Below are 257,323 nucleotides of genomic sequence, written 5' to 3' on the forward strand. Positions count from 1 at the left end.
GATCCAGACTTCTATTTTCCTGATGGTTTGAAACAGTCCACAGCAGACGAAATGGATAGTGATATCTAGCATGAGTGAGGTTTTTCATTTCGAGTGAAATATCTGCCCTAAACACTGGCTGGATAGCCACGAAATTTGATGTGCATCCGGGCCCACATTCAGGATGAACAGTTAGAACTTTGAAGAGAAAAGAACATTCCCATCGGTTTCGGCTGGTGTGTTTAGTATTAATCAGCTATGCGATGTTAGCACAGTAACACTCTTGGGCTTTGTTGACTTCTGTCGTCAGCCTGAAATATGTAGAATGAGTACAAGCTCTTGACTGTGGATCGAGTGGTGGAGGCTTGTGAAACGGATAAATATTTCACAAGTATCTCAATTGCTATTGTGGATTTCTGGCGAGGTTGGGCTGTCCAAACAATCATCTTTTTCTAAAGACCTATTTGTTTAGTGACGGTAAATAAAACTAACAAAGCCATTGGAAACCACCGAATAAGGAGGTAACTATGTCCTCAAATAATGGCACACCTCAGTCTCATGCCTGTGTTTGAGCAGCACCGCTATCGTCCCCTCATGTCTCCACTTGCTGAATTCTGTTTCCTAACTCGACATTTTTTTTAAAAGCTACTCAGCACAGGCCTACAAGAGGGAATGTTGTGAGCGAGACTTTCACAGCAGTTGGAGCAAATGCTACATTGTGGATTCATTTTAAACCACGTCACATCCTAATCCAAACTAAGAGCGCTGTTCTTGGGAGCATATATTAGGGTGTCATTTTTTTAAAGTTCAAGTTCCTAATTTAACATGCCAATTGGATTTCCACAGGTCACATGCACACCGTAATTCGCCACAGCCAGCATGACATTGTGACCTTTGCCAACGTACAAACATACAGAAACTAACCCTTTAGTGTCATCCTGTTGCAGCCTTGTTGGTTGAACCCCTCCAGCTCAAGCATAAACAGGAGCAGGAAGCGACACAAAAGTGCAGTATCGTTTTGAAATGGCAAGCATCAAAATGGCACGCATTAATGTGTGTGTGGCATTGCAAAAGGAGTGTAGTTTGGCCATTCACTTGATCTTTTTCTAACTCTAACCATGTGATGTGACTGCCAACATGAAATAGCTAAAGTAACCAAGAGTCTGTTGTAGAGACATGACGCATGAATTTGTTCAAGATGTCCTTTCATGCACCCAATTCAATCCCTACCATCTCTCAGGAGGAATCGTGATACACATCAGAAAAAAAACCCAAAAAACTGCAGAGTTTACAGCTAGTCACACGAGCCGATGAGAGCATAATATTACTTGATGCACATTTCTTTTCTATGGTAGAAAGCAGTCTTTCTTTGTTTCCAGAAAGCACCAGCAATGATCTGCATGCCAACAATCTCAGCACCTGCCAAAGAAATCGATGAATCACTGGCACTGGTCATCAACCCTGTCAGTCCCCTAAAGATGCATGATACAAAACCTCTGCTGTAGCATAGAAACAAATCACACACACACAAACATGAGTCTGCTACAGTTAACCACTTTTAATCCAAAGTCTGCCTGGACAACCGGGGCAGAGGAAGCAAAAGAGAGCAAAAAAAAAAAAAAAAGTATAATTCACCCTTTCTCTCAACAGGAACTGTCAGAGGTACCCTTGACCAAAGTGCTCAACCCACAACTGCACCACTGGAGTTGCTCAGCAGTCAACAGTAGAAGACTGTGGTTTTACTGAGCAGCTCCCAAGTGGGATGCTGTGAAATTTTATAAGCAGAGAGATGCAGACAGCAGAGCATGCCTGCTCAGCAAAACTTTGCTGGATAAATAAAGCTGAGAAAAAGAAACAAATGAGTCATCTGGGGCTCTCCTGGGGTGCTACAAGAAGATCTCAGCACACAGCGCCTGTCTTAAATCTTCTGTTCAACACGTCGCTGATCCAGAGATGAACTCATTGAACTGAGCTGTTTGCCTGTAAAGGGGGGGTTAATTATGTTGCTGGCATATCCCTATTCTCGATTTAGCTGACAAAGAAAATAGTTTGCTGTGTTTGGAGAGGACTGACAGCATTGTCGGAATGGGCCTTTGAACTAAAATGTCATAGTTTTCAATGCTGGCAACAGCTGAAGTGTCCATCAGCAGCTGTTTGAAATTCATCTTGAGGCAACATTCTGCTGTGAATTTACTTTGGATAAAGATACAAGCATAACCAAAAATAGTCATTCTGTGGTATCCCTCTGAAGCAGACCTCGTTAATACGTAAAGCAAGGGGCAAAGAGACAAGTTGGAGAGATTCATGACTGTCTAAATCTATCTAAAAGTGACTGAGTGGAGCCCTTGTGCTTCCAAAATGTTCTCGTTTCGAACTTGTTGCATGCCGACGCTCGGCCAGTTTCGAATGCAAAATGTTCTCCAAAGTGTCCCTTTTGGACTTACAGGGTTTCCCAAGCTGGTGATGTGACAGTAATGGGGCATGTGGTCAAACTTAAATGTATCTTAATATATATTTAATGCTTCACCATGGTATAATGACAAAAAAATAAAGGAGGAGGAACACAGCATTGATAATTTTACATGTTTATCCCCCTCCTTCCGACTTGTGATTTGGGGCAGACACACAAACACACGGAACAGTCTGAGATATGGGCTGCTCTTTGTTGTGTCGGTGCTGTTGTTGGTTCTTTAGCTTTTCTCTGCTGTGCAAAAACAAAACAGGAGTAAAAGTGGACAAAGATCTACTTTGTTATGGAGTGAAATAAAGTGTTGAAATAAAGAGAATTCTCCAGTGTAGCTGTTATCTTTGCCTTTGCCCTGTGCTTTCTCTGCTCTTTATTGTTTTTGGCTCTCCGTCCTCTTTGTCAACATATCAGCATTCAGTCTACACATAGTACCATCTTGCTGGACTATCTGCCATTATCTCATTGAAGGGTTGCTCACAAGTTTTACTACATTAATTAATCCCCCCCTAATCCTTCACTCTGCATGAGCTAAAAGCCATGCAGACAGATACTGTCCCTCTATGCAAGCACAAACAGGCTCTTGCACAGTCTTATTGATAAACCATCAGTATAGAATAACAATTTCTTGTCGACATTGACTGTTGGGTGTAGCAGTTTAATACTGGCGCTGTCAGCGCATATCTCACCACCACAAAACAATAAGTGGCATTGTGCAGTAGTTCTCATAGTTGCAGACTTGTTCTGGTGTGTTGAAAAGTGATGCGAAGAGCTCTTAACCATGGGGCAGTATGTAAGGAATTTGGAAAGCGTCACAATTTAGAGTACATGGTACCCAGTTCATCAGGCAAGAGTACTAATCTACAACTTCAGCGAGCCAGGTAGGGACATGAAGTTAAGTCCGCATTTGGAGACTACAGGGGTGGTGGAGCAGTAAGTAAAGACTTCTGCACGGGCGAACCCAGTTTCATGACGAGACTTGAAATGTCCATTGTGTGTTACACGTATGCTTCACATTCTTTTGCTTCCAGTTACCTTTTGGTTAGGTTCAAACATACAAAACTACTTTATTAGGTTCAGAAAATGACGTGGTGTGGTTTTAAAATACACCTTTTTACAATGATAACTACATTAAATACTTTTCCTCACTACAGCAAGCCTATATACCCTATATTTGGGTTACCTTAGTGGTGGTTCTTGGATCAAAAAGTTACAATAAGAGTGTCAAACAGTGCACACCTATGGAATCTGGCTTTATCTGGCAAAAAAAAAAGAACCATTACAATAACCCATAAAGAGTTAATGAGTCTCAAGAACAAAAAAGGGGTCTGAGAGATTCCTTAATGCTCCATAATCAGGGATTGTGGATGATTCCCTGTGGGGCTGTTACTCTGAGCATCCTTCTAACATTACTGGTGAGTAGTTGTGGACTGATAATATCACATATCTATGAAAACATGGATAAGTGCAGCTTTAAAATGCTTCCTGAAAGTGTGTTTAAAAGTTTAAAGCACCTCTTATATACTATGGTGGAATAATCCATTCCACAGACTACAATCTCTTATTCCACCTTACCTCAAACTCACTGAGTTTGATTCTGTAAAACACGAGCTTGACTAGTTACGGCTTCCTTTTTCATGCTCATTCCAAATGTTGGTTTAGCTGTAAAAGCTACCCAAGCTAAGCTGTACATTTGTTTATTACCACTTTTGTTTTGACGCTTGCGCATGCTAGCTTGTTTGTAATGTAAACGAAAAAGCTCCATATAAATAGAGGAATCAGATACGGCTCACTTGAAAACGATGGCATAAACAAGGGGTCAACTAAACCAGAGGTATGCGGTTTTGTTTATGTGATAAACACATTTATGTAATTGTTACCAGTAGGCCAATGTAGAAAAAAAATGTTTTTAACAATACCCGTCAGATGTATTTACATCGTTGCAGAGGTGTGCAACCCTGCAATTAACCTCAGTGACCACTGAGCAACGTGTGAGGTGAAGGACGGCTGAAAATCCTAGGTCTTTACACAACAGCTCCCTGACAATATGAGCAGGCAATGGCTGTTTTTGTCGTTTTAGTATGAAGCAGCTGTTGATAGAGTCTTTGATGGCAGCGCACGCATGTCCATGCTCACATAGTTGAGGCCCTTTTCAAGCCAGAATGGAAGTTATTTAGGCCTAGGCTGGATTACTTTTTCTTCAAATTTTACGTGATTTGCTTAAAAATGCATTTGCTACATGTTTTGTTTATGAACACAGCCCAATCTGCATGATGACACGTGATGATTATTTACTGACATTCAGTATGCTTAGAATTCCTAATGCATCCAGGCTGTGATAGAAGGCTTTAAGACATTAAAAAGAGGCCAAGCAATGAGAGAAAACCAAATTGTAGAAGGTCAGCATTTAATGTGTAGTAGCCTTGTAAGCCCTTATTAGCTTTACTGGTCTTTATGCTCCATCCATCCATCCATCCATTATATGCCGCTTCTCCGGGGCTCGGGTCGCGGGGCAGAAGCTTCAACAGAGAAGCCCAGACGTCCCTGTACCCCGCCACTTCCTCCAGCTCTTCCGGGGGAACACCAAGGCGTTCCCAGGTCAGCCGAGAGACATAGGCTGTGTTCGAAACCGCATACGTCTCCTACTACTCGTACTACTCATACTGACTTTTTTCCCGAATGTATACTAGATTCCCCAAAATGTTGGGTATGCATCATGAGGTTGCTACTCATACTCAAACTACCCAAGATGCAACGTAACTTGACGTCGCCGATCGTCATTTCCTGTCAAAACGGCATTTCAAGCTAGCTACAACAAGGGTAGGTTCACTTCCTGTTTTCAAAACAAAAGCACCAATTGTATCGTAATGGCTTTCCCTATGATAAAAGGCAATGGGTATTTTATTTTGTGAAAATAACCAGAAGTGTGTTGCTCACTGCGGCTAGCTTTAGTAGCGCCGAATTCGTCGGAACAAAATTGTAAATATCTGGTATTTTGGCAGGTTTTCAACAAGTTGGGGATCTAAACGACTACTTTCTCACCTGAAAATGTTTCAAATGTTGCTAAAGTTTACAGAGTTTAGAGCTTAAGCGAAATCAGCTTCAGGCCGGCTGATTTTGGCTTGGGTAGGAGCGAAATGCATTGTGGGTAAACGCTCTGCATACTGTCTGATCGATGAGTATGCAAGTATGTAGTGTGTAGTATGCGGTTTTGAACACAGCCATAGTCTCGCCAATGTTTCCTGGGTCTTCTCCCGCTCCATTCGTCCCTATCTCGTGAACAAGACCCCGAGATACTTGAACTCCTCCACTTGGGGATCTTATTCACAACCCGGCGAGGGCATACCACCCATTTCCGACTGAGGACCATGGTCTAAGAATAAGAAACTTATGCAGTTCCTGTAATTTTTTGGCAGTTTCTTTCTAAGTTTCCTGGAAAGCACGATGTAACGTCATGCTAATTTTATGTTAATTCAATTGAAAACAATGACGTTCCAACAGAGTAGTTCCATTTTAACCTTGTGCTAACGTCTGGATCTGGATGCATTACATCTGGAAGCACTAATGTTTCTGCTAATAGGTATAATTTTCTTATGATATTTTGAGAAAATGAAAATAGATGATAAGACAGTTGGGTAAATTTTCTAGCAGTCATTTTTCAGAGAAAATTATTCAAATCTGCACAGCGCACACAACTGCTGCAAAATTCAAAGTTTTTTGATGCATTGTGTTATAGGGGTTATGATCTCTGCACATATTTCTTCATGAAAAGTCCTTGTTTCACCCATGATATATCACCCTGACAAGTTTCATGAAATTCCTTTAGCTTATTCTAGTGTATTCCTGCTATCAGACAGACAAACCAGACAAGAAAACCACCATGAGTCTGCCAAGGTAGGAGAAGAAGAAGAAAAAGATCACCATATCCCATTCAAAGTACTTACACTTCACTCTTGATGTAACTTCACATGTTTGGCGCGCTTATCTTTTCTGCCTCCCCTGCAAGCTAATTTGCACGATGTAACCACTGCCTTTATTGCTGACATTGACGCTGCTCTGTTCAAATACTTTAGGAGGCTCAAATGATGGACGCCAAGCCAGCAGAGTTTCTTCACTCACAAAATGCACCGCTCACGCTCACTGGCGGGGTAGCACCTCTACTGTCACTCAGACAGCCCACAGGGTAACATTTCTCCTGCACAGCTCTACAGGAGGATCTGCCTTCACATCTTTCCATCAAAACAACATTTCCTAGCCTCATCCATCAATCTGACACTGAGGGTTCTCTCTTTGACTGCACAGGATGTGCTCTCCTCACAGGTTGCAGGTACTGCCAAAGAAATAATGGCTATTTACAATGTGGGACATTGTCAGGGGCCCCGAAGCTTTAGAGGTTCAACTGTGAATTGACAGTTTTTAATGGCTTTGGGAACTCTGTGTAATCTGCTTCACTTCTTTATCTACAGTAAAAAAGAAAGTAAAATTTGCATAGCCCTGCTTTCAGTCATTATCAGTAGGGGAAGTTTTATCATTTCATCTTGGTGGTCCTTGACCCCAGAAAAGCTTCCTACAACAAACTGTAACATCTTGAGGGTAATGAAAGCAAATTCCCTCTTCCTCCCACACTGTTTTGCAGGGTTGATGGTGTTATGCATGTTTTAAAACTTACAGCCCTCCCACACGACCATCTGCTATCACGCTGCACGGTGGAAAGTATTTATCACGCTCTCTTGCAATCAGATCCCTCTGATCCAGCAGAAGTTTGTTCAGATAACGTTTTTATGAAGCAGATTGGGAAATTGAGTAAGTACAATAGGGAATCTAATGAAATCCCTTTTATATGCTGGTTTCATAACAGTTAAGTAGTCAAGAAGTGAAGACAAAATGGGAATTATGATGCTGCAGCATGCATGATAACAAACCTCCCCCCCCCCCCCCCCCCCTTTCTCTGATCTGCTGTAAGAGGATCTGTGGGCCTGGATTTGGCATGGCAGCTGTACAAGGCACCAAGCTTCCAAGCACACCGTATCTGTTTGCTTTGGATACTGGTGTTGCTGCGAACCTCTGGCAAAAGGATAATATTTCTTTGTAATTAATAGCAGCCTGTGCTGTCTTTTGGCCGAGGAAAGGAAGCTGATTCGCAAAGAGAGATGGAAACTTCTTCTGCTTCTTGAGTAGGATCAGCTGGATGGAAGTGGTTGAAGGAGCATCCCTTCGCTCCGAAAACTTAGGTTGGGGACCCTGTGGTGGTAAGGATATGTGCCACTGAAAGGTCTTAGTGTAAAATGAGTTACCGAGTTTACATTCCCGCGGCTTGTTTTCTAGACTCCCGAAGCAAAAGAAAGTCCTAAAAACATGGCCCGAAAGAAAAGACACATCCCTGTATGAGTAGAGTCTCAACAAGGTGTCTGTGATCAATATGGTATCACAAAGGTGTGAGAAAGGAGGTTAAGGAGTCAAGCTGCTCTATGTTCTTGTTATTTTGAGAAATGTCAAAGGGTTCATATACTTAGTTTGACCTCCACTTGAAAATATAAACAGCATAATCCAGGTGAAATGCCACACGTTAAGGCTATTATCTTGGACTACTTTAAGACTCTCTTGCTAAAGCTGCAAAACAGAAGGATTTAAAGTTGAAACCTGAATGCAAGCCATGCGCATTTCCAGGTGAAAATGCAACAGTTGGAGTAGCAGCGCAGAGAAGTAAGCCGACGGCAACTTTCTGGCATCGAGAAGCAGCTTCAAACTCTTTGAACTTCACAGAAATTCGGGACAATTTTTCCCCGATGGGCAAAATGTCAGTGTGCTCATGGCACACAACCGTCTGTGGCCAATAACAAGAGTGGCACTGTGTGTACAGAGAGGGGGAAAAAAGGTACACCCCTCTGACACATTTCTATCAACTCCTGAGTGTGATTGTAAGAGCCTCGTCTCCGCCAAGAAGCGTGCCTGAGGCCCCATTTATGACATGTCATTAAATCAAGACTGTAGTCGGTATTAAGACGTGTCAGTGACAGCTTAGTGAAAGGTTTGTTTAGCATTGTTTCTCTTGTCAGATGCGCATAGTCTGTGCAAAGAGGTGAGTTGAGAAATAGGTCTTAAAAGCTGTATTCTTTGGAAGAAAGATGGATGTGACTATATTAATCAGAAACACGCCCCCCCCCCCTCCTCCCTGAAAATTAGAAAGCGCCTGGTTTGACATTTTGACGAATCTGTTTTTGCAAATTCTGGCAGACTGTTACCTGGAATCATCAACGCCCCCTCTCATGGATGTGCGGTTGAAGTGAGACCCTGGGGGCTGAGTTACCCCCATTTCACAACTTTGGTTTACAGTCAGGCACCACACCATTTGGCTTTATGTTTCCATGTCATCCAACTAAGTAAAAAGCAATTCAATCAAATCTAATTCAATGCTTTATCGATCCCCGAAGGGGAAATTACATTGGTTGCTGGATCATTTTCTAAAGCTGTGCTATTGTTATGGATAGACAATAAAACAAAATGAAATAAAAGATCGGCTGACATCTACAAAGTTGAAGTGTCGCAGAGAGAGTCGTGGTTTAAATCTCCAGACTTAAATCTTCACCACAATAAATCAGGTTTGAAAAAAAAAGAAAAAAAAGGCCACTTTCACCATAGCAAATAGAGAGAGAAAAAACAGTGTAGCAGCTGCAGAAAAGAGACTAAAGACAACGACACTGGAGGAAGTAAGGAAAAAGAAATAGTGCACGAGCAAGACACAGAAAACAAATGAACATAACATTGGATAACAGACGGATGCATATGCAACCATGTTTTTGCTATCTGTTAAGTAATATTTGATTGGCTCTTTTTCTGTTGCGTTGAGTTGCATTTTCTTTGCTTTGTTCTTTTGGTAAAGTTGCCAATATGTATATGTCAACAAAAACAACAGGATCATGATAAGATACAACCTAATTGTTATCATCCCGCCTCGTTTTGTTTTTCAAAATAAAATGCAAATAAGTTATTGTCAAATAAAAATCCTTGCTTAGTTTTTTGCACATTTCACACATTTTGCTGCTAATTTAATGCATGGCACGGTAAAAAAAAAAAAAAAGACAAAAAGAACAGTGCTAACGATAACGCAAATATTCTGTTTTCACGCATCATCACATTCAAAATGCTTTGGGAAAGTAAATCATAAAATTCAAACTACATCATAAGTTTGTTTTGTCTTAAAAATGTGCAGCCTTATTATGGATGGTTTGTGTAACGTTGCCCTGCATTGTAGCTTAGCACTTTTGGTGGCATCTGAAGGTGTCTTTGCCATCCTCCTCAGCAAGGCATTCACTTGTACGGAAGTTTTTACAGTCCTAGTGTTACATCCCATTAATATAGGTGGAGCAACAGATTGCCAGATTCCCGAGTGTTACTTTAAAGTGTGTAGGAATGGTGAAAGAATATCCACTTCTGCTCTTTTTGGCAGCTTCCAGTGGTCAATTTTTCTTCTTTTTTTTTTTTTTTGGAAAGTCCAATGGAGCGGTGTTATGTATACACGCAAAAAGATTATCTCACTTCCTCTTTGGCTATTTGCTGCCAATTTTCATGAACTGTTAGGAAGAAGACAGTGTTTGAAATGCTAAAGAAAAATCTATCCGATGCTTTAGAGTTGTTTTGAAAACTGTTTGAATTGGAAAAAATAGTAAAAAGTCTTTGGCATCAATTTGGCTTACATAAGCTGGCATTGGAAGATCTCAGTGTTTTACCATGCATTAAGTTCACGTTTGATAGATCAAAGTGTGAGCTTTTTAAAATAAGATATTCAAGGAATCACTTCTGTGAGTTCCTGTTCTGAAGATCATTTGTGGTAATTGTGGTAAAAATAGGGGAAAAAAAAAAAATCCACTTTGAAAAAACTACCCAGATGTGGCACTAATTCCTGACCTTCAGCGGCCTAAAATTAAAACAACAGGAGTGTTTGTTTTGTTTTTTTTTACAAAAAACTGTGAAAATGACAATATCCTGCAACTGTTTTTGGACAAAAAAAAAAAAGAAAAAGAAAAGAAACAAGAAATTGTGTTCTTTCTTACTTTGACTACCACAATGCTCTACTTGCTGGTCTTCCAACTTTCAATGATTAAGAACAAAGCGGTGCTTCTGGTGTTTGATCAGCCAAAAGGAATCAACATCTCATTCCACCACACATTGATCTTCACTAGCTACCCACGACTGTCTGAATCAAATTCAGTGCTTGCCAAACAGAGTGACTGTGAGTTCAGCACCCCGCTATTACGCTCCTTCTCAACCGCTGCATTCCTTTCCCAATTATTGTCTGGCACCTACATTCATGTGCACAAAACAATCTAGACTATTGTCAATTGTGCTTCCAAGTTGATTGATCGAACTACCAAACTTTTCTGCCTTTTCTTTTCTTTTATTAGTTGATTTAATTTAGTGTTTTGTATTGGGGGGGGGGGGGGGGGGGTGTTATATAAGCCCTTGGGCTTCCTTTCCTCTCCTGCACATTCTTTTGGCCTTTGTATTAATAAATGTATTTTAATGTTTTATCATTGTGCATATTTAAATTAAAAATAAATAAATAAATAAAAAAAAAGGCTATGAGCAGGGTTGTCCTCTTTAAGACTCATCTCCTCTGGCAACGCCCATTTCCCCAACAACTCCAACGTACATAACCTGCACTTATCGTAGCATTTCTGTACCTGTTCTACCCGTACTCTGTCATTTAGATAGATTTAAATATAGTCGCCCAAGGTTTCTTGCTGAAGCTTGAATGCTCTCCCTGACTTGTAAGTCGTTTTGGACATAGGGATCAACTAAATGACTAGATGGGAATGTAAATTCTAAGGGGGAGCAGAACCAACGGTGTAAACATTGTCAGTGCCCATTGTTTCATTGCTTTGCTGACAGTAAAGAAGTAATAGGTGTTCAAGTTGGCATTAAGAGGCACAATAACTCACGTATTAATGCTATAAAAGACGATAATTTGGTTTTGTGTTGTTCACCTGGTATAACATGGGCCTAAAGATGAAGGCCGAATCTTTTCTGTGGCAATCCCCAGTTCAATTTCGAACCCAATTAGTCCTACTTTCTCACCCACTTAACAGTCTACGCACTAATACTATCAAATAGAAACAAAAAGACAGCAAACAAATACCATGTTATTCAGTAAATTAGAAACTTTTGGGTATTGCAAGGCTTGAAATGTTCTCATTTGTGGTTATTCTGCAAAATATCACCAGTTGTTTGCTGAGGTATCAGTCTTCGCCCTATCAACAAAGGGATATTTCTTTATTCCAAATTTGCCAAACTATGGGTTAAAGAGAGATTTTCAGACCATATGTGATCAACTTTACTAAAAGAGATTCTGTCTGCCATAAGTTGTTAAAACACAAGACGACAGCATGTCTGTCATTCACGTGTGAGGATGTGCACTCACTCGCTTTTTTTTTTGTCTAGATAACACAACGCGCTCTGACTCATTCCAGCCGAACAATGCCGTCCTGTTACGGTATCACATATCCTGCAAAGAGACACGGCTCTGGCAGCAGCTCAAGGATCACTGAATATGAGAACAAGAGCTTCACCCAGCTGATTTTTGGAAGGGGCTGCACAGCATGCATCTGATACTTGACAGATTTGGGAAAAAAAAGGGGGGGGTGTCAGATCAAATATAGAAAACATGGGAAGCATAAAGCTTTCTTTTAGCTAACAGTGGGCATCTTCCACATCTCCATGATTATCATCAGTGTACAATCTCAGCATCTTGGTGACCAAAAATGCGTGACTGACAAGCTAAGCACATCTGATAGGAATCTGCAACGCTCGTGGAATCATTTTGCTCTCGTCCCTCATGTCATGCTGGTCCCTTTCACCTTTCATTAGTACCACAACATGCAAGATTCTCAAGGACAAAGACTTACCTGACACAAACCACGCCCGTGTTGGAAAAAGAAAGCCCAGGTTTGCACTTCCCCCCTCATGTTCCCGACATCCTGGCACAATTTCGTAGGCCAAAGGCCAAAACTGTTGAGGATAATTACGGGTGTAAAACAAGTGTACCAGTGTTTATACAAGCCCACAATCCCAATAAAGAATGATGTGACAGGTTAGATACAGAAAAAGAATATATTTGCTGTTGTTGTTTGTGTCTTTTTTCTTTCCAAGATGTTAAATGGGACCGTGCACGTATCAGGGGTGTGTCCGGACAAAGTCAGGGTGTCATTTGCATCTACCGCACATGCTTTTCACTTTGAGACGCATTCTTGTCATTGAGAGAACAGCAACCCTCCCCGTATCACAGCACACAATAGTCAAATAGGATTAAATTAAGGGTGTTGCCTTATGAGCTTTCAAACCTGACATATTTACAACTTGATTGAGGGTTGCAGTGAGGTGTGTGAGCGTTGTCAGCAAACTTCAGTGAATGTTTCAACAACTTCGAACAAAATCACCCCAGCTTCATCGATGTCACAGCCAGAGAAATGCATGACACAGGAGCAGGTGATGTTAATCCGAGGCTTTATTTGGAGGAACAGCGTTGTCCAAAAACTCTCCAAGAGAGAACGAAAAGGACTATAGAAGTTATCAATAATAATATATACTTCTCCCAGAATGAGAGAAGTATATCTATGAAAATTTATCAAAATAATAATCACTCCACTGAGGAGGAAAACAAAAAACCTCTCCTGTAAAAATAGGAGGCACTAGAGCATGAAACTTTACTTGAAACAAAATATCACTCCACTCGGAGGAAAAAGCAAAAATGCTATCAAACTTAAATTACTCTTTATCAAGGCTATGATTACAAAAATGATCCAAAAGCAAAACTCTCTTTAGGGAGGAAATGGTCAGAACTATGGCTTTGGATATGGATTATGGTTTTTACGAAGGCGAGAGTGAAGCACGTTGGGGACAACAGATACGACACACTGGCACAAGACAAGGGGAGACGTCAACTCTTATACACACAGGGTTAACGGGGAACAGGTGGAATCATTCATGCGACAATCAGACTGGAACACAAGAGGAATGGCAAGTGACCTGAAACGAGAAGGGAGTTAATCTTTCAAGATAAAACAGGAAGTGACGAGACATGACATGGAGACAAGACAAAAAACCCACTTGACCTCACCGCGGTGTGACAATCGAGGAATCAGGAATGAACCTGATTGATCGGATGAGGTGGTTTTGCTTTATTGCATTGGAAAGAGGACACAGCGCCCAGCATTTTGAAGATAGATCCTCAGAGTGGCGGCTTTAAGGAAGCCACTATGTTAGGCTATGATTTACAACCCCAATTTTTAAAAAAAGGTTGGGAAACTGTGCAAAAGGCAATGATTTGCAAATTTCGTACGCCTATATTCTATTTACAATAGAATGCAGGAAATACATAACAAATATTCAAAGTAAGACATTTCATATTTCGGTAAATTTGAATTTCATAACAGCTACATGTCTCCAAAAGGTTGTGATAGGGTCATGTACCACTGGGTAGCATCCTCTCTTCTTTTAAAAAGTTTGCAAAAGTCCGAGAACCGAGAAGGCCGGTCGTGGATATTTGGGAGAGGTATGTCTGATATAGGATTCTAGCTGCTAAATAATCCTGGGGCTTCTTTGTCAAAATTTGTATATCATAATGCGCCATTTTTTTTTTTCAGTTTATGAAAGATCTGGACTTTTCACCCAGACTCACTGTTGTTGTAATAGATGCATGATGTGGTTTGGCGTTGTCTTGCTGAAATATGCAAGGCCTCCCCTGACAATAAACAGCGTCTTAATATACCTTTCATCTGGTGACGTTCATGGTGTGCAAGTTGCCAGTTCCATAGGGACTGATGCTCCCCACACCTTCAGGGATGCAGGCTTTTGAACTGAGTGCTGATAACAAGTCAGGTGGGTTCTTACCCCTTTTTGTCTGGAAGACGACGTGTCCATGGTTTTTCCGAAATGAATTTCCAATTTGGATTTATCTGACAACAGAACAGTCTTCATCTTTGCCTCGGCCCAATCTAATTTAACTTTGGCCCAGAGAAGACAGAGCAGAGATTCTGGATCATGTTCGTATATGGCTTCTTCGTATGATAGGGCTTTAACCGGCATTTATGGATGTCACAGTTGACCGTGTTCAAGATTCGATAAATCTTTTGATGATATCGAGTACTATAGATTATGGAATCTTCAAAGTCTTTGAATTCTACTTTGAAGAACATCATTTTGAAATTGCTTCATATAATGATATCTTACTGACCTGTTGCCATTTAACTGAATGAGTATTGTTCACTTTGCCATGCTTTTGTTGTCCCAGTCCCACTTTGCTGCCAAGAAATTCAAGACGAGCTAATGTTTTTAATCAAAATAAAAAAGAACACTTCGCAACACTTGATGCTTTCTGGAAAAAAACATCGGTTTGTGAGATTTGCAAATCATTGTCAGTTTTTATCTACATTTTACACAGCATCTTCGCTTGTTTGGAGCTGGGATTGCGCTCTTTCCGTGAGCCTCGATCAGAGAACATAGAGAAAAGCCCAAACCTTTCCATTATTTACACATCAATACTTCTGATGAAAACTGTACACACCACAAAAAAATGAAACACCTCCCTGCCTCCCTCTCCTTGCTAAAACATATCCCTCCAACTACAAAAGTCTGTCATAGTCTTTCACCAGTCTATCGTACCCTGGAAACAATGAGTATCGTCTGAGTGTTGACTGACAATAGAAAAAATGCTGAGCTAACATAAACACAGTTTCCTCCAAATACAACTTATCCAGCAGTGTATTTCCTCGAAGACGTCAATGATGCTAAAGCTTCTCTGAGCGTCGTGGGTTCAAGTTTCAGGCACTGTCTGCGGATGTGTTGCTAGCGGCAAGTTGTAATGACAGTAAACAGAGTACGTTCAGGGTTTTTTAAAGGTTTTTACCGTAATGTAAAGAGGCAGTCATGCAAAAAAAAAGCAGAGTTAGGTGTAACGAAGGAGCTCTTCGTTACTGAATGTTTGTAGTGGTGAGGCACTTTTGGCACTTTAATTCGGTACGCTGCAATTTTACATGCTTTGCACTTGAAATAATGCAGATTTGCACAGACAAAGGAAACCAATTTGCACACTTTTGGGATCAAGTATTTATTGCAATGTAGGGTGGCGGTTTGCATGTGGTTGTCAAAGGTTTTGCAGATGATGGCCGACAGCTACCTGCAAAGACGAGTTGATGTTAATTACTGAATGTCTGTGATTAGCTGTGAGTGCAGGAAGTGTCAAAGTTAACTGTGTGGTTCACTCAGCTTTGTTCTCTTGTTTTCTCTAGGGTGTTTCGGGAAAAAGATTCCCCGGGGCCCCGAAACACCATTTAATTTCAGGAGAAACCATGGGATGAGAAAGGCGGGGTTGAGATATTTGTACTTATATGTGGTAATTGGGTTCCATTTTAGTTAATATTGTAAACATAATTCTTGGTATTTTGGGGGGTTTATTTATATATGTGTAGATGATAACCAGTGGATAAAAATATTGTTTGTTTTAAAGATGTTGGGAAAAGGGAACATCCCTCATGAGGAAAATGGGGTTGAAACTGTTAAGCGTAGATGGTATAAAAGACTGTCTCTGATCACTTTTGGGGGGGGGGGCTGCTAGAGGGCAGGTATCTTGCTGTTTGGTGCCTGTGGTAATAGTTGGACTGGAAATAAAAGACTAGATCCAGCCGCTCAGTGGCTGTCCTGTGACATTAGGGTAAAGTGTCAGCGAAAAGCATGGGTTTCCAGCCCAGCCTCACAGCAAAACATGGAGTTGTTAAACATAACCTATTGACTTACAAATCCACAGATATGGTTTTATTAATTTTCGTTTTACTTAATTAGGTAATAGCATCGTGGCTTGGGTTAAAACACTATCGAAATATGATTTTCCTGGATTACTGGCTGCGAAGTCCAACCCCTCAGCTAAACACATAAAACATGTTGGACTCACGAACCAGACGTCTGAAATCCATTACTTTTAAAGTTGGCATGAAATGAATACAGAATTAATGTTTACCAGTACAAATACAAAATCATCTGCTTCGTGGCTTTTCAACACTTTGATTTAAGACAGGGCTGCTGTTTCACTCCTTGCTAAAGCCAGTCACCCATGATTGTGGCTGTGTTTATGTGTCTGCAGGTGCATTTTTATCATCACCTTATGCTCGGAAAAGCACTGGGGAAAAAACACTTCTCTCGCACTTGACGTGTAGACACAGTGACACACATGAGGAACTTTAGTTTGGTCTCTCCAAGTCACGCTGACCCCAAACACTACAGCGGGACTCATTCTTGGAAAGACCCTTTCAAAAGCTTAACCATCACTCACTCCACTGTGCTCCATAAACCAGTTGGAAAGTAACACAGTGGAGACAACATAACCACAGTTTCAAACTGTGCAGGCTCACATCAAGGGTTAGAAGATTCGAAACAATAAATCAATAATATTCCTCCACCTCGAGTCGAACTTCGTCCGCATTAACTTGGAAGATCCTCTGCATACCACGCCGCAGATGAGCAGAAACCGCAAATTCTGAGAATGCATTTTCATATGAACGATGACAGCGACCCAGATGCCAAAAATTGGTTTTCCAAGAATTGTTTTGCTGTTCTCCAACTCTCTGTCTGCTTTGCAGGTGCTATGGTGGGGTCACAGAGCAACGTGAGACCCGACACTGAATTCCGTTCGAATTCGCTGATAATCAGTGCATATTTTGATCTTTTCAAACCAAACACTTTCAGTTTAAGTGAATATAAATGTGAGCTACTGAAAATACAATAATGACTTAAGGTGGTTGGATGGATAGTAAATCCCCAAACAGAGGGTCAGCTCAGCTGCTGTGGATCAAAAGTAAGTTACTTCCTCCTAAAAGAGATAGATCGTCTGACATAATGTGTCGTTTTCACGCAGCTCACTTTACTAAAGACAAATGACTCGCCGACAGATTTGAATATTTAGGTTCCACGAAATCGTAGACAATAATCACTTGTTCTTTGAATAGAGTTGTCATGGCAGAGGGGCGCCGACGCTCTTCCAACATCTGGAACCAATGATCTGCCCTTGTCCAATCCACATTCTCCAGGGCCACACAGATGTGCTGACATGGTTTTAGCCAATCTGCCATCTCACGTACTGCTTTCTGTAATCCTCCTCCTTCCCTCACCAAAGCCGGCAGCCAACAGAGCTCTTTTAAACGCATCGATTGTGCCAGTTTTTCCCTCCTCTTACGTTGCACTATAGTTTAGTATGCCAATCGCAGCACCCTGTTGATTTGCGGGTTACGTTTCCCAAACACGCATTGCCCGACGTGTGTAATTTGGTGCTGGTGACTTGAGTTGCTGTGTCATGGAAACAAAAGTGCGCCGTCATCTTAGCAAGTTTGTGAATCAGAGAAACCACAGCCAGACGGTTTACAGTAAAAGGCGATCTTTTGGCAGAGAAAATGTTGATTAGCGCAAGGCTCTCCCCTTTATCTTTACTGTAGTCTGTAAACAACAACGTCATTGATACTTTCAAGCCATTGATGTGGTATTGTTGCGCTTCACTTCCCACACATGTGCCATCGTAGAAGTCTCATAGTGCAGCTATGACCTTTTTTCCCAGGGGAATTTCCCTCGTTGTAGCATTAACTTCTTCGGCTAGTACTCAGTATCATCACTGCTCACGGGATGTACCCACCTCCTCATCTATTTGGTCAAAGCAAGCACAGTTGCTGATGCCAGAACACAAAGTACATCTCCAATTAGTCAGCAAAGGATATGTTTCCATAAAGAGCAGACGAGAGAATTAAACGAAAGCTCAAATGAAATGATAAACCATAGGGAAAGTGAACACAGCCTGTTCGTTAGTTTTCCCCTCATTTGATTTCCTCCTACATGTGCGGGAAAGTCACCATCCACAAGTTGTCAGCCTTTGTTAACCCTAACCCACACAAACTGAACTGTACTGCTTGGAAATTAAGCCATAGTTTATCCAGCGTGGACGCCTCTAATTCTTTCTGAAAACTGAGTGCTTACAATTTTCTGGGAATTGACTCTATCTCTTTGTGAGTGGGTGTGTGTGAGTGTGTGTTTGGGGGGGGGGGTGCATGCTGCCTCAGCAGATTTTCAGCGGTTTACTCGGCTTTGTCGCTTACAGTAAGCTCTGACTTTGTCATGAGCACATCAGTCACACCGACGACTCATCTTCTGAGCTACAGTCAGATACATAAAATGGATTAGTAGCTAACAGGGATTTTAAGCCACTCCACTGTATTAAGATCTGATTTATTGGTCATGCATACATACGAAATTTGTCCTCCGCTTTTAACCCATCCAGGTTGGCATCTGTTGACACACACATGCACATGCACAGGGTCACACACTCAGAGACAGATGCCAACCTGGAGCGGTGGGCAGCCATGAAGCGCCCGGGGAGCATGGGGGGTACGGTGCCTTGCTCAAGGGCACCTCAGCCGTGACAAGGAGGTGGACTGACACCCCTCCAGCCATCAGTTCCACCAATCTTTATTGAGTGGTGAGAGTGGGAATTGAACCGCCAACCTTCCAGTTATTGGACGACCGACTCTAACCACTGAGACACAGCCGAAGAGAAGAGAGCAGAACACTGAAGAGATCAGATCTTATACTTTGGATGGAATAAAGAATATTCAAAATATTCCAAAACGTTCTTGTGCTTCAACTGCCTTTGCAACACAATTCTTAGACTCTTTTTTTTCCAGCTGATCATAAATGCCATTTCATTTCTTCTAGTCTCTCTCCAGAAATCAGAAGGATTTTGTTTGGACACTTCATTCCAGCAAGTAGAAACCTGCGAGCCTCCAAAAGGAACATTGCTGCCCCTAATGAATGTCCTGCGAGCAAGTCAGGCAACTTATGGAATAATATTTTCTCCAAGGTTTGGACAGAACTGTCCTGTTTAAATGAGAAGAGTTGCGTCTTTTCTTCTAACATAAGAAACTCATCTTCTCAATGATCCTCGAAGGTGGTAGCATCACAGTTTGGCCTCTTTTTGCTGCATCTGAGACAAAGACTGCTTGACATCACTGACAGAACAACAAATTCTGAAGGGGACATTTGACTGACTGAATTTCTTTTTTTAGATTTTCTTAACCATTGACCAAAGGTGGGTTTGTCTATGCAGTAAGACAACAATCAAAGAATGGTGAAAGAAGAATGGAGTAAATGTTTTAAATGTGTAGGCCAACTCAAAGACCTGACCCTAATCCAAAGGAAATGCTGTGAAAGGACCTGAGGCAAGCAGTGTGTGAGAAAACACATCCACAGATTAAAGTGATAGTTCGGAGTAGATTCACCCTAGGGTCATTTGAACCGTGACATCCAGCCAAGTAGCCCACCCGCAGTTTTTTCGATATTGGCTGAACATCAGCTGAGTTACTGAGTTATCCCGAATAGCTTAGTACAAGCCCTAACGGACCCTGGCAGTATCTCCAAAATTACCACACTAAAATCACATCACTTGACACCAAACTTCTACAGTAGTACAAATATGGTCTGTACTCACAAAACGATGCATTTGGAAGTTTGAAAATAGTCCAGGAGTTTATTATTATCAACACAAGCCTGATAGCTTCTCTGCAGCTAAAGCTGCGTCAACGTCACTTCTGGGAGCTGGGAGCTTCAAAGTAAGATGAGGGTTGATCTACTACTGTAGACAACAAAGTATATGCTATATTCTACATGATTTTTTATGAATTTTTATGTTGTAGAGTTGTGAATTTATTTTATCAATGGAGAAATTGAGCAGCCTTGCTCAACTACTGTAGAAGTTTGGTGTCATGGGATGTGATTTTAGTGTGGTAATTTTGGAGATACTGCCAGGTTCCATTAGCGCTTGGACTAAGCTATTCGGGATAACTCAGTAACTCAGCTGATATTCAGCCAAGATCGAAAAAACTTCGGGTGGGCTACTTGGCTGGATGTCACGGTTCAAATGACTCTAGGGTGAATCTACTCCGAACTATCACTTTAAAGGAAAACTCCGGGGCATTTGAAGCGCAATCCCATTGCTAGAGGTTGTCAATTACTGATAGTAGGACACAGATTGGTGCAAATCGGCGCTCCCTGTGTGGAGATAGCGCTGTTTGGGCAGCCTGTCATGCGAGGCTAATACGTGGTGGCTAAGGGGCAACTGCTAACCCTTCCACGTAAAACAACAACTTTCACACTGCAGAAACGTCACACCACTTTATAAACCATCCGACAATAAAGTCACAAGCCTTACCATCAAAACCATATGCATGGTTCTCACATTACTGGCATGGGGACGTTACAAAACAACTTTATAAACAACTTTATGTCCCTCACCGGTTATTGGTTCGCTCGCGCATGTGAAAGCCCAAAAGAGTCGATGGACGATAATCCCATGTACAAAGCAATTAATCTTCTCTAGAAAAACTGCGTTCAAGTATTTAAAACATTGCAACAATATTACTGGGCATGTAGAAAAATATCTGGCTAAGATATGGGGGGAAAGGAAAGGATTGGCATTTAATACCAGCCCAGTCGTGTATGCATCGTGCACATGCCTGCAAAGAAATACGACCTACATTCGAAATGCTCATGTTGAAGTTAGGGGTCACATGCTGACATTCCGACATCCCACCAGTCTGACATGGGCCTCAAATTGTCGGAATGGCAACACTTCATTTTCTATCAAGCGTCCCATCATTCCGACACTTTTTTCCTCCTATGGTCGGAATGACGGGATGTTTTATTTCCAGCCTTTCCGACAATTCCGAGAATTGCGCAAGGCTTTATATAGCCTATTGATGTCTTAAGGGCCTAACTGGTCACACCTCGGAGTAGATTAATCTTACTCCCCAATAATATAGAATTTTTTTTTATTCAGCCTACATAAAAGAACATGCATTTTGTGGCTTGTCAAAAGGTTCTTAACAGCTTTATTGTCACATCACGCTGAATAAATGCACATAAAATGCTTTTAAAGACTGTATCACATCTGTACATATATCTTAAAACATGTAAAATGCATGAACATAAAGAAGGGACTCACCTGTCGAGAAACGCACATTTCTTTATATGGAAAGCCTTGGAATGGTGGGACGTTTGCATGTCGGAATGGCGGGATGTCAGAATAGCGGGATGTCGGAATGGTGGGATATCGGAATGGTGGTTTCCACCCGAAGTTAGGGCTATATAAGTCACTGAAAGTAAAGATTTGCATACTTTTACCACTCACTGATGTGTAATAGCGAAAAATATTTCTTCAAAACTACCCAAGAATCATGATATTTCTTTTCTATTGGGGTTCTCGTAATCTACTCTAAGGGCTTGTTTTCAAATTTGATTACGTTTTAGGCCATAATTCTGCAGAAATGTATCATATTGGTGGATAGTTATCAAACAAGAATAAGGACTGATGTTAACAATTCATATATTAGATGAAAGTAGGTTTTGATAAGGATGTTGGGGGCTCACAAAAAACTCCTGAACATATTTTACACTGCAGGCTCTTAAGGTATCCCTTTCACAGTGATTACTTGATTGCCTCAAAAACTCTTTTGTTAACCGTCTCTCTCTTGTAAAGCAGCATGTTGCCCCATGGTCCTGGGGACTGAGAGAAATATGACACTTGTGCGCTGTTTCCCATAGATTGTATCACATCTCCGAACCATTTGTGCTGAGGTTGCAGCTTTTGTCTGCTTTTGATCATTTTCTCCGCTCAAAGTTGACTCAAGCTCCATTTCTCTCACAGAGCAAGACTAGCCGCAGCTTCAGCGTCTTTTGACAGCTAACAAAGTAGGTCAGGATATGAAAGCCAAGCTGCAGACAGAAGACGGTGAACAATGGTAAGAAAGAGAAGGGAATCGAAGATGAGAAGGGCTAAAGATGGATGTCTTGAACTCTTTGAATTGTCTTTGAAAGTGAGTTTTCCTTTAGTCTTCTTGAGACTAAACAGACAGAGCTCCTCTTATAGATAAAAACTTAAATATCGATCATAATGTTCTTACTTTTCTGTTAGCTCTCGTGTTAGCGTAGCATAAAGAGTACAAAAGTGGACCTTTTGTCTATCTGACTCTGAATAAACTACATTATAACATGTAAGAATGCTTCATGTGAAAAAACATGATTTATTTTTTAAAGATACTATAAAAAGGCCAGACAAAGGTTAACAATCAGAGAAACAGGAGGAGGTGACTGTTAAGATTTGTATCTGTCTCCCTCTCTGTCTTCCTCTGTAGCCTGAAGGTCCCACTGAGGCCAAGAGACTCCAGCTGTGGTACGTGTTCATGCTTGAGACTTCTGAGACAGTCAGTTAAAGTATGACACATACATACATCACTTTCACTACCACACACATACTCTTTTTTTTCCTTTTTTTTTTTACTGCTGCCATAGGAGTTGGATGCACACCAGCACTGCAGGGTGGGGAGTGTGCAAGCAAAGAGGAGCATGACATCATTTGGCTGGTGGATGTCTGTTTTAATTCACTCTACCTCTCTATTACTGGCTGTGAATCAACCGCCGGTCTCCTCAGTTTATGACATGTTCTTTCAATAGTACCCTCGTGGAAGCTGAGGCCATAATCAAACAAATTATTTCGAATGAGTTTCCTGTGGTGGTTTATTTTGTCAGGGAAGTCAGAGGCACTGGTGCAGCTTCGGTAGCAAGTTCAGAGGGGGAAGTGTCAGGAGGACAAAGGAGGAAGGGGGGCTGAACCTGCACTTACTTAAGACAGTAGAGATGAAAGGTGTTTTTTTTGGAAATGGTTCTGCAAAGTCGAACTCGTAAAGTCGAATAAAGTTCGACGTAAAGTTCTTCTGCCGTCGTTCTAAAATCTCAGGTAAGATTTACCAATAAGCTTAACTCAGATGGCCCAGTTGCAGTGGATTTGTAGATGTTAAAGATACCATTTTTATGAGCATGAGCTTACGCTCAAAATTCACTCCAGGCCTATTGGGTTAAAGAGGTAATAGGTGAAAGATGCGCAACAGCATAGAGGGATAAGCCATTTAGTATAGCATTTTGGTTGAATTGCACACATATAACCAGAGATGGGGACTCAAGTCACTGTGACTTGGACTCAAGTCGACTCGAGTTGCTGTTTTGATGACTTGTGACTTGACTTGACAAAAAATAAAAGACTTGAGACCCGACTCGGACTTGGAAGTTAAAGACTCGGCACTTGACTTGACTTGAGACACGATGACTTGAATGACTTGAGTGTTAAGCATCTAGCATAACTTCGAACTTTGTTCGTCATTTGAAGATCCATTCTGACCAGTAAGTGCTTGTCAAATTAGCTAATATTATCCTGTTAGCCTAGTCGGTAGTTAGCTAACGTTAGCTTGATATGATACGGGGTGGACAGGTTGGACACATTGGCCAATGATGTTTACTGACAGTTACTTATATCTTGTCTTTTCACTTTATTAAGATCAGATTCTGCAGGTGAAATTGCAATAATAAGGTGACTTGACTTTGACTTGACCTATTACAGGACTTGACTTGCCCAAGAAAAAATTACTTGGAACTTACTTGAGACTTGAAAGCTAAGACTTGGGACTTACTTGAGACTTGCACATGTGTGACTTGGTCCCATCTCTGCATATAACAATTGCTTTACTTCTAAATGCGATTCCCCTTTAGTTTGGGGGCAATGGCCATCTTAGTGGGGACACTATGAACCAACATATATGAAAATTTTAGTTTGTTCCTTTGATTAGTTTCATTCTGAGTTGTGAACCACAAAAACCCAGTGTCCACTAATTGGCATACCCACACAGACGTCTTGTTTTTTGCTAATGAGACCTCCCCATCAGATGTTAAGTGTGTAACTGCCCTCCACGTGCTTGTAGGAGTGATAAAGATGTGACTGGACTAATTCCAACAGGTGCAGCAAAGCTAACAGGAAACACGTGGAGATGTCAAATAAGAACAGGCTGTGCATGCCCGCACAGAACTGAGTCGAGCTCTAATCAGCCATGGTAAGTGGAAACACCTGTGTGGGTGCAGCGGGGGCTGCGTGAGGCCTTTCACCCTGAAAGCTTTGGCAGTAGGTCAGCTTTTGTGTCTTACCTGAACCGCGCAGCTCGGTTCAGGACCCTTGCAGCATTGCTAATACAGCAAATGTGGCAGTGCGGGGGGAAAAGGGAATAAGCTGGAATGTTAAGTTTTCTCTGCAAGTTTCTGGGGCTGGAAACACAAAACCAAGTGTGGCGGAGTGGATAACAGCATTGTTAACAGCAAGGTTTAGCACCGCCGAGTGTGAATTCGAACCCAGGTTGTGTTCCTGAAGCATGGATTTTTTTTTTGGTAGCATTTTAACCCTACAAGTAAGCAGGGACACATTTTTTTTTTTTTTTTTTTTTTTTTTTTTTTTTTACAAGCTAAGCTCTGCCTCCAAGAGAAATCCAAACATTGCCCCTCTACCCAGAGCTGCTACGGCAACCATCTGTGAGCAAATGGGACTTATGTATGGCACGCCAATTGACTCTGACTTAAAGCTCACCAGATGTAGCCATAGCGGGGTTATGAATCCTAGCAGCACTTGGACCACAGATCCTTGTCTTACATCTGGAGACAACAAAACAAGTGTCGACATATTAGCATTGCCAAGATGCCTCTGAGTCGTAAATCACCACTTTATGAATCATACAAGCACAGGAAAGCCTCAGAGTGATTTGAGGGGGGATTTTTTTTTCTTTTTTTTTTGGGGTCTGGTGGAACCTGTTGTGTCTTCCAGGTCTCAATCTGAATGGCACTCTTTCTTCCATTCTGAACAGGCGACACTGAGCTGACCTTTTCGTCACTCGTGACGTCGTTTGACACCCGATACGGCGCAAAGGTCAAGGACGAAGGCAAACAGGGGGGAGGGGTCGGAAGATCTGAGGAGAATATGCCGACAAAGTCTGACAAAGGGGAGGAGAGAAAGCGGAAATGAAACTCGACACAGCAAAGGAATAAAAGCTTTAATCAGAGTGGGTTTAAAAGGTCAGTTTCAGTACTAACTAAAGTTCCAAACACTTACGCTGGATTTATGTACTTATGTGACACAAAGTTAATTCAAACTGTAGGACAGTGAGTAACAGGATGTAAACAAGGAGACAAATGAAAATAATTGAGAAATTATATAACAACAGCAATAAGAGGACAAACATGACCTGGGTCAAAGGCATGAAATGAATTCATCTTGTTCTCTGCAGAGACTCTGTTTACTAGCAGCACAAACATGCTCATCATCTGAAATCCTCATACGTATATTACTTTCTGCCAAAACATCAAGTGAATTATGAGCGCTCTTATGAGGGCTGACCACTTATCTCACTGGACCTCGACGAGTCATAAAACAAGGTCACTCCGAGTGCAGTTTGCATTGGAACTTGTGCACGTCTTTGGAGAATTCATTTGTTATGGTCGAGACAGGATTCCTCAAATGTTTAAAGCTAAAATAATTTGGCAGAACAGAGGCTGACTGACTGACTGCATCTGAGGGGGAAGTATAAAGCCTTCTTGTTTAACTTTGGAAGAATGTGAGCATTTTTGTCACTGTTATAAGCTGAATTCTACAACAGTATCTGACCAGACACATTGGGGTCGCTATAGTTGGGTCGATCTAGTGAATCCAAATGGCAGCTCCACGGGGAAAGCCATGTCTCAGTATCACATATCTAATTCCTCTAAATGGTTACGTTGGACAAGGATTTTGATTGAGAAACGGATCTGGGGGGGGGGGGGATTGCGTTTTTTCCGGGGGAGACAGCAGACATTAAGACCCATCGTGAACTCCAATATGAAGTCATCAAACTAGGATTCGAAGGTGTGGTGCAAAGTAAATAATATCTTGTGACAGACGCAAAGATAAGAGACTGTTTACATAGAGTGCTGACCACAAAATCCTGACTTGTATGTGGATCAACACTGCACGAACAGATGTCTGTCATTAAGGGTTCATGCGTGAATTACCACATAATTACTTTGAATAAGTATAAAGAAAGGAACAAAAAAACATGTCAGGGTACTAATTACTGTACATGCTCTGTCACTTGTTATTCATCAAATCAAGTTTTCACTAAATGTATTGCCAGTTTGTCATAAATCTGCACCTTAACAAATCATCCAGGCTTGTAGATCACACCAATTTGCTTCTGTCTTGCTTGGTGTACAGCTTCCTTTCTTTCTTCTTTTTTAAAGCCATATGTAAGACTGTTCAGGGTTTAACTAAATTAAGTTTCCGGAAAACATTATGAGAATGTAAGAAGTGATAAGTGATTGTTTCTTAAACTCAAACGACAAAAAATGTCCGCCGTCATTTCGTTATCCCAATCCAAGAATATATGTAACCAATGGGCCACTCTGTAGTGAGGTAGATTAAGTTGCCCTAAGGAGCATCGCCCGTATCTGGCAGATCTGGAAGTATGCCAGCCCCCGCCCAGTGAAATCAGCATCGCAGCGCACGGAGTTGACAAGTGCGCCTCCCCCTCCAAACGTTTTTTGACATACCCATCGTTATAGGCTTCGCCTCTGGCAGTTTCTTTTTTTTTAAAGACAAGCTCAAAGCCACAGATTGTACATTCTGCTCACAATCCGTGCGGCTGCGATTACCTGCAGAGAAGCGCAGAGGGAATCGGCAAAGCTTTTCATTTCTCTCACTAGGAGACGAGCCGCTTGCGCGTAAGCGGAACCAGGGAGCACAGAGGGGAGAAATACGTGGTGTCAGGATATTTTCATCTTCTTTTTGTTATTATTGACGACTGTAAGCCCGAAAGGCAGCGGAAGAGAAGCAGAGTAACAGCCTTTTGGGGATTGGACTCATCGGATGCGGTGACATTTAGACCAGAGCGCGCGAGGCACCTGTGGATGCAACCAGCATCCCCCTGATGTTTGGACTCATATCTTTTACAAAAAGAGGATTTAGCACAAGATTCAGTTGATACATTTCAGTTAAACACCTTCCAGCTTTAGAGGAGAAGCGCGCCATGCTTCTGAGTGTCTCCCTCCTTGTGATTCCGTTGCTGAGCATTGCCGGCTCGTCGTACGTGCCGTGCGAGCCGTGCGATCCGAAGGCTCTGTCCATGTGCCCGCCGGTGCCGGTGGGCTGCCAGCTGGTGAAGGAGCCCGGCTGCGGCTGCTGTCTGACGTGCGCGCTCGAAGAGGGCCAGCTGTGCGGCGTGTACACCCGGCCGTGCATGCGCGGGCTCCGCTGCCTTCCCAAGAACGGCGAGGAGAAGCCGCTGCACGCGCTCGTGCACGGCCGAGGGCTGTGCAAAAACGAGAAGTTGTATAAACTGCAGCATCCATCAAAAGGTAGGGCATCTGAGAGGTGACGTTTTCAGATCACCGCGACTGCTTGGGCTCGGCCAGATCACTTACTTTAACTGGAGCATAAATCGACTGCATTAACTGAGTCATTAATTGGCGGTAGCCTCATTTGTCATTGTCGTTTATTGTCCTTCTTTTCCCTTTTTTGTCCAGTTTGCACTATTTTGTTGTATTTTCCAATAGGCAATAGCTCATTGCGGAAAAACATGCTTCAACCAAAGAGTTAAAGGGGCAAGTCGAGCAAATAAGATGGTTTAATGAAGCCCACAAGTTAGGGGGGGGGGGGGGGTGTCAGCAAAGACTGATACAGGTCAGCTTACAACCCTCTTTAATATGCCGACACCTGTCATTATCAAGGCACGCGACTCAAAAACCTCTGTATGCCTTGACCCCGTGAACTCTGTCAACGATCGGCGTGAAGAGCCGATCAACCTGTCATCTTAGTCTGAAAGGCCTTTGTGGGGCTGGGACTCATAAATCAGTATGTTTCGTTTGAGTGGCCCATCGCCTACCTACCCCCAGTAGACATAAAACAAGGGAGAAGATTACAGGTGGTGCTCTGTGAGGCTCCTTGTTGGCTCCTTTAATGGGAGTTGAGGGACAGTCACTGTTCCTGCAGGAGAGCCCTGAGGACAGTTTAGGCTTACCGCCCTCAAGGTGTGAAATCATTCCCCATTCCCCTCCAACTTTTTTGTCTTTCAGCTATTCTATCTTTTTTTTTTCTTTTGCTACTCTCCTGCACACCTCTTCTTTTCCTCTCCCACCACCTGTGCCTTTTCCCGCAACGGACCCACCTTTTTGTCTGCTCCTTCCTCTCCCACCACAGAGCCTCTTCTCCTCTTTCCCTGCCTGGCCAAGTTCCCCCCTTCATCTTTTCCACTCTATTCTTCTTCTATCCCCTTCAATCCTGCATTCACCCTTTTCCACTCCGGGCCCTCGATGCCTCATTTTCCTGCAGGTTGGAGTTCCACCACTGTGGAAACATAAATAATCTCACTGGCTGTGTTAAACCTCAGGGGCCAAGCCAACGAACCGCAAATTTTCTGGCTAAGTAACTCTGGCATGAAGTCTATTAACAAAAGGCAGGAGATAAGAAAGAGAGAGACCCTAGCATGTTTCCATATAAACGTAGGACGTTTGTAAGAGAGGTTTGTTCCCTAGCAAAGAATTTGACGTCTTCATTCAAGTTTTTATCATTTTTGTGATCAGGGTTCCCTTTATTTCCTTTTAGGCCAATCCACATAAATCTTTTTTTTTTTTTTTTTCCCTTTGGCTGCATTCAGTTAACCAAGACCAGTTCAACCATCAGCAGCTCTGTATCAAAAGTAATTGCAACAAAATAGATTCCAATTCTCCATTCATCTCCCCGTCCCATTCCATGTGATCCCCTTCTCTTTTCTCTCGCTGCTCTTTGTTAGGAGTCCTCATCTGTCTCTCCCTCCCTCCTTTCTCTCTGTGTCTCAGCGCTGCAGGCAGTCCAAGGCTGTGCAGTGATTCAGCAGAATGCTAGCTGAGCGTGGGTTACTGATTCCACCCCCCACCCCCCGCCCCACCGCCTGTCTGCCCGTCAGCCAGCTTTCTCCATTAGCTCCTGCCGCATTTTTACCATCACAAAATACTATTCAAATAGCAATTAAGGCTTAAGATTAGAATATTTACTTGTGGCATTTGCAACACATATAGCTGTAAGATAGCCGGGATTGATTTATTGCCATTTCTCAGATGTAGCAAAAAGGAGAAAAGAGAGGGGGGGGGGGGGGGAGAGAGAGAGAGGAAGCAAAGAATTAAGAGGGATGGAGTTTTCAGTGACTAATTGCTGTGGGGAGCTGGCTCTCCGGGATGCCAAACAATGGGGAGAAAGAGAGAAAATTAGAAACAGAAAATGAAAGATCAGTCAGCACAGGTCAGATTAGAGCAGCTTGAGGATTAGCAAGTGAAGACTTGATTGGACTCACACTGGCAGCAGATCTGCCTCAGCTTTCTCCAGAGGGAGGGGGAAAAAAAACTGTCAGCAGGAAAACTGGAGGGAATTTCTCTTCCCCTTTTTTTTTTATTTTTTATACAAGATCCCATCATTAAGGGATGCTTGACATCATGAGCTCCATCATCATCTCCGTGGGTGGAGGAGCTTGAGTGGGGAGGTTTAATCGTCATTTGCAACGAGGCCGTGACCTTGTTTCACCACTCGGTTAGCTTAGCGAACACGTCAGCGCAGAAGTGGAGGAGGAGGAGGGGTTTATATGACGAATCTGCAATCTGCCAAAATGAAACGGAAGCGAGTGCGTGACACAGCAGTGGAAATGGGCCAACAGTGGCTTAGGACACGTACAAGGCTAATGCATGTTTGAGGCTGTGAATGACATAAAATATCAGCCTGAAGTGGGGGGGGGGGGGAAGAAAGCCGCCAGCCACTCATTCTGGGCTCAGTGCAGCCGCTGCGGTGGCGTGAATAGAGGGGGCGAGCGCTGAGGTCTGTGTGACGCCCCAAAATTTAGCAAAGGAGCTGATGCTTTCAGCAAAGATGAAAGGTGCACGCATGCGAGCGTCCCTCTGGGAGTTTGAACCCAAAATGGATTGCGGCTGTTTTTGGTGGCTTGCCACATGATACGGGTAATAGCATGTTTGCAGGGGCCCCGGGTGCCAGTGTGAGACTGTGATTTTTAAAAACCCCTTGGTCTACATATATACCCCAGACTGGCAACCTAGCTTGCCATAAATGTAGGCTGTGTTGTCTCTTATGTCAACACATTCAATCTGAAACTTGCCAGTCGCCACTAAATGTGCTAAATTAGCACTTAGCTGGGGCAGTGAAATCATCACATTGTTGTTGGACACTCCTGCCTTTTTGTCCTCGTGCGTTTTTAGCTTTGCTTTTTCATTTCAGCCACTCAAATAGGTACAATTTTGGGTGGTAGTTGCTCTTGTGTTTGACACTTCTTCAAAACGTCTCATCTTCAAACCGAAAGGCAAGAGGAAAAATGCTTTGAAGCCCTGCCCGCACAGGGTTAATGTTACACCTCCGTACGTTGAAATTGTGCGTAAGAATTGGTGTCACTGGTGGTTCTCATCCTGCCTTGACTGTAATTTGTAAATTTCCGGTACAAATTACCGACCATTCTATACAAAAAAAAGACGAGTTCTCCTCTGATAATAGTCATCATGTGCAAATCAAGCGTCTGCCAGACTTTAGCTTAACCTTTAGTTGAGTTCATATTCTTGGTCCCCCTCCCCCCCCACGTTTTGAAAATGGTATTCTTTGCAGTCACATTTGCAGTATTCTCCAAGATAGAAAAGAGTGCAGCGGCAAAAGGATGAAAGGATTTTCACTGGGAACACATCAGGGCTAAAAAAAAAAAAAAAAAAAAAAAGGAGGAGGAGGAGGATTAAAAAGAAATGTATTTCGGTGGAAACTTTGACTCTTAAGAAAAAAAAACTGATGAGCGACCCTGTTTCTCTTGTGTGTCTCTGCCTTTCCCAAACAAACGGACAATTTCACGATGACGCGCAGCAGAGCCAGCACATTCCAAGGTGCCCTTATATGGCGATCATATCAGCAGTCGGAAGGCCCAGGCCATGAAGCAGGCTAAGGACCGCAAGAAGCAGCTATTCAGGCCGGGACCTGACAGTAACCGAGATGTCTCGCTGCCTGGTCTGGAAAAACAGGAGCCTGAATTTGTAAGTGATGTTGAGATTACAGAGATGCATGCTTTTTTTTTTTTTTTTTTTTTTTTTCCATCTCGTCTCTTATCGCAATTTGGCTCAAATTTGTGTTCTGTATCGGTTTGAACGATAAGACGTTTGCCGGTACTGCACACTGGAAAGAAACCAGATCTAACTTATCATCCATAACACCCCGCATGGCACTTTCACACCTGACGGTCTTGCGTGAACAAACCGTTTCATAAACCTTCCAGGGGCGTTTAGATTTTAGATTTTTTTTTTTTTTTTTTTTTTTAACCCTGCACTCAAATACCTTGCGTCTCTGTGTAGGGCCCCTGCAGAAGAAGACTAGATAATCTCATTCAGAGCATGAAGGACACTTCTCAGGTCTTGGCTGTCTCTCTGTATATCCCCAACTGTGACAAGAAGGGCTTCTTCAAGCGCAAACAGGTTTGGATGCTTTGCTTTATCGTTTGATCGAAAAAAAAAACAAAAAAAGCAAAAAAAAAAAAAAAACACAAGAGTGCTTTCTAACTGTCCCGCTCTAACTTCTCTGCTCGCTTGCAGTGTAAACCATCCCGGGGTCGAAAACGAGGCACCTGCTGGTGCGTGGACCGCTTCGGCGTGAAAATTCCCGGCATCAACTACGCCGGCGGAGACCTTCAGTGCAAAGATCTGGACAGCAGCAACAACAGCAACGAATGAGAGCCGACCCTCCGCACCCAGATCCCGCGCCCCGTTACGTCCGAAAGAAACGAGCCGGTACACCTTGTGACTGAAAATCAGGAGAATGAGGGCCTAATCGCTTTCATAATACGGTCATGTGTGATGGACTGCACTGTTTTGTTTGCTTGTTTAGAAACGGGGAGCCAAACTGAAAAGATTGCTCAAGTGAAAATATACAGTAGGTCCTAGCTGTGGCTCCCCAGTGTGTACCATGAGGTTAGCTACCGCCTCATCACTTTATATCTTAGATAATAGAGAGAAATACACATTGAAATATATATATATATATATATTTGTATGATACCGATGATGTTGTGTATTAAGTCTATTGCTAAATTTACTCCAAATATTTCCGACAAGACATATTTTAAATGTGGCTAAATGTTGATTTTTTTTTTTTTTTTTTTTTTTTTTTTTTTTTTTTTTTTTTTCAGTTCGACCTGGTGTTGTTTAACAGGGAATTATAAAAATAATGCATCTAACGTAAGGGGGGGGAGTGTCTCATTCTGCAATGTCAGCTTTATTTGCTAGCCATCAGGGACAGTCTGGGAAAGGATTTAAAGGAAAAAAATGCCACAAAAAAAGGGAGGTTTCCTATTCTGTATCTTGGGGGGGGGGGGGGGGGGCAAGGTTTCTCAAGTGTTTCCATATGCCAGTGAATTCCCCCCCAAAGAGGTTAGCTCACATAGCGTATGCGAAATGTGACTTTCCGCCACTGATGCAGTAGAATATCAGGCAAGGTACCTCCTAGCACGTTTTCAGCTCATTTGCCTGTTTCGGCTTTTCTCTCTCCGCATGTCCTTCAAACATCCAGAAGTCGAGATTATGTTGTTTTGAGATTCCCTTTCCTGACTTGCAGTGGATGCAGAACTCCTCCTGGCGGGCTCTGAGAGATTCTTGTAAGACTATACTATGTCACACGATTGTAAAATGCTAATAATCCATCCATCTATCCATCCAACCAATCCAGTCATTTCGAATGAGCTTGTTGTCCCTTGACTGACCACAGCCTTTCAGTCACGATTGTTTTTTAGAACCTTTAGACTTCAGAAAAACTACAGTGGACAATTGAGGTTTCTGTTCAATACGAAACTGGCGCTACCATTTGGTTAACTCAGCGCAAAGACTGGATTTGACAGGGAACACTTGACCAGGTTCTGTCCACCGGAGCTTCTAAAACTCGCATATTACAACAGGTGATATGTATTATTTCTTTAACTGCTACAGAAACAAGGCTATTTCTCTCTGCCTTGAGGCCAGACAATCGAATCTCATCGAATTCATCTCAGTCAGCCACAAGTTTCAAAAAAAGAAAAGAAAAAAAAAAGAAATCCTCTTCTACAGTGCACAGGGGCTCGTTTTTTTTCCTCGCCTGTCTTTGCTTGTCGGATGTGAACGTTAGGCTTTGACACCTTAACCCCCGTGTGTTGTCTTGTGCACTTTCTGCAGATTTGTACGTTTTTTGAGATTGCTTTTTTTCTCGCTTAAGTCCTCGCGTCACACTCAGACGGGCCCAAAATGCTTAAAAAAAAAAATATATAAGCAAAAAGTGATGGAATCCCCACGCATAAACGAGCTAAATGTACTATTAAAGGTTAGATGTTTGACTGCTTTTGAAAAGCCTTTTTCAATTGCAGACAACTGCATATGCTGTTTAGAAATGTACGTGTAGACTATTTGTGCATGCTCCTGAAAGTGTATGCAAGTGTGTGTAGTTCTCGACTTCAAAAAGCTTGCTAACCCAGCCTACTCAAGTGCATTTCCCCTCACAGCTCGCACACAAATTGTATGCAAAGGCCCCACGCTGTTTATTTTTCCATGCGGAGGGTCCTCACCGCCACCAACGCAAGCAAATCCGTAGGCCGATGTTGACTCGCTCTCAGGGGTTTATTGGGTCCTTTATCCCACAGAGAGCAAGGTCGCTGAGTTTTTATGTAAATTCAAGTGCCTTCTGCCCCACGCAACTTTGAATTTCGATTTGCATGTGGACCCATGGTGTTGTGGAATGAGGGATGCCCGAGCAAAAGAAAAAAAAAAAAAAGGGAATCGTTTGAGGGCTGGATGTGTTTTGTTCTTTTTTTTTTGCTGACAAAGATTATCGTGATCTTCCGGTCAAGTGCTGCTATACATATGACGACAAAAAGGACAGCATTGTGTTCTGTGGTTCAAATTTTGTTCGAGGTCCTGTTTTTTGGTTGTTCTAATCTTAGTGTTTGATAATCATGTTAGATATTTCTTATGCCTCCGCTGACAGTGGCACATCAGCCTATTGCTCCTAATAAAAAACAACAACAAAAGAAAAAAAAAACACCACCTCTTTCGTGCAGTCGATTCCAAGCTCACTTATTAAAAAACGCCCAATGGCATTTTGGACGTTTCAAGAGTCTCAGTCAAAAAGATTAATGTGAACATTATGGTGAAATATTTATCAGGCGTGTAATTGATGTACTCGTTTTTATTTTCTTGTTTGTTTTTTGTAAAGGCAAATCACTATTTAAATAAAGTTCCTGTACTCACAAATTGCCCCGTCAGCACTTCTTTTTTTTTTTGAGAGAGTTTTTGTGATCCGTGTTTAGAGGTTAAAAGTGTTGAGTCGGGGTGTTTTGTTTTTTTTGTCGTGACATCCTTGGAAAAATTTGTGATCCTCCCGCAGAGGGCAGTAGTGCAGTTGAAGTTTTCTGCTGAATGTGACCCGTGATAAACTGAAGGACATCATACAGTATAACTCCGTGTCACGCTTCAAAGCCCATTTGTTCCATTTTCCCCCCCAAAAAAAGGGTTTTTCCATCAGTCCACAAAGTACACCGGCTGTTGTCTTCAAATCAACACACGTGCACACGTTTTTATTCTTTTATTTGCCTTTTTTTTTAATCAAGTCACGTCCTTGCGCTGAGCATTTTCTACTCATTTGCACCCAACGTGCACTACATCTCATCTTCAATAGTGTGTATTAAAAGCTAGGCGTACTCGAAGGCCTAGAGCACAGCACGAGGCGCAACAGTAGTCTGCAAGCAGGAGCACGAAAAAAAAAAAAAAACACACCTACGAAATATCCAACACACTGAAGGCTTTTTAGTTGTTTTTTTTTAACACATGCGCAGTACAAAACACTGAAAACAGAGCACTCTGAGCAAAGTCACAATTAGTAAAAGCGCTGTTACTGACACTCCAGCTAAATATATATATGTGGAAAAAGGAGTCTAATTTTTTTTTTTTTTACTGTAATCTGCAGTTCCATCTTATGCAACGAGCTGGACTCTATAGTTAATCCTTTTTTTTTTTGGTGGTGGTTAACATTTAAAATGTCAGTGTCACCGAAGGACCGAGAGACACGTACAAACAGAAAGATATAGCTTATAGCTTCTTTGTTCCCAAGTACTTTACAGTTTTCTTTCTCTCTTTTTTTTTTTTTTTTTTGTCATGTTTCATGCCACACTAGATCTGGGCCATGTCGGGAAGCTCCAGATCCAGCTCTCTGTGGTACTGGCTGCAGTTGGGGTCGCCTCTCACAGTCGGGGCTGATGGGATGGCTCGCCCGGTGTGAGGGTTGACGCACCAGCACTCGCCCCTCTGACCATGAAGCGACATCTTGCACTGAAACACAATATATTTGTTGAAAGTTTTTTGGTTTTCCTTCTTTCTACACGAATCTTCATGTTCGCTCCCCTTCCTTTTGCTGCTAATATAGGGCTAAGAAATATCTGAGAAGATGCGCATTTAGGCGATTTCTGTTAAAGCTTTATTCACCTTTTTCTCCTTTATGTGCTTGCTTATCATCAGGTGGCTACACTACCCCTTTCACCCCCCAAAAGTTACCTGTTTTAGGTTATACTGCCCTCTCTTGTCGCAGTTTGGGATGTGCAGAGCATAAAGGTCTTCCAGAGGACCTCGGTTATCTCTGAAGGGCATCTTGGATATCCGCTCCAGGACCTGGTCGAGCTCCTGCTGGCATTGAGTCTTGACAACAACCAAAAAAAAAGAGCAAAAACAACAACAGTTATGATGTTCACAAACTCATATAGTGGTATGTGGGTATGCCGGAGCTGCCAGGTTTCTGTGTCATGTTGGTAAAATGCGACTGGCCTGCAGCATGAAATGTTCTGTACAAACTGTTCCATTGATTCTAACCTCTGTGGGATTCAACATGTTGTTTTTGAATTAGCGGAGTAGCTTTTTTTTTTTTTTTTTTTTTTTTTTATTCAAATGAAATCGGAAATCTCATTTGAACAAAGAAAGAAAGAGAGAAAGAAAGAAAGAAAGGAAAAAAAGCTCTAAAGTTCAATTCAACCCATCCACATGAAAGGAAACTGTTCCAGGACACATCGACACCAGGTTGTGTTTGCGAAGCAATCAGCACATTTTTGACTCACTATAAAATCCCATATTAAATGCACACACACAGAGATCCACACAATAAAGCTGAAGGGTTTCCTGTTATGAGCAAATGAATCATAGCTCTTGCCAGCAATGGATAAAAACTAACCACTGACCTCACATTTACCTCAGAAAGCAACGGAGCCAAATGTTTTGTTGAGACAGTTGTAAAGTTTCTGCTGGAGCAATAACCTTTATAAATGGCTTTTATAGCAGTTGGAAAAGAACTCAACGCCGGACAGAAATGGTCGGGGTTCACCCTCGAGTCCCAGCTCTGAGGTACAGAGCAGGTCAGGTTCATCTAAGGTCAGTAAACAGCTATTCTTCTCTTCAGCAAACTTTGCTCTTCCTTCTCCAAGTGCGCTGATGTTATACACTAGCAGGTTCAAGCACTGACTGTACTTTCAACTTTGCTGAAAAAAGAAATGGAAATAACACGCTTTTCATCATAGAAAAGGTGCAAAAAAAAACAGCAGCCGTCGCTGCAGACGGAGGCAGTGCTGCGCTGCTTTTCATTACTCTTGCGTTTGAGGTTGTTTCTCCACACTGAACGTGGCTACAGAGGTGTTACAGAGAAAACTGATGAATAAACCTCTGAATGACAATGGTAAAAAGAAAGAAAAAAAAGCTTTTGGAGTGATTATGCTAGAAAAGAACTTTTCAAAACTTACACGGTAACAAAACCTGCCAACTGGGCTCCAAGTGTTACATTTCACACTAATAGTTGTGGAAAAATGTTAAAAGTGCACCAGCAACTTGGAAAAAAACAAAAACATTTTGACCTATTTTCTAAAACCGCCACCATGTACTAACAATATCAAGAGACAGACAAATTGTGGAAAATTGTGGCTTTTACCAGTGCTTTAAGTGCACCTACATCACCGCTTGAGCTGGAGAACATAGACATGCCCTCCTGAGTGGCAAAAACATCCAACATGGCTGCCAAGACTAATGTTAGGAATGGGAGTGCAACAGGGGAATAGGATCTTGCTAAGCATTTGTGGACCGTGGGCATTAACATCTGGCCACAATTCTTGGTTTCCTGATATACCCCTTTTTTGAAAAAGCAGATCCTTAAAGACAGACAGCCTGGACGTTTGCTTGTAATTAAAAGCAGGATTGACTTCAGCACTTCAGCTAAATTAAGGTGACGAAAACCCCCAGACGACATCCTGGTTGCACACGGACAGGATCGTAGCAGGGATGAAAGGTCACGAGACGGAAATTAACGTTACTTTTGGCCTCTTTATCGTGATTTCTAATAAGCTTTTTTCACATTGACCTCTTGGCTTATATCATTGGGAAAACATTTTACCTGTAAACCTGGGGGATCAGAATTAAAATTGCGAGGTGCAAATTCACCGTCCACCAAAAATGGCAATTGTGAAGTTCAACCGGAAATATTTGGAGCAAACTTGCAAGATCAAGTCACATTCTGTACAAATTTCCTTTAAAGTGTGTTGTAGAAGTTGTCGTGTCTAACAAAAATCGAACAAAAATCTAACCCATGTCACGTACATTTTTCCACCAAATGTAAAAACACTGTAGTTCCACCGACTGATAATGGAAGTTGCAAAACAGCCTGTCCGGATTTGTCAGTGATAAACCTCAACATCAGACAAACATGAAGAAAAATACAAGCACCCTTGATTTGTAACTTCTTCTTCTTATTTCGGCCTCTCCCTCTATCAGGGGGGTCGCCACAGTGAGTCGATCTCGCATCATCAATGTGGCAAATGTGTTACGCAGGATACCTATCCTGACGCAACCCTCCACCCTCATTTATCCGGGCTTGGGACCGGCACTAGAAATACACTGGCTCGTGCTCCCCAGTGGCTGCACTGCTCACACTCACACCTAGGGGACAGTTTCATGTTCATGTTCATGCATTTGGCAGACGCTTTTATCCAAAGCGACTTACAGGTAGGCAGGTAGGGTCTTGCCTAAGGACCCCTACTGGAGGTAGTACGTTTCATGCAGGGGATTTGATCCACCAATGATTGGTGATTTCACATCACCAATTAACCTAATATGCATGGGGGTTTTTTTTGGCGGGGGGGTTGGAGTACCTGGAGAGAACCCATGCATACACGGGGAGAACATGAAAACTCTACACAGAAAGGCCCCAGCTGGGAATTGAACCAGGAAAAGTGCTAACCACCACACCACTGTGCGGCCCCTAGTCTTGATTCGTAACTAGTGTTTCAACAACGTTTTCCTGAGTTGCCACCAGTGTTGTATAGTAACGAAGTAAAAATACTTCACTACTGTACTTAAGTACATTTTGGAATACTTTGTACTTTCCTCGAGTTTAACATTTTTTGACAACTTTCACTTTTACTTCACTATATTTCCGAACTTAATTGCATACTTTTACTCCAGTACATTTTCATTGTTCGGTTTAGTTACTCGTTACAAAAAAAGAGAGAGAGAGAGAGAAAAAAACGCAACAGTGTTTTGACCCCATGCATGTTATGCCTGCCCAAAGAAGTGGAAATTCTACCTTACAGAAACTCCCCTTTTTTAGGTTTTAAGGTAGTTTTACAAAAAAGGTCTTCCTCTTCAGATGCCAGATAAGCTGCAGTTCCCTCCCAATTCTTTTTTTCTTTTGTATGATGACCGGTTGTGTGTGCACCTCCTATAGCTTGTGAAGTACAGTAATCGTAACAGCTTTTTTTCTTGGCCGCATTTTCTGTACTGAGTTATTTTATTTATTTTTTAGAAAGGTTTACAAAAGGGGTTTCAAACTGGACTCCCTCTTCAGATGCCAGATAAGCTTCAGTTTTCTCCTATTTTTTTCTTTACATTTTGTTTATAATGATGGCAATAACAGTAGCAGCCTCTTTTGTTTAATTTTTTTCTTAATGGTGTAATCTACGCCTCATTTTCAGCACTGACCTTACTTGAAGAAGAAAAACTTAAAGGTTCACAAAGTTTGTATTTTCTCTCTAAACCTGGTCTAAATTTTGCCTGCACTTGGTTGTGTGTAGATTTTAAGTGTATTTGACCTTCAAAGTTGACCAAAATATAAAAAATGTCATTCAAACTGCATTTGCCTTGTTTACTTATACTTATACTTTTCATTACATTACTTAAGTACATCTATTTTTACAGTAATTCTCATACTTAAGTACAAGACGTTTCGGATACTTTAAGACTTTAACTCAAGTAACATTTCAGTCAGTGACTTGGACTTTTACCAAAGTCATATTTTGGAGGCGTACCTATACTTTTACTTGAGTGTGAGATGTCAGTACTTTATACAACACTGGTTGCCACACAACACATATAGTCACCTGTTTAGGCCGAGCAGGTTTCAACTCTTCCACCTTGTTGGTCTTCATCTTGGTCTTCATCTCTTGCCTGTGCTGACGCACAGCGCTCTCTTTAGGCCCCAGCCAGGTGGACTCTTTGCTGGGCTTTCGAATGGCTGGGATCTCGCTTGCGGCCAGATCAGCCTGCAGCTCCACAGCTTCACCTGTTGACAAGAGTCATCAAATGATTCAACGCAACATAAACCAGCAGTGCCTGCTTTTATTGTCATTTCCCACGTTCAGCATAGAAACAGAAATAGTGGGGTGGTCGTGGCATTGTGGGGTGGTGCAGGCACCAGTCCTCGCTGCAGCTGGCCCCGGTTTGAGTCCCGCATCGGACGGCCTTCGCTGCATGTCATTCCCCCTCTCTCTGCCCCCTGCTTCCTGTCTCTCTTCAACTGTCCTGTCCACTTTAGGCAATAGAAAAGCCCCCCAAAAAATATACTTAAAAACCCCCACAAAATAGTTGGTTTTTTTTAGAGGAAGGACTTTGATGGTCTCTGCGCACAAAGCCACTCTGGATAAGTTTCAGATTCTGTGAGGTTGCAGGCTGGGAAAAAACAACATTCAAGGTCGCACAGATAACAGAAGTAAGAGTGACAAATTAGCTGTCTGCTTGAGTGCTCTCTGGAAACCGACAGATGACCTGCCAGTTAGAGTTAAACATAAAGAGCTAAAAAAAAAAAACTTTCAGAGGAGAAACAAAAATAAAGGAAAGCGGTTTTTTTTGTTTGTTTTGCTAATGAAAAATTTGACTTACCTTATCCATTTTTTGTGTCTTTGTGTGTATTTTAATGCAGCTTTGAACAGGTTTGGTCAGCACTATTTCAAACATTTACGCACTCATTGCTTACTTTGCTTATCTCATTTCATGATGCTGAGTGTGATATAAACGTGTTGGCCCAATCATTCACCCACTGCACTCCAGCTCTGTGAACAAGCTTGTGAAGCGAGGGATGTTTTGGTCAATGCTGAGCTCGAGTCATAGTCAGGTTTCTGTGGCAGCTTTTTCCCTTACATCGTGATTCGGTTTTAATGAGCCGTTGATAGAAGGAGCTGTGTTTTCTTTTTTTTTTTTATCCATTTCACAAGCTGATATAATCAGATAGCTGAAGTTTCACACGTGCACGCAGTTCCCTGACCTAACTCCAGAATAAAGTCAGGTGACACCTGGACCTAATGAGGTCGTGATGCTGTGCAAAACAAAAATAACCAAGAGCATAACCAGGACCAAGAGCATCTGTACTGTCTTGAAGTTCCATTCAATAGCTTTAACTCATTCCATCCCCCTGGACTACGAACTGTAAATGAAGGATGGACGCCATTGTGACGTCAGCTGTCGCTTTGGTTCGTTCTGAAGCATCAAGTTTGTCATTTTGCCATTGCCATTTACGGTTTCAGGAGCCAGCGGTGATTGTGCAAAGGAATGGATCCGACCGAAGGAGTGGTGGTCAACCCATTTCCATAAAAGCTTTACAATACTGAGAGATATTTTTCTGAGAAAAAAAGAAAACGTGACAAACGAAACGTTATACTGACCAAACACCGACTCAAATTTTTTCCCCAACCATTACAGTTTCTCCAACACATTTAGAGAGACTGTTCCCACGCGAATATATGTCCACATGGGGCATTTGTTCATAGGCGCCTGTAACTCAGGAAGTTAAAAAGCCGCCGTTATGTGTTGTTCCTGAACTCGTGTCGTGATTGCATAAAACGATTGAAAGCACAGCACGTTACAGCACCATCCAACCCCCTCCTACCTACCTTTGGTTGATTTTGCGGCTTCTTAAAGGGAACGAGTCATACTTTTCCCCTCCTCCTTGTAAGGGCGGTTCTTTACGGATTACGCAAATGGTTTAATGGATCATTTTTAACAGTATGAACCGATATGATTCCAACTATTGAACGGCATTGGGAATGTCGCATTGAGGTAAAGAGTGATCAAATTGGCTGCAATCTGAAATTCTGCCAATAGATGGCACTGAAATCCATTCTTGACAAAAAAAAAAGGAAAAAAAGTCATATTGATTATCGGCAAGAGTTCAAAGATTTGCGAGTTTTCAATGAAACGATTCAACATTTGACTAGCTCACACATGTATTGTAAGGAACGACAGGGAGAAACTGTCAACTACTCTTTCACAAATTCACCGACTTTGACCATCTCTTCTTTTTCTTTACGTTTTCTTGAACACCAGCTTCCCGAAAGAAAAAAAATCTCTCTTTAGACAGATGGAGAAAACAAAGAGCGGAGCCGTCAGGTACAAACCAACATACTGTTTCTGACAACAGAGCATACTTTGGTGTTTACATAAAGGGAGTGGCAGAGGAGCGTCTCTCCAAACCGGCTGATTTTAGTCAAAGAAAAGAATTAAAAAAAAATTAAAAATAGCATGACTCAAAATTTTCACATAGGTCATCTTGGCTCAGTTCAGCTGCAAGGAATATTATTACAAAAAGCAAATAAATGTGCCAGAACACCTCTTTTCTTTCTTTTTTTTTCGCTGAACCTTAGCAGGAGTACATGTATTTCACCTACGTGGTGGTTTCACTTGACACCCAAATGAAAGAAGGGGGGGGGGGAGCCAAGACAGTAGAGAAGGTCAAATACTCGGCCACGAAGTGGGCAGTTCAAAGTTTTTGCAGGTCGAGCTGTAACGTGCAGACTTGTGGAAAAGTCCTGCGAATGAAAGCGAGCGTGTGTGTGTTTTTGCAGCAGCAGTAGACTGAAGAGGCATTCTCTTGACTCCTGCAAGAGGTAAATTTGACATCCGGTTGAAGAATATGATTGCAAAAAGTTTAAGACAGAACAGGAGAAAGGAAATTCCAAACGAAGCAATAACAAGGTGCTGGCGCCTTTTTCCATCAGATAGATCTGGGGTTGTTGGACTCGAGTTCCCTCTATGACGTGCCACTGTGCTCTCTCTGGGTTTTTTCTTTGAAGACTGAGTTTCTTTGCCAAAAGGGGGCAGAAGTCAAATGAAATCAGGTGTGTCCTCGCATATGTGTGTGTGTGTCCGACTTGACAAACACACACCGCACTCTGACATATTGGCGGCTGGGGTGCCTTTTGTTTTGTGTGTGAGTGTTCCGAGTGCAACGCCTTCACTCCTGAGACCTTCAGTAAAGCACATAGTCTGTACACACACGCGCACACATGAATGCACAATGTTTAAAAGCAATCTCTCCCTATTGAATGTGCACGGGCGCACACACACACAGAGGGTCAGGACCCCACTTTTAGGGGGCACTAGGCCTCCGCAGTCCACAGCAGTGGAGCTGGGGAGCAGCAGAATCAACAGAGCAGCAGACCTACTGTCCAGTCTACTGCTTGACTTAATCCTCACACAATGGCCTGGGAGGCTACCTTTCCACATCTGATCCATGTCAAATTTAGGTGGCATGAAGGCCAGAGATGACATGTCTGATTGTCCAGATTCTGGTCAGCTGAGCAACTGTTCGGCCTCGGTCAGATTGTGGTGAGTGGAAATGTTGCCAAAGGAAAGCTAGAAAGGACATTAGCAATCTAACATCAACATTTTTTTTTTTCCATAGATACAGACACACCCTTGTTTTGAAGTCAGACTATTGGATGGTTCAAAGGGATGTTTACTGGATGGGATTCAAACAGCAGCTATAAAAACATAATGCAAGGATTTCCACTACAAAAGGAGGTCTTTTTAAAAAAAAAAAAGTTTTGCAGCTCTGCCTAAAGGCCTTAAGATCCCTATAATATTCAATACCGTTTTTTCAATCTGTCCCTTACATTAGGAATGATTGTTTTTCCATGAAACGGTTAAACATCATGTACTATTTACAGTGACTGACATTACCTTTCAACCCTTTCCCACAGTGTTGAACCCTTGCTATCTTATCTTTTGAATGAAGCTGTCTTCATTCGCTGAGTTGCATTTTGTCATTGCACAACTTTTTCCAGTGTTTTGTTTCCCTAAATAAACTGTTTTCAATGTCCTACTAAAGTTTTAACCTTTGATTTGGTTGTTTTGTATGATTTTCAGTTAGCCGCATCGTGTAAATCACAGCTTTTAATCAAATTTTCATGAGTATTAGGTAGCATGGTTGTGTAGGGCCAGCTGAAAAACTTAGACTTTCTAATAAAATACTTTTTTTTTTTTTTGCTGAGGTTTAACTGGGCACGTTTTTTTTAAAACTGCTTCCAAAGTAACTAGACCTAATTAAACCTAAACGACTCTCTCGGAACGTTTTCTTTGCAGTGGATTTCAGAAAACATCCACTAACTGAATTAAGGTAAGATCACTGCCAAATGAGGGTGGTAAAAAGAAGAAGAAAAAACAGTAAAAGACCCACCTGACTCAATTTATGTTGGACAAAAATGCACCCCAAACTGGACTATTTCTAAATGTTATAATGTGCAATTCTTCTATAAAAAAGTTCTCTTAATTGCAGTCCTGAAGCAGCTCTAAGGTGTGAAATAGGTCATGTGCCACTTAAGAAGCTGACGAAAGGCACTGCCTAGATTTGCTGCAGTCCATAATCCATTACAAGGCCTTGTGGGACTGTTTTCTAGAAACACAAACTCAGCAGAGTGCAGATATGTTTACCTTCCAGGCTTTTTGGCCCACAACAGACTTCTAAAAGCAGGCTTTGCACAGGCTCTGGCACGTACGTGCACACCGTGGCATCCAAGACCAGGCATAACTCTCTGCCGGCGCTTCTGGGTGAACTCTTGGGCATTTTTACGAGACCCAAACTAGGACAGGAACCGAAGCAAGCTAGGACACGCAGAACCCCCGAAGCATCGCATGCATCGACTATCACTCATAGTTGTAGAGACGCGAGGGGCAAAATCTCTCGGGGGGGGGGGGTTGCATACACCATTTTCCTTTACAGAAAAAACCTTGGAGCTAAAGTCTAAACTTTGCAGCAACAAATTGTGCTTTTAGGGTCATATCAGGCAGATCCTCAGTCAAATAGAAGTTTTGATCTGGAGCAAACGCCATGCAGCAGGTCAGAGTTTTGTTTTTCTTATGTGCATGGGCCTGCTGTTGACTTGCTGTTATGGAAATGCCGCGGCGCTATCGATCCAGTACGAACGCACGTGCTCTACGTGTGTCGGTAATGTGCTGACGCAGAAAAAAAAAAACGGAAAAAAAACTGCCCGCTGGAGGGTGTGAATAAAAACAATGCAGGTTTTTAAAACTTTTACAAGGAAGGAAATAAATGCAGTCATGTTTGCTATATGCCAAGGATACACCCAGTAAGACTGATTGTTAACATGAGTTTTGTTTGTTTAAATCAAATTTAAGGGGAGCGGGTTTCATGCCTTGATAATGGCATTACAATCAACAAGTTTGCTCAAATTTTTTTTCCCATGTCAAGAAATCAAGACAGTTCTTTCAAACCTAATAAATAACATTAGATTTTTAAATATACTTAATCCAAATATTTCAATCAGGAAATGTTGATATAAACACAAAATCACCATCGGCCGATAAAAGCTTTAAAATTCCTATGTGAGAACAACTGGAATCGAATTAATTAGATTGGATTGGATTACAATGAACTGGATTCTAATTGGCTTGAAATGGATTTCTTTGAAGTGCCTTTAGATGACATTTCTTGTAATTTGGCGCTACATAAATGAAACTGAATTGCATTGAATTGAACCGTTTTTGCCATTGCAGAAATGTATGAAAAGGTGACGATTGATAGAAAGAAAAAGAAAAACTAACATTGGCTAAAGAGAGGGTCTTTTATGGGTTTTTTTTCATGGAAACTGTATTCACTCCAACACATTTGGTCATGTGTCATGAGTCAGATAAAAGAAATCAAACTGGTTGCAACCGGCAGCTCTGCCACTGAATCCTATATTCGTTTAAATCAAATATTGGGCCAATGAATGTCAGTTTAAATTCAAAGTAATGCATCTCTGATTCACATTTAGAATTGGAATCATTGACACCCCTGAAAATTAGGGACAGAATTTTCCAAAGGATCAAAATAAACGAGTTCTGTAAAGTCTGAATATTTTTTTAATGAAAGAACCAAGGTTCAAGGTTCTTGAACACTCTGAAGCAAATATCGTTGGTCTCCGTAGGCCTAAGAGTGCACAAATATTTAAAAGAAAGGCACGAAAAGGCTATGTTTGAAAAACCTTAAGGAAATTATCTATACATATAGAAAACTAAAGCAGAGCTCTTTGGGAATACAGTGCCTCATTTTGTTTACAGGCAACAAAATGAGGCTCGTTTAAGCAGAAAAACCTCCTTCTGCGACTCCTCCCCACAGTTAAACACGGTGGAGGTTGCATCATGCCGTGAGGATGCCCTACAACGTCTTGCACTAAAACCACTGAGCATATCAGAAGTGATTATGAAATCAAAATCTGTTATCCGGTGACATATCTTCAGCCTTTCAACAGGACAATTACCTAAAGCATACATCAAACAGCATAAAAAAAATAATGGCAGTTTTAAACTGCCCAGCAATGAGTGCCGACTTAAAGCAATACTATGTAACATTTCTACCTTAAAATAACAGCTTGAAAAATTGTGCGGCTAGAATGAGTTTTAATATTACGATTGGCCTGTCTCCTATGCCCTTCGGGGGTCTGAGTTGGAAAAACTGCGCTATGTAACTTTGCTGGACCGGCCCGGGAGCTGAGCGGAAGTACTTCGACTTACTTTCTGGCACACCTACCGCAAAAACAAATAGACCCCTCTCACGCTCCCAGGTACATTTGATTACTCTTACCTTCTCGGTCGACATAGCTTGCACCTTCTGACTCCTCGCCGGTTCGTCAACAAACGTGAAACGTGAAAGCGAAAGGGTGTTGTATTTACGACAGTGTAACCGTACATTACCTCCAAGCCTGTAGGGGGAGCTCCATAGTGGGCTTTTTGAGAAGTTACATTGTATCGCTTTAAGTGTCATTGAAATCTTCGGAGAGAGCTGAAAACTTAGAAGTGGAAGAGTGGCAGCTGGATATTTATGAAAGGTTGTTCTTCTTTTTTTCCCTGTCAATGTGTGAAAGCCTTTCTTTGTAACCTTTGCAATGAAACAAATCAAACTGCTTCACTTGCATTTGTTGAAGAAATGAATTCTACATTACGCCATCAAAACTTAGGGTGCCAAAAATTCTGACTGACATTGTTCGAGTTTTCTCATTTTGCCCAGTGATATCTGCATCTGCCAGTGGGCCACTACAATGAGAGAAGGAACGATCCACCAATCCATCCATCCATTTTCTATGCCCGCTTAGTGTAGGCAAAGCATGTAAGCACGAGCAGGTCGTGAACATTTTTCCATCTCTTCCTTTTTAAAAACAAGTTTAGAGACTGCCCCCAGTGTCAGTAGCATATCAGACGGTGTTTGCGTTGTCTTAAATCCCCCTTGACCAAAATGGAGGGTGGGAAGTTATTCTGGTATAGGCACGAGGAGATTCTTGGCACGTACGCATCTGAAGTCCATGCCTCCGAGGGAAGATGGCAAAAATACCCGATTTTAGAGAAGCCTGGGATAGGGCGGGGGGGATTATCTCAGAGCTATTTCAGTCCTGCGGGGTCGTCTGGACACCCCCGCAGGCACACTTTGATCGCTGTTAGCTAACAGTATTATTACAGCGACCAGATTTTTTTTTTTTTATCTCCCCTCTTTTTCCCACCTAATTTCCCCTCTCCATAACAACTTTCTCCATAGCAGCACTGATGCAGCAAAAACTCACAGTTTTCCTCTCTCGTTATAGAAGCATGTAAAATGGAGTGGATGAGTCAAAATTACAACAAATGGCAGTTTTGGGGAGCCGGTAAGCAGTTGTCAGTTAATCAGAGAGACCATTGGATTTGCTGAAGACTTTTTTTTTTTAATGCATGTAAGCAAAGAACCTGGGCCCCGTTCAGGCTTTTTTTTTTGCTTTTTTTCAAACGGACTTGTTCTCTTTTGAGGTCATTTATGGTATGATTCCAGTCAAAACAACTAAACGGCCATCCAATCTGATTAAAAGAACCTTTATTTGGGTCCAGGTTTCTGTGGGAACGGAATATCAAATGATTCCATGCATAAACAGACAGGGCAGTGGGAAACTTGTGGGTGTTTTAAACAAGACTTTTCGACCAGAAATCAAAGAATCTCTCTCTGTTATTTTTAATATCAAAATAAGCAGGCTTTCTCGACCATCAAACCATTTCTTACCATCGACGTCTAATAAGTTTAAGCGGTTCACGAGTTCATATTTGACTTGTTACTCACTGAACCGTAAGAGGTCATCCTCCTGAGTTCACGGCGCCAAGTCACGGGGATCTTTGCCACAGGGCTTAAGATCTTCCATTAATCTTTGCAGTCCGTGTCAAGCGCCAGCAATCGTCTCTGAGTCATCATCCTCAGATTTCTAACTCACCAAAAGCCTTCCCAAGATAACCTGGAAACTCCACGAAAACCTCCAGACGATACCTTACGTGTTCGGAAGAAAAAGCACTTGTGCAAATAAAGTCTTTACAGTGTGTAAATGTCTGGGGAAGATATTGTAAGCGGACCCTCAACTGTGTTAACGTTGAACTGGTCTGGTGTTTCAACACCTGTGGACTTTTTGGGGAATAAAAACCCGAGTTCAATTTTGTCTATTTTTTAAGGATGTGTTTTAGAAAATACACACAATTTTGCAGTCTATGTGAACTATCAAGTAAAACACGACGTTGACATTGTCTGTGGGCATCGGCGTCGCGAGACCCTTTTCACGGGGGCACTTGCCCCCCTGTAGATCTGTGGTGCCCCGGTATGCCAGGGTCACTGATTTTTTAATTAATTTATTCATTTATTTATCTTTTAAAAAATAGGCTACGTTAGAATTTAAGTCTGACATATGGGGAAATCTACAGATTGCATGCTTGCATTTAAATAATAATAATAATAAAAAAAATATATAGACTACCGCTTTAGAATTTAAGTCTGACATTCATGCGGAGTAATCAGAATCCACTTGCGCTCATTGGCTGCTGCAATGAAATGGAACGTGACGAATTTGTCAGGCACTAAGGAGAATCTCCTTGATATCGATTGATTAGGGAAAAGGCGTCCTGGTAGCAGACTTTTTGAACCTGTCCGACCATTCACAGCGACCATTCACTCCGGCTTGAAGTGAAGTGAACAGTGAGCCTTACATTTTTATCCTCTGTCTGGAAGCATAGAATGTCACACAAATGTGTATGCCTTTTCATCTAATAACGTGAAGGGGCGTCTTTGAAGGGGTCTTATTAGCACTTGTGGTCACGTCTGTCGTTTTGCTAATGTAGCCAGCCATTAGTTCGCTAATGGACATATTAAACTGTAACTGTTCAGCTGGATTGATTCTTTACGTTCGTGTTTTCAGGGGGTGATCCCCCGTGATGGGGAATCCAAGTTGTCTTGTCAGCTTGTCTAGCTAGCTATCGGCATACAGCCACTGTATAAGACATCTTAGTCTCGTCTTGTCAAGTTGCTTGGAAGTTCTGGAACCAATGGCACCGACGTTATACTAGCACAACTTATACCTAGTCACTACACAGTTCACAACGATAAGCCAGTCAACCAGCCTGCCACTCTGGGCGCATAGCAACGGTTTCCATGACAACAAATAAACAACTTCACGTGGCAGAGACTTGAAGGCATACTTTTACCACGCTAAGCAGCGTCGGGCCTGGTTAGTACTTGGATGGGAGACCGCCTGGGAATACCAGGTGCTGTTAACTTGTAATTGAGCTTTTTTTCTTTTTTAATGAGTGCTGCTGTTAAAGAAATAATATTAATAGGAAAAATGGGTTCCAGTTGATAGGTTTGGAGTCCAAACCTATCAACTGGAACCCATTTTTCACCCATGGGCACTGGAGCTGTGCCCATGCTTTTTTCAAAGAAATAACTGCAAAAAAAATTTTCTCTCGCGCTACGCGCGCTCGCATCATATTTCTGTGCCCCTGTTGTGCCCCTGTATAGTATTGGGTCAGCTGACGCCCCTGTCTGTGGGCCTTGTTATAGTCTTTGGCTCTTGCACTTCCATGCTTCAGGCTTAGCTTTTTTTTCTTACTGTTTTATTTCTATCTATAACTATTCCCCTGTTACTTCATGTCCTTGTGTCACTCCAGGTTTCAGTCTTCACACAGTATATATATATATATATATATATATATATATATATATATATATATATATATATATATATATATATATATAAGATGGTTAAGATGGCAGTGATGGCGCGGCGTTTAGCTTTGCCACGAAATCCATAAAAAGCAATGTCAGTGAATCCTCACTGAAACGCTGCTTCTCCATGATACAGAGTCGACTGAGTCGTGATGAGCAGACGCTACCATTAAACCAAATCAGAAGAAAAAACAACTGAAATGACCGTGGCGACACGCTTAATTGACATTGTTACAAGCACCGTTCTGAGCTCTGTTCAACTTCTTAAAAAGTTCTAAGGAGTTTTCTCCGACGCTTTTCTTTAACGCCCCTACGTTATTTCAAACTGCACGTCTTTGTCTTTGGCTGACAAACCGAACGAACTTTTATGAAGGCCGTCTGACAAGTTTTCCTTTTTTTAATTTTTTTTTCTATCATCCCTTTCGAAGCGCTTCACTCGTATTGAGAAAACTCAATTTGATCCCTATCGCTTCCAGTGAAAAGGCCGAATCTACAGTCTGCAGAAACTGCTTCGCTTGCAAAGAGCTCCACTTCGTAAAGCTTCTTACTTCGGTTTAGAAACGTAATCGCATTACAGGGAATGATTTTACAGTTTATCATTGTATTCCAGTAAATTCACAGCACGGTAAGATTCAAAGTAATCTGGTGGGTGGTTTACTTACTCAAGCAGGGTTTTTACAAATTGGTACTTTAAACGTGATCGGGCTGTACTGAATTAAGTCGAACTGAATGTGATTATTTTCCCTGTGAGCTCCTCTGAGATGACTTTTGTTCTGCACTGGTGCTCTAAAAATAACTTGAAATGAATAATCTCTAATCATCATGAGCGCATTCGTGTTTATTTACATAATTATTTGCCCTTCCTTAAATTCACAGCAAAAGGTTTCCTATTGCTCTAGCTGTTGTTTACACAGCCCGGTCGCCGGGAAAAACTTTGGTGTCTTCACTGCGAAGTGCCTACACGTCTTCGGTAGCTGTATTAGCTCATATCATTTTGTGAACTTGTTCGTTTTGGACACGCTGTCACACAGTGATGGTGACGTGGTGGACGGCAAGAGCACGAGCCAACTTCTGAGTGTTATAGGCAGGGGCGCAGATGGGATTTTTGAACTGGGGGGGGGACCAAGTTGTCCACAAATTATTTCAACTCAATTTTTGAGTAATTTGGGCATTAACTGGCTGGTTACTGGTTACTTTTGTAATACCCTATGTGCCAATAGTTTGCACTAAAAAGCCATTGTAGAATTATTTGAAATCATGGATAAACAACAGTGGCCTAAACAAAGGCCTACCTGGTTAACACCAACCATACATTGTGAAACTGTCTGGAATACCAATCACCCACCAAAACCTTGTGCTTTACGCAAAATACATTTTATTTAAACGTTTCTGTGTGAACTCAGAAGTGGAAACCACAGCATATTTTTATAGATAAAAATAAGTATGCACACAGTCACTGAAACACATTTCAAATGACATTAGTGGTACTATTAGGAATTGTCGGATTGTCTTTTCTTTCTTCATTTTCTTTTCTTTTTTTTTCTTGAATTGAAATCACCCGCTCTGTCATTGACACGGGCAGCCACGCGTTCCTCTTAAGGACCCTGGGGAGTGACAGTCGTCCCCTTTGGCGCGTTCATTCTCGGAAGTTGAGCACTCCCAGCGCATTCCCAGCCTTACAAACATACAAAAAGAAAAAAAGCACGTAACTGCTGCCTGCATGAGTGGCATATAGCGTGAATTCTGTGTAGGGCTGGTAAAATCAACCCGACTTTCCGAGCCGGATCCGACTTCACATGGGGTTCAGATTAAAAATCCGACTCGGATCGAGGAAATTCCGACATCCGTGTACAACTGGAACGCATGATGAGTTGTAGCACACAAATCTGGGCTCTCAATGCACGCTGGAATGTGAATTAGTCAAAGTAACGGGACAGTAATCATGCTTCTCTAAAATCGGGTATTTTTGCCATCTTCCCTCGGAGGCATGGACTTCAGATGCGTACGTGCCAAGAATCTCCTCGTGCCTATACCAGAATAACTTCCCACCCTCCATTTTGGTCAAGGGGGATTTAAGACAACGCAAACACCGTCTGATATGCTACTGACACTGGGCGCAGTCTCTAAACTTGTTTTTAAAAAGGAAGAGATGGAAAAATGTTCACGACCTGCTCGTGCTTACATGCTTTGCCTACACTAAGCGGGCATAGAAAATGGATGGATGGATTGGTGGATCGTTCCTTCTCTCATTGTAGTGGCCCACTGGCAGATGCAGATATCACTGGGCAAAATGAGAAAACTCGAACAATGTCAGTCAGAATTTTTGGCACCCTAAGTTTTGATGGCGATGTTTGCCGCCTTAAGTACGGACGGGATGGGGGGTGACAGATCGGTAACATTATGAATCTAGGGGGGGGGTCCCCCGGTCCCCCGTCCCCAGGGCCATCTGCGCCCATGCTTGTAGGAAACTGGTTTTCTCCATTTGTTTTGGCCTGCCTGCTGTTAACGTCTCTAACGGGGACCTGAAGGATCACAGGAATTCTGTTCCTGTCGTCAATCCCACTCGGCATCATCCCGATCAGATCGGTTTCCTGCATAAATACCACCACCACAACATTCATTTTGTTGTTGTTCCTTGTTAGAAGTTGTGTGTGTCCGGATCTGGAGTCAAATAAGCTCGAGGAAAAGGATGTCAGGATGTTGAGTGTTCGTAAGCATCCAAATAAAGCAGCTGCAACAATTCAGCTTTTGAATCTTTGCCAAGGTGTCAAATCAGCTCCCATGAATACAATCAACTAAACACAATCCTTAATTATTCTATTATAGTAAGATTTTATCTCTTCGTTCCAGATGGATTCTTGGGAGTAAAGGAGATGCAAAGGATAGTAGCCAGAACATTTGCTCTCAATGTTCCACAGGCCCCGGTTAGCTGATTCCTATCAGGGATTTTCTTATTTCCTTTTGTTGCTCTCTGTCAGAGACTAATGTATTCGGGAAATCCAATCTATGTAGTCTCGAGCTGCGCAAAAATTAAAGGAGAGTGACCGCGTGGAACGTCTAAGAAGTGACCCCTAAAAAAATTAGAACAAGGCAAGAAGAAATAAATGGACGCATCGTGGAGCTGACGCTGCAGCAACATGTTAAATGAAATCTGCGGTTTTGATCCGAGGAGACCGTTTTTTTTTCAAGCCCATTCGGCCTCAGATTGATAAGGGGAAAAAAAACAAGAAACTTTCTTCTCTTAACCTTGAGTTAGCTCTGCACTTCACTTCCCTTTCACCGCTCAGTGCAGTGTTCTCTGCCCGTCTTTGTCAGAAATCACTCTTCCATATGCTGCAGAAAAGGCATTTATCCAAAACAACTCTGCCTTCGGTTTTTTCAAGCCAATCTCTGAGCTCCTACTGTTTGTTCGACTCATCCAACTCAACCTCAGACCTTTCAAATCTGCAAGACAAACCGACAGCAAGACAAACAATGACATCTAATAATAAATTGCCTTCTCACATGATGTGTCCAAGTATTCTGATCTCTCGTCATGCTCTTACATAACTCTGCATTGCATACCTGTTTGATTCCCCGCCTGTTAGAGAACTTGAATTTAAAATACTCTCATGGGCGGCTTATTAAATAGGTGAAGCCCCTTATGTTAGGGTAATAGCATTAAAAGTCCTTACAGAAAAGCAGGGTTGCGCTGAATGTTGGTCATTTCCCTGCGTTCCAGGACTTAAGTGCCAAAATAAACACGTGTCAGTCTGGAGGTAAACTCTGACAAAGCAAGGATTTGGAAATGAGTAGAACTCACACCCACGGCTGGCTCCACCGGACACTCATTGACTGCTTGCAGCCTAGAAAAAAATAAAAACAATAAAAAATCAGCCATTTAATGAGGCTGTTTACTTCTCTCCTTCGCCGTGACCCATCCTTGTTTCAACGCAAGCCGCGTGAGCCTTCATTGTGATCCCCCTGCACATATACATCCTCGGCTCATTCCTCCAGGTAGCCAGCCCTGTTCATGTAGTCACTGCCAACAGCAGTTTACAGCTACCTCGGGTCAAAGCTTAAAGTCCATTTTTTCTTTTCCAATCAATGCAGCATGCCTCCTGCTGTTTGGTTCCCTCCAATCCCCCTGTGGAAATGTCAACATCAATACAACAGTGTTTTCTGTGTTGATCCAAGTGCAACTTCGAAGAATTTTGCAGGCGACTTGTATTCAGTCGCAGTGCTTTACAGGCAAATTTTAGGGGGGCGGTGGGGGGGGGGGGGGGGGGTGTATTGGGAAAGACCAGAGGGCCAGCTGTTCAGAGCACAGCTGAGATGAACTGGTTACTCCTTTTGTTTCTTTTCTCTGCATGCACACCGTGACTCGCAGCCCTTTAAAAACATATACAACAAAGAATACCACGACGCAGCGTTATTCAAACTGCACGTTTCAAATACAAGTGAAGAAGAACATGAGCAAAATTGCTAAAAAACGTGGTAACAAATGCAGAAGAAGAAAAAAATTCAGTCCAACTTGCATCTTATTGGGTAGGTGAACCCTTATGGGAAGTGTCTTCAAATCAAATGTGTACCAAAAATCCCTTATAATAGTTATTCACTAGACATTTAAAAGGATATGTGCTGGAATCTAATATCATAAATATATCGGGTAGATTATGTAATGCAGAGGAAAAATGACAACAGCAACTTCTGTCATGGTGCCTCCGTGACAATGCAATATGTCTACATTAGTTCTCAGACTGCAGTCTAGACAGTGTCATTAAAAATTGATTGAGGAATACCAGGTTTCCAGTGAACTGACTGACCGCTGGTTTGCTCCCGCTGCTCCTGGCTGTAAGTGGTCGTCTCGGGGTCCACTTTGCGCCGACACTGCCCCTGGCCCTGCACCAGTTGCTCCAAGGGAAGCTCCGAGTCGGGCGTCGGGTAGCATCGCAGACCGGTGGAGCACCTCGGGGTGTACACGCCACACATCTCTCCCTCTTGCGGGGCGCACACGGGGCAGCACCCACAGCCCGGCTCGCGCACTATCTCTGCGCACGTCTCGGTGAGCTTTGGGCACAGCGCCTGGCGCTCCGCGGTGCAGCCGGGGCAGCGGAACACCATCTCGGCCAGGGAGGCACCGGCGAGAGACGCGGAGAGGATCAGCAAGCTGCAGCCGACGTACAGCAGCATGGTTATGGGCATGAGGTTTTTGGTCATTATCATGGGGGCGATCGAAGGCAATCCCAAGTGGAAAAAAGGGGAAGAAATGTGCATGCGAACAGGTGAAGCCGGGGGCTGGGAGGTCTGCTGGGTCCTACAAATTCCCAGGTTTGCTCTCGGGGCCACTACATGGGTGCTGATTGGAGAAAAGAAATGTTAAGATGAAGAGAGCAGCTTTGACGCATCCAATATATATGATTCTTGATTAGTCGACGGTCCAAAAAGAATGCCTTGTTATCTTTTAGTGAGTGAACACAACTTGAATTTGTGCTGCAGCCACAGTTCCTCTTTAGTGTCTAATCAGAGGGCAGTTTAGGATTGTGAAGTGCCCCCGTTCAATCCATTCATTTAGATTAAGAAAAAAAAAAAAGACAAATTCTTAACAATTTTTAAGCGTCACCAAACCTAAAGCCTTTGTCTTTTTTCCCACTCACAAACAGACCTGTTTATAGTGTTGCTTTCCAATCATTGGATTACATACATTTTCTTACTGCAGTCAGGATTTTTTCAGGGTATTTAATTAAAAACCCCTCTCATCCCTAAATTTCTCCCTCTGTAAAAAAAAGTGACTTATAAAGGCCTTTTTTTTCTGGACTTGCCAAGTGAATAAGAGCTTCCTGACAGCCTTTTAGGGAGACACCTTCTCCTAAATGTAAAGCAAATTATATATTTTAGAAAACAGGTGCCAGCTTGTGCTAAAAAAAATCATTAAAAAAAAAAAAGTCAAATCACACCACTTTTCCTTAAAGACTTTGCATTTCTATACATAGAGGGGCCTGTTTGTTTCAATCAGCACCATCTTGCCCCAACTCCAAGAATGCATAAATAAAAAAACAAACAAACAAAAAGACTATGTGCAGAGCATTCATTACATGGACAGACCTCCCCACTGTGGCTGACGTGTCCATTGACACTCTATTAAGCGCTGCCCGCTGCTACCCACTTATACACCTTTATTACAGTGATGCTACTGTGCATGTGCACAGTAATGTTTCCTATCGATCGGCGAGGCCAGACCTTGAGGTGTCATGCCTGCCCACAAAACAAGCTCCCATTAACCCCGTCCAGTTCGGAAGACTAATAGGTTATTTATCCAAAGGTCCAGAAATAGAAGTGGCCTGTGTAACCTAACTCCACAGATATAAATGCAGATTATTTTCTTTTGTGGCTGCACCCTGATTTAAAATTATTTGGCCCCTTGGCCCCGTTCACGCATCCGCATCCCAAGCTCACCTTGGGGGGGGTTGGGGGGGGGGGGGGGGGGCACGGAGACGGAGAAAGGGCACATTTGAAGCTGCCCCGCATCTCAGGGGTGAGAGTCAGGAGGATGCCCAGAGGGCTGTTTGCACATAGAACCTCATATGTCATTTTATGAAACCATGGCTGGTTGAAGCAGCAGGAGAGAAGGCCTGGCATTTTATAAATATGAGCCTGGGGGCGAGGATTTGTGTCTGGGATGGTCACTGGCTAATAGGCCGAACAGGCCACGGGATCAGCCCATGTGTGCAAAGTAATCCCCACCAAGGCCAGTTACTTAAATTCCTCCCCACGGAATTATTAAGCAAACACAAACTCTGGATAAACTTCACATTGATAGAGCAAGTTATGGGATCACTGATGAACTGAGGATGCATAACAGCATATGTGCCTCAGAGTGTATACAGAGTGAGTTTTTATGCTAAGAGCTCATCTACTTAATTGCAGTACAAACTCAGCTTGCTCACTCTTTGAATAACATCTTATTTGAAGCCTTTTTTCATAATTTATGGACCTGATGTAAACTGAACAAACAGAAAGGGTTTTTGCAGGCAGAAAGCAATCCTTTGAAGACACGGATCTGCACAAAATCTCATCTCATCGCGGACTGGATGTTCGAATCCTAAACAATCTTGTAGTGTCCAAAAGCAGAGCAATTCATTTGTCTTGGCTTTTAGCAGCCTCAGCCTCACAAAAGGCCCGCTGACAGATGGCTGCAACGATGGCAGCAGCCCTTTAACAGTCTAACACACTCTTTTGTCCTTAAACTCCACTTCACTTTTGAAGTTACACGACGTAACAACTGCTCCTCGAGCCAAAATGCACATTCACAGAGCCAACGGAGTCAAATCAAATACCTTTAGTATTAGTTTTGGCTCCACTGGGTTCTTATCAACTGAAACAGGTCTGTAAAACATTCTTGCTTTCATATTTTGATAAACAAGCGAGTCCACTGTCAAGCGTTTGACTGCGATCCTCCACTTAATTAAGGTTTGCACTGCAGATTTGAAAAAAAGTTACATGTGTTTTTCTGATAAGAGGAAAGCAATTTGCACACTTCACATTTACAGAAGACACATAGCTGGATTATGACCTTATTGTGCAGCTGTAGCTGTCAAAATCAGTTTTCATGCATGCACTGTGAACCAGCTATGCATGAGAGTCCTGTTAGAGAGCCAATCTCACTGAATGGAAATGTTTACCAAATTGCAGTACATAAATCCTTACATGGAAACGTTCGCTTCACAAGTCCCAAATGGAAAAAGGCTTATGTGTGTGCGTAAGTGTTTTTTTTTTTTTTTTTTTTTTTTGTCAAACGTGTGTATGTGCCCAAGTGTTTGTTCGCTGCCTAGCAACAAATGATGCTCGTGGAAGTTAGGAAAGTTCTTGCTTTATTTGCTAATGCAAATCACCGTGAAGGTATCCGTTATGAAGCCACATTGTTGTAATGTATTCCCCAATAAAAAGATCATGAAGACCTGCTGAGAACTGCCCTCCTGATGAGTTAACACGGAGGTTTAGAGCCCAAAAGTTGAAGCTGCAAAACTTTGCAATATGCAATTTCCTATAATGCTACATAATAGTTGTTGTTTTTTCCTGTTGCAAAATCGAAAATCTTCACAATTTGAGGAACACATCCAAGTAGTAAAAAACCTGTCCACCATTCACCTATAACTCTCTTTCCATTGCAGTAAACGTGTTTTGAATATTAAAATCCAAGTTAACTTTTCCAGTACAGCTGTGTTTGTGTTAATGCTCCACTAATTAAAATCAGACTCGATTTGCAATCTGCTTTATTCGAGAAACCAGAACACTTTGCGCTGCACTGTCGTGCATGCATAAATAATACTGCTTGGACGACCGCTGGGCTCTGTTTTTAATTACCACAGTGACTTGTATTTGGTTGGGCCAACAGGCAGATGTGGAGAAAGTCTCAGGTGGGTAATCCTGACAGATGGAATTTATGAAAACCTCAACAACCCACACGGTCTGCAGTGGCTAATGACAGAGGCCCGCGTTTAACCTTTGTATGTGAAATCCCACAAATAACCACAAATACATGTTACAGATGCTATGTATACTGCACGAATGTCAGCATGCTACCATCATGGAGAGCTGAAGTTCGAACTTTTTGCACTTAATGCAACGAGTTTTGCATTAAATTGAATCAGGGCTCGTTGCTAGAGTGCGCCATCCAGTGGTCGCTTGCAGCAGCACAGAGGTGTATTGGGTATGTTTCTGTGGTGGACAAGTTTCAGTGTTGTTGAAAATATTAGGGATATATATGTTTTCTGGCATGACACGAACTTTTTCACGTGGAAAGACGAAAAAAAAAACCTTACAATAACTCACTTGTCCCCTCCCTCCCTCCCTTTTTGTGCCTTTCGAATAAAGCGTAATTAAGCTCTGAGTGGCAATGTTTTATGGTATATCAGGGCCACCGTAGGGGCTGTAGACCATTGCTTGTCATGTGACAGAAAAACATGTCAACATCACCGAGCACTGTGCAATGAAACCGATTTATTGACCACTGAAACGTCGCTTTTCCTGGTACACGCAAATTAACATGCCTCAGTACTCGCCTATCGAATTAAGACCTTGATGTTTGCTCTTCATTTTCGGGCTGTCACCGCACGGGTAAGCTGTTTAGCTTAGCATCCGGAAGTACATGTTAGCCGAACTGGTGCTAGCTGCAATGGGACATTTTCTGGATTTTGAATGCTAATGTTGGATAACGTGGGGCACTGGTGGCATTTACAGTTACCGGAAGAAGAAAAAAATGTATTAACTGTTATAGAGTCTTGTTATGACGCTGCTTAACTGTCAAATACAATAAGTTAACAGTGCTAATGTACTTGAGGTCTGAGGCGTCTCTGTTTTTAGAAGCAGTTATACAACAGCATTGCATGTCATGTCTTCGAATTGTCGCCCTGACATTGTATTCCTTTTTTGAAATATTACAGGATGGCTGTATCTCACACTGGTCAGTCCTCACTTGTGCACAGCTTGGCTACGCTGCTTCGCAGCAATGGTACGTTAACATTCAGACACACAAATTGCACTTCCAGTTTAGTTGACGAAAAGGTAGTAGGGCTGCACTGCATCCGGCACAGTTCAGCTGGATTATTTGGGTTCGGATGTTCACTTCCATTCTCCAGCCTTAACATTAAAATCATTGCTCGGTAAACTTGGGTTGCCGTCTTCGTCTTTTTTCAATCCATCTTTCTGAAGGGAAAAACCCGCATTTAGGTTTTTTTGGCAGAATGAGGAGGACCTACTCGAAATTAAGCATCTGGTTGATCATTGTACAAGCAAAGTTAATTGCCAACTGATGTTAAAACGTCTAGTTCCTGTGGTGGATTTCTTTACAAAAGCAAAGCCAAGACTTCAAAGTTCACGAGACCTGGCAAAAATTCCCAAGCTCCAAAATCTTTATGAGCTAAACTCAATAAGTTTAGCAATTCCTTCCAAGCCTCACAGTTTACATGGTATTGGGTATGTTGAAATTTGTCTCGAACTTCCACAAAATCCTGTTGATACTTTACAGTTGCTGCTGAATGTCTCATAAGGAGGTAGTTGCTCGCTAAAACAAAATCCTCAGTTTTGTAGAATTAATATATGCACCACTTTAACATATTTTGCAACCACACACTGATTTAGTCTATTATAGTTCAGTCAAGCTTAGAATCATTTGGTCCTGCTAAAAAAAAACTTGAAAAAGATACTTTTTAGGAAATTATAACTGAGTATTTCCCAGGTAGAGTATTCTTAATTCCTTTAAACTTTTCATGTGTTTTACTACAATAAAATAAATTTACTATTATACTGCCATAATTAGTTCTGCAGCCTGCAAGTCGTTGTTTTATGTTGAGTTTTCTATTTCTGCGTGCTGAAACTTCCACACGCTGGCCACGTTGTTACGTTTATGCTGCGAGAGCTAAAGCTCACTTTTCCAGTCCAAACCCATCCAATTTTATTTGTAAAGCATATTTAAAACAACTGAGTTGATCCCCAATATGCTGTACATAAAATGGGAGAATAAGTAAAAACAACAACTTGAAATAAGAGTTCAAAAACAGACATTATGGTAAAAGCAAAAGAAAACAAATGAACCTTAACCGTACCCTAAGAACAGGGAGAGAAGGAGCCTTTTTGACATCTAAAGGCAACTGATTGCAAAAGCCCGATCGCCCCTGTGCAACGATGATCCCTGGTGATCAGCGGACCTTTGGGGCCGAGAGGGAATGTATCGCTGAAGCAGGTCAGAAACGTAGGGTGGAGCGAGATCAGAAAGTTTTAAACCAATTCTACAGTGCAGAGGGAGCCGATGAAGACTGACTCCAATGCGAAGGCCTACTGCAGTAGTCCGGACAAGTCGCAATAAAAGCGCAAATCACCTTTTCCAAGTCTTGCCCTGTTAGAACAGGCTTTAGCTTTGCCGTCTGCCTTGATTGAAAGGATGTTTTCTGTGCAACGTCACTGATTTGCGTGTTGAATTTAAAGTCACGGTCCGGGATCACTCCCAGATTTGTAACTTTTTATATATATCTTCAGAAAACCAAGGTTAAGAAGGGTATGGACCATTTTGGTTGGACCAAACAAAATAACTTCTGTTTTCTTTCAAAGTTCAATGGCGTCTGCTCTCTGATGTCATTGAGGCCTCATAGTGGTTGGATTGAGTAACGGCTATTTTGTTTTGAAAGAATACAAATTTGGCATTGTTCTGCATAGCAGTGGAAACAACATCCCATGTTTCCTCAAGACAGAGCCCAAAGGAAGCATATAAAGAGAGAACAGAAGGGGGCTCAAGGACTGAACCGTGTGGGACCCCACAGTGGCGAAGAGGGACTTTAGAGGTTATAAAATCACCCAAACCAACAGGAAAAACTTCTTTCTGCCAACTAGGAATGAAACCAGTCTAAGGCTTCGCCTCAACAGTGTCAAACGCAGATATTACATCCAGAAGCACAACATAACAGAGCTACTAGAGTCCTTTGCTAAAAGAATGCCATTAAAAAAAACTCCGACACCAGGGAGAACCTCTTTAAGAAGATGTGGTGGTAAAGTATCTGCGAGAGAACGACGCCAGCATTCCCCTCGTAATGTCAAAAGACAGCCACAGTTTTATCCCTCTTCCACTCTGCTTTCCTGCACGCTCGTCTGACGGCACGAGTGACGTCACTGAACCAGGGGCTGGGGGAGTTAGTTTTTTAGTGGGGCCACCAAGGACGTAAGTTTCCATAGGGACAAGTCACAACCAACGTTTGGGGAAGATGGAGTTGTCCCTACCAATATTTTTGATAATATTCTAATATAACATGTTTTTTTTGTTTTTTTTTACACAATGCATTAGGTATAATTTTTTTTCACAAACTCCTTAAGCTTTTGGGCAAGTCGCCCACCAATCGGCCACATGTCGAAGCGTCCTTGGGCAAGATACTGAACCCCACCTACCGATTCATCCGTGAAATTTAGGTGGTCGGTAGATCACTGCACGCAGCTCTGGGCGAGAGTGACCTAACTCCAACACAATCGGCTCAAAAGAAAAACAAAAACAAGGTGATGCTAACGTGATGTTTGCATCTAAACTTCTTCTTAAAAAAAAACAAACAGTCACGTATGGGAAGCTTCTGCTTTTTTTTTTTTTTTTTTTTTTTTTTTTTTTTTTTAATTGTTTCGGTTGTCAAAACTGAGACTCAACTATCGCTTATCATCAAGGTCTGCTGAAATGACACGTAGGAAGGGGACAGAATGTTATCACAGCATTGAAATGCAATGCAGCTCCATGATGTCGTCTATAAATAATTTGTATTTGCATGACATGAATTTTGGAGGGGTTGGGGGGACCGCCCGTCTGCGTTCTTTTATGAGGTGTATATTCAAATTTCATAATGAGTGGGTACGACGGGGACGATCTTTAGTTCACTTAAAGCTACGGCACACTTTTTATTTTTATTTTTATTTTTTGTGATTTCTGCTTTGATTTTTGTCAGGGATATTGGACAAAAGTAATATTCCGGAGGTATTTTCACTCAGGCAACTTGCACCGGATTGTTTTTTTTTTTTTATTTTTATTTTTTTTAGATTTCATGAACTTATTGCTTTTTTCTTTTTCCCTCCCTACCCTCATCTACCAAACCATCTGTCCTCCAGCTGTTCTTTTCAATCCCCTTTGAATTTACAGCGTAATGTGCTCAAGCTTGCCCCCCCCCAGCTTACCAACCCAGCAGATCGACAGCGTCTGCCGCGTTCTCTATCCGAAATGAATCGACGTGTCTCTCTCTTCCCCAGGCGACATGGTGCTCGACGGTAGCAGCACGCTGACCTTGCCGGCTGCCAGCTTGCAGCAGCTCACCAGGCTCTTCGAGCAGTACTTGCTGTCCAGGAGCCAGCAGCATGGGTTCCTGGCGCTGCCTTCCCACCCTGCCGACACCGCCTCCCTGCTGCAGCTGCAGTTCCTGTTCGACATCTTGCAGAAGACCATCTCCCTCAAAGTGAGCGTATGAACCCCTGAAAGGGATCAGTAGTTCCAGCACGTGGGCCAGGATCCCCAGTAACTGTCTTCCTGAGTTCTCAGTCGTGTCTGAACCTAAATCTCGCTTATGTGTTTGTATGCATGAATTATTATTCTTCTATTTTTAACGTGCAGTCAAGCTTGGAGAAATTTGTCAGATACAGTTATACCAACATGTAGACAGGATTAGGAATATCTCTTTTATTCGCACCAGTCCCGGGTTGCTATTGCAGTAGTCCCGTCCATTTAACTTGGCTTTAGCTGAATCTGAGCGGAGAGCGGACGTGCAGAATTAAGAATTTATCCAGCTGCTTCTGTTTCCTGTCACATCACCAGTAAACGCTATTTAACTCCGTATAAAGCCATCAGACGGTCCTGTTTTAGAGATGAAGTCGTGTGCCCTCAGATCGAGAGCCTTTCCAAACCTCCGCCAAATGTTTTTCTTCCCGTCAATCTCGGTCTGGGTTGATCTTAGTTTCATCTGTCCCAGGAATGCTGTCTCAGATTTTTTTATTCTCGAAGGTTAGGAATGGTTTGTAACCTTGTGTTCATCAAGTCTTTCTTTTAAGGTAGACTTGGAAAAATTGCATTCTTTACTCTTGGCTAGTGTTGATCACTTGAATGTGAGTTTTTCTCTTTTTTTTTTTTTTTTTTTTTAATATCTCAGAATACGCCAGACTGTTGATCTTGCCACTCTTTATGATCCTTCAATCTTTCTCAGAGATATAAATATATATATATGTTTGTTTGTTTGTGCAGCCTGTTTCACTCTAGCCTGGCGACGCCATCCTACGTACTTCCGCCCAAAGATTTTGGCTCCGCACATAGTCTGGCCAAATCCCCCTACCTCGGTTCGCTCAGTGTTTTGCCAATCAGCAAACAGTTGCGAGTGGTGATGCAGAACTCACGCACGGAGTCCATTGTAGTCCATATAATTGTAGTTCAACCGCAGCGGAAATAAACATGGCGACGGAAGTACGCCAGAAGCTATCCATGAAGTTGTCTCAACCCTGGAGAGCATTATACAATTAAAACAAGAGCAAGAGGAATGCCTCGTCAATTTTGTTAGTGGCAAGGATGTCGTAGCTCTCCTTCCAACTGGCTTTGGGAAAAGTTTGATTTCTCAAATGGTACCGGTATAATGAAAGCGGATGTGGGAAGCGTGATTCGCGAGCAAGCATGAACCTCGGCGCATAACCTACGTCCTTTCTAAACATTACTGATTGGTTAAGGGAACTCCAATGAATTTAAGTTGCTGAGTAAGGTCCCGCCCTCCATGGAAACGGATTCCTCTTGGGGTTTTCCCAGACTGTTTGACGGAGTCAACAGTCGGCTTTCGCCCAGGCTAGTTTCACTCGGCTTCCTAAATGCAAATAGAAGAAAGGTTAAGAGATAACAAAACGACGAAGAATTAGACCACAACAGTCCACGATCGGCGTTTGTGTGGATCGTCCAATTGCAGTTAATCCTTAGTTAACTCAGTTAACTCAGTTTGAATGTTGGTATCCTCAAATTGAGGGCTTCGCTTCAGGCTAAAGTTATTTTATAATTGCAAAGCATAAAAACTGGGTCGTTGTCCAAATGGTCTGTACCCAGATTACACTTAGCAGCTGCAGCTGTGATTTCTGACCTTTTATTTTTTTATGGTTGAATGCAGCTCATCAACCCACCTGGAGTGAGACTACAGTCTGTGGTGAAAATCTTCCCTTTTAAGTCTCTGAAGTGTTTGGAGGTAACACGAGCACTTTCTCTGCATTCGTTCCCTCATGATGCGTGGTGCGTCTTTCTCTGAATGTCTCTAAATAAGAACCGAGTCTGTTTGTTTGTTCCCCAACAGCTGAAGAAGATCCCTCCACACCTCCTGGAGGGACTCCGAGGAGTCTATTCCCAGCTGGAGGTTTTTACTTGCTCGAAGAGCGTCAGCTCCCTGGAGGTACGTGCAGTTTGTCAGTAGGCGAGAGTCAGAAAGCGCGCATACGGGACATCTTGTAATCAACGAGTCAATCGTGGGCAATTTTTTTTTTGCTTTTTAGGAGCTACTGTCTCTGTGTGGAGGAGATCTGAGCTCTGCTCTGCCGTGGCTGGAGCTTCACACCCTGAATTTTAGCTACAACTCTCTCGTCTGCCTTGACCAGTCACTAGTGAGACGAACGCACACTCCCGCACAGCTTTATTTACCCGTCAGCCGACTTGACCGTCATCTGATTGCAATCTTTTCCACTCCTCCTTTCGTAGAGTTTACTGAATGTCCTGAAGTCTTTGGATCTGAGCCATAACAAGATTCAGGAGTGTGCTGAATTTCTGAAGGTGGGTATTTTTTTTTTAGTAATTCGAATCCATTCTTTTCTGCTTATTGTGCAGTTCACGTTGCTTTTTTTTTTTTTTTTTTTTTCTCTCTCAGCCCTTGAGTGAGCTGGAGCGCTTGAACTTGGGCTACAACTGCCTGCAGAGGGCGCCAACGCTTGGTCAGAGCGCCAGAGCCAAGCTCCTCACGCTCATCCTCAGGAACAACGAGCTGGAAACCATTAACGGTAAAAAAAAGGAAGGCTGGCGTCGGTCGCGGAGTTTCTTATCTAGTTTCTAAAAACACAGACTCGTAGTCTGGGGACAGATCACACAGTGGACTCGGCCAGTGAAATCACAAAGCCGATAGCCGATGGTGAGCTTATTTACAAAAAAAAAAAAAAAAAAAGGAAACACGCTGCCAGATCCCCTCTCAGTGTTTTGGAAGTTCTTCGGCCTTGCCTTGGCTTTTGTTTAAAATCATACCGTGAAATATTAGATAAAGGTTTCACCTGCCTGTCTATTATGTCTGTCAGAAGAATTTGAGCTGGAAGTTTGTTCAAATCTTCATCTCATGCCTAAAGTACGTGTTTTCCTGCATTGTTGGCACCTTTTGATTAAATAGGGGTGGAACAGTTATCTTCGCTCCAGCATTTAGACCTGGCCTACAATCTCCTGTTGGAGCACTCCCAGCTGGCTCCTCTCTCCATGCTGCACTGCCTCAACACAGTAAGGGCACACATATGTCCTCAGACGCAGCCTCTCTGCTAGGATGCATCCCTTACATTTAGCATTCAGCGCTGTATTCCTGTCACGTGCTGCGTGTGACGCCCTTACAGTGTGAAATGTAATCTGTTGTTGTAGTTGAACCTGGAGGGAAACCCACTATACTTTCAGAGGTCCCACCGCACCTGCACTGTCAGACATCTCTCCCCAAAGGCTGCCAGCCAAAGAGTAAGTGAATACGATGTAGATCTGTAACCAACGCTCTCCAAAACGAGCTCAAAACATCTTCAGCAGCCCTTAGTTGACTTTCTTTACGAATATGATGATCATGTCACGTTTTTTTTCCCCCCACGTCATAAGTGATTCCCTTTTTTCTTTTTCTTTTTTGCCAGTTACGGCTCGATGGTGCCCCGCTGTCCTCCTCTGAGTTATCGGTAAGTCGGTCCTCTCTGGCAAATGCACATCTCATGGGTCCATCGTGCAAGTGTGTAGCGTTCAGCTGCGTCATAGAAAGATCGATTGTGCACGCGTCATCGTTGACACTCCTGAGATTCAAATAGATAATTCAGAATATGTTCAGAAATGGAGTCAAATCCACTGATCTCGGCTCACACCGTGAAAACAAACGAAGGACATATCCTCAACGCGACGCTCAATGTGACACAACTCAAGAAAACGAGCGGCAAACGAATTGATTTTAGTGAAGTAATCTAAAAACGTGGTCACAATGCAATTAGCGCAGCTCTTGCGTTTTCTATGATCGCGCGGTCGCTCAAGTTTTGGCAAGAACCCCTCTTGCAAATGTCACATTTCAGCTCTCCAACTGTTTTTTTTTTTTTTTTTTTTTCCCCCCCCAAGTAATATAGGTCAGGACTCACCCCCGGGCCGTTTAGAATAGTCCCATCTTTTTCTTTTCAAACATTCCTTTTGTCTTTCGGAAGTGTGCTTTAGACGGTTCAGACCCAACGCTCTGACCTCAAGCCTGACACATTTCTCCCCAACAGGCTCTGGCAATCTTCTGACTCTTATCTTTCTCCTTTGAATTGACTTCTGAAGATCAAATTTAGTGATTCTATCAATTCAACCCACGCCGTGCAACGAGCTGTGCGCAAAGAGATCACGGGTTGATGATATGCGCGCATACCTGCAGAGGTTTTTCTAGTAATCTTCTAAGTTAAAAAAAAAAAAAAAAAGCATCAATTTAAGACCGCTTTCCTCCACAGGTTCTGCCAAAATTAGGCCAGCGTATTGTCCTGGAACAGGCTCTTCCTCCAGTTGTTATGCCGCCAGCGCGGAGTAATCAGGAAGTGTCCAGTGGAGCAGGGGAGCTGAGCGACAGCCTCTCTGTCGGAGAAGTGGCGGTCTCACGCTTACGCAAGAGGAAATCGAGGGTTGAGAGCTACTTTTTTTTTCCTGTTTTATTTGATTTCTGTGATGTTCAGTGCATAGGATATGCTTTTCATTGCATTTTGAAACTGTGACAGACTGAATGGCTGATAGGACTCTCCGTCCTTGTTGCGTTTCAGAATAAGGTGAAAGTGCGGAGGGCCAGCATATCCGAGCCCAGTGATACGGACTATGAGCCCAGAGACCTGTCCTCCACACAGGGTTTGTCACTGTAACATCAAAGCTACTACCTCCTCTTATACACTCTCAGAAATAGGGGTACAGTACGAGTCCTTTTTTGTCCCCTGAGGTACAGTCTATACTAATGTACCCCCTAGGGTTAATTATTGGACCTAAAGGTACATATATGTACCTTTTTTCTACATGCTGGGGTACAATAGACAGTTTGTGTTAGGCTACTTCAGTATAAGGGTACAAAATTGCCACCAGAGGTACAAGATTGGTCAAGATTGGTAAGGTACAAATCACAAGGGTACAAAACTATACCTTCTGAGGGTACTGCCCCCGTGACAAGCCATTGCACTCCTAAAGGTACAATTCTGTACTTTATTTTCTGAGAGTGTAGGTTCATTTAAAGCAAATTGTTCCCGTTGGACTGATGTGTTGTTTCTCCACACAGCCATTGCTCTTCCCCACCAGCAGGAGATCGAACGCATGTCCAGCTTCAGGGATCAGCTGGGGGAAGATTGGCTTCGATACCAACACCATCTAGAAGGAGGGTCACCCCTCACCGTCACCACCATTGTCAGTGCAAACCAGCCAGCCTCTCACGCTCAAAGAATATCCAATGGCTTTGGCGCCTCCGACTCATGTCCACCCACCGATCCTGGGCTCCAGCCGTTTCCGCCGCCTTCTGTCGAGGTCCCGGAGGCACTCCCGCCGCCACTTCTCTCCTCAGAGCCCAAAGTGGAGACGGCTAACACGGAGCAACACCTAGAAACGGAGTCCACCTTACAGTGGCCCAGTCACAGCACCGAACCCACAGAGTCCACCCTGGAGGGCAGCACGGCGGACGTTCTAGTCGTGGGACAGGGAGGAGCGAGCTCCCCTCAGTCGAGCCCCGGTTCTCAGAGGTCTGCTAGAGCAGCGAGTGGAGACGCCAATCAAGATGAAGAGGAAGATCTGGGAGGTAGGGCTGTGGCATTTCTGAGATAATAGTGATGGATTTTGGTATCAGGAGGTCAAAACCACAGCTGTTCCGATCTCCTTTTTTTTTAAATTTCTTTTTTTCCTTCTTTTTCACGTTAGTGGACCTGTGTCACCCCCTGCTTGTCGGAGTGCTATCCGACCAAGAGGAGGGAGACGACAAAGGCAATGGGAAGGGCGAGAAGAAAAGGGAGGTGTTCTTGCGCATCAAGCAGGACCTTGTGCTGGAGGTGGACGTGCAGCGTGGCCAGGAGAGATGCCGTCTTGAGCTGAACAGCCTGGCACGGGTGGAGACCACAGAGGCCACATGGACCCAAGGGGTAAGAGGAAGAAAGCCAGCCTTGACTTAGCCTCTAGGATTGCATGTCTCAATCAATGTTCCCTCTAAGTTGCGCGCCTGCGCAATCGCGCACTGCTCGCACAGTCTCAGCGCACAAAAAAAAATCTATGCAGCGCATAAAATAAAATTCACCATAAACGTATTGATTAATATCTAATACAAGACCTAATCTAATCTAATTAATTAGACCAATAATGTGTTTTTCTGTACCATTTTTCGATGTAACGCAGTGAGTGACAGGTGTTCAGCCAATGATACGATACGGTTTACTTACGCTAAGCAGCCAATCAGAGCATTGATAGTGCTTTCATATGTGCCCTGCCCATACGCACCGTGCAGGTTAGCTAGCTAACAACCAATGGGCGGAGTTAGGAGTTAAGAGACGCAGCCCCTTATCATGGTGAAACGAACGGGCAGCGCCAGCGACACATCCACTCACCAAGCCAAAGTAAAAAAAGAAATGCGGTTCTTTTAGGATGGAATGGCTGTCTGAGTATGTGCAAATAGAAGAACAAGCGGTGAAACAGGGTGAGATTTTTTCTTTTTCGAGTGAGAAAGGTCTACTCTGCAAAACATGCAGGCTGCAAGCATGACTCTTCCCATGGCCAAAGCATGACTCTCACATATAACATATAACATACTACACATCTCATGAACAACAAGATTTTTGTCTTTTTCATTTTAAGTGGGCCAAATCACTTATATTAAAAGTAAACTAATGAAAATTGCTGCTGTGATTTGATTATTTTAATAAGCCATGTAACTTGCTATGATCCAAGGTTTTGAACAGGTGTGATACAGGTGTGTGGCCACAGCGTGCACATCTGATGTTGCTCACAGTGGTCCTCAGTGTGCTCAGGGAGCTTGTGTGTATGCCCAGACACATGAAATATTAGAGGGAACATTGGTCTCAATCATACAAGCAAAAACCCTCTTTGACTTTGAGTGAAGTGGTGCATAGTTTCTCCAAATTTCTCTTCAAGCTTTTGGCAGTAAGGGCGCTTTAGTTATACCCAAACGCCCGTCAAAGGAACTCGAACAGGAACAAAAGTGATCTCCAGACGGTGTGAGAGGTGTAGATCACCTGAGGAGCAGGCCTGCTATCCAGATATTAAAGCCCAGAGTTTGGGAAGAATCCAATACTGATTGAGCACATTGGAGCTTGGTGAACACTGAGCTGTGTAACGACACCTCCAAGCATTCATTTCAATCAACAGAAGCGCGGGTCGGACCGTTCTAATATCATCTTTATTGGTAGTTCTAAAAGAAGAAACAAAATGTGAAAACAGTTTTGTTCACGTCTGAACAATTTAGCTCATGACGAGGGACGATGACTCTCTTTCAGGATGCAGAAGCGCCGTTTCCGGCAGTGGAGCTTCATTTCGACTACATCAGCAAGGCGAAGCGGAGGAGATGCTACGTCCTCCTGGACGATGACCCGCAGCAGGCAGCAAAGGTCAGTTGGCAAAGATCCCAAGCCCATAATTTCACACGCATACGCTTCATGCCAGCTGGCAGGGAAGGATACATAATTTAGCCACACAATCAAAAAAAGCTCGTCAAGTACTCGCCCACGTGCAGGTTCCGCTTGACCTGCAAAGCACAAATGATGACGCAAAGCACACGAAGAGAAAAAACCCACCTGAATTCTTTGCCGTGCCATACGCGTCTGGTCATGCTGCCTTCTGTTCAGACTCCTTTCTTTTCTTACATCACCTGTGCCGTGTTTTACTAGCTTGTTTGTGATTAATTAATTCATTTATTATTTTTTCTTTCTCCATGTGTTGTGCAACTTGAAATCGGTGCCAAGTTTGTCTTGTTTGACCTTAAAGCAACCTTTAAGAAATCCAGCATTTGATCATTTTTCTTCTGCTGTAGACTCGTGTGATTATGTACGAAGCAGACACGTGTCTGAACTCGGAAGATATGAAGTTGCAATAATAATAAAAGAAAAAGAAAATGGATGAAATCTGTTCTCTTCCTAGGATCTCACCGACATACTGTCTCACGTGGCGGAGGAGAACCGACGCCGCGCCTCGGTGTTGGGCCCCGGCTGCGTTCGCCTGCAGTGCCTTCGTTGCGGGTCGGAGTTTGCGCCTCAGGGCGATGCCGGCGGCGAGAAAGCGAGGAGGAGAGGGGTCGCGGCGGAAGAATTTGGCGGAGAGGAGCTGATGGAGGCAGATAGTGATGACAAAGGTGAGAGCGACGAGTCAGCTGAAAGTTGGCGCACAACAAGTGGAGAAATGACCTGAATGAATCCGTTAACATTTATCAAATGATGAAGGATTTCTCGTAACAAAGGTGCGTTTTTTTTTCAACTGGCAACTGGCAAACCCCCCCCCCCCCCCCCCCCCAAAAAAAAAAAATCAAAGCTTTACCCTGCATTAGGCTTTTAAAGGAACCTGGTGGTGTTTTTAGATGTGAAAGTGGCCACACGTAACAGCCTTCAGTCCCATTCATCCCGGGAAAAAACAAAAAACAGTGCTCTCTCTCTCTCTCTCTCTCTCTGATAAATCACCGTCTACAAGTAAGCGCAAAATAAATTGAGCTTTTATTCTCGAGCTCGCACTCCCTTTTCAACCGGTGTCAGCAGTGCTTTGTGCGGTTAAATCCGAAGATGAGACCCAAGGCAAGGTCACGCTTTTGCGAGCGGAAAGTTCATTTGACGTCAAAGCCCATATCTGGCTCCCATTGGTTGCCCGCACAAGACTACATAGTTGCACAAAAGGGGGAAAAAAAACAAACCCCAAAAAAAACCTGTCTCCGGACTCACTTGAGCGAAACGTCCCGGGACTTGTGCCCAAGCCGGGGCCGTTCCCACCGAGTTCCCCATCTCTGTAATCAGCACAAGACAGATAACACCCGCCGCCTCTGCAGCCAACTCTCCCTGTGATCCGACCAAACCTGGCATTAAGACCTGCGCAGGCACGCACGGACAGCATGCGGGGCTTTGTTCGACAGATGTTTTTGGAATGTCTTGAAAGCACGATCCTTTATTAGCGAGCTTAGTCGTGCTCTGAAATTTGAGGCAACAAATGCCCATTTTCGTGCACACGTGTCTGAACTTAGACGCCTGTTTCGCCCGCAGGTTGTGTGTTTTTCTGCCGATGCAATGAGGGGGGGATGGGTTTGAATGCATGAATGTTCCATTCAGGGTGTTTCATACCTAAAAAAAAAAAATCATTATTCCTAATTTGCCATGTGTGATCTTGTAATAGGTTCAACATTTTGTTTTATTTTTTTCATATTATGAAATATAAGGGATCTTTATTTAATTACACAATACATAGTCATACAGGCCAACTCACCTAAAATGATTTGGCCTGTATGGCCTTGTTTTTGCTAGCTTTTCTTTTTTAGTGATTGTAGGACCATTTAGGTGATTTTGTCTGCTGAATCTGCTAGTGTGTCTTGTCATGCCTCCACCTCTGGCACCCTCTGTACTTTCATTACCCCCTACACGAACCAGGGTTTGAATCCACACCCCGCTATGACGGGTGTGCAGTTGGTGAGAGGCTGGGGTAGCTTGTGGTTGTAAAAAAAAAAAAGAAAGAAAAAAAGATGGTTGTTGTTGTGGTGTGAGTAGCAGTGATGGCTGGCATTAAGGGAGTGACTCTGGGACGCCAGTGATCACTGTCTAGCCTCCTGAAAATGTCGTGGGCCCAACAAGACGAAACACTGAAGGGAGGTTCCCACCTGATGACCCCAATGACATTTTTTTTCTTTAGCACAAGTTTCTTGTGTTTACCTTGAATCAAAGCCTTAAGGCTGATTTATGGTCGCTTACGCAGAGCCCTCTCCGTCAATGGAGACCCTCCCGGAGACGCTCTCCGTAGCTTGCATGCGTCAGCCAAAATTTCTATCTATCCGTCGAGACAACGGAGACCGCAAAGGTTGTGATTGGTCGGCTAATTTTACAACATCATTTCCGGAATCACTTTTCCGATTAGTTAGTACCCTCCAACATTTCAAGCCATCTTGAACATTTCAACAACTCCAACAAAAGTCTTTCTCTCTCGGTCGCCATCGTTCACTGTGAGGAGTGGAACGGAAGGTAAACAATCAATCAACGACTTTCACGATAGACGTCGCGAGACTGGGTCGTTAGCGACGCCTACTGATCGGGAGGTGAATTGCTTTGCGTACTACGGAGGCGCATTGACGGATAGCGACAGAGAAGCATACTGAGGCCTTAAGCTTCATATAAAGAAGCAGCACAAAACCTCAGTGTAGTCTCGTATCTTTTCTCATCGTTTACACTGCCGGGGCACCGTTTGTCACCCTCGGTATCGGATGAAAGATTTTAGGCCCTGTCCCTTTAAGGTGCCCTTCTTGAAAAAGCCCAGTCTGCTCTCGAGTGGGCAGCCGTGAGATCCAAAACGGTGCGGAACAGCTGCTTATTAAGGAAGGCATTATCCAGCTACAGTTCATGGCGATGTCACAAAGTTAAAACGGAGGGCTGACAGAGGAGGGATTTCAGGCAGTTCAGCAGCAGTTTCTTGTTGCGAGGGGGAACTGACTCTCATTTGTTTCTTCTTTCTTTTTATAGGACACGGTCACCTTTGTCCAGAATGCGGGAGTGATCATGTGGTTCAGGTGGTTGACCAGGCGGCTCCCCGCAGCAGCACGCCAATTTATGGTTCATCGAGGCCTGACAGTGAGGACGACCGTCTTGATGTAAACCAGAGCACTTTCAGCACCGCCAAGGTCTCTCCGACTCTCTGTTTTGTCGCCCAAACTATACTGACGTTCACAAAGGCCGCACCGGATCCCGATCAGTTTGCATTTTAATGTTCCCGTTTTTTTTCATTTGGACAGGATGACTGCACCGATGCCAGCAACGGGAGCACTCCCGTCCTGGATGCTGCCACCACTACGGATCCCATATTTGTCACTGCCCAAGGAAGCTCCTTCCTTATCGGAGATGGTCTGGATGATACCAGCAGCCTCTCCTACAACCAGGGGTGCCAAAGCAAAGAGGACCTAGCAGGGAGCTACCACTACACCACCGCTGGTGCCACACCACCCGAAGCCCAACCGACAGGGCGATCCACGCCTAAAGGTCAGTTCAGAATCCAGAATTTGATCACGGATCTACCTCGGACTCGTGCAGTCGATTCATTCGCCGCAGTTTTCCTGTCAGAGGAAACGCTGTCACTACCCCCTCCAAACTGTATTTCGCTCTCTAGGAAAAGAAGCATCGCTGCGAAGCGGTTCAATTAAGGCTTCAAAGCTACCTCGGACAGCAGCAGAAGCAAAGCGATAGATGTGTCAGACCACTGAAGCGATCCGTCTTACCTAAACTGGAGATCTATTGAAAGAGGGCGGCAAAAGAGGGATGTTGCGATCTGTAATATCAGGCATGTAAAGTTGTCTTGACGTGACATTTACAGGATAACATGATGACAAATAAAACGGTTCCAGCTGCGGCTGGCTTCTCCCATTTTGGAAGATCATGGGAAGAACCGACAGACTGACAAGTGAAGCAGGTACTGGTTTTGATTAATAGAAGAAGAAGAAGAAAAAAATCGCGTCAGCCGCACACTTCTTGCACTGTCCTGTTGGCAGGGGCCGTTCCACTGGAGGAAAGCCCGAACGGCAGTAAAGTATAAGTGGTATTTCATTACTTCTGATCCAGATCCTACACATCAGATGTGGCATGTGGTGTAAACTGTTTACGTCAGCTGCGCTGCCTCTCCGAAAGATGGATGTGGGCCTTAATTGAAAGTGAGCGGGGATGGGAAGTATTTGATTCTCAGGGATTTTTTTTTTGTGTGTTTGCCCCCCCTCCCCTCCCAAAATGTTTGTGACAGCGCCTAACTTACCCACATCTGCCTGCCATTTTTGGATGAGCCGCATGGTGAATGTGCAAAAAGACAGATTGGAGCCATTACTGGCCGTGATGGGAGAGGAGTGAAAGCCTGAGAGACGGAGGGCTGACTTGTAATGATAGCTTTCTTGATCTTCCTTTTCTTTTTTTGCAGTGCCGTGGCTGCACATAGCGTAACGTATAATCTCCCCATGTGAAAACCACAGACTCGCACTGGAAGACGACTCGTACTCATCCTCGAACAGCCCCGATTTTTAATTTTTATTTATTTTTTTTTTCCCTTCTTCCTCTCGTTCCAAAGAAGTAATTCATCTCTTAAGAAGCTCTCTCGTGTGTGTGTGAGAGCACGTTTCACCTTTTAATTAAGAAATCTTTCCCAACTTTTTTTTCTTTTCAAAGGCCTTTTTTTTTTTCTCTCTCGTTTTGATCTGATCTCGGTTTGCCCCGCTTCCAAATCAAAGACGCCGTGCCCTGTCATTTCTTTCGATTAGCCCTGAAAAAATAAATAAATAAATCGCCCATTGCCGTTCAAATAACTTCTGTTGCTGTTCTGTCCTGGATTTATTGCTCTCAAATGCCTCTCCGCTTGAGGGCTGTTGGCTGATGCCGCGCGGACTGCTGCAGTAAAAATCTGGCTACAGTCTCACAAAAGCCAAGAAATATTTAAGCACTGCTGCCAGGAAACTATGGTTTAAAACTATTAATGGAAGATATCATTTGAGGGAATGAATAAAAGAGCCAAAAAAAAAGGCAACTTATTCATTAGAGTGGTTCAGACCGTGTGTTGAGCCAGAAAATGCAAGAAAAGATGGCACGGATTTTAGCTTCGTGTTTTTTAAAGGACAATTCTACGATTTTCCAAACCTCCGAACCGGTCGAAATCGTGCACGCACACACACAGATACACACGCGCATTTCTGACAATATCACGGAGCTACTCTCATTCGAAAGGTGAGAGGTGTTGCAGGAAGACGACGGTCTGCGTGTCAGCGAGAGCGGAGGCTTGCTGCCTCGGGAAGAAGGGAGTAAAGTTAGGTCGGGTCAGGTCAGGCTACAACGTCAACGTCAAATCTGCTAAGACATGTAAAAACGGATGGTAAAAAGGTTAAAACTATGGAAAAGCAATCTAATGATTTATGTGCTCAGGGCTCATGTATTAAAAAAATCAAATAAAATGTCCACCAATAACATCATAAGATACGTTCTCCTAAATCGGAAACTGAATAAAACCTGATCGCAGACTAGATGAAATACCTTGAAAATAAGGGAAGTTGTAGGTGCCACAAAAGTAGCACTTTATTCTGTATTTTTGGGGGATTTAAAAAGCTTTTGTCCAGATGGACGAAGCTTAAAAAAAAAAAAAATCTCCGAACTAAAGGGCCGCGAGTCATCCAATCGGACGACGAGGCCATTTAAGCGGTCGGATTCAAGACGTTCTTGACCACGACACCAAAGAAAAAGAGCGACCTGATTCAATGAAAGCATTGTAAAAACATCACTGTCTGGTTTTTACGAGCCGGCTTAATCCCCAATCACTTGCTGTCGCCCGCAGATGAGTTGGATCTGCTCTCGGAGGACTACGAGGCGGTAGACCATCGGCTAAAGCTCTTCTTGGACGTGGAGGTCTTCGAAGAGGAAGAGGAGCTTCACTCTTACATCAAGGTTTGTAAGGAATGGAGGCGCACGCGTGTTAAGGTCGGTTTGAAGCCGTTTACGTCTCCGTAGGAAAAAAAATGAAATATTAGCGGCTGAAAGCTTGATGTGACGGGGCCAAAGCAGTGGCAGTGCATTTGTGTTTCCCCTCCATCATTCACAGTAAGAAGGAGCTGGAGACGCTGCGTTATGGCTTTTTTTTTGGGGGGGGGGATTTAAAATCTTTCCTGGACTTTTATTTTAATTTATGGAACAGCACTGTGCCCAGTATCAGTTTTTTAACCAAAAACCAGAGTGTTTTATAGGCGTTATTTCTTTTTTCATGATTGGGATTTGAAAAAAAAAAAAAAAAAAAAAAACATATCTGCCTGAATCTGGCTGATTGATTCCATCTTGAGGAATGGTGACAACTTAACTGCACTTCATTTGCGGTTCCGTCAGTCAGCCAAGATGAATGCGGTCAGTAAATCTTCGGGGAACCCATACGATCCCACTCCTCTTTCCTCTGTTGCTCCTTTTTGACAAGTTTATTCTCCCCCCCGTTGTCACTTAATGTTCTTTGAAACCTCTTTAAAACGAAACGGATCCTGGAAGCCCACCTCGAATCAGCGGGCCAGCGCTTTCTTTCTTTCTTTTCTCTGCAAGACACCTGGACAAGGCGCAAAATAAAAAAAAATATATATATATTTTTTTTAAAGCTGCCAAACGGGGCTCGACAAAACCACAGCTGGAAATGGGAGGCCTTGCTCCATTCATCATATTCAGCCACAGACAGTGGCTGCTCTATTTTTCACTTGCGGTATCTCATTCTTGTGTTATTTGAGAGGAAATTGGGGTGTGTGTTTTTTTTTTGTTTTGTTTTTTTTTTTTTGTTTTGTTTTTTTTTTGACATTTAAACCAAAAAGTGGCGTCAGCTAAAAATCCAGTTGTTCACAATGTAGTCATTGTGAACCGTAATCACTCGCGGGAGAAGTTATTATTCATTGTATATTAATGGAAATGTCTTGTGTCGTCACGGATAGTTTATTTTGTGTCTGGGTCTTCAGATGTCAGCTGTCAAATTTGGGGAGCCCGGGGAGGTTCCCTCGCTGTTGGTTGTGTCAAACCAGCGGATCTACTTCCTGGAAATGACGTCAGATGCGCAGTAAGTCAAGCAGGGTTTTGGGGTTTTTAAATTGCTGTCTTTTTTTTTTTTTTTTTCTTAATTTGTATCACATAGTCTTTCTTAACGATGTCTGTGGTAAAAGCCTTAAGCCCTCACAAGCTAATCGGGCTTGCAGACTGTGGCAATAGTGAGCTCGGAGCTCATTGAACAAAGATGGCGCGCAAAACTTTAATGTACGATTCTCGAAGAATCGTTCATCTTTAATTGTCATCGTCTTTTACTCACTCGCAGTTTGCATTCCTACAGTCACTGTAATTTTGAGTTATCCCAAACCTTTATATGCCACTGAGTGCACTCTTGCACATTTCCTACATTAAGGTAACTTGTAGCTTTTCTGTGCTCCGTTGTGGGCTCGTCTTCATCACTCAGATGCTTTGTCAGAGGGACAATCGCTATGGAATATGTGCCAGAAAAGTAAACAGAATAACTTTAAGAAGTACTCTGTGAAATCACGCGTTGAAAGAGAACTTTAAAAATGGGTCACTGAGGTAATTGACACGCATATTTAAAAAGCAGCCTGATGGGGACGGCGGTTCAAAAGAGGGCGCCACAATGCAGTTAACTATTGTGCCTTTTTATTGGGGAAAAAAGTCTACACCCCGTGTTCAGGATGTAGATAATATTGCATAACGTGCTCAGGATTCTGGGTCACATCTTGAAAGCACATTGATCTTTTCTCCCTCTGCCTGTCTGTGGCCTTTCCTCTTTTTATCTCTCTTGTAACATAAGTGAGATGATGCGTTTGCCCGTGAAAATGGGGGGGGGGGGGGGGTGAGGCTCCTCGGATTTGAGCCCTTAATGCGGTGCTCTTACTTTATGCCGAGTAATCGGAACTGGCTTCTCCTGTTCTTAACTTTGTGCAAGAAACCCAACTGCTTTTGCCAGATCTCATCTTTTTGGTTTAATCTCACAAGTTATCGCTGTGACCTCTGACCTCACTAATACGTTTTAAGTGTCCTTCTGGCAGTCCCACCTTCCAAGCGTCAGAGGTTAAGCAAACGATTTAATCAGTCTCAGTGTGACAATTTGCTTTCTCCACTTTATCAAAGTCATGTCGTTTCCTCCCAGCGGAGGCCCGCTCGCCGATTGGCTGCAGAAAAGGGACAGCTACCCAATCCTGGACCTCAGCTACCTGGAGGTGGGGCTGGGCTCGCAGAGCATCCACATGGAGTTCGGAGATGGAGATGTGGCATACACGCTTCTCCTGAGGGACAGTGTGCGCTGCAAGCGTTTCTTTGGCATCTTAACAGGTAAAAATGAAACCCCTACCAAACACGACAAAAGTGGCAGACATGGAGCAGCCGCGCGGCTCCTTTTCTCGGTGTGTGCTGGACTCGCAGCAGGTATTGGAACAACATGTTCCCTCCACAGGCATCCTGCCACAGACTGTGAAACCCAACCCACGTCCCTCACTAACTAACGCTCCACCATGTGTGCGTTCTATGACGCAAATTTCTGCCCAATGCCTCTGAGGAGTCCGCTCGCACAGGCTGAGTACATCCTGCCCAGGCCACATTGTCTGCAAAGGAGGGACCAGCTGCGTGGAGGGAAAACCTTTTATTAGACGGGTTGGGGGCTCTCTCTCTCGGGCTTGGAATGTCGGGAGAAATATGGAAAATGAATTTGACTTTGTAAACAGGAAAACAGCTTGGAGTGTATGGGGAAAGTGTCACGGCCCGATTCTTATGTATCCGATTGACTTGTTGCGATGCCTGAATGCAGCAAAAAATTGATTCTGATTTGAATCCAAGAGAGACCCACAGTCACGTCCGCCGTTTCAGTTAAAGGGATAGTTCGCCTCTTTTGACATGAAGCTGTATGACATTCCATATTAGCAATATCATTTATGAACATTGACTTACCCCCTGCTGCGTCCTGTAAGCCGAGTCCCAGCCTCTTTTTGGCATGGACGAAGGTAATCCGGCTAGTTTGCTAGGGTCCCGAAAATAAAGCGTCTTGCTTCTCAAAACAATATGCGTTCAAAAGAGTAATACATTTCCATCACAAAATCGTCCCTCCAGAAAAAGTCAGACCTCACAATCGCTTGGCGCTATTTCTCTCTACCTTCGTATCACTACGGGCTGTGTAAACTGTGCAGACCGAAGTGCAGACCGAACAGGAAACACCGTAACAGGTGCGGCTATTGCTAGGTGGCTGAACGCATTGATATGAAGGGAGGCAAAAATAGCGCTGGACGCAGCAGGGGGTAAGTCAATGTTCATAAATGATATTGCTAATATGGGATGTCATACTGCTTCATGTCAAAAGAGCCGAACTATCCCATTAAAAGCTTTCGCGCATCAGAACACAGGGAGGAGCGATCTGGCCTTTACCGGGTCATACGATTGGGCAAATATAACCTCAGATGGATCACAACGCGACACATTGCATTATGTTGATGTTTGTTTAAAACTAGAACTGTAAGCCAAAATGCCGAGGCAGCGACGGGAGACGCTAAGCACATTCTTACCGACTCACGTAGCCACGTTTCGAAAAACGAAATGCACCGATTAACCGGGCATCAGCCGGGTCCAGCGGACGTTTGATCAGTTTGCTCGTCTGGAGCATTCGGGTGGGTGTGAACGCAAAGCCAGGGAGGAAAGACACCAGCAATGATCCTAGGTAAGCAACTGTTGCTGTCCCCGTCAAACTCGGGAGGTGTTATAAGGCTATTTCCATGCAATTTGGCGGTGCAATGGCTTGTTTGGAAGGTCTGCTAGGAGAAAGTTTCCCCTCTCTCTGAGAAGACTTAAGCGTCAATCAGCCAAGTTTCATGTGAACAAACCCACAACCCTCCTGAAATGAAACCTTTTGGACAGACGAGACAAGAGATGGATGTCAGCACAAACGCCTCATGCCAGCTGCGAAGCACAGTGGTGGAGGGGTAGTGATCGGGGCTCGTTCCGACCTTCCCCCGTCTACCGAGGTATCTGTCTGACTGCTGAACTTTGGCCTTTACAGGTCACACAACGGGACAGCGATCCTTAAGCACCGCAGCGAATCTAGAACCGCCTGTGTTGGAAAAGAAAATAATGAAGGTGTTACAGTGGTCCGGTCAAAGTTCAGACCTCAGCCCGATTTTAACTAAATGTGGCGGGGTCTTAGGAGAGCTGTGATTAAATAAATGCCTTCAGGTCCCAATGAAATGGAGAAACATTGCTGAATGGACTTCTCAGTTTTTCCACACACAATGCATCTGGGATTTGGTTTATGTTTAGTTTATTGAATAAATAATCCCAGTGTGTGCTGTGGCGTTGGTAGTTGTTAATCTTAGATTGTATATACACGGCTTTAAGACCTGGTAAGGACCAGATCCCCCCCACCCCACCACCACCCCACCCCACCCCTAATGGTATCTGTGAAGGTAAAATGCTGTTCAGCTTTATCATAAGAGTAATTGCAATCAATCAATCCTTTAGAAATCCAACAGAATTCACCAGGAGTGGACAGTCGTGCCAGTTTCAGGCCCTTCTGTGCATTGTTCTCGGATCAGTCTGAGCAGTCTGTTTGAAAGCTTTTTTTTTTTTTTTCTTTTTTAAATATGCTGCCTCTTTGTTCCTCTGCCAAGGCGAAAGCCGAGGCGGGGTGTGTTTTCAGTGCCGTGTCACAAGGATTACGACCAGGCCCGAATGTCATGGATCCATGCAGAGAGGTGGTGAGCGGGTACTGCGCTCTCCGAGCACCCTCCACAGTTTTCGTTCCCCTTCTCTTTTCTTTCTCTCTCCCTCTTTGTGCAAAGCTTTCCGTCTCTTCCGATGAGAGCTTTTGTCTTTCAGTCTAAGTCCATAAACAGCTCCTTAACTCGGTTGTGCTCTCTGTGGCTTAAAAAAAATAAAAATAATGGATCCAGATTGCTTTTCAGCAAAGCCACAGTGTCTTGTGAGAAACACAAACTTTTTTTTTTTAATTTCTTTTTTTTATCCCAGGTGCAACTTTAAAAAGATGATGAAATCAGATCTTCTCCTGTCCCGGAGTTAAAAAAAAAAAAAAAAAGATAACTAGGTTGGCCACGATGGCGATCTCTGTCTCTGTGTTCTTTATGCCAAATGAACTCAAATACAGCTGTTTAAATATTTTGCCAGGAGAAGTACGGAAACGCTTAACCATAACAAGCCTTGTCCATCATCCAAACCGGCTTCTATCATGTGGACAAAGTTTCAAACCACAACTGGAATGACGATGGACTCGCTGGCTGGAAGACACGGAAAGGATGTGGTTATGTTCCGGGACAGCTTTCTGGATCTCGGAGCTCCTTTCTCCAATACAAGTTTGGCAACAGATTTATTGAAACCAGAGAGATAACGTGAGGCCGTAACCTTTTTGTTTAGCAGTGTTTTTCCCTCTCGCTTTGAGTGGCATTGTTACTTTTTCGGTGTCGTCGGGGTTGATTCGTGAGAGTTATGGATACGTCTCTCGAGCACATGTAACGGTTAACAAAGACAGCCGTTCCTTTGGGGAGGGAAAAAGGAATTTGAAAATATAATCTATCTCAGCTGTCTGACATATCAAACAGTCGTGTGGTATTTTGCTTTCATGTGAAAATATCAGGGGTATCGGTGTTGATATTGGAAGCAGTTGGGAGAGAGTCTGGGACTGAAAACAAGAGGCAGCTCGCAAAGCATTGACATAGACCAGAGCACCGTCCCGAGTCCATTTGTTGCAAACTTGGTTCTAAACACGCTCCGTCTGTCACCTTTGCTTATTCGTGATCGCGATCTTGGATGGCACCTCGCTGAGCTGTCCGCGCTAACACGTTATTTAATCTTAAAAGGTTTGGTCTGACACCCCTGCTGCTTCTCCTCAAACGTTTCTCCACGGTGCCAGCAGCGTGAGGGAGATTCTGATCCGAGCCCACTGCAGACTTTCGTGAGAGCGACTCGCCCGTCTGACACATTTTGTCCAAAACATTTTATTTTTTTTGTGGAAAGTGAACAAATCTCAGGCCATTTTTTTTTTTTTTTTTTTTTTTTTTTTTATGTATTACGTAGCATTTTACCTCATCACAATAAAATTTGTTTGACTAAAACAGACATTATTATGTTTTCAATACTGTGTTCAAATACTGGGTTTTGAGCACCAGACACGGAAAAAGAAACGGGCCAAGATAGATCCGTTTGATGTGCAATAAGAATCCACAACAAGTTAGCAAGTGCACAGAAATGTAAGATTCCATTGGCAGTGAAGTATTAAAAAATATTTAGAGAAGCCATCAAATAAACTGTTTTATCAGGTACCAATTAGTGCGAAGAGGTGAATTCCTCATATGAAGCGACTCAAGCTTTAAGTGCCCTGTCACAGGTGAGCTCGGATGAGCCACAATTCCCTTTTTTATTTATAGTTTTAAAGCAGAGGGCAAGGTTGACAATGTCATCGCATTTCTTAATTGGAAAAGTTGAGCTGGTTGCGACCCGTGAGGTCACGGACTTGTTTCATTCAATCTACTGAACTGGTTAAGACCTTCAGTGCAGACAGTTCAGTTGATTGGATGAAACAAGTCAGCTGTGCTGCTGCAGGGTTGGAACAAAAACCTGCAGCCACACCGGCCCTTTCACGGATCAGTTTGAGACCGCTGATCTACAGCATCACTAATTCTGACTTTATAAACGTCACATTCGCCGCCTTTGCACACACTGCGAATCACTGCATTCTGACTTGATGCATGGTTTACTCTGTAGTCTGTCTTTTTTTTTCTTTTTTTTGTGGCTGCTTCAAAACTCCTTGTTCTTTAGAGGAGTATTAAGGCAGAGCTGTTTACGTGTTTTATTGGCTGGTTTTCCTCCGCTGTGTGCCACCGGTGTCATCCTCCTCCTTACAGTCTCCTCCTCGGTGTGTGCCTTCAAGTCTCGTCTATTCAAAGCTGACCGTGAAGCCGCCGCTGCAGATATGTTCTCTGCACCCCCCCCCCTTATTGTTGTCACTCCCAATCACACGCTACATTTCATGACTGCTAGCGTGACCCAGCGGATTGTGTTCCCGGCATTTTCTCAGCCATTGATTCAGCGGAGCCGCAATCTTACACCTGCAACCGGAGTTGCCTTTGTTGTGTTGCTTACAATAGTAGATGGACTCTCGGATTGAATATGCCTTTTGTGTGTAGACCTTTTTTTTTTTTTTTTTTTTTTTTTTTAAATAAAGGTTTGGGTGTGACATTTTTATGCGGGTGTACTTTTACTGTATCATGTTTGTCGGTCGTTTGCTCTCGACTTCATTGCTCCTGAGCGCATTGGCCTCCCTGGTAAATGTACACAACCCCCTAAATCTTTCACTTCATCCCACATGCCTCATGAAAGTGAGTAAAGGGATGTGTTTGACGTCTCCTGTTTGAACAGTTGTAGAGAAATGTTCACTTTCCTGGCAGCTCCAGGCTGTAAATCGCACTGTCACTCGGCTCTCTTTGTCCAAAAGAATCTTGGAAATTTTCATTAAATGTCTCGTGGTCGTCCAATGAATCTTTGGTTGCATTTCTTGGTTGCATTCTTTGGTTTTGGGATGATTTCTTTTTTTTTTCCCGTTTTAGATATTTGGTTCTAAAGGACACCAAAAGCACACAGTTTTATCCTTTTTTTATGATTTAGGGCTACAGGGTTTCTTCACAAAAGAAGAAGTTCACAGCCAAATGATTTTGGAAGAAAACCTTTCAGGTTGCTTTGAATTGCATATGTACAAACAAAGGCATGAGCTTGGGTGCACATTTAACTGGCGAAACAACCTTATTGCTCACCATCCTCACCATATATGGCAGGGACAACATACGAACTTCAACCTTGTAGAGGAGTTTGTGTGTGTGTATGTGTGTGTGTGTGTGTGTGTGTGTGGTGTTTGATTATTACTTTCTGCTTTTTTTGTGGTATGACTTTTGGGAAAAGATCGCGGTTCGAGCTCCAATAGATCCCTTTCACCATATCAGCCATGTCTTTGGGGGTTAAGCTTAGCCGAGTGGCACCGTGAAGCCGTTATCCAAATAGTCAATGGAATACATTCTCTGCATTCCCAGTTTACTGAAGGCTCTACTCTAGCTTTTAAAAGTGAGTCTGGAATCTGCAATTTGTCCGGAACCCTCAGATATTCTACTGACGGGGACATATAACTGAGAAAATGAACCCGGTTCTTTAATTTAGGAAGCCAAAAATACTAAATCAGAGAATTGTTCAATCACCACTTGCTTTAGGATCTAGAGTTGGCAATTTAGTGGCAGTTAAGTAAAGAGATACGCTATATTGCCGAACGTATTCACTCACCCATCCAAATAATTAAATTCAGTCGGCAACTTTCTGCAGAGTCAATCGCTACAGACCTCCAAACTTCACATGGCCTTCAGATTGGCTCAAGAACAGTGCGTAGAGAGCTTCATGGAACGGGTTTCCATGGCCGAGCAGCTGCATCCAATCCATACATCACCAAGTACAATGAAGAGCATCGGATGCAGCGGTGTAAAGCACGCCGCCACTGGACTCTAGAGCAGTGGAGACGTTCTCTGGAGTGACCAATCACAATTCTCCATCTGGCAATCTGATGGACGAGTCTGGGTTTGGCGGTTGCCAGGAGAACGGTACGTGTCTGACTGCATTGTGCCAAGTTTAAAGTTTGGTGGAGGGGGGATTATGGTGTGGGGTTGTTTTTCAGTAGCTGGGCTTGGCCCCTTATGGCGCTTTTCCACTAGCTCGCTTCGGCTTGGCTCGGCGCGCTATTGCCTGTTTCCACTAGCACGCAGTACCTGCAACCGGGTAGATTTTCCGTATCACCTGAGCCCTGGTTCCAAGTGGGCCAAAGCGTTACTAAAACGTGACGTCAGCCGACTGCCTTCCACCGATTGGCCGATGAGTGTCGTCACTTTTCAATCCTGTTTTGTCTGGCGGCCAGGAGTCTTCTCTGGCTCTCTTCTCTTGCCTTCTGTGCGACAAAAAGCCACAGGGTGAGCAGCAACACGAGCGCCTCGATTTCCTCCATGCTATCCTCCTCGTATGTTGTTGTTGTTGTTCTGGTCGCACAGCCGTGTTACGACGACCCCGCCCACGTCGAGGAGGCACGAAGTATACTCGGTTGTAAATGGAAACGCAACCAAACCGAGCCGTGCCGAGCTAGTGGAAAAGCGCCATAAGTTCCAGTGAAAGGAACTCTGAATGCTTCAGCATACCAAGAGATTTTGGACAATTTCATGCTCCCAACTTAGTGGAAACAGTTTGGGGATGGCCCCTTCCTGTTCCAACATGACTGCTGCACCAGTGCACAAAGCAAGGTCCATAAAGACATGGATGAGCCAGTTTGGTGTGGAAGAACTCGGCTGGCCTGCAGAGAGTCCTGACCTCAACCCCATAGAACACCCGATAGAACACGGGATGAATTATAGCGGAGACTGAGTGGGATGTCACTTAAGTTCATATGCGTGTAAAGGCAGATGAGCAAATAATTTTGGCAATATAGTGTACTATGTAGAATATTCAGTTATTATTTTCATTTTTAAATGCAGGCTTTCAAACCTGTCTCTTCATGGCAGAGTGGTGCTGGATAAGATGCATTGTTTTCCACCTGTCAGAGATTGAAAACTCTGAATTCCTTGGTGAGAAGTAACAGCAGAGAAATGCGCCTCAGACCAACACTCACTGGGTCTTTGGACAAGACTTCTGCATAGTATGCCTTTAATGAACCGACTAAATACTATTATATAAGCCTTTTGAACAGGTGGAAAATCCTGTGCTGCCACTCTAGCCTCCTTAGGCTCAGCACTTGGAGATGGGAGGCCCGGATAACTGTCCCAGAACTCACCTGATCTTATTAACGCGTCCGTTTCGTGTCATTTCCTCAGGAATCGTTCGTGAGATGGCCCACAAATCCGACAGCAAGCTGAAGTCCATCTCTACCACCAGACTGTCCCCGCTGCACCACCTCTGGTGAGCACCCTCGCGGCCTTCTCTGTTGTGGGAGGAAACAATGGAGGCAGTGAGAAAACGGCAGACCCCTTTGATTTTTATTCGTGTAGACGCCCGAAAGATGTGGTGTGAACAGTGTTGCGCACATTTGTATGCGGTCGGGGTGGTGTAGGTGAAAGGGAGTCGCAGCTGTAGAAGTTCTAACGCTGCACATTTCTCACACATCTTTAGCTGATTACAATCAGCCTTTTTTTAGACTTCGTTTTGCAAACCCCCCCCCCGCTAAATTAGCTGGTAAACCACATGTTAATTGGTAGCATGTGCTCCGCTGCAAATGGTGGAGCATGCGTGTCCTCTTGTTTATCTTTTATTATTCATTCGTTTGTTTCTTTTTCTTTCTAACACCTATTAATTGTGTGTCTTTCCGTCCAACTCGGAAGATGGGGGCTCTTTGTAGGCTCTCGCTCAAAGGAAACGTGTGGCATTTCTCATAAAAGCATTATTTTAGCGAGGGGGGGGGGGGGTTCAAAACGCTCTAATCAGACGTAAAATGTGCAGAAAACATGCCGCGAACAAGCAAACAGTCCAATTACGCTGGCAGATTGTCTGCGTTTTCGAAAGGCACTCTTGGAGGAAAAGTATGTTATCCGTTTAGAGGACTTTAAATAAATACCAGTCTCCCTTTAACTCGGAATCAAACACACTCTGACAGATGTATCCCGAGACTGGCCGTCCTCCCGAAGAGCAGCTTAGTGTATCCGTGTACAAACCCACAGTAATGCCTCAAATCCTTCCAGTTTATCATCTGGCCTCACATTCCTCAGCTCGATAATCAAAAACTAAAAGCAAATCAAAGCAGCCCCTTCATGTGCTCTGAGGCAGCTAACCACAGTCTCAGAACACACTTGCAGTGTTTGCGCAATAAGTCTTGTCGGCCGTTATTATGTCAGTTAGCCCCTTGGCTTCATTGTTACTGTAAAGGGTGTCGTTCCACCTGACGCAGCCGCACCTGCCAGTCGCCACATTTCTGTTGTGTTGATCAACAAAAACACCCGGTTTAGCTGCTAACTACTCATCTCCTTTGATCTGCAGGCCTCTAGTGTGTGAAGACATCCAGGCAGATGTGGAGGACGGACAGCTGCAGTTCTTCTACATTCTGGCGTTTGTTCTGCAAGGTGACCAAATCCATTTTCTCCTCGAACTGAAATGATTTTCCGAAAGCGCAACCGCTCCGCCAGGTATCTCTCTCCCTCTCTAATCAGAGGAAGAATCTGAGATCTGAGGCGCTTATCTTCCCGAGCCTCACTTGCAACATGTCGATGTGTTTTTTTTTTTTCGAGATGGATGAGATTTCAAGACTCAATTTGTCACGTGCCGCTCCAAGAGCTCTCGTGACTTTTACCAACTCTCTCGTTTCTTTCGAAAAAAACAAACAAAAAAAGAGCAGTAAAACATTAATTCAACAGTAAGCAGCCATGAGCTTCTTTACGTGGCGGAATTCCACTGTAAAACAAATTGAAATAAAGTAAGCCAGCAAGCAAGGCAACAGATGCCATAGGAAGGGTTTTCAAGTCTATGTAGTGAAGGTAAAGCTGAGGTTTGAATACCGATGAAACAGGCTAGCGACGCTTAAAGGGGAAGTCCGTTTTGTTTTGTTTTTTAAACCTGGACCTTATTTCTGTCATAAAATACGTTCATCTACTCATCGATAACAGTTTGGTGAAAGTCGGCGTCATTCGGAAGATATTTAGATCACTCGAGATCCATATATCCATATAACAGGAGTAAACGGGGCATTGACAATACAGCCTCTAAATAAGGCATTATCTGTCTTTGTTTCACCAATACTTTAAGACGAATGAATGAATGAACATGTACTATTCCACTGTTAGCTCAGAGCTGCCGTGTTGTTGTTATTGGGGCCTTTCTACACACCCATCTACTACTCCGTGCTCTGTGACAGTAGGCTAACTTCACGCCGAGTTTGCTACTGCTATAAGCCCCCGATAGCCCCCAATAACAACAACATAGCAGGTCTGAGCTAACAGTGCAATAGTACGTGTTCATTCATTCATTCATTCGTCTTAAAGTCATCAAATTCATCAAAATCTGACCACAGAGGACCTTCTGGTAGATTGGTCAGATTCCGGAGTGGTTGTTGAACTGCTCCAATGACCCGGCTACACCAAAAGAAAAAAACTTTCCTGCATCCTCACCACAAACCTCAGCATCAGAAATGTGTAAATGAACATTATTACATTTTTGGCTGCAATAAGCAAAGAAGGGACTGTGCATCTTTGTGTTGTTCTGGGTTGTCAGACGGCTCAGGATTTAATAGCATTTAAGGGATTTTAGCTTGCAGGATGAAGAAAATGGAGGAGACGAGCCAGATCCATAGGCATTGATATTAGCTGTAAGTAAGAATAGTTATACAAAATCTGCTTTTAAAAAATGAGGGGGGGGGGATTTGGGCTGCAGCAGATGTCATGTGCCTGTCAACCATTCACGTTAACCTTTGCCATGAAATGAGCCAGAAATATACAGTTTAGACTCAGCGGGGTTGACAAATTGCTGTATTTTGCACGCATGTGGTTGGGACCTAACGCATCTGCTGCTGCAGGACACAAGTCCGCCCGAGCTACAGTCGAAACACTTAAAGCCGAGGCCGCTCGCTGCAGGCTACACGCAGCTGTGTGTGTCGGTGGAATTTCAACTGGCCCAATTTCAGCGTGTCTCGATCTGCCCTTTTCCTCGACTTGTTACTATTTCTGACACATTTAACTCTAAAACTGTGTCAACGAGAGACGGTTTGTGAGGCTTTTAGCATCGCTGACCAACACTGCAGCCTGTAGTTTAAAAATCAGATAAACACATAAATCGGCTAACTTTAACGGGAGAGAATGATTGATCAAAGTGGCAGTCATTTTGTTGGGTTTTTTTTTACAGTGAAGAAGTCATGTCTTCAAATTATTTAGTAAGTTCAGGGGCTCACAGAGTTAGAGAGAAGATATATCGAATGCCTATCATTTCAAGGCTTTGGTTAATGTGGCATATTTAATTGTGATTGGGACAGAATTGGCTTGTTTTAAAAGATGCAATAAACCCTTTCAAGTAGTCAAGAGAAATGGAGCCTAAAAATCCCTTGAAGAGCACCAATTACACAACCTTTGGCTTTGGCTACCATGTATTTCTAAGGGTGATTTTCACATGGATATTTTCCAAAGGCCGCGTTTTAACCTTTTAAAGGTTACAGGCTCGTCGTGGAAGGCTAAATATTTAGCTACAGCAATGTTTTTGCCATTTTTTTTTCTTCCCACTAGCTCACAAGAGGATGCGTTATTAAAGCGCTAAGAAATGCATTTTGTTTTGTTTTGTTTGCATGTCAACGATTTTAGGCAGATTGAGCGTGTTGAATGGGCATCGGGCCTGTCGGTGAAAGAGATCGTTCTGATTGGCTGTTCTGGATTTCACCCACTTAGCGTGGCTTCTTCTTTTTTTTTTTTTTGTCTTTTCATCGTCTTACCTTCTTCCACAATTAACAGGCCAAGGGATTTCAACGCCACTCATGCAACAAAGTCCTTCGAATATGTAGTCTACCCCCCCCCCTCTCTCCTTCTGCCTTGACATCGGTTTGGTGTAAAGGAGCCTTGAGAGCATATATAAATGTATCATGGAAATGTTTTATCATCTGTTTTGATTTCAGAGGACACTTGGATGCCTCTGACGGTTTTGGCAACTCGAGAGACCCTCTACCTGCTCAAAGAGGACCACCAGTGGAGGAAAACCAGCGCAGTAGCGAATGAGAACAAAGAGCCACGCAGCGGGAGCTTCACCGTCCTGGAAACTCTGCCAATCAGCTGCGTGAGCTCCGTCGACTTGTGGCCGGCGGACCAGCGTAGAATGGACGTTAACCTTTACGATGAGGTTAGTCTTCCCGCCGCTGCAGGCAAAACTTTTGGTTCCCAGCTGCCACGCGCCGTTACATTCTTCCACTTCGACAGAAAGAGATAAAGAGCGAGTGGGGTCATCTCTGGTCGACTGCAAATCTCTAGACAAGGTGTTCTCTGTGCTTCAGAGGAATTGCCAGAGGAAAAAGCCCGAACAAATTTAAGGCAATTCGTGCAGCTTCTCTTTGTTTTCTCTGAGCCCGTCACGGAGGTGTTCCCAAGTTTGCAACTTTAATTGTGACCCTTTTTTTTTTTTTTCTCACGTTGAGTTTCTTTTTCCCCACAGACTGTGAAACAGGAGAAGACGTGGTGCGTGCGCTCCGAGAGCGCCGAGCTCCTCCAGGGTCTGCTGGCGTGGGTCAGGGCGCAGTGGGAGGCCATGTTCGGCGTAAAGTTGCATACAAGTCTGCAGGAAAAAGCAGCATAACGGAGGAGGGCACTACAAAAGAAGTTACAGACTGCGTGTTGCTGTGTGTGTTGCTGTGTGTGTGTGTGTGTGTGTGTGGGTGTGTTTTGTGAAGTCTGCGTTGGTACTGGGAAAAAGTTCAGTGAGCATAAGCAAGTGTGTCTTTGTTTTCTCTCTGCACAGTCTGCTCTCAGTCTGGTCCCATTACGCTTGTTGCTTTAAGCCCAGAGCTTGGAAATGATTGCACTCATTCATGTGGCACACAAGCCCGTAAAAAGCTCTGGTTGCATAATTTCAACCCCCCCCCCTCCCAGAAAAAGCCACCCCACTGAATTTTTCTACAGCTGAAATGGCGTGTGTGCCTTGTTTCTTCTTTTTCTTTTGTTTTTGTTTTTTTATTGTTTTTAAATCACTTGTAGCATTAAAAATATCAATGTAGTCAATTTGGACGTCTGGAATAATGGACATTAAGGGGGGGGGGGGCTTCAAGTATTTGTTGGAGAGTAATGCCACGAGCTGAGCCGAATGTCCAACCCCACCACCACGCCGTCTAAGGGCCATCGCCACGCTTAAGACGAGATTGGGGGGGGGGTTGTCGAGGGGACACCTCAAGAGTTTCGTCTCCAATTAGGTTTTTTTGTTTGTTTGTTTTTTTGCGATGTATCATAAATTCGTGCGACTTGTCAGATACGAGCAGGAGCCTTTTTTTTTTTTTTTTCCCCATCTTTAAACCTGGAGGAAAAACGTTAGCTACATTTGTGTGGTGGATGTGTTTTTCTTCCTTTCTTTTTCGTTTTTTTGTTCAGTTTTCCGGAGGGGGGGAGGGGAGGAATCGCTGCCACGATCAGCAGTGTCTGCCGGACTACTTGACTATCAAACTAGCCTCTTATTTAGTTAATAAACCAGCTTTAAAACGGATGAAGTGTGAATCATACATGTCGCCACTGTGACGCGGCCCAGCACATATCACAATGTACGGAAGCAGTGAAAGACCATAATGAACCCTGCACTGTAAACTCAGCTCAACTAGTACAAGCTAATTTATGTGTTTGTTCCTTTTTTTTTTCATACTGGATTGATGTAAAATGCTGTTTATTTTTATATGAATGTATCATGTGTTATACTTGAATCTAAAAGTCCCGTGTTTTGTTCATTTTATTAAAAGGCTCAGCTTTTTTTTTTTTTTTTTGCTTGGCCACAAGAGTTGCGCGCCCCTTGAACGATTTCTTTCACTCCTTGTTTGCAAATGTATTGCTGATGCCCTCATGATGCAGACCTCGGGGGGGGGGGGCACTGGGGAGTCCAGTCGGGAGTCCAAACCCTCTCATCACCTCAGACCCCAGCTTAATCATCAAAGAGTTTTTTTTTTTTTTTTTTTTTTATGTTTTCTTCATCTGCGTGTGCGATCACGTTCTCTCCATCGTTTGTGTAAATTCAAAGAATCTTGAGTCAAGGGAACATATGAGATGGAACTTGCCCGCTCTTTGTCACCGCTGGAAGGAATCGCTCATATCTGGCAGGTGATATGTGCAAGCATCTCATCGAGAGGCTGATGCTGCGCTTTGAAGATGGAAAGCAGTGCAAACTTTCTCTCTGCAAGTCCAAACTGATTCAGATTCAACTTTATTCTCATTGTGCAGAGTATGGGTGCGGAGCCAAGGAAATGCAGTTTGCATCTCACCAGAAGAGCAGTATTCAGAACTATTTACATAAAGGGCAGTGGAAATCTTATAGGAGATAAATATCTATTGTAAATATATGTACATTGTTAAGAGAGTGCATATATGTGAGGTTTTGCACATACAGTGAGTGGAGGATACAGATTACGTGCACTAAGACTCAAACTGATCCGTGAAAGGGCCGGTGTGGCTGCAGGTTTTTTGTATGGAAGTTTTTCTGTGCCATCAGAGTTTGAATACGAATTTCTAATATTGAATTTTTACAGCATCAAAATCAGACTTTGAATTTGAAAAACCAACAGTGTAAAAAAAAAAATCAATTTCTAAAAACAAAAATGTGAAAAAAAGTGTAAACATATTCAACATCTAAAAAAAAAATTCAACATCTAAAAATTCAGTGGAAAAAGAACCAGACTCAACATCCGGGTAAACAGGGAGAAGCAATCGATCCCCGTCTCAATTCATCCAATGGCAGCCAATCAAGTTGCGCTCCATTGGACAGATCAGCTCAATACAGCCCCGGCGCCACGGGGGGGCACTCGCGGGCATTGCCCCCCCATCCACGCCGGTGTGCCCCCCCTGGGTTCACTTTGACGTTTGACCGGAGATTGCCTCAAACACTGAGGGGGCACGATCTAAAAGTCTTAGATAAAAAATACGTTTTTTAAGGTCTTAAAATGTCTTAAATTTCTCTGATTTTCGAAGAGTGGCATTAAATTTCATCTGGGCGGAATGAAAGAAAGATATGTCTGGAGAGAGCTTTTGTGTGTGCGCCAGTACTTCCGGTGAAAACTTCCGGTGATTTGACAGCTAAGCTAACGCGTCAGGTTAGGGCCAGTGGCCGTAAACAAAGGCTATAGCCGAGAAGAAAGATGATAATATAACGTAGCTAAAAAGACTAGCTTTCTTCAGTAGCCTAATGCTTACCGATTTAGCAAGCCTAGCAGCCTCGTTGCTAATGCTAGCCGCCGTAACGTTACCAACCATACCCGACGTCAAGGAGTTGGCTGAGCAGGGGCAAGAGTATGGGGCTGGCAGAGTTAACTTCATAATGGGTGAGTGCAGGTTTCATTCACTTGTTTTCATTCTTTCACAGGATTGATTCACTTCATTGGTTTATCCGATTGCTGGCCGCCGAGCCATTATGTGTCTGGGTTTGTGTAGGTTACTGATCATGGTTGTTAGCCGATAGTCAGGTCGTGTGTTGGATGTGTATTTTTTCTATGGGTACATGCCATTGACTGAGCGGTCTGTGCTCGTTTTTTATTTTTATTTAATTAGATTGGAGATACTAATTAATACTGAGGGGGGGGGGGGGGGGGCTGGTCCCGGGGAAAATTGCCAGGGCAGATTTTTTTTTTTTTCCCAGTCCGACCCTGAACTACATGTTCAAATGCGTTCTGATGTCGGCTCAGCGCCAGTCTGAATTCACTGTGGCCGTGCGTGGGCGTTGCTGTTGTTGTTGCGCTCCTGTTTGCTCGTTGTGTGTATTAGTATTTATGGCGGCTAGAAAGGGGCAAACGTGATCTGGGCTTTGCGTTCAATTTATGCACCGATGATTATACAGAGTGAATTAAACTGTGCAGGCTATTCGAGATGTCTCCGAATGCCTACTTTAAAGGAAGCGTGATGTGTTTGCCAGGGCTGCCTAAACGAGTTGCCAACCGTCCCTTGAAATAATGAAATCGTCACGTATTTAGTAACAAAAGAACAGTTCCTTATTGGGCTGAAACGGGGCCCACAATTCGGTTAAAATGCAGAAAATTGCATCTAAGAAATACCAAATTTTCTGGGGGAGGACCCCCAGACCCCCGCTAGGGGGCCCCCCCTACTCATTTAAATGCCCGTCCAATAGCTTGTCTCTGCCGCCGGATCTGGCTCAACAGATATTGAGTAATATCTATTACTCAATTTTACTAACTCAAATGGCAAATAAAGTAAACTCACTCACCGAAGCACCATCACCCGCGTTGGTGGACATGGCTGATCTGTCCAATGGAGCGTCACTTGATTGGCTGCCGTTGGATGAATTGAAACAGGGATCGATTGCTTCTCCCTGTTTACCCGGATGTTGAGTCTGGTTCTTTTTCCACTGAATTTTTGTTTAGAGGTTGAATTTTTTTTACACTGATTTTTGTTTTTAGAAGTAGATTTTTTTTTTACACTGTTGGTTTTTCAAATTCAAAGTCTGATTTTGATGCTGTAAAAATTCAATATTAGTAATTTGTGTTCAAACTCTGATGGCACAGAAAAACTTCCATTTTTTATTTTTTATTTTTCCAACCCTGCAGCAGCACAGCTGACTTGTTTCATTCAATCAACTGAACTGGTTAAGACCTTCAGTGCAGACAGTTCAGTTGAGTTGGGAGTTGCACGTGAAATCGCAGTTTCGATAGCGTTGCTGCTTCTTTAAAAGTAGAGCCTTGCGGAGAAAACACTGAAAATAAAGTGTCCCAGAGAAAGCTTTTGCCCCTTTTTTTTTTTATTTGGCTGCACGTTGTTTCTCTTTAAGTCACACCAACACTAAACTGCGAAACTCAACCCCTCTTTATTAAAAAAAAAAAAAAAAAAAAAAAAAGGCTCAATCGGAGTCCAGGCTCAGCTGTGTGAAAGGTATGTTAACCAGTTTCACTGTGTAAATATTTCCTAGGCCGCTGGTGCTCGAACATATGCCGCGCACATGCTGCTCCGAAGACTTGGATCACCTTCAATTGCAGCCACGTGGCTGAGCACCGCCGCCCCCACTCTTCCCCCAAAGCAGTGAGCAGCAGCGGCTTTCACGCACAAATGACTGGTGACTACTCACCCGCGTCCTCAGGCAGCCTGTTTTTGATGTTGTTCCCATGAGTCTGACACACGCAATTAACAACAGCCCGTCTTGCGGTTGACTTTATGTCTCGTCTCTGCAAAAAGAAGGTGAAAGGTGATCCACAGGTGCTGCTGCTGAGCGTCCCCCTTGGAGCAGCCATGGCCGTGGTCATGCTGAGACGTGCTCCAGCATGGGGGAGATTCGCTCGTTGCCACAGATGTTTGAGCCCAAGTGTTGGCACACGCCAGCGGAAATCCAAGGAGATTTCGTAGGAGAAAAGCAGTGCAACTTCACACAAGTTAGAGTTGTTTGGTTGTCACGACTGTGCAAAGTTGCCTCTTCTGTGATGTGTTGGGGAGGGTTGAAGCGTCTTAAATGTGTTACTTTTTCTAACCACAAAAAAAAAAACCAACAGCAAACATAGAAGCAAAAAAAGATGGAGGCACATAAAACTGAGTTAATGGCGAAGCGTACTGTACATCATTACTTCTATTTTATGGCTCTGATATGACATCTGGCACCGTTTTCCTCACTTACACATGCCCGTATTAAGCCGTGCATTTAACATTTTTACTATCTTTCTCCATGCTGTCAGTGTCTCTTGTATTTTTCTCATTTATTTTACGGCCCTCGATGATCTAAATGAAAGATAATAATAAAAAAAAAAAAAAAGTGTTTCTGAGTTTCCGGAATAAGCAGGGAAACACTGGATCCTTTTGTTTTTTTTGGCTGATACTGTGGTGAAATTAATGATCCCAGAAACTCAGCCTGGAGAAATCCGTGAGTCATTAATGACTGCATGCTATGAATTTACATCACGGACTTTTATGTTTTGGGAGGAAATAGGCAATCTAGCCTGACACTAAAACATTACCACAACACGTGTGCTTGCAACAAGGGGAGGCGGTGGCCCACACGGGTGGCCGGAAATCAAAAGTGCTCTATATCAGTAGGTCCTGCCTCTAATCAGGCAGCTGATATTCTCTCCACAGAAGGAATTTTAAGCCCTAGAAGAGACATGTTTGCTGGGTAGGTGATCACACCCAAAACTGGCCCAAATATGTTTCAACAAAGGTGGGCCAAGTGTATATGTGGGCCACTTTAGGCTCACAACCGGATTAGTCGTTGCTAACTTGCCATATATCAGCCAAAGCTGGGCCTTATTCGTTTTGTGACATTTGGCCCAAATGTAGCATTTACTACATGGGCCAGTTTAGGCTCACATCTGTTTTGTCCGGGCCAGAAGAATGCCTACAGTGCCTACAGATCATTGCCTCAAGTGGCCCACATCCGCATGCTATCTGGGTTGGCCCACCCTGTCATGATCCTAATACAATTTTTTCTCATATGACCTCAGATTGCCACACCATTTACCCTTGAACAGTGTTTATTTTGTGGTGTTTCACATGCTTCCCAATTGCGCAGGTGAATGAGTTCACGGGCCATATCAGAGAACCCGGAGGAGAGCAGGGAAGTCAGATAGTATGAGAGGAAGCTGGGATGCGGCCATGGCCGCTTGGCCCTGTGCAGACATCTGGCCTGTTTGAATTCCCACCGCCTCCTCCAAACATTTTAAGGTTTCTCTGGTAAGTCAGGAGCACTACAGCTGCTGTGTGCATGACAAGAAATCTGTTGTTTTGCTGAACGCCAGAGTCGACCGAATTCTTGGACGGTGGGCCTCCTCGTGTAAAAGCTACAGTCACGCAGTCCTCCGTCAGACCCATGCGCTGCCAAACTGTGGTCCTGGGTCCTCACAGAAAAAGAAACAATGATTAGATTACAGTGTTGTTGTTCCTCCGCGGGCATGTTCATATTAAGAAAAATGAACGGATCGACAGATTCTAACACAACAAACTGAATGAGGTCGAGACATGGACATTTGTGGCGTTCCACAAATTTGACACGTTAAGATTTGACACGCAAACTAGCGCGTGGACTTTTACTGGATTAGGACAATTGTGAGATGTTGACTTTCAACTTCGGCCTGGTGAAGGATGCTATCAGCATGCATGGTGGGATGAATTAGGTCCAGCAGTTTTGGAACTTTACCCTGGATGCCCTAGCCTCCACTGCACCGATTTCTTCCCATCAGTTTCCCCCCAAATGTTTTGAAAATACTGGAATACCCCAAGTAAACTGAGTGCACCAAAAACTAAAAGGAAATCAACCAAATGGAAAGCACAAGGTTCAGTTTTTGATTAAACTCTTCGGGCAACGTGTCGGCTGTGGTTTTTGAATATTTCTTGTTGCACTGCGTTGGAACCAAATATCACACAAAGCTCTTACTTTGCATCATGTACTGAACACAGCAAGCGGCATAATAGTCTCCACAGTTTCTATAAAGCTGAATCATAAATCCAAAAGTGAACATTACAACCTTCATAAAAGCATGATTTACTGCAGGAATGTTGCAGCTTGCGGCCCAAACTGTTATGGCAATTAACTGCATGTATTTTGAGATTTTTAAAAAAAAATTTTATGACAAAGAGTAGGAACAGTCACTTTCGTCTGAGTATTGTTTCCAGGGTAGGATTACTGAATGGGTTTAGAGGGCCCGTGGGTGAAACAGCTAGGGGCCTAGTGAGCTTTCACAATGGCTAAATGATTTGAAACAATAGCGAAAGAAGTGACAAATCAAACTCAAAGTGACTAATTAAACACAAATGCATAAAAAGACTTATAAAGAGAGAACAGGAACCACAGCAAAAAAAAAAGAGACTAAATTCTAACAACCATAGCCACAAGAAAAAAAATATCCTTAAAAGAAGCACAATAACAGAAATAAGCAACATTGATGACAAACAGATGTAAACTACCAACACAGCACATAAAGCGAGCACGGAGACGCAAAACAACTCCACAGATATGCAGAGCAATGATAGAACAAAGAAAAATACAGATTAAAAATGACGTACAGTCGCAGACTGTTCGGTGCATCAAAGGCGCACGAACAGCATCAGTGGAAACATGAAAGTGACCAGTAGAAAGCCATAAAATGCAAACAAATGAAAGCCGAATCTCAACAAAGTGACACCGAGAAGGTGTCCCTTTAACTCCAAAAAAAAAAAAAAAAAAAACATTTGATCTAAACAAAAGCCCCAGCTACTTTACCCCATGTATGCCAGTTGACAGCTGATATGTAAAGTGGCTGCAAAGAGACAGGATCCTGCCATTTTAGGGAGGTGATCCTCCTCAGTAAGGGTGGGGGGGACCTCTACTCCTCTGTGCCCTGGGGCCAGTTGTCTCTCAAACCATCCACCTTCCTTAAGAATAGAGGAATAGGCTGCCATATTAACTTTTTTTCCCCTTTATCATTTCGAAATCAAAGACATTTAGGAAACAATACAAATCGCTCGAGCCATACAGATCCAGTACATTTTCAAACACTTGCAGGGAGTGAGGATGTATTGTTCTTGGTGGCCCCCCACCCTGAGGTTCTACTGTGACACTTGCGCAGCATCGTTAGAATCTGGAGCGTGTGATGGGACTCTCGTGGTTCTTTTTTTTTTTTTTTTTTTTTTTTTGCCGTGAGGGTTAGAACGGTAGTCGTGGATCTCAGGTTTCATACAAGGGGCCTCCTCTCCTTGAATGGGGCCGAGTTACGTGGAGGAGGTGCGGGGGGGGGGGGGGGGGGGGGGGAAGCAGGAGCTTAGAGGAATCAAAATTCTCTCTTTTGTCCTCATGTTCAGGACCCCGACACATGGGGGTCAACACAGGCTGCTGGATGGGTTCATGCTGACAGCCGCCGCGGAACGCGATCGCCAATGAGAGGGCGCGCTAATTAGAAAAACCTGGTGAAGCAATTGAGCGCAAATAAGAGAAGCAGCGCGCGCTGACGGTGAGTATTTGGCACGAGTCGGTTCAGCCAGTTCAGTTCGGTTCGGTTTGGTTTGGTTTCTTCTCTCTGCCTCTTAGTTAAAGCTCTTTCGAGGACCCCAAACAACAACAACAAAAAAAAAGAAGTTGAGTTTTACGAGCAGTCTCCAGGGTGGATAATTTTTTTTATTATTTTTTTATTTTTTGTTGTTGGAGCTGCGCGTGCTGGAAAAGTCGGTGAGTCGTCTTTGAGTTTCGTCGGTTTGAAGCCCAAATGGGAATACTGTAATACAGCAAGAATGTATTTATTTATTTTAAAGCGTAATTCTGGGAGTTACGAAGTCGTACGGTTTAATGAAAGTCCTTAAAAGTTCGTTTTTTTTTTTTTTTTTTTGTTTTTTTTAAATGGCAGAAGAATCCACTTCGGTGGCTGAACGAGCTCACACCCCCCCTCACCCCAGACTAAACGCATTTTCTTTCCTTTTCTTCTCGTAATTCCTCTGGTTTTACTGAGTAATCCCGCTGCTAATGGTACGTGGCTTTAACTTTTCCTGACTGTCTGACTTTCTTCTAGAAAGGATGGCTTCATCTTCTAAGTCATCGGATTTTTTTTTCTTTTTTTTTTTTTTTTTCTTTTTTTTGTTTCCCCACTGAAGCTTGGCAGCACTTTGTTTTCCTCCAGGAATGCCACAATTTCCAAAACATTTCGGTCTGACTCAGCAAAGCGTGTTCATAGCCTTCAACTGCCCTGCAGTGGATCTTTCACACTTCCTTTCAGCTGTGTTTTTTTTTTATTTTTTTTTTTATGGATTATTTAAAGCACAGGAAGTATTGAGGATACAGTCCTCTTTGGAAGTCTTTTTTTTTTTTTAATTATTTTTTTTATATATTTATGTAAAGTCTAACATCATAACTGACATCACGGAGCAGTTATGATGGACTTTTAGCAGATTCTTGTCTTGCTGCTCGGACAACGCAGGGATTTCAAGTACCCTCTTGTCTACTCCATGAACCCTAAAATCTGAGCTTTCTGGTTTTGGTTAGGCAGGAATGTTAACTCTCCTTCTGCTTTGTCCAGCTCCTTTTTCCCCAAAAAAAACTCTCCACTCCCCACCCCCTCCATCCACTGCTTGGGCTGAGTGACTCCTGAAGCAGAAAAGCCATTAAATCAGAGCTGGGTTTAAGCCACACTAGCAAATGAGAAGGCATGTAGAGGTTGTCTCTGGCCTGCCAGGAGAGTCGAGACGTGTTTGCATTTACTTGGACCAAGAACAAGCTTGTCTTTTAGTCGCATACATTGTTGGGTGATGAGCTGTTTGTTTTCTCCCTTGTGCTTCCATCTATAGAGTGGGGTGGGGGGGCATTCAGCCCTGTTAACAAGGAGGTGTGTGAGAAGAGATAAACCTATAAGACGTTTCAAGTCCTTTTCAAGCAGGAGCTAAACTTCTTTCATGCGCAAGAGGCGCATGGGGACTGCCAAGGAAAACATTTTAAGGCTACCGTCTGAGCCATTTGTTTCTCAACATGGCAACTTATCTTCTGGACATCAAGAGCAGTGCAACAGCATCTGAAGTGTGCCAATAATCTGGACATTTGAATGACTTGTTTTACTCTTTCCAAAGAATACCGGCCGCTGGCTCCATGAACCGTGTCCAGGAAGGCTACGCTCTCTAACTCGCACTCTTAGCCTTTTGAGGTAACTTGAGTGTAGCAAATTGTTGACATTTTGGCTCCTTGTTTGACATCCCCCCCCCCCCCCCCCCCCCCATCCTTAATTGTACTGCTATTAGATGTCATTAGTGGTTTGTGCTTTGCATTCATCATGGTTTATCAAGATGCCTTCACTTATACCATTCTTTATTCACCACGGTGGGTCGTGTCCTCTGCAGTCTCGCTTGAAAAGGGCTGACTATCGGATCGGGGGGGAAGAAAAAGCGGCGGTGCTTCAGACTGAAGTTTAAAGGGACAGTCTCTCAGTTGATGTCAGATTTCGATTTATTTATTTTTTTTTTCATACAAGGTTATTAGCTGTGAGAAGCCAACTCCAGATGGCTGAAACAGGCCAATTAAGGCTAAGTGCTTTGCCCAATTATGGGGCATCATTCATACGAATGTAGTCCTATATGTGTATATATATGGCCCAACACTGAGCAGCACAACACCTCCACGTGTGGGTGTTATAATTGTATGTTGGGGTAAAACAGATGTCACCTTGCAGCTGTACTTGTTTCTGTCTGACTTTTCTTTCAGGGTCATAAAGCGTTCTGTTTTGTCAAACATTTTGGGCATTCCCACAAGCAAGAACCAGCATTTACCAGGCGCAGGGGGTTGTTTTTTGTTTGTTTTTTTTCCCCTCCCCAAGTTAATGATAACTCTCCCATCGTAGGTGAATCCTGCAATTTTAACAATTTGTGTGATTTGCCACTGTGACAAACGTTTTAGATGTTTCAAGGCCCATAATTTCCAGTCTGGTTGGTTTTTGTTGCGTTGTTGTAGCAGAGTCTCACAAAGATCTGATTTATTTTTGTTTGTTTTCCAGTAGAGCAAATGGAAGTTCTGAGGGAACAAATTTGACAAAGGAACGGCTAATTAAGCTTTGCAAGTGAGGGCCTTAAACGCACTGCACTGATCTGTGTGGACAAGCCTACAGATGCTTGTAGTGGCTAACGCCTGTCTCTGTTGCAATGAGTCATAAAATGTTGGTTATTTTCTTTGCTACACCCTACGTTCTAAAAGTAGAGATGCAGAGTGGGAAGGTTCAGTCTTAAAGGTACAGCTTTTCCCTCATCTGTGCTCACGTCAATGAGATTCTATAGATCTAAACTTGTTTCTGATGGGTTTATTTATTTTTTTTTCTGGGTTAATTTGTGGAGGATATCAAAGCGGAATGACCTTTATTATGTTAAATATGTAGGTTTTAGTGCTCAAACTACCAAACCCTTTTTTTTTTGCAAATGCTCATAACAAGGACTTGATGTAAAACAGTCACAAGAACAAAAGGCTGAATTCTGTTCCTGTGAATAATTTCAGGCAGTGGGACGGGAAAATTAATTCCGAAATCTTTTCATTGCCTTGGTACCATAAATCCTGCCGTCCACAGCCACAGCAGGTCTCCTGGCAGCGAGCTGCAACTTGACAGCCGGCACTTTGAATTTTGATTAAGCAGCTCAAGCTTGGCATACCAGGGAGCTGTAAGAATGTGGGTTCACCATCATTTTTGTGCTTTAAACTTAAAAGGTGAATTTCTCCTGTTGGTCAAAGACGAATACCTGCCTGTCTGGGAACCATTTGTGATTGGATCATAGCTTTATTTCCTCGCCCCGTTGTTGAGAACCTGGGAACTTGCATGTGCTATTTGCACATGCATTGCTTTTCTTTCTTTCTTTTTTTTTCTTTTGTGCAGATGTGTAAACCTGGTAGTGTGATGCTTTTAGACTTTATTAGCCCCAATTAGGAGTATTTGGGTAAAGAGGAGGCTTATAAATTTCACTGACTAAAAGTCAGGAACTAGTGTGCATTTTAATTGTATGCAGATTGTTTTTTTTTTTTCTCCAATTAATCATGTGGTCTATTAAATGTTAGAAAATGAGGGGAAAAACATTCATTAGTTTCCCCTAAACTTAAGATCTCCAAATGTTCTACTTTTCACCAACAAGACTAATAAAAACTTTATTTTTTTGTTAGTAATTGTTTTGGGATTTGGAAGCAAAAAGTGATTCAACTAATTCGGAGCTAAAGGTTTGGTTCATGCAGTGCATGAAAATAGCCTCTTAAAAAGTTTGACAGCTTACTTTTTTATATATATATATCAGCCCCTAAAGAAAGGAGATTTAAAAACTCATTTGAGATGTAACAAACTTTAAGCTGCTTTTTTTTTATTATATAAACTCAACCAGTACACATCTGTTTATCTACCACTTGTGTCTGATCTAATATCAAACTGCAAATTCACTCCTTTGGTGTTTTCTGACCCTCAAGGACAATTTGATACTAAAGCCTGTTATGAATTTGTTGTTCCCTGACTTAAAAACAAAGCCAGGCTCTCTGAATTTGATTAGTCATTACGCCAGCATTGTCTTTTGTTTTTCGTCTTCAGACCAGATTTAGCGCTCCAGTCACCTCAGCACCATGAGTTGGAGCTTCTTAACGCGTCTGTTGGACGAAATCTCCAACCACTCAACCTTTGTGGGGAAGATCTGGCTGACGGTGCTCATCATCTTCCGCATTGTGCTGACGGCCGTCGGTGGTGAAACCATCTACTATGATGAGCAGAGTAAATTTGTGTGCAACACGCAACAGCCTGGGTGTGAGAACGTGTGCTACGATGCGTTTGCGCCGCTCTCGCATGTCAGGTTCTGGATCTTTCAGGTGAGCCACAAGCATCATCCAGTCAATTGCACCGTTGATCCGTTTTCTCTCCTCTGGATACGATCTTTATGAATGTTTCATCCAGGTGATCATGATCACTACGCCCACCATCATGTATCTGGGCTTTGCCATGCACAAGATTTCCCGCTTTGCCGACAACGAATACATGCCTGTTCGGAACAAGAACAAAAGAATGCAAATTGTCAGCCGCGGGGCGGCGCAAGACTATGAAGAGGCGGAGGACAATGGCGAGGAAGACCCAATGATTGCTGAAGAGATCGAACCGGACAAGTCAGATAAAGCTGAAAAACGTAGGCTGCAATGTATATTAAGCACATTTTCAATGTTCAGTGTACAGGGCTGATTTAAAACGGAATGTGTTTTCAAGGTACCGAGAAAAAGCACGACGGTCGGCGGAGGATCCTGCGTGACGGCCTGATGAAGGTCTACGTGTGCCAGCTGCTGTGGCGTTCTGCCTTTGAGATTGCCTTCCTTTTCGGCCAGTATATCCTCTACAAGTTTGAGGTGATACCCTCATACGTCTGCACTCGGTCACCCTGCCCGCACACGGTGGACTGCTTTGTGTCCCGCCCCACAGAGAAAACCATCTTCCTGCTGGTGATGTATGTCGTGTCTTTCCTCTGCCTTCTCCTCACCGTTCTGGAAATCATCCATTTGGGTATTGGCGGCATCCGCGACACCTTCCGTAGGAGGGCCACACTCGGCTCGCGTCCCCCCCGTCCGCCCTCCTCGCGCTCCATGCCCACGGCACCACCAGGATACCATGCCACCATGAAGAAGGAGAAACTGAAAGGGGAGCTGAGGGACTTGCCACTGGGGGACTCCGGACGAGAGAGTTTCGGGGATGAGGGCCCCTCAACTAGGGAGCTGGAGCGGCTGAGGAGGCATCTCAAGATGGCACAGCAGCACCTGGATCTTGCATACCAAGCGGATGAAGGAAGCCCTTCACGAAGCAGCAGCCCAGAGGTCCACACAGCCGCACAGACGGCTGCCGAGCAGAATCGCTTAAACTTCGCCCAGGAGAAGCAGGGAGAGACGAGCGAGAAAGGTAATGACGACATTGGCATGTGGTGTGTCTGATCTCTATTGGACTGGAACCAAATTTTCGAGTGACTAATCGGTGAAACATTTATTCAAAGGCCATAAATTCAATTAAGCAGCTTGTGCTTTTTGAGTGCTTTCAACCTGCTAATCGGTTCAAGTGTTTGGATGGCAGTCAACCATCAAGTGAATTTATTAGAAAATGGTGAATTGCTCATACAACTCGAGTTGAAGACCTTGAAAGTAAGGTTGTCCAACACTAAATCCAACGACTTCTAAACATTTGAGTGAAACTGGACAACACGCCTGAAAAATCTAAATATTTTCCATTTAGACTGCGTCTAATCTACTACATCTGATTTTCGTAGGGTCTTGTTTTAAATAAACCTGCATCCTGAGGCATATTTATTTATTTTTTTCCTTCTCCTAGGAATACATGCCTGAGCGTGCTTCCCTTCTCAGACGTCTGTCCTTTTTCCTTCCTACTGGCCTTAAACGCATGAGGGGAAGCACATTGGAATGCAGTCAGACCACTGAGGGAGAGACCAAAGAGTGTGGATGAGGGATTCGTGCCTTACAGTATTGGTGGTCAGTCAAAAAACAAACGCTGATCAAGCTGCATTGTGACAAATGGGTTCATCTCGACAACTTTAAACTCGACAGCACGTCACATCTTGAGTTTCTGCTTGCCGACCTGCGTCCAAACTTCCTACGGAGCTTTCTCCACCCTGTTCTTTCACCCACTGACTTTGCGGCCCATGCAATAATCTGTAAGACCTTGTAGGGATTAATGTAAGCTTTAAACTCCTCTGGCTGAATCGGCTTTTGTTTTGTGTTTTTTGTCCTCACAAAGGAGAGGCTTTCTTTTTTTATAGAATGTCACTGAATATTAATGTCTCACTTTGTTGAGGCTTGTTTGTCCTCCGATTCTTAAACACAGCCTTGGGTTATGTCATTTTTAGAGTGTGCAATGGCGTGTGTGGGTGTTATTTTTGCAGCAAAAGTGGCTAAATCTCCGCTGGATGAGTCACGTTTAATTCAAACAGCTTTATTGGCAAAAGTTTTTTTTTTTTTTTTTTTTCCATAAATGTTTGAAAGATATTTGGAACCTTCATAGTTACTCTAATCGGCCAAAACGTATACAGTACCTGGGCAATGCTTGAATTCTTGATTGAACGGAAATGTTTTGAGGGTTAACCAAGTATCATTTCTGTATAATTCGATTCATTTAAAATGCTGTCTATTTTGTTTTTTTTTCCTTAAAAACCACTGCTTTGACCAAAGCTCAAGATTGGTGAAGGGGAAAGTGTTGCATCATGCATTCCACTTTCTACATTACATCTAACGGGATGTTTGTAGACGATGCTCTTCCTTAAATGATGTATCATAGTAATTATAATGCTAAACGTGAAATTGTTTTTTTGCATAGCAGCTGTAAACCTCTCTCCTGGGCCACTTTCAATGAAATTCCATCCATGTCTTTGAGTTTCTTCTGTAGTTGAACATATTTTTCCCATCCACTTTGCTGCTTTATGTATTGAAACATGTTTGCTCTAGTGCGTCCCGGCGAAAATGAGTCCGGCTGAGGAAAGGACGGTTGATCAGTTGCATTCGGACATCAGTTCATCCGTCAACTTTGCCATCAGTAGCTTTAACAGTACTTTTTTTTTTTTTTTTTTTTTTTTAACCAGTCAGTGGCTGCAGAACTGCCAAAGCGCTGCCTGATGCTCTATTCTTGTATCATCTCACTTCCACTTGAGTAGTTTACTGCAAGGTACGACATTCCATTTTGATTACGTTACTGAAATGGTTAATACTTTTGATGTTCTATTTCAAGTTTTGTAGCTTTGTAACTGTAGAGATTATTTTGTCTTCAGAGTAAATAAATATATTTGAAATAGTTTGTTGTTCTGTCTTTTTATTTTTTTATTTCTACTTGTTTAACTGACCATCTGACTTTTTGCACTACATTATTTATTGGCGTAATGGTGGGCCAACAGCACCATCTAAGGGGCACATATGGGAAAAGCAAAATGAGGTGGAACTAAGGAGGGACTCTATAAATGCAGGTTTTTTTTTTTTTTAGCTAAATAAAAGCCACAACTTTACATATTTAAATTGAGCTGCTACTTGCATCCTGTATGAATGTCCACTGAAAGTTTTTTTTTTTTTTTTTTTTTTTTTTTTTGAAAAAACCCTCAATTTTAAGAGTTCTGGATGCTGAATTTAAATACAGTTTAAGGTGACTTATTATTTTTATATATATGTTAAGACCCTGAATGGATGATAACTTAACTCTTTAGGTCAGTGCTTATTCCCAGGATGATGGCACAAAGAATGCTAATTTTAACATTAAAAGTTCCTGCTTAGGCTCTTCTGTCAACTGCTACGAGTAAATGTTAGATACTGAGTCAGTATCGTATTTCATTCAGCTCAAGCTGTCAGTCAGAAATGCAACAAAGTAGTTCTCTCTTTTTAGATTTAAATATATATTTTTTTATTGCTTATTCCAATTCTTTCCTTTGACTTGGTTACATTTATCATATCTAAAGAGTGAACATTGAAGAGTGGCAAGTACCTTTGATTTTAGTCAACAAAACCAATATTTCTGGGTGAAATGGTCTCCTTTTCATCAATTAATATTCAAAGTTTTGGTCTTCATGGGGATTTTTTTTTTTTTTAACTTTTGAAAATGGATGTAACAGGGCCGAGTAGCTTTACAGTCTGCCAGATTAAACCCTATTTCCTTGACACTGCACAAACAACCGTTATTAAATATAGAACTTTTTTTTTTAATTGCACAAAGAATCACTTGTGACCCAGTTTATGTGCCTTTATTTGACAAGTCTAAATCAAATATGTCCCTATGAGCAAGATAATAGATATTTTAAAGTAGCCCTTGAGTGTTCTTTTAAAGAAGACTCATCTGCAACTTCATCAATATTTCCTTCATATTTCACATCTGTCCATATCTTGTCCATCCATCTTTCTCCTGTAAAGAATTGATATGTAAAATCGAGATGGGGTTTGCCTGTATGACATGGAATGATCATGACTGCCTATAGGGAAAAAAAAATTGTGATATAGCATGGGGTAATGAAAGCAAAGTTGGAAAAAGAGAAAATGGTCTATGTTCAAATACAAGTGCATTCCGCAGGCATGATGTTAGGCAAGGTCTCATGTTTGAACGAGTACCCGCCGTCAGAGGTTGTGGTAACCTTCAGGGACTTCATGGTGCCCGGGACAGGAGCACAGCACTGGGAGATCCCCAACTTAGCTGCGCTTCGATCCACACTTGAGCAGTCCCCTTGACAGTAGTAGAAGGTCAGCGCCTTTGGATGGACGATCCAATTATCCCAGCCCAGATCCTCGAAGGTCACTTCGAACTCTGCTCGACGGCAGTCGCTGGGCCGAGGCTTCTCCTGCGAGGGCCGCTGTAGAAGGTAGATGGCGGAGGGAGACCAGGGGATGGTTACCTCTGCCTGGCGGCGTGAGCGGACCGGCCCTCGAGGCCGAACGTGCAAGTGGACAAAAGGGGTCTTGTCTGGCTCACTGGTGCGGCACTGGCAGGCAGCGCAGTGGACCTGAAGCAGAAAAGGGCCCTTGGCCACAGAAGCCAGCAGGCTCCGGTCCAGATGGTAGGTTGTCCATCCATCAGAGCTCAACTCCGATGGATCCTCTGCTGCCTGAAGGAGCTTCTGCGCAGAGTTAAGAAGGAAGAGCGGTGCGGATGAGTTTGCCGTGGCTCCTTTCCCTGCATAGAACCAGAAGTGGGCAGATGTGACCGCAGTGTCTCGGAAGTTGATGGAGGGCTGGAAGTAGTATGCGAGACAGGTGTCGGCGGTTTCTCTTGGAGCCGAGTTAGCCACGGCACAGGATGACTCTGCCAAGGCAAAGGTGGAGGAGAACATGGGTTACATGACAGTTTTATTGGGATTTCTAAAGATGAAGTCATTCAGTCAACACTCCTCATTAATCTTGCTTGTATCCTGACCTCTGACGGTGTAACTTTGCTCAACATTTCTCACAAAACTATGCGGGCTCAACATTTTGAAACTTGGGAGCAGAGAGGGCTGTCAAACATCACCAATCAACATTCAAGGTTTACACAGCTTTCAAAGTCTTCACTCGCACCTCCTGACTTCTTCGTTGCCAGGAACACAGGAAATAGGTGCAGCAATTAATTGTAACACGTGCAAACATCAATGGAAAGTTTAAGTCGAGCAGAGAGAGATGTGGTAGAAATCTTCCAAGACCAGTGGGTGGGGGGGGGGTTTGTCTCTGTAGCTCGGCAACGACTTATCTGCTGAGTACACAAACAGCGTTGGCAAGGTTACACAGATTAACTCTCTCAGCTGACAACATAGACAGGGACCTCTCAACATCTGGGGTGCAGAGACGCTCCCTCCTCCCACTGACATGTCCAGGATTACACCATCTGTTGTTAACAAGCGCTGCAAACCCTCCTCCTTCCACTCACGCTTCTCCGACTGTCCATATGTTCTTAAAGTTGAGCGGAGAGGTACGACACGAGCACATTTAGTCTTCGACACAGCCCTGTGTCATTTTAGACGAGCTTTCCTTTCATTTCCTTAAGTGGAGCGCCAGGGATAGCTCTCCAGGCTTCCTGAAGGGCATTCTAAAGATCTTTTTGTTTTTTTCGGATGTTGGCTGTCAATTGTTGCATTCTCTTTCAATTATGTTGAGGCCTGGGCTCTGGGGAGGATTCATCACGCCATAAGAACCACTGCCATTGATTTTCAGTCTATTTCTTGTGTCATTTGGCATATCTCAGAACCCCCCCCCTCTCTCTCTCCCGCCTCTTGTTTGCACCTTTCCATGGAGAGTGGTGAGGTTTCCGTGAAAAGCAAAGGGATCAATTGAAGTTCCAGATGCAATCTCTCAGGTCCTGTCACGTCTTTGAGATTATTTTCATTATTTCTTCAGGACATCACATTCAGACACTGTTCATCTGCTGTAGATATATATTTTTCCTAAGGCCTGCTACTTCTTTTTTTTTGTCCTCCACTCATTCGATCTCCTCAAACATTTTTAGGACACACTACAGGTGCTGAGATATGTTGAGTTTTTGGGGCGGTAGCTCTTGGGGAACCACCTCGTTGATGCATTAATAATATTTTTTTTACGTCTGTTGAGCTGTGGTATCTTTGGCATTTTTCACAGATGCAACGAAAGAAATGGGAACAAAATGTCGTGTCTTTGTGAAAGAGCTGAACTGAAAACGATTGAAAAAGCAGCCAATGCCCAAAGAAAAGCTTCGAAGGTGCCCCCAGAACGCCTAAAACCTCCAAGGAAGTCTGTCCCCTTGGAGCCGAAATATGAGGAAACGAGGGGGGTTGGCTCATATTCGTCATATGCATGGTGCATATTTATCAGAAAACCTGCCTTTTCCTAACGCTGTTTTATATGCTAAATTTAGGAGATAATTTCTTCTGCTGTATTCTTTTCAGACCCGCAGAACACACAGGCCTGAATGGGTTTGCTTCGTTAAACCAATTGGGTTCACAAATATTTAGATAAGACACTCTACATACTGCTTTTACAGACAGCCAGCACTGATATGCAGAGTAGCTAAAAGCTGATATGATAAAGCACACGTTTGAAATGTAACTGTATGACATACAATGTATCAGTGCATTATTTTCTATATAAATACTAGATTTTTGAGCCGTTGACGTGAATTTCAGGGTCAAATATATGAGGACAAAAGGAAGATGAAGATTAAACAGTTTCTCACCAGAACTGGAGAACAGAATAATTTGAGACGTATCCTGGTCCGAACGGGTTTGATGATTGACCCGCACTGCTCTGCTTGTCCTGGGGACCCTCGCATGTATCCGCCTCATCTCTGGCCGTGCTGAGTCCCTATCGTGTCCCTGCACTGCATTCGGAGGGGGTTCCTCCAGCCCAAGGCCCTCCAGAACCTGCTCTCGGAACCAAGACAACACAACCCCTCTGGGCAGCTCCTCTCCCCCGGAGGCTTGAACCAGAATGTGGATCCAGAGATGGCCCAGAATGAGTACAGCACGGGACACCATGACTGCACAGTATGATAAACTCTTGCTCTGCTCACAATACCCCCAACGACAAACTACAAAGAAGTCCAGAAAGTAGGTTTGACTACTTTCACTGCATTGAAGAAGCACAAAATGTAAATATCTCCAGAAAAGGGCTCATCTGCTGTGTCTATCTTTATTCTCACACATTTGTTTAGAGTCCGAAGCCGTCTGGGTCTGAGTGAGGTCTGCAAGCAAAAGCACTTTGTTGCTAGCTCGCAAAATAAAGATAAGCAAAGAATGGCCTTGACAGATAGGATGTTGCATTATCTGTGTTTGTGGCTATTTCTCACAGAACCAAAAACGTGTCTGCGTGTTTTGGGAGTGTTGCTTTTGGGCAGCAGAGCTGCACTTCAGCTGTCTCCACTCATTTGTGACTTATAACCCTTCAAAAAGTAATATTTACTGTCTAGCTGGCTTTGCCTTGATCACAGCTGCCATATTTAGCAGGGAATGCTCTCACACTTAGTTTGTCTGCAAACAAAAGTTCCTTCTCACTGTCCTTGAATCCTCGAATACCTCACAGAGAAACATTATTCTGATCATCAAGGTAGTTTCAGTACAAGGACATTTTTCCACTTTAACATGGTAAAGACCCAAAGTTATATGCAAACAGTGCATAAAACGGCTTTTGTCATTAGATGGAGCTATTTCAAAGATCTTTGCAAAATTCTCAACACTAACACCGTCTTGAAACCGGTGGTCAAAGGTGCTCAAGGTGCTCAAAATGTAAATCCACAAGAAGATTAATCATTCACTAGAGATTTTGGAAGCCAATGACTCTTAGAAAAGCTACTAAAAGGAGCGCAATATGCACCTGGAAAATGTGCTTCAGACAAACCCCCGATCACTGCGGAGGTGTTGATATTCTTTTACAGTGAGGACAGAAATAAAACATAAAAACTACCAACATGCTTTATAAAAATTATTAAACAGAAGGAAAATCTGAGTGGCATCAGAGTGTGAAAATTGCTGAACAGCGGCCACTCTTGGCCACAAGTTGTAATTGTCATATGCCTCATAAGACTTCTCTTCATGGGCCCAAACTAAATTTCTTCTTAGAAGCTGTATAGTCAAGTAATGTAAACTCAAAGGTTATCAAAAAAAAAAGAAATGGTCGAATAAGACAGGGTTATGAGGGACTACTGTTAACTGTTCACTGTCAATGCAGTCAGCACAAGATCAAGAGTGTGATTAAGACACTGGTCTGCGAACACTTTGAGAAAATCCAGCAGAATCTAATATGGAATTAAAGTAAATATTTAGGCTGTCATTTTCAATATATATGGATATGAAAGTCACCCATTAGAATGACTTCAACTCAGAATAAGGGCTCAGGTGGATGATGCACAGCAACAAGTAGAAGAGGCTTTTGTGATTTCCACTTTGGGTGGGAAAAACCCAGAATCAGAGATTCAAAAGTGCTAAAAACTCATCTTGGGTCTAAGGACTGATTAGTAACCCTGATCTGAAGATAGCTGCCACTCCTCCTCCTTTATTTGATGCTAACAAAAAAGGGGGGGGGGGGGGGGGGGGGGGGGGGAGAAGGACAACAAAGTGTGTTTTTGATTTTACACAGATTGGTGAAGAGGAGGGAATCGTCCCACAGCGTGCAACCTGTGCCTGCAGTTCAAATTACACCAAATACATCATGTGACACGCTGCTTGCCCTGAAGCTGGGTTGATAAGAACGGTATGTTGTGGTAAGATTATTCAAACCTACACTAATCGTGGTAAATTGATAATTTTTTATGGCTGCAAGCCCTTTTTATTCTAAAGGGCAGTTCTCAGATGATTTGCGTGTTGTAAGTTTCAAATCATTCTAGTCTTGCCTACTTTCATGTTGCAACAAAAGAGATGTACAACGTAAGTGTTACCAAAAAAAAAAGCAACGGCGGGAGGAGCAAGCGTGATTCTATCGTGGAAATCATTACACGGGCTCAGGAACACTTTGAGAAATCTGAAAGTCTGTGAACAAAGTTTGCCCCGCCATCCACAAATGCTCGAGACTAAAGTGGAGAGGAACTGTCGGGCTTGTTATCAGCACTCAGCTCAACCGCCTGCATCTCTGATGGGGTGGGGGTGCATTAGTGCCTATGGAACTGGAAAAATTGCACATCTAGGTCTCAGAGAAACATCTGTTCCCATCCACACAATGTGTTTTTTCAGGATGGCTTTATATAAATATTATATGTATATATCTGCAAGACCATGCTAATTTAACAAAGAAGACCCAACAGTTAGAATCTAATCAATCTCATTTTAGATGAGAATGGGACAGTATTCCTCTCCCCAAGGTCCGACAACTAGTCTCCTCATTTCCCAGATGTTTACAAAGCAATGTGACCCTACACGGTGGACCCTTAGAGACGTTTTTTTTCTACAATAGCTCCAACCGGGTACATTGTTTTGTTGTATCATTGCCCGACAGTGTGAATCACTAAGTCCTGTCTTTATTCTTAGACTTTCTTTTTATAGAAAGCCCAACTGTCGCACTCTGGCTGTCTCTGCCTTTCTCACACATACGCTCTCAGACACACACACACGTTTTGGTTTATAATCTTATCTAAAGGGCTTAGAGTCTGGGCGCTTTGTGCGTGCATGTGCGTAAGCGTGCGAGAATAGGTCATACAAGGCAGTCCAAGAAATGTGACCTATCTTTGCAGCTGTCGTCCCCAACCTGAAGAGAGCTGGGGGTGAGGCGGCAATATGGGAGACGGATAGCATGAGCTGATTTAGGTACTCGGAGGCCAAAAAAAAAAACGGTTAAAAGCGTCGTTTTTTTGCCGAGCAACCCGGGGTAAAACCACAGTAGAGCAGAAGGCCTGAGTAGTTTGACATTTGAGAAAAGAATCTCTCTCTCTCTCTCTCTCTCTGTCTGATCTTTCTTCACTGAGGTTAAAGCTGTTGAAAGGGACCATGGCAGTGGCTGCTAATGCTTCATGATCTAGGGCGGACTTACACCTACAGTCTTTGCTCACCAAAGGACAAATAGAGACGCAGGCTTTAGCAAATGATCTGAGATGAAATATCTTGCTCCATGGATCTTGTTACCTTAACCCGGACTTTGAGGGGATGTCCAAAGACATACCTTCTGGCTTTAGTAGCAAAACTGAGGTAAGGTGCACTTCTTTAAGCTGTTTTTTGTCAACCCGTAGGATCACCATTTTCGCACAATAGTATAACGTATGATGCAAATGCATGTATTTTGGAAAAAATAGTGGCATTGCAGGTGTCTATAAAAGCCTGATCTTCACAACACGTTCAGGGAATTGTGTCGTGGCGAAAAATAAAGGAGATTTTTTATTACCGTTTCGAAAAAAAGAAAAAAAAAACGTTTTAGCGGGCTGGAACAGGTTACAAAATCATCTCTAAAGAGCTTGTGCTCAACTGATCCAGTCAGCCGTTGCCTGTTTGCAGTTATATAAAGATCACCCGGACAAACTGGAGGGCTATTTGGAAGCCTTTAATCGTTGAGGAAAAAAATAGATTTATTTTTGTAGAACGGAAAAAAAATAAATAAATCTACATTCTAGCACAAAAACTTTGTTTCATCATTAAACACGGTGGTGGTAGTATCATTATTAGGGCCTGTATAGCTGCAACTGGTACAGGATAGCTTTCCATTCCTGGATGTTGAACTGGATCAGCAAATTATAAAGGAGAATATCAGGATACATCTCCAAAAAAGAAGGTCTTGCAGTAAGACAGAGACCATAACGCATGCAAAGTAGCAGTCAAAAGTTTGGACACACCCACCCCTTCATTTAAAATGAGAAAACAAGTTTCAAACATTTAAATTGTACTGCATTTAACGTGGGTTGATTTAATTCCTGAGAATTGTCAAGCTGGGAAAATTGTAGCTCATACACTTTGCATGATGTGGTTGAATGGTTTCACAAGTTGGACTTCCTCTGCTTGTACATTAGAGAACTATGCAGGATTCAATTTGTTCCCTTTGCATCCAGGGGGATTTCAGTCAAACTTTTAATACTTCTTTGAGGAACAGAAATAAAATGCTGCCCTTTTCAATCTACTTATCTTAGATGACTTTCAGTTGCCAGTGTCAGTTAAAATAATCTACGTTATGAAATTCACTAGGTGTTGTTAGTGTACTCTGCCAAAAATAATACAACTTTGTCATTTCAGCTCCCAGTGCAGCAGCCCAGGGGACACATCCTTTTTTATTCCCCGATAAGCCCGGATATATCTGAACCAGTGAAGTCTTTCGGAGGACACGGTCAATAAATGCAGCTCATCTTGATACAATTACCAGATAAAAGGTGCACTTTGTAAAGGAGTCTAAAACAGACCAAGATGGCAGAGGTCCGTAAGTCAAGTCCCTCTCTTGATATCCCCTCCAATCAGGCCAAAATCCCCAGTGAACCGGTTTCTGAAGACGATGGAGTTCAAACACAAGAGCCAGCTGCTCCAGCTTTCATCCGTAAACTCCGTAAGGCAGCAGTGGGAACGGGTTGTGATATCCGACTTCGGGTATCAGTGTCAGGATACCCGAAGCCTTCGGTGACCTGGTACCGCAACGACGAGCTGCTTCCCCCCTCAGAATCTCAGGACTCAGGAGGGCTCTGGATACGGGACTGCCGCACGAGTGATGCTGGCCTGTACACCTGCGTGGCGACCAATGAACTGGGAGAGGCAAGCTGCAATGCTGTTCTGGCTGTTATGGACCTGGGTGAAGGTAATCACAAGCAGCCGATGCTAACATTTCAATGACATCGCAACCCGTGCATTGTATTTGTAATCTCAAATTTGATGGGTTTTTTTTTAAGAAATCGTGCATTTCCTTTTGAGTTGACTTTAGTTTGGTTTTGGATCCAAAAGGCATTTGTTCACTCGAAAGATCACCCAGCCACTGATCTTGTCGATCGAGGAGTGGAATCTGAGCATCAGATACTAGTAATCATCTCCTCTGTGTCTGAAAAGCAGCATTAGGATATACTTTAAAATTAGCTTGTGGCTGTAAATGGAAGCTGAGATTTGTTAGAGGGAGAAGAGTGTCGCGCATATGGTAAAGATGTTCTTTCTCTGAGGATACGTTCCATCTAATTTAGGAAAGGCAGAATACTTCCCTCTGGTTGTTTCTTTTTTTTTTTTTTAGTAAGTAATATTGCATTACTCATTCGTTTCACGTCATCTGGAACAACTGGTACAAATGACACAATGGTGTGAAAATGTGATGAATATGCTGTGAAAAATCTCAATGGTACAAAGTGACAGTTTTTTATTGTGTTTAGACCAGAGGTCTCAAACTGATCCGTGAAAGGGCCGGTGAGCTGCAAGTTTTTGTTCCAACCCTGCAGCAGCACAGCTGACTTGTTTCATTCAATCAACTGAACTGTCTTAAGGCCTCAGTATGCTTCTCCATCGCTATCCCTCCAGCCATCTCCGTAGTCCGTCCTTTCAAAGTACTCCGTCGGGCTGTCAGATACGCAAGGCAATTCACCTCCCGATCAGTAGGCGGCGCTACGTTAAATGACCCAATCTCGCGACGTCTATTGTGAAAGTCGTTGATTGATTGTTCACCTTCCGGCTCCGTTCCACTCCTCACAGTGAACGATGGCGACCGAGAGAGAAAGACTGTTGTTGGAGTTGGAGCTTATTGATTTTGAAATGCAAATATTTTTGACCAAATGTTGACCGGCACACAGTAAACTCTTTCAAAAATGGCGGTGTTGTTGCTCTGAGAGGAAGGCGCTAAACCGGAAAAGGGATTCCGGAAATGACGTTGTAAAATTAGCCGACCAATCACAGCCCTTGCGTTCTCCGTTGCCTCGACGGATAGATAGAAATTTTGGCCGATGCACGCAAGCTACGGAGAGCGTCTCCGGGAGGGTCTCCGTTGATGGAGAGGGCTCTGCGTAGGCGACCATAAATCAGCCTTTAACCAGTTCAGTTGATTGAATGAAACAAGTCAGCTGTGCTGCTGCAGGGTTGGAACAAAAACCTGCAGCCACACCGGCCCTTTCACGGCTCAGTTTGAGACCAGTGGTTTAAATATTGGGTGGTCGTCTCGTTTTCATGAATATTTTATTTCGGTTTGAATCAGTATGGGTGGATTTGTGCACTCCTGTATTGCCTGTGCCTTGATTACAATAGCAGTAACCTTAGAGACTGGAACAGCAAAGTAAAGATTTGTGAGCCAGTACTTACAACTTATTGAATCAGAGACCATGAGTAAGCTGTAATATTGAATGAAGCTCTAAAGGCATTGCTGCTGTTACAGCTCTCCAACACTTCCAAAATTAGAATAGGTTGTTGACATCGTGGTTTGGCTCAAGATGGCTGGTCTGCCTACATAACTTCAAACAGTGCATGACAGGAAAAATCAAACAAAAAGTAGTCATATTTTACGCATCACCCTCACCAGGTCTAAATTCCCTCATACTGGAAGTCTAGAGGGTTTATTTGCCTGTAAGATGTCGTGTTGCGCGACTAATTAAGTACAGGTGATGAGGTGAACTAGCACGTTTTTATTTAAAAAAAGGAACTTCTTCCAACAGCATAAAAGCGTATTTTCTAATATGATTTGCTTCAGCGTTTTGTTCAGAGACAGTTAAGTAAGTGAGCTCTGATTGAATATGATCCCTTGTACAGTACAATGTGTACTCGCGTACCTCTGTTTTTTTCGTATATATCATTGCCAATTGCATCCTTGCACAGTTCAGTGTGGCTGCCTCGTGTCGCCATCGCCCTCAGTTTCACATGGATCCACGTCCCGCAATCTTTTTTTATTCGTTAAACGGTTTCCTGTGAGACGCAGGTGATTTCCAGAGCAGGATTATCAGCAGGCTAAAACCTCAATGCTGAACTGCATTTTCCAGAGATATTCTTGTCACATTTGGTGTTATAAATACTCACGGGCGGCTTGCATCACCCGTTTGAGTCCTTTGTGTCAATCACAGGGGTGCGGGTTGCAGTTAGATCATTGTGTCATTGGATACATTTGATCATACTTTTGCTGCCTTGGCCTGTGAAGAAAGTTGACAGTTGAGCTTGCATGTCACCGGCTCCGCCAGTGTGATCTGGCACAGATGGTCCAGCTGGCATATCACTCATCACCTCCATGTCTCTCTCTGTGTCACTAACTATTTCTTTGCTGTCTCTCTTTGTCTCTGTCTGCTCATTTCAGGAGTCATGATTCAGATTCGCATGACAACATGCAGTGCGCCTTGAACCATTCTTATATTTCTCTTTTGTTGCTAGTATGATTTAATAGCTCTTTTTTTTTTTTTTAGCTCTCACTTTGGCACTTTGGATTGCATAGGCCTAAGCCATGTAATTCTCAGACCTTTGAAAGAAGTTGGCCTGACATGTGTAAATATGCTGTTAACTCAGCTTTGGAAGGTAAAGACGAGGCTATTTAGACAACATACTTCCTATTGTAGACTTTCAGCTTAACAGAGAAACAGCATTGTATCTCCTTTTTTTTAAACTATGTACAGTAACAGCAGGTAGAGGAGCCAAGTACATTCTCGAGGCTCTGGCTGTTTTCTTATCGCCGTGACCTCTGTCTCCCTCGTGCAGCACCCCTCTTTTCTCTTTGCTCGTGGTTATTTATGGCCCTGGTATGTGCCGCGCCGGCTCGAGTGCTCGTGCTCCCCGGTGATGTGTGGATGCCGCCGGGCCCCCCTTCTCCGATTGCAGCAGCAGCAGCAGTAGACATCACAGATAATTATAGCATCGCCACGGTCAAGATGCAGCGCTGTCACTCTCAATCACGGTCAGCGTGGTGAAAAAAGAGGGCGAGAGGGAGAATGTGATTGTGTATTTGTTTGTTAGTATGTACGCCTGAGCCGTGAGCGGTTTCGGTTTAATGGATGTTCTGGCCGCTCGCGAGCATTGCACAGTGAGTCAGACAGTCAGGTCTTTTACTTTAGATGTCACCCTTAGAGATCAGGCCAACCAGAAGCCAGAGCAGTGCTCTGTCACAAGTCTAGGTGTCTCGACTGACGTCACCCTCTTGATATCTCTAACATTCCTACAGGGCTAAGCTGTTTGATCTGTGGTCTCCTAAGCTTTAGCTTCTGTCACTTTTGATCGTCATACATTGACGCAGCAGCGTGAACACGATCATTTCAATATGACAAAGTACCAAGACCGCCTGAGGGGGGCCTCCTGGATGAAGACATCCGATATTTTGTGACGCAGATACACAATTTGCTCCTTGTACCTGAAAGACCGTTCTTGAGGGAGAAAATGTCAAATGACAAAAAAAAAAAAGGGAAGAAACTTTTAAGATGAATATGAAAAAGCCGCCCTGATGTATGCAGTTGTTGCCGCTGATATTTGATGCGGATGAGATTTTGAAACTAGATTTTTGTGCGATATGTGCTGCAGTATTTAAACCCCTTCCACGCCACTGCCGTTTCGCACAGGCACAAACTTGAACCGGACACTTCGATCTATTTTCACTCGATTTAAAAAAGATGTGTGAATTCTTTGAGGCTTTGCCGAGAGCGGTTGTTTTTTGCCACTGAGTCAAAATTGCAATGCGAATATATAGGTTTAGGGTTCGCGTCTCAAAGTGCTTGAAATTGCCCTTAGACAACGTTGAATGACAAACAAATAAGGAACAAAACAGTTTCCTTGACACAATCAATTACATTCTTACCTGGTTATGGGGCTAATATTGTCGCTAAACTTGAACTGTGTACAGACAAATTCGCTCGGATGACAAATCATCCTGTCATTTGAGTACATCAGCGAACTGACGGATTCCTATAGGAGAGCTTGATGGATGTGGTTTGTGAACAGCGTGCAAGCTTGATGCAAATGTCAAGGGATCTGTTACATCACCTGAAAGGCATCTGTGGAGCGGAGCGACGGGGTGACGGCGAGCGCCCGGTCTCATTGTGCACTACTAGCAACACTCATAAAAAAACTATGATTTACATTTACGCACTCAGCAGACGCTTTTGTCCAAAGCGACTTACGAGGAAAAAGGAGGATGATCATTGAGTGGGAATAGATCAGTTCAAAGGCATTCATTCAGTCACAGATTCTGAGCTTTATTTTGAACAGACACAAAGCTACAGAGTGATATTCACTTCCAGCTAAAAGGTCTGTTACCATAGAGCTGTCTGAAATGCATCCATCTTTCTCCACATGTAATTGTCTCATCATCCAAAATCTCTGTCTTGGAAGTTGTAGCATATCGTTAATGTATTACAGCTTGTCTGCCTGCACTTGACTTCCAATACTCTGTGTGCAGGAGCGATCCCAAGAGGACAGCAAAAGGTCGTTTGGTTTCCGCACAGCAGTATGTTTAATCTTCTGATCTAACTGGGGTGGGGAGGAAGGGGCCGGCTCTCTGAAAAGGGGTGCAAAGGGAAAGTACAACTGGAGGGGTTGTACTATACGCAACTTGAAATAGAACATTGCGATTGGCAGTCAACGTTGGGACTTTAGGGGGACAGGGAGAGGGCAAGAAAAGAGATATGGGCTGAAGATGGTAGTTTTATGGTCCGGCAGCCATCTTACGGTCGCTCATCTTTGCTTGACCAGCTTCCCACTTCATGCTGCGTAGGAAGCCATTTTGATGGCAAAATTATGAGGAAAGATGAAACGGGGAGGCCCGTCGGGACTCATTGTCTTTAGTGTTCTTTCAATGGATAAACTCTAGAACCTTACAAAAGATGTCGCGGAAGGAACTACTCGATGCACGGAAGTCTTTGAGGAGCGCTAGAGAAGCTTTGAGTCGGCCAAGAAGCAAGAAACAGAGAGGTAAGTGGGAGAAGGTATCAATAAAAGAAGATGCATCACAACAACATATAATGGTTTGTAGGGAATCCTTAAACAGGCAAGGGATTAGTTGAAAGACCATACTTTTGCAGGTAATTATAATACTGTATACACAGTCGACTGAGTGGAACTGCTGATGAGGAAATTCAATCAAGGCAATACAATTGAGGCCCCTATTATATAAGTTTATTTTCCAGCTTTTGACCCCTCAGAGGTCCAGTTCTATTGTCCAAATATAAACATTCTCGGACAAAACATGACCTGAAACTTCCAAAAATGAGCTAAAGCTGAGTTTCCCGATGCCTATAAAGTTTCTTTCAATACCAACACGATGGTTTTAACAGGATTAATGGTCACATTTCATGAAGTGAAAGTGTGCAAATTCCCCTAAAGCCGTGGTACAAGTTGGCGATTCGATGAAATCTCGTCTTTGAACGTGCATTTCTCACCATTTTTCACTGACATGTACTGCAGAGCTTTAAATCAATTGAACTGCTGAGTCTATGTATTTTCTACGAGTCATGTGCAGAACATAGCATTCCCGGTCTTTCCACTTTACATCAACCCAGACCTCTTTTATAGATTGAATCGGTTTATATCGGCAGACCAGGGCAAAAATAATATATATGGCTGCTTTATGATTTCACATTCTGTAGACATTTTGTTGTAAGTGGATTAAGGTTGCAGTACAATTAATTAACTCCTCTATTCACACGCGGCAGCTGTGGCAACATGTGAGAATGAAGCCAACGCTGTTTCCCCGGCGTTCTGTCGGGCAAACTGTGTGTTTGTGTTCCATCATGCCAGCACACAGTCATTCACAGGAACCTTTGGGGATTTGGTCAGGATTAGGTGGTAGGATCAGATTACAGTGTGACTGTCAACATTGGCCCCTGTCATTTTTGGATTTCAAAAACTACCTCAGAATCCGATTCGAATCGATGCCACAGCTCACGTTGGCTTTCGTCGGTTTTTTCGGTTGCGTGTAAATAATCTCAGTTTCATTGCAGGTTTGTTGGCAGGTCATTGAAGGTCAAATGTTTTTAAGTTGTTCTTTGCTTTGATTTAAACTTGAGTACAGAGGCATTTACATGAAGTTGCCAAATCTCTTCACGCGCTTCTCTTTGCTTTTCATGCAATAATAATAACATTAAGCTTGCATTAACCACAACTGTGGCTTCTAAGTATTTTCTGTTCAAGGTATGATTCGGGGGCTGCACGTGGTGTAGTGGTTAGCACTGTTGCCTCACAGCAAGAGGGTTCCAGGTCTCTAAAATTGTCCCTAGGACGAGTCACTAGGTTGTTTGTCTCATGTGGTCCTGTGATGGACTGGCGACCTGTCCAGGGTGTACCCTGCCTCTCCCCAATGACCGCTGCCCCCCCCCCTGACCCAACAGTTGGATTAAGTGGGTATAGAAAATGGATGGATGGACGATGAATCGGTGAAAATAGGTAACTTTTCTGTAGCTTATTTAAAGTCAGCGATCACTGTAATGAAATCAAAATCTTACGTAAGGAAAATGATTGCTTTGTTTTTGCTGATTTTCCGGAGGTTCTCACGGTGGCCATTTTGTGGTGTTTGTTGTCCAAAAACATGTATTTCATAGGGCTGGGCAACGATTCAAATTTTTAATCTAATTAATCACATGATTTCCCTGATTAATCACGATTAATCGCATTTGTACGCAAAATCCAAAAATTTAATTCAAAAGTAGTGTATAGCTTTTAGCATTTAGTTTTATTTTAAATGTACTGCCATATAAATGAAAGTGCCATAACATTTGTTGTGCAAACACACTTTTAACATCAGCATCTTTCTGTAGTTTTTATGTAGAAGCCTCGCTCCACTGTTTGTTTCCTTGAATGACTTGCTGGTATCAATTGTGTGTTTTGCCTTTAAGTGATATTTTAGACTGGAACTACTACGGTGATAAGACAATTCAACTTGGCAGTGTTTACAGATGACTTTGGTTCTGTCGACTCCGCCGTCTGGAAGAACTTTAAAATGAAAATGGCCGAGAAAAAGTTCCGTACCCTTCTCCAAATTTGGTGGATCCGCCAATTACATTCTTTTCCGGTTCCGCAGCAGACAGCAACAGACTTTTACAAAATAAAATAAACAGGAGGCTATAGTCCTCGCTGCAGCTGGCCCTGGTTCCAGTCCCGCATTGGACTGCCCTGTGCTGCGTGTCATTTCCCCCTGCTTCCTGAACTTTCCTATCCATTAAAGGCACAAAAGAACCCCCCCCAAAAAAACTGCCTTAATTCACGATAAAATATTTATCGAGTTGACACGATAATAACGAGTTAACTCGCCCAGCCCTAGTATTTCAGTTTTTATATTTTGCCCCGGTCTTTGAGCGTATGTGGGCAGAATGTAAAAAAAACAGGAAGTACTACATGTTATCAACCAAATTGAACCTCATTAAAAAGACATTTTTCACAAACACTTCACTGCATGTTGCCAGACAATTGGATTTCTTTATGATAACAACCAATGAGCTTCAGGAGACGAAATCATCAGCTGAGCCTCTTCGAAGAGACTCTAACATTAAATGAGAAAGCCTCCTAAATGCTATTTTACCATGTGTGGCCACGGAGACACAGCCCCACATTACTGCAAAACATTTAAAGCTCCCCGCCGCAATAGACATGATCGACACATTTATTGATTAAAAAACAACAGAGAAACTAACACGCACAACCTCTTAGGGACAACACTGTTACCAAAGGATTAATTATATGTCAGAGAACCCTAAGTAACATCTTATTTCAAGAATAAATGCAGATGGGGAGCTTTCAATCTAGCTGGATGAAAACACGGAAATTTGATTCGTGATCAGATCCCCACTTTCAGATCTGTTCACCGATGAGAAGCTTCTGACGATGCTTTCCACAACTGGGATTTTTTTTAATGTATTTTTTATTTTTTTCCACAAGTCCCTCAAAGTGTGGCTTGCATGACGCAGAAGCCCCCAATTTAAGACTTCTAAATGAGGCCAAATCACAAGGGTTTGTCAGATTAAAAGAGGGGAGTGATAAATGTTTGGGAATCACTGTTTTAATCGAAAGCTTGGTGGTTCATTCTCAAACATCCCAACATTGTTGCTATTTATGATATGACTACAATAAGCTTCATTTGTATGGAAACTGCTTTACGTTTCTTTAGTGCAAATATACAATACAAAGCTCTTATTGTGTGTGTCAGTGGGTGTGTGAGAATCGCATTAAGTGCTTCGTAGAACCTAGAAAAGGGTGATATGTATGCATACTTTAGGATAGCTTCAAGAAATAACAGGACATTTTTCTTCTGGCATATATGGACATTTTTTCACAAAAACAGCATCTCTGTGCCTTGAAATGGCTTGGATAATTACACATCGGCCCTCATTTGATACCCTGAAATCTGTGAATGTGCCTGTTAGCGCCGCCTCTCCTGTCTGCCACTTGCAGCCATGGTGTCGACTCCTCTTTTCACTGCATGTTTTCTTTGTGTCTTTGTGTACTATGCAGCGTGACTGGTGGGCTTAAGCTTAAGCACTCAATTGTGGATAGGTTTTCCTTCGATGTCCCTCAAGCCAATCACCTTGCAGTCATCAACGCCCACCTTTATCGGACCAACTTGATCAAAACACGCGTGCTCTGGAATGCGTTGCTGTGGCCAGGCTCAGTTAGCACCGAAATACACACACAGTGTGATGTAACGGCAGCAGAATCTGTTTTCCGTCGCACGGAGATTATGCTGGAGTTGCTGCTGATGAAGCTGTATGCCTGGAAGGCATTCATCAAGGAAAAGCAGACTCTGTCACAAAATCAATGTGTTTCCCTGAAGTCTGCTTTCTCTCTTGTTGTTTTAAGCTAATTAAACTGTAGCCTGCTCCAAACTGCACCTGTCCAAAGTCTTTTAATGCTCATTCATTGCCTGAATTCTCAAAGCGGGTTGACATTGCAGAAAGCTGATATTACATCCACGCGGCAGGCTGACTCATAATTGAATTTATTTATAATCCGATCTGGTAGGTGTTATCAGATAGACGTCCGAGTCTGTGTGCACTGTAGGTCTAAGCAGTGCATTAGAAGGTGTTGCACCCTGAGCCATCACAGAAACCGGATTCAGAGAATGACATGTGACATGCACGGATTAAATCAAATGATCGTTTCTTAATGGCTCGCATTCTATAAGGTTGCAGCCAGAAACTGGCTGAAGCTGGTTCGTTGTGGGTTTTCACGAGTGTAAGCTAAACCTTGCAGGAGAGGCTTTGAAGCAGCATAAAATTGACTGTTTGCCACTGAATCTGACCTTTCATTGGATGATGGTCATGGAATCTGGTGTTATGATGGGCTTATTGATCTGGTGGTGTTTGAAATGTTTCTTAGGGGGTGTATCCCATATCACGCATCAAGCATCGTATTGATTGCTTCACTTTCTGCTGGCCTCTGATGGATGGAGGTGGATTGCGAGGCGGGAGGGGGTGAATAGTTGAAGGTTTGTTGTTAAAATAACTATTGGAGATTGCAATGCACTGCATCTAGGTTTGAGATGATTTAGGGGAAAAAAAAAATTGGAATCTATTTATAGATGCTTGGCGGGAAGAGAATATTTCTTGTTGCTGGGCGATAATCATCTTAAAATTGGAGAGGAAGAAGTTAATGAGTCGAGTCAAGATGCACATTCACTGAGCAATCCCTAATTCACAGCAGGGGTAAATCTCACATTGATTATGCATTTACAAGGCAATAAACAGAAGGGGGCCTTCTTTTACGGCCCTAAAGAAAACATTGTTCAGCATTCAAGACTGGAAATCTTTGCTGCTGTGTGGATAAAGGCTGCGGATGGTTGGACGGTAAAATCTGGGTCTGCTTGTTATTTTTAGATGAATATGTGATAGGAGGAGGTGGTGTGCGGAGAAAACAGAAGTGTCCGAAAGAACAGTTGATGTGTCAAGGCAAGTATCAGAGAGAGACTGAAGGTGGCGGGTAGATGGTAGGAAGCAGTTACGTGTCCTCTTTGTTTCTTTTCTTTTTTTCCAATTATCAGACGTATCAGAGGACACGTTTTTATGAAGTTTATGACTTTGAGTGAAAGAGACCCGAGCGCACAAATGGATACGAGAATACGACTCCTGTGACTTTCTGTATGTGAGTGCGTGCTGGATTAAGTGACGTGAAAGCCGCCACTCTTTGTAGCACATTGAGGATTATAACCTGCCCTCCTGCAGGTGCCACATTTCAAAAACATGCATGTTAGGTTGATTCAATACTGACCCTTAAAGTGTGCATGCTTTTTTCGTTTAGTTTATCTCTGTGCTGGCCCTGTGATGGACTGTCCAGGGCGTCCGAAAGCAGCTGGGATAGGCCTTTATTGAGCTAAGGGACACCTTGTCTTTGGAAAGTCCACGGTTAGAGCTGAGGGGAGGAATTGCCATTTGGTCTGAATTAGCCATTTGAGCGTTACAGGAAGACGAGGGGCGCGATAAAGTTACTAATGTCACGACCACGACATTTAAAAAACAAAAATTGAAACAGGTCTTGGTAACCCCTCAGTAGAAGGGTGCTGGTGATTGAGTCTGAATGAGTCAAACGATGTTGGTCCTTCCTTCTTCCACTCTGCGGTAAGGCACCGTCGACACTGCCGTACCCTGCCGTACCCTGCCGTACCCTGTCGTACCCTGCCGTACCCTGTCGTACCCTGTCGTACCCTGCCGTACCCTGCCGTACCCTGTCGTGCCCTGTCGTACCCTGCCGTACCCTGTCGTGCCCTGTCGTACCCTGCTGTACCCTGTCGGGGTTTTTTTTTTTCAGCTGATTTGTTACACTCAGTTGCTGGCCGGTCTCTCTGAGAGGCTGTTCAGCCCGGTGAATGAACTCTGCGATAAGTTAATGCAACTTTAAGTCTTGTTGCTTGTTCTTTAGGTTTGTTTGGTGTATAAGTGCTCATTACAATAAAAAAAAAAAGTCATGAAGAGCCAGAAAAAGCAGTTTTGCTTTCACAGATTGTCCATCATGTAATCATTGATCTGGTGCCACTCTCAGTTTTATATTAGCAGTATTTACGCCTTATTTCCCTTAGCTTGTAACCTAAATGCGACCACAGTGAGGCGTTGCTGTTTGCCTGTAACAACAGCACGTGGAATCGAAATGCCGCTGGCTGAATATAAAAAGTTAAGGCCATTAAATCCGAGCAGAAATGCGCAAAAATGGTAGGAAGCAATGTGGAAACAGTGGACATATTTATTGACAGCTAGTCTCACATCTACCGAGCAGGTGGATTAAATGACAATGAATGAAATGGAAGTTTAAGTAGGCAATCGATTTAAATGAATGACTGCTCTGTTGCCAAAACTGGACAAAACAAAACTAATTAACAATAATTTTTTTTCGTTGCTCTTTACCTCTGGATTCATTTTCTGTTTTCTTTCATGTGATTGGATAGAGTAAGTTGGCTGTGACACACAAGCAACATTGCATTCTCTCACAATTTGTTCACTACATAATAAGCCTATATATATATGCTGTTTGCTGTTGAAGATGAATATTTGATGACTTCGGGGTTTTGCTGGCGGCTGCTGGGACAACAGAGAGAAGAATACAACGATAAATGCAAAATGGGATGCAATTATGGCATGAGGAGACCTTTTTTTGTTTGTTTTCACGTTTTCACGTTTTCTCTTTTACGCCTAGATATTTCCCTCATCTCGACTCATTTCTCCTGCAGTTTGCCTCTTCATCCGCAGATCCTCTTACCACATCCTGTCTCTCGCGTGCATTCCCCCCGGTTTGTCATCTCTTTTTTTCTTTGTCTGCATCCCTCTTTCTTCTCCCTCTTGACTCCCTCTTTGCATCAGTGTCGCTTCTTTTTTTTTTTTTCCTTGTCTCTCCCCTCTTTGCTCCCGCTGCTCAACGGGGAAAAGAAAAACGTCAACGCTCTCTCTGAGGAAGGCGGCTGTTTTCTGTCTCTGATTTTCAACCTCCTCCTCCTCCTCTTATTCTCCTCTTTCACCCACCATTGCAATCAAAGACAACACGCCCCCTTTTGCTTCGACGCCCCCGCCCCCCCCCCGCGCCTCCACTCGGTTTGAGAGCGCTCTTGATTGAGGGAGAATGGGCACGGGGGGAGACGGAGAAAGCGGCAGAGAATTACCCCTCTAAAAGCAGCCTTTACGTCAGAGAGGGACGCTCTTCACATCAGCGGATACACGCTCAGACACAAAGACACCTGGCTTTGGCTTATTTGCATTTACCGTTTCCCAGTCAATCTCTTTCTTCTCGTCCTTCTGCCAGACTGGAGAGTAAACACACCTACGCACAAAAAAAAGGGGAGCCGAATCCTGTTTTTTTCTTTTTTGATGTGTTTTTTTGTTGTTGTTGTTGTTGTTGTTGGTTTTCACACCACACCCTGAGCTTTTTCCCCCCCGCCAGGTTGTCGGGATGTTTTTTTGAGCTCGTGCCACAGGTAATCTTTGCTGTTTTGAAGATGAAGAAAATCTGGTCCAAAAAGAGATTCCAGGTAAGTTTGCCTCTATATCGGGGACAGGGGTGGTGCTATTTGGCTAGATCCACGTTGTCTTTCATAGATACCGATATCTACATATTGGACTGAGATGCCACACCCTTTAAACCTAATGACACTTAATTAGCAGGAAACAGCTGTCAAAAAAACCAGCAGGGATTTAAGTTGATTCTGGTAGGGATACATGAATGGTGTTTATCACTTAACGCTGCAGAAGAAAATGATGAAAGAGCTAAATTATGGAGAATAGCCATGCTTGCTGTTTTCCATCCTTGTTGTCTGACAACAAGGCAAATAAGGACGACCGGAAAAAAAAAAAAGAAAGAAAGAAAGAAAACCAGCCCCAAAAAAAAGGTTCTGGCTGTCAAGTAAGAAAAGATGATCTCGATATACTTTAAGCATACGGAAATCATTTCTTAAAGGACAATCTACTTTCATATTCTCATGTCCGGATGTACTCTGTGTCATGAAATATGTATTTTTAACCTGGCCTTCGTAATACTTTTGTGATATAATAAGTAATTCATTTAATGGGTTTCACAAATTCAGGGCAGATGAAAAGTGTGTCAGTAGGCTACACTCCGCGGAGACACGAGAATCAGGCCAGCGTCTCACGCAGGCTGCAAAGTGAGCGAATGACGCTGATTTCTGATGGTTGCTTCACTTCTTTTACAGTTCCACATGAACCCCAAACCCCTTGAGACATGTCTTCATGGCTTCCAGCAGCAGATTTGTCAGAATAATGCTGGTTTATGGATTGGGATTATAGAATTATAAGAAATATGCTAAATCCAGAATTTCTAAAGGATGCTGTTTGAGGCTGAGTTTTGCTGATATGATTGCCTTGAGGATACGACAGTGAGGCAACAATGGCGGTTTATAAGGGGGGGGGGGGGTCTGTCAAACAGCAGTCGCCACCAGCCGGCGGTTAATCAAATTCCCTGACATGAAAGCGTCAACCAATGGGGAGTGAGCAGTTAATGCCAGGGAAAATGAGAGCAAAATGAGTCATTTCAGTTTCGCTTCTTTTCCTTTCCATCTGCTGCAAAGCCATGAGTCATTTGGAGAAGCTTTCCGCGGTCCTTATTGACAGACTGGTGATGACCAGTTTTTATCAACTGCTTTATCAGCAGAGTCGTTCACTCAAAAGAGTGGAAAAGGCCTGTATATTTGAAACCTTCTTGGTTTGAGTGTGGTGCGATCAATTGAAAGCTCAGAAGTGAATCATTTGGAGAATGAATCGTCTTCTCTTTGTCCAACGGGACCAGATCTTAACTTTAAGCTCAACCACATATGTTTTTACTAAAATCAGATCTGAAGAGGGTGAGCTTCAAATTCACTAGAAAAAAAAAAAAACGATTTAAAGGACCCACGTCATGAATCACAGATTATCGTGTCCAGTAATACAAATTCGGCATGTTCAAAGTGAGAGATTTAGCTGCAAATACCACGTTTTAATGCTTCGAATGAGCGATGCGACAGCAGCTTTAGGCTAAGTGGAACCTGTGCAGTTTGCACCTCACTGTTCTCTGTTAAAACAAAAGAATCTCTGGCTGTAATTGCTGTTGAATAATTAATTTCACCCTTGTATCTCGTTTCAGAGAACTGGGCATTCCGCACGGACTTTTGGCAGATTTACCCATGGTGTGTTGTCAGTATGGGCTTGACACCGATTCTTTTTCTGCTCGATATCAGCATGTTCAGTTTTTCTTCAGTTACAAATCTATGCCACTGTAACTGTTTGTTTTCCTTTCAGTCCGTTTTCTCTGTTTCTGTTGGTTCTTTTTCTTTTCTTTCTTTAGCCTGGGATATCATTTGTTCAATTTCACTGACTTTATTTGTATGTTTTACTGTGTAAAAGCTCAGATGAAAAGTGGCTTTTGTTACTTTGCCTCTTTGCATAAAACCTTGAAGTGGATAAGGTCTGGTATTAGCAGTTTATAGTAGAATATTTAGCTCAAGCAGATACTTGCTGTACATAACTCCTATTTACATTAGTGTTTAAGCTTAATGCTTTGACATATATCCCCTCAAAATTACACTACTCTCCATTTTCCTAGCTGTCTGTGCACGCTGTTTAACTTCATTTGACACAGATGGGTGGATCTACATACCCACACCAACAGAAACCCACACAAGCCACTAGCAGTCTGCTCAGTTAATTGTGATTGTTTATGTTACAGTCGCTTTCTTATCATTAGGCAGGAATGATCTGGAATGATCTACTAAGGATCTGACTTGATGTGAGGCGCAATGAGGTGCAACCTACTTTGCGGTTGTCGTCATCCTCCTTCACAGGCTCTCTAACCAGTAAACATATCCGTCAGCCGTCCAGCAGTTTGGCTGGCGATTTTAGACTCTAATGGGTACGAAGAGGATTGGTCGTGTGGGTGAGAGAGATGCTGGTTTCCATAGTAACGGTGCTCTCCCGTCTGCCCTCTCTTGCTGCCACTATGGAAGCGAAGTTTTCCGCTCCTGCCGAAAGCAAAGCTATGGTAAACCTGCCGGTCTTCAATCACCTCCCGCCTTTTTTTTTTTTTCTTTCTTCCACCTATCCATCCTCCGTCAGTCCATCGGTCCCTGACTTCATCTGCTCGATGTGATGTGATCTCAGCCGCAAATGTGGTTTCAAGCAGCTTGTTTTGACCCCTGTCTGTGGTTTGTGTCTCCCTCAGGCCTTCAGTGTCGTTTTTAATATTTAAGATAAGCTTGTCCTGCAAATCAGTCCCCCACCCCCCCTGCACTTCCACCATATTCGTGTCCTTGGTTTTTCTTTCTTAAGATTTTAAAGCAAATCAAGAGCCTTGTCACACGAGTTTTGTCCCGTGGTCTTTCTGTGAATTACGAGGTTATGGTTTAAGTTTTGTTTCCTGTGATTTGCGTCTCCCGTTGTTTTAAAGGCTTGCATTTTCTTTACCTGCACTCACGAATATCAGTTCACAGTCAGTGGGGTTACATGGCACTGAAAGGATCGGATTATTGTCTAAATTACAATAAGACTGAGTTATTAAGTTCATGTATACACCTTAATCGGACAAGAAATTGGATCGGATTACTCGCGATCGGATTAAGACCCCGAGATAACTCGGTTGAAAGTCAAATTAAACGTGCTTGTAGACGGTGAAGCACGTGGTGAAGTAGACTTTGCGTTCTGTTGGTGTCGCCGCCGGAAAGAAACAAGCAACGCGATGGAGAATGCGCCGTTGTGCATCACAAACGAAATGTAGAGGGACATAGCTTCTTCTTGCTCTTCGTTTGCCATTTTCTTGAATGCCTGAGTTTGTTGTTGTTGTTGGTGGTGGTGAAGCGGTCAACCGGAAGTGGCTCTATTAGCAATAGTTGAAATGGGTACAGCGCCACCTATCGTACCGGGGTATGACATGCTTTGTGCCAATGATTCGATTCACCGCCATATATCCAAGGATAATTACCCTTGCCCAAATAAGGAGCATAACCCAACTATAGCTATAATCGCATTAATCTCATCATGTAGACCCACTGATTGTTTCCACTCACCAGTACTCTTCTTCTAATTTTGAACACGGCTTGCTTTGGTTTTTTGCTTATATAGTACATAGAAAAGAAGGGGGGAAAAAATTTCAATTCCTGTTGATATAGTGACTCTATTTATGCCTTTTCTTTTTACTTATATATAAGCTTGTCAATTCATAATGCTTGTTTTGTTACCTGAGTGAAACTGATCTGAGCCTCAGGGAAGAGCAGCTGTGCACCCCGTTTACGTGCGAGCCATGTACTTTTTAGAAACCACAGCTGGCTGCATGTTATGCCTGAGTTTCCTTTTTGTTTATTTCACTCCGGTGGGGACTTTTTTTTCAGGGATTTAAAACACGTGTTGCCAGGCAAATGTCGCATCCCACCTTTTTACCTGTGCGCGTTCCTCTTACCCCCCCCGACCTCAAATTTTTCTACTTGATTTTCATCCGTAACGCCTTTTCTGTGTTACTCTTTGTGTTTTTCTTCTCCCCGTTTCAGACTCAGAGACCACAGAGGATGAGACCACAGAACCTCAGATGGAAACCAAAGAAGGGACTGGGAGGCACCAAGATAAGGCAGGCAGGAGAGGCCCCTCAGGTATTAAATGGAAAATCCTCTGGAAAATTCTGTACAGTTTAAACAGGACTTCGATTAGACGTCTGACATTTCAGTTCATTTTTTTTGTTAAAATGATCTAACTTTTATTTCTGCGAGCAGGCACTACTTGCAAAGGGTGGCCCAGAGAGCAGAATTTGTATGTTTAGTGGCTCCCTAAATCTTATTTATGATGTCATATTCCGCATGATTTACTGCACCGCCAGCGCTGCTGCCAAAAAAACATGCTTGTACAAAATTACGTATCAGTGCGGATTGATGGATTTAATGCGGGGTGTTATCAACTTGGCTGATGATGTGTGCTGGATGAAATCCGATATGCAAGAACACATTAATCCCTCATGGTGTGATGCGACTGTGACACACTGCCCTAGTTTCCAGCAGGGAACCTGTCGCAGGTCTGGCTCTCACTGTGTGGCTCCACTGCGACTGTACAGCTTGAAAGACTAAGACTGTTTCTGCTAGATAGATTAGACTTTTCTGAACGGTGTCATTTCATTCCACTGTATTGCGCACTTGTCCCTTTCCGAGTTGAATAAAATTGGAATATAAATGCAGAGCTATGGTGGAACTGTACTGAACAATTGAGATAGGGCCGCTATTTCGGCCGTTTTATTATCATTTTTTAATGAAGTCTGTGATTTTGACTGTTGGTTGGACAAAACGGAACTCCATAAAGTGTTGCATGAACAATATTGTGTGTGTGTGTATATAAAGGGAATATATAGAAATTATGTTAGAAATGCTATTTTGTCTAAAACTCATAACCTTAAAACTAGATTGCGGGTTACATTTTAAGTTTAGCTCTTAAAGTCCATTCTTTTTTTTAATCCTCACCTGCGCAGTTAGTTCAACAAAGTTGACGTGATGCATGTTGTAATTAAAAAGGAGGACAGATTGTCCTTGTTCAACACGTCTAAAGTGATCTGAAATGATCATTTTATACATGAAAGCATGAACAGTTTTGAAATGCATACATTCATAATTTGGTCTGAAAGTTGTAGTCAGAGATAATGTGACATAACCATAACAATTTAGTTCCTTTTTAAACAAAATATCTAAATATATTCAGTTTGCCTCTCCAGGATTTGGATGAAAACACGGTCATGTTTTAAGAGATTTTAGTTTGTATTGGGTATTTTTTGCTTGAATATACAGCTAACACAAGTTATCAGACATATCATTACATTAGCTGTAAATAGACTGATTACAGAACAAATTAGGTCATTAGCCGTTTTTTAACTGTGCACATGTTATGGTTAAATAAAGTTTACATTACATTTTTCAAAAAGACTGAGCAGAGAGATGTTGAACATTTCGTTGGGCCTCATGCAAGAGCATTTTCGTATTTTTATTTAAAATTTCTCTTACCTTTTTCGTACGAAGGTCTCGTACAAACAGGCCACGTCATATTCAACAAACGCTCTTAACTTCGGAAAAAGTGTGTAAACGACCTGCGTAAATGATGTATCCCACCTGTGCGTATTTAAGTAGATTTGCATACTCCACGCCCCAAATCATACCATATAAGGCTATGCTTCCTCTCTCCTGTGCCAGGTGTTGAGTATTGAGTCACGAGAATGGCATCAAGGCGCAAAAAGAACAACTTTACGGGCTCTGAGATTGATGTTCTGCTTTCAGATATCCAAAAAGGAAAATCTGTCATTTTTAGCAGTGTCAGCAGTGGAATTACGGGACCTGCTAAAGCGAAGAAATGGGAAGCAATTATGAGTGCTGTTAATTCCATGTCACCTGTAGTTCGTAATGTCACCGAAATAAAGAAGAAATAGTTTGATATAAAAATGGCTTAGAAAAAAAAAAAAGGTGGGCGCTCGATGACTGCAACTAAAGCCGTGCAATCAGTTGTTGCCTCATTATGATGGCACTTTGATGGGGTGGTCCATGAGGGGGGGTCTACCATGGGTGACAAACTGATGAGAGCTTTGATGACCAAGGGGCGTGCACGACTCACAGAGGACTGGGACACACACCCGATCTGTCTCCAATCTCCCTCTGAAAGGTTCCCGTGGCCAAAGATCCAAGGTAGATGAGGACCTGGACGTGTGGTGGAATTGGGTTTCTCTCTGGAGCTGTGGCTCTAGCAAGCTGCATATTTGCAGCAGCACAGTTCTTGGCAATCTAAATCACAATGTCAGTCATTCGTTTGTCTCTGCAAGGATATCTACACGATCTCGGAGCACACGCTCTCTTCCAAGTGCCTGACGCGCTAAAACATTCAAAAGTAGCAAGTCAGCCGCTGGTTGCACTTCCCATTGACCTTGTTATATACAGAGTCAAATTAACCTTCAATTAGTGCATAATTTAAGTCAAACAGAATAATATCAGCATCATTATGGAGTATAATGTATATATTTATTTATGTTTGCTTGAAAGTAATTAAATATACAATCCATTCTTCAAGCAAACTTGATTCGAATAACAGCGGACTATTTTACGAAACTCCTACGACAGGTCTGGATCACTCGTAAATTCTGTTCGTACCTTAAAGAAAACTTAAAATGTGAAAAAATTGGTGAATGCGCAAAAATTCTCTTAATTCACTCATACGCACGACTTAAGAACAAATCTGTTCGTACGAATGGTTGTTGCATGAGGCCCAATCTTGTAAAGTAAGTGTCTGAACAGCAAAAGCCAAAAAGTTTTTAATTTAGTGGCAAATACTAACCCATGATGGTCTAATGAGACTTTTCCTCTTAACGTTTGATAAGAATAGTTCCTGAAAGAGCATTTATCGATATACTGAAGTGAGGATCTTGCATTGGAATCACAGAACCTGCAAGCCCTTACAATCCACTCCTAACCAGGCAACCAAATGTTCTCTATCACCAGAAATGTTGAATTCTACCCTTACTTGCAGACAGTGTTTGCACTTTCTTAGCTGTCGTGTTGGTTACCATGGACCAACATCATCATGATCTTCCTGAGTGGAGCAACAATAGAAAAAAGGGTTATCAAATTGAGATGCGTTGTTTATTTTCTTCGTGGAACAAACCAGATGCCTCATTTGCATGCAAGCAAAGACAAAAAACAAGATTTTATTTTATTTTTTCCCCCCAGCTGATTCAGTGTGGTCTCTTTACATCAAGGGCTTGTTTGGACCCTGTGGAAATGAGTGTTATTAGACACCGATGCATTAGTTTCAAAATATCACACTGTCTAACCTCAATGAGAAATGAATATTCAAGCTCAATGTGTCAAGGCCTTGAAATGTGCAATATTTCTATCTGTCCCCTCTGACAAAGGGTAAAACTGATATAATGTGCTTTCTGGTGGTAACGCTGAGTCAGAATCATTTCATGCAATCTGTCATGCAGTCTGATGCTTTATATCCTCGACTCTGTCGCCGTTTCAGGGGTTTTTTTGTCGGCCGCAGATGCTGACAGCTCTTTCTTTTTGCTGCTCAAGCATTCCTGCCTCTGTTGCTCATCACTGAAATGTCCATCATTACCTGATTTGTGATGGGGAAAGCTTTCTTTAAGCGTAGCCCTGTCTTTTTCTGTTTCCGATTCCTTTCTTCAAGCAATCAATAGACAGTTTAATCCGTTTTACCCCCTTTTTCTTTCTTAGTGATGATCCTGCACTCCTTTTTGCCAGTATCATTTTCTCCCAGCTCAGGAGTCAGGTCCCTCTCATCTCACAGTTAATTAATTAAAAAGCATTACTTTCATTTTTTTTCTCCATATATATTTTGTGCACACTCAGCACTGGAATAAAATGCAATGCTTCTGAAAAGAGACTTTAGTGGTTACCCTTTTTAATGATCTTTTACAAAAGTATACTATTAATACATGTTTATCAGTTCTCTCTTGGGGTTAATCTTTCTTGTACCTTCTTTTTTACGGTACCAGTGTCAAGTGATGATATATTTAACCAAACAAGCAATGGACTTGTCCTCAAACAGTTAATGACTGAAAACACTTACATATTGTAGTGTTTCGTGCCTTAAAGCTCGTGGTTTATGCAGTTTTATACAGTGTGGAGAAGTGAATGAGAAGTCCCAAACAAATCTGCTCGATCAGGAAACAATTTTCTTGGTCTTAAAAGAAGAATAAAACAAAAAACAATTCAGACATAAAGTTTTCATTCAGCGTGTGGCAATGAAATTGTAACCAAGCTCCCTTTCTTCACAGGTGAGGGAGGAAGGATGATGGAATATAATCCGGATGCTGCAGACCGCAGGGCCACTCTCCCCGGTACCTATGACCCCGTGGTGGAGCGAGAGCTCCGCACTCTGGGCTCTCGCCCTCCAGGGCCCCATTTGGACCCCACAAACCCAGCCAGGCAAGCCTATGGCGGGGGTCCCACTGAGGGACCCCCCCCTGTCCGTCACCTGGGTGTGGAACCGCTCGTTCGTGCGTCTCACGCTAACCTGGCCCGGCCCGTGCAGGGGTCAGAGGAAAGTGTTTCCGTCGGCAGCGACTACTACGGGAGCATGTTCAGCCTCTACAGAGGAAGAACATTTTCAATGCCATTATAGCACACATGTTTTTGTTTTTTTAATATATCCAGGATTCCACGAAAAAAAAACCCAAAAGACTGGCCAGAAACCCCAAATTGTAAAGAAAACTATTACACGCATCACATCATATCCTTTCTAGACCCAACTAGTAAAATTTGATTCCATTTCACTCTGATGCTACATTTTCTTTCACTCTTATTTTATACATATTGATGTTTTTCCCATCTTTACTTTGCTTTGACCACACTTTCCTTTGACTCGTCTTATTGCTGTGTAGTTTGATTTCTGTCTAACAAGCATCAGAGCTTCAGAATATCGGCGCTTATTTTGCAAACATTTTCTTATAGCCATTAAGTGAGGATACTATTTGTGCAATTTCCTCCTTTTGTATTCAGAACTCCTGAAAACTGTGATTTTTGCTTTTTACCCACTGCATGTTTTTCTTCAGAGCAGCCCCCTTTACGGATTAAGACCATATCTTTAGAGGTTCGCTGTGGCTGCATGGGTTGCTGGCTTTGATCCAACCTATATATTTAGCATGAATGTTGTCACAAACTAATGATCACGTGAGTCACATGTTCTTTTTGGCATGATGTTTTTGTATTTGTACTGCTGATGTTTTGAATGTGTGATCTTATCTTTTCCGTTTTACTTTACTGACTTTAGAGAACTTACAAATGGGGCAACATCGTTTACTTATTTTTGTTTCTCTGCCACTTCATTTTTACATTGTCTGATGTGTTTGCTATTGAGACGAGCCACAAAGAGCACAGACGGAACACAAGGAGCATAATGGGGAATATGGCAACATTAAAACACATGAACGGACTTTAATTTTCATCTCTACTACTCCAAAGCCTCGCAACTCTGCTTAAACTCTAACTTCACACCTTCATTTCCCCTTAATCCTCATCCCTCTAGGACTCAAAATGCTGATGAATCACAGGGGCTTTCCTCCTGTGTACCCCTGTCTTCTCCTCAGCCACCTCTCAGCACAAACAAAAATGGCATTTGTAGCCCAAAACAAGAACCGGATAAAAGCAAGCCTTCAGACCTTCACGCTTCTAAGAATGGCCAGTCGTCTGGAGTTAGCGGTGTTGTTATGACACCCAAAATGGCTCGCGCAGGACCCAAGATTTTTGACAAGGTCCGGGCTTTTGAGGAGCGAAGGACGAGTGTGGATCTGCCAGGAGGGGCAGCTTCCCTTGATTCGGATGACAGGGGAAAGAAGACAGGAGGTCCCAGCAAAGAGGAGGGGCGTGTCCTGCAGGGCCCAGCCCAGAAGAGAGCAGCATTCCAGCAACGGGCCTCTTCATTGGAGGACAAGACAAGCTACTCCCAGAGGGTCCAGAGCTACCAGAGCAAGTTTGCAGAGGAGCTCCAGAGGATCAAGAAACTTGTGGGGAAGCCAAGCTTGAAGAAAGCCTATTCCACTGAGCAGCTGTCACAGAAAGATAGGCTCAACACTGGGAAGATAGAGCCCATTCCTCCCCAAGTAGTTAAAAAGTTGGAGGCAAGGGAGCGGGCCCTGGAGGAAGGAAAAGTTGGGAGGAGGGAAGGGGATGGCCTTTTAAAGTTTTCTCAACAGTCCCAAGGCAGAGGTCTGGGGAATCAACATAACAAATCTGAGGAGGATAAGATGACACAGATGGTGGATGTTTCATCACGAGGAAACACGGGGAAAATAGCTGTTACCATGGAAACGGCACCAGTTCACCAGTTACCAGGACAACCATTGCCAACAGCGACAAGGAAAAGCTTAATCAGGTTTGGGAAAGAGAATCTTTATCGATAACTGTGTTTATTCAAACTACACGGATAGACTTCACTGCGTTTTTGTAAGATTTGTTATGTCCTCGCCAAAAAGTAGACACATAATGGAGATTATTTAACTGTTTCTGAAATCTTACAGTTGATCATTTTCTCACTGGTCAGGATTATGCAACAGTTTTTCTTGTCTTTGCACACAGCAAAACCCCACAAAACTCACTGGCGGCTGACAAAGTTGTTCCCACATCCCTACAACCTTGGTCCTCCTCCAAAGACGTAGAACTGGATTCAAAGAGAGACGGCAAGACGGACAAATCAGACCGCAGATCGCCCAGCCCAACAGGGAAGAGAGCATCCCCCGTAACTGTTAGGGAACCAGGGTCCCAGTATCCACCCAAACCCTCCAGGATTGCCCCATTACATACCCCATCAAGCCCAAGCCTAAAAAAGAGGAGGGCAGAGGCAAGACAAATATCTCCAGCCCTGAAAGTGGACATCCCAACGATCCTAATTGAGGATGAACCCATGGATAGCGAAACTGCCCCAGACACGAGCGACAAGAGAACCAAGACTAAGAGGAAGGAGGGTAGAGTTCGCAAAAGCAAGAGAGGTCACTCGGCTCAACCCAGGTCTTCAGAGGAAGGTAGGAGACAGTGCGTCAACATCACCGATAAATGCATTTGTAAAAAGTCAGTTAAACCAAGGCAAGCAGCATTCACCACAAATTAAAATGGAAGCAAAATGCGGACCTGTTTTAACAATACAGTTCACGAACGACGTAAAGAACAAAAATGGTCTTCTGTAAAACGTTTCTTTAAAAGTCTGAGGCGATATCTATGTATCTCTTCTCTTTTTGTGAACCCACCTATTAACTCGCCCGTTCGCTGAGATGAAAGACGGAATAATGCATGAGGCCTGGTTGAAAAATGTTCCTCCTCAGTCAAACACTCTGACCGCCCCCAATATCACTGCTGGTTTGGACTGAGCGTGGCAACAAATTTGCCCGGTTTGCATGTGCACCAACACCTTAAAGGGTTGCTATTGGGCCCCACAGTAAAGGCATGCTGCTGCCTGATCTGAAAGTCAGAATAACTTGACTTTTCACGAAGTCACTCTTAAAGAATGAAGGGTGATACTCTGTCACTGTATAGCTCTGAGGGGTTATCTGCATTCAGAGAAGGTAAAGTCTCTTGCACTGCTTTTAATACATTTTTAAGTTTACTTTACATTGGAATGAGCCCTGTGACATGTTGGTGACCAACCTAATCGCTAAACAACGCGCATGCAGTTCTGTACAAACATGACCCTCTCGTTTGCAGGGGGGTCATCTGATGACTCCTACCTATCTGCTGATGAAGAACCAGATGAGGGCCCAATGTTTGAGAGGCCTCTCGAGGACACCACGGCGCCCAGTGGCTCTGAAGTCAAGCTGCAATGCATCATCACCGGCAGCCCAGTCCCCGCTGGTATGACAGAGAATTTCCTGTTTATTGATTAGCGGGGTTCATGTTCATGTGGGCTGCTTTCTCCTTCAGGGATTTTATAGGGCTTGATTTTAATGGGTTATATGGGATAATTTAAAGATTACTTTTAACATCAAACTACTATTTGCTTTGTGAAAGAAAAAAAAAAAAAGGCAATGTAATGGGGCTGTAGCTCAGGAGGGAAAGCGGTCATCTCCTAATCTGAAGGTTGGTGCTTTGATCCCGGCTTCCCCGGACCACTTGTCAAAGTGTCCTTGGGCAAGACACTGAACCCCATGTTGCCTGCTAAAACTGTATAGTCTAAGATGTCCTGTATGAGTGTGTGTGTGTGTGTGTGTGTGTGAATGAGGGAATGTGACTTGTAATGTAAAAGCGCTTCAAGTGGTCTACTAGACTAGAAAATATGAATATATTTATAAAGCGCGTCCATTTAATAATATCTTAGTGAAGCCTGTATCTGTATGCTTCAGTGCAAGAGACATTCTAGCTTTTCATTCCTATTAATAAACCACATTCTTTGTTCAATAAGATTTGCACAAAGAAAGCAATATGATCTAAGTCCAAAATTGGCCTATTTTACCTGAGATAGAAATATTTGAGTTGCCTGACAGGCTGAAGCTTGACTTAATTTTTTTTTTTGCCGTATTCATTTTTGGACCGCGTCGCTCCTGCTCACAGTACTTTCCAAAGGCTGTGTATTACCCCCTTTTTTCTTCCTTTTAAGGGAACAAAAAACGTTTTTTTTAATTAGGTGTCGTAACATTCTGATGACTTCACGCAGCAGAGAATATACAAAAAGAATATAGACGAGCCAAAAACGATGAGCCTTATTTATTGCACATCTTTCCAGAGTGCGTGTTTTCTATCTGTTCTTTTTTTTTGCCGTGGAAAAGCTGCATGTAAGTTGTTTTGTCTCCCTTTTACAGTGACATGGAGGAAGAATGGCGTGGAGATACGGAACGATGCCTCTCGTGTGGTTAAAGCAGAGGGGGAGAAGCACAGTCTGGTGATAAAGGAGATGAGGCCGCACAATGCGGGGTCATACTGCGTCACGGCCGTCAACGCAGCAGGCAGAGCATCCTGCACTGCCACCCTCTACATCCAGTCAGGTAAGATCACGCCACAGATGGAAAGGCTGTCCCGCTACACATAAGCAATTTGGCGTTCCCCGGTACATGTTAACAATGCAGTGTACATTTAAACGAAGAGGTATACGATGAAGCTCGTGAAAACGACGCCGTCCTTAAAATACACGAACATTTCGACTCTCGTGCAAACTGTTTAATCCACTGCCAGCCCTCCTCCGCCTGACATTCTGTCTTAATGACTATAAAGGCCCACTGGAGCTCAGCATCCCAGCCAGAGCTCCGGGGTGCTGATAGTTGCCATGACAACCCATTAATTCTTGAAGGCGCAGATCCCCCCCCCACAGTGTACCTTTAAAATGCAGACCTACCCCATCACACAAAGGTCTCCTGAGGCTTAAAGGCAACCGTGGCAGTCACAGTCAGGGGTTTGGGGGAAAAAGGTTTCCCCGTTTATTGCTGTGCCTGCAGTGGAGGTGTGTTTACATTGTACGGCATAAGCGGCAAGCTTGCTCCCAGTGAGTAGTGATTAGAGCTCATGTAAATTCAACTTGCTCTTCCACAGTTTTGTCAACAAATATGAGCATGCACTCTGGTGCTGTATCTCAGCAGCAGCACAGGGGCCTCTGTTGCCATATTAGGCCAGCGGAGTGTGACTTGCAGGAGTATTTTTAGCCATCCTCTTGTTCTCCCGGGTAATTGCTGTCTGCTTTATGTCCCTGCGCGAGATTACTGCTGGAGTTTTTCAACACCCTTGATTTCACACTAGAGGGCTTATAGAATGGAGTTATCCAAACGGGATGGGAGTTTACGAAAGTAGATTTTTTTTTTGGATTTTGGGTTGATTTATAGGCTTCAGCGGATGTCAAATCACAATACCGTTCCCAGATTTGTATTCATTTAATTGCTTAATATGTTCAGTGTGAAAATGAGCCGAGAACTTTAAAGAATCCTTTTCAATGGTTCCCCTTTTCACCGAATATGCTATCGAGTTTAAGATGCTAGAGAATATCGCCTCGGCGGTTCTGGGAAACGGGAGGAAAGAGAAATAAGAGGATGAAAAGAGGATAGCCGACTCAAACTGTTCAGCAGTTGCGTAAGGGTTGGCAGGTGTCCATGGATACTCCCAGGAGTTATCCCCTGGTGCACAGACACAGCTCAGAGATGAGTTTCAAGGTAGGTTATTAAATTTGCTCTTTCTAATACGAAAAGTTCAAGAGTATATGTGCCTAGAAAAGCTGAATTCATTTGGTGCAAGTGTATTTCTGTGTAAAGGACATCTGTAGACTGTTTATTTCTACAAGAGAAATAAACAGTCTCTTGTTTATATTTAATTTTATATGTCAGATCTTTCTTTTACTTGTTTCACCTGCAGCTTACAGCAAATGATCAAATTTTCTTTCATTTTAGACAGTTGACTTGATAAAAAAGACGATACGTTTTTTTTCCCTCAACCCACTCTGCTGAAGAAACGTCTTAATTCTTTGCAACTCATTAGTTTTTTGTTTACAGTCAGATGTCATGGTGTTATCCGCTCTTTCCGGATGCATTCAGATAGATCGAGAGTGAGAAAAAAAGAGAATGGAAGGCTCAAGGAGAAACGGGGACAGAAAGCTCTTTCATATTTCTCAATGGCAGCTATGAATTAACTTTGACTGAAGCAAGTGCTGCGTGGAGTCTGGACACAGTGTCTGCTCTGGAGCTCGTGGGAATTAATGAGTGACTGGGTCAGGGATTAAGGAATGAATTCATTATCTGTTCAGCTATGGCCACCTCAGAAAGGTCTTTCGGCTCTGTGTGTGTGCTCAATATGTTCTGTTGCAAAACGCTCACTTTCCCAGACTGACAGCTCTGGCAGACTGTTCCCATTAAAAGGCTCGGCGAGCCACGCTGGGTGCTGCGTCATCAGTATTTCAAAACGATTTGCGGGGGATCGAATGAACTGAAAATGTGTGCCGAAATCTGTTGACTTGTTCGTGATACCCAAAATGAGAGCGAATGAGAAACGGCGGCAGTATTCCTGCGATGCCGTTGCACTTATCGTCCGGCGCCACTCTGCTGCTGTCACTCCAGAGCCGACTCACACCCAGCATGGAAAACCGCATGTGCCCCCGGAAGTCAGCAGTCCGGTCCAGTCGGACGAGGAGTATCTGAGCCCTCAGGAGGACATGATGGAGGTCGGACGCCCGTCCTCTCTGAACAAACGTGCCTACTCGAAGGAACAGCCCTCATTTCTGGTAAGAGCGAATAAGAAGCACATTAGCAGTCTGTTTTTTTTTTTAAAAGTAAATGTAAAATGTAAATGCACTTTATTTATACAGCCCTTTACAGACAATCCTTTCGGTGTACCAAAGTGCTTTACAGCAGGTGATAAATAAAGAGAAGAATAAGGGAAAACAAATAAAAACAATAAAAGAACAGTGAAAGCAATAAAACACAACAAAGATAAAAGTGTCATCATACTACTTGGTATTAAAAGCAATCCTAAATAAGTAGGTTTTTAAGTTAGACCCTCATGGAGAGATTTTCCACCATTGTTATGGATGCATATGTCATCTATAACACAAAAAAAAGCAAGTTGCAGGAGAGAAGGGGATGTGTCTTCAAACATTTCACATCATAGTGTATAACGCCTCGACTATTCTGGGAACTGTTCTAATGTCTTTCGGGAGGAAAATTTGGACTCCAATTTGATTTAATCAAAGGCCAAGGAGGAGGCACAAGTGAAGATTAATGATAGCAAAAAGCTTCATAGATAATCCATAATCTCTCTCGGTTGGTGTTCTGTGGGTTAGAGAGGGGGGGGCAAAGTAGAGTTTTAGGAAGACGAGCTAAAGAATGTTTGAAAAAAGAAAAGATGGACTGCTTTTAACTCCACAGTAATCAGACCAGACCTAAATACCGGCTCCTGCAAACTTAAGAGTTGAAACACATTGCAGCTGAGGAGTGAGGAGAAAACTATCAGCGAGCGGTTGCAAGAAGCTTCTAAATGTTAACAAAAAAAAAACATTGAGAAGCTGTCATAGTTTCCAAAAGCTTTACGCAACTGTGTTGTGATTCTTTAAAAGGTGGCACCGTGTGACCAGGGAGTAACCGAGGGTCAAGATGTTGTCGTATCGGTGAAAATCAAAGGGCAGCCCAAACCCATGGTGTACTGGTAAGGTATTTTCTTTACAGGCACATTCAGGCACCCGAAGCTTTGATTTCCATCCAAGGTCAAAGACCGTCACGCAGACATGACCCTACTCCGAACATCTGAGTGTAAATGATTGTGACAGACACTTTAATTTAAACCCAGGCTGAAGGACAGACTGACAGTGAAGACTGCAGGGCGCTGCATCGTGCAAGACACTGGAGATGGCACCAGTGAAATGAGAATCGGCTCGGCTCAGAAGGCCGATGCAGGGCTCTATGTCTGTAAGATCGTCAACGAGTACGGAACCAAGCAGGTGGAGTTCAGAGTGGAGGTCAGGGGTGAGTAAGCAAACGCTTCATTGTATTTTATTTTTTTTACGAGAGTTATAACTTCACGTTTCCTTATCGCTGCCTCTCCTACTTTTTTTTTTTTTCCATCACCAGCTGCGCAGTGGACGGCGCTGAAAATCACCAGGGAGGTAAAAGATGTGGCAGTGAGGGCTGGAGAGTCGGCCATGTTTGAGTGCTACGTCGCGGGACCTCCGGACGTGGACGTGGACTGGCTGTCTAACGGAAAGCTGATCCAGCCAGCGCTGCTCAACTGCAAGATGCACTTCGATGGGAAGAGGTGGGTTCGCTTTTTGCGGCGAGTTGTGCATCTTTGTTAAATGGCGGGTAACCCTAACCCTCGAGTGCTGATTTTTAAGGATCCGTCAAATGCCGATTTTGAGAATGTTTTTTTGTTTTCTTTTAATTTAAACAGGTGTCGCCTCATGCTAAATTCAGTGCATGAGGATGACAGTGGAAAATACACCTGCAAGCTGAGCACTGCCAAAGGTGAATCCCCAACACCAATGCCCGCCTGTTCTTGAAAAGATTTTACCAATGGCATATACTGTATATATCAGGGGTGGCCAACCCGCGGCTCCTACGTTCATATCAAAATTTGTGTTTGTGGGTTTTTTTTTATGTGCATGTTCGCTTCGTTTGAGTTCAATACGGCAGCGGTCTCCAACCTTTTTTGCTCCATGGACCGGTTTAATGTCAGACAATATTTTCACGGACCGGCCTTTCAGGTGTGGCGGATAAATACTACAAAATAAAATGATACAACCAACACAGACTCTGTGGTATTTAGTAAATATATTAATACACTTGAATCCACTGTGTACTTGTATGTAACTTTATTAGCTGCGTCCTCCTGACATAACATCCTCTCTGGTCGCTATGGCAACGCTTAAACATGTCTTCAAAATGCAGCTCTCTTTTTCTTAGTGGTCACAGCCTCTTCTTCTGTCTCCTCATGGGAAGAAGCTTTCCAAACACGCCTGTTTTTGACTCATTTTGCTCGGTTCGTGGGTTTAATATCAGCGTTGATGCGTCACGTGACCGAGACGAGCGAGTCAAGAACAGACGAATGTAACGGAGAGAATTCGGTCATTTTTCTAAATAATGTGGCTCTTTGTGGTCACACAGTAAAAAATGCGGCTCTTAGTCTGATCTGTTGGCCAACCCTGGTATATATATATATATAAAAGACTGTAGGAAATGAGGGCGGCGGGGGGGAAACATCACTAATGCATATGTCCATTTACAGAAGAGCTGACATCAACTGCAAATCTGAAAGTCACTCCATCCACAGAGCCTCTGTTCACTCGTAAACTAGACATCTTGGAGGTCATTGAAGGGCGCACTGCGCGGTTTGACTGTAAGGTGAGCGGATCCCCGGCTCCAAGAGTCACATGGATGCACTTTGGTAAGAACCTCCAGTGCGTGTGTGTGTGTGTGTGTGTGTGTGTGTGTGTGTGTGTGTGTGTGCGAGCGAGGGAGAATATCTACATATAAACACCTATTGTCTCTTCAGAAGAAACGTTTGTTTGAAGTAGATCTTTTTTTTTTTTCTGCCAGAGACACGAGTGGAAGAAAGCGATAACGTTCGCGTGCTTCAAGAGGGGGGTCGTCACTCTCTTGTCATCACCCACGTTGGCAGCGACACCGAAGGCTTTTACACGGCAGTCGCTCAGAATATACACGGGAAATGCGAATCTACTGCTGAGCTCTACATGCAAGAACCCAGGGCTGCCATCTCCTCACACATGTAAGAGAAGTCACCCTTGCGAAAAAATGGCTTCATTTGTCATTTTGCCATTTTAAAGGGGGGGGGGTAAGAACGCTTCAGAAGCAAGGAAAGCTTCTAAAGGACAGATGATGGTCATTCAAACTCGTCTGCCTTAACTGTTCTTGTAGGGCCAAGTTAGAGAAGATGCCATCCATCCCCGAGGAGCCTGAAGTGCTAGAAAGTGAGATGGAGAGGAGGACCATGCCAGACTTTCTAAAGCCTCTAGCCGATGTGGAGGTCATTGAGGGAAAGGAGGTGGTGCTGAAATGCAAAGTTGCAGGCCTGCCCTATCCGACTATTGCCTGGTACCACAACGGCAAACGCATGGAGAGCAGTGAGGAACGCAAAATGACTCAGTGTAAGCAGACAACTGGATAACGAACAACCAGAGCTTGTTTTTTTTTACAGAAAGAGTGTATATAAGTAACTTGGCGTGTGTTTTCCAGACAGGGATGTCCACAGTCTGGTTATTAGGAGCGCTTGTCATGCTCACGGGGGAGTCTACAAGGCTGTGATCTCAAACAAAGTGGGCAAAGCAGCCTGCTATGCTCATCTCTATGTTACAGGTAAAGACGCGTGCTCCCTTTTTTTTTTTTTTTTTTGGATTCTACAATTGACAGAAAGTAACATTTTTCTCATCTTTTTCCTCGTTCTTAAAAAATAGATATTGTTCCCGACCCTCCGGATGGTCCTCCGGTGATCGAGGCCATTACAGGGAAAACTATCAGCCTCTGCTGGAAGAGACCAAAGAGGCTTGACCCCTCAGTGGGTGGGTTCTTTTTGCTGCATGTTTCTCTGATACCGGTTTGATTCGTTGGCATTTTGAGTACTGCTCACTTTCTTAAAAGAAAAAAATCAATTTGATGGAATATTGAAGGTTTGAACAACAAACGCAATAGCGTGGATATCTTAGGGACTTTTTTTTCTGGGACATTTTTATGGATCACGGTCCTATCGTGTCTTATTGGTGCAGATTTGAAAGCAAAACTCAATTATTTTTCTTCCTGCGCCTCCCTTAAGCACTTAACAACAGCATTTGTGTATTTGCAGACGCCAGCTCTTTGCTGTATTTGGTCCAGCAGCAGCCTCTGGGCTCTATCCAGTGGTCTGTCGTAGCGTCTAACCTGAAAGAGACAAACTACACCGTCACCTCCCTGTCGAAGGGAGTTCGTTATGCGTTCAGAGTCTTAACATCCACCGGGAAGATGCTGAGCAAACCATCCCCCTCCACTGATCTGGTCCAGCTGCTGGACAGAGGTACAGCAACTGCTCGGGGCTCCCGCATATCTAAAAGACGCTCGTTGGGGGGATAATATAAAGAGTCTCCTATGTGATTTATTTTTTTTTTTTTCAATTTTTAGGACCATATTTGAGGAAAGCCCCAGTTATTTTGGACAAACCAGACATTGTGTACGTGGTGGAGAACCAACCCGCAGGCATCACCATCACACTTAACCACGTGCATGCAGTTGTCACCTGGAAAAGGTTAGTTCCTGTAAAAAACGACAAAGGACAGCAGTCCACCCCCCCCCCAAAGAACACACGAATACTAGCGTTTGTTTTGACGGCAGAAACTGTGTAAGAATTCCCAATTGTACAATAAAAGCCTGCAAGATAACAAAGGAAAACACTGGTCATGAACTGAGCAGTGTTGAAACTTTTAAACACTGTGATGCATTTCACATGTTAAACTAACCAAACATTCAATAGATCAATGTCTTTGATGTGCATCTTTCACTTCAGTTGTCTCATTTCAGTCAACTGAAGAGAGGAACCTGGGAATTTGGTCTTTTTGAATATTACCTTTACCAGAGAAAAGCAGTCATGCTGGAAACTTGAGGGGTCTGCTGTGCTGTTAAACGTTTTTTTTTTTTTTTTTTTTTACACCTTTTTGATAAAAAAAAAAACGAATTTATGTGCTTTTTAAAACGTGGTCCAAAACAGTAATGTGCACAGTCGAGACGATCTGTCTACGTAGGAACTGAAACACGGTGTTATCACATGTGTTACAAAGTGGGGAACACATTTCCACAGAGGTCTCTCAGAAGTGAGAGATCCCTGCTGCTTTCCGTCCATTCGTCTTTTCACCTGGGACTGTTTTTTATAAGGTACATCTGCTTCTATCTCTGACAGATAATGGGTTGAGACCAGGGCCGAGAAACGGCTTTGATGGGGTTTTCGTTGCTTTGAATGAAATTAGCGAGCGGTCTCGACGGAGCTCTGCAGTTTCTTGAAGTTGAGGCTTTTGCCCTCCATCTGCAGGATTTTTCAAGGTTGTCTTTGCTTTAGCTAAATACACTAAAGACTACGCTTTTACTTAGTCAGGAAGAAAAGAATCTGTCCGCCTGCAAAATGTAGTTGCAGAAAAATCAGTCCACTTGATTATGTCCAATTTTACGGAAGCCCAGAGCGGACGTGGTACACATAAACTTTTTTTTGATGGTTTTCTCGAGATAAAGAGATAATTATGTCGTTATCTCGAGAAAACAATGATCGTTTTCGAGGCCACTTTTTCTCCCCAGTCCGCCCCTGTTTATATGTATTTTATGTGTTCGTGTTTATGTGATCCTGTTGATATAGTCGACTTCATCAGTGACCAGCTGAGGGGACCAGGCCATCTCCATGGTTACCGAATGATGCACGAGAGGTGCCGTTATCGTTTTCTCAAGATAACGAGATAAATAACTCGTTATCTCGAGAAAACAAAATGCTTCTCACACCGGCGGGATTTGCTTTGTGCATTTTCACAGCAGAATTGTTACACAAACGCTCCACATTCCATGTTTGATTCATAGGCTACTTTATTCAGTTTTCAATGAAAGGGGGGTAAAAATGGGCACTCCTTTGCCAGAAATACATATAAACACATATAAACAGGGGCGGACTGGGGAGAATAAGTGGCCTCGAAAACCATCGGTAAATTAATTCGTTAACGACAAAATGATCTCGTTATCTCTAGAAAACCATCAAAAAAAAGTTTATACGTACCACGTCCGCTCTGGGCTTCCGTACAATTTAAAGTGTCAACAGCAAGAATGATAATTGCATAAATGACTCTTGACAAGTAAGTCTTTTTCGATTCATCATCTGCAGCTCTATCGTGGTTTCTCTCTCCGTTTCCCTCAGGAGGGGTGTCGCGTTGATCAACAGACCCGGAATGTACGAGATGAGCATGCCAGACGACGATCAACACACCCTGAGACTACAGCGGGTCAAGAGCGCCGACGTTGGTCAGCTGGTGGTGACGGCCTGTAACCAGTTTGGCAGCGACCTCTGCACGCTTCAGCTGGCCGCGGCAGGTTCGTTCCCGGCCGACTGCCGCGTGGCAAATGTAGCATTCTAGTGAGAATCCAAAGAACGTACTATGAGCAGTGTTTGATGTCGACGGGAAAAGCTGCCTGGAGATTTAATATTGTGAGCTTGTGAATTAAAGAGTCGTAAAGATTTTAAAATAACTTCTCTAAAAATGACTTCAGCCTTTTCGAAACGAGGCACGTGTCATTATTATTACCCAGCGGATCTAAGTGGATAAAATGTCAGCGTCCACATGCAGCACAGTTGGCATTAGAGGCTTCTGTTGAAAATGCATGAATGAATTGTTGTTTTATAGGTGATAAACATATATGCACAGGGATTTCAACGTTACGACTGATATTTTGTCGGTACAAACCGTGTAAGAATGCCCAGTATTAATTGCTTGCAAGATAAGAAATGACAACATTGTAACTAATATTCAGTACAAGCCAACAGCAGCGGACCTGGCTAGATTTACACCCTGGGCGAACCATTCCTTACAGCCGCCGCCCCGCCCCCCCCTCCTAAAAAAAAAAACAAAGACTTACCCCGCCACCAACACAACAACATATTATATTATTTGTATTATTTTATTATAAATACAAAAAGGTTCCACATGTAGCTTACAAAATACCATGTCAATGTATATTAGAAGTTATTTAAGTTATTGAATTTCGCATATAGCTCATAACAATAAAAAAAAATCCACAGTCAGGACGTCTGTGTGAATTTGCACTTGTTGTGTTGCAAACACAAACTAGACTAGGTTGCCTTTGGGTGAAATTAGTTGCATGACATGATGCCTCAATTCTAATTCTAGTTCAGCAAAACTAAAAATCAAATACAGTCGTAGCTAATAGCAACATATTAGCAAGAGGCTAATAAATAGCCAAAAGCCTACGTCACTCATAGAAATCTGCATATCTTTATCTTTTGCCTGTTTCTCCTCTTCTTCTTTTCTTCTCTTTCTAAACTGGGCACCGATGGCTTCTTTGGTCTTTCACCATGATGATGATCCATGATGACTCCACATTATTACCTTTGCTTTTCCCATTAACACCGTCCGTTCACCCTTCAATCAACCGGAGTCACGTGACGTAAACAAATTCACGTAGATAACTGCACAGATTTTTTATTTAAAAAAAAATATCTTTTTACACATAACCCAGTTAATTACATGAAGGTATATGCTTCTATGTTAATTTTAGGAACAAAATATAGTTTATTTGGATTGGCAGCAGTTTGTGTTGACATGGAAATGAGCGGTAATCTAGAAAACTGTAGATTTTCTTTTTTTTTTTTTTTTTTTTTGGCGCTTGTGCGCCTTCACATGGAGTGTGCCCTGGGCGGTCGCCCACATTGCCCATAGCAAAAACCGGCCCTGCAAACCAGTCATGAACTGAGCGGTCTTAAAACTTTTGAAGGCAGGGGCACTGATTTCCTTGCAGGTGCAGGAGTTTCACGTTAGAAAAAAAAACAAAACCCACAGCAATCTGACAAATGTTTTATAGATAGATCTCTTTGACGCGCCTCTTATTGAACTATTCAGGAGGAACCTGAAAGTTTACGTCTTTTTGTTTTAGGTTCTTTTACAAAAAAAAAACCCAAAAACAATACGTCAACCTTTTACCAGATGAAATCAAGTGCGTCGTGAATTCGAGATCTCCTTTTCATTTTGATGCAGCAACACAAACTGAATCCCCAACATTCTGCCGGTGGAGACCGCACAAGCGCATCGAGTAATTACTTCCATCGAGCTTTCCTGTCCTCACGGATATTTGCTTTTTTCTGCAGTTCCTCCTAAATTTGAAACCATCATGGAGGATGTGGATGTGCGTGTTGGGGAAACAACGCGTCTGGCCGTTGAAGTTGAAGGGAAGCCAGATCCGGATATTCTGTGGTTTAAGGTACGCTGTTAAGTATACAACAATGCAAAGTATAGTCCAAATCTAAACCTGAATAACTTCATTTTGTGTGATTTACTCTGCTGCAGGATGATGCACTTCTCTCTGAGAGCAGCCACTTCACGTTTGTGTACGATGATCCAGAGTATTCCCTTGTTGCCCTTAATGCACAACCGGAGCACTCTGGTGTGTACACCTGCACCGCAAGGAACCTGGCCGGTTCCAACTCCTGCAAGGCTGAGCTCACGGTTCACACGGGTACGCTGTCTGTGTTGTATCAGTACAAGGCTAGTTGCGGGTCGGAAATGACATTTTTAAATATGCGCCATATGGCTGGGACCACAAGGTGCGTCCGAACTACGGCGTGGAACCGTCTGTCACACATTTTACTGCCAAACGCACGCACACAAAACAGGAAAATAAAGATGCCTATGTTGCTACTCCCCGCAGAGCGAAAAGAGGCCGCGGAGCCGGTGGAAGACGAGGGGACCATTCTGAGGAAGATGAGACGTTTGACGGATTACTATGATATCCACAAAGAGATTGGGAGGTGAGCGTGTGTGTGTGTGTGTGTGTGTGTGTGTGTGTGTGTGTGTGTGTGTGTGTGTGTGTAGCCGCAGACTCGCCCTGCCTTGTGTCCCTCAGACACCGATGCTAATAGCTGTTGGAGCTCTCGGGGTCGGGGGGTGTGGGAGGAGGTGAGAGGGGTTGCACCTGCTTAACAACGGCAGACGGAAACCAGAGATGACTCACCAGTCTGAGTGGAGTGAAATGCATTAGCCGACTGATGATTATGTTTTGGTCTGCCTCGGCAGAGATGGGCAATTTACTGTGAACCGTAGAGCCTCTGGAGTGGCAAAAACAAGGAAGATGACCAAATCTGTTTTTTTGCCAGCTCGATGGAACAACAAACTGTAAATGAAATTCAGATTGATCCCAACCCCCCCCCCCCTTACACATCTTGGGAAACTGTTCAAGGATAAAACTTGATTATACAATTCTCCTCTCTCTGCTTTAATAAATTAGAGGGAAAGGGCAAGACTGTGAACAGAGTCGATCTACGAATGGAGATTTTCATTGATTCCGCAAGTGAAAGCTGAGAAATCTGCGAGCTCATTCTCGAAGTACATTTAGATATTTTGTATTGCCTCCACACACAGTCCTGTGTCATTTCTTCTCGTTTAGTCTGTGCCGACACGGTCCTGTTTTAAGTGCTGTTTGCTTTTATTTCGTCTGTAGCGAAACCTCCCCATTACCATCGACACAACACCTACTGCTGTCCATAGGATGGCTTTTTTATTTGGCTTTCTTCTCCTTTATCGCGCCACTTATCTCCTTCATTGTTACTGTCATGGAAGACGTTTTTCTTTTAGCTGTTGTATTAAGCAATGGCTTCTTTTGAGTCTCAACTTAAAGGGTAATTGAATTTATAAAGTATCTAAATGGAAGCCAAAAACCTTTTCTTATTCCTTCTAGCAGATAGAAATCTTTACGAAAATGGCGACCTTGTGCAGACATTTAATGTTAAAGGGGAACTGCGGTATTTTCAACATTAAGCCTCTTTTCTGAGTCGTCTGCAATGTTTTAGAACCCCCCTCATTGCTTTTTTGATGTTTACTGCTGTCTCCGGTATTTGCCTAATTTTGATTCTTCTCAACCTGCTTCAGAATGGCAAGTCATGTGCATGTCCAAAAAGGTCCGTAAAAGCACCATAAACGTCCGTTTTCAAAATCATCAACTCACCGGAGCGGTTACTGGTGTGCACTGGTAATCCATATCAAATTTCGTAGCGAAAAGTTGCTTCTGTCGTGTTTTATTTGACATTTTGTACTGGATGTTCGTTGATATTACTCCGCCACCGCTAAGAAAATAGTTCGAGCATGAACGAGCTGCCAAATAAAACACGACAGAAGCAACTTTTCGCAACGAAATTTGATATGGATTACCAGTGCACACCAGTAACCACTCCGGTGAGTTGATGATTTTGAAAACGGACGTTTATGGTGCTTTTACGGACCTTTTTGGACATGCGCATGACTTGCCATTCTGAAGCAGGTTGAGAAGAATCAAAATTAGGCAAATACCGGAGACGGCAGTAAACATCAAAAAAGCGGTGAGGGGGGTTCTAAAACATTGCAGACGACTCATAAAAGAGGCTTAATGTTGAAAATACTGCAGTTCCCCTTTAAGTTAAGTTGTAGAGTTGTAATTTCTTGAAATTTATTCAACAACAAAAAAAAAGTACTGGAGACAATTTCCAACCTCGTTGCTTTGGGGGATGTTTTCAGGTTTCGGCTAAATGAAACAACAGATGAAGAAAAACACAGAGTCAAGTTAGGTTTTATAGTTCATATTAGGTGTATTTTCAATACAGCAGAGCCGCATCAACAGCATCCGTCATCTCATGGCAAAGTACTGTCAGATTATTGCAACTCTATAGTTCTTTTCCTTATGGATTCTCCTTTACATAGTTGCTTAACCTCATGTTGTTTGGCAAAATACATTGTAGATGTAGATACATCCTAGATGTCACAGTGGTGACATCACTAAGGGGTGTGATTACAATGATGATTGACGACCAAGAATGAACATAGTGTGGCTTGTTAAAGGCACAATGTGCGATTTTTATGCCAGGAGGTGGCGATATAGAGTAAAATCAACCTCCGTTCAACCCCAGGCAGTAGAAGAAATCGCTGGTCTGGCGCTGGCCCCGCCCCCGCCGGCCCACCCCGCTAGCATCTGCCATCTCGTTAGCCTCTCTGAAGCCACTAGCACCACAGATTCTATAATACTGGCTGTGCTAGCACCTGCTCTGAGGAGGAGTGAGTGGGGTGGGGGCGGGGTGGGCCGGCGGGGGCGGGGCCATCGCCAGACCAGCGATTTCTTCTACTGCCTGGGGTTGAACGGAGGTAGATTTTACTCTATATCGCCACCTCCTGGCCAGAAAAACTGCCGGTCCGGCGCTATCAGTTTAGCCTGCTAATTCTGCAGTAAAACTCAGCTATGCTGCGTATAAACTTTGGTTAGGACATGCCAGTAGGATTATTTCTGCACACTCTTATGGTATGTATAGGTGTTTTTTGTATGCAATACACTTCAAAATGACATAAAAATCGCACATTGTGCCTTTAATCCTGCTCAAAAATGGACCCCACGAGCCATTAGCAGATGCACCATCATCTTTTCATTCATCTATTTTATTGATATTACCAGACATTCGGTGTCACGATGATAAAAGGGAACTTCGCAAGCGGGTGGAAAGGTTCAACTTCAAAACACCTTAGATAAAATCCTACAGAGTGGCATTGCAGGACACGGATGTGCACAGTGCAGCTGTCTGTGCCAACTGAATCATTTAGATTCGGGCCTCGCTAACTCATTTATAGTGCTTTACTCAAACCTGCTATTGTTTTGGTATGCCGCTTGCTTTCTTCTCTTGGAATGTTACTGCGTAGTTCTACACAAATCTATAACCATACATATCTGTAATTGCCCTTTTGCAGTTGCATTAGTTTTTTATATATATATAAATATATATTCATTATTTATGCCCATGAGTGGTACACAAATCACTATAAGGTCTGTGGTTTCCACTGGAGCACTCACCCACTGGGTGCATACAGGCACAATTCAGCATGACCCAGAGATGGGGACTCGGGTCGCATGACTCGACTCGACTCGCACTTAAGTCGCACAAACAAAAAGACTCGAGACTTGACTTCAGACTTGCCCTCAGAAGACTCGAGACTTGACTTCAGACTTGCCCTCTGGGACTCATAAACAATCTTCTCTTCATGAAATTATTGTTTCTGATCTTTATTTCATTCATTCCGATGTATGACAAGGCTGATGGCAGGCTGAGCGCAGCATAGCCTCATGCATACGGGCAGCCAGCCACTGATATCAAAACTGCTGTAACCATGGCAACATCAAGCTCATCTGGAAATGTGCCATATGTTGTCACATTTTTCATCAGGCACCTAAAAACGCACAAGGACAGGTCAGTCTCTTTGTAATGTGAAAGGGAAACTTGGCGCTTATCACAGGTACCGCTAGTAAACTAATCAAAGTAAACAGTGTAAACTATATGCAGATCATAGCTTCATAGTTCAGTACACGGCGTTGCTGATTTATCTGCAGCAGCCTGTGGAATTTGGGAATGACTTCGGTTAAGTAGCCTTGGTTAACAGTTACCGTATTAATTGCTAAGCCAAGTCTACGTGGATCTATCTTTACGTTAATCTAATTGCTGTTTTAAAATAACCTACTTTTACTATTTCAGGGACACCTCATAAAATTCCAGGTTGACTCGTTCTCATCCACGTTTAGCTAGCCAAGTGTTTATTTAAAACGTAATATAAGCTACAATTTCTTCAGTCATTTTGAGACTTGACACTTGACTTGGACTTGGGTCTAAGAATGGAGACTTGACTTGTTATTGGTCCTCAAAGACTTGAGACTTGACTTGGACTCGCACACTAAGACTTCAGACTTGACTTGGACTTGTGAACATGTCTGGCGTGACCGTGTTGGTTAGTTAACAGTCGCATTCGGAGTTGCATCCTCTTGAGTAATTTGACTTACAATATGCCGAAAGGTCACGATGGAAATGGAAACGGACGGATGGATTATTGGATGCAGCATTGTAATGTTTTAGTTGTAATGAAATTTGAATAAACCATTTGATAGATATCAGCAACTAGATGAAAAGCTAACCATGTCATTACTGCGTGACTGCCGGTGCAGGGGGGCATTCTCCTATGTGAAGAGGGTGACCGTCAAGAAGGGAAAGACAGAATTTGCCGCCAAATTCATCTCTGCCCGGGGAAAGAGGAAAGCCTCAGCGCTGAGAGAAATGGATCTGCTGTCTGAGCTGGACAACGAGAGGATCCTCTATTTTCATGACGCCTTCGAGAAGAAGAATGTCGTGGTACTCATCACAGAGTTGTATCCTTTTTGATGCAGTTTTGTTTTCAGTGTTGGACAATGTCGTACTTGTATGAAAGCAATACATTTGAGGGCCTGCGTCAGATTTTTAAAGTCAAACGAGACGCATCTCAAAGACAAAAATCCAAACCATTGGTCCTGATGTCTCCTGCAGTGCTTGGAGGCATCAATGAAGCAACCCGGCTTTTCCTTTCTGACTCATTGCTGCTGAGCGGAATGAGCAAGCAGTAGGACGTGTGGGAGTTTGCTCATTTATAATTAATTTTTCACGCACCCACCGCTTGGGGCTATGCAGTCAGAGTTGAAGCTGTGTGGGTTTTTTTTTTTCCTCAAACCATTGTGCGAAGATGTCACGAGGAGCTGCTGGAGAGAATGGCCAAGAAAACAACTGTCATGGAATTGGAGGTTTGTGTGCTTTTTTTTTTTTTCTGACTGCACCACAGTTCTAGCATTATGTAACCTGACTTTATACTTTTATTTTTTCCTATATTTCAAATTCCAGATCCGCAGTAGCGTTCAGCAGGTTTTGGAGGGTCTCCGCTATCTTCACCAAAAAAGTATAGCTCATGTTGACATAAAGGTATCACTCCATCTTAACCTCAACACTTGGTCCATATGTATCGTTTTTTAGTGAAATAATCTTTTAAGAGCATCATTGTTGTTTTTTGTGTAAACCCCCTCCAGCCTGAAAACATTTTATTGGTGAGCCCGGGGAGTGACCATATTCGCATCTGCGACTTTGGAAATGCCATAAAGTTGGACGCTTCAGAGGACTACTACTGCAAATATGGCACACCTGAATATGTTGCGCCAGAGATTGTTAACCAAACTCCCATTTCCACTGCAACAGACATCTGGTAAGCCACCTGTTCCCTTGGAGAAGTAACTCCACGCTTTCCGCAACTTTGTTTTCAGCAACCAAATACAATTAGCTTGACGTATCTTTCGACGTCTTTCCTTCAATTCCGCTTGTTATTCATCTGTCATGCTCTCCTGCAGGCCCGTTGGTGTCATCACTTACCTCTGGTATGTTACGTACGCTTTTTTACCGAAGCGTTTTGTCACATTCCGTAACACATTTCAACATAACAGAACAAGCACATTGTACCACATCATAGAGGGGAAAAAAAAAAACTGCTGGGTTTTTGATCGTCTCTTTTACTCTAGTCTGACTGGAGTGTCTCCTTTTGCTGGGGAGAATGACAGAGCCACTGCCCTAAACATCCGCAACTACAACGTGGCATTTGAGGAGAGCATGTTTTCTGGCCTCTGCAAAGAAGCAAAGGGATTCGTCATCAAGCTTTTAGTGGTGGACAGACTGTAAGTATCTTAATGGCTCATGAAACACATGTAGACACATCTAGTTTGACCTTGAACTGTGTTTCGCTCAAGAGAGTCTAAACTATGAGATGCTCTTTTAATGCTTCATTTCCCCTCTTCAAGGAGGCCGAGTGCCACTGAGTGCCTTCGTCATCCTTGGTTCAAGGTGAGCTATTCTTTAGAAAATCTACCCGCCTGCCTTGAAATTCAGTCGTCATTGGATCGATCGACATTCCGATTGGGTCGATGATAACTCCCCTTTGTCTTGCAGTCACCTACAAATAAGAGCATCAGCACAGCTACGCTAAAGCAGGTTCTTTCTAGAAGGCGGTGGCAGGTAAGTCGTGCAGTTGAACAGATCGTGAGCATGCAGTGTTTGTAAATCAACAATGTGAAGACTCCAAAGTCTGGTACAGATATGGACTTTTTAAAGGAACACTGTATGTGGTCCAGGGTTATGTTAAGGCTTTAATTCAGTTGTTTCAGGAACAAATTATACGAAACTACAATGAAATAATACTAATTAAAGCCTTTACATTATATGAAGGTATGTTTATAATTGAGAGATAGTTTGTTATTAGGTAGACTAGATGTTCTCACATCGAGTGGCATATGGATTTTTACAATGATACCAAAGTTTTTGTCAGACCAACATTAAACATATGAAGAAAGGTTGCAAAGACAGGTCCTACAACCCATGCTGTCAGTTTTACTGTTATAACAACAACAAAAGATGAAGTAATCCAAAATTGTTTTTTGTTGAACAAATTTTCAGCGTTCCCTCATCAGCTACAAATCCAAGATGGTGATGCGGTCCATCCCGGAGCTCCTGAATGACTCATCGAGCCATGTCTCAATTGCCGTTGCACGGAATTTAAAAGAGGGCTCCCCACCACCGTCCTCCTCGTCCGACTCAGATGCAGATGTGGATGAACTTCCCTTCATTCCCATGCCATTATCCATGGTCTTCTCTGGTTCTAGAGTCTCCCTTAATGAGATCCCAGGGGATGAAAGTGCCAAACAGCCAGGTGCTGTTGCTGATAGGACAAGGAGAAAGGATAACGTGGACGTAGCAGACTCTAGAGGAGAGGCTAAGCAAAAGATGAAAGAGGAAGAGGAAACTCAAAATGAGGAAAGAATGGGAAAACGAGCTGCTCTTCCGAAAGGATCAAGTGTCGAGTGCAATGAATTGCAGACAAAATCCAGGCGAGCTACCATGAGAAGAGGCAGCTCTGCTGATTCAGCACTGCTTCTTCACATTGGCCCAGAAGATGGAAATGCAGATGAGGATTCAGAGGGTAATAAAAATAGCCTGAAAAAGGCTGTTTCTATGGAACTACCCAATCGCAGCCCAAGTCCAGGGGCTACAAAGTTAAGCCAGGAGGATTATGCCCTAAAACTTGAAGTGATGAGACAGCGACTGCTGAGGGGAGGGAGCATAGATAAAAAGATGAGTGGCTTGCGAGGGCCCTTGTTTGAAACACTGGGCATGGATGATGAGAGGCAGACAGGGTCTCTCGATCGGAATTTGAGGAGATCCCGAGCAGGGCCGTCAACACTCACCAGAGCAGCATCCTCTGAAATGGCTGGAGAGGACGCGCCAAAGACCAAAGTATTTTGCAAAAGCGTCTCCTTCACTCAGGGCGATTCTGAGCCCATGCCCCTGCACCGCAGGTTTGGTGCCCCTTTAGAGATTCCCTCTGTGGGCAATACTTGCACAGAAGGGAAGACGCTCCAGGAGGCAACCTCAATGTCTGCACTGACTGAACAAGCAACGTTGGAGTCTAAACCCACCTCACTTAGAGACAGAACTTCCTTTCTATTCCCAGCACCAGAAAAGTTGGACCAACAGCAAAAACAGAATAATGTGAAAGAATACGAGGACGTAGATGTAATAGCAGAGAAAAGGACCAAAATTCAGCTAGAAAAGGGAGAAAAAGTAGAACCGGAATCTAGATCCCCCTCTGTTATCACTCCTATAATTGTAATAGAGGAGGATGATGGAGAGGAAGAGAGGAAAGACAATCGGGTCTCACATCTAAAGGAAAAGGAAATTAAAGACGAGGAAACAACACAGAGGAAGAAGCAATCATTTGCATATGCAGGTGTCACTCAAGCTGTTGAAGAGCCGTGTAGGACATCTGTCAAATCCCAATCCAAAGATCTTCCGTCGACAGTCAAGCCAAGTGATGTAAAGTCTACTGATGCACCTGCCTCATCAGAACATCCGGCAGTTTTTGCCAAAATAGCAACCGGTGACCGATCTTCAGGTTCTGTTTCCTCTTCATCCAACCCCGATCTCCTCACCATCCCTCGCCCTCCCGTGCTCAGATCAGACATCAAAGACATTGATTCAGAGGAGGTCTTCGAAGCGAGGTTTAAGAAGCGGGAATCGTCTTTGACCCGCGGCCTCCGCAAACTGACCAGAAACAAATCAGAGGAGAAATCCCCTGTATTAAGCCGCAAGGTGGTTGATGGGAGCGAGGAGATTTACAGGCCGGGGCCAGGAGGGTCTCCCCTTGAAATGGTATCCAAAGGACTACCAGAAAAATCCAAATCTGTTCAAGATTTAAGAGAAGTAGATCAAGACACTGGCCTTAGTCTAATTGGGCGGTTTTCTTTGCGGGGCAAGCGGTCCACATCCACTGAGAAGAAAGGTGAGAAACCAAAGGAGGAAAAGCAAGTGAACCAACAGGAAGCTGCTGTAAATAAGAGAGTTTCATGGGCCATTGGTCGTAGTAAGTCTCTGGATACAAAGGAGCTGAATGGTGCGGGGGCACAGAGGCAGCTGGGTGAGAGAGAGCAAAACAAAGCTGAGGAGTCATCAGTTTCTGCCATGAGGCGCAAGTTTGAGTCCAAAGTGGCTGGAATTTCTGCCAAAATAAGGAATCAATCAGAGGAGCGGAAGGCGAAAGAAACTGGGGGGAGTCAAAAAGAGCTCTCTTTGAAAGAGAAGGATTTAAAGAAGGTCCCAGAGTCCCCTGTTCTAGCAATACGGCAGAAGTTCGAGAACACAGTGGCAGGAATATCCACAAAGATCCGCAGTCAGTCAGAGGAGAGAAAAGGAGACGGCGAGAGTAAGAGCACGCCGCTGTTTGCTCGCCACCGTCATTCCCAATCAGAGGGTCGTGGACTTAAAGGAATGGGCATCCCTGAGAATCAACTGGCAAAGCAAACTGGCGCTGCTACATCCAAGGAGTCTATCGAATCTATGTCCAGCACCCATTCCGAAAAAGCGGCAGAAAGTGACAGGCGATCGCGCTGGGACAGGTGGGGCTTGACGCGGGGCAAGAAAGACAAAGCTCCTTCCCAGTCTGATTTATCCTCAACCGTCCCCAAAGAAGAGGGTTTGACAAAAAGCCAGCAGTTTATCCGCTCTGCTTCCGATTTTGCCCCCGTGTTCCACATTAAATTGAAAGACCACGTCTTATTAGAGGGGGAAGCTGTCACTCTCAGCTGCCTTCCAGCTGGCAGTCCGCATCCGGAAATCACATGGATGAAAGGTAACTTCGATTCCAGCAGGGACCTATTTCTTCGACACAAAGTCACTCGAACACCGCTTCTAAAATTCTCGGATTTTTTTGTGTTTCAGATCGGAAATTATTGGAGTTGACAGATGACCGGATGAACCTGATCTCACATCCAGACGGCAGGCAGCTTCTCACAATTCAGAGGTCCAGCCACAGGGATGCTGGAGTTTATGAATGCATAGCTACGAATCCCATAGCCACCATCACTACCTCTTGTACACTCTCCATCGCCTGTAAGTGGTTTACTTTGTCCATGGCCGCTTCATTTTTAGTTAATTTGTCAAGCTACCGAACACTAAAAATGAGAATTAGGAATTTTTTTTCCAGCCCGGCTGCAAATATAGAGAACTCCTCTGAAACAAGCGCAGCTGCTCGTTTACCTTTCAAAGACACACAGTACAGTACACAGACTGCAGTCATTTTTAACATTACTGAACTTTAATGGCAGCGTGAGTGGTATAATATTAATACAGCTGAAATCAATATCAATGTCAAAAGATGAGCTTCACGGCAGATTAACTTAATGGAGTTCTCATCATCTAATAATTACTAATGACACTTTGGCAATTGATGGTGATTGAAGTCAACTGTATCAGGTCATATCAAGTCATGGCTTAGCACAAAGGGGTGTACAATAGATAGCAGAAATGTTTAGATTCTGCCAAGGTTGCTTGCAATTGCAACAATAATTCAGAGAATTTTGGGGCTTTGGTGGGAAATCGAATTCTCAAATGTCAGGTGCTTTTGATTGTATTGAAGGAACTGCCCTTTGGTAGCTTTAAAGCTTATTTCCTGGTCATATGTCCTTCAATAATCAGTTCAAATCTGTGGGAGAAAAAAAAAGGCTTACCCCATCTGAAGTGTTGCCTCTTGGGATATGAAACACTTAATGAGAACAAAACTCAGTTATTTGGGTGCTTTCTGTACCTTTGGCCTGGAGAAAATTACGATTTATATGAATATATTTATATATATATTTATATATATATATATATATATATATACACAGTGAATGATTATACTATCATGTTACAAAAAGTAAGCATTAATCATCAGCGGCAATGATTAAGCAAAAGAAAAACTCTGTTATCAAAATATCAAACGCAAAATACAATCAGTGCAACACAGAAGCAAGATCAGCTTTCATAACGGCCTGTGGGTGAAACAGCTCTTTCTCGCATATGGTCAAGCTGAAATGTCAGGGTATGAACGAATAGCCTGACTAATATAGCCACAAATGCCCGCAAAAAGTTGTAATCGCACTAGTAAAAACCATCTATACTGCAGTGGAAGCAATAAGTGGACACGTCCTTATAACCACAGAAAATACTATTGTTAAAACACCGCATATATAAATGAAAATATCTTAAAACGAAGATAAGAAGCAGAAAACATGCTCTTTTCAAAATGTATACTTAACTCTTTTCTTCCATTTCACTTCTCAAGGTGTCCCAAAACAACCAGGGACCCCTGAAGTAGCTCAGACCTACAACAACACAGCCCTGGTGCTGTGGAAACCTGCGGACACGAAATCTCCATGCAGCTATTCTCTGGAGAGAAAAACAGAGGGTGAGTGAGTCAGAAGTGTTTCCGTTTAAGAAGCTGCCGAATTATTTGCTGCATGCTTTCTGTGGGGGCTTTAAAACTGCTTTCCCCCTTGTGTCATTTTATCACAGTGAGGCCATTTATTAGGACAATAAATTCTGTCAGGGTCTGAGAGGAGATAAGAGATAAGATCAGTCCCAAATAAAACTGCTGTAGTGTTGGTGTCGGAGCTTTCTGTCATTATGTGAAACGAATCATCGTTACCTCATAATCTGGTTGATGACGAACTAAGAATTTATGAATAATTTCTTTAACTTTCTGGACTTCTGGCTTCACTTGCGTTTAATCTTTCAGTCCTCATGTTAGTTGTGTCACTGCCCAATTTCTGTTTGAATTCTTTTTGTCCGGATCATCAGCTCATGGGTTTGTTGACACTGCCATCTAGTGTTTGATTTGTGAATTATAACTTCTTTTTTTTTTTTAGACATCCAGAGAGGACCAAAAAAAAAACAAAAAAAAACTATTGCATTGACTCATCGTGTATGATCTTTCCATAAAACCCCCTCTGGACACTACATGAATCTTGCTTTATTTTTCCCCAATGTTCTCCAGGTGATTCTAAGTGGGTAACTGTAGCTACTGGAATTGTTGACTGCTACTACAACGTCACTGACCTGCCACGATGTGGGACTTTTAAGTTCCAAGTCTCCTGTGTCAACAAGGCTGGACAGGGGCCACACAGCAACTGCTCTGCTCCGGTCACCCTGGACTCCACAGGTAACAGAAAAAGCTCAGAGGAAATCACTGGAAGTTGTCATACAGTAATCGTGCCACTATTCGTGGTATTGTTATTATATTATCTAAAGTAGCATTGAGTTAGATGAGCTCTATTGATAAGCATATTGAGTAATTCCTGAATGTATTTTATCTGTCAAACAGCTGGAGGAGCTTCACCTGCGATTGCTGTTGTAAAGACGGTCCCAGCCCCGTCCGAACCAGTGCTCATCTCCTCGGCGACGGTCCCTGCGCTCAGACCAGTTCAGAATAATGCTACCAGGACAACAGTCTCTGCCATCACCTCCAGCCCCTCTTCTCCAAAGGACGCAGCTTCCCCTGCTGCCTTACCTCTTCAGACTCCATCTCCATCCTCCAAAATGGGGGTGACTCCATCCTCTCTGCCCTCCAGCCCTGCCGCAAAGCCTCCTTCGCCATCTGCAGGTGAAGAGACTCCTAAAATAAGCGCCACACTCCCTGCCTCACCCACAGTCAAAGCTCCTCTACCCTTTGTGCTCCCTAAACCCCAGAGTCCAGTCAACGTGGTTACCCCTATGACCCAGACCCCACCCATATCACCCCTACAATCTCTTGTAACCCCACCTTCAACACCCACAAAACCAGCAGTGGCCTCAGTCCCAACCTACATCCCTACAGCCACTGCTCGAGTGGTTCCAACTGCGGTGTCCTTTTCCCCACAAGTACTCCAGACCTCAAGCCTAAGCCCGATTGGAGAGGGTGCCAGCACCCCCTCCAGAGGCACTCCATCAGGACGCACCACACCCTCCACTACTCTACGACAGGGAGTTCCGCAGAAACCGTATACTTTCCTTGATGAGAAATCCAGGTGAGGCAGATATGGACCTTGTATGGGACAACAATAATGGCTATAAATCCTAAACAAAATCAGAGTTGACCTTGATGATATTTACCTCTTATCAGTTGTTGTTCAGACCTAAATGAACAGATTTCCATCCGTCAGAGTACACCCGCTTTTTTTCATTTTTTTTGTAACCATAGAGTTTCTGCCTCCTGTTTTTCAGGGGTCGATTTGGAGTGGTCCGTGAATGCAGAGAGAACGCGACAGGGAAAATCTACATGGCAAAGATCGTCCCCTACGGTCAGGAGAGCAAGCAGAAAGTACTGAAGGAGTATGAGATCCTGAAATCCCTTCACAACGAGAAGGTCATGGCTCTGCACGAGGCCTACGTTACACCGCGCTACCTAGTGCTGGTGGCAGAGTATTGCACTGGCAAAGAGCTGCTGTACAGCCTCATAGATAGGTAGGATGGTTAGCAATTGCAATCTATGTAAAATACAGTTAATCACTGGCAGATTTGGCAACTTTTTTTGCTCTTTGGCTACAGTTGTGGAATGTAACGCCACTGTCGTAGAAACATTACTCTGACTGAGCCCTGCACTCGCACAGGCTGACAAAAGGAGTCACCTTAAATGTTACAGGAGCCTATAAGAATAGGGCTGTATATTTTCATATATGTTATCAGGGCCGGGGTGGGCCATTTTCTCAGTCCGGGAATTTAATTCAAATTCAGGCCACTCTGATATGGAGGAGGAATTTGAGTCCATGAAAAAAGATAAAACAAACAAAAAACATTCGTGTTCAGTCCGAAATGGATAGAAATCAACAAGAAAACAGATTCTTCCTTTCACATCAAAGCGTCGTGCCCGCGCGGTGTCCGGATAAGTGCTCATTGCAACTTGAAAATAGAACAGTCTATTCCCTGCACGGGCGTGAGCGGGCTCAGCTCACATTATAATAAATGGGAGGGGAAGGCTTGAACATGAAACATGATGCTGATTCCCGCGGATAGAACGCGCGTACAGACTCTCCAGTAATTAAAAAAGGCAACTAAACACCCCAACGTGCTGGCGCTGCCCCTGTCCCTGCCTACGCAAACCATGCAACCATGTTCGGTTCTTCTAAATAATTATATTTATTTTAATTGCATGTTTGAGATGCATTTAATAACAAATATCAAACAACAAATGTGATCGCCCCTATTTAATATTGCGTTAGTAACCACATGTGCGCGCCTGTGGGAATGCAGGCTACAGTTGATGAGGAGATAAAGCGTGATAAAGCGTTAAGCAATTGTTCATCAGAACTGGAATGTAAAGAAAGTGTTCGGTTCTTCTTTGAATACTGTATAGGAATACACTTCTAAATCATATAAATTGTGAGATTTTACATATTTAACAACAAAAGCTGTCAGATGACAGTTGAGTTGACATTGCAAACGTTCGCCACGTTATAGCCTATTTGATCAAATTCACAACCAGGCCTATTATCCATATCTCTCAGTAACCTACCAGCTTGTCTTGAGAAGATATCTGTCGATTTGGCACATTTGGCTGCCACCTGTCTTTTTTTTAGCTTAGCCCTCTCTGTTCCACCTGGCCTCTTTCTACCCTCCATCACTGACGCGCTCTGTTTCGCGCCATTGTTATTTAAAAGACGAGCCATGGGCCAAACCATCTGAAACATTTGGGAGGAGAGAATTCCCTTACATGGTAGAACCTATTTAATCTGCTGTGATGCAGCAGGCGGCTACGCTGCAATGGTGAATTTATGCAGACTACAGTTGAATTGATATTAATGCAAGAATAAGATAAGTGACCAAAATTAGTTACAACTATTTTCCTCATGGGCCAAGCAGCCTAGGTCGATGGTTTGGGCCGGGATAGGTCCCGGATAATACCATTGCCAAACCGGCATTGTATGTTATGAACAAACATGCTCACACACTAAAGTAAAACAAAAAAGATAAAATGCTCTTTTTTTTTTTTGTCCATGTAATAGTTTCCTTTTTCTGACTGTCATTTTTGAGGGATTTGAAAGGAATTATTTATTAAATCGATACACGTGCAATGTGATGGTCACTGTATACATCACAGTGCCATATACTGCGAGATAGTGGAGAACATCTTGAAATGCTTCAAAATTCCAAGACGGCTTTTGAAATATGAACAGATATATTTCCACGTCAGCTTGAAATGAAGTGATGTGGCGAACTGAGGCATCTTCTATGAGGCAGAGATGATAATGATATGGTTAGAATCTAATGAATAACATGGATGAACATACTGCTGCTAAAGTGTCGTGTGTTTCCCATTAGTCGTGGTACAGAAGCCTGAAGTAAACATCTGCAGTATATAAACACGTTTTATTTGATTTATAATTAGAATCAACCTTTCAGTCTCCTCTGATCCAAAGCCTGCACCGAACAGATGGAAAAATGATCATGATTGCAATCTCTTCAGAACAAAAAAGCTAATTCGGTATTACTGTCTGATATCAACAACAAAGCTAACTCTACATCTGTCCCATCTATAATGGTGGCTGTGTCCTTTTCTTTTTTTCCTTTTTTTTCTCCTTTATTCATTACGGCAAACGTATATTGTATTGTTATTGTCGGTGTGCGATACGCTGCCGTAAAGCAAAAGTCGTGTTGTGCCAGGCTGGAAACCAAAGCTATGAGCTGTCAGCCCACGGCTGCTCCAGGGCGGTTTCAGCTTCGGGAATGTGCAAAACGAAGGTCAAAACAAATCAGAAGAACGTGGTTTTAAGGTTCACAAACTTTGCGTGTGGTGCTTTAAGAAATACATCTGACAGTGAGACTTCTCGAGTCATAATTCTATTCAGAAAATTGACTGCCATCGGCACAGACGGTTGCTAATTCTGTATTTATTATCTGAGGAAAACCGTCAAACAATGCTCACCTTTCTCACTCACTCAAAGGTTCCGCTACTCTGAGGACGACGTGGTGGGTTACCTGGTCCAGATTCTCCAGGCCGTCGAGTACCTCCACAGCCGCCGCATCCTCCACTTGGACCTTAAACCCGACAACATCATGGTGACCAACCTCAACATTGTCAAAATTGTGGACTTTGGCAGCGCTCAAAGCTTCAACCCCCTCAACCTGAAACAACAGGACTCTGGAGCAGGAACACTGGAGTACATGGGTGAGGGAAGCACCAGGATCACATACAGTATATTCCACAAAAAAAAAGTTTTTCACACTCTAAAGCTGTTTTCACTCACGTTAGAGTCACGCTAGAGTCCCCTTAGTAAAATATCTGGAAGATCAGCGGGCGAGACGGTGTTTGAGCGTACAGTAGCAGTTAATCTATCAGAGCATTTACTGCGAGTGTTAGCAAGAGTTACTGCTTCATACTCTGTTCTGCTGACGCGTATGATGCTTTCCACTCACTGTCCAATACGGTGGACGCGCTCGGGGACACAATGTATTGATATCGTTGTAAAGAAACCTCTTGATGTGTTATAAACTAAATGAAAAACGGGCCCTTTCCGCACCATACCTTTTAAATCCTGCAGATCTGCTATCAAAACAGACAGGGGACAGTGTTTGAATGATCTGAATTGTTTTCTTCTTTGACAAGCTCCTGAGATGGTGAAAGGTGAAGTCGTTGGTCCCCCCGCCGATATTTGGACCGTTGGAGTTGTGACCCACGTCATGTACGTTTCACTTCATTCACTCTTACTTGTGTAAACGTTACCCATAAGATCAAAGGTGATGGTTTTGGCGCAGCAGAGTTAGACACTTGAAGTTCATATTGCAAAAATATGACTGACTGATCTTAAAATGGACTTTTCAAACCTTGATCTGTTTTTTTCTTCTTCTTTGCCCTCTACCAGGCTAAGTGGTTGGCTGCCGTTCGAAGACAAGGACCCTCAGAAAGCTGAATCCAAAATCCTGACGGCAAAGTTTGACCCAAGCAAACTGTTCCCCAATGTGTCCCAAAGTGCCTCAGCCTTTCTGAAGAAGATGTTGAGCAGCTACCCATGGTGACCGCTACTGTAGCTTAGGTCCTGTTCATCCGAGCATGGGTATTGAACAAATGTAGATTTATCTACGCATTTTTCCGCCTGTTGTCCGGATGAAAACGGAGAAAACTAATTTTTATCGGCAACTCGGGCAAGGGTGAAAGCTAGGGGTGCACCGATTGCATTGTTTTATGGCCAATCACCGATCTTTTAAAAAGCCTGACCGATGCCAATGCCGATTTTTTTTTTTTTAGGTTAGACTGCAGACCTGTTTTGAGCCTCTTACTAAAAATAAAGTGCACAAAATTACAAGGTTTGAGGTCAGTTGAGGACAAACTTAACAAAATAGCTTAAACCACCAATAAATAATAAATTAAAAAAACACCGCATTATACTGCCAAACTGACGACATGGCTGGTTGACCGTGCTCCGGGTGACCGCGCACATGCAGACGTGACCTGGTCGTCAGCCCTCTCTCACGGCAGAGAAAAAGGGTGGCTGATTTTCAGACCTTTGCGGAGGCAGATAAGATCGGTGGATAAGATCATTTTCACATGCAAGTATTGGCTGATCGCCCAAAATTTAGGAAATCGATTTGGATTCGGATCTGTGCACCACTGGTGAAAACGTTAAAGCCCTCAGTATACTTCTCCGTCGCTATCCGTCAGCTCTCCGTCCTTTCGAAGTTCTCTGTCTGGCTGTCGGCTACGCAAGGCAATTCACCTCCCGATCAGTAGGCGTCGCTACGTTAAACGACCAAATCTTGCAACGTCTATTGTGAAAGTCTAAAGCCCCTTTCGCACTGAGACCCGCTACCTTAGCGGGTCCAAATTGCACCTTCAACCCGCGTCGAGCAATGTGAACGCTTGGCGTGTTGGTGACCCGTGTCGCCAGAAGCCGAGTTCAGGGGGCGTTGCCTAGTGGCAGAGCGTCACACGAAACACATAAAATGCTGGGCGTGTACAATGACGTAGGCACAAGCCATGCGTCGGAGGTAGGGTTAAATACACCTGTCTGCATCAAATTTTTCAAATAAACGATGGCGGGACACCTTGAGAACTCGTTTTTGCAATTGTATATGCAGTTCATGGAGATGTTATTTTACGGGGTGTGGATGGTTACAACGTGGGATGCCGCCGAAGAACATATGCGGAGAATACAAGAGCACTATAGTCCCCGAAATGTGGCGGTAAATAACGTCCTCTGCTTGGAAGCTGAGGAGCTCGCGGACCTCCTTGTCTTCCCAGTTGGCCATCTTCAAAAATGTCTCAAACTTGATGTAATAATAATAATAATAATCAATTTAATTTGTACCGCACTTTTCATAGCAAAATCTCAAAGTGCTTACACAGTTGAACTAAAATCAAAAAATAAAATCAACATCATAAAATCATAAAATCATGTAAATCATGTAGGCTAAAACAGAGTAAAACTTGTCCTCACCTGTCGCTGTTGTTCTGAATCAGCTGTCCATTCTGTCTTTTAAACTCCTCACGTCACGCCACACCCACGTCCGACCCGCGTCAATTGCGTTCACACCAAACTCGGCTCGGCAAAAAGACTAGGGTCCGACGCGGGTCGAAAGGCGAGTCGAGTTGACACGGCAGCCCAGGTCGGCAGTGTGAACGCAACAGCGGACACGCTAAATTCGCGGATTAAACGTGGGTTATTCATCAGTGTGAAAGGGGCTGTTGATTGATTGTTTACCTTCCGGCTCCGTTCCACTCCTCACAGTGAACGATGGCGAGCGAGAGAGAAAGACTGTTGTTGGAGTTGGAGCTTATTGATTTTGAAATGCAAATAATTTTGACCAAATGTTGACCGGCACACAGTAAACTGTTTCAAAAATGGCGGTGTTGTTGTTCTGAGAGGAAAGCCTCGTTTGCAACCTGTTACGGGTCGGTTCGGAGCGGTACGTACGGGTCGGGTCGCTTTGGGGTCAGCTTGCGTTCCCACTGTACAAAGGGGACCCTCAGGGGTGGGAGGATTGCGTGCCGAAGCATAAATAGCAAATAACAGCAAATAACAAATAACATCCACAATTTCGAACCACCTCCAAGCTTCCTCAGCTTAATGCGACACTGGCTCGCGGTCCGGTTGAAACCACTCTCAGCCATTTTTGCGGCAATCAGCTGGAAAACTTTTTCGTTTCGCACAGCGCCATCGAGCTCCCGCTGCACAGCCTCCTCACCAACAACGGAGAGCAGAGCCTGGAACCGGTACTGTGTGCTAGGTACCCCAAGCAGAAGGGTTACAGAAATGGTAACGGGTCCCATGGGACCGGTACGCTTTTGTGGTAATGGAAACACTGAAATAAGCGAACCGTTCTGAACCGACCCGTACCGGACTGCATAGTGGAAACGCGGCTAAAGGCGCTAAACTGGAAAAGTGATTCCGGAAATGATGTTGTTAGCCGACCAATCACAACCCTTGCGGTCTCTGTCGTCTCGACGGATCAATAGGAATTTTGGCCGACGCATCACAGCGTCTCCGGGAGGGTCTCCGTTGACGGAGAGGGCTCTCCGTAGGCGACCATAAATCAGCCTTAAGTCTGGCTTCCTGCGTAAGAATGTGTGTCGTTATCTCCGTGGTATATGTCGGTATATTTTTGTGATGTCCCCTTTGTTGACACAACAACGGGAGATGTCAGCAAGATAGTGCCAGTGCTAAATTTGCACTTAAATGTACGCAAGTCACCAACCTTGTTTGTTAAAACACCCATGTTCATTTGTACAAGGCCCAAGAGAATCTTTTAAAAAAGAAGCAAAAAAACCCCCAAACAAATTCTTCACATTTGTGTGTTTTCAGGGCCCGTCCAACGACACGCGACTGCTTCACGCTTGCCTGGCTACAGGACTCGTACCTGATGAAGCTCCGGAGGCAGACTCTCACCTTCACCTCGAACCGACTCAAGGAGTTCTTGGTGGAACAGCAAAGCCGTCGCACCGAGAGCGCTACCAAGCACAAGGTGCTGCTGCGCACCTACCAGGGCCCAGCCCAGTCTGGGACCGCACCGCATGTTCCCAGCCCAAAGTGAGACGAAGGCGGGGGAAAAAAAACCTGCAGGGCCGAACAAGAGTTTGTAGAGCTTCCCAAAAGAAAGCGAAGCAACGGTGCTTTTGCGTCTTTAGAACTCCTCTGTGGACCCCCGTCTGCTCCGAGGCACTGTTTGAAACCCCCGAGCACAAGCAATAGCTGATATTGCAGAGTCTGTGTTTTGATTTTGGGAAAAATTCGAGAGGATTTTGAGGAGAATCAAAAGTGCACGCCATGCTTATGTGTTTGTTGAATTGATGGCGTTCAGACCCGCTCATGAAGCGATGCTCTGTTGTGGGTTCTGAAGTTGCACATTAATGTTTGCTTTAGATAACCACTGGTCTCCAGTCTGCACGATTAACCTGGAACGCGTTGTCATTAAGCGTCATTAGTACTTTTACTGCAAAAAAAAGGCGTCCCGTCACTCCCTTTTTGTAGTTAGCAACTCATGGGAATGGATCATGAATTAAGTTGCCAACATATTGTTTCATTCAGTCACATTTTAACATTAAAAACCAAAAATAGTCTCTTTTTTTTTTTTTCTTGGGAAATTTGTTTACTTTTTTCATGTTAATTTATTTGCATGTGTGTGCGTGTGCACGAGGATTTTTGATCCACTTCAATTAGCAGTAAGGCAAAAAAAAATAAAAAAATCGAAAGAGCGTCTGTGAACTATTTTCAGGGTGTGATAGGAATTGCTGTACAACTTCTTCTGTGGTTAATCCTCAACGCTAACTGTAACACAGCTATGACAAATGGTTCATAATGTAGATAACGTTTTTTTTTTTTTCCTCAGAAAGGTCAAACACTGGTCAATTGCTGTGACTTAGTCAGTATTAAACATCGGTTGGTCTTTGGTTGTTGAAAATCACGGCCATCCAGTTAGTGCCTCAATCGGATTAAGGTCCAAAAAAACTATTGATCTTGTAAATGTTTCCATTGGTTCCAAGGTAAAAAGTTTCGCGACAGTATTTGGACATTAGAATAACTGCGAGATGACTGTCCGTTTATTCAGGCATACACACAGTACTTACATGAAGTCATTGTAATACTAGAACGTCCTGTGTGCTGCTTTATCACAGTGTTCTTTTTGTATGAATTTGGATGGTCAAACATTTGTAAATGTACCAATTTGCTGTGTTTATATGTGGAAAAAGTTGAAAAATGTTTTTATGAGATAGTATGTAATAAACCATTGATACGATTGGAATATGTTTCTTTAAGTGCAATACTGATCCTTGAATCCTAAATGCTTGGCTTCACACCCGCATTCCTACATCTAAATTTCTCTTGATTCGGGATAGAATTCAAACTACTCAAAGGCATTTGCAACTAAAATGCATTTACACTGAAGCTGGAAAATGGGGCAAAGACACTCGCACGGCGGGGCAACATCCTCACGCGTGTGATGGCAGCTTTCCGTTCACGCTGATTGTCGTGTGCACAGCAGAGCCAGTCAAACACAGCTGGCGACAAATAAAAGCCTTTATATGAAAATCTCCACCGCTGTTGTCCAATATATTATCTTTTTCAACCGTTTTTCCCTGTAGTGGAAAATGCAGTCAGATCCAGTAAGTGACTCAAGAGAGAAACAATACGTCGCGTCACCCTCCAGGTAACGTTTCATTTAATGAACTGTTGTCATGAACAGAAAAATTCATATCTGCTCCTCATCCACTGTTTATTCAAGCAAAAGTAGAGGGACAGAACAGCCTGTTAGGAAAGCAAAAAAGGTGTAAGCACACAAGAAACTAAAAGGCTAAAAACAGTAGTAATAAACTAAAACAACAGTTGGATTGAAGATGAGACATAATAAAAAAAATCTTTTAGGTTTTGAAAAAAGAAAAGAAAAAAGGGAGTTAGGGCTTTATTTTGAAACTCAACTGTCATATCTATAATTTTTCAGAGGAAAGGCCCAACCTCAGCTCACACCCTGCGTTTAACAATGTCATCATCATATTAATTGTAAATGTCAGTAATCCACTGGTTTTTATAACAGAGAATAGAATGATGCATTTCTTCGAGATAAACTAATTTAGCCACATAGTAAAAACATACTTCTTCTATCGAATGGGTACTCCGCTTCAAACAGACAAGGTACTATTTTAGGAAGCAAAATTAATCCACTTTTAACGATTTTGTATGACGCCAGGTTTAATCAAGTACGGTTTGTTTGACAAATATTACGTGTGTGCTCAAATGTTTGCAACCCTGGCTTAAAGTGATTCAAAGACGAGACGAGACGTTGTCAAATGTAAAACTCAAACGTAAAACTGGAGCAAAGATTTCCCGCAGAAGACAGGTCCTGCCTTTGTGCGATGGTCCCTAACATCCAGGCAGTTTCAAGGGGACCCAAACTGGGCGTTTCTTTGCTGGAGTTAAAAAAATAAAAAAAATAAAAAAAAGGGAAAAAAAGTTTTACTCCTCGTTAAGTTTTTTACCATCAGCGGTCATTACACGACGACGACAGTAGTGACCGACACCCACACACTGTATACGTAAACCGTGGTAAACTCAGCGTTTACGTAAAGACGTAGTCGCTGACTCAATTTGTGTGTCTGCTTTGGCAGCTGTTGCCGGAGTCTTAAATGACCTTTTATGTTTGTTTGTTTTTTTTCTTTCCTTTTTCAAGTTTTACCAACATAAAACTGACGCTTCGCGTGTCTCTTTAGTTGTGTGCCTTGCTAAACCGCTTCATTACGCAGTCATTTTTTTTATTTTTTTTTTACTTGACTGAAATGAGTCCTATGTAACTTTTGAGCAATGTTTTTTTTTTTTTTTTTGGTCAGGCAACCGTTAGGGACCATCGTCAAATTTGTAGACGCCGCTAGGCGGAGTGTTGAGTAGGGCCTTTCCGTCCCCGCGCGCCACTTTAAGTGAAATGGGACGCCTTGAAACCTCCGTGTTTGTATCTTGAAATTGCAAGCGGAGTTCAGCACCATATTGAATCAAAGTTGCCAACTCCTTGACAAATGTTCTCCAACTTTCAGACTTCACAACGGTAGTGGCTCGCCAAGCGGATAACGACCCCCCCCGACTGTTGAATGGACGCGCTGTAGGCGACTCGTTGCGGTGTCCCCCCCCCACAACACCCCCACACCCCTCCCGGCGACTTTTAGTTTGTGTTTTCACATTAAGTTCATGCAGCACCGCGTCGGCGAACAATCCCCAACTTTAAAGTGTGAGGTCAGCACTCTGGACCAGACCTGGATGTGATGGACAATTCGTCCTCAGTAATCACCCAAGTCAGCCGGGATGAAGAGGGAAGTAAAAGTGCTGGAGAGAGGGGTGAGTGTCTTCATTTTTGTCCTCTGCAGTCATGTCCGGAAAAGTTTTGCAGCTCCGCGATATGATCTTAAACTCGGAGCTTGCGCAGTAATCTGCCTTCCCCAACATTTTTACAGTCGCTGCTGCCGCACTAATATGAGAGTTTTCGTTACGAAAAAAATTAAAATGAAAAGGGGAGGGGAGGGGGTAACTAATTACGGCATTTAAACTGTCAAGAGTTTCTTGTTGTGTACAGATTATGGCTGCGGCCCTTTGGCCTGTGATGAAAGTGAAGGAAATGACGTGCCGTAGCTCGGTTAAGGACACTGCAGGCCAGCGCCGTAGCTTTTCGCCCACTTGTATTGTTTTGGCATCTCTCTGGAAAAAACAAACAAACCAAACAAAAAAAAAAAAACCTCGATCAAAACTCTTCTAGTAGTAGAGGGATATGAGATTTATTTACGCTGTCAAGTGGAAGAAGTTTGCAAGCAAGTGAATGAGAAAGTGAATGAAAGTGATCATCTCTGGGAGATTAAAGGGGATTCATCTGTTTTTTGTTGTTGTTGTTGTTGTTATTGTTGTTATTGTTTCAACCAATAGAAACGGTGTGGAACATCTGTGAAAGGGTGCAGCAGCAGGATGCCACCCAACGCAGTGCCCATCACTACAGCTGTTGATGACAGTGGCATCATCTTACCTGTGTTCTCAGGGCGCCTCCGCCTTCCCGAGCTGCACGACTGCGGGATGAAACGTCTGGTTTTTCTGCATCTCGTGACGCCACGAGTTCTTTCCTGTGTCGCATATATGCAGGTGTAACTTGTCTTGCATCCGTCCACGAGCAGCTTTCCTCGGGTTTGCAGGAATGCGGGCCACGTCCCGCCACGTCTCCTCCTGACCCGACGCAGCTTTCGGCGGCTCCGGCCCTCCGTGACCGCGCCGTATTCATTTGCAGAGGGAGAAGGGGCTTCTCCTCGTCACCGAAAAGCCCCCACTCTGTCACATTTTCAGCCGCACCAGACATTTTGCCGGCTTATTGTAGGTCTGTGCGTTGGAACGCTGGTTCGGAAAACGCTTTCAAACCACGTGCCGGTATTTCTCTCCTCAGGAGGAAAAACAACCTAATCTCATTGTTGTTTTCCTTCGTATGACCCAAATACAATGGCTGTAAGGATTTTATTTCTTTCTTTATTCTTTGGCTGCTGACGGCGTTTTTTTTTTTAATGGTTTATAAACCAATCAACCAAGGAAGCAAAAGTGCGACCATTTCATTTTGTCATGCATCCACCTTAAGTCCAAGTAGAATATTTCACCAATGAAAGTTTCACTTTGGCGGTTCTATGATGTTGTCGTTATCACTCCACTCTGTTTTGCTCTTAAACTCCCTCAACTGGCGGTGAAATTGCAGTTTCTGCGGTGTTATGCCAACGTTATCATTTCTGCCACTCGCATGGATTTCTGACGCCGCTGCCGTGCCGCAAACCAGTGCAAACGCAGGTTACTGAGTAATCTGGCGACCCATCAGTCTTCCTACATTTAAAACAAAAAAACCGCTGACTTTACTCAGCTGCACCCAGACCGCAGCCGAGCGGGTGTTTTGGCAATAAAGGATCCCGGCGACGTGTGAGCAGGTGATCTCAGGTGGGCGCTCGGAGTAGCTGCTTTTGTTTTCTTGTGAACGTTACGTGAACGTTACGTAACCCTGTCCGCATACTTTAGGAGCATGTTTACTCACCGTGACACACGGCTGCTCGCCTTGGACTCTTGACACGGTGGGAACTCGAGTTGGTTAGTTTCGTTTGATTGGGGAAAAAAATAATTACATAAACCTACTGCGGGATCAGATGGCTTTGAGGGGATCTTTACAGTTTAATTTCATTCTCTTAATTCACTGGCATATTTAACGAGGAGCTGAGGCACTGTTGTTTTATCTCGTGCATCTCTCTGAAACCCGCGTGAGAGACTCTACAACCTAAACTCCTATTTAAATGCCACGTTGTCAGTGTCGCGTTCGACTTTTAATCCACGAATGAATGCTCCGACGTTCAAGCTCACCCTCGTCAGCTTTTGGGGTCAGGCCTTCTACGTGCGTTGCTCAATCTGATCTGGAACTACTGAGTCTTGTAGGTTCAACTTTTTGCTAAATGTTTGTGCAGCTCTCAGATTCACAAAAAAGATGAGGCGTTAGAACCTGAAATAATAATCTGCGTGGTTTATTTGATAGATTTCAGAAGGCGTGACGAAGAAATGGAGATTAAAGTGTGTGCCGGTGGGGTTTTTAGAATCCGTATTGCCTCTTTTTCCACCTCTGTGACCATACACTTGCAGGAAACGGCACGTTTTATCCATCTACATTTTGTGTGTGAACTTAAAGTTCACATGGTTCAGCCTGCTTTTGAAAGACCTCATAATTTGTGCTAATTTGTCTCCTTTTATCGTTGAATTGGTAGTCGAAGCGGTTTTCAGATCCTCTCCTTCACAAGCGCCCGAATCCCTGTGAAAAGCAGAACTCTTTGTGATTGAGACGGTTTGGAATCGATAGGCTGAAAAGGAAAGCCCCGTCCGCCTGGATGATTGTTGTCGGGTTAAAAGTCAGCTGCCAGAGAGGCGAAGATGATCAGGAACGGGAGAGTGAATAGGTGTGAACAGAGTGAAGGCAGAGCGTCTCATCATGAGTGCAAGCAGAAGGAATTCTGATGTCATATTACGATAGAGCAGCCTTTTTATTCAGCTTTGACGCGTTCTGACCATCCGACACGGCGTGGTAGAGGTTTGGGCTTATTTTACATGTTTGGGGAAAAAGAAGGCTTGTTTCTTTGCATTTTCCTACATTATTAAAAGTTGAAGGGAACAGCAGTCCTCGAAAGAAGAAAGCCCTACACATCAAACAGTTGTTTGATCTGTGTTTGAAGCCACATGTGTTGGTGTTGTTTTTTTTTTTTTTTTTTTTTAACGCAGTGTCAAGATCTTTTATAAATACAGAAAAATTCTATTTCTTTTTCTGAAGTGACGCTTGCAGCGGTTTTACTGCTGGAAGTTTGAGCAATATGAACGGAAATAAAAAATCTGCGAAGCATGTGCACGTTTATGCCCCTTTTTGATGTTTGTCTTCGCTCGAAGTAACTGGGCGCCACTAAAGAACCGACGAGGACAGCAAAGTCTCCCTGTGTCGTGTTGTTTGAAATCCCCGCGACAAGAAATTTGGTTACTTTAAGTGTGTTTGTAGTATACAACCCCAAATCAAATGTAGAACTTAAAAGAAACAATGGGTTTCTAACGCGCGGTGACTCGTATCTTTACTTTGAGCAATTTGAGACGTAAGATATCGTGATATTTTTGCATGTTCTTCCTGGTCAGCTTTATTGAATTTGTTGATGCGCATCCATTTTATTTTTTGCATTACAGGCCCTGAGCACCTTTTAGAAAAAAATAAAATGGTGGAACATCAAAGCTTTAACTGCTTTTGCAACGCTGTCGTTCATTCTTGCGATTGGTCATGACCACCTGGCACAATTTTGAGAAGGAAAAACACGTCTGAGGGGTCCTGAAGTGTCCGGTAGTGAGTGGTTAGATACTTTGGGCTCTGTGGGTTGCGGGATGGGGTCTTTGTGGATTGTGCAACTTCCCGCAGTTGTTGGGTTTGACTGCCATAAAGTGAGATGTGCACAAAGCCATCGTCATGCAGTGTTGTGGATGTTAACTTTAACTTTCAATGCGCTGCTCCAAGGTTTTAGGTGCTGTAGAAGTTAAGATGGTTCCATTGCAAGCAGGGAAGAAAATATGTTGGATCGCAGCCATTCTGCAGCATGACGACACACCCCGACACGCAGGCAGAATCTTGAAGAACTCGCTGTCTTGACAACAAGATTGAGGGGTCCTTTAGCAGATCGGATGTCTTCCACAAAGATAGAAGACCTGAAACTGACAACCGCCAAGTGCAAAATGCAAGTAGATTTCACTTTTGGTTTGTCTTTCTCAGAAATGTACCAGTCACGCCAGTTGGTTGGCCTAAATATTCGACGCTTACCAAACACAGCTAGGTAGCTTTGTGATTATCTCTATTGGTCCCTTCCCAGTATTCCATGAAGACTTGCCCTTACCACCTTTGATCGACCCCCTCGCCCTGACATTTGCGCCTAACCCTAACCACCTCGCTTACCCAGCAACAAATGCCAGCCAATCCGGAAGCAGAGGAGAAGATGAAGATGAAGATGCAGAGAAAGCCTGGATTCCACCTGGTCTGGCCGTGTCACATTCCAGCTGCGAGGCTGCCACCAGAGCCGGTGGCAGAAACGGCTCTCAACTCTGCTCTACTAAAAATAAGCGTGTAGTTTATTTTCGACGGAAGCGGAGTCAAATTGCCTGGAGCGCATAAGCCAAACAGAAAAGTCAGACATGCAACTGGCACTGAGAATGCAGAAGTTTTTTTTTTACAATTAACGTTTTAAAAAAAAAAAAAGAAAAAAAAAGAAGAAAAGTCTGTGCAGACACTCGCCCACATCATCGTGAACGATTGCACCGGGTCAGACATGGACTGATAAGAGAGGTTTCCTCACAGATGAACTTCGGTTGAGTTCAAGAATTCTACGCGGACATGTTTTAATGAACCATTTCATCAAGAAATGACCAATTTAGAGACTGCTGTGGAATCTTCTGTAAGTCTGCATTCAACACGACGCCTCATTACCGGAGTGAGTGTACTTGACCAAATGAATATGTGACGCAAAAAGCTTTGGAAGACAGTGCAAAGTCACCTGACCAATGTTCCAGCCAAGTGTCTTTTAAAACTCAAGAACTGCCTCACTGCCACTTGTACTTTCATTGCCTCTAAAGATTTAACGAGGCCAATCCCCTGTGATGACTCGGGTTAGGGCTTCCGTATGGGCTTCCTTCTATGCCTTCTTCATTAAGATACCTTTTGTAAACTTAACGCGCGCTCGATACTTATCGCTCAAACACGGAGGACGCGCATGAATTTTATGAATGCAGCCCCGTGAGAAGACTCCGCATGGATAATTGTCTCGCAGACCGACTCCTGCTCCTCCAGCACATGTTGGCGAGTGGCTTCCTCCGCTGATACCCGTCTGTTTCCTTTTCCTGTTTTGGCCTGCAGAGGCCTGGGAGGGTCACGCTGGGTTTGAATCCAGAAATGACTGGCTGAGAGAGAGAGAAGGGGGAGCGGGGGGGTCTGAAAGAGGCGGCGAGAGATGGACAACAGAGGTTCGTGTGTTTGTAACACGGTCACGTCCGGACAGAAGGAAAGAGGGAGTGCGGAGCATAAAGAAACAGAAACAAAGTCTAAAGTGGGAGAGAAAAAGTGGGGAGAAGTGTTCACTGCAGATTCACTGGGCGGAGAGGGGGGAGGCGGGTGGAGGTTTTGCTTTTAAAGTAAAAAAAGAGCAGAAAGGATTTCAGCTTCTGAGATGAGCTTCTGTGGCTCAAGACCGACAATATTTCGGTTTTGAATTCTGTCGCAGCGCTTCAAAATCAATATTCCACCCTCGGCGGTGCGAGTTTTAAACTCTTTAATGCCACATCGTGAAGTTATTTAGGTCAGCCTTTTGACCGCTGATCTTTCAGCATGACATGGAGATGAGGTCATGCGCGACTGGCAAAAATAACTGGGTCACGTGCGTTGTTTCACAAAAGAGTGACACGTTGAGACGGACCGTTTATCTTTCTTAAGCATTGACATTAACTTAGAAAAAACATTAAAAGAATGGCACCGTCTATTCCTGAGAACTTTAATCTTAACCCTTGAACTTTTTGAACTTTTCTGCATGCAAGAAATATTTCATGATGTCAATGTTAAAGGTCCAGTGCAAAGCATTTATGGGGATCTGTTGGTTAGAAATGCTGTGTGTTAGTCAGACCCCGCTGCAGCTTGTCTAAAGTGTGTGGAATCCCGTTGGTTACAGTCTCCAGATTCGTCACTAGGTGTCTCTAAGCCCTGCACGTCAGTCCGTTTTTAAGAAAATCGGTTGAAAATGATCAATTTATTTTTCCCACCAGGTCTTTCCCATAAAGATCACAGTTGAGCTTTGACGAAGCATTACTGTCTTTTTCTTTTTTTTTTTTCTTCTCGTCGTCATTTGGTCCACAAGACGTCGCAAAATTCTACGATTTTATAAATTTACGACTTCAAATGGGTTCACAGAGCTTACGTAGGCTTGATCTATATGGCGTGCAGTCTCTCGTGGGTCTTCACTGGTATTTAGAATACAAATGTTTACCATTTTATGAGCTAAATCTGCAACAGGAGATACACAAGTAGCGACATACCGACGACTGTTCTCCAGTATTAACGGTCGGTTCATCGAGATGAGGAGGAATCGGTGCTCTATAACATTTTGATTTGTAATGCGAGTCGTTTGTAAGAAGAATCTGACGGCTTCTCTTATTAGATTAGCTTTCCTCGTCCTTGGTTTTACCTACGATTGTTAGCCGCACCACCAGATCTCTTATTTTTATTTTTTTAAATATCATCTGAGCCAAATTGATTGACAAAAAGCTGTTTTTAAAAGTGTCAGAGCTGCCGAGCTTTTTATTCATTACTTGAAAGCTACATGCCAGTGCCACTGTTGTTTTTTGTAATGTTCAAATGTTTTTAAAAAATGAGTACATTGAAGTACACGGAATTTATTTATTTATTTTTTTTTTACCGTGGTGTCGAGAATCGTGGAATTTCACTGGTATTGGTATCGACTACTAAATGTCTGGTATGGTGACATTCCTAGTGTGTAGTAGGTTTTGTTATGTTTCCATCAGTGTGTTACTCACTCCGTGGCAGTACAGCTTCAGATTCAAGAGAAAGCAGAACAGCTACAGTTTTACTGCCGGTTCTGAGCAAAAGTTGGTTCAAAACTGGAACCAGGGCGATTTAAATCGCTCTTAGTTTCTTTTTAAAAAAAAACAAAAAAACGACATACTTAATGTTATCATAGCAGATAGAAATGATAACAAGATTTGTTGTTATTTTTTGTTCAGGATGCATCAAAGAAAAACAGAAAACATGTTTGAACCAAATTACTATGTAAACCTTATGAACAACAACACATGATCATTGCTAAATCATAGGCTGTTGTGTGTGTGTGTGTGTGTGTGTGTGTGTGTGTAAACTGCAGCTAACAAAAAGCAACACAAGTGACTCATCTTTAAATAACTGTCGAGTTGCACAGGTGCACAGCTCTTTTTCCGGACAAACGGTCATCGACTCTTTGCCAAGTTTGTCTGGTTAATCATTAGTTTGGCAGCAGTCTGCCCGGAGCTTTTGCCCCGTCGTTAAAAACAAGTAAAGTCAAATATTGAACGGAATGATGCGCATCATGGGGTCAGAGGGTAAAAAGAAAGGAAATGGAATGTGGGATTTTATGGCTGTTGCAGTTCCCATGCAGAACCAAAACTTTGTCATCGGTGGGATGTTGTTGGGATCCGGTGAATTTTGGATTAGCTCGCTAAGCCCATGCGAGGAGTACTTGGTCGTGTTTCTATTTATGAAGAAGTCGGAAGGGATCTGCCTTGTTCTGGTTGGCGAGCCGCATTCCTTCCAATGTTTTCCTGATGTTCTTTAAATGTCTTTTCGAGGCCTCCACGCCGCCGCCAGTGTACAGTAAGTGAAGTGTTAAAGTGCTGCTTAAGTGGCCGAGGCGTTTTTTTTTTTTGTTTTTTTTCTGCTGACGTCAGACGAGAAGTAGTTACCCAAGAGCTCCCGGCAAGGCGAATGTGTCTCCAAAGAGGGTTTGTGCGCAAGACAAAAGCCCACGAAAAGCTACTGGGCGTTCAGTTTTTAATGCAGGTGGAATCATCAGTCGGGCGACAATGTCGTGAGCTTTGCACCTAAAAGCTGTGATCTCAAGTTGGGACTGGAAGCGGCTCAGGTTCGCCGCGTTGAAGTTGCGCCAAGTGGATTGCTGCAGGTCGTTCTTTCTGCGGTAGTGGGCTGATTTCGTGGTTTTCCAAGAGCTCTGAGACGATCCGAGCCTTGTGACTCTGTTCAGAAAAGATAATGAATGGAACGCAGTGTGGAAACGGTGCAATGGCGCGCTTACTGTGAGCTCTCTCTCGTCCTTCCTTTGCGCAGGTTCTTCTCCCTCTCTGTCCTCCAAGAAGCCCCGGAGCAGAGGCCTCTTCTCCAGCCTGTTCTGCTGCCTGTGTCGGGACCAGTCTGAACCCCCACCAGTCAACAACAACGCCCCTCTCTTAGTTGAAGAGAATGGAACAGTCTCCAAGGTGATTATGGCTATTATGGCAGCAGCTAAAGGATATGAATACATTTCAGTTTGCATGTGTGTTTGTTTTTCGGTCAAAATTTTTGGCCCCACCTCCACAATTTCTCTCGCCGTCGTTCAAGTTTTGTTTTCGTGTGATTTGGGGAAACATTTGTTTTTGGGCTCTTTTTTTTCAGATCCAGGCGAAACCACTGCTGCCTCCAGTGAAGTCAAAAGATGCTGGAAAGATCTGCGTGGTCATAGACCTGGATGAGACGCTAGTTCACAGCTCTTTTAAGGTCAGCAGATTGAATTCCTTAGTGTACGCAGAAGCTCAGAAATGCTTAAAAAGCACACATTTGTCCGCTGCGATCCCACAATACAGCACTGGACGGTTATGTTCGAAGTGTAAGAAACACTCCAGAATCCACTGTTTTCACCATCTGGTCGTCGTTGGCTCTGACTGCGACACTTTTTGTCGTAGCTGGCGAAAGCCAAACCCAGACCGGCGGGTTCACAGACCCAAGTAAACACAAGTCGTGTCCCTTGTGTGCAAACACCGAGGCGGCTGTTTGTTTTTACCTGCCGTTCAGTTTTTCTTTTTTTCTTTTTTTCCTCCAATGTTTACATGTCTAAATAAAGTAAAAATGAATAAATGTTTTTTTTTTTCATCTCACCAGCCTGTGAACAACGCCGATTTCATCATTCCTGTGGAAATAGACGGGACAGTACACCAGGTAAAGCTAGCGTCGCACTCGTGCTAAAAAAAAAAAAGACCTTGACCTGTTGTTATCTGCTGTCCGTTCCAGTGACTAGAGTCGTGTGACAGCATCTCTCTCTCTTGATTGTATTGCTGAGTGTAGTAGGTGCTGTCTGCCTTTAAGGGATTTGTGGACGGCTGCTTGGAGCGTGATGACATGCTATGGGTCTGGGCCTGATTCAAGTAATCCAGGATAGGTTTGTTCAGACAAGCACAGCCTGTTCCGGATGACTTGGTTCAGGAACGCTGCCCTCAGACGCCAACGCACCGGTGAGAAGAAAGGAAGAAGAGTTGGTGGGGGATGGAGGGGGGGGGGGGGGGGGTGGAGGGGGATGGAGGGGGATGGAGGAACCTCGACAAGACAAGTCCTTTTTTTTGCCCATGATTTATGTGCATGTTTTTAAATGTTGCTTTCCTATGCAGGTGTAGCGTTCTCGTTGCTGCCTCGTAATGTTTGGGAAGCATCAAAAAGAATCTTAAATGCAAACAACGCGACTCCAATATTCAGATGAAAGTATCCACTTGTGTTTAACACTCACAGAAATAATTGGATTTCCCCCCCGGGGCGCCTACGAGCTGCCGGAACAAGTTGTTTTTAGAAGTAGGAGGTCTGAATGAACCTGTTTTAGAGACTGCTGTGTGTTCCAGGTGTATGTCCTGAAGCGGCCACACGTCGACGAGTTCCTGAAGAGGATGGGAGAACTGTTTGAGTGTGTCCTGTTCACTGCCAGTTTAGCCAAGGTAACAGTTTAAGGAAAGTGACTGTGGCTTTGTGCATTTCTCTACATTTAATGGACTGACCGGCATCATATGTTTGATAGCCAATGTCGGGTTGTAACACAGTTGACTTTTTACGCATTGTGTGAAGGAGATAATGAAAAAGAAGATAATAACACACTTATTATCGCTGGAAATGGAGGCGTTGCCCATTGATGCATAGTGGTGGGTATCGCTACCCATTGCTTTGATCCGTGCCTTGAATTCGATCTGCCTCAGTACGAGGGATGTAACGGTTACCGGTATTACGGTAAACCACGATAAAAAGTGTTGACGATAACCATTACCGCGTTCATTTCAAATATCATTAATATCACGGTTAATAACACGGCATGAAAACCGTGAGTTGGATCCTCCCCAGCCTCATCCGAATTCTTAATTTGTCGCGCATGCTCACTGCGCAGCCTACAACGTGCATTTCTTGAAGTTGGAATCATGGCCGAACGTGTAGATGACAGCACTCAGAGTCAGGACATTTATCAGCCCTCTGAGAGGACTAAATCCGAAGTATGGGCATATTTTGGTTTTTATAAGAATGCCGGGGGACAGTTGATAGAAGATGGTTATCCTGTCTGCAGAACATGCAGGAAAAAAGTTTCCGCTAAAGGTGGCAATACGTCAAATCTCCTTGCTCATCTCCGTGATCATCACCCACAATTGTATAGCCAATGCAAGGTACGTTAACGTTTCAGCTCAAATGCATAAATAAATGCATGGTGTGGGGACATCGGGGTTGAAGCAGAATGCAATGATCCGCCTGTCTAACTTTTTAATAATGTGTCAATAATCTAAACAGATGCCTACGGCACATGCACATGTTCGTTCAGCGGTGTTAGTGTGGAGCTAATCGGGACACATCTTTAACGTTAGCCTCAGAGCTAGACAGGTGCACATTTGAGTTGCGTTTATCATACAGTTGTAGGCTACAGTTTGTAACTTTCAGACGGAAAAATAATTCAAAATCGCCCAAATTCACCTGTGTTTTGCCCTGTAAGATTGTATTTCACCCCGTTAGCCTGTATTTCGCTCTGTAACACTGTATTTCGTTTTAAAATAAACGCAACAACATTCGCAGTCGGAAACTGTGCAGACTTGCCGCGGCCAAAACGCATGATAGCGGAGGACTCCACTCGGGGCGGACCACAGTAATATCAGATTCGGAAATAGTTCAAAAGCCGGTATTGCGTACTCAGGTCAACAAACGTATTTCTGCATCAATTCCCATAACCCCGCGATCCGACGCCAGCTGGTCTGACATGCATGCTTATCGCTTTGCATTGGAAGAGTGTGATCACATGGGAAATTGCAGACCTGGTGCGAAAGTCTCTCCTTAAAACTTTCCGTCATGCTAATAATAATTATCATAATATAATGAATATAAGCTATTTACATGCTGCACTCTTGTTCCTTTAATGTTAATTGTTGATGTTTTTGATAAGATTTTGCAATATAATAAACACTGTTGCACTTTTTTTCAGCTTGTGTAGGCCTATCAGTGCTTTCTGAACAGATTGAACACACTTTTAGAAATACCGCGATAATACCGAAAACCGTGATAATTTTGGTCACTATAACCGTGGGGTTAAATTTTCATACCGTTACACCCCTACTCAGTACGCAGACCCAGTCTCTGATCTCCTGGACAAATGGGGAGCATTCCGCTGCCGCCTCTTCAGGGAGTCTTGCGTCTTCCACCGAGGGAATTACGTCAAGGACCTGAGTCGCCTGGGTCGTGATCTCAACAAAGTCATCATCGTGGACAACTCCCCTGCCTCCTACATCTTCCATCCCGACAACGCAGTGAGTGGACATGCCGCCGAAGACGAGTCACGGCGGTGACACAGACGACCTTTCGTCTGCTTTTTAAAATTTTATTTTTATTTTTTTTATACATATATAACCCTACTTTACTGTTTTTATGCCATTTCTGCCAGCGTGTTTCAATTAAGTTGATTAAGTGCACACCCAGTTGTACCTGGCTGGTTCAAAAGGTTTAATATTAAGGAAAATACAGTATGTCACCGTATTCTTTTAGGTAGAACAGCTTTTACACCAATTTTTTTTTATCTTAGACTGAAAATGTCCATTTTACCTACATTCGAAACATATTTAATATATAATAGATGAAGATATTGGTAGAAGCTGAATCTCACCGCTGTGGTTGCTGACCTCCTTTGTGTTTTCATCGAGGTGCCTGTGGCCTCTTGGTTCGACGACATGTCCGACACCGAACTGCTGGACCTCATCCCGTTCTTCGAGCGGCTGAGCAAAGTGGATAGCGTCTACACGGTCCTCAAGCACCAAGGGACCGCAAGCTAACGGTGCTCGACTCCTCATCTCAGCTCCGAACAAAATGGCGTACAGAGAGAAAAGAAGAAGGAAAAAAAAAAAAGAAAAGAAAAAAAGCAAACCCAGAAATGCACACACCAGCGAGGCTCCAGCTATCACCGCCCACCAGAACACAGGCTGCTTCACAGCTGACCAAGCCTTCACCCTACCTTGTATCAAAGCAACTTCATGTTTTGGGTGTCCTCAGTGACTTTGACGGTGTTAATGCTGCCACCTTCTGGTCAAACGGAGAACTGGCCTCGCTTCAACCCAGCCCTGATGCGAGTGAGTGAATGGATGAAAGGATGAGTAAATGTTTAACGGCCTTATCTGCGGTGTAAATGAACTTGCAGCAGAGTTGATAAAGCAGGGGTGTGTAGAAACCCTCTGGACACAGACTGGGTACTGGACGCAGAATTGTCAGAGGCCCTGGTCCCACAAACCCAATTATAAGCAGTAATTAAATGGAACGGAATTTTTTCGGAGGAGGCAGACACACCCGATCGGTCACTGAAAGAGCAGAAGACGGTGTACATGTACTGTAGATTGTAAATGTCTTTTAAACATTTTTGGAATCGCATTATCGTTGTCACACACCCGAGTTTTGATAAGCGTCACACTATTTTTGTCTAAAAGTCAAGCGGATGTGATTATTTGGTGTCATTTTAGAGATTTTAGAGCTATGTGATCAGGTATTCTTTTTTTGGAATAATCACGACAGTGTTATGGATGAATCTGATTCTTTTTTTTTTTTTTAAGTTAACTTCAGCTGAGGGCTGTAATGTCAAAATATAATCAGGACTTGTTGATATCACTAATAAGGAAATAATTGGACAGCACTTTACAGCTTCGATGTGTTGTCTATAGTGCAAATGCCTCTGTGGCTACAGTGAAGAAAACTGATTTTCAAATATTGGACGCACATGAATCTGCTTAAAAAAAGAGGTTATTTTTTTCTTTTAATCCTTTTTGGGGGGGGGGGGACCAAGTCGGAAAAATGATTCAGGTTCCACTGTTGCAGAAAACAATTAATTTTTCTTTTTAAATCGCCGATGATCGATTTATGCCGACAAAGAATGAGCCGCCAAATAGAAGCTGAGCCCCAGAGAGCGGCGTGTTCCTCGGAAAAAAGACCCCGATGCTAGCGTGTTGATATCAAACCACCCTTGGATCCGTTTGTGAGGAGCGCCTGTCGACGCTCGTAAGATTGGGGTTCCCAAAGACCATTCAAAAGCCCTATTCGGACGGGACTAGTTCAATGGGGGGACGTATGGTAATGTTGGTTAACCAGACGACGCCAGGGAGAAGAAATGACCAATTCGGACGGGACAAAAAATCCCTGTAATATTCATCTAACATGGGAGGAGTTGTTTGTTACGCACAACCGTCACATCCTGGATGCTATGCACGTCTTCATTTCACTTCCGTAAACTCCATCTGTAAACAGACATGGCGCCGACCATGCGTGCTTGCAAGCAGCGCTTCATCCAGAACCTCCATGTTCGCAAACAGACACACCTAATTGTTTCTCTCTTTAAAAGGATGTGACGACATATTCCGTACTTATTACCGGAGGTCGCATTCGCACAGGATTAGTATTACCTATGGTAGATACTCCGGACCGTTTCACAGGAGGTAGAATTCTCGGCAAAGTTTACCGACATACTCCGCTATCTTTACTGACATGGCGCGTTCGGACGGGACTAGATTTCCCGGTTATTATTACTTTACCCCAGGTCCCCCCATTAAACTAGTCCCGTCCGAATAGGGCTAAAGACTCACCCGACAGCCTAAATGCATGAATATGCAACCCGACTCGTCTCGACCAGTTGAGTCCGGAGTTAAGAGGACCACGACTGATTTCCGAAAAAAAGAAAGACAAGTCCACCAGGAAGTCGGTCACTGTTATTGGTGCGTCACTACGGTGCCTCACACGTGTCGTGACTTGTTTGTTTTTTTTAAGCTACGCACAAGCCTTGAATTTTTCACCGCGTTTTGCAAGATCGTATTTGATATACGGTGATTTGGTAGCCTTCTCCCCTAATCGGTACCTGCGAATGCAAAAAGTAACTCAGTCTATTCTAAATGGATACATCCACCCTGTGACTTGACACTATTGGTAAGCATCTGTCATCGGCAAGAACGGAGTCCATTCCTTCCTCTTTTTTTTTTTTTTTTTTTTTTTGTTGCCTAACTGAGAACCTTCTTCCGTTTTAGACGTGAACGATGTCACGTTAATTCCATACAGTGCAGCTATAGCGGTGCGTACTAGATTAATCTCCTTAAACTTTAAATATGATGGCAGAATGATTTATTCACGCCTACACGTGGAACTCGGGCTAGCAGACTCGTTCGTTCGATGTCGAGATTTGGTTTAGGGGTGGTATTTTCCCTCTACGATCATCTTTTTTTTCTCTCCACAGTGATGTCTGTTCTTTTGTCGGAATAAGAGCAGCATGGTTGCGAGTGGCCTTGCGATCTCCCTCGTTTGCGTTGACAATGCCTCGCGTCGACAAACCGGTGGGTTTGACTAAGAGCCTGGACCAGCAGGCTTGTTTTGGGCCAGGGATGGCAATAAGATCCACCACTTCAAGAGCTATTGCCTTATTTTTCTATGTTAAACAAGTTCTAGTCAATCGATTTATAACTTCTTTTTTTTTTTCTCTCTCTCTTTTCCTTTGAGTAAATACTGATTTTTATTCCTCGTTTCGCCCGAGAGTGGTCCTCCGATACAATATTTATAGCTTGTTTTTCCAGTTGGAAATGATCGTGCTTGCTGTTTTCGTGCAAGACCAGGTTGAATACCTCATGTGTTAGTAGGTAGAATAAGAATCAGAAAACACCAGCAAACGACTAAGAAACTATAGTATCTTTACTGTTGTAGGCACATAACAGGGTCAACTGTTTTGAATTGCGTGTTTCACTCAAGCCATCGCCACGCGTCTCGGTTAGATTCGGCACCGACGCCGTTTTAAATTCTTTCGGCAAATGAGGCACATTTATAGGAAAATTCAGTCACTTTGAATATCGTGCCGCTGTGTGTGGGGGGGCCCATTTGCTGATACTGTACTTCTTACACATTCAGTAGATATGTATATGTTGTTTTGCACAGTAATAAAGCAAAAAAATTTCATTAATATATGGAATATTGATGTTACTGTACTCATGATTCAATAGATGTAACCTAATTTTTTTTTTTTTTTACTTTTTGTTGTTTTATTATACCAAATAATGTATGGACTGTATGTAATGTAATAATCCCCCCCCCCCCCCCATCAATGTTAAATGAAAGATGGTCAAAGGCTTTTCTTTTTTTTTGTTGTAGTTTTTCTCCGAGAGGACCAGAGCAACAAAGTTACCGTGTATAAAGATCTTTCGAGATGACTTTTCTGACAAAACCTTAGAAATTTCAAGGTAATACACCATGCAGTACACCTCTGAAAATTGTTCAAAAGGCAGTTAACGGCGTTATATGGTAAGGTGATACATCTCAGGGTAGATGAATAACGATTCACTAAATTCACTATTTAATTGCTTCTGAAGTTGAGTCTCCGAAACCCAAACTTCCCTCAGTACGGCTCAAAAATCTGTTTGGGTTTTTACGGAGTTTTTAGGTATCTATACATATTTTTTGCTTTTTAAGAATGCATTGTTATAAGATTGCATTGTTGCGCCACCTTTCCAATATCACGATTGATTTGGATTCGGGACAATGACGTTTAGAAATAAAAGTTCTGTTGCCGTGCAACAGACAGGCGACATGTAACAAGGCACCGTAACCAAACGCACCAGAGGGGAGACTCGATTATCCGTGACCAGAAGAGCCTGTAACCAACAACATGGGGGCGGGATAGGAAAATGGAACTTGACAACACCTCAGATGGAGCCGATCCAGAGTAAGTTGTTCCTCGTCCGTGGTCCTGTTTGAGTTGGCGGTCTGAAGCCGATTCTTGGCAAATGAGGGAGACCGGTTATGATTGTAACACTTTTTTTTTTGCCTCAGCACCTGTAACTCACTGAATCTTTTAACTATAATTCTCAAACTTTTATCCCAAATACCCATATATATTTTCTACAAATTACATTTTAAGACCCTGCACAAATATCACAGACCTTGTGTTTTAATGTCAAATATGTGGTGTTCCTTTTACTTGGAGAAATGAAGCAAAAACAGAGGCCACACCATTGAATATGCTTGAAAAATAGATGTATTAGAATAAAAGAACCATCCAGAACAATGCGTGTGTTTGTGTGTAAACAGTCCACAAGAACAAACTTTGGTAACAATACGAGTGTTTAAAGATGCTCCTGTAACCTACATTTTCATAGCGGTTTGAAATTAGCAGGGGAAAAAAATGCATCACATTCTGCCTAACCAACTAGTTTAAATGAATGTAAATTATACCACCATGTGAGATAAAGCAGAAAGTGGTCCAACACTGAAATGATCATGTGACTCCCATCTCATCCCTGATTGGTAGAATTGGTGGCGTTACAACTCTCCCCATGTTACAGAAAGCACTGAAACCACTGGTTGAATTGTCTGAATTGAGACTGGAAAAGTTTGTGTGGGGGGGGGGGTTGTAGTGATGAATTTTAAAATGTGGATTTCTTTTTTTTTTTGGCGTCCATTCTTTTGTGAAAAACATTTATTTACCGTTGTTACATGACAGAAGCTTGAAGACAACATTACAGCTAACAATAAGCTACATAGAAGGACGGATTCAGTTTAAGAGTGCACAGATGGGGAAAGGAGTAGATGACCAAAGCCCTCTTCGATGGCTGGGAATCAAACCCAGGTCCACTGCTTGGAAGGCAGCTATGCTCACCACTATCACAAGGCAAAGTTTATTCAAGTGCGATGGCCACAAAATATCAATGCTCTCTTTTTTTCTTATTCTTTTTAACTTCATCTTTAGACTGGTTTTATTTTTCAGTGAAGTCAACTATAAATCTCAATCACGCAATAGTAAATATTATCTACAGTGTAAAAAAAAATAAATTCTGGACTGACGTGGCCTACTTGTCTGGTTCGTCTAAATGTGACTGAAATGGGAGGAGGGGGCAGGCCATCCCGGCATTTTAAGATGTTTTAGACCGATTTAGTGAATCGGGCCAGCTCATTTCCTTCTCCTCCTCTGAGAAGCCACTTTTTTTTTTTCCCATCTACTCTCCCAGCACGCTGAGCGTTGCGCTGCTCTTTGCCTTGCCCATGGTAAACTTTACTGTCCCGCTCATGTCCACATTGGTTTCCTTTAGGGTGAGCTTGTGGACTGTCCCGTGGCTTTCCAGGCGAACGGAAGGGCCTGGCTGAAGGGCTGCTCCATTCAAAGTCCAAACTGGGGGCTTATTTATGGCAACGGACACCTCGCACTGGAAAGACGCTGGTTCCGTCTCTGCCACCTCCACATCCTCGAGCTCTCTCACCACCATGAGAGCCTGGGCTGCAAAAGCATGAAAAACGCCATTAGGGACTTGCAGGAATTACGCGCACAGAGACATAAATTTGTTAACATTTTCGTGTACATACAGCATTGTCTCTCCAGTAAACTCACCCTCAACCATCAGTTTAGCTTTGGATGTGTGCTCCCCGACCACAACACTGTAAATGCTCTCATCCTCTATGGCCACCTGTTGAATCACTAGTTTTTGTAAGCAACCATCGGCCACAATCTCCACGCGATCCGAAGAAATCAGCTCCTGTGTGCCTTTGTACCAGGTGGCGCTGCAGCGGGGCGATGACACGGTGCATTCGAGGATAACGCGGTGTTTCTCCAGGGCTGTTCTGTCCCGCAGGGGCTTCACAATAGACACTGGAAGTTCTGAAATCGGAGGATTGCTCTTGAGATTTGAGCAGTTGATAAAAGTTGATAAAGTTCCAGGAGGAAAGCGCAGGTAAAGCTGAGCATGGACTCACCTTCCACCTCAAGGTAGGCTGTTGATGCCACATCCCTGGCAACAAAACGGATTTCTCCAGCATCTTCGGGTTTAACGTTACACATCAGCAGGAAGTGTTTGGTCCCTGGAAGATGAAATCAGTTCTTAATTCCTGAATGATTGAGTGCAGAACATTAAAAACTAAGATTTATGAGACTTATGAGTTACTCGACAGTTTAATCCCAGAGACTTGATGAAAAGTGGACCATCGTGTCTCATCTCTTGGGACACTTCCTTTGAATTTTCCACAATCAATCAATCCATCGGTATACATTCTCTGCAGTCTGTTTTGCTCTCGGCTTCTTCCATTTCTCCCCGCTAAAGGTCCTTGTACACACCACAGTCGCTGCCTCCATTTTCCCATTTCCCCAAAATTAAACTTTACGCCCCAATCAGAAAATCGCACATATTTCTTTGATGTTTGTTCTGTGGGCTGCTAATTGCCTTTTCATTCTTTGCACCTCATTCTACTTGCTTGGTGCCATTTTTTTTTTTCCACGGAAGATTGTTTTTCTGTTGCTTTAAATGGATTCTGTTCCACCTCTGACCTTCAGTGCGCATCTTTGTTGTGTTCGTGGGCCGGATCTTGTGACCGTCCTTGTACCACTCCCCACTGATGTCCTCCAGAGAAACTCCACACATGAAGACGGCGTTCTGGTCTTCCTGGATGTAAAGATCCTCAAGATCTTGCACTATCCCCAGCTCGTGCTCTGTAACGTCAGTAGAGAGATTCAGGGGAATTGGAGTCAAAGAAATATTTGTGGACAAACTGAAGGTTGACCACTAGATGGAGGCATAGGATCAACTAAAGTCTAACCGCTTCACAGGGAGTTCAAAATGAAATCTTTAAAGGAATATGTATTATGGCAATGTTTTATTATGCAGTTACCATAAACCTCCAAGGAACAGGACGTGTTGACGTCCCCTGTGTCACATGTGTAGGAGCCTGAGTCGGACGGGGAGCATTGCAGGATCTGGCAAAACCTCTTCCGACCCATAGAGTAGATTCTGCAGTTCTTCCCTGGCTTCAGCTCACTCCCGTTCTGATCGACAGATCGAAGACAGTGACAGTTTTCTTCTCGTTTTCACACACCAAAGCCAGCAAAGACGTCCCCTTCAACAGTGACCCAAATCCTAATCAAGAGCAAGCAAAACACTGCAGGGTTTGCGCTTACCTTCAACCACTTGACTTCAACATTTTGTCTGGAGAATTCACACTCCAGACTTGCAGGAAATTCTTCCTCCACACGAACATCAGCCAGCGGTTTTAGGATGGACACCGGTGTCTCTGTCGGTTCAGCCAGTCCAATTTTTCAGACGGCAAATAACACAAATAACAACGCCATGAGTTTTTTTTTTTTTCACATTTGCCATAAAACCCTGACACGATAAAATTTTTTCTGTCTTTCAGTGGTCCATTTGAGAACTTTAGCGTTGCAGTGCGGTTATTCTGAGCATTTCATGGCGAATAAAAGCCAGCCCACAGAGCTTCACAACCCACAGGCTTGTATTTACCCCTGACTGTTAGCCTCGCAGTGGTGCGCACCCCCTCAGCTGAGAAGACGACGGTGCCCGTGTCCTCCAGAGTCAGGTTGGACAGGGTGAGGCCGTGGACCTGCCCGTTGGTGCTCACTCGCCACTGGTTGTTTGGCTTCACTCGGATGCCGTCCTTCTGCCAAATACCTTCAACGTCTGCGTGGGAGAGTTCCACCTCAAAGGAGGTAGTCTCTCGTTCGAAGGTTTCCTGGTCAGTCAGGCCTTTGCGGATGGAAATTTTTCGGGCTGAGCAGGAGAGATGAGGTAGAGGAGTGTAGTGAGTGGGCTGTGTTTGTTGGAATGGTGTCAAGATTGAATTGTCAGTTTGAATAAAAACATCATACAGTTTCAACATAATGCCATGTAAATTAGTTAAAAACAAGCGGAAATGCTTTGGAAAACTGAAAATACGAGCCAAATTTGAAGGATGCAACAATATATGAACTCAAAATGTTGACGGCACCACTGGGCAAAGCTTACACTTTCACTGTACCTTTACTTTGTGTTTCAAAGGCAACAAAAGGTGGTTTAAATATAGACACTGTTGGCATCACAAGAACCACACCTACAGTAGAAAGTCCATTGTCACAGTGTCACTCAGTGCGCTGTTGTGTAACACTAAGGCTGTGTTTCAAAGCCCTTTTCACACTAACAGGTTTAAGCCGTACTATTCTTAGGGCCTTTTTGCACTGTGACATACTGTGAAAAACACCTTTGATATGTACTGCACTTTGCCAGAGCTTTTCTATGGCAGGTGAGATGCGAGTTAAAAAACAAACGCAGTACACCAGAATCTTGAAGATAGTTCCTGATAATTATTCAGCTTTCGTGTTTCGGTGTACGGATGAACGATTTTCATCTCATTGTAAATTACATTCTTGGCTGAACTGTCAGTGTACAAAGTCATGATATAATAAAACAAAGTAATCGATCGTCGCAACTTTTATTCTCTGTCTGGACTAAGTTTTACTTTAGAACTTGGCCAGATTTGATTCAAATCCAAACATTTAATTCCAACCCCATCGCGGAGCACTTACGTTCTACGTTGAGTTTGACCTGAGTCCGGTCGTGCAGCGTCTCGCAGCGATAGGTTCCTCGGTCAGACAGAGTCAGGTTCTGGATGGTGAGGCTGCGTTTACAGCCGTTCTGGGCCAGTGTGTGTCGGGGACCGGACTGGATGACCACCCCTTGCCTCATCCACTGGACCTCACCAGTCTCCAGGCTGATCTCTGTCTCTAAGGTGGCGTCGTCAAACTCCTCGGCCATGACGGCGTCCATCCTCTTCGTAAACATGACTTGTGCCTCTGAAGATATGAGGAGAGACAGAAATAAAGATCACTTTGAGCATGTGGGAGTTTTGGTATAACGGTTTTTGGGGTCATTTCGCCTTGATAGTGGTCTTACCCTGAACTTTGAGGCTGGCTTTGCTCATCTGTCCTTCAGCTTCTGCTGTAATCCTTGAACAGTCCAACGTGTGGCATTTTGTTATCACTAAAGTGTGGCACAATCCATTCTGGGTTGCCTGGAAACGATCACCCAAGGTGATGGGCTCATTGTCCATGAGCCAGGTCAACTGGACGTCATCAGGAGAGACGACACACTTGAATGTGGCATCTTCTCCTTCTAGCACTGTGGTGTTGTGAAGCTCGGTGAGAAACTCAACCACTCGAGGCACTGAAGAGGCAGTGGACAGTTAATGAAGCTCCATATCTCTCATAAGAAAAAAACTGAATATCTGACCCTTGAGTAGACTTACGCTCTACTCTCAGTGTTGCAGTAGTCCGATCATCTCTGGACTCACAGACGTATTCCCCTGCATCCTCTCGAGTTAAACGGTGGATGGTCAAGCTTCTCTCAACCCCATCGGCCCTAATGGTAAATCTCCTGCTTGGGACCACTTCTGCGCCATTTTTCAGCCACTGGACGTCTGCTTTTGGCTTGCACACCTCACATCGCAACGTCACCATGCCATCGGCATGGGCCACTGCGTTCTGGAGGGGCTTTACGAATCTAATTCTCATTTCTGTAAAGCAAAATAGTTGGGTTTGTTTTTTTCATTCCTTTTTAACCCAAACCAGGACTTTCTAGAAATGTCCTTGCAATTGCGTAACTAAACAGAAGTTCTAACCTTTCACCAGCAGACTGAAGTGGATCTGGTCTGTGTTGGCATCGCAAGTGTATTCACCAGCATCGGAACGCCTCAAAGGCTCGATGATAAGAGTGCGCGTATGGCCCTCCATAAGCGCTCGAAAACGGTCTCCCTCGACAGCTGTCCAGTCTTTCATCCACCGAACTGGAGCGCTTTCCTTGGACACGTAGCTCATCAAGGTCACGCTCTCTGCTTCATACCCCGTCACAACAATGTCATCCTCCTTATTCACAAATGTAACTGGAGTGTCTTTGATGGAGAAGAAAAGAAAACATAGAAAATCAGGCAACCTTTTTGTTTTTTTACTCTTTACCTGGAGACTTTGGAGGCGTACACCCCGGGTACCTTGGATCCTGACAATGCTGACCATCTTGTCATCCGTGGCATCACACACATACTTTCCAGAATCGGAAGGCTGTATACATGAAATAATAAGTTTCCTCAGTGCGCCGTAGCTCTCAATGCAGGTTCGGGAGTCATTGGTGAGCAGCGTATCATTAAAGTACCACTGGACAGGAGCGCTGGCACGGGACACCTCACAGGCCAGGATGAGGTCATCGCCTGCCACCATCTCCTGGTAGTCAGGGTCATACGAGTTTCCTACAATGGTTACCGGAGGCTCTGAAGGGAAAAAGATTTTTTTTAGGTAACTTTTTTTTTTTAAAAGAATTTGGATAAGACAGTGAAATTAACTACATTATTTTCACCTTCCACCTGAACCTGGAAGGTGATGCTGTCGTCTCCAACATCCAGGAAGTATTCTCCCGAATCTTTGAGTTCAGCGTTCAGGATGACAAGTGATCGAAAAGCACCTTCTTCCTCTTCACAGAACCTTTCATCGCCTTCGATACGACACCCATCCTTGTACCATTTGACTATGGCATTGGCTCTGGAGAGCTCACACTCCAGCACGATGTCATCCGAGACCAGGAACTTTAGTTCCGTGTTCATCTCTGACTTTCTTGAGATATTCACTGGTGGCTCTAAGGAAGGAGAGTTTCACATTAAACTTCCGAGTGGTTTTATGAACCAAAAAAGGAAAAAAAAAAAAAAAACATCTCCAAGGCAACCATTGCCTCTTACCCGAAACCGTGACCTTGAAATCAATTTTATCGTCAATAGCATCGCAGGTGTACTTCCCAGAATCCTCTGGAGTGGGATTGTGGATGGTCAGACGACGAATTAGGCCATCCTCTGTGATGGTGACATTGTTACTTTGTTTGACTTCTCTGCCATTTAGCCACCACTTGACTTCTGCTGTCAGCCGGGACACCTCTGTCTCCAGAACAACTGGTTTGCCAGCGAAACTGTCCAGTATATCGGATTTGTTTTTGGGACGCATAAGCGTCACTGGTGGCTCTTAATGTAAAGGAGGAATGAAACAATTAAAAAGGAAAAAGACACACCTTTTTGTTAGAGAACTCCAGTACTAAATGTCTCCCCTGCATACCTGTAATAGTGACCAGGAAGGCCACAGAGTCATCTTCGGTGTCACAAATATACTCCCCTGTGTCATCCACAGTGGTTGAAGGTATAACCAGCCGGCGTTGGGCCCCATCCACCTCCAGGATCAGGTTTGGGTTTTCCTCTACCTCTAAACTGTCTTTGTACCATCGAACTGGAGCATCGGACATTGAAATCTCACAGCTGAGCTCCAGCCTCTTTGAGGCTAAATGGGTCAATTCCACCTCGGATTCACTGGGGCAAACAATTCGAATCGGTGGATCTGGTGCATCAGGGAAACATTCAAATCAAACCACTGAAGCTTAGTGTGGCGATTCCACATTATTGTGTTAGTATATTTAGAAGTTTTACCTGTAACGGTTAGCTGGAAAAAGACAGAGTCTCCATCTGTTTCGCAGACATACTCCCCTGTATCCTCACTTGACCCACAGAGGATGGTTAGCCTCCTGTATGGACCCTCCGATATCAGCTGGATGTCGTCGCTCTCCTGCACCTGCTGGCCATCCTTGGACCACCTCACGTTCCCGCTTGAGCGCGATAACTCGCACTGCAGCCGGATCTCCTCTGATACATACCCCTCCATCACGATGTCCTCCTTTGGTTCCACAATCATCACGGGAGGCTCTGGGTTTACCGCCGAAGCAAGGAAAGTTAGGTGAAATCAGATTTGATGTGTAAGCATTTAACGCTACGTGGACCAGCAGGAGTCTGATACTGGTCAGCGTACCTCTGACATTGACCGTGAACTCCATGCTGTTGTTTCCTGCCTGGCAGGTGTAACCTCCAGCATCTGAGGTTTCTGCCGAGCGAATGATTAGCCTCCTCATGGTTCCCTCTGCCTGCAGAGTAACGTTGTCACTCGGCTGGATCTCACAGCCATCCTTATACCTGGGTCACGAGTTCGACAAAGACAGCTGTAAAATAGAGGTTCTCAAACAACAGACTAAATGGAGATGCTTTTCGGTTATTGTGAGTATTGACACCTCCAGATAACATTTAGGCAGAGCAGGAGAATGTTATGGGACAGTTACACACAAGAGACATGCAGTTTTACAGAAGACTTTGACTAAAACACAACTGTCTCCAATAGCTTCACATCTTTGTGTCTTACCACACAACTTCAGCATCATCTCTGGAGACGTGGCAGAGCAGCACCACGGGGTCCAGCTCCATGCTGCTCTTATGGAGCTCATCCTCTGGAACTGGACTGAACTCCACTGGGGCACCTAAAAAAAAAAACAGAATGATAATGCGATCATTGTCAGCCGCTTGAAAACAAGGTGTAGATTTAGCAGGCTCTTGGAATGGCACTGCTTTATGGTTTGACTTGCTACTAGAATTGAGTGGCAGCATTTTGTTTCATGAGGAAGTTTGTGATTTGATGCACAGGAACTCAGAACCGGTTATCTAATCGCTTAATCTTAATATCTTTTTAATCGGATGAGTTTGTAGCTTTTACAGCTACGATAAGGCGTCAGAAAAAAATAGAAAAAAGGCGATCACGATCGTTGAGCTCGAGGTATGAAATTTGCATTTGCAAGTTAAGAAATTTGGACAAATACGTTTTAGAAAATAACGTGAAGACAATTCTGGATCTATATCCTTTTTGAAAACTCTTCCATAAACATGACATCTATGTCTAATAGAATCTGTTTAATATCAGATGGATTGTTGTTGTAAACACACATCCACCTGAAAATGATCCACCGTACAAAAACCTTGTACCTGCAACATCCACATTGAATTTGATGACATCCCCGGAAGTTTCACACGTATAAACCCCAGAATGAGAGGCGTCTGCTGAATGGATCACAACCCTCCTCATAGTCCCATCCGACTGGATGTTTAGGCCATCGGTCACCTGGAGCTCCTCACCGTCTTTGCGCCACGATACTTTGGCAAAGGGGTGAGAGACTTCACAGTAGAGCACGATGGCGTCACCTGTGTCTACTCTCTTTTTGCTCTCCGATTCTGATAGCGGCGTGAATTTCATCACGGCAGCTGTAAAGGATGCCAAAAAAAAAACATAAAATAGGTCATCTCCAAAGAAATGCACCAAACGTATGCGGAATTCAACACAATTAGCAGTGTTTTTTACACCTACGTTTGACCTTGAGCACAGCTGAATCTCGGACTCCGTTGGCTATGAACGTAACCTCTGCTGTGTCCTCGGCTGTTTGAGTTTCTTGGATTACCAGCGAGTGCCTTGTTTGGGTTTGTTTTATCAAATAACGTCCGCCGTTCTGCAGCTGTGTGCTATTCAGGAACCAGGTTCCAACCAGCGGGGCAGACAGTTCAATGGAGAAGCGAGCATCTTCTCCTTCCAGCACCTCACAGCCTTGGAGATGGCTGTGAATCTTGGGACCCGGTACTAAATAATACAGAATAAAATGGAAGTAAAGAAAGGCAGGCTATCAAAGTTGGAAGTCTGTCTGTTTTGCTCTTTCCAACAAACAGATCACACGAACAAGACAAACATATGGAATTCTGCTTCAGTGTGTTGCTCACCAAGGTGGATGACTTTGGGAAACTCCACATGGCCACTTCGTCCGTACTTATTCATGCAGCAGACACGGAAACGATAGTTGCCCTCGCACGGCACGCTGTCCCCGGTAACCTCAGCTGAGGTGGTGGTCTCTGAGGTGAGGCACGTCTGCCACTCCTGAGATCCCACTTCTTGCCTTTCCAGCACAAAGATGGAGCGTGTGGAGGTCTGGCTGTTGGGGGCCGGCACCCAGGTGAGTAGAGCGCTGTTGGGTCGTTCTATGTCCACGTCCATTTTGGCCTCCACGGGACAGATAGGGGGGCAGTGTCTGGTGGCTTTGAGAAGGAAAAGGAAAACGGTTCAAATAATGTTGGGTTGAGAGACTGCGTGATATTCAAATCCACAAAACAAATAATTGAACACATGTGCAACTTGACCTCGTCTAAAGAGGATCGACAGAACTGTTTTATTTGTTCTTCTGAGTTTCTTAAAAATGGAACATTCGAGCAAAGAATAAATCGACAATGGTTGTGTTTTAAGAGAGGTCCTGAAGTGATTTCAGGAGAAACTAGACTTCTGAACCTCTGCTTGTGTTTTCTTTTCAAGCATTAGAAAAAATTGTTTTGGTCAGGTTGAAAATCGCCCAAACTGCTCCCATTGAGTATAATGCAAAATCAGTTTTTTTCAAATTTCTGGGGTTATAATACAATCTCTATGGGTTCCGAGAGGGCTCGCCCCAACGTGCTTCCGTCATACATAACATCTGCAGATAGCTTAGCGTAGCCACCACGCGCTAGAATGTACGGAGTAACTCAATTGTTTCATTGAAAGAAATCCCCTTCAGTCGGCGTAGCAACGAGGATAAATTGGCAACCAAACAATCAGGACCTCCCAGACCAAAATTTAAATATAAAACAAATTTATACCAAGGGAGGCAAATCATATAACCAAGGATTTTCGCGGAGCTGGAAAGAGCGGAAAACTTGGCTAGCGGTCTGTGAAACAGCCAATGCTTTATTCTGCTTTTTTAATGTAAATAGTCTGGTGGTGTCTTTGATTAACAACAGAAATTGTAACTATTTGTAATGGGAAATCAATGCTGATATAAAGTCAAGAACTGTAAATAAATACTAATTGCAGATACATGTTTTCAACTTGTATCTAGTCCCTGTCTTAATTAATGGTGAAGCAGACCTCTCTCCATGTTCATGGGTATTTGAAGGTAAACTGATTACCTACTAGTATGTGGCAAATATGGCTAAAGGAAAAATCTTTATCTTGCCATCTAGTGCTTAAATGCGGTGTTGGTATTGTGAGTTGACCAGAAAAAAATAACAAATAGTGACAACTGTCTTGTTACTTATTAATTTACCCATTAAACGGGTCACTTTAGTCATCATCACTGCTACTGCCCCCCCCTGAGAAATTTGAAAAGGGGGGGGAGCTCCTGTTTGCTGCCTTACGTTGAGATGCAGCGTCACTATACTGTATATATACCAATCAAAGAACCTGACAATGAAAGCATTTGCCTTTTTCAGATTTCTGCTGTACCAGTTCTAAGGTATATAATGTTCTTGAAATATAAATTGTAACAAATGATTATTTTTTTTCTTAATGTGGCTTGAATTGAGTGTTTAATGTTTTTTTTTGTTTGTTTTTTTAGAACATGTGTGCTTCACCTCAAACTGTGGAAAACAAAATGTACAACCATGATTTCATGTTGTAGTAGTTGGTAGTGGTGGTGTCAATACATTGTAGCCCCCCAGAGCACCAAGGTTTGAAAGGCTACTTCTGGCAATGGGATGGATAGAATCTACTTGCTTTTGCTGGTGTAGCCGTGTTTAAAAACATGCTTAAAAATGCCTCTTTGGTTGAAGAAAGAAAACCGTATAAATCATATCAACAAAAAGCTACACACACTATCTTCAACCCTTGTACCAGAGATTAAACTTCCAGGGGCGGACTACCCAAATATAAATAAGTAGCACACACAATGCAGTGCTTCAGTACAAGGTTGGCTATTCTTAATTTTTCCAGTTTATTTTCTCAACGGACTCAACCATTATCGGCTGTCCTAAATATACCTTTGACCTTGAGGCGTGATGAAGTCTTGGATCTTCCTGTTACGAAGGTCACAACCCCCGAGTCACGATAGGCGACATTGACAAAGACCAGAATATGAGTCTTGCCAAAAGACTTGAGAATCATTTGGTGCGTCTCGTGCAGCTTCAACCCATCTTTGAACCAATGGACCTCCATGTCGTCGTTTTCCACCTCAACGCAGAATGCTGCATTCTCACCCTCCAGGACCTCCAGCTTCCGAGGAAGTTTACGAACAATACTACCTGTCGGTATATATAAATATAAATATGTTTACATTCCTTTGTAAAGCTTGGCTTGAAAAATGAATTAAGCAGAGATCATTTAACATGGCATTTTCCAACTGATGGAAATTGAGATGGTTGTGGAAGGTGGTCCACAATAAAGCAGATCAGTCAGTATAACAAACCTTTAACTGATAGCTCCGCAATGCTCTTCCCTCCATCAGGCATCTCACACAGGTAGACTCCATCATCATCCGTTCCAATGTCGTGGATAGTGAGTCTTCGCTTAGTTCCTTTTTGCTCCATTCCATATTTTCTGCTGGGCATCAGCCTCTGGTCCTCAAGGTACCAGGCGGCTGGGATCGTCTCATCTGGTACCTCACACTCCAGCACGGCCACATCCCCCTCCTTCACTTCCACATCTTTTAACTGGCGCCTGAACCGCACGACTGGGCCTGAGCAGCAAGAGAAGTTCACATTTTGCAGGCTATGTATAAATGGAAAAGTTGAACTGGCTGCAATAGTAGTGATGAAACCACGAGCACACGTACAGTACATTTGTCGCTGATGGCTTAAACAAACAAAAAGACGAAACATGTGAAAAAGAAACATTAGTGTGTGTTTCAGTATTAATGTTTTCTCCATTAGGATGTACATTTAAAACAATTATGCTGCACTTGCACTATTTAAATGATCTGGTCCTGATACAGGAAGCCCTATATAAAATATACAAAAGTGCACTTTCTTTGTCAAATGATTCTATCCTTAAAGAAGTAACTAACTCTGAAACTCTTCCCAAGACGAGTGCAGATTAAGTCATGACTCGTTTAGTCATATTTGTCGAATTTTTGTCTGAAATTGGTTACATACTAAATCTTACTGCAGTTTACAGTTTGTGTTATGGTACTTATTTTGTACTGTAATGTTAACCCCAACTCTAAACGGAGGCTTATATTGGTGGAAAATACAGAAATGCACATATGAAAAGCTGCATGACACTGAGAATCGTGTGCCTATCAAGAAAGGATTAGGACAAAAGAAGGAAACACTTTAAAAGGTGATACTGTACATTTTAACTATGCACACAGTCCACTTAGCACAAGTGCAGCATTGTGACCTAAGACTGTATCAGAACCAAATGTGGTATGCAGTAACCTCAGACTGTTGTGCCATATTCTGATGAATTTCACGAAAATTTGGTGCACGTAAGTAATACGTCGGGAGGCATTTGTTTACCCTTTACTTACTCAATCAGCTTTGCACAACCTGAAGACACAACTTAGGAACCTTAAATTGGAGCTACAAGCTTTATTTACCTTTAATCTGAATTTATGCTGCATCAGCTTACTTATAACAGTCACTACTTAAAAACATTCGTGCATAAATCCATATATTTTTAGGGGATCATGTGACGCAGTTTAATTCATCATAGTATTCTATGGTTGATTTCTGTTGGTAGCACTTCAGTGGTTTTAAATCCAACTTTTAGTCCTTTTGAGTGTCAGGGTACAGTGCTTATTACACCCTTTAAAATCAAATGATGTCGTCTTTCTTGTAGCTATTTATCCTTGAAAGACTTGAAAGAGACTAACACGAGTTACAATGCATCAACGCTGGTCTCTGTTATTCATTTAGATATAAATTCAAACATTAATTGATGTAAAAAAGATGTCATTGCTTACTTTTCACAGACAGGTGAACAGCGCTAAGGGTGTTTCCAAGAGCGTTTGATGCAGCACACACATACAGCCCCGTGTCCTGCACTTTACAGTACAGAACCTTCAATGTGTAGTAACCCTCTCTATCCTCAAATATCAGATGACGTCTGTCGGGCTCTAGAGGAACCCCGTCTTTCTTCCAGATGATCTCGGGTTTCGGCTTGCCCGTCACGCAGCAGCGAAACTTGGCGTGCTTCCCTTCTGTTACAGCAAACTTTTTGACTTTGGATACATTGACAAGTGGCTCCTCTGTTAGCTTTGACAAACTGAGCCGCCCACCTCTGTGCTTTGGTGACCACTGGCTGTTAGTATGACCGTTTGAGGACCTTTTACTCTCCTCTCGCTCTGGTATGGGCTCGACAAGAAGGACAGCTCCAGCCAAGGCCTCGCCGTGGCAATTTACAGCTTTGCAGGTATAAACACCTTTGTCTGGCATTCGCGTTCGATAGATCTTGAGCTGGAACCAACCCCCATCTTGATTGCTCACGCTGAAGTGGGAATTCTCAAAGATATCATTCAGCTTTTTCCCATCTTTCTCCCAAGTCACTTCAGGCAGAGGTGTGCCCCAGATTTTGCAGGAGAAGGCAGCATCCTCTCCCCGATCCACACGCAGGGACAGGGGCTTGATGAGGAATCGTGGTTTATCATTGGCTGTTAAATCAATCTCATCAGGTTTTTCACTTAACCCATCGTTCCACTTGTGCTGTCCGTTCATTTCTTCTCCGTTTGCACCATTTTGCACCATGCTGTAGCCATTATGGTGTGATTCCTTCACACCATTAACCCCCAGTTGCATCAACTCTCCATCTTGTGTCTGGGCCTCTCCTTCCACTTTGAGCGACGCCGCTGCATAGGTCTCACCAACACTATTTCTGGCCTTGCAGATGTACTGGCCAGCATCTTGTTCGGTCACTGTAGTAATGGTTAGCAAGTACACTTTTCCTTCTTCTGAGAGCTTGTATCGTCCTTCAGACGAGATTTGGACATTTTTGCGTTCCCAGATGACATCTGGACGAGGGTCTCCACCAATTTGGCACTTAAGTGTTGCATCTGTTCCACTCTGTGCCACTACAGGGCGTGGATAGCCTAAAACTCTAGGAGCACCACCAAAAATATCCATGGCACCCTTTGTCCCGTGTGAATGAAGATTTTGTCCGAAAGTTTCGTCAAGGAACTAAAAGATGAAGAAAATGTACAGTTTAGTGGGCAATCAGCTTCAGTGCATTCATTGGTTGTCAAAGGTTCAGGACTTTCTCATATTGCAGTTCTTTGATGAAGTCTGGGTAATCTAATCAACAAAATAACTATAAAGTCCAGTCAGTGGATTTGGATTAGAAGAAGCAATATTAGAAGGGGACCCAGCAGGGGGAGCACTTAGGGTAAACAAACTCTTGGAAGAAGCAAGGAAGAAATACAGGATGTGTTTTAGTGGAGGGTGTGGCCCATGTGAGCCTTTTAAAACAATGTGGCCATTTTTAGGTGAGTTGGCCTGTATGGCCTTGTTTTTGCTGGCATTTTTAATGATTGTACAACTGTTTAGGTGAGTTTGTCTGCTGAATCTGCTAGTTTGTTTTGTCATGCCTCCACCTCTGGCACCCTATATACTTTCATTACCCCCTACCAGAACCAGGGTTTGAATCCCATTCCTACTTATCTTTACCTCTTATATTTATACCCCCTACCCGAACCAGAGTTTGTATCCCCACCCCGCTGTGACTGGTGTGCAGTTGGTGAGAGGCTCGGGTAGCTTGTGGTTGTGGGAAAAAAAAGATGGTTGTTGTGGTGTGAGTAGCAATGATGGCTGGCTTTAGGGGAGTGACTCTGGGACGCCAGTGATCACTGTCTAGCCTCCTGGAGATGTCGTGGGCCCAACTAGACGGAACACTGATGAAAGGAGGTTCCCACCTGATGACCCCAATGACATGTTGGTCAGCACTGCTCACTGGTCTATATAGGGATTATAGGAAATTATTCATTGAGTCTGGTCCATTTTTTTCTTTAGCACAAGTTTCTTGTGTTTACCTTGAATATTTGTAGGAATTTTTTTAATTTAAGTTTATTGTTTTGACTGTGGGGATACATTTCCTCCAACTTATTGTTGCAATATTCCAGTGTGCTCTAAAACTGATAGAATCAGGGATTTGAATGAAATCTTTCACAGCTGAATGGAAAAGGCTTTGAAATGTCTAAATGCTGGGTGCAGTTGCCAAAGCTGAACCGGGGTAAGCATGTTCAGTCCGGTGTTTACAAAATGTTTACTGGTTTAGTCAAGTTGGTTTCAACGCACAAACGCTCTTGGTTGTCTCACAGCTGGTGCTGTAACTCATTGAAGAGTGTATTTATAAAGTAGTATTTCCAAAATAAGACGCTGCATAGCATGCGTCGCGTTGCACACAAAAAAAAACTTTTGCCGAAACACACTCTAAACTGACCCATAAATCCTTGCAAAAAATGGGTCATGTTTTATCTGCTGCATCCTCAATGTGTTAAACGTTTCACCTTGTCTCTGGATTGTTGGTTTGTTTTTTATCTTTTCAACAACTTCAAGGTTCAGCTTCAACACAAACCATTCAATTTACAAGGTAAACCTGAAATTGTCTTATTGCAGCTAGTGGAAAACATTTCTCTCTTCCATGGCTCATGTCTTGCTTTCATGTTATTTACAGCTTTAACAGGCTTAAATGACTATTTTTGGTGCCACGTCGATATAAATGATAACTTAAACGAAAGAAAATTCGACAATAATACAGAACTGCTTCTAAAACTGACTAGAAAACAGCCATTTTTAGAACTGTATCTATATAAAAACGTCCACAAAATAAACTTACCGCTCTGCCACAAGTGCTGTCCTCTCTAAAGCTGTTGAAGACGCCTCCTCCAGAATGTTCAAGGATGTATCAGGTAGTTCAGATAACTTTAGGCCCCTCTTTCGGTTATTCTTTGACACATAAAAATAGTGATTTGATGGCCCGTACGACAGTCGCGAAACTCTGTGAAACTCTTCAGCTGTATCCTTGGTTTATTTGCACATTTTGGTTAATTTTCAACACATCTTCTTAATCACCGAGGGTCTCGACAAAAAGGAGAAATTATATCTTCCATTCACAATCGGCGGGCCATCGTCCAGGATGTCATTTGTTGCTCGTGTCCTCGCTGTTTGCCGTTAGGTTGCAGGTGGCAAAAAGGAAAATTGCTGCAGTTTTTCAGTTGACTGCCTGGTGTATGCATCAGCTCTTATTCTGCCATTGACCAGCAGTGAAAGAGTCAGGTTGGAATGGAGTGGGGTTGGAGGGTATGAGTGTGTGTGTGTGTGTGTGTGTGTGTGTGTGTGGGGGGGGGGGGGGGGGGGTAGCAGCTGCTGCCACTGCAAGCCACCCCCTAAAAATACCAGCAGCATTGATGACGCTTGTCCAGATAAAGTTAGGCTCTCCATTCAGAGACGATGACCTACTAAAGATAGAGGGGAGGCCGAGGTCTGCATTGGATCACTCGGCTCAACAGATATCCTGAATTAAACCTCAGAAGAGAAAGGACACCCCACCTGCTGGAGCTCATTGTGTCATGACTGGCCCATTATTTGGGTCAAGCTTGTGTCACATCAGTATTAGTACAAGATTTATATAAAGCTGTGATTAAATGAATAAAAGGGCAACATAGTCAAAATGTTGACACGTGAAATGTCAAATTATTTTTTTTTTTTTTGGTGAATTTATGACGGTAGACATTCAGTCTCGCATTTCTCTCGATTTCCCTTCAATTCGGGACAAACACTGTTTGATTGAACAGCAGATCATAGAAGAGCAATGATCACATTTCGTCCCCTCAGGAAATGACATCGAGTTTTTTTTTTGTTTTTTTTAAATTGAATAATGTATACAAATAATGTCATTTCCATCATTGTAGAAATATTGAGATGAATGAAAATGACCCTTATTCTTATCTGTGCAATTGAGTCACAAGTCAAAGTGTTAAAGTGGCCAGATAGTTTGGTACATTAAATTTTAGAGCAACCTAGTATTATTGTGACATTTAACCATAAAAAACTAATATGAGGTTTTTTATGACTGTGTTAGTGCCCCATTCAGAAATCTAAATAGTTTTTGTTGTGTTTGAACTGCCATATTATAACTTTTTAGTGCTGGAAACTAGTAACTGCATGATATGCAATTACATACATTTTCATCAAATACAATACTGAGCAATATCTTCAAGCATGACAACATGACTCATATTGCATTCTGAGGTGAGTGCCTTTTGGAGTAAAAGGAAGATTTGAGGACTGAATTTCAACTTTTATAAGACTTTCATATAGATGATTTTGTCCTTGCTTGTGGACCTTATCTTGACAGATAACATGCATCTGTTTGCTTAACGTTAACCGTACATGGCTTTTACACATTAAAACTAGGGTTTGTTGTCACTCTGGTGTGTGCAGTGGAGACTAGAACATACCACAGAGGAAATCGCACATCAATCCTTTCCCAGCGACAGATGAGACATCGATGAGGAAAAGGTTGCCTAAACTGTCGTTGGCGGTTTAAGATCGCAATGATTTGGTGAGTGAGTCATTGAGTTTTTTTGACTGTAAGGGTTTTAGGAAACATTTTGGTTGCTAAAACTTGGAAAAACTTGAAACCTTCTCTTTTATTTCTGCTCGTTCGATATTGCTGGGCAAGTAGCTGAAAATTGTAAAGGATTTTGAAACAAAGAAAAAAGTGTTAAATAATCATGATCGCATGGATGATAAAGGACTCCTATGGAACAGGCTTGACGGGCTCATTTTGCAGGTTTTGCAGTCCGCTGTTCATTAACAAACCAAAGAACTTAAATTTGACCAACATTTTCTTCAGTCACTTTATGACCTACATCAGAGGTCTTCAACAAGGGGTCCGCGGAGGTACTGCAGGGGGGCCGCGAAATCTTTGGTTGATTAGACGATTTTTAATATATATATTTTTTTTTTTCAAACAGTTTTTTCTCACAAATTGTGTGCAAACGTGTGCCATCCACAGATGGTTTGAGGATTCATTGTCCCATCTACATGCATGTTTAAAGTTAAAATCTGTGGATTATTTGAATAGCTCAGTGTTGTATGCAAGATGTTTGTTTATAAATGGCAGTGGCACGGCCACCCTGTACCTTGCACATGTTTAAAATAAAAACATGAATATATTAACCTGTGTATTATTTGAATAGCTTAATATTGAATGTACAATAACAGAGTAGCTAGGTTTATACACGGCACTAGGCCCCGTTAAATATAAAACACAATTGTATGCCACATAAATAGTAGAGGGGTCCCTGCTCCAACTCTCCATCAGTTTGGGGATCCCTGGCCTGAAAAACTTTGAAGACCCCTGACCTACATACTACATATATTGCCAAAAGTATAATTCAGGTGTTCCAATCACTTCCATGGCCACAGGTATATAAATTCAAGCACCTAGGCATGCAGACTGCTTCTACAAACATTTGTGAAAGAATGGGTCGCTCTCAGGAGCGCTCAGTGAATTCCAGCGTGGTACCGTGATAGGATGCCACCTGTGCAACAAGTCCAGTTGTGAAATTTCCTCGGTACTAAATATTCCACAGTCAGCTGTCAGCGGTATTATAACAAAGTGGAAGCGATTGGGAACGACAGCAACTCAGCCATGAAGCGGTAGGCCACGTAAAATGACAGAGCGAGGTCAGCGGATGCTGAGGCACATAGTGCGCAGAGGTTGCCAACTTTCTGCAGAGTCAATTGCTACAGACCTCTAAACTTCATGTGGCCTTCATATTAGCTCAAGAACAGTGCTTAGAGAGCTTCATGGAATGGGTTTGCATGGCCGAGCAGCTGCATCCAATGTGTTCCAATCCAAAGTGTTGTATGCAGTGGTGTAAAGCACACCGCCACTGGACTCTAGAGCAGTGGAGACGCGTTCTCTGGAGTGACCAATCACGCTTCTCCATCTGGCGATCTAATGGAGGAGTCTGGGTTTGCCGGTTGCCAGGAGGACGGTACGTGTCTGACTACTTTGTGCCAAGTGTAAAGTTTGGTGGAGGGAGGATTATGGTGTGGGGTTGTTTTTTAGGAGCTGGGCTTGGCCTCTTAGTTCCAGTGAAAGAAACTCTGAATGCTTCAACATACCAAGAGATTTTGGACAATTTCATGCTCCCAACTTTGTGGAAACGGTTTGGGGATGGCCCCTTCCTGTTCCAACATGACTGCAGCACCAGTGCACAAAGCAAGGTCCATAAAGACATGGATGAGTGAGTTTGCTGTGGAAGAACTTGACTGTCCTGCACAGAGTCATGACCTCAACCCAATAGAACACCTTTGGGATGAATTAGAGCGGAGCCAGTTCTTCTCGTCCAACATCAATGTCTGACCTCACAAATGTGCTTCTGGAAGAATGGTCAAAAATTCCCATAAACACACTCCTAAACCTTGTGGAAAGCTAGCCCAGAAGAGTTGAAGCTGTTATAGCTGCAAAGGGTCGGCCAAAAACGGGATGTCACTTAAGTTCATTTGCGTGTAAAGGCAGATGAGCGAATGCGTTTGGCAATATAGTGTATAACTGGATATGTATAATGCATCGCATCTTCAATAAACATGTAGGTGCCAGGGCGGGTAACCTAAGTTGCTTACTTTTCCAGTTTGTGTCAAAAATTGTTGATCAAAGGAGATGTACAAGTTAAATGTCAGACGGTAAGTCGCCTTTTTATCTTTATTTTCACTGCATGTACCAGTACTTAGGCGGTTAACAATTGTCTCACTGTGTGACAGATCAGAATCCGGTGTTAACACTTATTGCCTGCATTCTCAGACAATAGCTCTTCAAGCTATCACTTCAAGAGCGTTTCAGACAGCAGACTCAACTGATACCCATTGCAGGCTGCCGACATGCATATTTGACCTTTAGTAGAGGTCGCAAAACTTTGATCCCTTGGGTGACTTAATGCGGTTGGAAAACAATCTTAGACGCGGATCTTCTCTGAAAAATGTATTTGATGATATCAATCAGAAGCATAATGTGGAAAAAAAATATTCTTTTAAGCGTTTTTTTTTTTTTTTTATGTGCTGGAAATAAAAACGTTTGTCGAATTCATATCAGAGTCATTTGGAGGACTCACACCCCAGTAGTGTCTCCATTTACAGATCCTCTGGTATTCTTATCCATGCAGTCACCCCCGCAGCTGTTCGGTGTGATGGCTGCATCAGGAGTCAACAGCGCAGTAATGCTCTTTGTCCCGAGATTGGGTTTCAATTGAAAAGCTAAAGGGAATTGACTGAGGCCGCAGTGTTCACAATAGGCTGTCAGTCAACCTGGTTTTAAATCAAGGAGACCTTTTTGTCTGTGGAACGGTACTGAACGGATGGAACAGCATCCTTCATTTCTATAAGGAACCACCTAGGAAGTCCTCAGAGGAAACCACTTGAGAAAAGACTCTTTCAAAAAGCTTTACTTCCTAGTTTTACTTAGCAACTAAGTTTTCTTTACCTGTTGGCAGCTATTTGCAAACAACAGTTGGAAGAGGGCATCTCCACTTGTGCCCTCTTTATTATTTGACTTGTAAGTGGCCCCAAGAAGACGGGCATTAAGCGTCATCACATTTATGCCATCTATACGGTCGGACACGGTGGTGAGGAGGTTTTTCTGCAAAAGTGACAGGAAGACTGACCAGGAAGATGGATACAGGAATACACAGAGCAACCCAAAGTGAACGTATGGCTGGGGGGGGGGGAAGCTTTGCATTTCAACAACACCAGAACCACAGAGAAAAAAAATCATGCAGAGAGTAAGTCTTGGAGTGACAGAGTGTGAGTTCGGGACCTCAATCCAGCCAATACTGTCCATTAGATGGAGCTAAAGACTTATTCTCTGTGAATTGTTGGACTCGGATATTATAATTTGGTGCTTCGAATCCACAGAATGATGAGGAGTGTTTCTTTAAGAGGTTTTACTCTTAAAACTCCCTGAGGGATTACTATTAACTACTGAACAGGTGCTCGTGTGGAATACATTTCCGAGATCCCACATCCACAATTAAACTCAATAGAATCCATTTTGTGGTGGAATAAAATATATATCATTATGATCTGAACTGAATTCCATATTTTGATATGAACATCATCTCTTAAAAAAAGTCGCATTTTAACCGCCAACTACGTTTAGTGGCCTTTCATCCTTTTTAAGAGGAAGCTTTACTCCATTTCGAGTTCACAATCAATGTCTCCTTGCAGAAGTGAGATCTCCAATTGCATTTGTCAATGGAAACTTTTAAAAAGGGGGGTTCTTACTGGAAATCCGCGAAGACCCTGCGGTCCTGGGATAAAGCCCCAGAGACTGGAAGAAGTGTGCTCGTACGCACGTACACACCTAAAGTTCACTGCTGTGAAAGAAAAGAGAAGACTGTATACTGAGAAGAAAAATGTAGGGAGGGGGTTAAGTGGTAGATGATATAGAGGCATGGAGGGGGAAAACAAAGATCAAACATTTTTTTGTCAGTTGACCTCTGACATCTTAGCTCCTCCCCTTTCGCCATGCAACCTGCAAACACGCTGCGAGAAACAACAAGGGATTCTGGGAAAGACAGGAGGAGGGCCTTTTTTTTTTTCAGCATAAATAACATCTGCGCGGATGTGTGAGGCACAGAGAAGATTGCATGTGTCCACGTGCTAGATTTCTATTATTATTATTGTTTTTATTATCATTTTTCTATCTTTATTTTCTTTCCAGCTCCGATTCTCCGATTTAGCTGCGTCGCATCGCAGTGACACCATCTAAGAAAAGCCATGTTTAGAAAGTTGTTTGTCTGGAAAGTTTGGACTTTCTTTGGGAAAGTTCCACTTTCAATGTATGTTGGAGAGTCCAGCGCTATAACAATTACACTTGGCTGACCTTACAGCTCAGTGAAATGAACCAATTCAATGTAATATAAGCCGTGAAGTTAATTTCTCTGGATTTTAGAGGTAAAAGTTCAAGAATATTGCTCATTAAGCTGTGCACAGTTCTTTGATGGCTGGCATCCAAACCTATTAAAGAAGACATTTTCATTTGTTTAATTTTTACCTATTTGTCTATTTAATCAAAGCATTAGATCGGTAAGGAGGTTTCTGCTATTGTTATTATTGAGCATGAAATAAGGCAGTGTTTAGTTTGGCTTTAAGACAGGAGACGGAAGGAAACATCAAAACTGTCAAATTTTATTATATATGTAGTCAGAAATGAAATCTTGCTTGTAGATTTATTAATGTATGAATTAAGCTGACTAAAGCTGAGCTCTTGGCTCTAACCTGCTTCTGGTGTTTGTATTCATCTCTTCACTCCGATATAAAAAAAAATGTATAGACAGAAAGCCGAGGGGTCGGCCACAGGATTAAAAGTACCTGCCCAGGCTGCCCAAAATAGCTCCGATACATTGAGACATGGACTACACAAGGCCTCTGGAGACGTTTTGTGATGCTAAGCATCAATATCTTGGCAGTGGATTCGTTTTGCGAGTTTCAAAGTGGGGAATCGAACTGAGATCTGGGGGATTTGGACTCAGAGTCAGCAGCTTTAACTCCTTATCATGTGGTTCAAACCATTCCTCATTAGTTTTTGCAGTCCGGCTGAAACGAGGAGATTCCATTTGCACGAGAGGCTGTGGGTGGTATGCGTCAACGTCTACATGAATATATCAGAACCCATGATTTTTTTGGGAGGACCAACACTCGTTGTGTGCCGACTTGCCGCCTTCCTGTAATACACCCCACAACCATTTCATTATCAGTTAAACGGTCTGATAACCGTGATTCCTGAGACTGAGCAACCATGTTGAATTGATCATCATGCAGATTTGACACACCTGACATGTACCGTCCACAGACTCATTGGCTAAGGACAGTCTAGGTACTCACATACTGACTTGTATGCAGTTGCGTAGCCGTATAAGCCGCAAGCTGTAGTACACAGTACGTTCTAAGACCTTTATATTTTTATATATATATATATATATATATATACTGTATATATGGGTTTCCATAACAGTGAATGATGCAGTGAACATGGAAAAGAAAAGGGGAAAGAATTGAACTTGAATGAATTTCACTACAAGAGCATGATGGTGATTTTTGAGCGATTTTGTTTGTTATCGTTAATTTTAACATACTCTTGCATAATCACGGGTGCTATAAATAGGGCTTGTGGTGGCGGTGGCGGACCTTGCTGTAAGTATTAAGATACCATTCTGAGGCTCTGGCAAAATTGGCACACTAGCTTTTTTTTTGGGGGGGGGGGGGGGTTGCAAACAGTCGTGAAATAAGATATTGGATTTTTTTTGGTCAACCAAAGCAAATAATGCTGTAGTTGTGTGCCGCAAATGGATTCAGGCAATTAGACGGCATTTACAGATGCACTAAAGCGGTGTTGTTGTTTTTTTTGTTTTTTATGCATCTTTTTCTGGGATTTTTCACAACAGTGTTAATACAAACAAAACTTAACCTCACGTTGACCTCACACCTGGCAACCTGCGCATGGGGTCAAATTTTCAACCCCCCGGGTGTTGAACTACAGCTTGGTTTTTAAAGCAAAGAACCCTCTTGTCTCATCGCTAGATAATAATCATATTCATTCTAAATCTTTGTCATATTCTTTCGTCTGTTTTCTGTTTTGCATTTCATCAACGGTTACTCATGACGAATGAGCTCGTGAGATATCTTAGAGCTGCACCAGCATTTATTCCCGAAACCTCTCCCGTTTGTATTGGGTGTAAACTCGGACCTGTATTTTATGTCCTGCTGCGCGAGAACTGATACACTCCTGATCCTGAATTTGGCCTTTAAGTCTGCACCATATTGCATGCGTTTCAGTAACTCAAGTCAGATGTTGGATTGGATGAATACTGCGTTATCAGAAGCAGATGTTGAGAAATGAGTAAAAGGGCTCCCTGATGAGAAACTAGACGCACACTCGCAGCTGATAAGCAGAGGAGTGCTGTCCTGTGTTCTCTCTCTCTCTCTCTCTCTCTCTCTCTCTCTCTCTCTCTCTCTCTCTCTCTCTCTCTCTCTCTCTCTCTCTCTCTCTCTCTCTCTCTCCTTGAAGGGCTTTACGGATCAACTACTTTCCAAGTTTGCAATATGTTGTTTTTTTTTCATCTGGCTGGCGCTTTGAGTATTGTTCTGTTGGAGAAAGTAGGGATGTCGATAAGCTGACAAGGTACTGACGATAGGCATGAAGCTGAAAAATGGAACCTCGTTATCTTGTAAGGGTTGACGGGGCATGATGGGGCTTATGGACATTTTGCTCCCGATTTCATCAGCTTGTCTTTTCGTGCTCCGTTAGGTGTATATGTTCTTTCTGTAACCGTTGTGGTAACCTGCTTTGACGACACAATTCGAGTACACTTAATTTGCCGGTAAATAATGGAAATAACCTGAGTAAAAAAGGCCAAATAATCCTGCAGCTGTTCACTTTTGAAAAACAGAGGTAGTTCAAATGTGGGGCAAATGAAGAGAGATAAAAATGCTGTGCACGGTGCGTGGTGAAAATCGGATATTGTGGCAGCCTTAGGCGGAAAGTCAAAGTGTTGCATACCAGAAAGCCCGACGAGGATTTTTAAAAAAAAGTGAAGATAGTAATGTCACAGTGGAAAAAAGAATCTACAGCGTAATTGAGGAAAGAATTATTTATATATACAGTATATATTCTAGTTTTGAAATGTTACTTCTATCTATATTTATATTTATCTCTAAACACTGACTGGTTTATGATTCTGAAAGTTTTTACATATTAACCCTGATCCGGAAGCAGTTCTAAATGACTACGATCTGTCCAAGTAGCTACGAACTGTTGCTGAGAAATCCACGTTATGAGCTGAAAAGTACAATATTTCCCTCTGAAATTGTCATGGACTTGGTTTTAGATCACGTTTTAGTCATGCCTTAGTTTAGTTCTTAGCTTTCCCTGTAATTAGTTTCATTCACGTCACCTGTTTCCATCAGCTGCACTCATTAGTTCCCCACAGTATTTAAGTTCCCTGTTTTCTTTCAGTCCTTGTGAGATCCTTTCCGTCACCCTCCACGCCACGCCACGCCACGCCACGCCACGCCACAAAGTTAAGTCCTTTTTTCCATGGTATGCCAAGTGTTTTGTTTTGTTATACTTTTTCCACAGTTCAGGTTTTTCTATCCGGCTCAGCCGCGCTTTCCTTTTGATACTTTGTTTTTGTTAATAAATCTACCTTGTTTTTTGAATATCCGTGTCCTCCCTTAAAACCCACATACTGACAGAAATGTAATAAAGGGGGATTATCAAGTAGAATGATGTATCAACAGTTGGGTAATCCTGAAAATAAAGAGTATTACTCTAACATATCAATCACTATAGCATACAGTTATTCCATCTTTTAATCCTCACAATGTTTATCTTCAGTTTACCAATGGAAACCTTTACATCCCATCCATTCTGCTGACTTTGGCCTTTATTTAGTTTCGGTCAAACGCAGATTATCAAGAGATTTGGATTTAAAAATCAAACCTCTAATTTGGACACGCAGCTCGAGGAAACGTAAATGAGAATGTAGTTACTCAGAGAACAACATCCCATCCGTCTGTGTGTGACGGGTTCTAATACGCCGATGACAGCTCATTGACATTTTGCGCCAGTTCTATGAATAACATGACGTGTTATTTGTGGAAGTCGGCTGGCCTAAATGCAGATGGGATCAGAGTGATTTACAGCACATTGGCATTTGCACTCGAGTAGTCACAACAGATGTGAGGACAGTTGTGCATGCCGCCACATCAACGGGTCGCTCCTGACAACCATCTGCTGTAAATTTTATTTCAATGTTTCATGAGAAGATGCAGTAGGAGCTCACAGTATGCAGCGTGCTGTATGTGTGTAAAGCTGTTTTGTAACGGAGGCTTGTGCGGGCAATGTGAGCAGCTACACCTCAGCACATGCTAATCAGGTGCTTACAAACTCACAAACAGCTTATCATTGTGAAGCTCATGTGGTTAGCTGGCCTTAATTAACCAATGCATCTAATTAGTGGCTGGTTATTTAATGAGTGCATGAGTAGAAGGGAGAGCATAGTTGAGGGAGAGCCAGGAATAAATGTGACTCCTTTAACGTGCTTTTTTTTTCCCCCTGTTGACAATTCAGAGCTAGTATCTCTCTCCTAACGATCTATTTGTTTCCTTTACTCGGTTTGATATATATTTTCCTCAAGATTTGACGAAAAAGAAGCTGCTTAAAACTGTCTAAAACCTGTTTAGAACGGAAATGGCAAATAACCGAATTTAGCCAAACAGAGAAGTAGAGAATTTGAAAACTAATTGTACAACCGGCATAGATGAATGGATGGACAGATGGATAGATGCTTCTCTTTCTTTGAGTCACTGACTCTGCAGACTCTGCAGCTGCCCCGACAGGCGGCTGCAAGAAAGTAGCATTTCCCACCAACCGACTGATATAAGATATGCAACTTCTTGCTAAAAAAAAAAACGCTGAAGGAAAGTACATTCTGAAGTCCTAAAATAAAACGAAAAGAGCTGAGCCTTCTTGCTGACTTATGGCGCATTTCCACTAGCTCGGCACGTCTCGGTTTGGTTGTGTTTCCATTACACTTCGTGCCTCCTCGACGTGGGCGGGGTCGTCGTAACACGGCTGCGCGTGTTGCTGCTCACCCTGTGGCTTTTTGTCGCACAGAAGGCAAGAGAAGAGAGCCAGAGAAGACTCCTGGCCGCCAGACAAAACAGTATTGAAAAGTACCGGAGAGTTTTGTTACGAGCTGCAAAAAGACGACGTTTGGAGGTAAGCTAACGGTTGCTAACGCTAGCTTTTCTTATCCGCGTTATGACGCTTCCAGTGACGACACTCATCGCCCAATCAGTGGAAGGCAGTCGGCTGACGTCACGTTTTAGTAACGCTTCGGCCCGTTTGGAACCAGGGCTGAGGGGATACGGAAAATCGTCCCGGTTGCAGGTACGGCGTGCTAGTGGAAACACCCGATAGCGCGCTGAGCCGAAGCGAGCTAGTGGAAAAGCGCCATTAGTCGGTTTCTTCCATTTCCTATTTGTGAGTGAACGAACCCCAGCTGCTTCCATGTCTTTTGGTCAGGACGGGACCCAATACGGATCCGTGAAACCAGAAAACAATGTGCATACTATGAATTGATACTCATAGCAAAAATGACAGATTGACGGCTTCAACTCTTGCTTTCAAATTCGCAAACAGAAACATGCTAAATTAGAACACAGTGCAGTGTTTTGTGCCATTCAAACAATACATATCTTTTAAAACCCTTTTTTTTGGGTGTTGCATGACTCTTTTCCTAGCAGTGGGGGAGTCTGCCAAACGAAAGAGATCGTTATTCATAGTAATTTATGATCTTTTAGTCCTTACGGCCTTTTTGAAAGTACAGTGTGAGAGGCATATTTTAGCTCCAATAATGTGATTCTAAAAGATCTATTCGCTGACAAGTGGAGGACAAAAGAAGAAGTGTCAGGGCTAAGAAACTATGTACAAAAAGAAAAACGGTATTTGAAATTGACGTCCTTAAGAAACAGGAAAGGATCCAGCAAAGAAGCAGCTGGCCCTTCAGTGGATCCATCTAGAGGTCACTGAAGCTCATCAAGAATTGGTCTCCATGGGAGGATGATCGTCAAGAAGGCATTCCTAAGGAAGGGACACGGGGAGATAAAGGCTTATGCAGTACTGTAGATGCTCAGCAAACAGTTGATAGACAGCGAAACAGATTGGAAGAAGGTTATTTAAAGCACCTGTCTTGATGCGAGGGCGGCTGTTACCATGGCAACCAATTTGTGAGTGTACGCACATGTTCTCAGCACAAACCCCTTTCTCAGTTACCCTCTCTCTCGAAAAGCAGATCAGAGCAAAAACTGCCCTTCACGCCTCACAAATTTGCTCCTTGCTTTTGAGAGTCACATCACAAGGTTTCTAAGGTAACCCACTTCTCCTTTTTTTTTTTTTTTTTTAACTTTTTTCTCATGACATTTCCAACTAGTTTTGTCTTCAGCATTTCAGTCTTGTCATGTGATGGTAACAAATCATTGAATTCCCAAAGGTTTTTAAGTGATGTAACCGAATTGCTGTCAACAAAAAGAAATATATACCATTTAACTCTTGGCTTCTTCAAATATTTTCATGCAACACACTGAGCAAAACTAACCAGTAAACACACAATGCGATTTTAGAGACCTAAAGTGTTGTTCTGCCCAAATATTTAGCTTCCGAACCATTGTCTAATTTTTTGCTTAAAGGGGAAGTTTTTTTTTGTTTGTTTGTTTTTTAAACCTGGACCTGTCTTTATTTCACCAATACTTTAAAGGATAAGACCGGTTTTTTTGACATTGGGCCCTTGATTTCACATTATAGCATGATGTTCTACTCACCCCTGCTTGTTGTTGAACATTTGGAGCTGTTCCGAAGATATTCGCGAGGCGTCTGGCTGCTCTCTTGAGATATTCGGCCATGAAACGGTTTCCTATGGGCAAGCTTATACAGGCACAAACTATGCTGTTTATAATTTATTAATTACTCTACACTAGCACTGATAACGTGGAGGTGCGTCGCTTACTTAAAAAAATCCGGGTTGTTGTAATTTTGATTTTTTTTTTTTGTCGTAAAGTGGGTGTTACTGACGTCATCGTCGTGCTACTACCACAGACAGCCCACAGACCTGCTGCCTATTTATTCATTCGGCTAAAATTCAAAATTAGTAACCCGGATTTTTTTAAGTAAGCGACGCACCTCCACGTTATCAATGCTAGTGTAGAGTAAATAATAAATTATAAACAGCATAGTTTGTGCCTGTATAAGCTTGCCCATAGGAAACCGTTTCATGGCCGAATATCTCAAGAGAGCAGCCAGACGCCTCGCGAATATCTTCGGAACAGCTCCGAATGACCAACAACAAGCAGGGGTGAGTAGAACATCATGTTATAATGTGAAATCAAGAGCCCAATGTAAAAAAAACGGTCTTATCCTTTAAGATGAATGAATGAATGAATGAACGCGTACTATTGCACTATAAGCTCAGAGCTGCCGTGTTGTTTTTATTGGGGGCTTTCTAAACACGTGTCTGCTGGGATGACGTAAATAAGCTGGGCTGCAGCGGCGTGCATCGATTACGTCAACCCACTCGACGTGTGTGTAGAAAGCCCCCAATAACAACGACACGGCAGCTCTGAACTAACAGTGCAATAGTACGCATTCATTCATTCATTCGTCTTAAAGTATTGGTGAAATAAAGACAGATAATGCCTTATTTAGAGGCTGTATTGTCTCTGCCTTGTACTTTCCCATTATATGGATATACGCGGATCTCGAGTGATCTAAATAGCGTCCGAAGGACGCCGACTTTCACCAAACTGTTATCGGTGAGTAGATGAACTTATTTTATGCCAGAAATAAGGTCCAGGTTTAAAAAAACAAAAACTTCCCTTTTAACGACACCAGTGTTAATTTCGTCAGCTTTTTTTAATTTAGTCTTAGTCACAATGTCCAAAATCAATTTTAGTCTTAGTCAAATTTTAGTCAACACTGTACATAATAGAACTTCTCCGCACACTGCTTCTCTTTTTCTCTATTTTATTTATATAACATTGTGCAGAATAGAACTTCTCCACACACCGATTCTCTTTTTCACATATATCACACCACCACCGGCATCGGCGGTATGATCAATCATTATCATGCAGGTTGTTTTGTTGTCCTTCGCGTTGTAAACGAAATGGCTCCATACATCCAGGCGTTGTTTTCGCCCAGCTCCAACAAACCGTATACCGGTATCTGAGCCCGACGCCATGACTGGACTGCAAAGTTGAACTAGCTACGGTTAAGTTATAGCTAGCTACCGGCTACGTTACTTGACATGGGAAGGGCCTAAACTCAACTGAACTCGACTCACTGAACGACTACTGATTGAGCCGCGCGAGGCACTGTGGGACAGGCGCCGTGCAGGGACAAACAGGGCAACAGCGCGTAATCTTCTATGAAGTTCAAGAAACACTTATATTAACAATTAAAAATTACAAATTAATTATAAACAATTACATTTTTTTTTTAATGTCCATTCGTCCATGGCTTGTAAATTTCGTCTTGTCTTAGTCTGTTTAACGAAACTCATCTTTTTTTAGTCTCGTCATATTTTTATTTTCTGGAAGCAATTTTGTGCGTCATCGTCTCGTCATCGTCACGGGATAAAGGGGTGTTAACGAAATATTTTCGGCATCGTCCTGGTTGACGAAATTAACACTGAACGACACACATTTAACCTCCTAACAGCCACCTGCTTGTTTTGAAGATTGAATTTAGTCAAAATCAACGTCCTACATATGATTTGATAGGCTAGACTCTCCATAATTCAGGCATTATGTTTATTTTTCTAAAACCATGAGAGTTGAAGAGTTGTTCATTCAGATTTACAAGCATGGTATGCAAAAGAGACAAAGAAACACAGGCTATTCGATATCTATTAAAGGATAAGACCGGTTTTTTGACATTGGGCCCTTGATTTCACATTATAACATGATGTTCTACTCACCCCTGCTTGTTGTTGAACATTTGGAGCTGTTCCGAAGATATTCGCGAGGCGTCTGGCTGCTCTCTTGAGATATTCGGCCATGAAACGGTTTCCTATGGGCAAGCTCATACAGGCACAAACTATGCTGTTTATAATTTATTAATTACTCTACACTAGCACTGATAACGTGGAGGTGCGTCGCTTACTTAAAAAAATCCGGGTTATTGTAATTTTGATTTTTTTGTCGTAAAGTGGGTGTTACTGACGTCATCGTCGTGCTACTACCACAGACAGCCCACAGACCTGCTGCCTCTTTATTCATTCGGCTAAAATTCAAAATTAGTAACCCGGATTTTTTTAAGTAAGCGACGCACCTCCACGTTATCAGTGCTGGTGTAGAGTAATTAATAAATTATAAACAGCATAGTTTGTACCTGTATAAGCTTGCCCATAGGAAACCGTTTCATGGCCGAATATCTCAAGAGAGCAGCCAGACGCCTCGCGAATATCTTCGGAACAGCTCCAAATGACCAACAACAAGCAGGGGTGAGTAGAACATCATGTTATAATGTGAAATCAAGGGCCCAATGTCAAAAAACCGGTCTTATCCTTTAAGCAAGCTATTGATTGCTAGTGCTCATTGCACATTTTCAGAAACTAAACAATGTTTATCATGTAGGCATCCCTCTCTGCTTCTATAAAATTTCCAAAACACATATGTTTTTAAAACATGTCACGCACCCCAACATGTCAAACTCGCTATTACTTTGCATTTCTTCACCTGCTCTACTGTCCTTTTAGAAAAGTTTTAGTGCTTAATGTCATGTGCATGTACTGAAGCTTGAATATTGTGTCCCTGGATGAAAGGATAAATGACAAAATGGAAAGTCAACTCTATAAAACTTCGGATCAAGATGAACCGCAGCATTTTTTGTGATGACAAAAATCTTGAAGAATTCGTTTCAGATTGTATCCCTTTGAAACTTTATGCAGACGTATCGACAAGCAGAACTACGAGTGTGTATTTGTGTGTAATTGTCAGCAGGAATGCTCGTAAATACGTTCTAAAGATTCCTGCTACATTTCGTGGCTGACCGGACGCCAAGCCAACAAACAATCAGTTAGCTGGGGCTGTGATCCAGATCTGGAACTTGTGCTGTCAGATGCAAGTTTAAGCCAAACCTGTAAACCTAATATGTTTTGTGGGTTTGCTTCCAGTGCTGGAGATTGTCTTGAATTTTGTTTTGCAAAGGATTCACGTCTGTGGATGTAACAGAAAAGGGCTACTTTAAGGTATTGCGAAAGCTGATATGGAATGCGGGTGATGCATGTTACATTTTTCTGATATAGTGTCTCTCTTCCAGAAAATCAAACCTTTCATTCCATCTTTTCTCGTCTCCCTCACTCCTCACTGTTTCATTAAAAATTAAGTTGGCCCACTTCTCAGGAACTTGCAGCTCCAGTGAGGAGAAATAATGATGGTGTGAAACCCTGGCTTCCCCTTGGAGATTGTGCACCCCCCCCACACACACACACATTAACTATACATGGCTTACATGGCATTGTCATCATTATTGCTCTAAGCGGCACTTCGGGGGAGAAAATACACACACACACTGAGGAGATTTTTTGATGCAATCGAACTGAAAGAGTCCTCTTTAGAAGAAAAAGGCTTAGAGAGAAAGGATGTTCAATTTACCATGTTAGTGTTTTTAATATGAGTGCATGTTGGAGCTGGTAATCATATATGCTCTCATTACACTTTTTCTAAATAAAAACATCTTATACCTCTCCTGATATCTAATTGCGATGTCACACTAGTCTGCTGCAAATGTCGAGCTCCTCCGACAGCTGCAGCTCTTTCTCTTGACTTTCAAAAACATCCCATTTTGGATGTGCAATTATGACAATTTTCTGACTCCAAATAAACTCAAGAGTTTGTCACCCGCATACAGCCGGCACATGTGCGACAACGGGGGAAAATTCTGGTGCTACAAAATCAATCCCACTGCAGCACAATGGACCTCAGCAACGCTGGTCGGTGAGGCAATAAAAAGTGATCCACTCAAGGACGGTTGATTCGATCCGCACCTATAACACCCATTAGAGTGGAATTGTTTTGCTCTAAAGTTACAGAAAATGTGTGGATGTGGTAGTTGAGAAAAAGTGTTGCATAAAAAAACGTTAGCATAAGTAGGTGTTTACCGTGCAAGTAGGATAGGGGTGTGGTAGCTTGATTTAGCTGGATGAAATTAGACAGCGAGGCTGTGTTCGAAACCGCATATGTCTCCTACTACTCCTACTACTCACACTGACTTTTTTACCGAATGCATACTAGATTCGCCGAAATGTTGGGTATGCATCATGAGGTTACTACTCATACTCAAACTACCCAAGATGCAACGTAACTTGACGTCGCCGATCGTCATTTCCTGTCAAAACGGCAGTTTCAAGCTAGCTACAACGAGGGTAGGTTCACTTCCTGTTTTCAAAACAAAAGCACCAATTGTATCGTAATGACTTTCCCTATGATAAAAGGCAACGGGTATTTTATTTTGTGAAAATAACCGGAAGTGTGTTGCTCACTGTGGCTAGCTTTAGTAGCGCCGAATTCGTCGGAACAAAATTGTAAATAGCCGGTATTTTGTCAGGTTTTCAGCACGTTGGGGATCTAAACGACTACTTTCTCGCCTGAAAATGTTTCAAATGTTGCTAAAGTTTACAGAGTGTAGAGCTTAAGCGAAATCAGCTTCAGGCCGGCTGATTTCGGCTCGGGCAGGAGCGAAATGCATTGTGGGTAAACGCTCTGCATACTGTCTGATCAATGAGTATGCCGTATGCAAGTATGTAGTATGCGGTTTCGAACACAGCCCGAGTTGTTGAGATTTACAGGTATGAATAGAAAGATCACAGAGGTGTGGCAGGGAGGGGTCACGAATCAAGGTCTTATGAGAGGCTGAATGACATACTAATACAGAAGTAAATTTAGATGTGGCAGTCACCAAATCCTTCATTCGAGTTTTACATTACCAACACGACATGTTCGGGTTCCATTCATTTTCTGCTCATCCATGTGCACTATCCTCCCAATATTTGACACACGAGCGTACTGTCAGAAGTTCAAAAGAGCAACCTCTCCGCTTAACAGTCGAAGCAATGGGATCACTCGATTGCACCAATGGTGCCAAACTGTGCTCCCTTACTGGATTGCACGATGCGACCAGAGTTGGGTCTTAGCAGTTCGAGGCTCGTCTTCGGCAGGATTTCATGAAACTTGGAGGGAGATATGAGACACGAGAAAGAGAGGAAGCGACTAAACTGCGCAACATATCAGATCCCTTTCCTTAAAATTGCAAGATGGAACGCTGTGTTTTGACGGCCTTTCTTATTTCTATGCAATGGAACTTAGTGTTTATATGTATAGAATCCTTAGGTAGTTGTGGAAAAAGTGTGATTATCATTTGGAAAACTGAAATTTAGATTCCAAAACCATAATCAAGTGGAAATAAAGTACACTTAGGCAATTTTACAATGATAAAAATATGAATGTACAATGGCTCTTAAGCCTTTTCCATGCCCAATCACTTAATCTTGTCAGTTAACTTTCACGCCAGTGTGAAAACTTGACGTTTATGCGCCTTTGCAAAATCCTAAAAGCTCTCTTTTTCCAAATGCAATCATTTCTGAACCCAAATTGTCGCTCGCTTTCTCAAGATTGATTGATTGACTCGCGTTCAAGTGTTTTATGGTAACCCGAATAATAATAATAATAATAATAATGATAATGATTATATCTAAATGATTGAAGAATGTGATGTCGTATGATATATCTGAGATTTGCTAATCTCATAAATCATTATGTAGCTTTCAGAGAGATGCACGGCACTTTGATGATGACTGATCTGTATCAACAAGCATGTGAATGAGATGAATGAGATCATAGACGGTTATCATTTGCTGCCAGTTTACAATATTGTTATGTAACACCTAGCACGTGTGAGTTACAGTAAAACTGAGACGTGCTCAGGGATTCGCTGCATGCATGGATATTTAAATGGCAAAAAGTCAGTGCGGGGCGCAGGGGACTGGAACGTTATGCAACGAGAATCTGAGCACACACGTGCCGGATCGAACGAATTAATGAAAAGATGGGAAAAGCTCACTCTCTTCCAAGAATTTCACTTATGAGTGTGTGTCTGAATTGGTGGATAAGTTTGCGTGAGCGCATCCGAGTCTGACTGGCAGATCGCTCGCAGTGAAATGTCAGCTGCCCACACCATACTGCGCCTGTTTGCTGCGTGTGTCCGTGTGTGTGTGTGTGTGTGTGTGTGTGTGTGTGTGTGCGCGCGTCATCGCTTCTTTCACAACAGTGTGTAAAAGAGTGAAAAGCAGACAAACAGATGGGAGGAGAGGCAGCAGAGAGAGAGAGAGGGGGGGGGATAATGCATAATGTCACAAGATGTTCATTTTTTTCCCCCACATCGAAGTGATTCTTTGACACAGTTGAAAATATGTTTGGGGATCGATTGATTTATTTCCTTTTGAGCTTTTAGAAAAGTCATCTCTGAGTGTGGCTGTCTCCCTCGCGTGACAAAGACACACAGCTCGAAAATGTTACGACTTTTTTTGTTGTTGATCGGATTGAATGAAAATGAGGCTTTTCTGAAACAGCTGACCTGCATAGCCCTGTAATCCTCCATTATATTCACGGTTCTTTCATACTTAAGGCCCCGGTGAAAGAGATTAGATAGATGCATGTGACCTACAGTGTACTGTAACATCCATTGTTGAACAAAAATGCATGTGGATTTTTTTGATCCAACCATTCAACTTCATGGATGAATACGCATTCAGTTGGCTACAGTGAGTTTCAGTCTTGGCAGTGATGCATTCCTTCTTTTGCTCTTTCAATGCCAAATTCAAACAATGATTCACATGATACACATTTTACTTTTATGCTGTAGGCCTCGACTGCTGGGAAGCCTCCTAAGCCGCACCTTTCATCACTTTGCTCTCTTTTCCCCCCTTTTATGTCCTCATATGGCATGTACATTTGACATTATTGTGGTCATTAACTTGTGTTTCCCTGTCTCAGCAGGTATCCTTTGAATGGTGTTACGGTGTTTGTTGTCCCCCCTTTTCTGTCCTCTCAAACCCCAGCTGGTCGAGGCGGATGGCCACCCTTCCTGAGTCTGGTTCTGCCAGAGGTTTCTTCCTGTTAAAAGGGAGTCGTTCCTTTCCACAGTCGCCTCAGGCACGCTCAGGACAGGAGATTGGACCGAAGAGAAGTTTCGGTGCAATCTGTAGGTTTCCTTATCTGGGAAATTGTTTTTTGAATTGCCTCTGTATATCTGAATTGGACTAATTTTGAATTGAATTAATTGGATTTGATTGGATTACGATTACAATGAATTGATCTCCAATTGGCTTGAGTTGGAACATATCATTGAAATGCCTCGAGATGACCTTTGTTGTGATTTGGTGCTACATAAATAAAACTGAATTGAATTGAATTACTGCAGAGTAGCTTAAATTTTCATTGCTCTCACATTTATTGTACAACCGATGCTTGCTGGGACGAGCCCCAGCTACCCTCTGACCCTGAACAGGATGAAGTGGATATGGAAACTGCATAAAATGCATGAATAAATGAATGTTTCAGTCTTCTATTAACATGGATCAACCCATTGTTTTTTCGTATGAAAAGTGAAACACTGCTTTGTATGTTTATCAAAAAGTAAAACAGAACATATTAGTTACATTTAGTTACATAAATTACATTTACAATTTTACACAAAACCATTTCGAGGCTGAATATTTAAGCTATAATTTCACGAGATGAGAGGACTTTGAGCACTGTCGCCTCACAGCAAGAAGGTTGTAGGTTCAACTCCCGGCTGGGGCCTTTCTGTGTGGAGTTTGCATGTTGTATGCGTGGGTTCTCTCCGGGTACTCCGGCTTCCTCCCACTGTCCAAAAAAAACCATGCATGTTAGGTCAGGGATGGGCAACTTCCATGATAAAGAGGGCCAACATTTTTTCAGCACTATCATTGGAGGGCCACATGACCACGCACTTCGAATAATTGGATATGAAAGACGCTACAAATGATTCTCAATAAGAACACATTTTATATGAATTTATATCTGTATGTTTATTGCACCAACATACAACTATTTTCTGCAATAAATGCATTTTAACACGTCCTTAATCAGCAACAAAGACAAAACATTTGCTTAAAAAAAGTGCAAAAAGGAATTTGAACTCCTTCATAACAACGAACAAAACTGATTGCAAATAGCTCACATTCAATAATGGCAGAAAACTAGACCACAGAGGCCCAACATTAATTGAACCTAATGAGAGAGCTGTGGTTTGGCCTGCTGGCTCACAATGGATTGGATGTCAATGTCAATTTTTGAGGTCCCAATGCGCATCAAATGAAACAGAGTATCATCGGTGAGTCTGTTTCTCTCTTTGGATTTTATGTGAAATCCATTTTGGCTGAAAAATGCGATTTTCTCAGTCAAGTTTTCTCTTTTTGCCACTGCTAGTGGCCATGACTTTCCTATTCGCTGTTGCGGAAAGCGGCCCGGGCCCCGCTATTGTTTGCGTATGGCACGCCCTCTATCGGTCAACAGTATAATTACAAGTTTTTTTTTTTTTTTTTTTTTTTTAATTATTAAATTATTATTGATCTATTTGCGGGCCGTACTGAGTGAGGACGAGGGCCGTGTGCGGCCCCCGGGCCGCCAGTTGCCCATCCCTGTGTTAGGTTAATTGGTGTCTCTACAAATTGTCCCTAGGAGTGAGTGTGAGCGTCTGTGGTCATTTATCTCGTTAGTCTCTGTGTGGCCCTGTCCAGGGTGTACCCCGCCTCTCGCCCAATGACCGCTGGGATAGGCTGCAGCCCCCCCGCGACCCGACTGACGGATTCAGCGGGTATAGAAAATGGATGGATGGATGGAGAGGACTTTGTTTCTCATCGTCCGTTTTTTTTTTTTGTGAGGCTTTTGTGTTGTCAAAGTTCTCTCATTTCCATAAATGAACTCGGAATCTCTTTCAAAGTGACATCCGCTGGTTTCCAGTTTGACAAAGGCCCCTCATTTTTTTTCCTATATAGTTATTTTGGTCCGTCATTTTTCACAAGTTGTCAAGACGCCCCGGGAACCTGTTTTTACTTGAAAAAACCTGTTAAGATGATTGCGAAACATACTAAAATGTGGAAAACTGGAAAGGATCTAAACGAGGAACAGCGGGGTATGTGAATAAAGAGAGTGGGAGAGGTAGGAAAAGTCCTAAAAAAAAAAAAAAAAACTAGGAGTTTGCATATTAAAAACGTGTAAATATTAAAAGTTTACATGCATCCAAAGTAGAAAAATAAAAAGAAAGAAGCTTATGCAGCTCATTGGATTTTGCCAGCAGTCAGGTCTGAAATGAAGACATTATCAGTGTTTGATTGAGATCATCTGGCCAATGAAAAGCTTGTCTTTTTCCTCATTCCTCATATTCAACCCAAATACTGCAAGTTAGTTGCAGTAGCTTCTCAGGTTGTCCAGAGGTATTAACTTGTTGACATTTTTCTGACGGCCTTCTTCAACAGCTACTTTCTATCAATGTGTAAATGTCATGGAAAGTATGTCTGGAGGAGCGTGGACTGTTGTCATGGCAACCAAGTAATGAGGTTAGGATGGTTACATTCTGTTCTGTCTTTTGTGTCTCTTCAAAAAAGTTTTCTTTTGGAGTGTGTTACATTTCCGCTGTTCCGCTTCATGGAATGATTAGATAGTGGAGAAAAGAAAGAAGACTGGGACTTCTGAGTGAGAGTCATCCTTTTCTGCCGACTGTGCTTTCTTTTTTTTTCTTTTTTAACGTAGCAAAAACTTACATCACGGCTGGCCTTTGTCATCCATCGTCACCGCAGAAAATCCATCTCTCCCCGGCTCCGTCGTCATTAAGAGACCAAGGTTTGCACCAGGCCCCAGAGAGAAATTTATCTTGCTCTACGAGTGTTTCTATCTTTTCATTTGTCTTCTTTTTTTTGTTGTTGTCCTGTTTCCAATCCATGCTCGTGTTGTTTTTTGTGTGGGTGGTCCGCAGAATGATCCACCGGGGCAATGAGTGGAATCTAAATCTCAATTCAGGATTTTGTGCAACAGAAGCTCAGAGGGGGATCTGGAGTATTTTTTACTTTGCAGTCAGCCTTATATTGGCCCCAGGAGGTTTCCATTGCAAATCCATTTCTATTACTGCGTGTGTGTGAGTACACTCCAGGAATGCTGCTCTTTCCTTGTCAAGGTCTCAGACCCCAAGGCCTGCTTCAGCACAAATCCTCCTCGGCTTGCACTCTAAGCTCTAGTATACGACTCTAGCCCATCTTCTATAACTTTTTAATGAGTAAAAGCATATTTTTATAGGTACTAACAATGTTAGTTCACCATGCCTGAATTTTAGAGATATCTGGCTGTCAAATACACACTCAGCAGATCCTGAAAACTGAGTAAAAGACAAACTCAAAGCCACTAAACGACTAAGGCGCCTCTGCTGTGCAGCAATTGTCTGATTATATTTACAATGACAGTTTAGCCGCAATAACGAGGCACGACAGCCCTGTCAAACTTTGAATTTTTGCACATGATATTACAAATAACGTGCAAGCGGGTTTAGCTTGACTGCAGCATGTGAAGAGGTTGTAGGGTTGTGCTGCTTTTTAATCGCACAAGCACAAAAGAGTAATACAGAGACTGTTCTAACCAAAAATATTCGCCCAAAATACCTTTTTTAAATGTCGATACAGATAGATCGTGGAAATAACAGAAAAAAAAACAGCACACGACAAGTACATCACTGCAAGGGAAATTCTCTCCCCTGCCCCTTATTCCGTTTTGGGGAAGTTTATTCTCCGGCAAATTCCATCAGTGCTGATGTCCCTTTGCATGTTCCCCAAATGCACCGGTTGGTTGTCTTTTTTTGAGCCTTTTATTTATTTATTCTTTAAAAAAAATTCTTTGGTGAGCGCCTGGTGTCCGAGCCTTGAGTCCTGGGGCTCAATCTGTCTGTCTGTGTGTGTTGTTTTTGTCTGCGTGTCTGTGCGTGTAATTTGTGAAATTGCTGTAACAGCATAATCATGTTCTGACAATGGTCAACATTTTCTCTTTACTGTCAAAAGTTTCCACTGTATTCCAGTTTGTATTAAAGGCATACTTTCTTCCCTTTACACAGTGCCTTTGTTGACGTACGCTCTGTGCTGCGTTGTGTTTATTTTGCACACAGAGACAAAATGTCAAACAGTTTGTTTCATTGCCCTGATGTCTTTAGAAATGGTTCTCGCTCAAGATGTACAGTTCTTCATTTAAAAAAGTAATGCTTGTAATTTAAAAAAAAAAAAAAAAAACTAACAGAATCAACTTTGGATTAAAGTAAAAAGAACAAAAAAGTTCAAAACTTCAGCTTGAACACAGGTTACTGAATTGTATCATTTAGGAGAAATGCAGTATGATCCCTTGACCTTTGAATGAGAAAAAAATGTGACTGTAACAAAAAAAAAAGCCTACCTCAAAAACACTTTTTTCCCCTCATTTCTTAATATATTTCATGATAGCTTTATTTGGGGCTGTTTGGGGTTTTAGAGTTGGTCATGTTAAGAACTACATTTCAAATTTTATCCATCTTTTGGCCGCTTAGGAAATAAGTCATATTTGCTCTCATGCTTTCTCACAAACACTACTATAGTCACGCACACATGCGATGTGTGCAGGTATGGTAGTATGTGTGAGACAGTTTGATAGTAAGTGTGCGTGACTATGGTAGTGTTTGAAAAAGCCACTATTATTCCTTCACAGAAAAATCATTGAAAAGCTGTTCAACAGCCCAACTCCGCCATTCAGTTCAACATCGTTCTCAGTCTTCAAACAGTAGTTATTTTCTAACCTGTACAATGTGTTTCCATGCCAACTTTTAAATTTGCTTTACTTAGGCTGTGTTCAAAACCGCATACTTCTCCTACTACTCCTACTACTCATACTGACTTTTTTCCCGAATGCATTCTAGATTCACCGAAATGTTGGGTATGCATCACAAGGTTACTACTCATACTTAAACTACCCAAGATGCAACGTAACATGACGTTGCCGATCGTCATTTCCAGTCAAAACGGCAGTTTCAAGCTAGCTACAAAGAGGGTAGGTTTACTTCCTGTTTTCAAAACAAAAGCACCAATTGTATCATAATGGCTTTCCCTATGATAAAAGGCAACGGGTATTTTATTTTGTGAAAATAACCGGAAGTGCGTTGCTAACCGCGGCTAGCACCGAATTCGTCGGAACAAAATTGTAAATAGCCGGTATTTTGTCAGATTTTCAACACGTTGGGGATCTAAACGACTACTTTCTCGCCTGAAAATGTTTCAAATGCTGCTAAAGTTTACAGAGTTTAGAGCTTAAGCGAAATCAGCTTCAAGCCGGCTGATTTCGGCTCGGGCAGGGGCGAAATGCATTGTGGGTAAACGCTCTGCATACTGTCTGATCAATCAGTATGCCGTATGCAAGTATGTAGTATGTAGTATGTAGTATGCGGTTTCGAACACAGCCTTGGACTTGTATCCTGACGTAGAAAAACAGTCTCCAACCATGATACTCCCTCCACTGTGCTTCACAATTTAGATGGTGTTTTAAAGTTTGGTATGCAGTGCCTGATGAGCTCTCACTTTGTTAGTAAGAGTTTGGAAAAAAATTAAAAATAAAGCTTGTAAGACTGTGTTACAACTGTAGCAAAAACCAGTTTCCCTTATTCTGGGCGAGGTGACCGTCTTGAACTGCCGCCTCATCGAGGTCATTCCCACCTACTGTATCTTCCATACAATGAAGGTGGAAGATACAGCATGTGCTAAACAAAAAAAAAAAAAAGCATTATTTCATAATGCAGTGCGGAGCAGTTCTAACGTGATGAGAAATAGAGATTCAACAAACTTTATATCTTTGACAGTTTGTCACCTTTGTGTCATACGATCTGTATCAGTCATAGTTGATCCTAACAATCCTTTTTGTATAACTGCTGCAGATGATGCAGAAGAGGACATTGATCATTAGTTCTCATATAGTGCGTTTTTGAAGGATGCTTGATTACATACGCTGAACGAGAGGTAACGGTGTGCTTTACATCTACAAGCTCCATGTCAACGCTGCTTTGGGACAGCAGCAGATCTTAAATTTCAGTGGTGAAATGATTTGAGAATGAATCAAGTCACCATAGAGAATACAAGCAAACTCACTTCATTCATTAAATTGAACTGAAAACAAACAACATTTTCTTAGACGGTCTTAGAATGCTCTCGAACATGAATTCACTTGTTAAGCTGAACATTTCGGGAACATTTGCTGACTAATTTTAAAATTCTGCTGAGTCTCTTTGGCTGTACAATTGAGGGAAATTGTTCAATTATGGAAATACACCCGCACCCACATATGCAAAAAGCTGAGTGTTTGTTTATGGCAAACAAATGACTGCTCGCTTCTGACTGCCGACACGAGTCCAAATCCACACTTTGAGGAAACTGTTCAAAACAAGTTCAGGGAGTAAGCAAGATCAAATTCAGGTCCGGTCCAAGAGAAATCCAAGCATACAATCCATTAGCAAAAATCCAAGAAACGGGCAAAAGGTCAAGACAGGGCAGGCAGGTAAAAAAACTATTAGAAACCGATCAGGGTCAAAAATAAGGTCCAGGGTCCGGTAACGCTAGGTAGACCAGGGAAAAAACACAGGTCAAGGCTGGCGAGTGAACTTGCATGAAGTTGGCACGATCTGGCACGGAGACAAGAGCTGCAGGCCTGCAGAAGGGGAGAGGACAGGTGAGAATGATCAGCATTGATTAGCAGAAGGGAGGTGAGGGAAGCTCAGACAGAGAGGAGATAAACCAAATAAGGTCGGCAGAGGAAGCAAGGACCATGACGGAACAACATAAAGAATGCAAGCATTTTTACACACTAGCCGACAGTTATTGTTCAGTTTGACTCAAGTGAGCATTAGATTCCTTGTAGACAATGGTGCCTTATTTTTGGCTCTACACTGATACTGCCGTTCTGCGAGTTTTGACAGGCAAGCCTGTTAAGCTTGTCACAATCCTAAGTAAACATATGATAAGTAGCTTGTAGGCACATATGTTTAGTAAAAGGTAACTTGTTCAAAGAATGCTTGCCGTTACCATGTGGCCATTCATAAAATAAAATCCTCATAGTTTATTGGCAATTAATTGCAGATTGTTTGTATGTACACCCAATATGACTGCTCCAGAAAGGGTTCAAATTGGCTAAATTTGATGTGTCAAATCTGTGTTAAGCTCTGACTACTTGACCTACATGATTAACATTGAAAAAAGACGTGTTTTCACATGTCATGCTGGACAGGGCTCACAAGTCAGATGTGAACGTATCACCAATTCTACTAATAGATCCTTTGAATCCAATTACACACCGCCCAGAAATTTGTTCTTCACACGATATGCGACACGACAACGTCCAGGAAATTAGGGTCTGAGTTGCCCTTTTATACAAGACGTACATATAAAGAAATCTTCTGTTTTGTAATGAATGGTGTCTGATAAGAGCATTGAGACGGCAGGGCGTGATGCAAAGAGAGCGTAGGGTCCATGTCGCTGTTTTTTCTTCCAGCATTTGCATTGAATAATAGCAATTTTGGGGGGGGGGGTTGATGTTTTTCAGCTTCTTCTGGCATCAATGCACCCACTTGCAAAAGACTTATATAGACAGCCTTTCGTGGCTTAGTTCGAATATTTCAAGGCTGCAGTGCATGTGTGAAAAAGAGAGAGACTTAAACTGTAGCCATGATTGGCTGGTTCATGATGGTTGGACATTATACACCATGTAAGTGCATAAGATTGGGTTTTGGGAAAGGCTGTTTTAACCAGCAAAAAACGCAATGTGAGCTTGCATTTTGTAACAGTTAACTGTAAAGTCTATTAATGGAAATGGGCAATTAATATAGTGAAGAACCCGCTTGCCTCGGTTAAGTCAATGGAGAATTAGTCCATTGGGAGGTGGTGTTGCTTTAAATGGGATTGGCTTAAAACAGCTCTCTCCCTCACTGCACTACCACTTACGCTATAAAACAAGAGGGTCTGTGTTCATTCAAGCATCAGTCAGCTCCAGGAATATAAAGATTTGAGTTGTCACGTATTTTTTGGGGGGGATTTTAAAATTCAAATGTTACGTCCTTCTGACTTATTGACATGATATAAGGCAAGACCTCACTCTTTTTCAAAGCATTCCCCTCCTTGTGCTGCCCACCGTTAACACGGACCTTGTTGTTTGTGACCGTGTGTGGGAAGCTGTGTGCACTGGTAGTTTTCCATGAGAGACGGTTGTAAAGGGCCCCAGGGGAAAGACTTTACAAAGGGGAGGAGTTAGCAAAGGAATTCTGTGTGTGAGTGTTTGACGGCATTGGTTATGACAATGAAGGGGAAAGGGGGCATGTTAAGGGGGGGAGGATACAGGTGTGTGCTTGTATGTGTGTGTGTGTGTGCTTGAACTCCTGTTAGGCAGTGACACCAGTGGAGTAGAATGTAGAAAAACTCCGAAGTACGTATGTGTGTTGAGGAGCGTAACAGAGAACAGTGGCTGTGGAGAGGTAGACAGAAAAGGGCAAGAAAGATAAGGGCATAGGAAGGAGAGAGAAAACACGACAGGGAAAGTGAGGGGGGAGCGAGACAAAGAAAGTGTTTGTTTTGAGACGCCGGTGTCCTTTCCAAGGGCAAGAAGACATGCCACTACTGTCATGTGAGGAGTCTCCTCCTCCTCCTCTGTGTGTTCAACTCCTCCCTTCTTCAACTTCCTGTTGCCCGTCATCTGACTTTCTCGTCTCTTGCGCCGAGCTTCCTCCAACTTGTTCCGCCCCTCTTTATCCGGTGAAGTACAGCAAAGTTGAACGAGAAGGTGGGAAAGCTGCAGACTGCGACAGTCATTGTCTGGAAAAACAAGTCGAACGTGCACAAATATCCTGAAGAAGAAGAAGAAGAAGAATACTATTGAGGGAATTTAACACCCTCTTCTATTGCACAGCTGTTTTTGTTCCTGCCATGAACTTTAAATGTGGGCATTTTCAAACTTACCAAGCAACATACTGCTTATTCAGAAAATAATCGTTTTTTCAAAAGTGGCAAATCTAGTGGCAGAGGTTCAAAAGAGTTGGGTTTGGAGAGCCTTTTCCTACAACGGTTCCACTATATTGGTGCGAAAAAGATCGCCACTGTTCATAGCAACCAAGCAAAGGAAGGCCGGTGTTCTATCAGTGTGAGAGCAGTGTGTCCTATCATACCAGTTTTCTCTTATCACACATCACGTCAGACATGGTGCACCTTCAATGCGCATTTGTGTCGTATACAAAAGTAAAGGGACAGAATGGGGTGGGGAGGTTGAAGTCAATCCACCACTGATTCCCCCTCTAAACCAGTGTGGGAGGTAGTCACAAAGCACGTTTAATTTGGAAAACAACAAGTCTTTTTGTTAGTTCGACCCAAACTGGACTTGCATGTAATGCAACACGTTAGTCCGACTGAATTCACACTGAAACGAGCTTCTCAAAATGGCTACACACCTGGAAAATGCGGCGTAGGATCAAACCACTCCTGCGTACACTCAGCTTGACTCAAATGGGCTCAGTTGCTCTGCTCATGCTCCAAGGTTTCATCTTTTTGCATCAACATTTTAAGTGTAGGTGCATGATTAATACAGCCTGAGATGGAGGATGATCTCTCCTTCTTGTGTACATATTAGCTACACTGAACAGCCAATCAGAATCAATCAGAAGGAGCTCCCCCACCAATAGGTTTGATGCAGATTCATTATGTTGAATTGGCTAAAAAAAATTTAAAAAATGGGCCGATGGCGTCCTACGGTGCTGCCAGTGCATAACACACAGAGAATACAAAATATAAAGAGACAAACATTCACAGATGGCTCTAAATGTGGCACTAGGCCAATTGTTGGCTCAGTTTATAAGGGCCCTGAGTATAAACCTCATATAACTGCAATGAAAGGCAGTACTAATTCAAGGTTACAGGGCATGTGTGCAGTCCTCTGAGAATGGAGAAAATGTGACAAGTGATATGGAGTAAAAAGCACAATACCTACAGTATTGTTTTAATTATCTTTGATACTTGGTTTCGATCCACCACAAAAAAGTTTTTTTTCTGTCCACTTTAGCTCGTCTTTTTCTGAGCTTCTCAACTTTTATTAAATTTCAGCAACTTTGCCCATATGTTGATCATTATCACAAAACGGGGTGAAAAGGAAAATGATGAAAGTGATGGCCTTGCCTCGGGTTCTGAAAGGGGAACAAAAAAAAAAAAAGGTTTCATTACACATATTTCATCTTGTCTACATAAGTTATTGTTATTGTGTTCCAATTTCCAAACTTTAAGTTCTTTTTAACAGATCAGAACTTTAGAATAATCAAATATTCAAGCAGGATGATATCAGAAAGCAGCACAAAAAACAAAAAACTTTTTACTTCCACCCTTACAGCTTCAAAGTGTTGCCAATGGCAACTAGACTTATTTTTCTTAATATTTGAAAACGCATCACCTCTCTTACAAAAAGGCTTCTTTCGTTCTAAACTTGTTGATGCAGAGTTTCGGTTTGTTTGTGCAGACTGACATTTGCAGGGAAAACAAGTTTCCTGACTCCCCCGCGCAAACTTTAAAGACGAGAAGCGTTGAAAACACACAGCGTGACACAAAAAATATGCAGGGGCAGACGCAATGATATGCTGCACATCTGCCTACAGCATTTCGAGGGGAGCAGTGTGTAGGAATTAGTGACATTTAGCTGAAGAGTTGCGGATTGCAACCCTCACCTCCCCCCGCCTTCCGAGCTCGTCCACTCATTTCACGGGTCACATTTACCAAGTTGTGTACAGAAATGACGATTAAGTGACTTTAGCTGCTTTCACAAGAGAACATGAGGCCCTGAATGTTACAGAGATGTTCCAGATGTTGCCACCGGGCAACCCCCTGGTAAAATCTTCAGAACAGCTGCTGAGAGAATATTCGCACATGTCAACAAATATTGCGTAGCATTTTCTGTCACTGTGCGTATGAGCATGTGTGCTATTGTAGATATGTACAAAGACAAGCAGTACTCGTATCAACCCAATAAAGAGTCTTATCCTATGTGTGAAAGCCTCTGATTTCCATCTGCAAAAACGGCCTTTGAGTTGGACAAAGGACACAATAATTGCGCAGTTCATTTTCAGGGACATTTCAGCGATGTCAACCAAATGACTGGAATCAACTTTTAATTGAATACATTCACATTTTTAATCCTAACAACGGAAAACGTTCTCCAACTGGCTGCTTTCAAAAATACCAAAGTGCTGTTTTATTTTAAAGGAGGAGTAAAATGAAGCGACTTGTGATTTCGGTTTCTATTTCTATTAAACCAAAACTCTTTTTGTCCCCCCCTTCTTGACGTTTTAATTTACGCTGTAAGGTGTGAGGTTTGTTATTTCATTATTTCATGATGAGAGGCTCATCTCACTGCAGCTTCAGGACAGAGAGGTTCAGGAGGTCCTTTGTCCCCACAGCCAAGGCTTTTTAAAAGTGACTGCTGACATGTTCTTCTCTAATTTATTTATTTATTCATTCATTATTATTATTATTGTTCTGATAATAATTAGGACACTCTTCACTTTTAAATTAATAATTAATGATTATTTTTTATGTTTTTTAAAAAAAAATGTAATGATTTTATTGCCTTCTTGTGATTTTATGTAGCTGTAAAGCACTTTGAATTACCTTGTGTACGAATTGTGCTCTACAAATAAAATTGCCTTGCCTTGCCTAATATACAATCATTGTAAATATTTTTTTTAAAGATTTAAAAAGACTTTACTAGTTTGGTCATCCCTCGTTTATTGACCATTTTCAGTTAGTGAGCTGAGGTCTCTTTCACGAAAACTGACAACAACTTTAGCCTAATTGGCAGTTACAGACGGGGCTTTTTATTTTCAAAGCCTTTCTCAATACGCTGCCACTATCTGGCTGGCGAAGGAGAGCAGACGGGGGAACAAATGAGTCATTTATAAGTTTTGCATTCCAAATTTTTTTTTTTTTCACAATTTGTACCTTAATGGTTGTGAGAACTTTGGAGATCACATTTATTTATATTTGTTTATTGAACCCAATTTGACTTGCTTACAAGGGATAGCTTACTGCTTAAATCTCCAAATTACAACTTGGTTCATATTTTTGTTGGGACTGAGTTGCCTTTAAATACGCTGAAAGGAAACCGTCGTCAGAGGCCAGGCAAACCTTTTCCATGACACTGTAACATATAGTCAGTTTTAAGACATTGATCACATGTTGTTTGGTTTTTGCAGGTGCACCCAAAATGACCAAGTGGCAGCACGTTGACAATTATGTCAAAGTCATCATGACAACTTAGGCCCAATCCCATTTCACCCCTTGGCCCTACCCCTCACTCCTACCCCTCCGTTTTGCGCGTTCACGTGTAGGGGTAGGGGTGTCCCAATTCACCTTAGACCGAGGGGTAGGCCTAAGGGGAAGGGATTTGTAGCCCTTCAAACGGAGGGGTTCGGCCAGGCAGACTCCGTTTGAAGGGGTAGGATATATTTCCCAGAGTACAACGCGACTACCGGGAGAACTCAAGTGTTTTTAGACATGGCAGAAGCAAAGAAAGGACCACACAAATGTAAGTAGCTCTATTTTTTTTTGCCATAATTTAACTGTTTTAACCGTTTTAGGTTGTGATAACTGGTGTATTGTGTGAGTTTATATTTGGAGGAAGAAACCAACGCACACCAGAAGTTTCGAGGTGCAGGTAGCGGGTACTCGTTCACTTCAAAGGGGAAGATACCGCACACTCTTGTCCATCATGCTGAATTTTATTTCACAAACAACGTTTCGGCCCATGTGGCCTTTCTCAAGTTTTTACACAAGTTTTGTGTGAGTTTAACATGGTGGCAATGTGTAGTTGTTTTCTGCTATAAACGCACATGGGAAAAGTCGCTATTTACATGGAGTAATCGGTCAATGCATGTGAAGGTGCTGCGAAAGAGTTGTCGTGTTTGAAATTGTAACCCGAGTATTTACAAGCGATGTAGTTGGTTAACCATAGAGAAGTTCCTTTTGAGTGACGTGTCCGTCATTTCGCTACCTATTATCACAAGTATTCATATACGTGACTGATTCACAGGGACTCAAGCACAAACTAAAGAGCCTGATCAGGTTTAGCGCCGAAAACGAAGATCGGTTTCTAAAGTCATCCCCATCCCCAAAAAGAAGTAGGAAGTCCAATCCCATAATGGATTACCTGATACAGGAGAGCCTGAAGGAGCAGAAGCGCCACGAGCAGAAAACGGAGCGCTTTTTAGCTCGGTTTGAGCGCATGATAGACAAACTTCAAGGTGAGTTGATGTGCCATGCACCGATTGTACACACAGCCACCACTACCGCATTCTGAAACACCTTTTTTTTTTTTTACAATGGATGAAAGTGCATGCTATAATGTCATATCGTGTCTTGTTCCCCCAGAACATCACTGAGCCCATGCAGCACCTCCGATGTGCCATGCGCCTTCGCTGTTCCTGCTCCGGTCATCTCGTTCTCGATGATTGCACTGTTGCCCGTTTATGTTCATATTGTTTATATTCATACTGTTTATTATCCATATTTGCACCACACACTTTACAGCAGACACTTTAAGCTGTTATTTTCCCTATTTCTGAAAATAAGCTACCTTACCAGTCTGTAATGTGAGTAGCCTAATAAGAAGAAATTAAGGACAAAAGGTTTGTGAGCATGATTATCACATCAACATGATATGAACGACTGGAACGGATATTGGTATGAAGTAGGGGTGGGCGATATGGAAAAAATGTTGTATCACGATTTTTTTGCATAAAATCACCATTTCGATTTTTTATTACGATCTTCCATCCAAAAAAAAAAAGACCAATTACAGTAGAGTTAAGTCGACATGCTGAACCACAGAAGAGCTAAGGAGTAAAAGAAAGAATTTGGCAATCAACACATTTTAATACAACTGTAACCCAATTCAAGATGAAAAATAATGATCTAATTAATTCAATTCAATTCAATTCATTTTTATTTATATAGCGCCAAATACAACAAATGTCATCTCAAGGCACTTAGATAGTAAGTCCTATTCAAGCCAATTGGAATTCAATTAATTACATCTGACACAGTGAGAGTGAAGCAACCGGAAATAGAAAAACGAACCACTGATGACGACTTGACTCCTCATGATGCCATTTAGCAACAGATGAGCAACGCTGCATGTTCATTTACTGCAGCCACAGTCACGCACTGCCATCACCAGAGCGCCCTAAAGGAAGACTTTTTAACTGTGTAATGTTTGTCACGGTCGCGGTGCATCCCTTTTCTATTGCACCGTAGTTAGCTTACGAGCTAGCGGTTTCCTCATCCGACCCGAGAGTGCTGCTGCTGGCCGTGAGTTTCTCCCGTGCGCCGCTATGGATGTGCTGTGGATGGTGCCGCTGCTGCTGTTCCCATTCCTGATGGGGACCAGCAGCAGTGGGTTAGGGTAGAAGAAAACCCGAACCAATTCCAAATTACAGAGGCGGATTTCCTCTTCTTCACCAGCTTGTCGACTTGGCTTTCAGCCATGGCTGTCCATGCGTTTTCTAAGTTTTTACAAACACAACATGGAGGCGTGTAAGAAAGTGTCACGACGCACAGTTCGCTATGATTGGTCGGTTAGGTTAAGGACGCCCTACGTCTGCCGCATCGGCGAGAACCAGCATTAAAAAAATAAATAAATCATTGCGCTGATTGGCAAAGGCGATCTATACGGTTTCTCTGATTTGGTAGATCGCCTGCGATTCTCCACTCTTCCTCGCCAGTCACGATTTTATATCGTCAGATCGCGCACCCCTAGTATGAAGAGATTTATTATACAAGGGATAACAAAAAAAATGGGGGTACATGTTGCGGTCCAATCTGCAATAATTTGTAGGATGACTCGTCTGCTGGAAAGAAAAACATGGAAAGATCAGGCTTTTATCCTCCCAAACCAACACATTGATAGCACACACAATGCAGTGCATTTATTTATGTCATCAAATCTGAACCTAGTATAAAGAAAACCGCTTCAAAAACGCATGAGCTGCATGTTTATCCCAAACGGAACGAGGCGAGTAACAAAGGCTAAACGTTAGCTTATGCTTTCAGCTAGGTTAGCCAGGTTAGGATACTACTCCAATCAGCAAATCTAACGAGACAAGCAAATTGTTTCTATATTACACATATCACAAATGTACAGTTAGAAGCACTTTCAAACACACACACACATTATCATATTCACACGCCGGCTCTGGAAGCTACCAGCTGCTCACTCAGATGTGTTATTTGCATTAATTTCTCATTCTACATACCATAACAAGATCCAGCAATGCTCCCAGATGTCGAAGACGGCTTCGCCTGATGGCACTCCGTCGATTCGACGCAGATATTTCTAAAAATATACAAATAGCCCAGGAGAGCGCGAACACCACAGCAGCACGCATGTTTGTTTACTTCTGGCTTAAGCTGTCGCTTTTGGTTACGTAACAACTGACGGCGCGGACTTATGACGTACTTGAGTGTGAAGGGGTGTCCCAATACAAAAGGGCTAAATTTTCACCCCGACCCCTACGATTGAAGGGGCGAGGGGAAGGGGTAAGGGGTTGGGGTAGGGGTAGAAAAATAGAAATGGGATTGGGCCTTACTCTATACTACCTCACTTGAGCAATAACAGTCAGCTGTGAGCCAGAGCTGTGGATGTTGATTTTTGTGTGTTGAAGCAGATTAAATACTTTCAAGAACAAACCGCAATGCAACACCTTCACCTTATCAAGGCTTGCAGTGTTTGTTAGTGATTTCAACACTTTCACACTTGTGAAACCCCACTGTTGTTGTTTCTTTACTCCCAGTGAGACAGTCGAAGGAGTAGGAGTGATTAATGTATTACTGACTCATCAGGACGGGAAAGAAAAACCAAAAGCAATGGACTTGTGGTGCATTTTTTCCATTTCATCTTCTTTTCTATAAACTGTTAATTTATGACTTATGTCAGGAAGCATTTTGACTTTATTCGTTTAGAAAAAAAGAATAGAATGGAAGCATTCATCTGTCATTATTCCACAATGTAATTGATAATACAAACTATTGTGACACTTACAATGCCTACACAGTTGAGTAGAGCTGCAGTTACAGCTCGACTGGGACATTTAACTTCACCACTGTCCTTAGTATGATATAGTGTGACCAATGCCACAATGTTGTGGACTGTGAATGAATGTTTAAGAATATGGAACTTTGCAGTATGTGTGGAGCACCTGAGCGCATTTGAATCTACTTAAAGTTAGTTTTTTTTAAACCTGGACCTTATTTCTGGCATAAAATACGTTCATCTACTCATCGATAACAGTTTGGTGAAAGTCGGCGTCCTTCGGACAATATTTAGATCACTCGAGATCCGCATATATCCATATAATGAGAGAGAACGAGGCATTGACAATACAGCCTCTAAATAAGGAATTATCTGTCTTTATTTCACCAATACTTTAAGACGAATGAATGAATGAACGCGTACTATTACACTGTTAGTTCAGAGCTGCCATGTTGTTGTTATTGGGGGCTATCGGGGGGCTAATAGGAAGCTTTCTACACACGTGTCTACTGGGATGACTTCATTGTTGGCACCGCTCGCAGATCTCGAGTGATCTAAATATTGTACGAAGGACGCCGACTTTCATCAAACTGTTATAAGTAGATGAACGTATTTTATGCCAGAAATAAGGTCCAGGTTTAAAAAAAAACAAAACTTTCCCTTTAAGCGTATTAATGCAAGAGCAATTTGATCCCCAAACCTCATTGTCTGGCTATGATGGCTCAGTTTAGAGGGTCTTGAAAGCATGTCTACATGCATTTTAAAAGTAAGATTTTGGTTGGTCATTCTTTGGTAATGTCATTTCTAGATGCTTCGTGATGTGAAGTTGGGGGAGCACAGCAGGCTCTTACAATTCGTCTTGAGGGGACATCCATCTTGCTCGGGTTCATGTGTGTGTCTATGACGACGGCCCCGTTTTTGTCGACCAATCGTGTCACTAGAAAAAAAAAAAAAGAATCACTGTGTCAGTCCAACCAAAACCGTACTTTTGAAATGCATGGAAACATGTTAGTGCAACTGAAATCGTATGACATTGAGCTTCTCAAAACCAGACTAACACAGCACTTCAGTATATATCTCGATTCTACTCCTATGCATGTAGACTTGGACAAGGAAGATGGACCAATTAAAATAGCCATGTTCAGCTTTAACTGTAGCTCAGCTAAACTCCCTAGTATAGTATGCAACTATAGTTTTAGTTATATCACCCTTAAAGGGTTATTCTTCATTGAAAGAAGAGCAAAGACCAATACTGAAAGCTTATTCTAACATAAACTGGCATTCATACCCACTGACACCCATTGATTCATGGTATAAGGCTTGGTAAACTCTTGGGTTTTTTGAGCCAGAAGTGACCATATTTAGAACAGAGGGAGGAATGCTAAGTTATGAGCTAACATTAGCACCGACTTTGTCCAAAGTCATTATATCGTCACCATATAGAGAGCTTGAATTTTTGCATTCATGGGTGAGTGAATAGTAAGGTTTTATTTACGATGTATTTTACTACAAGTATCTCACAATGCACCTTGAAAAGTAGTCTTATCATGATATCATAGTCAGTCTATCATAACGTAATGGACAATGAAGTAGACTTGCAGTAGCTCTAAAACTTGCCATACAAATTTAAGATAAGATTTTGAAGATATTTGAAGTTCTTTTTTTTTCTATTAGCAGTTTTTTGGCCATCCCTATCCCTATCATATATTGTAGTATCATGAAGTAAAAATTTAAAATCTTCAAACTGAAAACATAAGAAAAATGTAAGTTCTGGCACAAAAGCGACGTGTTAAGGTGAATGTAATTAATCCGAACAGAGCAGAAAAAGAACGACACAAACTGTCCAAGGCATTACACATTCATTTATTTGGGCGCGGAAAAAAAAAGCCGAAAATTAACTTGGTACGCCACAAAAACCTATGTCTGTACTGACAGTGATGTGTTAAATAGTACAATGGCATTCTTGTTGAAAAATGGGCCAAGCATTGCTAGAAAGGATTCTTTTACCATATTTAGTGCACTGTTTTATTCCTCCACATACATCTCAAATCAGAGGATGAGAGGAGTGTGTGATTTCAAATACGGCCTTGGTTTGCAATTAACTCTGATGTTAACTATGATGCTGACTTCCTTGTCTTCGAAACACAGAGAAAATGGGCCAAGTTCATCTTATGCGTTCAAATGAACACTAAAGCCACATATACTGTCCATTAAGACTGAAAGCCACGAGGAAAATAAACATTTATGTCCCAATAAAGACTCGATCTTTTAGTCCAATTAGCCGGAGTGCAAGCCATAATCCCCATGAAACAAAAACAGTTGATTAAAACAATTTAACACAGCAAAATTGTCTTTTGGAAATGTACCACCTTCTCCGTCGACAAATGACAAGAAATCCCGCAGTTATATTAGCCTGGCTGACGCGTCCACAATCTCGATGAGATGGTGGTCTGGGAACTAGGTGTGCATTTTCTCGTATTTGAGGCGTGGTTTACGAATGCCTAGAGCCGTTTATTGGGCGCTACGAATGTCTATCAAATGACGTCAGGTTCTTCCCATGCTGCTTTGCGCGCGATTCATAGCCAATTGTATCACTTATACCAGATGACGACAGAAATTCGACGAGGAAGAAGAAAAAAATGGAAAATAAAAGTAAACTTGCGCTCTAAGCTACTTAAATTAACAACAAAGTAGGCCTATATGCTATATTCTACATGAATTTTTATGTTGTAGAGTTGTGAATTTATTTTAATAATGGAGAAATTGAGCAGCCTTGCTTTGTTGTCTACAGTAGTATTTCAACCCTCATCTTACTTTGAAGCTCCCAGCTCCCAGAAGTGCCGTCAACGCAGCTTTAGCAGCAGAAAAGCTATCAGGCTTGTGTTGATGATAATAATAAACTCCTGGACTATGTACAAACTTCCAAATGCATCGTTTTGTGAGTACAGACTATATTTGTACTAATGTAGAAGTTTGGTGTCATGACATGTGATTCTAGTGTGGTAATTTTGGAGATACTGCCAGGGTCCGTCAGCGCTTGTACTAAGCTATTCGGGATAACTCGGTAACTCAGCTGATGTTCAGCCAATATCGGAAAAACTTCGGGTGGGCTACTTGGCTGGATGTCACGGTTCAAATGACCCTAGGGTGAATCTACTCCGAAACACTTTCTAAGGCTGCATCGAACGGTAACGTTGTGTCCGCTGCCATGTTGGATTAACACTCTACAAGCTTCGGTGTAGCGCATGGACGTCGTCATGTGATTGGTTCCCAAACTCTGGCAAAAATAAGGGCGGTGGTTTCCAGGCTGACTTTGCAGTGAGAATGAAATCGAGCGCAAAGCAGCATGGGAATTCCCAGGCAACAGTTATATTGCACTTTCTGGCAATTTTGCATTGGTTTCACTCTTGAGACCTGGTGACAACAGTCTGATTCCTAATGGGCTTCTTGAAATGTTTGATTTCATTCATTGGCTTGATACTGAAGCTAGCCAAGTTTTTTTTTTTTTAAGTGCCTGTCTGGCCTTTTGCAAACAATTTACCATGATTAGAATCAGCCAGATGTCCAATAAGTTTGTCACTTTGTGAGGTAGCCGGAGTCTCTCTTTACACAATTCTGGAAAAATTGTGAAATCACATGTCACTGTGTGCAGCTCACTGAAAGGTTTTGTGTAACAAACTGCCTCCCATGTCAGCTTAGTAAGTTAGCATGCTGAGGAGAAACTCGCTACCACATTTTCCTCATTTGGTGGTCATTTTGGTCTGTAGGCAAGCTTGCTTGCTTACAGCCACACTGGAGTTCACACATTACAGTATGTGTGCGTGAGAGACAGAATGAGCAGAAACAGTGGCTCTTTGTTGCCGTTGCCAAGGTTTGGATCAGCCAGGGCAGCAGTGACTACAGTGATTCTTTCTTTATCCTCTCACCAGTGTCAGGGTTTTTATACTTCCACACTGCGGATTGCTGGGAAAAAAAGAAAAAAAAAAGGTGCACATCCAGTTCCCCAAAAGTGGTACCCAGCTCACGCTTTCAGGATATATTGCATTTGGAACAAGACGTCCTGTTCTGGTGTTTCTTTCGGCGCAGTAAAAATAGAAGTTCTCATATCTGTTCCTTGGCGAGGAGACAGACGCACTCAAACCTGGTTATAGTCACAACAGCGATGAGCTTCAACATCAAGATCAAAATCAATTCAAATGAGACAACGTTTTTTTTTTTCTCTAAGAAACAACTGTGATTGTTGGAGTCACAAGGTGCGAAGAATGACACAATCCTTCCCAGTGAGGAGCACATGAAAAAAAACCCAAGAAAATGTTTCTCTAAATCCATTTCAGGTTAAGTTATGAATGCTGATTTGCAGCTTTTGAAATGAATGAACAGTGAATACAACAGCAATCATCTAAATTAGAAAAGATGCTCCTCTCACCCCATTGGTCCCCCCCGGCATCTCTTTCTCATTCCTCTAATTGTATCCTTAATCCTGTTCCAGATTAGAGGGATGTACAGGACCTCTGTGTGTGTGTGTGTGTGTGTGTGTGTGTGTGTGTGTGTGTGTGAGTGTCAGTGTCTTATGTTTGTGTGGCCTGAATGAAATCTTTGTAGATTTTTAAGTGATTACCCAATTCCTGTCATCATCTCAACGTGTGAAACTGTTAAGAATCCAAATCCAATTTATTCTCCAAGCAACCAGCCAAACCAAACCACTTGACGTTTTATACAAGACATAGATGCTGTAGCCTGTGTCGTCGTAGCCCAGTTTGATGGCAAATATTCTTTTTTCTTACGGATGCTGGTGCTGAATCGCTTACTTTTACTTATTGCAGAATAAAGCAGTTTTCCTCTGATGTTACAAGCATGATTTTCAGAATTCTTGCCGCTTAAATGCAAGTTGGCCTGGTAGGAAACAAGGCTTCTGGCAAACTCTTGGACCTATAAATAGCAGAGCTCCCTGTCTCTTCCTTTCCCCTCATGGGTAGTCTGACCTGGTTACTGTTTGCCTTAATTGGTTTATATTTACAGCATGATCCATCAATCTAATTGCTATTTACTCCTGCCTTTTATCAATGCTTAAAAGACCAGAAATAATCAAATTTATTCATAAATTTCATGGGCAGATGGCTAAGAAACAAGGTAACCTGTGTGGACAGTGTCTGAATTTTGGATAGATTTGAGGATAATTGTGTTTTACTAAAGCAAAGCTGAAAACTACAGGCAAAACTAGCCAAATAAATTTCAAAAGCCATATTTCTTGCGCGCCATTCCCCCTGTCCTTCTCGCTTAACTTCCTGTTTGCTTTAGAATAAAGCGTCTTGATAAGTAAGTAGCATACTAAGGTACGCTCTCATGAGGTGCGTTGTTTGAGGCTTCTTCGCATGAAGCCTTTAGATCTGTCTTCGTTCCAATAGAAAGACCTTCTATCTTCCAAAATGTTCACCATGAAGGGGAAATTTTAAACTGCACGCGCTGAGTTGACCTTGAGACAAACACCTAAGTTGGAAATTTCAAGCGCGTGTGTGAACTTTTCATTGAGCAGTTCTGAATTCGTACCGTGAAAAAAAAGGAGATCCTTTCAAGGGAACTCGAGGTGATACCACACAATGTTTTTAATATTTGGGGCCGAGGTAGCCTTAACAGAGAGACACTTATTGTCACGGAAATGGTTGCGTGTAAGATCTTTCATGCCGTTTGGTTCGACACACCAGCGTCCTCCCACTGCGCAAAAAGCTATGATTGTGTGTTATCTAGTCCTCCGACATCAGTTCAGCGAATGCAAGTAGTGAAGGCTTCTCACATCCTCCTGTTTTTGATATGTGGCGAGACAGGTTGTGCTTTCAGCTTCTGCCACTGAACAGTCTATGCTTTTTTCCCTCCAAATTGGCTGCAGTCTCGACTGTCCCCGGTTACAAAAGGAGATGACATCTCATTCGGTGTTAAAATCTCCAGATAGTGTTCAGAGCCACGAGTAACTATAGAGCCATGAGTGGCTTGCATGTTTGAGAAATGGACAGAGAGTCCCAAAGAAATAAAACGTTCAAGTTTCAAGAGAAATAATCTATTTTAAATCTGTACTTGGTTGCTGGATGACTTTTGAAATAACAACCTGAATAATATTTGAGAACATTTCACAGCAAAACACCACGTCTGCTGCAGTCTTGGGGACGTACTAAGCAGATGACAAATTGGTAATTACAGCTTCTGGGAAGATGATACAGTTGACAAACAAAGGGACAGCTTCTGGAGTAATAAATAGAGTTCATGTGCACGCATTAGTTGTGCAGCTGAGGCAAAGTGAGTCAGTTTAAAGAGCAGATTGCTTGGGATACTTTTCTGGCTAGAGAGAACAGTAGGCTGATTTGAGAGCGAAGAAAGAACTCTTTGTTTTAGTATGTATACATACATACACACACGGATATACATCAATCATAGGTGTTATACAGGCACATGCAAACACATACACACAAGATTCAAGAGGTTTATTGCCATAGGTACACACAGTGTGTCAGGGTCTGTGTTATCTGTTCATGGTTTATTTTGATAGTCTTGTCTGCTTCCTATTTTATTTTCCTTCACTTCCTGTTGTGCGTCATTTTAGGTTTCTTGATGCCCGTTGTGTCTGATTGCCCATTGTTTTCACCTGTGTTCTGTTTATTTATACCTTTGCTCCCCAGTGTGTCTTTGTCAGATTGTCTGTGCATTTTGCTAGCTTTCCGGCGTTCTACTTCTCGAGATATTGATTGCATTTCTGGTTATTCCGACTCCTTGCCCGTTTTCTGGATTACCCCTTTGCCTAGCGATTTTGTACCTTTGCCTTACTGACTGCCTTCCCGTGTACTGACTTGGAATAAACTCCTTTTACGTCTACCTCGTCTGCCTCTGGTCTGCTCTGTGGGTCCACTGTCTGTCAGGTCGTGACACAATGGGCCTCATGCAAGAACATTTTCGTATTTTTATTCTAAATTTCTCTCACTTTTTTCGTACGGTCACGTACGAACAGGCCACGTCAGATTCAACAAACGCTCTTAACTTCGGAAAAAGTGTTTAAACGACCTGCGTAAATGATGAATCACACCTGTGCTGTCATTTTTAGCAGTGTCAGCAGTGGAATTACAGGACCTGCTAAACCGAAGAAATGGGAAGCAATTATGAGTGCTGTTAATTCAGTGTCACCTGCAGTTCGTAATGTCACCGAAATAAACAAAAAAACTGCAACTAAAGCCGTGCAATCAGTTGTTGCCTCATCATGATGGCACTTTGATGGGGCGGTCCATGAGGGGGGTCTTCTGGCACCACACCTTCTGGTCTGCCTGGGCTGGTTCAGGTAGTAGGAGACCCTCGTTCATGGCAATATTGTCCAAATCTGGCATGCCTTCTCTGGGCTACAGAGCAGTTTGCCCCCCGCTGTGTCGAGACACACCCACCTGGCCTTCAGCTCAGTGCGCTCCACGACAGCACGGGGTCTTTGATGCGTATATGTGTCTTGTGCTCAAATTATGATTGGCAGTCCAGCCACGGCATGAAAGTCCCTCTTTATTTGTACTTGTTGGACAGCAGTGTATGGGAATCTGATGTACCATGGGTGATAAACTGATGAGAGCTTTGATGACCAAGGGGAGCGCACCACCGATCTGTCTCCAGTCTCGCTCTGAGGTGGAATTGGGTTTGATCGGCGTGTTTCTCTCTGGAGTTGTGGCTCCAGCAAGCTGCATATTTGCAGCAGCACAGTCCTTGGCAGTCTTAATCGCGATGTCAGCCATTCGTCTGTCTCCACATGGGTATCTACACGGTCTCTTCAAGAGCCTGACGCGCTAAGGCATCCAAAAGTAGCAAGTCAGCCGCCGGTTACACTTCCCATTGACCTTGTTATATACAGAGTCAAATTAACCTTCAATTAGTGCATAATTTAAGTCAAACAGAATAATATCAGCATCATTGTGGGGTATAATGTATATATTTATTCATGTTTGCTTCAAAGTAATTAAATATACAATCCATTAGTCAAGCAAACTTGATTGGAATAACAGCGGACTATTTTACGAAACTCCTACGACAGCTCTGGATCACTCGTAAATTCTGTTCGTACCTGAAAGAAAACCTAAAATACGAAAAGATTGGTGAATGCGCAAATTCCCAATGCCCAATGTTTTTGTTGTGCCTATAACAAGACAAGACACTGTAGAAGCTACATACACAATAGGACCTTATAGAAAAAAAAGAAAATTACATATTTACTGAGAATTACAATAAGACACACAGTGTGAGCGTTGGTGCTTTTATATGACGATATTGCGATTTTTCAGTTGTAGCTGCACTCTGCGGTGTAATTAAACCTGTGACCGGTGACTGCGGTAGGTAATAAAGTCTCTGTTAGACGGAGATAAAAGAAGAAAAACAACTGGCGTTACAGGGGTGAGGTGGATGTTTTCTTTTTCTTTGATTATGTCTTTTGCCATCAGTCCGATTGTGGTTGGACAGAATCTATTGTGTAATGATGCGGTCTGGTCTGGAAAGTGTTTTTATGCCTGAGAAGAGAGTGAGCTGGGGTGTTGTGTGCCTTTTAGGATGTTCTGTGCTTTATTTAGTTGTTTTCATTCCTGTAGGGTCGTACGTACAGATCGCCCTTGGATGGGAGGTCCGTTCCAATGATCCTCTTTTACTGTCTTTACAACTCTTTGGGGGAGGCTTCCTCTCTGCCTGGGTGGTGTTTCCAAAGAAAACAGTGATGACATTAGTTACGATCCTCTCAAAAGGTCTGGGTCCCAGATCTTATGAAATATATCCCCTCTGTCTTTATTTTGGAAATCTTTCCAAAATCTTTCCCTCCAGGTGCAGAATATTTGCAATCAATCCCAGCCAAAAGTCAAATAAAAGGAGCCGATTCGGTTTTCCACAATAGCAAGATTGATTTCTTAGCAGTCACCATCTCAAACAGAGCAGCCGACCTCTTTCTCTTCCTGCACGAGGCAGGAATCTCCCGAAGTTGTGCTGTTTCAGTATGGCAATGCGCTGTTTGAACACCTTAAGCTAAGGGACATTCTGTTTCTGTAAAGTGGAGGACCTTATATCTATGCTTGCACTGGATATTTTTCCTGTTTCCCTTTCACTCTTCTCTTGATGATTCAGATAAATTGTACATGACAGCAAAGGAGCCTTGCTGAAGCTGTTTCCATAATCGTAGCTTTTAAAACTTATTGACTCTAAAAATTTAGTGTGTGCTCGCTCTGTGCTATCAACTGCAAGAACTTGGTGGGGAAACTTGTGTAAATAAGAAAGAAACAGGCTATAAGTAAGAATTAAGTGAGTTCCAATGAGAATTATTTGGCGGCGGGCAAGTCATGGTTTTAGTTGAAATCTTGTGATGGCTTGTCAAGGAAACAGTGGATCTTTGTTTGTTCAGGCTCCTCTGCAGGAAGAGGAGGAGTGTGAACTTAAATTCCCACCATCACTGACACCCAAACTCAGATTTATTGTGCGGCTGCATAAATAACTGAAGCAAACCACATCATACCTTCAGACCAGTAATCGGTGAGGTTTTCGTGGAAACTCGGTTTGTCTCCAGAATTTTTATTCCTGTAGTCTGGCTAACATGTTTGAAAAAGTTCTGGAGTTATCATCTTTTTTTTTTTTTTCATGTGATAATCATTATTGAGTGGAAGCTTTGCCACCTCATGGATTTATCAAGCCACAACTAGAAATGTGTCTTATTGTGTTTGTACATCTCTTATTTTAAGTTCAGTTCTAAACCTCTTTGAGTGTTTCGGTATGATTTTATTTGTAAGAATTTATGTTTAGTCCAACCCATCTGAAATCACTCAATTAAGCACTTTAACACTGCACAACTTTTCCCAAATTGTAGGTGTCATAGTTTGGAGGCGAAGGAGGACCCAGATGCAGACAGGAGCCAGGAGGAAACTTAAAGGAGAAGTTGTGTGTTTTTTTTTTTTTTTAAACCTAGATCTTATTTCTGGCAAAAAATATGTTCATCTACTCACCGATAGCAGTTTGGTGAACGCCTTTCGGACGCTATCTAGATCACTCAAGATCCGCATATATCCATATAACGGGAGAGAATGGGGCATAGACAATACAGCCTCTAAATTGTATAATCTGTCTTTATTTCACCAATACTTTAAGACGAATGAATGAATGAATGAATGAATGCGTACTATTGCACCGTTAGTTCATAGCTGCCGTGTTGTTGTTATTGGGGGCTTTCTACACACTACTGGGATGAAGTCTTCACCGAGTGCCACTGCAGCACATGCAGCTCATTTACTCCGTGCTCTGTGACGGTCGGCTATCTTCACACAGAGTTTACTACTGCTAGTTTTGTGGCATGGCAGGATATTTTTCAGATTTTGATGACAACTTTGAGTACGTTGGACGTCCTTACCGGAGTGAATGAGCTGTGCTGCAGCAGCGCGCGTCGATGACGTCATCCCACTAGACGCGTGTGTAGAAAGTAGTGATGCTCCGATCGATCGGCTGCCGATCATGATCGGCCGATATTGCCCAAAAATAGCCTGATCGGCGATCGGAAAAATATGCAGATCAAAAAACCGATCACGTGATGTAAATTACTAGCGACCACTTTCTAATGTGGTACGTGACGTGTGTACAGAACCGAACAGGCAAAACCTCTACAGGGCATCTCGACAACATGACCTCTCCTGTCTGGAATTTCTTCAAAGTGTGTCAGAAAGATGTGAAACTTACTGCGGTCACGCCATCTGCGCTGCGGAGAGGCACGGTCGCGCTAGCTACACTTGAAAATCAAGTGCCCGTTTACAACGCGTCATACGGTAAAGCGTGTGAGCGGATTTATGGTGCATTCAAGTGCACCCCGTAAACTCAGAAAGTTTATTTTTCATTTGTAGGAATACATACACCTGTTATTACTTGGTTGTTTTTTTACTACATTCTTTTTAATGATTAAAACAAAATGATAGAACAAAATTATTGAAGCATATTCAGAATCAAACTCATTTCTGCATAGTCAGATTTGAAAACTTAATTTAGAACCAAATCAAAATGTTCTCTGCCGACTCCACCAGATTCTTGTTCTACATGTCCCCAGCTACCTCTGGCGGTTTAATTTCTATAAATGGTGCACTCTCTGCTAGATGAAAGGCATGGAAATGTCCGATTCCTATCATGATCGGCAGTGATCGGCAATCGGGCAGATCATGATTTTGGTGATCGGTCCAAAAAATGCTGATCGGAGCATCACTAGTAGAAAGCTTCCTATAAGCCCCCCGATAGCCCCGGATAACAACAACACAGCAGCTATAAGCTAACAGTGCAATAGTACGCGTTCATTCATTCATTCGTCTTTAAGTGTTGGTGAAATAAAGACAGATAATGCCTTACTTAGAGGCTGTATTGTCTGTACTCTGTTCTCTCCAGTTATATGGATATATGCGGATCTCGAGTGATCTAAATAGCGTCCGAAGGACGCCGACTTTCACCAAACTGTTATAGTTGAGTAGAACGTATTTTATGCCAGAAATAAGGTCCAGGTTAAAAAAAAAAAAAGAAAAACTTCCCCTTTAACGGTTTATTTAAGAATGAAAAATCCCAGCAACGCTGGAGTACCACAAAAAAACTAAACTTGAAAAAAACAAAAACACCTCAGAAAGTAACAAACCCAGATTGTACATTACCAGGAACTAGCCTGACAGGGGAAAACCATGGGTACAATGATGGAGGATCTGACAAAGAATGAATACAACTGGGAGACTAAATACTGTGGGGAGAGTGATTAGTGAGAAGGTACAGCTGAGGATAATTAACACAGGTGAAGGGAGTGCAGCTGACGACTGGCAGGAGGGAACTGAGGAAAGGTGAGGAAATGGCAAGGCTAAACTAACTGGAGACTAAACAGACTAACCAGAAAAACACACAAAAAAATACATGGATCGTGACAGTCGGTGCCATATGCTGAATAAGAGCAGTTCTGTGACAATATTCCAGCAAAACCTGGTCATCATGTGTTTCTAGCTTTGCCAAATAAACCGGATCCGATTTAAACTGTAATCTGAGTTCGTCGTGCTTGAATTATGGTGCATTTGATTGAACTGATGCTTTCTGTCACTCTCTTCTCCTCTGGGCCTCTATCAAACAGTAACATTTATGAAAACTCGCCGCTTTCAGCTTGATTATTAAACATCTTAAACGGCTCGGCGTCACCCTCAGTCTAAAGTTCACGACGGAGTCAGTGCTACTAGTGGGCATAGTGAAACATTAACAATGTGCTTCTTTTTTTTTCTTTTTTTTATAGGCTTTCACATTGGCCAAAGACCATTTTAAATGCACAGTTTTAAAGTCCTTTTTGAGATCATGTAAAAAAAACAAAAAAAAATAAAGATGATCCTGCAGTACGACGTATTGAACAACATTTGTAAAAAAAAATAAAAAAATCCTTCTTTTAAAATTAAATGTGATAATCATAGCTATGTGTTTTGTATTTTCATATGCTGAAGCTTTGAGAAAACCAGCGTTTAATCTGCCGTGGCTAGGAAATTACATCAACCCTGTGCCTCTTGCCGGTTATGTTTCCCCTAATAATATTACTATTACTCCTTGTACTCATTACTACAGTGACATTGCAAAGGCCACGTTTTACGTTCTCGGCTCCCACGCTGTTTATATACGGCAGAGTATTGTTTTGGGTTAAACATGCAGCTATAATGCTTAAATTATAGAGCTTAAATGCCCATCAGCCACAAAAAAGCTCCGAGGGAGCCATTAAAGCGCAATCATAACTTGCTGTTTTGGGTTTGTTGATGCAGGGATTTGCAACATCTCTGCGTGGGAGGTCAGCTTCCCAAAGACTTTACCGTACTCGAGTCTCGTTCCAGCAAATAAAAGTGTAAACAGAAATTCTTAATGGGCTTGAATAGGTGTGCTCCTGTGTCGTAGCGCTAGAAGGGTGCGCACAAATATCTAAATTTGTTATCATGATGTGCTGTAAAGCATTTGTTAGTGCCCCAATAAGCTTTCTTTTCATTTTAGGGGGTAACGAGACCATTTTTACTGCGGGTTCTGTTGTACTAATGATGAGCTGCAGCAGTATCTGAGTGGATAGGCCTTTCTATTCGCTTTTACATCAATATCCTCTTTCTCTTGTTTCTGTTTCATCTTGAATAGACTGGGCCAAATTGGAGCCAATACACCGCCGGCCCCATAGATACAGCAGCAACAAAAATGGATTTGCCTTCAGTCATTTTCCGTAGCGCATTCTTTCAGATTTTCACCCTCATATTTAACGTTTCACCTTTGCTATTCCACAACACCCCTCCCTTTCCCTCTAGCTCTCTCCCTGTTTTCTCACCGTAGCCCCCTCCCCTCTGCATAGTCGAGTAACTGCAAACAGTCGGAAGTTTACTCCAAACACATGCGGCTGCCCCCACAAGCCAGCGAGCCAGCCATCAAGGGTAATCCTTCCCTCTCCCTGTGACTTTTAATGAGCAGAAAGAGCACTTCCTTGTTTCACCAGGGTCACCGGTGTCCTTGGGTGCCACCATAACTGTGTGATAACAATGCGATTGAGCTGAGGCGACGAAAATGAATCCAGAAAGTGTTAATGCGTTGCATTTCCCTCACTTTATTAGAAAAGATCCTTATTTAGCATTTAGCAGTTCTGAGCCAACCTGACTGGATGTGACAGATCGTATTGCCTCTTCAAGGGCATTCATGGCATTTTCCACGGACATTACGTTCTCGCTTAATCATTCATTAAAAACCCTCTCAGTTAAACTTTATGGGATCGATTTAGATTTCTGCTCACCACTAGAACACTGGGGTGGGGCTTCCAATAACAGCTTAACAGATTAAAGGAGCAGTTGTTTTCAATGAAATCTTTCCTGAATTAAGCGCATATTGATTCTAAAAAAGAATTCTTAACATATATTCAAGTTTTTTTAAGTTCGAGGTAAGGAGCAGCAGGCTGCAGGTCAGCCGTGTTAATCTATCCAACGCAATGATTAAGCTTTGTAACAAAACAAAACTTTCCCCAGCTACTGTTTTCTCATTTACTGAACTGAAAGAATTTCAAAATCAATTAAGTTTTTTTTGCTGTTGTTATGGCGAGTCACATTGACCTTCGACAACGAGGCAAAGCCGAAGGCTTAGTGGAATACTCCCTTTGCATTCCACTCGTTATCTCGGCTGTGAGAAAACCCTTTCGTCCTGCCTACTTCTCTTGTGGTTTTTAGGCAGATTCTCCCCTCGCTTTTTTCAACGCGGCCTTTTGTAGTTTAAACTCACTGCACAGCCGGGGCAATCAGTAACCTCCAGGAGTGGACTTTCGCATTTGTAACCGTGGCCTTATCTCCATGTGTCTCACATTCACTACCCTACTATCTTGCCTTTTTTTTTGTCTCTGATTGTTCCCGTTTGTCCTGTAAACTAAGCATGACTGAGAGAGTGCACACAGGTACTTGCAAGTGTCTGTGAAGTTGCCAGATTAGAGGGAATGCATCAGAAAGATCAGTTGATTTGAG

The 257,323-nt window shown here is 42.9% G+C and overlaps 8 protein-coding genes across 15 annotated transcripts; 5 read left to right on the top strand and 3 right to left on the bottom strand.

Moving 5' to 3' along the window:
• The first annotated feature begins 26,926 nt into the window (after positions 1-26,926).
• Positions 26,927-34,645, top strand: igfbp5a (insulin-like growth factor binding protein 5a). 2 transcript variants are annotated; one of them, XM_075477545.1, is made up of 4 exons: positions 26,927-27,724; positions 31,251-31,414; positions 31,730-31,849; positions 31,967-34,645. In XM_075477545.1, exons 1-4 carry the CDS (start codon positions 27,397-27,399, stop codon positions 32,102-32,104), a joined length of 750 nt encoding a protein of 249 aa, XP_075333660.1. In that variant the 5' UTR covers positions 26,927-27,396; the 3' UTR covers positions 32,105-34,645. The 2 variants fall into 2 exon arrangements, with proteins under 2 accessions (XP_075333660.1, XP_075333659.1); XM_075477544.1 differs by having other exon boundaries at positions 26,928-27,724; positions 31,248-31,414.
• Positions 34,646-34,961: 316 nt separating this feature from the next.
• Positions 34,962-55,326, bottom strand: igfbp2a (insulin-like growth factor binding protein 2a). 2 transcript variants are annotated; one of them, XM_075477542.1, is made up of 4 exons: positions 54,749-55,326; positions 39,796-39,977; positions 35,942-36,082; positions 34,962-35,719 (listed from the first exon to the last, which is right to left on the bottom strand). In XM_075477542.1, the coding sequence occupies exons 1-4, from the start codon at positions 55,221-55,223 to the stop codon at positions 35,561-35,563; spliced, it is 957 nt and encodes a 318-aa protein (XP_075333657.1). In that variant the 5' UTR covers positions 55,224-55,326; the 3' UTR covers positions 34,962-35,560. The 2 variants fall into 2 exon arrangements, with proteins under 2 accessions (XP_075333657.1, XP_075333658.1); XM_075477543.1 differs by having other exon boundaries at positions 54,773-55,320.
• Positions 55,327-58,901: 3,575 nt separating this feature from the next.
• On the top strand, positions 58,902-91,887 carry stk11ip (serine/threonine kinase 11 interacting protein). Its single transcript, XM_075477546.1, has 26 exons — positions 58,902-59,063; positions 59,390-59,457; positions 62,718-62,920; positions 64,598-64,672; positions 64,778-64,873; positions 64,974-65,081; positions 65,176-65,247; positions 65,342-65,471; positions 65,849-65,952; positions 66,088-66,177; positions 66,342-66,383; positions 67,173-67,340; positions 67,476-67,557; positions 67,976-68,485; positions 68,605-68,822; positions 70,188-70,298; positions 70,828-71,038; positions 73,392-73,549; positions 73,661-73,904; positions 76,225-76,334; positions 77,372-77,469; positions 78,559-78,740; positions 86,294-86,378; positions 87,450-87,532; positions 90,061-90,281; positions 90,591-91,887. Exons 2-26 carry the CDS (start codon positions 59,391-59,393, stop codon positions 90,729-90,731), a joined length of 3,609 nt encoding a protein of 1,202 aa, XP_075333661.1. The 5' UTR covers positions 58,902-59,063; position 59,390; the 3' UTR covers positions 90,732-91,887.
• Positions 91,888-98,840: 6,953 nt separating this feature from the next.
• LOC142391633 (gap junction gamma-1 protein-like) lies at positions 98,841-105,523 on the top strand. 3 transcript variants are annotated; one of them, XM_075477551.1, is made up of 6 exons: positions 98,841-99,036; positions 100,637-100,710; positions 103,111-103,382; positions 103,468-103,693; positions 103,771-104,451; positions 104,875-105,523. In XM_075477551.1, exons 3-6 carry the CDS (start codon positions 103,143-103,145, stop codon positions 104,886-104,888), a joined length of 1,161 nt encoding a protein of 386 aa, XP_075333666.1. In that variant the 5' UTR covers positions 98,841-99,036; positions 100,637-100,710; positions 103,111-103,142; the 3' UTR covers positions 104,889-105,523. The 3 variants fall into 3 exon arrangements, with proteins under 3 accessions (XP_075333666.1, XP_075333669.1, XP_075333668.1); XM_075477553.1 differs by lacking the exon at positions 98,841-99,036 and adding an exon at positions 99,069-99,251; XM_075477554.1 differs by lacking the exon at positions 100,637-100,710.
• Positions 105,524-107,155: 1,632 nt separating this feature from the next.
• inha (inhibin subunit alpha) lies at positions 107,156-110,691 on the bottom strand. Its single transcript, XM_075477555.1, has 2 exons — positions 110,203-110,691; positions 107,156-108,327 (listed from the first exon to the last, which is right to left on the bottom strand). Exons 1-2 carry the CDS (start codon positions 110,501-110,503, stop codon positions 107,579-107,581), a joined length of 1,050 nt encoding a protein of 349 aa, XP_075333670.1. The 5' UTR covers positions 110,504-110,691; the 3' UTR covers positions 107,156-107,578.
• A 2,394-nt stretch (positions 110,692-113,085) lies between these two features.
• spega (striated muscle enriched protein kinase a) lies at positions 113,086-172,343 on the top strand. Of its 4 annotated transcripts, none has more exons than XM_075477547.1 (42): positions 113,086-113,638; positions 114,671-115,220; positions 131,787-131,885; positions 136,055-136,205; positions 137,305-138,150; positions 138,354-138,796; positions 139,473-139,619; positions 140,564-140,746; positions 142,796-142,959; positions 143,791-143,879; positions 144,021-144,196; positions 144,302-144,485; positions 144,621-144,694; positions 145,455-145,613; positions 145,766-145,955; positions 146,105-146,334; positions 146,423-146,542; positions 146,641-146,745; positions 147,027-147,233; positions 147,338-147,461; positions 149,103-149,275; positions 151,065-151,177; positions 151,264-151,432; positions 151,625-151,724; positions 155,921-156,121; positions 156,469-156,526; positions 156,624-156,701; positions 156,806-156,978; positions 157,121-157,147; positions 157,289-157,441; positions 157,565-157,607; positions 157,713-157,778; positions 158,217-160,944; positions 161,034-161,204; positions 162,418-162,540; positions 163,129-163,293; positions 163,456-164,137; positions 164,334-164,573; positions 167,051-167,274; positions 167,713-167,788; positions 167,969-168,118; positions 170,906-172,343. In XM_075477547.1, exons 2-42 carry the CDS (start codon positions 114,839-114,841, stop codon positions 171,132-171,134), a joined length of 10,215 nt encoding a protein of 3,404 aa, XP_075333662.1. In that variant the 5' UTR covers positions 113,086-113,638; positions 114,671-114,838; the 3' UTR covers positions 171,135-172,343. The 4 variants fall into 4 exon arrangements, with proteins under 4 accessions (XP_075333662.1, XP_075333663.1, XP_075333664.1 ...); XM_075477549.1 differs by lacking the exons at positions 113,086-113,638; positions 114,671-115,220 and adding exons at positions 127,344-127,790; positions 129,395-129,437; XM_075477548.1 differs by lacking the exons at positions 113,086-113,638; positions 114,671-115,220 and adding an exon at positions 119,921-120,265.
• Positions 172,344-174,015: 1,672 nt separating this feature from the next.
• Positions 174,016-189,774, top strand: ctdsp1 (CTD (carboxy-terminal domain, RNA polymerase II, polypeptide A) small phosphatase 1). The gene is made up of 7 exons (XM_075477557.1): positions 174,016-174,421; positions 182,478-182,626; positions 182,802-182,903; positions 183,285-183,341; positions 184,013-184,105; positions 185,756-185,941; positions 186,332-189,774. Exons 1-7 carry the CDS (start codon positions 174,349-174,351, stop codon positions 186,458-186,460), a joined length of 789 nt encoding a protein of 262 aa, XP_075333672.1. The 5' UTR covers positions 174,016-174,348; the 3' UTR covers positions 186,461-189,774.
• An 885-nt stretch (positions 189,775-190,659) lies between these two features.
• Positions 190,660-207,386, bottom strand: obsl1a (obscurin like cytoskeletal adaptor 1a). Its single transcript, XM_075477556.1, has 25 exons — positions 206,911-207,386; positions 204,047-205,256; positions 202,550-202,819; positions 202,125-202,385; positions 200,064-200,375; positions 199,660-199,926; positions 199,281-199,556; positions 198,667-198,781; positions 198,283-198,443; positions 197,907-198,179; positions 197,542-197,817; positions 197,175-197,450; positions 196,799-197,074; positions 196,437-196,712; positions 196,071-196,340; positions 195,699-195,965; positions 195,347-195,616; positions 194,980-195,246; positions 193,922-194,188; positions 193,582-193,694; positions 193,296-193,449; positions 192,955-193,116; positions 192,387-192,491; positions 192,025-192,291; positions 190,660-191,913 (listed from the first exon to the last, which is right to left on the bottom strand). Exons 2-25 carry the CDS (start codon positions 205,200-205,202, stop codon positions 191,636-191,638), a joined length of 6,615 nt encoding a protein of 2,204 aa, XP_075333671.1. The 5' UTR covers positions 205,203-205,256; positions 206,911-207,386; the 3' UTR covers positions 190,660-191,635.
• Positions 207,387-257,323: the final 49,937 nt, after the last annotated feature.

This window comes from Odontesthes bonariensis, chromosome 11, assembly GCF_027942865.1.
Source record: "Odontesthes bonariensis isolate fOdoBon6 chromosome 11, fOdoBon6.hap1, whole genome shotgun sequence".
Lineage (NCBI taxonomy): Eukaryota > Metazoa > Chordata > Actinopteri > Atheriniformes > Atherinopsidae > Odontesthes > Odontesthes bonariensis.

Coding starts and splice junctions, on each gene's coding strand:
- ctdsp1 (XM_075477557.1), top strand. CDS start 174,349: ATGGACAATTCGTCCTCAGTAATCACCCAAGTCAGCCGGGATGAAGAG. Junction 184,106..185,755: donor TCACTGCCAGTTTAGCCAAG/GTAACAGTTTAA, acceptor ACCCCTACTCAG/TACGCAGACCCAGTCTCTGA. Junction 185,942..186,331: donor TCTTCCATCCCGACAACGCA/GTGAGTGGACAT, acceptor GTTTTCATCGAG/GTGCCTGTGGCCTCTTGGTT.
- spega (XM_075477547.1), top strand. CDS start 114,839: ATGGCAGAGGTCCGTAAGTCAAGTCCCTCTCTTGATATCCCCTCCAAT. Junction 139,620..140,563: donor CGGCAGCCCAGTCCCCGCTG/GTATGACAGAGA, acceptor TCCCTTTTACAG/TGACATGGAGGAAGAATGGC. Junction 167,275..167,712: donor AGGAACACTGGAGTACATGG/GTGAGGGAAGCA, acceptor TTCTTTGACAAG/CTCCTGAGATGGTGAAAGGT.
- igfbp2a (XM_075477542.1), bottom strand. CDS start 55,223: ATGCACATTTCTTCCCCTTTTTTCCACTTGGGATTGCCTTCGATCGCC. Junction 36,083..39,795: donor AACCTGCTCGGCCTAAACAG/GTGACTATATGT, acceptor GTTGTTGTCAAG/ACTCAATGCCAGCAGGAGCT. Junction 35,720..35,941: donor GGCAGTATAACCTAAAACAG/GTAACTTTTGGG, acceptor ATTGTGTTTCAG/TGCAAGATGTCGCTTCATGG.
- obsl1a (XM_075477556.1), bottom strand. CDS start 205,202: ATGGATATTTTTGGTGGTGCTCCTAGAGTTTTAGGCTATCCACGCCCT. Junction 195,966..196,070: donor CTTCAGTCTGCTGGTGAAAG/GTTAGAACTTCT, acceptor TTTGCTTTACAG/AAATGAGAATTAGATTCGTA. Junction 192,492..192,954: donor AACAAAGATGCGCACTGAAG/GTCAGAGGTGGA, acceptor TTCATCTTCCAG/GGACCAAACACTTCCTGCTG.
- igfbp5a (XM_075477544.1), top strand. CDS start 27,397: ATGCTTCTGAGTGTCTCCCTCCTTGTGATTCCGTTGCTGAGCATTGCC. Junction 27,725..31,247: donor ACTGCAGCATCCATCAAAAG/GTAGGGCATCTG, acceptor GATGACGCGCAG/CAGAGCCAGCACATTCCAAG. Junction 31,415..31,729: donor AAAAACAGGAGCCTGAATTT/GTAAGTGATGTT, acceptor GTCTCTGTGTAG/GGCCCCTGCAGAAGAAGACT.
- stk11ip (XM_075477546.1), top strand. CDS start 59,391: ATGGCTGTATCTCACACTGGTCAGTCCTCACTTGTGCACAGCTTGGCT. Junction 64,874..64,973: donor AGAGCGTCAGCTCCCTGGAG/GTACGTGCAGTT, acceptor TTTGCTTTTTAG/GAGCTACTGTCTCTGTGTGG. Junction 65,082..65,175: donor TCTGCCTTGACCAGTCACTA/GTGAGACGAACG, acceptor CTCCTTTCGTAG/AGTTTACTGAATGTCCTGAA.
- inha (XM_075477555.1), bottom strand. CDS start 110,503: ATGGTGTCCCGTGCTGTACTCATTCTGGGCCATCTCTGGATCCACATT. Junction 108,328..110,202: donor TATTCTGTTCTCCAGTTCTG/GTGAGAAACTGT, acceptor TTGCCTTGGCAG/AGTCATCCTGTGCCGTGGCT.
- LOC142391633 (XM_075477551.1), top strand. CDS start 103,143: ATGAGTTGGAGCTTCTTAACGCGTCTGTTGGACGAAATCTCCAACCAC. Junction 103,383..103,467: donor TCAGGTTCTGGATCTTTCAG/GTGAGCCACAAG, acceptor TGTTTCATCCAG/GTGATCATGATCACTACGCC. Junction 103,694..103,770: donor GTCAGATAAAGCTGAAAAAC/GTAGGCTGCAAT, acceptor TGTGTTTTCAAG/GTACCGAGAAAAAGCACGAC.